The following is a 288,358-nucleotide window of genomic DNA, read 5'->3' as shown; positions in this document are numbered from 1 at the left end:
TCAGTATGACTCTAAACATCGATAACAAAAAGAAATTCCTAAAAGCAGCTAGTAAGAAACAACACTACAGGGAATTCTCCACACAAAAGAAGCAAATAACCAACCTCATGTGCCTATAAGAAACAGATCACAATAACTAAACTCAGAGAAGCCACAAAAACTACAAAGACCAAGAACACAGCAAACCATATAAATCACCACAATATGGCAGGGATTAAATCAAACCTCACAGTTTATCCTAAATATCAATGGCCTTAATTCACCCATCAAGAGACATAAGCTGACAGGGTGGATCAGACAATTAGACCCCTCAGTCTGCTGTCTGCAAGAAACCCACCTAACCACTAAAGACAGACACCTCCTCAGAGTGAAAGGGTGGAAAATGATACACCAAGCAAACAGAAATAAGAAACAAGAAGGTGTAGCTATACTAATATCAGATAAAATAGACTTCAAATCAAAAGTAAAGAATAAAGACAAAGAAGGCCACTTCTTACTTATCAAGGCAATGATCCAAAAAGAGGATATCACAAACAGCAATCTTTATGCACCATACACAGGTACACTACAATTCATAAAACAAAACCTGCTTGACGAGAAAACAGAAATAGCCACCAACACCATCATAGTTGTTGACTTCAGTACTCCACTATCAGCAATAGATAAATCATCCAAACACAAAATTAACTGGGAAGTAAGAGAGCTCAACAACACCAATGATTAATTAGACCTAGTGGACATCTACAGAACATTCTACCCCAGATCCACAGATTACACAGTCTTCTCAGCAGCCCATGGAACATTCTCTAACACAGATCATATACTGTATTATAAAGCCTGTCTCCATATATGTAGGAAAAGAGACATAATTTCCTGTATGATATCAGATCACAATGCTATATTGTTAGAAATTAATAACAAAAGATGTGCCAGGAATCCCATCAGGTACTAGAACTTGAACAACACTCTTTTAAACAATAAACAGGCAGTGGATAAAATAAAATATTAAACTGCAAAATTTCTAGAAATGAATGACAATTAGAACACAACATACCAAAACTTATGGGACAAAACGAAGGCGGTACTCAGGGGAAAATTCATAGCACTAAATGCCTTCATAAGGAACACAGAGTTCTCAAATCAATAACCTAAACATCCACCTAACAGCACTAGAAAAACAAGAAGTATTCAACCCAAAAAGCTCCAGACGAAAAGAAATAATTAAGATCAGAGCAGAGAGTAATGAAGGGAAACTAAGAAAACAATTAAGAAAATTAGTAAAACAAAAAGCTGGTTCTTTGAAAAAATAAACATGATTGATAAACCCCTGGCCAATTTGATCAAGTGAAAAAAAGAGACACTTAAAATTAACAAAATTGGAAATCAAAAAGGAGAGATCACATAAGTGAAATTGGGAGAATCATCAGGACTTATTTCAAAAACCTCTATTCCACAAAACTGGATAATATGGAGGAAATCGATGAATTCCTGAATATGTGCCACTTACAAAAGCTAAACTCACAGCCGATTAATCTCCTAAACAAATTTATCACACCCATTGAGATTGAACAGGTAATCAAAAACCTCAGATGGCTTCTCAACTAAATTGTATCAAATCTTCATGGAAGAACTGAAAGCAATTTTTCTCAAACTGTGCCACAAAATCTGAGAACAGGAAAAGCTCTCCAACCCCTTCCATAAAGCTAATGCCATATTAATATAACAAAACCAGGCAGAGATGCCACAATAAAAGAAAACTACAGGCCTATTTCCCTGATGAACTTAACTCCTTCAGCAAAGTAGCAGGATACAAAATCAATGCACAAAAATCAGTAGCCTTTCTATATGCAGAAGACAAAGATACAGAGAAAGAAATAAACAATATTGTCCCATTTTCAATACCAACAAAAATCACTTTGGAATAATATTAACCAGGGATGTGAAAAACCTATACAAAGAAAACATAAAAACATTCAAGAATGGCATTGAGGAAGACTTGAGAAAATGGAAAGACCTCCCATGCTCCTGGATAGGAAGAATTAACATAGTGAAAACAGCACTCTTACCAAATGCAATATACAGATTTAGTGCAATACCAATCAACATTCCAACATAGTTCTTCACAGAGATAGAAAAAATGATCTCAAAATTCATATGGAATGGCAGAAGGCCTCAGATATCCTAACATATCCTCAGTAAAAGAAATACCTCTGGAGGCATCACCATACCTAATTTAAAGCTATATTACAAAGCCATAGTAATAAAAAATGGTAGTGGCATAAAAACAGGATTATAGACCAATGGAACAGAATCAAAAACCTAGACCTTGGGTCAAGTAACTATAGCTACTTAATACTTGACAAATGCCTTAGCATTGTAGTCTAGAAAATAAGACTGCATCTTCAACAAATGGTGCTGGACAATCTGAAGAACCATATGCAGGAAAATGAAACTCATTTCATACATTTAGCTATGCACAAAAATCAAGTCCAAATAGATCAAAGACCTCAATATAACACCAGACCTCGGCTACTACTGGAAGAAAAAAATAGGAGGAACTTTCCATGACATAAGAATGGGAAAAGGTTTCCTGAACAAAACCAGAATAGCTCAGGAACTTAAACAATCACTCAACCATTGGGATTTCATGAAGCAGAAAAGTTTCTTCACAAACATATAATAAGTATTACCAATAGATTACCCACAGAATGGGAGAAAATTATTGTCAATTATACAACTGACAGAGGCCTAATTTCTAGAATCTGCAAAGAACTCAAAAACATAAATAATTTTAAAAAATCAAACAACCCACTCACAAAATGGGCAGAGAACTGAACAGGGAGTTCTCAGAGGAAGAAATGCAAATGGAAAACACACACTTAAGCAAATGTTCATCATCCCTAATCATCAGGGAAATGAAAATTAAAGCAACTATGAGATTTTACCTTACCCCCATAAGGACAGCAAATATGAAAAAAATGATAACAAATGATGGCAAGGATGTTGAGAAATAGAAACCCTCATTCACTGTTGGTACAAATGTAAGGTAATACAACCACCATGGAAAGCAATATGGAGACTGCTGAAAAGGTTGACTATAGAGTTACCAACAGACACAGTTATTCTCTTAATAGGAATTCACTCTAAAAGCTCCATGTCTCAGTTTAGAGAGATTTGCTGAACCATGTTTATAGCTGCTCCTTACATAATGACTAAGAGCTAGAATATACCCAGATGTCCATCATTAGACAAATGGATACCAAGATGTAGTATATCTACACAATGACATTCTACAAAGTAGTAAGAAAAAATTACAGAATGAATTTTAAAGAAAAATTGTGGACCTTAGAACAGCTCATTCTCAGTGAACTCACCCAATCACAGTAAGATAATAGTCACATGGTCCAACTCATCTGTGGTTCCAAACCTGATTCTGCCTGAGATACAGACATAACTAGTAAGCATCTCAAGGACTGGACAATAGGAAGGGTAGGATTGGAGGGGAGGGCAAGTGTGTGTGTGGGGGGGGACACAAACCTGGACCCAATGGCAATGGTATGATAAAATTCTATATCCAAAAAAGACAGACTAAATGGTGGAATCTTCATTATCTCCTTAGAAGGAACACCCGAACCACAAGGCCCTGGAGAGGGTATGATGAAGACTAACCTTAATCTTCTGGGTTTTTTTTTCTCTCTCTCTCCCTCTTTTCTCTCATCTCTATTCCTCTTTTATATTACCTATCTTTTTGTTCCTTCTTTTCCTTGGCACTGACCTATAACTCCCTGTACCAAGATGCAGTTAACATCCACAATGAGTTGTTGATCAGAGAGATCTACAAATTTTCCCAAAAGAAGACAGATTTCTATCAGAGTTCTTGATGATCCACCAAAGGTTAGTGGTAAGACCCTACTGCTGAAGACACCATATACTATTGATTTGGAACATGAAGTGACTTGGATGGAATCTGGATTAGTCAGTCCCCAGACAGTTAGCTATTCTAGGGCCAGAGGGTGCTACATGTGCAATGGGGTAAAATCATCAACATCTGTCCAAACAGCTCTTAGTCTAAGCTACTCAGCAGCACACAGCCTCAAGTTATGCTCAAACAAGTGCAATAGTAGCACACAGCCATAGTGGCAAACTAACTGCTATTTTTTTTTTTTTAATGGATCAGCTCAGTGGAAAGGAACCCATAGCTGGTTCTGGTAAATAAGTCAGAACCATATCCAAAATATGACCCTGCTCTCCATTATCAAGCTCATACCAATAATGGACTACAAGAGGGCCTCCACCTATTAAATTCTCTCTAAAATAATAATGGTTATCCTATACATCATTTGCTGACTTCACTCTCCATTGGAGAATTTGCTTCTATTTTTCAGATGGATGCAGATCCTGAGAGAATCAGTCCATTGCACCTCACCAGGGCTGTAGCTGAAATCATAGAGTAATTGGGGAAATAAGCAGTAGTGCTGCTTTCTTGGTGAACCTGGTACCAGCAAAAGGGTAAAGGAGATAGACACAGAGAACACTCAACTCCTACCAAACTAGATGTCCAGAGACAAAGAGGATCCCAAGACCTCATCACTGTAGTAGGCCTAAAATGAACCCAACATGGCTCAGGAAAAGTCATGAAAGAGGGGTGAAAAGATTGTTGGAGCCACATGTTGGGTCATTATGCACAGAGAAATTGCCTTTTACCCATAAATGATGGCTAACCCCACAATGCACGGCCCACATTCTCCGATGAGCAGGGTCCCTGTGGAGGAGGAAGGACAGGGAGGAAGCTAATGATGGCACCAACATGGCAATAATAATACACATAAGAAATAATAGTAAAAGAAAGTTTTGTGAGTACTTACACTGTTTTACACAGTAATGATGTTGTAAGAATTTAATCAGAGTAAATAATCATAAGTAGGTACCATATTTTATATAAAAGAATAATCAATGGTTTCCAAAAGATTTTTAAAACATGGATATTCAAAAATAGTGATTAATAAATATAGCATATTCACGTAAATGAATATTGTGCTGCTGTTAATATCATATCATGAAAGAGTATATGCAACTACATGTAAATGCTATGATATATTATTAGATGATAAAATTGCAAGCCACATCTAGAAGAATATTCCTAATCTTATTTTTCTAACTATTTCTATATGTGCAGCACAAAGGAATAAAGGGGAAAGAGTCAATATTTTATCTTAGTTAGTGTTCACTAGTGAGCTACGGGACATTTTTTATTTCTGTAGTTTTACAGTTTGTAATAAACACAGAATCAAATCTATCCCTTGCCATCACTCTGGCTTTTGACTTCTTTGGTGACCTCATTTTATATTTGTGTTCCTATCCCTGTCTTACCTTGAGGTCCCCTGGCCTTTTTGCTCCTCAAGCACCAAAAGCTGTTTAGTCTTGGGCACTTGAGTGTTCTATTCCCAGTCCTTGCAGGACTGGATCCTTCACACTGCTCTGCTCAAGCTGCTGGGTCCACAGAGAAGCCTCTTTGGCCATGCAAACAGAAGACACACTGTCTTCCATTCTTTGTTGGTACTTCACTCATCACTATATGAAGTTATCTGGTACATGTGTTTGTTTACTTTTCATCTCCCACCCCCTCTGAAAACCATGGTCCCTAGAAGTTGTCCATACTGCTCAGGGAATATATTTTAAGAATAGGAAATAGTGTCAGAAGGTGCAGAACCTTATTGCACAGTTATATATAAAAACATTAAACATAGGATATTGCCTACTTTTTGTACCTAGAATATTTACTTTACTTTAATTCTTGGCATTGCAATTCTTTTGCCCAGCCTATTTTGAGTTGTCAATATCTAAATGCCCATTGGAAGAAAGTAAATAAACAATGATAACGTGTAACTATCATTACACACAATTTTTGTAAAATGTAGATTATAAAAAAGATAAATCATCACAAGCCAGAATTCTCCTTGGAAGAGGTACACCCTGGGTTTAATAAGGAAATGAAAGGATACAGCTTTAGAGAGGAGTGGGAACAGACACTATGCAGTGGTAGCATTAGCTGGAATTCAGCAAGCACATCTGATCAGTTCCAGTAAGATTATTCATAATTTTCCTGGGAGATCTAATGGTTTGGATATAAAAATGTTTTTGGTCCTCAATAGTTGGTGCTATGAAGGTGGGATTGGATCATGAATGTGATAACTGCATCTATGGATTAACCCATTAATGAATTCAGAAGAATGACTTATTAGAAGGTAGGGCCCAGTTGGAGGAAGTAGGTCACTGCAGGCCTGCCTTGCTCCTGGACTCCTTTCTCTCTCTCTCTCTCTCTCTCTCTCTCTCTCTCTCTCTCTCTCTCTCTCTCTCTTTCTCTCTCTCTGTCTGTCTGTCTCTCTCTCTCTCTCTCTCTCTCTCCCTCTCTCTTTGTCTGTCTCTCTCTCTGTCTGCATGTCTCTCTCTCTCTCTCTCTCTCTCCCTCTCTCTCTCCTTCCTTGCTGCTCAACAATGAACAGTTTTCCTTCTCCATGCCCTTCTGCCATGATCATTCTTCCTTGCCCCAGACTTCAAAGCAATGATCTCATGCAATTATTGACAGAAATTGCTGAACTATGTATTAAAATAAACTTTCTTCTATAAGGTGATTTTCTTAGATGATTGACTTATACTCAAGAATACTAATACTGTTCAAGGAAAAAAAAAAAAAAAAAGCCCAAATCTTCCAATGCTGTATAATACAGAACTTCTCTAGCCTTACTTCTTAAAGTCCTGGAATAAGTTGTCTGTTATTTGGGGCAGGCCCTTGATGTCATATGTAAGTTTATGCAAACAAAATGACTAATGGTGAGTCTCTAAATATTCTTTCAGCATGACAGTGTTTGCCACTCTCAAAACAATAGGTGTTAGTAGATTCTGAGATAGGAGACTGAGCCTCTTCCAGGGAAGGGAAAACAAAGGTTAAAGATTGAGTTCAACCATGCTTCTAAACATTCAATCAATTGGGCCAAATGATGAAATTGCAGAAAAAAATCCTGGACACCGAAGCACACATGAGCGATACATACTAATGTACCAGGACAAGAGCCTGTCTTAATATACCAGAACAATAGCTCATCCTAATGTAGCAGGACAGTAGCATATCCTAACGTATCAGGGCAATAGCACACCCCATCTTCTTGGTGTCCTTTAGAGTATAATCACAATGACCATTATTTCGGTTCTGTAAATTATCCTAGTCAATTATTGAACATTTGGGAATAATTAGGACCCTGAATATGTACCCAACTGGTCAAAAGCACAGGTAGACTAGGAACTCCAAAGTTTGTGGCTGGTGTATAAAGTGAGGAAAGACTTGTGGCAGATTGTGCCCTTGACCTATGAAGTATAATCTTAACTCCATGTAGTTACTGTGAGAATTGAATTGCATTCAGTATAGAAGGACTTAGCTCATCATAAGCTTATAGTAATATCTCATAATACATATGCTTATCAGAAAATTTAAATACTACTTTCATTTCAAAAATATTAATAAGTCAAATTTTATATAATATGGAGTACTATCACTAATAATAAGATCATATTATATCCATAAACCGTGCTTTAACCATAAACAAATTAAACTTAGTTTTGCATTGCTAAAAAGCAGAGAAAATAAGTCTGGTATATTCCTGAAATCTGTCAAATTAAATAGAACTTTTTCATCTACAGAGGTTCTGTATGTTATGGGGTATTATTTTTTAAAATCCAAAATTCTCCCTGAAAAAAATATTTCTTCTCTATAGTTGTAGGAGATAGAAAATAATATAGCTTCCATAATCCCTATTATTTTGATATATAGACAACACTAGAGATTATTTGTACCTATATTAGTAATAATATTGATGTTTTTAACCTTTAATATAAAATGTTAGATGAATTTACGCATACTATGCATTAAAACAATAATGGTTAGATCAAATATTTTGGAGCAAAGAGAAGTAAATGAGAAAAGTTGTAGAAAAGCAACAATTGAGTGTGAAACTTTTTGCTTCTTAATGCTGTTTATTTCAGTGGGGTTACTACCAATATTTCTATAATGTGGCAAAATTCACAGAGTTTGCCTAAGTCTTCTGAAGATGGAAAGGTTTTAAGTACAAATCAAAGAGTTCCTGCTTTTCTTGAAATGCCACAAATGCACCTTTAAAAAACTCAATTCGTTTTTACTTTTCCTTTGTAAAATGCCAAAGTTAAGAAATACCTGGCTCAAAACATAATTATGAATTTAAGATATAACAGAGATCATGAGCACACATGATAAAATCAAGGTGGAAGCTTTTGATCCTTATAAGAATGCCTAAGGGAAGGAGATTAGATGATATAATTGCCATGTTTTTATTTAATGATGTGGAGTGTTTATTTTGAAATGAATAAAAATAGATAAGGAATAAGAAAGTCTTCAAAACATCTCAAACCCTCTGCCCAGAAGCACAGCATTTAGCTATGAGGATGAAACAGAAACCAGGCAACTGAGATGGAGCTGAGGCTTCTGAAACAGAAGGCAGGTTCTGCATGATGAGCAAGGTAACCAGGACTATACCCCTAGATATCTCATTGGCCAGAGGAAAATTCTGGCTTCTTTCTCTTAAAAATTTTGTTGAGTCTTTACAGATGTACACCAGGACCACTCATCCCATGAGCCCAATAATGACCAAAAAAGAAAAAAGAAAAAGAAAGAAACTTGTCTACCTTTATAGTTCTTCACAATGATAATTAAATCCTTGATATTTACCATGTCATACACATATGCATACCTTATTATATTTCAACATTTCATCTCAATAAAAATTACATTAAGCAAGTAGCATCAGCCCTAGCTACACAAAAGTAGCTAAGGAGCCTTGCATTGCCTGTGCAAGATTGTTTACTGCTGAGCGGCACAGGTCTTTAAAATCAGTCCGTTGTTTTGCATATGAATTAATATTGTATGAAGTTATACTCAGTCTCCTACTTTTATGCAGAGAGTTTTGGAAAATGTAAAATAAGAAGTGTATAAAGATAAAACAATATACAACATGATAAAATAAAAATGTATGTAAACCATAAATGTATTGTTAGAAGCAGTATTTGATGTCATGGTCTCAACAATACATACATATTCTATAATTATGTATGTTTTCTTAACAAGTAAATTTCTGATTAGCCAATTTAAATCTGATGTGTTTCCAAATGAGTTTCATCCTTTGCAACATTTAATTATTTACATCCTTTTCAGCTTTTTTGTTTGATAGGCCTATAGCTAATATTAGCACATTTATTTTTCATCATCTTCATTTTGCTCACCTCATGAGCAAACACTTTCTTATAATCAAATGACCTAGTGCACATTAAGCATACTTCTTCTGTACAGAGGACTCAATGAATGTTAGCTACTCTCTCTGTTATGTTAATAACTGTAAATACTTAACTTTAGCATATAACAAAGCAGCAGTATGTATACCACTAAGATTAACTCACTCCATTCTTTGCATTTTGATCAGTGTACTTCAATGACTGATTTGAGCCCAGATCCCACAGCTAGACAGAGGAACTGGGTAATTTAGCCTAATAACCCTTTCTTGTATCCTATGTGGTAAGTTACTGACATCATAATGAGAGTATCTTCATATTCAAATTTTGTACAAGATAGCATGTAAACTAGAAACAAAAAAATATTATAAACAATCCATCACAAATTCACAATTTAGAAAATTTAAAGACAAATACAACTAGTTTTTCTGATGGAATTTCTACAGCATCTTTCAGAGAAATGAAAAGGCATAACATAAGCAATTTGCCAGACCTCGGGAGTATTGGCCAGTGGCGTGAAAGCAGCTTTGCCGTCAATCATAACCACCCCAGATGTTATAGGCACAAATCTTAACCCTGGGCAAAGAGTGAAAATGAAAGGGGAAAAATCCTTCTATTTATGAAAATAAGGGCAAAAATGTAATTCCTTTGATAGACTATGGGTTTAAGTATGACAGGCTATATGGTTCTCCATTGAAAAGGAGTGTGTTACAGTGGCAAATAATGGCATCATGAATATATCATGTCCTGATTCTCAATACTCAGCTAAACTTGAATTTCACTCCATCCACGATTTCAGAGGAAAACTGAAAGAGATATAACCTCTGTAGTAGTCAGTGGTGACTTTCTATGAGATTGGAACTATATTCACTCTGAAAATATTGAGTCACTAAGCCTTCAGACTGCATTCTAAAAGTCTACCAGCGACATTTCAATCAAGAGTGTGAGAATGGGACAGCAATACCATTTGGGCTAAAAAGCATTGTACAGAATTATGTTGGTGAATGTAGTGCCCTCCAAATGACCCCACATGTGGCCATGGGATTAAGTCATGGAGAAACCTATTCATAAGTTGATTATTTTTTTTTCCCAAAAAAAGAGAAAAAGAAAAAGTCTTGAGTTCCCAGAAAGAATGCTAAATTATCCTACCTCCCAATGGAATGATTCACTTTCATTTCCAATACCAGTACAGCCTATTGACCCCAGAGCGCTATCCTGCTCGCTGCTCATGCGATGCTTTCTTTAATCTCTTGGATCAAAGATTGGTCAATAAAAATCAGCTCTGCTTTTGTGAGGAGCAAACACACTGCACTCAGTCCTATGATAATTGTAAGTTTTCACAAAATTCTGGAGAAAAGAATCTTCGTGTGTTGTCATTAAATTACCAAAGGAGGAAAAATGAAAACTTCTCTTCTATACAGTAAGTCCATATTGGGTTTTCCAAGTAAAGTACATATCACTTTTCTTAGGGCATTTTTGTTCCTTTTTCTTCTTCTTCCTAAAAATTTTAAATGAATTTTGAATCAGTGAAAGATCTCTTACCAATGACCCTGAACACCAAAGTCCAATTTTTCTACAGAAAAAAATTACATGGAGGTGTCATTTTGAAAAAAGAACATCAATATAAATGACAGCCTCGATATGAACTGCCCTTTGCAATAAAGGAAACACGCCACAATCCCAAACGAAAAGGACAACTTCTTTGGTAAAAGCATAGACTGGTGGTTTTCTCCATTAAAGTTTGGTCCACTTTGCTAAATAGTAGCAAGTTTCAGTACAAGACAGAATAATCTCTACTTTTTTATATAGTTTGATGACTAGTCTATTTGAAGCTAGACTTAGTGTACTGAATTACTTTAAAATATACTATTTCATTGCCATTCTTGGGTAATTTGTAGTTCTTCTAAATTGTTACAAATTTGGTTTCTTCTTTAATAAAATTGTAACTTTAAAATGTCATTTCCTTGTAGTAGAAGTATAACTAGTTCATACAAAACATCTAGCTCTATACTTGGCTCATTCTAACTCACTTTACTGAGGTCTTACTATTGTCAGGTCTCATTGTTAGTGCCTTTATCATAACTAACTTTTTATTTCTTATTTTTTATTAGTTGTGTACATATGCAGGGTATAAACAGTCATGTTGGTACCATTGTTAGCCTCCTCCCTGTCTTCCCCCCTCTGAAGGGACCCTCCTCATTGAGGAATGTTGGTCGTGCACTGTGAGGTGAGCCATTAGTAATGTGGAAGAGGTAATGTCTTGGTGCATAATGTCCAAACTTGTGGCTCTAACAATCTTTCTGCCCCCTCTTCTGTGAATTTCCCTGTGCCATGTTGGGTTCATTTTAGGTTTACTTCAGTGATGAGGTTTTGGGAGCCTCTGTGTCTCTGGATATCTGGTTTGGTAGGAGTTGAGTATTCTCTATGTCTATCTCCTTTACCCTTGTGCTGGTACCAGGTTCACCAAGAAAGCAGCACTGTTGCTCATTTCCCCAATTACTCTGTGGTTTCAGCTGGTGCCCTGGTCCTTAGGTTCTGCATCAATCTGAAAAAAGAGAAGCAGATTATTTTTTAAACTCCACAATAGATATCATAAAAATCATATTTTATTGGCAAAGAAATATCTGAGGAGTTGAGTACTCTGATCTAGTTAGTAAGTGACAGAGGTAGCTTCAAACCCAGATAGTTTTACTCAAGAGCCTGATCTCCATTCTGCATTATTTATTTAGTCAATAAATTCTAATTTCTCCATCATGTCCATTATTGTGGATATCAGTGTCTTACATTGAAAATACTTGAAGGCTGCATTCTCTTAGCAAAGGGTCAAAGACTGCCTTTGATCTTTATGTTCATATGCACATGGAAAGACCAAATACCAGTCTTTAATTTTTCTTTGTTATAATGTAAGGACATCTCAATGATATAGAAAAGCTCACAAAAGATAATGAATATAAGTAAATCAGTTACCATGATGTTTTAATGAGCATGTTGTACTGTGGCTAACTTTGACCTAGTGATTTAAATTCTGTTAGGATGACATGGTACATGGCTTATAGGTGGTTATTCCCAGTCCTTAAGAAGAGTCAAGCATAATTCTAAAGTCTTCCCACTCTAAACAAGCAGAACCCATTATTTATACTTTTTATTCTATTACTGAGAATATAATTTTAAATATAACCAATTCTAAAAATATTTAAAAATACATGAATTCTCTGATCTCTACCTTCAGTCAAAGTCCAACTGTTCCATGAACATAATTAATTCAATTGTAGATATGTAGAAAGGTCTACTAAATTCAGAGTAACATAATTTTAGGAAGTATATTCCAAATAATAATGTTTTTTTAAGTTTTGACAGTGGCTAGTTGAATAATTCATACACAAAAATGGCAAGGTATTGGATAGAAGGCAAGATTGAATACTGTGCTTTTTTGAATCACTTATTTGACTACATGGGACATATGCAAACTAGCCACTATTACTCAATTGTTATAGATGTTAACATCTCAGGATGTAAATTGTAGATTCTTCAATAAAATAACTGGTTAAAGAAGGATGAACTCTAAAAATACACACCATAAATTTTCCTTTATTAAATTCCTAACAAGTAATTCATCAGTTTTCTCAAAAATTACTTTTAGCTGGAAGTGGTGGTGGCACACACCTTTAATCCCAGTACTAGAGAGACAGAGGTAGTAGGATTGCTGTGAGTTTGAAGTCATCCTGAGACTACAGAGTGAGTTCCAGGTCGCCAGGGCTAGAGTAAGTCCTGACCTCAAAAGCAAACAAACAAATTACTTTGGAACTTTATTGTAATTCAAGGGCAACTTCTGCATTAGAAATACATATACACTACAAAAAGTGATAATATGGAAAAGTAGGGAAAATATTTTAGCATAGTTCTGGACTTTTACAGTTTGTGCAGTTTTATTTAAAATTTTTTTTTTTTAAAGGCTCAGGCTAGAGAGATGACTCAATGGTTAAAGGCATTTGGCTGCAAAGACTGACGGTGCTGGCTCAACTCCCCAGTACTCACATAAAGCCAAATGCACAAAATAGTGCATGCATCTGTACTTTGTCTGTGGTGGCAAGTGGCCCTGGTGTGCTCCCTCCCTCAATCTCATTCTATTTCCCCCCCCCTCTTTGCCAATTAATAAACATTTAAAAAATAAAATAAATGTCATGATTTAAATTTGAATAAATATGACACTGACTACAAGGCTGATCACAGGAATATTGATTGCATAGAATATAAAAATAAGAAATATCAGCTGGAGAGATGGTTCACGGGTTAAAGTGCTTGCCTACAAAGTCTAAGGACCAGAGTTCAGTTCCCATGTAACCACATTAAGCTAGATGCATAAAGTGGTGCATGGTCCTGGAGTCTTTTGCAGAGGCTAGAGGACTTGGAGTGCCAATTCTCTCTGTCTCTCTTCTATCTCTCTTTGCTTGCATTTATATAAATAAATAAATAATAAAACAAATCAAGAATATTAATGGAATGATGGAATTGGTGCATTTCTTATTTTTTTTTTAAATTTAATTTATTAGTTTTCATTTCAGTGAATACAGGCAGTTTGGTACCATTATTTAGGCTCATCTGTGATCTACCCCCTCCCATTAGACCCTCCTTGTTAATGAAAATGGGTCGTGCATTGTGGAGTTAGCCCCCAGTTATTAGTATGATAAATGTCTCTGCAAATCATGACCCAACATGTAACTCTGACATTCTTTCCGCCCCCTCTTCCGCAAGATTTCCCTGAGCCATGTTGGGTTCATTTTTGGTCTGCTTCAGTGCTGAGGTGTTGGGGACCTCTGAGGCTTTGGCTCTCTGATTTGGTAGGAGTTGATTTTTCTCTGCGTTGATCTCCTTCCCCTTTGTGCTGGTATCCGGTTCACAGGAAAACATCACCCTTGCTTATTTCACCAGTTGTCCTTAGTTTCAGTTGGGCCCCTTTTGAGGTATGTTGGGGCAGCTCTCTTCTTAGGATCTGCATCTATCTGGAAAAGAGAAGCAGATTCTCCAATGGAGAGTAAGTTAGCACCCAGAAAATTGAGATAACACTTACTTTTTTGATAGACAGTTTGATAGGTGTAGGCCCTCTTATACCCCGTGATTGATGGTAGCTTGATATTGTAGAGTGGGCTTGTGTTTGGGTATGGTTCTGACTTGTTTCCCAGCTCCAGCTAAGGGTCTAGTACCACTGAGTGGATCAGTTAGCCAAATCAAGAGCAATTGATTCCTCACCATGGCTGTGTACCACTATTGCACTTGTGTGGGCATCACATCCGGTTATTTGTTGCTAATTAGGTTAAACAATGTGCTGCTTGGACAGATCTTGGTCATTTCCCCCAGTCGCCTATGTAGCGCCTTCTGGCACTAGACACGCTGACTGTCTGGGGACTGACTCTCTCCTGGCTTCCAGCCATGTCATTCCATTTTACGCGTCAGCTGTGTATGGAGTCTTCAGCAATAGGGTCTTATCACTGGCCTTTGGTGGGTCATCAAGTACTCTGACAGAAGTCTGTCATTGTTTTGGGAAACCTTGTAGGTTTCTCTGATCAAAAGCTCATTGTGGATGGTAGGCCCAAGCTGGAAGTGGGGGTTACAGGTCAGTGTCCACTAAGAAAATGAGGAAAAAGATAACTAATATACAAGAGTTAGAGAGGAGAGAGATAGAGGGGAGAAGGGGAGAGGGAGGGAGGGAAGATGTAGGAGATTTAGGTCAGTCTTGATCCTACCCTCTCCAGTGTCTTGTGGTTCAGGTGTTTCCTGTAAGGGTCTAGTGAAGGTTCAGCCATTTGGTCTGTCTTTTAGGAAGTAGAATTTTATGGTACCATTGCCGTTTGGGTCCAGATTACTGTTTTCCACTCTTTGATTCCCTCCCCGCCCTCCCATCCATCTTATTTTCTAGTCCATGAGGTGCTTGCTGGGTATGTAAGGCATTTTGGGCAGATTCAGTTTAGGTGTGGCAGATGAGTGAGACTATGTGTCGATTTTTTTTCTGTGATTGGATAAGTTCACTGTAATTGAGGTCACTGTGTATGTTCTATTGTTAAATGTTACTGATGTATCAGAAATCAGAGATTGAAATGGTGTTAAATTACAGTCACCTTAAAATAGTCTGTTGTTAAACAGAAGCAAAGGGCCATGATTCTGGTGAATTAATGCAGTATTTTATGTGATGGACTCCAGGTATGCAGCAGTACTTACACTGCAATGATGCTGGTAAAATGTGTCTTCTGATCTAGTAGTTTAGGATCAATTTGAGATTCTTAGTTTTCAGTCTCACAAGCAATGGGGATGCTGCTGGTCCATGGATCACAGCTTCTGTCCAGCTCCCAGAGCTCAGCCTTACCAGAGTAAGATGTAGCCTATCCCTCTGCTATGTGCAAGATCTAGTCCTTGAAGTCAGAGATCACAGTTTAGAAAAAAAAATAGAATAACTTTCTTTTATGTTTTAGTTTTTACACATTCATAAATATATATAATGTATTCTGATCTTATCCCCCAGTTACTTTCATATTTCCTTTCCATGAAAACCTTTCTTTTTCCCAATTTATCCCCATCTTACTTTCATATTTAATGCCTTCTTTTTTTGACCCACTGACTTTAATTAGGGTTGCTTGCATGATCATGTATGAAGAGGTCACTTACTGGAGAATGGACAATTTATCACTGGCTACACGATTAAAGAACATGACTCCCCTTTCCCAGCGACTATTAAGTGCCATTAGTTACTTTGGGAGGTGTGAGGTCTTATGAACATTTCTAAGATCCGTGAAGAAATATTGATGGGCTAAATCTTATTCAGGAATCCATAGGAGCTAAGAGTTCATGAGTATAAGGGCCTTGTCATATAAGACAGCATTCCACAGACTTCCTTCCCCTCTTCCTGTTCTTACATATTTTTAGCTACTTTCTCTGGACCTTGGAAAGAGGTGCTGTATATGTTCTGTTTAGAGCTGAGCACTCAGTAATAGTCACTTACTCTCTGCAGTTTTGTCAGTTATGCATGGTTGCATTAATTTCTGGCCATTACAGAAAGAAAGTTGAGTGACTAAAGATTTTGGCAGAACTAATGGGAATAAACAGATATTTAGAAAGCAGTTTAAGATTTTGTTTTTTAGCATAATCACAAAAGTAGATTACTCCTAGAGGTCATGTTCCTAGCCAAAAGTTTTTGACCAGATTTATAGTACTGAGTACTAGACATGAATCCATACCTATGGCACAGGCTCATATCCATTTAGAAAGCAGTTAATTAGTTCCATGACATTTAAACCATTATTGCATTATGAGCACATATTACCTTGCAGTTGGTTGGTTGTGGAGAACCCAGGGTACCAACTGGTTAGACTGTTTATGAGTTTTTTTCCCCTCCAGTATCTTGCAAAGCACCTTCTTGTATAAAGAAGGCTAGCCAACAGACAGGACATTTTCCATCTTGGTTTCTCCACACCCTGTAACTAAAGTGTATTGTATCCTCAGCAGTACGGACTCTTCATCTAGTTTTGGTGGGCCATAAAGAGCAAGGTCAATAGGCTGTATAGTTTTAGGGTCCTTAGTAGTCTCCCAGAGCAACAACTCTTGCCATATCAAACCTTTGTCTACTTCAAGTCATCAAGATGGTTCTACTACATGGAAAAAGAAAATATTACAAACCACACTTTATTCTTATGTGGTTTCATTCTCTTGTTTATGTTCCATTGTGGTTCAAATCAGAAATGAACCACCAATGAGTATGCATGTACACACACACACACACACACACACACACACACATTTGCACATGCATACTTAAATGCATAGGGCTGGAGTGATGGCTTAACAGTTAAAGCATTTGCCGGCAAAACCAAAGGACCCTGGTTCAATTCCCCAGGTCCCACATTAGCCAGATGCACAAGAGGTCATGCATATAGAGTTTGTGTGCAGTGGCTAGAGGCCCTGGTGTGCCTATTTCTCTCTTTCTCTCTCTCTCTCTTCCCTCTTTCTCTGTCAAATAAATTAATAAATAAAAATAAAATATCTTAAACACACGGTCCCCAGAGGTAGGGGTGTTTGGAGAGGTGGTGGGGCCCGAATATGGTTGGTCACTGGGGACAGGGCGTTGGGGGTAATAGCCCAACACTGCTTCCAGTCACATTGTTTATGTCTTCTTTATCTAGAAAAGATGCATGGAGCTCTCTGCCACTTGTACCTGCCACTGTGGAACCACTCTGCCATGCCTTCCCAACTACTACTGCATCTAAGGGCTTCTCCATATTTTTGTTAATGCTTTGTGAAAGTGGTTTAGGATCAATTTGAGATTCTTAGTTTTCAGTCTCCCAAGCAATGGGGATGCTGCTGGTCCATGGATCACACTGGAAATTGGGTTGCTGTTTGGTTTATATGCCTTAGAAACTGGTTTATATATAGAAAGAATGTGGGAGAGATTGGACCTATGGTATAGAGAAGCATCAGGATTCTGTGATTACTGCTTAATGGATCATTCTGACAGAAATCTGGGAGGTCACAGTGCTAATGGAAATATGCACAGTAAACATTGTCCTATTGAGGGTTCAGAAGAGGAAGGGTTCTGTCTGGAATTAGGCCACTGGCCATTTGTGCCACAATCTTGCAAAGAAATTGTATATGTTTTGTCTGTTTCTTGGAAATTTCAGTAAGGTTGAATTTAAATAAAATGAACTCATTTGTTGAAGAAAATATCAACACAGCATAGCATTCAGACTAGGGTATGGTTATTACTGGTAGATTTTAGCCAGACTTACAGTGATAATTTTGAATAAAGAGCAGAATAAAAATGAGGTTGAAAACCATGATTTTCAGCAAGGAAAATAACAGGCCAGCTATAGCACCTATACCATTAAGAGGACTAGCACTATTAAAGTGAAACCGTACACTGTTTACTGGGGCACTTGGATAGGAACCTTGATAGCAAGACTCCACTCAGTTCCAGGGTATAAAACGGAAAGACTCCTCTAAAAACACAGAACAACCTGGGGACTCTGCTAGGATACAGTGGCTTAAGGAAATATTTCCCTAGCTCCAGCTGCTTAAGCACAAGAAAGTCACACTGCAGCCATAGTCTATGTGACAGGTGGAAGAATGTGGCACAATTTACATGATGCTGATGTTGCAGGCATCAGAATAGAGAGTGTTTGTGATTATTTAAGCTTGTACCCAAAAGTTCCAGGTGAAAACTGGTAAAAGCAAAGCACACAGAGGGCTGGACTCCCTGCAAGAGAGATCAGGTGTGAAGCAGTGGGGCAAAGCCCAAGCTGTCATGCAGACCCCAGGATATGCCAAGAGCATGATATTTATTAATGAAAGCTATAGGTGCTGGGTGGAGATGGCCCAAGAAAGAAACCCATAGACCACAACTGGCAAAGCTGAGGGACAGTGCCTCCCAGGCCTATTGGCACTCATGCCAGCCTTTTTCAGATGATAGAAATGGAGCTATAGATATTTAACTGTTCAGCTTCAATCTCCAACCATCAGAACTACAAACCACTACCATTCAGCTCCCCCACCCCCTCAGTAGCAGCCTATTGAGCACAGCTGATCAGAACTCCAGTCCCAACAGCACAACACAGAGGGAGCAAGGTGGGTACTCAGCATTGGTGAGATTGGAAGCCACCCCAAAAAGTAGAGGCCAAGGGACAAAAGAAAAAAGATAAAAAAAAACAGGTACATAGTGCTGCATTTGAAAAGCTAATCTCTCTTTTCATGTCAGGGCAGGTTATGAGTTACACATTATTGGTTGGCTTTGCCATTTTCAAATAAAGTGTATTTGGGGCTTGAATATTGTTTGTTGCCTTTGTTGCTTTTAGATTCGTAAGGCCTTTGTCTTCTGCTTTAGTCATTATTGGGGGCAGGGTCAGATTTGGGTCTAGGCTGACCTGGAATACAATTCAGAACAGAAATCTCTACCTCCTAGTTGACAAGATTAAGGGTGTAGAGCAACACACATCGTTAGGGATTTTGGCTTTATAAGACTCTGTTTTAATCCCCACAATTACATACTCTGTGCTGGCTTTATTAAATGTGTATACAGCTCAGTAGAAGTTTAGAATTTGATGGTAAGTTGTTCTATCCAGTCCACTAGAATACTTGCTTGGCAAGCAAACTTAACACCTAGTATTACTTCTGCGGCTGGATTGGGGTACAAGAACTACACCTGGCACCTTAAACTCATATTTTGAAAGTATATAAAGGAGGATTGCCACATCAAAGAACACTGCAGATACGTAGAAAACCCAAGCATCAAATCAATTCAGGGTGCAAAAGTCACTAGATGGTAATACAAGAAACACAAAGAATCAACACAACACAATACCACAAAAAATTATAAATGCATCATAAATGATCACCAATTAGACTGTTTTAGATGAAATGCCTGACCAAGATTTCAAAAACAAAAAAAAAAATTGTGTCTATACTCAAAGAAATCAAAGAAGAAAGCAAAGGAATTAAAGAAGGAAACAAACTCCTGAAAGAGAACTCAGGAAACCAGCTAAATGAAATAAATAGGTCATTACTAGACATGAGTAAAGAAATAGAAATACTGAAGAAAAAACATGTTGAAATTTTAGCTCTGAAGAACACAGTTAGTAAAACAACAAACTCTGCAAAAGTCTCACCAGTAGAATGGCTGAAGGAGAGAACAAAATATCTAAACTGGAAGACCAGGTGGCAGAACTAATACAGTCAAACAAAGACAAAGACAAGCTAATAAGAAGGTATTAATGGAAATTTCAAGATATACAGGACACTATGAAAGTATCAAGCATAAGAATTCAGGGAATAGCAGAAGGAGAAGAATTTCAATCCAGGGACTTAATAGGTATTTTCAACAAAACCATAGAAGAAAATTTTCCCCAAATTGGGAAAGAAATGTCAATGCAAATACAAGAAGCTTATAAAACACTAACCAGACAAAATCTGGAAAGAACCTTTCCTCGCTATGTTATAATTAAACTACTAAACACACAAACCAAAGACAATATGCTGAAAGCAATTAGAGAGAAAAAGCAAGTCACCTACAAAGGCAAGCCCATCAGAATAACAGCAGATTACTCAACACAAACTTCAAAGTCCAGAAGGGCTTAGAATGATGTATTCCAAGTTCTGAAAGATAACTGTCAACCAAGATTACTTTATCCTGCAAAGCTATCTATCCAAACTGATGGAGAAATAAGGACATTCCACAACAAAAACAGGCTAAAGGAATTTATGACATATAAACTAGCTCTACAGAAAATAATTGAAAAAATCCTTCATGCTGAGGAGAAAGCAAAACACACAGAGAAGGAAATAGAAAAAAAAATAAAAAAAAAAACCTCAAATAACAGTTAAAACAAGCCAGTAAAGGGAAAATGGGGAGCACTACAAAATAAAAAGAATGGTGAGAATAAATACATACCTTGCAAAAACTCTTAATATCAATGACTTCAATGCCCCAACCAAAAGACACAGGCTTGCAGACTGGATTAAAAGGTAGGATCTCGCCTTTTGTTGCCTCCAGGAAACTCATCTCTCAATAAAAGATAGACACTTAGAATGAAAGAATGGCAAATGCTATGTAAATATGCCTAGAAAACAACAAGGGGTTACTATCCTAGTATCTTACAGGATAGACTTCAAACCAACATTAGTGAGGAAAGATTTTTTTTTAAAAAAAGTCATTTTATACTGATTAGAGGAACACTCCAACAGGAGGATATTACAATCTTAAATATATATACACCTGACATGGGTGAATCCAAACTTCATCAAACAAACATTATTAGACTTAAAATCACAGATAACACCAAACACAATTGTGGCATATGACTTCAATACCCCACTCTCATCAATTGACAGGACATCCCGTCAAAAAAAATCAACAGAGAGACATCTGGATTAAATGATGTCATGGAACAAATTAACCTAACAGATATTATATAACATTCCATTCATATGCTGCAGAATATACATTTTTCTCAGCAGCATTTGGAACATTCTCTAAAATAGACCATATATTAGGAGACAAAGCAAATCTCAACAAATACAGGAAAGTTGAAATAATCCCTTGTACTCTATCTGACCATAATGGGATTAAACTGCAAACTCAACAACAAGAAAAGCTACAAAGCATATAGAAATTCATGGAGACTAAACAGTGCTTTATTAAGTTATGAATGGGTCATTGAAGAAATCAAAATGAAAATCAATAAATTTATAGAATCAAATGATGATGAGAATACAACATGCCAAAACCTTTAGAACAAAATGAAGGCAGTCCTAAGAAGGAAATTTATACTTCTGAGTACCTATATTAGGAAATTAGAGAGTTCACAAGTAAATAATTTAATGCTTCACCTTCAGGCCTTAGAAAAAGAAGAACAAGGCAAACCAAAACCTCAGTACACAAGAATAAATAATAAAGATTAGGATAGAAATTAATGAAAAAGAAACCAAATAAAAAATCTAAAGAATCAATGAAACAAATATTTGGTTCTTTGAAAGGATAAATAACATTGATAAACCCTTAGCAAATCTGACCAGAAGAGAGAAGAGAAAAAAAATTAATATAATTAGAGTTGAAAATACACCATTATAACAGATATATGTATAGACTATATATGCCTCCAAGTTTGAAAATCTAAAAGAAATAAATGATTTACTTGATGGCCTACCAAAATTAAATTAAGATGAGATAAACCATTTAAATAGACCTATAACAAGTACAGAAATCTAAGCAGTTATAAAAAGTGTCACAGCTAAAAAGATTCCAGGCTCAGAAGGATTCACTGGCGAATTTTACCAGACCTTCATGGGAGAACTAACACCATTGCTTCTCAAACTTTTCCATAAAATAGAAAAGGAAAGAATTCTACCAAACTCCTTCTATGAAGCCAGCATCACCCTCATACCAAAACCAGAAAAGACAGAACAAAAAATAAAGAAAATTACAGACCAACCTCCCTCATGAACATAGATGCAAAAATTATGAACAAAATATTGTCAAGCCGAATGCAAGAATATATCAGAAAGATTATTCACCCCAACCAAGTTGGCTTTATCCCATGGAAGCAGGGATGGTTCAACATAGCAAACTGATTAATGTAATACATTATATAAATGGTCTGAAGGACAAAAATTGCATGATCATCCCAATAGATGCAGGAAAGGCATTCAACAAAATTCAACAACCCTTCATGGTAAAAGTATTACAGAAACTGGGGATAGAAGGAACATATCTCAATATAATAAAGCTATTTATGACAAACATACAGCCAACATAATACTAAATGGGGAAAATGTGAAGCTTTTCCACTAAATGAAGACAGAGACAAGGGTGTCTATTGTCCCCACTTTTATTTAATATAGTACTGCAAGTCTTAGCTATAGCAATAAGGCAAGAGACACTCATAACAGGGATACAAATTGGAAGGAAGAGATTCAATTATCATTATTTTCAGATGATATGATATATCATATATATAAAGGATCCTAAAGATTCTACCAGCAAACTGTTACTTTTAGTAATGTAGCAGGATGCAAAATAAACGCACAGAAATCAGTAGCTTTCCTATATATTAACACAGACATGCAGAGGATGAAATCAGTGAATCTCTCCAATTCACAACAATCTCAAAAATAAAATTAATTGAATTCCTTGGAATGAACTTAGCCAAGTAAGTGAAGGATCTCTACAATGAGAACTTTAAATACTCAAGCAAGAAATTTCAGAATATACAAGGAAATGGAAAGACATCCCATGTTCTTGGATTGTAAAACTCAATATTGTGAAAATGTCAATCTTACTAAAAGCAATCTACACATTTAATGTACTCCCCATTAAAATTCCAATGGCATTCTTCACAGAAATAGAAAAAAATAATCCCAAAATTCATTTGAAAGCACAAAAAACCTCATTAGCCAAAATGATTTTGAGCAACAAAAATAAGGCTGGTGGTATCACCATACCAGACTTTAAGCTATATTACAAAGCCATAGTAACAAAAACAACATGGTATTGGCACAAAGACAGACATGTTGATCAATAGGATAAACAAGAGGACCCAGATTTTAATCCAGGCAGCTATAGCCATCTGATCTTTGATAAAAATGCCAAAAATATTCACTGGAGAAAAGATAACCTCTTCAACAAATGCTACTGGGAAAACTGGATATCTGTATGTAGAAGGATGAAGATAGATCCTTGTCTTTCTCCGTGCACAAGAAACAAGTCCAAGTGGATTAGACATCTTAATGTCAGACCTGAAACTCTGAAATTGCTAGAGGAAAATGTAGGGGAAACCCTTCAACATATTGGCATAGACAATGACTTTCTGAATATAATACCAATTGCTCAGGAAATAAAACCACTAATCAACCACTGGGATCTCATGAAACTGCAAAGCTTTTATAGCAAAGAATACTGTGAATAGAGCAGAGAGACATCCTATAGAATGGAAAAAATATTTGCCAGCTAAACATCTGACAGAGGATTAATATCCAGAATATATAAAGAACATAGAAAACAGAACAATAAGAAATCAAACAACCTGATTAAAAAATGGGCTATGAGCCGGGCATGGTGGCGCACGCCTTTAATCCCAGCACTCGGGAGGCAGAGGTAGGAGGATCGCCATGAGTTCAAGGCCACCCTGAGATGACAGAGTTAATTCCAGGTCAGCCTGGACCAGAGTGAGACCCTACCTCAAAAAAAACCAAAAAAAAAAAAAAAAAAGGGCTATGGAACTAAATAGAGAGTTCTCATTGGAACAAACACAGATGGCATATAAACATCTAAAAAAGCGTTCTACCCCCTTAACCATGATGGAAATGCAAATTAAAACTACTTTGAGATCCCATCTCACTCCTGTCCGACTGGCTACCATCAAGAAAACAAATGACAATAAAATTTGGCAAGGATATGGAAAAAGGGGAACCCTTCTACACTGTTGGTAAGAATGTAATCTGGTACAGCCATGTGGAAATCAGCGTGGAGGTTCTTGAAACAGCTAAAAATAGATTTACCATATGATCCAGCTATAGCACTCCTGGGCATATATCCTAATGACTCTTCTTACTACCTTAGAGATACTTGCATAACCATGTTTATTTCTGCTCTATTCATAGTAGCTAGGAAATGGAATCAGCCTAGATGTCCCTCCACAGATGAATGGATAATAAAGACGTAGTACATTTACACAATGGAGTTCTATTCAGCAGTAAAGAAAAATGAAATTTGCAGGGAAATGGATGGATCTGGAAAGGATTATGCTAAGTGAGGTAACCTAGGCTCAGAAAACCAAATGTTATATATTCTTTCTCATATGTGGATCCTAGTATAGATTTGTGTGTGAGCTGAAACCAACAATCGGTAGCAGAGGCCAGTAATCTAGAAAAAGGCTATAAGGATGGAGAAGAGGGAAGGTCTTAAGGAGATGGTATTGTATATATGTAAGTAGAAGAACAGATACAGGGAAGGGAAAGGCCAAAGCAAGGCCAGGGGAAGAGAGAGATTGTATAAAAGAAGGGCATGGGTATGTTCAATCAAAATTCAAGATATTCTGAATGACATATATGAAAATCTACTGTTTTGAATAGTGGCACATCCAGAAGCTATAGATTGCTACTAGAAAATTTTCAGTGCCAGAGATGGGATGCCTTCCAGTGAGTTGTTGGCCAGGGAGGTCTTTGTTGCCTCCAACACAAGCTATTGCCAAGGCCCTTGGTTTCCCTTGAGAAACAGATGGTAAGACCCTATTGCTGATGATTTCACATGCCAGAGTGGCAAAGTCATTGAGAAATCAAGCTGGTGCTGAGCAGAAAACCTTCTCCCTGTACACCAGCCAACTGAAAGCTGGAAAAAGCTTCTTTGTATGCAGACCGATGGGAGACAGAAGTCATCAGCAATGAAAACAGTGGACACTGAAGCCTCAAGTTTGGTCAGATAGGCCAAATGACAAAATGAATGCAACAGTGGCATATTTGCTCTGGAGAAAACCAACTGTTGTCTAATTGGACTGAAGGCCTGATCTATGAGAGGAAATACATGCCTGATACTGAAAATGTAATCAAAAGACTATGGCAGGAGAGGTCGTGAGCCTACGGGCATAAAGCCTGCTCTTGTCTGGATAAATGCACATATATTTCTCACCAAACTTCCCTGAAAGCACTACACTTAATGTTCATATTCACATATTAATGCTACTCTAACTTCTGGGTAGAGAAGCTACTCTTTTCAGATGGTGGTGACCACAAAAGGCAACATAGTGAGAGGGGACGGAGGAGTGTATAGAACTGAAACATCTCTATCACACCCTCCAAGGCTCAGAGTCCATTGTGGAAGAGGTGGGGGGAAGAATGTAAGCGCCAAAGGAAGGGTACTACTTCTTACAGTGCAACTGTCCAGACAAAAACTGGTCTCGATATCCATGAGCTTGCAGTGCTTAGTAATACCTATACCTTCACAATATTAGAAAAATATGATGACATCAAATTAAAAGAGAGACTAATGGAAAGAGGGATGGGATATGATGAAGAGCAGAGTTTTGAAGGGGAAAGTGGGTGAGGGGAGTGAAATATCATGGCTTATTTTCTGTAAGTACAGAAGTTGTATATATAAATGGATTTTAACAGGACTGGCTGGTACTATCAATACTCTAAGTTCTCTTAAAACTGAGCTGAATTAATTTTGTATCATGATTTTGCTAAGAACCAATAGGGCCAAATGTTATGATTGGGATGTTTTTCAACAGCAATTCCTTAGCTGTTGTCACTCTTTATTTTGAGAGCTTGTACCATCAGAATGATGTAAGTGGGTCACTTGAGTTAGACCTTCGAAGTTTATAGCCTGTCCTACTTCCTATCCCATTCTCTATATTTCTTTGACCATGATAGTCCTGTCACCACAGAGCTGCTCTGCTGTGGCTTCTCTACGATGTATTGAAATTCCCTCAAACTGTGAGAAAACATAAATGCTTCTTCCTTGAAGTTTCTTTGATCAGATATTTTGTCACAGTAGAGGGAGAAGTAATAAGCAGGTCTTCATAAGCAAGTAAGTTAGGTCAGTATTCTTCAAACCAGAAGTTAAAGATAGAATGTAATTTAGCATGGGTTATTTTTAAATTCAACATGAAAGAAATCATAAAGAAGAAACTTACACAAAATTATAAAAATAATAACTCTTGGAAAAAAATATGTAAAACTAACTTTTTTGCTGTGATTTTCAAATGATGATAGCAACCTAAACCCATGGTTCTAGCAGGTGTGTATAGGCATATCCTGGGAGAGTTGATGCCTGGGGCCAGCACAGATGGCTGTCAGGGATCCTAGTCAGTATTAAAAACCTCCTGCAGCATGAGAACCAATGCAGAATATAATTTAGACCACACTGCAAACAAAATTAAGTAGGAGAAACATTCACATTTAAATGTTCGTTCATCACAAACAGAAACAAGCAACAAACTACACACTTAGCATGATGTTCCCCTGAGGCAAATGAGTATACCCATGTATCAAGTGGTTTCAGAGTGAGCTCTGTAAGCTAATTACACATCATCCTGCCCAGAAGCAGGGGGATGGATAAAATGACCTCTTGAAATCCCAATCCTGGTAATTTAGAAACTGGTTCCTGACTCCTTCAGTAAAACCACTGAAGTGGTGATAAAGGGCTTTGGAGTCACTGGGAGCCAAATCATACTTTAACCCTTTATCACTCCAGCAAGAAATGTGTGCAGAGACCTATCCAACTCCTCAGGGTCACGTTAACCCTTTATTACTCCACCAAGAACATATGCAGAGACATATCCAAGTCCTCAGAATCCCTGATTCTAATAGAGATTAACAGGCAGTTTTCATTGTCAGTAGAACATTTTCTAGAAAATTTTAGATCCTTTGTGGGTTACTTTTTAGCCAACTGACACTTTATTTCTAAAGTTTGTAATTTTTTACACAAAGATATAGAATGAGACCTCTTAAACCATCTTGAAAGATTATTTTTTTGAAATGGTTCTAAAGAAATAATCTCTAAATTTGAGTGAAATTCTGATATGCACTATGTCATTGGTTGAGTAATTTTTATTTTAATAATATATGTTTGTAAAGATGAATAAATCACACTTTATGTGGATGATCTCTTATAATGAATTAAAATACCCAATCCTAAAATCTACTACAATCATAGCCAGGTGTTTGCTATGCATTGTGGAAGAAGAAATGTGAGAGTGATTAAGTGATTTTACAAATATGCCACCAGGTGCTGAAAAGAAAGCAAAACAAGAGATGATGGTCAAAAAATCTTCATTGTTGAAAATGGAGAGATGCTACTATGGAACCTGATGGGTGCTGTGACGTATTTCCATGTGGCATGGACCAGGTGGTCATGTTCTAGGTGAAAACTGGCAATAGATAATGACATCACAATTGGGCCTCCTCTCACACCTTCCTAGAGGTCCCTCATCTCACCTTCACAAATGCAACAGCTTATGACTTTGGATTTGTTAATCAGTTAATTAATTCTTGTTCCCATTCCCAATAAACTACCTGATTCCATGTTGACAGTAATCTTCCCCTCCTTGAATCCAGAGCATGTTTAAGCTTAGTATTTTATATGCTGTTGGCCTTCAATATAGCGATAGGATACATTTTAAATGAATTTCAGATCTTTCATATGTGCATTTCTTTGATCATGAATCTTTTCAAAAGCCTTGGAAAAATATTAAGATATTTTAGGTAGAGTTTGTGTTTATTATTGGAATAGTGGATTTAAATATTAATACTTTGCAAAAGACTATGGGCTTTGTCTTTGAAGCTAATTTCTCATTGTCCTACAATCTTAATATAAAAAAGCAAATTGGTCCCATGTTATGGATGGTGAGAGGAGGACAAAGATTCCCAATTAACAAAATTAATATCCCAGATAAACAGGGAATTAAAAGCCAGATCTGTAATCAGGTCCTTAAAATATTCTGTTACCTGTACAACCACAAAGTGCAACTCTCTCCACTACTAACAGAGTTCATCCATTAGCTCAACAATTATAATAATGGAAGCGTGATTTAAGTCACATGAATGCCTAATGACTTATTTTCAAGTATACATGTATTTAAAAAGTAAATATACAGAATATGAATGTATCTGCATGCAATCAATAAATGGTGCCTAAATTATTTATTTTATTTTTTTTTCATATGTTTAAACATATAACATTTTCTCTGCAAGAAGTAGAAGCAACTCATCAGAGGATATCAAGGTTTATTTTTTAAACAAAGCGCTCAGATAGTAAAAACCTGAATACTTCATAAAGAAAATAGGTTGCTCTCTACTAAAATTGCCTCTAATGTTAGCTGAATATTAATAAAATCCATAAACCATTAGTACATTATAGCTGCTTTGTTCTGAATTACATAGACCTTTTATGTTTATTCCTCAGTGAAAATGCATAAAAAAATGAAATCTACTCTAATTGTACTCTCTGAAGATAGCTGGTAAAATCATTTCTAGCAGCTATAAATCAATTGTAGTATTAAAATGACCTGCCAGGTGCATCTTCTGGGTATCAGACTAATTAAGGGAATGTATTAATTGCAACTATTCATCAACACCACCAACGTTGTTAGGTAACCCTAACAATGAATCTTTTTCCCATATTAGCTAGCAATAAAACTGCAGTTTTATAAAATGTGAAGAAAAAAGGAGAGAGAAAAAGCAAGGAGAATGGTGTCTGCTTCTGCTTCTACCTGTCCTAAAGGCTGTCTGCAGGGCTGATGTCCAGATTAGAATTTTTGGCTTCAGATCTGGAAGTCACCTCCATACTTTGTTTCTATTATCTTTTCTTTTGTAAAACACCTATATAATATTTTCTAATAAGCCAATTTTTGGCATTTCCCAGAGCTTGTTATTTTACACCAATGTAATTAAACAATAGCTTATTCCATATATCTATGTAAATGTATTATAGGTAAATGCATACTTATAATATTCTGTGTATGAACATATACACACATATGTGTTTGTGCTTAAAGTGTTGCATTGTACTGTGTCTGAGTGTATGTGTATACGTGTGGTTGTATGTGTACATGTGTATCTTTTTCCCCAGATGAAAGTCAATTAAGGTGTAATGGTAATTAGTATGAAAAGAATGTCAAGAAAATGTAGGCTTTTATCTTGAATAGTAAACTGAGTAGGTTTTTGAAATTAATTACAAATGATGGTCAAGTAATTATTATACTTTCCATTCCTTTAAAGAGAAAACAAACATAAAATCTAGGAAATTGTCACAAGACATTAAATATTTCTTCTTTCTTTTTTTTTTTCTTCTTTTTTTTTGTCGTTTTGTTTTGTTTTGTTTCTTCATTTCTTGAGGTAGTGCCTCACTCTAGCTAAAGCTGAACCTGGAATCCATTATGTAGTCTCAGGGTGTTTATAATCCAGATTCACAAGGAGTAGTAAGTAGTTCACTGATTCTAAGAACAACAAATATTCATTCATTAATTCACTTTCTCCTTATGGTAACAAGTTTTTTTTTCGAGTTTGACTCTCTAATATCCAAAGTAATATAAGTGACAAAATAGCAAATTCTATGCAGAATGGACTGGTATTTTCTGCTCTTCATTTAAATCTCTGGAAGTAGATTAACTGATGCCGATCATTACAGAAACTGGCTCCAAGCTTCTGGAAATGTCTCTGCTTATATAGGATCTGGAAACCTATTCATTTTTCCTGTATGCCTACCAGGAATCCACCAAATGTCTAGATTATTCAAAGTGCACAGGTAAATGAAGTTTTAAGGTAACCCTTGTTACCCTAGGGCCATTGATCTCTCTACCACAAAAAGAGATAAATTACATCACTATAATCATGAGATTTGGTAGTGTTAAACATCAATGGTCTCCAGAGCTAAGAGGTACAATCGCCCACATTTTTGTCCCAGGACAAGGTGCCTCATGGCACGTCCTCTCTGGCAAGCTTCAAGGTTCATACTGAGGAAGATAAAGTTCTCTCTTCTGGCATAGTTGGGAGTTTTGACATAGGAGAAGAAACTTGCTTGTTTATCAACTGCCCTAAGTGTAAGAAGAGCTATTTTATCCCTAAAATAACACATGGCAAGTACGAAATTAACAGGCTGTGTTTGGAAACCATGCGTGGGTGATTCAACTCTTCAGTTCATCTAGGGAGAGGAAAAGTTACAAGCTCATGTTGAGAACTTGAGCTATAAATTCATGCTTGTTCTCTGTTTCACCAGGAGCTAAGAGGTAGAAATTAAAACGTACTAAAGACAGGCCTAAGGGACAGACAAAGCTCACCATGTGCATAGGGCAGGGGTAGAGCCTCAAGCAGGACTGCATAGCCTCTACAGGATGCCCTGCAAAGGATCCTCATCTCCTTTACCAGCCTGCCTTCATCCAGCAGTTGGGAATCTGCCTTAAAGAGCTCGTCCTCTGGAGCCAGAAGAGCAGGCCAAACATGGACTTGAATTTGCCAAAGGAAATATTTTGGCTGCTGATTTCTCTAGTGGTGCACAAAACAAGGAGCCCTGAGCAGTAACTAAATCCTCTGCTCACCTTCCTAAAAAGCTAAATTTGGATTTAATTCTCAATGTTAGCTCAGTAGAAAGGAATAAACATTCTTAATGCTACTACCGTGCATTGATTCTTCACTACAACATACCCACACTGAAGATTTACAAATACTACCCATTCTGTGTCATGCACACCAACATGCTAGAATGAGGGATAAATAGCTTTCACAATTTTCCAAAATTATTGGGAAACAACTTGGTTCCAGGTGCATGTGATCATAAGCCTGTGGTTTGTAGCACTAAGCTGTATGCTCCCTAGAATGGTGGGTTTTCAAACACCTCGATGCATGAGTAACCTATGGACATCTCTGGTCTCTTTCTGCACTCTGGCTTTTTTATCTGTGCTATGCTCTTCAAATGATTATCTGGGTGGCCTGTGATTTTAAATTTCCTATGTATATCTGGGATTGTGCTATTGATCTCAGCAGGTTTAAATTCTCGTGCCTCACGAAGGCACAGCTGGCAAAACTGATGTCCCAGTTAACATACAACTCCTTTGTGCAGGCTGCATTACTTCCCTGAAAAATAAATTCAGATGCTCAGATCTTTGTTTACTCACCTGGGTTTTCACTTCATGTTATTTTAGGAATATGTTCTTTCAAGGTATGCAGGGATAAAAAATGATACCTTAGTAATTATTGTTTGGTTCAAAGAAAAAATTCCATAGCACTAAAAACTAAAATATGATATCTTTCTTCAAAAACATTAGAGGATGAGGATAGTTCGGTGGTAAGTACACTTGCCTCAAGCATGTACTGCTAAGTTGTCCTGAGTTCCATTTCCCAGCAACTAGACAAAGAGCTAGGTCTAGCCATGCACATCTGTAGCCCCACTGCTTCGGGGACTAGAGACTCACTCAGGCACATGAAGACAGCAAGTGCCATAATCAATGAAAGACTATGTCTCAGGGAATCATGTGAATGAGTGATGGAAGAAATACAACATTCTCCTCTCACCTCCACATGGACACAGAGCACATATATCTACACAGAAGTGTGCATACACCATCCATCCACACATCCTACACATACCACACCATGCATACTACAAATACACATGCAAAAAAGGGATTCAGTTAATACACATTGATTCAAAATCAGATTACAATGTAAGAGAGAAGCAGATATTTGAGCATATCTATTTAATCTATATAGTATGAGTATTTCTGTGATGATAGCCATGACTGCTAACTGATGGAAGATAAAGAATTTCCCTGAAGATTCAATGAAATGGAACGGGATTTTCATGTATTCATATGAAATAAACAAAACAAAAAAGACACATTTCTTAAGGGTTTCCTTCAATAAAAGGGTTATTGTTGTTGATACTAATCCTAGAGAGTGGAACAGGGACTAAACCCAAACCCACTTCCAGCTACAAAATGAGTATATTTGAATATTTAATTTTATATACAGGAATATTATTTTTATTTCCCTTCGCTTGACAAATTCAGGTAAAAAATTCTCATTGTTTTTCAGATTTATGTTCACCTTTGTGCATACTATTATTGTGGTTACTATGCACAATGAAATAGACTCAATTCAGGAATGCTTACACACTATTCAATTGTACCACTCTGTTCCATTGCTTGACACCTGAGAATTCTTTATGCTGGAAATAATTAAGTCACTCAAGCTGACATCTTGCATGGCTCTTCATCTCTCTGTGTACATATCAAAGACACAATTATCTCTGACAACAGCCTAGCTTATAAATATATTTACTATGTCTTTTCTCTTACCTTTGACACAATGCCTATCATCCATTATTTTTTCTTTTTAAGTCTATCTGCGGCCAGGCCCTACCATTTACTTATATGATATAAAACAGTACTTTTCACATATTTCTGCCTCTCTATTCTCCACACCATTCTATAGGTAAAGGAATTTATTTGTTAGGCACATTGATCCTGCTACCTGTGTCAGCTCTTGGGGTGCAAATCCTCTAAAATTCAAAATATGGTTCCAAAGGGAAGTGCTATTTTAAGCCACATGGTTTAGAAAAGATTTGCATGGTCTCCTCAAGAAAGTTAGCTCACTGCTCACTGCCTTACTGTGCCTTGTACACAACTCTATTTCACAACACTTTGCAGTCCAAAGAGCATTGGCTCATTACATGATGCCTCATTAACTGTCAGCTCCCTTGGTGCAAGAATCATGCTTTATAAATCTTATCAATCCAGCACCTAGTATTTTGTTTGGCATAAAGTGGTACTAATTAAATGTTTGTTGAGTAAATGACTTCCATTGCATGTGTCCCTCCTCCTCTCTATCCTGTCCAGTGAGTCCTGCTTAAGAGTCTCCACAAATTAGCATTACCTTGCCTCAAAGTTAGGGCACCTTGACCTGGTTAAGCTCCTATGCTATTTCTCCTTTTGTAACATGTTTGCCTCTTTTAAAGTGATGGGCCATGCTTACCTAATCTCTTTTAGCAAGGTTCTTAGTCCAACTCATTTCAAATATCACAAGGCCATTCTCATTAAGTGTAATGATGGCAGTGATGGTGAAGAATACTGCCAAGAGTCTATGTCACACTCAGCTTCACATTTCTAGGATCAACTTCCAAACCAGGCACAGGTTATGGGGTGAACAGGATTTATTGAAGGTTAAAGACCTGTGAGAAGTTTCATAATGGTCCACCTGGGGAGAAATACCACAACCAGCACTGTAAGCAAGCACACTCCAAGAACCCCAGGCAGAGCTCAAGCACTCTATATCTTGAGCTGGAATTCCAGAACCACCTCCAGTAACATCTTAGGACAGGACCCTAGAATCTGGCCACAAGGACACCTTTTGCAGCACGACAGCTAGAGATCCTATTGGGGAACACCCATTCAAACTACCACAGTCTACTCTGGTGATACCTTCATAGCTGTTAACACTTGTTCTTTACTATAGCTTTGAAATGTGAAAGATCTAAGAGCATGCCAATTATATGAATGAACTCATTGAGGCTGCAAACAACAATCTGCTAGCCCCAGTGGTTTTTGTCTTTGTCTATGTGACAGTCTTTTCTTTGAAGAATGGGCAAAAGCTTTCGAGTCTGATCAATCTTTCCAACTCTGCCTTGACCATTCATGACCTATGGGACGACTTATGGGTCTAACCTTCAACTTGCTATTTTATGGGGAGAACATATAAAGTCAAAGAATTCAGTTTCCTTTTCATTATCCCCAATCACTATTTTCCAAATGTAGCCATCAATATATGGCCTTAATGACAGGGATGTTTATAACACTTTGTGTCTTCTAGGATTTCCATGACTGATACAAAGGAAGAGATTTTATTTTGTGCTTTTTCTTCATTTAGAAATACTCACCAAGGTAGGTTTTACTTATCCCTCTTCTGAACAAGCACTGTCATTTAAAAAAATTAATGAATGGTTGACATTTTTAACTGTTGGAATTTACTACCTAATTACAGGTATTACTATTATTTCAAAAATAAGCTAAGAAAAACATCACTGTGCTGCAGTAAATAATAGAGACCTGACAGAAAAAGTGAGTAAAAAATATTTTAGTAATCATAACATTATTTCCATTTGATTAGGGGAAGCTTTACAAGGTTACCAGCATTTAAAATAGATCCTATTGGAACCTATTAGTATATACCTGGATACTCATTTCTCCTCCTCAAAATCACAGGGGTCCATTTGGCAACTTCAATTTCTTAATGTAGCTCTTTGAAGCCCACATTCATCACACTCCTATCTCAGTGCTTAGTTAAAGCCTGCTGTAGCCTTAAATGGGAACCAAATGTCTCCTGTCAAGAAAGAGCCTCAGCACATAGTAATATAACCAAATGTTACAATTTGTCTTTTGACTGCCCTGGAATTTTCCTGTCAGGGTGCTATTTCTAACTGGCTTAGTGACTTTCCTCGGGTTTTCCTTTGACAGTCCAAAGGGGCTCCTGGAAATTATTGATCAGCTGAGCCCTGCAGGGAGAGTCTGAATGGCATTCAGCAACACTGCTGGCCCAGAAAGCGCAATGTGCTGCAAGTTGTCCTGAAAATCCCGCCATGCTGGTTCCCTTTAGGTTCATTGATGCCTCAAAGGAAGTCTGTACAGCAGAAACTCGACTGATGTGGCTGCAAGAGAAGGAGATGCGGGTGGGGTGTGAGGGTAACATCAAGAAGTATTTGTTAGAAAACATGAAACCCTCTCGGGTGCTCACAGAACCCCTTGCCAGGACTGCTGCTTCAACAACACCCGCTCTCTGCAGTCCTTTATTCTCCGGTCTTCTGAAAGGGCCACTGAGCCATAAGCAACAACACAACAGGGAGTACTTATGTCAACCCCCACACACATTTCTGTGAACTGAAAAATGAGGTGTGGCCAAGTAGACCTCACTATTGCCAGCGTCTACATATTTTATCTGCACACTCACTCCCTAATATTGCTCTCCTATTACTGCCCCAATTGTAACTAAAACAATAAATGAAAATATGCTGAATGATGATGGTCTAAAGTCATAATGGAAATTTCAGGCAATAAAGTACCACCAAGGTGCCTAGATGGCCATTTGATTTGGAGTACTGATGTCACTTCCAGCCAAGCAAGGCAGCCCACATCCTCCTCCTTCCCATAGCTAGAAAGCTTACACAAGAAACATCTTTTTTATTCTTTCTTTTTTTCTTTCTTACTTTCACTTGGGTTTTTGTTATGTTTCATTTTGTTTTGTTTTGTAAAACAGGGTCATGCTATGTAGCTCAGGTTAAACTTAAACCATCTATCCTTCCACCTTAGCCCCTTCACACCCAGCTGAAGTTAGAAGCCCTGAGAATTGGTTTTCTTGTGGCAACTCCATGGTATCACTTTAAGTGTCAAACATAACATGCAACTATCTTTCATTAATATAATTCAGGACCAACCAATAGAAATATTATGTATTCTCATGTGGGTTAGGTTTATTGAATTCTCTTCTGGTTTCTAACAGATAATTTCTTTGCACCTTCGTGAAAAATCAGGGAGAGGATTCTGTAGCACTCTTAGGAAGAATACTTCTGTTCTAAAATGTAAGGATTGGTATTCTGGGGTTGGGGCATTGATTGTGTGTTCAAAATATGTGAAGAGTTATCTCTTGCATCTGTAAGAAGTAAGGAAATCAAAAGTTGGGGTTCATTTTGCCTGGAATATTATTTCTGTACACTAAGTTATGAATGTGTACTAGGCTTGAAAATCAGTTTATTCATTGGGATAGTAAATCTGATAGAGCTCAGGAAATTCTTTTTCTATCATTATTGTACCTTTATATGATATATGTACACATGTTAGTGTGTGTGAATGTAAACATGCTCAAGCCATTACATACATGTGGAGATCAGAGGATATTTCTACATGTCTGTTCACACCTATCACTTTTTTGGAGGTAGGATCTTTCATTGATCACGTCTGCAAGTGTGAGGTAACTTTACTGTAATTCTCCTTCTCTAGCTCCCTTCTTGGGGAAGGTACACTGGGATTACAGATGCTCATGGACAGCATCAGGCTGTCCTTATGTGGGTTCTCATCCTCACTCTTGCACAAGAAGTGCTTTATCCATGGAGCCATCTCTCCAACCCACATCTCAGGAAATTCTTGTGCCATGCTTTTCTTTTTCTTTTTTTTTTTCACTTTAAAAAGACTTCCCATATAGTCTAGATGTCAGATAAGTAAAGCTACTGAAATTTGAAATATCTTTATGTCTATGCTATGGAATGATGGTAATCAAGCTCACATTAGATGCTACTTTTATCCTGAGACATTCATATCTTCTTGGGTGGTGCTATAATTTTTATACAAAAAATTACCCATGTCAATAAAGAGAAGCGTTGTAATTCACAGTATTAAAGTATAAGCTACAGCACAAACTTATAATCCCCAAATTCTACCCAGCTTTCACTAACATCCTGTCTGATAAGAACATGTGGATCGAAATAAGCATTGTACTCACAGAACACTTTTTGAAGATGAAGGTAAGTTGGTCTTTTGCACTAATTCATCATGTTTTTTCCAATGTGGTTTCTTTTTAGGGCTTGTTTCCTAGCTAGGTGGATCCAAAACTCTCATACATTTTAATACCAGTTGATAACTAAAATACCTTGAAGGTCTGGGGATATAGCTCAATGGTAGAGTACTTGCCTAGTATTGGCAAAGCTGTATGGTCATGCCACAGCACTATAAAAGCCATACAAAACAAAATAACATACATTTTCTTGAAAGTTTAGTTTCTGTCTGAAAAGTAAATAAGAAATTTCTTATTTTTTTCTGTCTTTTTTCAACTTTGAAAATCTTGCTTTTGTCCTCTATTTCCTGCTTATACCTTTCACCTTTCTTCTGCTAGCTTCCCTCTCTTGATCCAGGAGATGTAGCCCACCCCTCCAACAGCTACACCTTAAAGCAATTTGGAACAGAAGCAAAAGGCCCTGGAATCCTTAGTAATCCATATCAGATCCAGCTGCTGAGCACTGGTTAGGCTCCTGAACAAGCCAACTGTCTTTTCAGGCAGCTACCTGGGAAATTGAAAACCTGTTAGAGCATCTGTGGAATAACATGAGCCTGAAACAAAAATCATACAAATAGAAAAGAAAATGTCCCTTCAGTGTGAAGTTAAGGCACAGCTGAAACAATTGAAAAGAAACCGGGCTCTGGCTGATCTCTATTGAGAGGCCTCAAAGTGGCCGGTGCTTAGAAGCAGACTGGTTATTTTGCCTGCATTTCTGGTGTCATTAGGCCTCTGCCCTGAAGGCCAAGCAGCTTACTCAATTGCACCGTGCTTCCTGTCTGAGAGTGAATAGCAAACCTGAGATAATGCATATTTGAGAGTTACTCATGGGGCAAGGAACCCACTCACAGAGCATTTCTACTCAGCAAGGCCTGCTACTTTGTGTATGAGAGAGACTCACCTAGCTCTGCAGACATACCTCTTCCAGCTGCTTTCTTCTGTGTTATGCCCATTAAGAACACAACCATTTTTGGCAATAATTTTTTTTAAGTGATTCTCTTGTCCTTACACTTCACTCTGGCTGTCTTCTGAATGGCTTTCTGTCCTCAGTGCTATCTCTCCTTTCTGTCACCACCTTTTCGAAATTGCATCAAACCAGAATGTCTGACAAAAAAAAAAATTATAAATACACAAACTAAATACTATGCTGAACCAAGTTTCAACTAACTTCTCTCTTGTGTTAAGATCATTTCAAATTATTTCTATGGCTGAAGAATTTCATGGCTACCAATGCCTGGGATATTTCTGAGAAGATAATTGTATTTGTCTGTGAGCATTAGAGATTCAAATGTGCAGAATGCAATGCATTGTCAAGAATTAAAGTCATACCACTGCTCTGAATGTACCTCCTTTCTGATGGCTCTTCTTTGTTTCTCATCTTATATGCTTCCTTCACTCCCTTTCATTGACTTTTTATATCAAGCTTTTTCTCTCTCTCTTCCAACCTCTATCCTTCCCAACTGAAATGGACTCATTTGACCATTACTGACAACACTCCTGCTTCCTAACATCTTTCCTTTCCCATTTCCACTTTATTTTTCAGCTGAGCTCATCTCCTGTCCCAGGACAACCAAGCCCTGCAAGATTGGGATGAGGAGCAGGAGCAGGAAATTTCACAATGGCAGAGCTGTGACAAGTTAATTCAACTCCTGCTGTTAAATTAACCAGCGTTCCAGCCGAGTTAACGCGGCACCCAGTTTCAAAAGGTTAAGCTCCAAGCTTAATCTTATTCATCATTATCAACTCTTCAAATTGGCTGAAATATTTAAAATTCAGAGAAATGAAAGGACTGCAGGAAACATTTAAGAGCCAACTACCCAGTTTAAAAAAAATGGAGAAATAATCTACAAAGATTAGGAAAAGAAGGCTTCAGAATGAGTGAATGGAGACACTAGAGAACCAGGTTAGAGTGGATAATACAAGGACACCAAGGACAAGGGCATCTTATCTAAGCACTATCATGAAGAGATTCAGGCGTTAGGATGAAATTTAATGGAGCACCCTTAAAATGCTTGTCCTATCTCATCATAAGCAACAGACCAAATCTGAATGCTAATGGAAAGGGCATGTACAATAATACTCATTACTCCTCTTTGACTCCAGATACAGATAGGAGTGGGTCACAGGACCCCCACTTATCACTGGCTATAAGGGACACCAAAGCCTCCTATGTGCCCTTTACTCTGCCTTCTGTGACAGCAGATCCTATATGGATCTTCAGAGAAGGTGCTATGCTGTAGAAAATAACCCTGGAACCGCTGAGCCCTGCAATCCTACAAAGCACAGTGTTCAGCATGGCATTGGCTTAAATGAAGGTTACCCTATTGTGATTATCGCTTCCATAACAAACCTCTGGCCACACATCACTGCATATTTTTGAACAGCGTAATAACTGTAGTAAAGGGACCATTCAGGTCCCACCCTCCTTTCCCTCTATCTCAGCCCAACCTGGAGCACATGGACACTTCTCACAGCTGTCTCCCCCACCTGCAGCAGCCCCCCTCATACAAACAGCTATGTTTTGTCCAAGGTAGTCCTCGTGGTTGTTTCCTCCTCTTCTGCTGGACAGTTCTGGTAAGTTTCCCACATTCCATCAGGCTCCGCCTCCTTCTCAGAAGCCCTTTATACACAAATTACCTGTCATCACACTTTAAAGTTTGGAAAAAGATAAGTGTAGATTTTATAATAATATTTCATTGTCAATTGCATATTTTATAAATCTACTGTACTATTGGTATAAGTAGGGCAAAAACACTCTATTTTTAGCATATTCCCTGAATACCTAGTACAGTATTGTTGCACTATTGTAAATCTCTTTGAAATCTCTCTGTACACATTTTTATTAGTTATGTACACAGTGTATATACAGTCATGTTGGTACCATTGTTAGCCACCTCCCTGCCCTCCCTCCTCTACAGGGACCCTCCTTGTTGGGGAATATGGGTCATGCATTCTGAGGTTAGCCATCAGTTATGGGTAAGAGGCAATGTATCTGCTCATAATAACGCAACCTGTGACTCTGACATTCTTTCCACCCACTGTTCCTCAAATTTTCCTGAGCAGTGTTGGGTTCAGTTTAGGTCTGCTTCATTGATGAGGTCTTGGGATCCTCTGTGTCTCTGGCTATCTGGCTTGGTAGGAGTTGAGTGTTCTCTATCTCCTTCTCCCTTGTGCTGGCACCAGGTCCGCCAAAGAAGCAGCACTCTTGCTAACTTCCCCAAATACTCTTAGTATCAGCTGGGGTCCTTTTGAGGTGTGATGGGCTGATTCTTTCCTTAGAATCTGTGTCCATCTGAAAAAGAGAAGCAAGCCTTTCCACATGGCATCCACCTAACCACGCCACACCTCCTGGGGAAGGAAAGGCAAGACATTAAGGGTTCAGGGGTCTTTTAGGGAGAGCAGTCTCTAATAGTCCACCAGAGTGAGGGCGCAGAGGGGCAAAAAAGGGAATCAGCTCATTCCATCAATCTCAGGTAGCCCTCCAGTCCCCCAGTGCCCCCAAGCAGTCATGCTAGCTGTAGTTCCAGCCTCAGAATAATCCTGCACTAACTGCAGGCAAGGGCACACAGGCCAGCACAGTTCCACCTGCACTGCTGTGCACGGACAATTGCCCGGCTCCCCCTGCCCACACACGACCTCAGGCCTTCTGCCTGCCCACCTCTTGCATGAGCCCAGGCCTGCTCCACCTGCCTGCCAGCCTGCCCACCCAGAGTGACCTCAGGCCTGCTCACCTAAAGAGGCACCACTTCCCCCACCCATGGAGACCACAGTCCCACTCTCCTTGTTCATACACTGTGATGGGCAGACCACAGCACAAAAGGAATAGCATGAAAAATCAAATGCAAGTAAGTCTGATAAGATTGCCCAGTCCTACAGTGGACGTCTCTAATCAAAACATAAAAGAGACATTAGGATTAGAACCCCAAAATGAAGTTATGTGCAATGAAACCCTTACGAAGCTACTGGTAGAACTTGCTGAAAAAGAGAATCAAATTCTCCAATGGAGAGTGAAGTTACCACAGATAAATGGTATAACCTTTGTTTTTTTAGAGAGAATTTAATAGGTGTAGGCCCTCTTGTAGCCCAAGATTGGTGGGAGCTTGATATTGGAGAGTGGGCTCATTTTTGGGTATGATTCTGACTTGATTCTCAGCTCCAGTTATGGGTTTCATTACACTGAGCAGATCAGTTAACCAAATCAAGAGCAGTTGGTTTCCCACCATGGATGTGTTTCCACTATTGTACTTGTGTGAGCATCACATCAGGCTGTTTTCTGGTGAGTAACTAAGACCATGAATTGCTTGAACAGATGTTGATCATTTTCCCCCAGTCACTCATGTAGCACCTTCTGGCACTAGAATTGCTAACTGTCTGGGTACTGATTCTCTTCCAGATTCCAGCCAGGTCACTCCATGTTACATACCAACATCATATGGTGTCTTCAGCAGTAGGTTCTTACCACTAACCTTTGGCAGGTCACCAAGTACTTGACAGAAATGTGTCTTCTTTTGGGAAACCTTGTAGGTCTCTCTGATCAACAGCTCATTGTGAATATTAGCCACATGCTGGTACTGGGAGTTACAGATCAGCACCCAAGAAGACAAGGAAGAAAAAGATAAGTAATATAAAAGAGATAGAGAGAATAGAGAGAAGCAGTAGTAGGGGGGAGAGACAGAGAGAGAGAGGGAAATGGGAAAAGATTAAGATTAATCTTCATTTTACTCTCTCCAAGGCCTTGTGATTTAGGTATTTGCTGAAAGGGCCTGATGAAGGTTCAACCATTTAGTGTCTTTAGGATGTAGGCTTTTATGGTACCATTGCGATTTGAGCCCAGTTTTTTGTCTCCCACCCGACCTTTACCCTCCCCTCCTGTCCCACCTACCCTATTGTCTGGTCCTGGAGATGCATATTAGGTATTTCAGCATCTCAGGTAGATTCAGGTTTAGAGCCCTAGATGAGTGAGACTATACAATTACCATTCTGTGATTGGGTGAGTTAACTGAGAATGAGCTGTTCCAGGTTAGACCATTTTTCCTCAAATTTTGTTAATATTTTTCCTTACTGCTATATAAAATTCCATCATGTAGATATACCTCATCTTGGTTATCTATTCGTCTAATGATGGGCACCTTGGTTGATTCCAGCTCTCAGCTATTATGAATTGAGCAGTTATAAACATGTTTGAGCAGATCTATCTGAACTGAGGTGTGGAGTTTTTAGATACATTTTCCACTAAGGGAATAACTAACTGGGTCTGTGGGGAACTCTATAGTCAACCTTTCTAGGAGTCTCCATATCGCTTTCCAAAGTGGTTGTACCATCTTTCATTCCTACCAACAGTGGATGAGGGTTCCTATTTCTCCACATCCTCACCAGCATTTATTTTCATTTAATTTTTTAATATGTAATATCCTTACTGGGGTAAGGTAGAATCTCATAGTTATTTTAATTTGCTTTTCCCTGATGATTAAGGGTGATGAACATTTTCTTAAGTGTGTGTTTGCCATTTGTATTTCTTCCTCTAAAAACTGCCTGTGAAGTTCTTTACCCCGTTTTGTGAGTAGGTTGTTTGACTTTTTATTGTTTAGGTTTTTGAGTTCTTTGTAGTTTCTAGGAATTAGACCTCTGTCAGTTGGATAGATAGCAAATATTTTCTTCCATTCGGTGAGTAATATATTCACTCTACTTATTGTATGTTTGTGAAGAAACTTTTCAGCTTCATAAGATCCCATTGATTGAGTGATTAAGATCCTATGCTACTGGGGTTTTGTTCAAGAAGTCTTTTCCCATTCCTATATCATGGAAAGTTCTTCCTGTTTTTAATTCCAGTAGTAACCAAGTTTCTGGTCTTATATTGAGGTCTTTGATACATTTGGACTTGATTATTATGCATGATGAGATATGTGGATCAAGTTTCAATTTCCTTAATATGGATATCAAGTTTGTCCAGCACTATTTGTTGAAGATGCTATCTTTTGTCCAGCCTATATTGTTAGGGCCTTTATCAAATATCAAGTAGCTGTAGTTAACTGTCCCAAATCCAGGTCCTTGATTGTATTCTGTTGGTCTATACTCTTGTTTTTATCCCAGGACCATGCTGTTTTTATTACCATGGCTTTGTAATATAACTTCTGATCAAGTATGTTGATGCCTCCAGAGGTGTTTCTTTTGCTGAGCATACACTTGGATAGGCCTTCTGCCTTTCCATATGAATTTTTTTTTACATTATTATATTTATTGAGGGAAGTACAGGGCTAAGGAAAGGTATCCACGTGGCTAGAGATCACATGTGGAGGGCCTGGAAAAACCATGGAAAGAAAAGAGAGAAAAGAAAGTTCAAGGAGCTCCTGCGATGTGGGGAGCTAGAGGGGGTAAAGAACCCATGTGGCCAGTAAGGGCTAGGGGACCCTCCCCTCAGCTCAGCCCAGGCCCAGCCCAGATAAAAAACTCACCCAGAGCTGGAAATTCCCAAGAGGGCCGAGAGCCTGCCCTCCCCTTACAAAGGTGTTTATAACCTTACAGTGGTGGGCTGTCTTCTGGCTCAGGCGAACCAGAGGGACAGCTGGTTGGTTAGGGCTAGGGCCTGTCTCAGGAAAAGATTAGCCCTGGCACCAAGTTCCAGGGGTGGAACTTGACCAACCACAATGTTTAAATCCTATGAAAGACATCCCTACCAGGAAGGGCCCAAATTGTTTGTGGAAAAACAGGTGTAGGGAACTAAGAGATAAGAAGTCAGATCATCTTTGATTTCTAGCGAGTGTAGACTTTCCTGCCTTTTTCTTACTTCCTCAGCTCTAGTCACCCTAACTGTACCCCCTTCTCATATGTCTAATGAATTTTGAGATCATTTTTTTCTATCTCTGTGAAGAACAATGTTGATATTTTGATTGGTACTGCATTAAATCTGCATAGTGCCTTTGGTAAGATTGCCATTGTCACAATGTTATTTCCTCATATTCAGGAGCATGGTTCTTTCCATTTTCTCAAGTCTTCCTTAATTTTTTGAATGTTTTTATGTTTTCATTGTATAGGTCTTTCATATATCCTTGGTCAATGTTATTCCAGGTTATTTTTTGTTGTTGATACTATTGGAAATGAGACAATATCACTTATTTCTTTCTCTGTATCTTGGTCTTATGCATATAGAAAGGCTACTGATTTTTGTCCATTGATTTTGTATCCTGCTACTTTGCTGAATGAGTTAATCACCTTTAAGAGTTTTGAGATGGAGGCTCTTAGGTCTCTTATGTACATAATCATGTCATCTGCGAATACAACTAACTTAACTTCTTCCTTTCCAATTTATATCCCTTTTATTTCTTTCTACTGTCTTATTGCTTGAACTAGGACTTCCAGTATTATATTGAAGACCAGAGGTGAGAGTGGACCCCACTATCTTGTTCCTTACCTCAAAAGAAATTTCTTCAGATTTTCTCAATTAAGTATTATTTATGCCTTAGGAGCTATATATACAGCCTTTATTATGTTGAGATATAAATCATCCAAGCCAATTCTCTCCAATGTTTTGATCAGGAAGTGATATTGTATTTTGTCAAAGGCCTTTCTATATCTATTGAAATGATACTGTGGTTTTTGTGTTTAACCTTACTTATGTGGTGTATTACACTGACATATTTCTGTATATTGAACCCCTGCATAGTGGGTAATGCACTTGATGTGTTGTTGGATTTGGTTTCTGAGGATTTTGTTCAGTATCTTTGTGTCTAAGTTCATCAGGGAAATAGGCCTATAGTTTTCTTTAATTATTTCTTTATGGCATCTCTGCCTGGTTTTGGTATCAGGGTGATAATAGTTTCATAGAAGGCATTGGGAGCTTTCCCTGTTCTCTGACTATGTGGCATAGTTTGAGAAAAATTGGCTTTAGTTCTTCCTTGAAGGTTTTATACAATTCAGCTCAGAAGGCATTTGATCTTAGACTCTTCTTTTTGGGAAGGCTTTTGATTACCTCTTCAATCACAATGGGTGTGATAGGTTTGTTTAGGAGATTAATCTTCTCTGAATTTAACTTTGGTAGGTGATATGTGTGCAGGAATTCATCCATTTCTCCCATTTTAACCAGTTTTGTGGAATAAAGTTTTTTTTTATTTTAAATAGAGGTTTTTGAAATAATTTCCAATGATTTTCCCAATTTCACTTATGTTTGTTGTGATCTCTTCTTTCTGATTCCTAATATTGTTAACTTGAAGCATCTATTTTTATAACTTGATCAAATTGGCCAGGGGTTTGTCAATCTTGTTTATTTTTATAAAAGAACCAGCTCTTTGTTTCATCAATTTTCATAATTGTTTTTCTTAGTTTCCAATTCACTAATTTCTACTCTTATCTTCTTTCTTTCCATCTGGAGCTTTTTGGGTTGGATTCTTCTTGGTTTTCCAGTGCCTTTAGGTGGATGGTTAGGTTATTGATCTGGAATCTCTCTGTTTTCCTTATAAAGTCATTTAGTGCTATGAATTTTCCCCTGAGGACGACCTTCATTATGCCCCATAAGTTTTGGTATGTTGTATTCTCATTGTCATTCATTTCCAGAAATTTTGCAATTTAATTTTTTATTTCATCCACTACACATTTATTGTTTAAAAGTGTGTTGCTCAAGTTCTAGGAGTTGATGGGATTCCTGGAACATTTTTTGTTATTAATTTCTAGCAATATAGCAATGTGATCTGATATACAGGAAATAATGATCCAGTATATGATCTGTTTTAGAGAAGGTTCCATAGGCAGCTGAGGAGAATATGTAATCTGTGGATTTGGGGTAGAATGTTCTGTAGATGTCCATTAGGTCTATTTGTTCTAATTGTTCTATGGTTTTGTTGAGCTCTCACATTTCCCTATTGATTTTCTCTTTGGATGATGTATCTTGCTGAAAATGGAGTATTGAAGTCCCTAACTATTATGGTGTTGGTGGTTATTTTTGTTTCATTGTCAAGTAGGTTTTGTTTTATGAATGGTGTTTACCCTGTGTTTGGCACATAAATATTTCTGATTGTGATATCCTCTTGTTGGATCATCCCCTTAATAAATAGGAAATGGCCTTCTGTATAATTTGATTATTTTTGGTTTGAAGTCTATTTTATCTGATATTAGTATAGCTATCCCTGCATATTTCTCATTCCAATTTTCTTGGAATACCATTTTCCACCCTTTCACCCTGAGGAAGTGTCGGTCTTTAGTGGTGACGTGAGTTTCTTGAAGACAACAGATAGAGGGCTCTTATTTTCTAATCCACCTTGTCAGCTTATGTCTCTTTATAGGTGAATTAAGGCCATTGATATTTAGGATAATGACTGTGAGGTTTGATTTGATAATGGCAATATTGTGTTGGTTTATGTGGTTTGGTGTTTTCTTGGCTTTTGTAATTTTTTGTCTTCTCTGTATTTGGTTGGCTACTGTGATCTGCTTCTTGTAGGAACTTGAGGTTGATAACTTGATTCTTCTCTGTGGAGAATTTCTGGAATTGCTGTCTGCAAATTTTGCTTAGTGGTTATATAGGTGTAAAGCTAAGTTTTATTGTGGAAAGTTTTTCTTTCACCATCTATTATGAGGGATACTTTTGCTTGGTTTGGTTTGTAAGCCATAGGTTCTTAGACTATGCAGTGTTCCATTCCAGGCCCTTATGGCTTTCTGTGTTTCCATTAAGAAGTCTGAAATAATTTTTATGGGGTTATCTTTAAATGTAATTAATCGTTTTCCCCTAGCTGCTTTTAGGGTTTTTTTAAATTATTTTTGTTGTTGTTGTTATTTATTTTTATTTATTTATTTGAGAGCAACAGACAGAGAGAGAGAATGGGCATGCTGGGACCTCTAAGCACTGCAAATAACTCCAGATGCATGCTCCCCCTTTTGCATCTGGATAATGTGGGTCCTGGGGAATCGAGCCTCAAACTAGGGTCCTTAGGCTTCACAGGCAAGCACTTAACCACTAAGCCATGACTACAGCCTGTTTTAGGATTTTTTCTTTGGTATCAATGTTTAGTCTTAATGACAATATGTCTTGGAGAGTTTCTCCTTTGGTCCAGTCTATTAGGAGTTCTGTTAGCTTCTTGTAACTTGACGGGCCTTTCTTTTGAAATAGTGGGAAAGTTTTCTTCAATAATTTTGTTGAATACATTCTCCATGCTTTTGGTCTGAATTTCTTCCCCTTCTGGTATTCTCATGATCCAAATATTAGGACATTTAACCATATCCTACAGTTCCCGCATGTTCTTTTCACAGAAATTTTTGAATTGATTGAAACTCTTGGATTCTCGAACTGTTTCTTCTGTTTTGTCTTCCAGATCTGAGTTTATATACTCCACATGGATGACTCTATTCTTGAGAACTTCTATAGAGTTTTGGGCTTGTTCAATTTGGTTTGCATTTTCTACTACTTTTCTGTGTATACTTTCCATTCCTCTGTCAAGTTCCCTTTTCACACCATTTTCTGATTTTCTTGATACCTCTTGGAATTCATCTTTGCATTTATATCCTCATTGAGCTTAGCTAGCTGGATATTAAGGTCCTCTATATATTTTTTGCTCTCCTTCAGATCCTTTAACTGTCTTTGGACCCCTTCTAAGGTCTTATCTATTAGGATTAGTCTAGAGATGACAGCATTCATATGATTATTAGCCCTTTGTTGCTTTTCTTCAAATTCTGCTGTTTGCTTGGTCAGGGTTGCATAGCTTATAACTTCATTTTGGGGTTATGATCCTAATGTTTCTTCTCTGTTTTGATTAGAGACATGCACTGTATGACTGGGCAATTTTATTGGATTTGTTTGCATTTGATTTTTTTTCATGTTATTCTTTTTGCATTTTGGTCTGCTCATCACAGTATATGAGCCTTATTTAATTTAGGAGGGAGCTATAGTCTACCCTTGAAGTGTGTCCAGTGGTTATTCCCTTTTATATTTGCTTCCACTATTTTTTCTAGTGGGAATTGGGCCTGCCTGCTCAGAGGGAAGGAGCCTACAAATCTCTGGTGGGGGACCTGATGTAGAGGCTTGTTTTTCTGTGATTCGAGGTATGGTAGTGTGTCGTCAGTTGGCCCAAAGTGGACAGGAGAATGGGAAGGCCGGGGGAGTGGGATTGCAGTTGCGCAGGATGAGGAGGAATGGGATGTTTGTCACAGGGGGTGAGATGAGTGAGGTGGCAGTCATGGGGGGTGGGGGGAGTTGGACAGTTGCCCGTGTGCTGTGGCACAGGTGGAGGTACGTTGGCCTGGGTCCCCTGGCCTGCAGTTAGTTCAGGAGAAAGCTGAATTATTAGCTCACTTCTGATCACATTTGTAAAAATATCTTCAATTTGTAGCTAAACAATAATGAGAGAGTCATAAGCTATTATTCTGAATATGACTCATTGAACTTTTCAATAACAGAACACACTCTCCCCTCTAACCTCATTTATTCAATGTGAGCATGAATCTCTTATTAAAGATGGAGATGAATTCTCTCCTCCTTAAATCTGTGGCTGCCTTTAATAAGATGAAATGGAAGCGATGTTGTGAGATTTTTGAAGTAGGGTCAATGGAAGCCTTCAGTCTCTGGAAAGTTAGCTCTCCAGATGTCCATGCCACCATAAACATTGCTACAATCAGGCTCACACTCTCAAAAGCCCACTATATCCGCAAATGTTTGATGAGTGGTCACAAGTCAGTTCAGATCTGAGCCAACTTGGTCCAAATACCAGGGAAGCAAAGGCAGAAAAACCAAGAGAACTTAAGCATCTAGCCTCTGGAACACTGCTAGTGGCCCCTATTACAGGAGGAGATCCAGACATGAAGGTTCTGAAAGGGGCCATCCACACTGTTCCTGGTCAGAAGTCCTTATGGTCTTTGTGAATAGCTTGACACAACAGTGATATAATTGTTAATAAGAAATGATAAATTCTGTCAAAAGTCTTCTGAACTTCTGTTGAATATTTTTCTTTGTGGACAATATGTTGAGTACATGCATGAATATCTTAATATCTAGTAAGCTTTATATATATGAAATATATCTTAATCATGATAAATTTGGTTTGAATATATAATATTGTTCTATTTTCTATCATTTAACTTACAATGCACATTGCTAGTTTTCTAGCATTTCAACAAAATAGTGAAATTCATGAAATCCATATGCAGAAGACTGGACAATGCCATCTCCCTTAAAAATTATATACTCCATTTACTTTGTGATAATTTCTTATATTTTATGTCTGCCCCAGTCAATTTGATAGTAATTTATTCCTTCTGCTGACCTTTTCTAAGAACTCATTTCTTAGTTCTACTGAGAATTATTTTCTGTTTTCCATTTAATAGGTGTAGGGTCCTGTTATTATTTTCCTTCTAGTTTAAATCTTTAACTTAATGATTTTCTCCCCTTTTGATTAGACATTTATTTTCTTTATTTTCATTTAAATTAGCGTAAGTATTTAAACATGATCATTGCTTTAATGGAATCCCCAAAGCTTTATGTAGCATTTCTGGTATCTTGTTTTGGATATTTATTTTTCAATTTGGATTCAAGAATCATTTTAAAATGAATTCAGTAAATTTCCAGATAGAAAAGAACATTTACAAAATTTTGTGATTAAATGATTATTTTTTATTTCATATGACCTCAATAGTATCTATGTTATTTTGTTTTATAAAACATAGGGAATTTTTACTTTTTCTTTGACAGTTTCATATATATATATAATGACCTATATGTTTTAAATATATTTCATTCTGAACATGTTGGCTCTCATTTTCCTTTATCTCCCCCTCACTCTTGCTGAACTGCTTCTTTCCACCAGTCAGTGAACATACCACTTACTAGAATTATTTCCCCTCCATAAGCAAGCATTAAGATTAAACTCAATTATATATTCCAATACCAATACATAATCAGACTTAGTACATAGTAAAGATTTCTGAGTTCCTGAAAAGATTGTGCTTTCTTAATTTTAAAGTTCCCAATTTTTAAAATATTAAAAAAATTAAGTTGATTTTTTCATGCTATAAATTGTATACAGGCCTAAACCCATTTCATATTTAAATGGACTATGAATAGCATGTATATGAACCCATACTTTAAATTGCCTCTGTTTATATGATATGCAGTGGCTATGTTACTTATCACATGTATATCCATAATAGATATATGTACTATAAATTATATCTTATAGCTTTCAAAGCTCTTTTTTGTCTTGTTTAATGTTTTGAGTATTGAATTCAACCCTTCAGATATAAAGAATATAATCCCAGTTATGTTTTTGCTTGAATTTTTATGGTGTCTTATATAAAACCATACCCTGAAGCAAATCTTACCAAAGTGTTGAAGCCCAGAATTGGGAGAGTGAAATGAGGAAGGTAATAAAGCCAGGCCAATCATATCATATGGACTATCAAATTGACTACATCTATGGATAACTGGTTTTCAACATTTCAGAATGATCTGAGAAGACTTATTGAAAAACATTTCATAATTACCACCAAGATGAAAATAGAATCATTTGTCCATAAGCACCCATTCCCTCTTTAATGGTGGGATCCCCTAAAAGCAGGATTACAAGTGTCTATCAACTACACTTTGGAGTAGCTTTAGACAGCTCATACCATTGTAACATAAATGTAGAGTTAGAAGCAAGATAGATGGTATGTGTGGTGGTTAGATTCAAGTGTCCCCCATAAACTTAGGTGCTCTAAATGCTAGGTTACCAGCTGATGGAGAGTTGGAAAAAAACACCTCCTGGAGGCAGTGTACTGTTGGGGTCAGGCTTCTGGGTATTATTGCCCATGTCCCCTTGTCTCCTTCCCCCTTGTGCTGGTATTGGGTTCATCAGGAAAACAGCACCCTTGCTTGTTTTGCCAATTTTTCTTAGTTACAGCCGGGGCCCTTCTGAGGTATGATGGTGTAGCTTTCTCCTTAGGATCTATGTCTATCTGAAAAAGAGAAGCAGATTCTCCAACAGAGAGTAAGTTAGCACCAGGACAAATGAGATAACCTTTACTTTTTTATAGAGAATTTAATAGGTGTAGGCCCTCTTGTAGCCCATGATGGTAGCAGAGAAGTAGGAACACTCATCCACTGTTGGTGGGAATGTAGGATGGTACAACCACTTTGGAAAGCAATATGGAGATGCCTGAAATACCTTACTATAGAGATACCAACAGACCCAGTTATTCCCTTACTGGTCATCTACCCTAAAACCTTCAAAACACAGGCCAGAGAGATTTGCTCAAACATGTTTGTAGTGGCTCAATTCGTAATAGCTAAGAACTAGAATCAACCCAGATGTCCATCACTAGAAGAATGGATAACTAAGATGTGGTATATCTACACAGTGGAATTCTATTCAGCAGTAAGAAAAAATGACACAATTTAATTTGAGGAAAAAATGGCTGAACCTGGAACAGATCATTCTCAGTGAACTTAGCCAACCACAGGGGGGGAAAAAAATCACCACATAGTCTCACTCATCTACAGCACCTAACCTGAATCTACCCAAGATACCTTACATATCCAGCAAGCATCTCATGGACTAGACACTAGGATGGATGGGGAGGTAGGGGAGGGCATCGAAGGGGTGGGAAACACTAATTTAGACCCAAATGGCAATGGTACCATAAAATTCTACTTCCTATAAGGGACCAAATGGCTGAACCTTCTCCAAGCCCTTAAAGGAAACACCTGAACCACGAGACACTGGAGATGGTAGGATCAAGTCTAACTTAAATCTTCTACATCTTCCCTCCCCCCCTCTCTCTTTCTCTCTCTCTCCTCTCTAACTCTTGTATATTAGTTATCTTTTTTCTCATTTTCTTAGTGGGCACTGACCTGTAACTCCCAGTATCAGCATGGGGCTACCATCCACAATGAGCTTTTCATCAGAGAAACCTACAAGGTTTCCTAAAAGAAAGACAGATTTCTGTCAGAGTACTTGATGATGCATCAAAGGTTAGTGGTAAGACCTTATTGCTGAAGACACCATATGCAGCTGACATGTAAAATGGAATGGCATGGCTGGAAGCCAGGAGAGAGTCAGACCCCAGACAGTCAGCATATCTAGTGCCAGAAGGTGCTGCATGGGCAACTGGGGGAAATGACCAATATCTGTCCAAGCAACTCATGGTCTAATCTACTTAGCAATAAATAACCTGTTGTGATGCCCACACAAGTGCAATAGTGGCACACAGCCATGGTGGGGAACTAACTGCTCTTGATTTGGCTAACTGATCCCCTCAGTGGTACAGGACCCATAGCTGGAGCTGGGAAACAAGTCAGAAACATATCCAAACATAAGCCTACTCTCCATTATCAAGCTACAATTAATCATGGGCTACAAGAGGGCCTACACCTATTAAACTCTCTATAAAAAAATAAAGGTTATCTCATTTGTCCTGGTTATAACTTACTCTCTGTTGGAGATTCTGCTTCTCTTTTTCAGATAGAAGCAGATCTTAAGGAGAGAGCCACCCATCATACCTCAAAAGGTCCCTGGCTGAAACTAAGGAAAACTGACAAAACAAGCAAGGGTGCTGTTTTCCTTATTAACCAGATACCAGCACAAGGGGGAAGGAGACCAACACAGAGAAAAATCAACTCCTACCAAATCAGAGAGCCAGAGCCTCAGAGGCCCCCAACACCTCATCACTGAAGCAGACCAAAAGTGAACCCAACATGGCTCAGGGAAATTTTGCAGAAGAGGGGGCACAAAGAATGTCAGAGCCACATGTTGGGTCATGATATGCAGAGACATTTATCATTCCAACAACTGTGGGCTAACTCCACAATGCACGACCCATATACCTCAACAAGAAGGGACCAGTGGGGAAGGGGTAGGTCTCAGATGAGGCTAATAATGATACCAAACTGCCTGTATAGAATACTGAACAGAAAGCTAATTAAAAAATTAAAGAATTATGATATTCAAGGATGAGTTTTTAAAAAAAGACTCTACATGCTCTATATGTGCAGTTATACCCTCTCTGTCACTTTGTCTCATTCCGTCTTTCTTAGTAAAATCTCACTGATCCATACATTTTGGTTTAATTATGCTTCCTATACAATATGCTCCATATCAGATATTTTAAGCCATGTAGTTTGTTACTTTAAAGAATTCTTGAGACTAACTGAAGTATCTATTCATCAGCTTTCCAATGCTATAATTAAATACTCAAGGCAATTAAGTTATAAAATGATTTGTTTAATTCACGGTTCTAGATATTAGCTGCCCTGCTTTGTGAGTCTGCCACTAGCAATTAGGGAGCACATGGATGAGCAAATTTCTCACATCAGAAGGCAGGCAGTCATGAAAATACAGTTCTACAATTTTCTATGAGAACATGTTTCCGTTGATAAATGGCCTTCCTATGAGGCTCTATGACCATAAGAACCACAGCAACCCACAGAAGTGCCACTCTGGAAGGAGACCTATGACACAGGCAGCTAGGGAACATATTTAAACCATGGCAAAAAATAATCTTTATATATGTAATAACTCTGTATTGTCTCAATCACAAAATACATTCAGATGAGAGTTGCTATTAAGGTAAAATAATATATGTGATTATAACATAAATTATAATTGATATGATTGTGCAAAAGATTTTAGATATCAGCTAGGATCTATTTCATAATATCCAATATTCCTGTTATTAAGCACTAGTGAATAAAATATGCTAACATGGAAGAATTGGTCAATATAAAAAGCAGGCACACAGGTGTTCATAAGACTTCCATAAAAACTCAACAAGTCTGAAGTCCAGTTGGTGGTAGATCACTGAGAAATTATTAATATGTCTACTATAAACCTGTATTATTAAAACTATACCTCCTGCTGGTTAGCATCAATCACTAATGTATTCACTGTGTAAAATAGTATCTGTACAATGGAATTCTTTAATGTTTTACTAAAGTATTACATCTATTCCTTGAGCTAAGGGTTACTGCCTCTTACAACCTTCCTCGTATAATGCAAGGGCCCACTGTAATGTTAAGAGTACTGCACCCAACTTTTTTTTTTTTTTTTTTTTTTTTTTTTGGTTTTCGAGGTCAGGTCTCACTCTAGCCCAGGCTGACCTGGAATTCAGTATGGAGTCTCAGGGGGCCCTTGAACTCATGGCAATTCTCCTACCTCTGCCCGAGTGCTGGACTAAAGGTATGCCTCACCATGCCCAGATCCAACTTTTATTCTTTTTTTTAATTTTTTTTTTATTTATTTGAGAGCGACAGACACAGAGAGAAAGACAGATAGAGGGAGAGAGAGAATGGGCGTGCCAGGGCTTCCAGCCTCTGCAAACGAACTCCAGACACGTGCGCCCCTTGTGCATCTGGCTAACGTGGGACCTGGGGAACTGAGCCTCGAACCGGGGTCCTTAGGCTTCACAGGCAAGCGCTTAACCGCTAAGCCATCTCTCCAGCCCCCAACTTTTATTCTTAAGAGACAGTGTCATAGAGCAATATATTTTTCCTCTCCTTCATTCACAGGGTTTTTTGTTTATATTGCTTTAATCATCTTCTAAGTCAGGTGTTATGCACACATACAATAAACACAAAATAGGGTAAGAACCGGAATGCATCAGCCAAACTTTCCTAAATACAGAGTCGATATCGAGAGGCCTATGGGTATAACTACAGTTGTGTCAATAAGCACTGAAAATTCAAAATTCCACCTCAAGAAACAAACTAACAATCAGGAAGTCTGCTATCTTAGAACAAGAATGTTGCTTGGAGAATTTTCCCTACTTTCAAGCAGTTTAGTATTAGTTTCTCCATTTTAAAAATGTGTACACTAAGTTTCAAAAGTATTTGTTGAGATGTCAAATCCCAGCAGGAAGCAATGTCAGCAGTGAAAGGAAACTATCCTTCCTTCCCTGTGCCCTACTCCAAAGTTGTGCCAGTGTGTCATAATGGCATAGTAATATAAGAATTAATTTTGTGCAAATAGTCTTTAAATAGATTGTAACATGGTAGCATTCACTCTCAGCTGTGAGTAATTTGATGTGAAGAAGTAAACAGAGCAAATAAAAGCCATTTGATTAAAGCATGCAAAGAATGCATGAATTACATTAATAAAAAATATTTTAACAATGTTCACTAAAATAAAATGTGCAGGGGAAGGGGAGTTTCTCAGTGACTGAGTGCTTGTCTCGCATGACGAAGGTTATGTGTTCACTCCTCAGCACCTAACAAACAAAGGACATGGAAGTGAAGGGGTGGAAATGAAGGGAGGTCAGGGTAGATCATAAGGGGAAAGGAGGGAAGAGGAAGTGATGAGGGGGAGGGAAGGGGAGAGGAGTCTGCAAACAAGATCTTGATTAACAAGGCCAAAAGTGTGGTTAGAAGACTAGTTTGCCAAATAAAAACATGAGTGTAAATGTAGTTAGAAAATGGTATTTCTTTGAACCTACAATAATTTACAATGTACAATAAACACAAAACCTTACATTACTGGCAATAATATAAGCTGATTGTATAATTTTATTAAGAGAAACTTTGTTATTACAACAATATTTGCTTTGTTTTCTCAGCACTAAAAGATAATGGCAGTATGTTTAATGAACAAAATCTATCTTCCTCACTGTAATTGTTAATCTTGATTGCCCACTGTAACTAAGAGGCATGATTTGGAGGAGGTGAGAAATTCCCAGTAAGGTTAACAGAGGCAAGAAAACCTTCCCCCAAGTGCGTGGCCCGAATATAAAGAGATCCAAGAGAAAAAGCAGCATTGGCTGCCTCCTCTTCAGCTTCTGGCCAGAGCCTGTGGACTGTCTCTCCAGGGTTCCTGAAGCAGCCACCATCCTTTCCTCATAACTGCACCTCTTTTGTGCTTTCATTGTTGATTGAGGATCAGTGACTACTCTCTGGGAATCTTTCAGGTCTTCTGAGCCACACTGGAACTACTGAGGCAGCCAGTTCCACGCACAGTTACTGGGTCCTCAGCCCCTCCAGCATGCAGGGGGCTAGTGTTGGTCTACCCAGCCCCTATCATGTAAACCCATTCTAGTCAATTCCCTTTTAGGATACATAAAATTATGTATATGGTGTGAGAAAGGAAGGGAAACATATGCTATGAATATTCACATGTTCTTTAGATCTATTCCTCTAGAAAACCCAATATATATATTCACATTTTCATATCAACTCAGAAACTACTATTGTTTTGATGATGCTCTTAATATTAGATATCACTGCTGAGAACTTGAAAGGGTTTTTTGAAATTTTTGAACACTTTGAACTTAATTCTTTATAAATTATTAATGTCTCATAACAAAAATATAGTTACATATGTTTGTTGTACACAAAAATAAATGGGAGTTCCAGGCAGAGAAAAGCATCTTCTATCCCGTGTATTACAACCTCCACAAAGTGAAAACAGTGGACTTTTGCCTAACTATAACTACTTTAAAATAAGTCTTCCTTATAATTAAAATTACTGGTCAGGGGCTGGAGAGATGGCTTAGCGGTTCAGCGCTTGCCTGTGAAGCCGAAGGACCCTGGTTCGAGGCTCGGTTCCCCAGGTCCCACGTTAGCCAGATGCACAAGGGGGCGCACGCGTCTGGAGTTTGTTTGCAGAGGCTGGAAGCCCTGGCGCACCCATTCTCTCTCTCTCCCTCTATCTGTCTTTCTCTCTGTGTCTGTCGCTCTCAAATAAAAAATAAAATAAAATAAAAAATTAAAATTACTGGTCAGGATTTTATTAAACCAAAAAAATATGTGCAAGATATAGCCATAAAACCACACATAATAGAATGTTTCTTTGTTATTTGGGAGGGGTAAGATGCAATATATAGCTGAAGAGGAAAACAGAGCCTGTAGTACTCATTGTTAATACTGTGGTGAATATGATGATTCTGAATCTCATCATCACATCTTGTTCACATTATGTGCAAGTCTGACACTCCTTCCATTCAGAGTGATTTCATTTAAGCAGATATCACTGGCACTTTTTCAAAAATTAATCTATAGTAAGACAGTTGAAAACCACAGCTAGATTAAAACCCACTATAGGTTTAATATTTATAAACAAAGCTAACAAGATATTAAACTAATAAACATTCAATTAACAATGACATAGTTATATCAAAACCTGAAAGGACAGGGCCATGGTTTTTAAATAACATGCTGCCAGCAGTCTTCTGTTATTCTATGTGTTTACATTTTAGATTCCAACATGGTAGCATTCCAGGATTTCCTTTAATACTGCCCCAGTGAGACCCCTCTATCCACACAGAAGTCTTAACTAATCACTCTACTCCCTGCTCTTGAGTTCACTTGAAGTTTCCTGACATATTAACTCATTCTTTCTCTTCAGTGTTCTTTCTGAATTTTGCTAGTACTCATTTTTATTTATTTTAACATAAATATTGCAACACCTTTTTTCATGGGCTAAATCTTTCTTAAAATCCAAACAAAAACCTGATGCTAGACCTAGGTGGAAAGTGTAGCATTGCAGACTAATAAGCACCCTGCTCCCCCAGTACCTGATTGAGTAAAAAGTGCTGCTCAGAGAGCCCTGACCTTGTTCCATGAACTACAGATGATCATGGAGCTCCTGTCAGGTGTCCTCATTTGCACAAAGAAGCAAGTAATGTCTTCTCATTGAAAAAGATAGTAAAGGCAGAATCTGGCACCTGGAAATGGAATACCATGACAGTAAAGATTCTAAAGCCCAAAGTTTTTTTTAACTATTAGTAAGTCTGAATGATCGCAGGAATCTGTTAAGGCAATGACAACAATGAAGAAAACCTTATTAGAAGGAAAAAAAAAAAAAAAAGATAGTTCAGTTATTTACAGAAACCAGTTAAGCAATCTGTTGCTTACAGCACTGAGGAATTAGAAAGTCAATTTCATAATCTCAGAAATGTTGATAAGGATATTTACAGACAAATAATCTTGGTATCTATGACAAAATGAAAGATGTAAGAGATAAACAGAAGAAAAAATCCTTCAGTTTTTGAGAATAATTTTAAGGAAATACTAAGTTCTTAGGACAGTCTTTCCAAACCAACAAAAACTGCTACAAGTAAGAAATAGCCTCAGAGAAAAAAAAAAAAAAAGAAAAGAAAAAGAATCAAATTCAGGTCCTGCTCAGTAAAGCATCGGCCGAAAGTAAAGATGAAGTAAAGGGTGAAAGTGTAAAACCCTTTTTACAACCTCAGAGAGACGAAAGTTGGTGTTTCATGAATCCTTTCATCTGGACAAAATGACTCCTAAGGACAAAAATCCTTCGTAGACAAACCCTATGGACTCTCTTTTGAAAAAAAAGTGGGCTTCTGAAAACTTTGAGGGTATTATTCTAGGTTCACACAGTGCCCAAAGTATAAAAGAGACATTTTGAAGATATTTGTGAGTGCCATACTTTCTAATGCAATCGACTAGAAATTAATACACATGGTTCCTACAAAGATTTTTAAGGAATTATACCATGTGAACTAAAGTAGTAATTCTACAAAATGAACCAGGTATTTCAGTCATTTTCTGGAGACAAAAATCAAGAAGAGAAAACTGTTTGGTTATAAGCATAGGCTGGCTACAGGAAGTGAAGTGTGCCCAAAGTGAGAATCAAGAGCTGAGGAAGCAGGAGCTGGAGAGATGAGTTAGTGGTTAAGGCACTTGTCTGTGAAGCCTAAGGACCTGAGTTCAACTCCCCAGAACCACATAAGCTAGACACACATGATCACGCATGCATACAAGGTCACACATGTGCACAATGTGACACATACATCTGGAGTTCAATTGCATTGGCTGGAAGACCTGGCATACTAATTCTCTCTTGCTCTCACTCACACTCTCACTCTCACTTTCATAAAAAACCAAAATAAAGCTTTTAAAGCTGCAAAAAACAGAGTTCAAGGTGAAGAATTGAATAGGCTCAAATAATCTTTTCCATGTACTGGCCTCTAATTTCTTTAAATACAAATAAGTTCTCAGCTATATTTCAGAATTGCTGTGGATCACAGACAGCAATATGCTTTATTTTTCAAAACTATGTCTATTGTTATTTTATTTCTATCTCACCATAATATACAAATATACATATATATACTTACATATTTATATAAATTTATATATATGTACATATATATATGTGTGTGTGTGTATTGGGGGGATAATCCCCCTCCTATTATTTAAAATAAGGGCAACAAAATCCATATGGACACTTCAAATGAGATTTTGGGCTACTTGATAATATGGTAAGATTATTTATTATGAGATTTAGAAGTGAATATATTTTCCCCGTGGAAAAATTATAAACAATTTGAAGTTCAAGTTAATCTGGATATATTAAATATGGCTACATATTCTCTGAAACTCCTATCATTAGTGGTAGACATTTCATTTTTTTCTCTCTTTGAGTTAAGTGGTATCTACTATTGCTTTAAATGATAAAATTCACCGGAAGTAACACACTTATTAACTTCTTCATTTCAGTAAAGAACAGCTATAAAACACTTATAGAAAGCATTATATTTTCTTGTAGAAGACTAGCCACCTTTCCCCTAATATTGTGAACCAGGAAAAAATGTTCTATCTTACTACATTTATTCAATGTTATGCTGAAAATTCTAACTGGTATAAGAAAACAAATTATAGTTTTTAAAGTATGAAATTCAATGATAACATGAATTCATTGAAGAAAACTACCAAATAAAATGCAAAGAAAAAAGTTTGACTTACCACCAAATATTTAGGTCAATATTCAGAAAAATATTTTATTAGAAATTATTTATAAATATCATTATATAATCACCCAAACATACTATATTTAGGTATAATTTTAAAACAAAATACATATAGGCTTTATATATAGAAAACTAAAGAAAAACATACATAAAAGATACCAAAGGTCTGAAACTGTAATGATATTTCATGTTCATTATTTAGAAGACTCAATAATGTGAAGATATTAATTCTTCCAACATTTATTCTCCTCAAAATCCCTGAAAGTGGCTTTGTAGAGACTAACGAATTGATTTTAAGTTTATGCAAAGGCAAATGCTATAGAATAATCAATTAGAATACTATAGAATTGAAACTATAATAATTGACACATCTACTTACCATGAAGCTAAAATAATGGATGCAGCAAGGTGTTGGCAAAATAACAGGAGATAGATAGATAGATAGATAGATAGATAGATAGATAGGTAGGTAGATAGATAGATAGATAGATAGATAGATAGATAGATAGTAGTAAGGTAAAAATGTAGGGCCTATAGACATCTTAATTTTATAATGTCTTAAAAATAATTCAGTAAGTTGATAGTATTTTTTCAATAAACAACACTGAGTCAGATTGCTTATATAAATAAAATAAAACATTTTTAGGGCTGGAGAGATGGCTTAGCAGTTAAGCGCTTGCCTGTGAAGCCTAAGGATCCCGGTTCGAGGCTCAATTCCCCAGGTCCCACATTAGCCAGATGCACAAGAGGGCGCAAGTGTCTGGAGTTCGTTTGCAGTGGCTGGAGGCCCTGGCGTGCCCATTCTCTCTCTTCTCTCCCTATCTGCCTCTTTCTCTCTCTGTCACTATCAAATAAATAAAAATAAACCAAAAAAAAATAAAAATAAATAAATAAAATAACACATTTTTATAACTTCCACTAAAGTTATCTCAAAAGTGATCTTAGATTTAACTACAAAAAGAATAACTTTAAACCATACCTAAAACACTAACAGAAGGAAAAATTTATGTGACCTTGTTAAGGATGAGTTCACAGATATAATGATAATTAAATAAGCAAAACGTGTTTAAAAAACTTGGTCTTTAAAAGTTAAAAGTGAGAAGGGACTGAGTATGTAGGCCATTGGTAAAGAACTTGCCTAACATGTACAAGTCCCTAAATTCAATTCTTGGCACCATAAAATGGAGAGGGGGGACAAAAAAGAGAAGTTAGAAGGAGGGTATAGAAAGACAGGATTTTCCTATATAGGAACATACATGTCAGTATTTGTATTCATATTCACTGAACTTTTCCATATATATCCATATTCACTGGAATTAGCAGAAAAACCTTGAAAGGGGGTCTGATAAACAAGTTTGGAGCATTCATACAATATAATATTAGCTATGTTTGAAAATTTGTGTGTTTGCAAATAATGTTGAATCACTAATGCTGATGCTAAAATAATAATACTATAAGTCAGGGCCTGTAGAAGGAAATAATTTCATGAAAGTGGACCCATTGAGAATGGGATTAACACCTCCATAAAAGAGTCTCAAGAGAACTTCTTGTGTAATGGATTCCATATATGAGGCGGCAGGGGGAAGATGACAACCCAGGAAACAATCCCTCACAAGACTGACCTAAATCTCCTACATCTTCCTTCCCTCCCTCTCCCCCTCTCCCCTCTATCTCTCTCCTCTCTAACTCTTGTATATTAGTTATCTTTTTCCTCAATTTCTTAGTGGACACTGACCTGTAACCCCCACTTCCAGCTTGGGCCTACAATCCACAATGAGCTTTTGATCAGAGAAACCTACAAGGTTTCCCAAAACAATGACAGACTTCTGTCAGAGTAATTGATGACCCACCAAAGGTCAGTGGTAAGACCCTATTGCTGAAGACTCCATACGCAGCTGACACGTAAAATGGAATGACATGGCTGGAAGCCAGGAGAGAGTCAGTCCCCAGACAGTCAGCATGTCTAGTGCCAGAAGGCGCTACATAGGCGACTGGGGGAAGTGACCAAGATCTGTCCAAGCAACACATTGTTTAACCTAAGTAGCAACAATTAACCAGATGTGATACCCACACAAGTGCAATAGTGGTACACAGCCATGGTGAGGAATCAATTGCTCTTGATTTGGCTAACTGATCCACTCAGTGGTACAAGACCCTTAGCTGGAGCTGGGAAACAAGTCAGAACCATACCCAAACACAAGCCCACTCTACAATATCAAGCTACCATCAATCACGGGGTATAAGAGGGCCTACACCTATCAAACTGTCTATCAAAAAAGTAAGTGTTATCTCAATTTTCTGGGTGCTAACTTACTCTCCGTTGGAGAATCTGCTTCTCTTTTCCAGATAGATGCAGATCCTAAGAAGAGAGCTGCCCCAACATACCTCAGAAGGGGCCCAACTGAAACTAAGGACAACTGGCGAAATAAGCAAGGGTGATGTTTTCCTGTGAACTGGATACCAGCACAAAGGGGAAGGAGATCAATGCAGAGAAAAATCAACTCCTACCAAATCAGAGAGCCAGAGCCTCAGAGGCCCCCAACACCTCAGCACTGAAGCAGACCAAAAATGAACCCAACATGGCTCAGGGAAATCTTGCGGAAGAGGGGGCAGAAAGAATGTCAGAGTTACATGTTGGGTCATGATTTTCAGAGACATTTATCATACTAATAACTGGGGGCTAACTCCACAATGCACGACCCATTTTCAATAACAAGGAGGGTCTAATGGGAGGGGGTAGATCACAGATGAGCCTAAATAATGGTACCAAACTGCCTGTATTTACTGAAAAGAAAACTAATAAATTAAATTAAAAAAAATAAAATAAAATAAAACATTGAATCTACGATTGCCTTGGTCTGGAATTTCCAGTCTCGAGAACTGTGAGTAATAAATTTCCATTATTTATAAACCAGCTAGTCTGTATTATTTTGTGAAAGTAGCCCTAACATACAATGGCACCTATCCAATGACAAAATAATAATAATAATAATGAGCTTGCAAGAAATTAACAGGCATGGATAAGCCACAACTGTATACTGACAATGAAAATTTAGGTTGAAAACTTCTAGACTGTAGGATTCCAACTCTCATGTACATCCGATGAAAAAAGAACTAAAAAGTCTAAAACTGATGCACTGCACTCACAAATTCACACCAGATGTGAGTACCTGCACAAGACCTGACCACATAGTACAGGTCTACTGTTATAGAAAGTGGAAGGGCTTGGGAGGCCACTCCCCTCCCTAATGGGATTTAGGGAAACAGGCATTCTCTTCCATGGTATAGCCATTGGTAAATGATGAGGAATGCACTGAGGCTGAGGGATATAGGGGAGGGTAATATGTGGTGCATAAGATCAAGATTAGCATCTACACTGTGAATCATTCTCATAATGAACCTTTCATGCACAAAAAGGTATACTTAGTATGTTGCCATCACTAGCCTTGAGGGAATAGAGAAAGCACTTTACCTCCATGTCTTATTCCTAAAAGCACATTCCTTCAACCTGATCATAAGAAAAACATCAGAAAAACCTCTGACATGACATATTCCACAAAACACATGATGAGTCCTCAAAACTGTCAAGATCAGTAAAAAAAGGAAAGTCTGAAAAACTGTCATTTTTAGGCCAGAGAACTTGAAGGAGAGCTGACTGCTAAATGTCCTATAATGTTCTATAGTTTCCTGACTAGGACCCATGACCAAAAAAAAAAAAAAAAAAAAAAAAAATACTAACTTAAATCTTCTGCATCTTCCCTCCTTCCCTCTCCCTCTCTCTCTCTCATCTCTTTAACTCTTGCATATTAGTTATCTTTTTCCTCATTTTCTTAGTGGACACTGACCTGTAACTCCCAGTACCAGCATGGGGCTATCATCCACAATGAGCTTTTGATCAGAGAAACCTACAAGGTTTCCTAAAAGAAAGACAGATTTCTGTCTGAGTACTTGATGACCCACTACCAAAGGTTAGTGGTAAGACCCTATTGCTGAACACTCCATACACAACTGACACGTAAAATGGAATGGCATGGCTGGAAGCCAGGAGAGAGTCAGTCCCCAGACAGTCAGCAGCGTATCTAGTGCCAGAAGGTGCAACATGGGTGACTGGGGGAAATGATCAATATCTGTCCAAGCAACTCATGGTCGAACCTACTTAGCAGTAAACATACTGAAATAAAATGAAAATGTGCTTACTATAAGGCTATAAATGAAAGGTTATTTTGCTCAGAGATGTAGTATAGGCAATGTAATTGACTTCTTACCAAAACCAGAAACTCTTTTCCAAATCAAAAACTTGTATATGCTGGATAGGTTTATTTTTAATTTTACTTTTATCAGTTACCCTTATATACTAAGGTAAAAAGTTGGAGCTGGTAAATATTTTATGAGATAGCACTAATAATAAATGTATAGTACTTGTCTGCTTTTCTCCTGGAATTGTTTCTTGCAATAATTCACTTAAAGAAAAGCAGTCAGGTAAATTTGCTTCAATGTTTTGTTCTCACTCATTTGGTTTATTGCATTAGACATAAAAAAGCAAAATACTAACACAATGTACAAATTGGAACTCTATGACATGTTCTTTCCAAAGCCATATATTTTCCTTGAGTGTGAGCCCAAAAGACTTTTTGTTAATTTACTAAATTCACTGGTTAAAATAAAAATAAAATATCAGCAGGCCTTTAATCCCAGCACTTGGGAGGCAAAGGTAGGAGGATCAGTGTGAGTTTGAGGCCACCACTCCATAGTGAATTCCAGGTCAGCCTGAGCTAGAGAGAGAGAGAAACCCTACCTTGAAAAAAAAGAAAAAAGAAGAAGAAAAATAAAATATAAACTATGTAAGATATTGGGGAAAAAAAAAGAAAAAAGAGACCTGAGGAATCTGAATAAAATGTGTATTCAATAAGTGTGTACTTAATGATAACATATCTTATGGTTTCATTAATTCTGATAGTAGTGGCATACTAATTAAGGTGAAGGATAAAAAATCTGAATGTCAGAACTCTTAATATGTTCTCAATAATTCTGTATGTATAAAACTTGAATTAAAGAAACAAATCTGTATAATATGTGAGTAAAAGTTAATGTAGATGATGAAGCTATATTAATCAAGATGCAATGCTATAATGACAGATGCATAGAACAGTGGATAAAATAGTATGGATAAATATACTTTCAGTAATATAGTCAGATGATTTTCAGCAATAAGGTAATTTAATGATAAAAGACATTCTCAGCAAATGAAGATGGGAAAATTGAATATGCATGCACACAAAGTGAACCTGACCTTTGCCTCACATTTCACACAGAAGTTAACTTGAAATAAATAATAGCCCTAAACAAAAAAGTTATATTATTAAACTTTTTCTATAATACAGAAATAAATGTATGTAGAAAGTAGATTGATGTTAGTACATGTAAATACCTTCATATATAGATTTAGAAAGAGAGAGAAATTGAAATATTACAACATGTTAAAATTTGGAAAATAAATAGGTTCTGAAGAGATGGCTTAGGTGTTAAGGCACTTGGCTGTGAAGCCTAAGGACCCAGGTTCAATTCCCCAGTATTCATGTAAGTCAGCTGTACAAGATAGTGCATGTGTCTGGAGTTCGTTCACAGTAGCTAGAGGCCCGGGCATGCCCATTCTCTCTCCTCTCTGCCTCTTCCTTCACCCTCCCTATCTCTCAAATAAATAAAAGTATTTTTATTTGAAAAATATAATTTTAAGTATATGTGTGCTTTTTCACTTTTCTTAAAACTTCTATAGGTCTAAAACTTCCAAAAATTAAAATTTGGGGAGCAGAAGATAAGAATATAATCAAAATACATAAATTTTATATCAAATTAAATTTGACTATATTCAATATTCTATGTATAGAAATCAGTGCTTCAAGGTAAAACAAAAAGAAGTGGCACATAGTGGCATATACAAGGAAGTTTGGAAAAGATGGAAACAGACTAAAAACTCATTGAATCTTGTACCAGGAGAGTCCCTGGTTATTCAGATAAAAGTAGGTTCCATGAGGTGGTGGAATGGCATGTTCATGTATAAAGCAGTTAAGAAAGGAAAATTTTTTCTGAGGATAAATGGAGGGAATTTTTTTAAAACAGTACACACCAAAAATGAAAGTAAGAAGAACGGTTTTAAATTGTGGTGGGAGGATGACAGATTATGTTTCTGTGGTTTTCTATTTTTTTAGTCCTGAGATTAATACAGGTCTTCTCATGAAACAGTTTGGGGAAATTTTAGTTTCTATGTTATTCATAGCCATATACAACTGATATTAAGTACCAGCTCTACATTCACTGATTTATCCAGAAGATAAAACTACTCTAACCCAAAACACTGAACAGAAATCATTAGACCAATTTTATTTGTAGTTAATCCAAGTCAAATGTCCTTCAACTGGTCAGTGGATAAGTTAGACACAAATCATGGACTGCTACTCCTTAAGAACAAAGTGAAAGAAATAGGAAGGAAGGGAGGGAGGGAGTAAAGGAGAAGAAAGGAGGAATGAAGGGAGGGAGGGATGAAGGAAGGAAGGAAGGAAAGAAGCAAAGAAAAGATGGAGGGAGAGGGGGAGGTTTCGAGCATTACCAGGCACAGGCTGGAGCCTTCAGGAGAAGGGCCTGAGCTTCCAGACATGGCTAAGGATCCCAGAGTTACAGGAGGCCACGCCCTCTCCAAGCCCACATACCTGAATTTAGACTCCGCCCATAGCTCTGTAACCTTTGGCCAGTCGCCTAGGAAACATCTTGTCAGCCAGTACCTTCACACAGCCCATCCCCCTGAGACCCTAGATCACCTGACCACACCCCATTCCCCCACCCCTGGCCATTGCCTACCTGCTGGAAAGAATGTCCCTAGACATAGGCTAGCAACATTTAAACCCACCAATCCCCTTAGGGTTCTTCCCCCCCCCCAAGATGCTTATAAACCCATTTCCCTGATAATAAACAGAGAGAGCTCTCCACAGAAACTACTGCCCAAAGTCCTTTACTTTTGGGTGCTCACTGCTCCCACCCAGGTTGCCTGCTTTCGGGGAAACTAAGGCTAGCCCCAGAGAAAGGACCCAGGAACCCACAGGAGGGAAGGGAAGGAAGGAAGGAAGGGAGGGAGGGAGGGAGGGAGGGAGGGAGGGAGGGAGGGAAGGAGGGAAGGAAGGAAGGAAGGAAGGAAGGAAGGAAGGAAGGAAGGAAGGAAGGAAGGAAGGAAGGAAGGAAGGAAGGAAGGAAGGAAGGAAGGAAGGAAGGAAAAAAAAAGAAGGGAGGGAAGGAAGAAAGTAAAATAGAAGGGAGGGAAGGGGGCTGGAGAGATGGCTTAGTGGTTAAGCGCTTGCCTGTGAAGCCTAAGGACCCTGGTTCGAGGCTCGGTTCCCCAGGTCCCACGTTAGCCAGATGCACAAGGGGGCGCATGTGTCTGGAGTTCGTTTACAGTGGCTGGAAGCCCTGGCGCTCCCATTCTCTCTCTCTCCCTCTACCTGTCTTTCTCTGTGTCTGTCACTCTCAAATAAATAAATAAATAAATGAACAAAAAATATTTAAAAAAAAGAAGGGAGGGAAGGAAAATAGAGGAGGAAGGAAAGAAGGAAGGAAGGGCGGGAGGGAGAAAGGATAATGTTTAAATCCTTTTATGAGACGCTCTGGCAAAAACAAAATGACTGGATCCAGGGGTGAGGGGGAGGAGATCTCAAAGGCCATTCTTATGATTACTTGCACTGATGGACATGTTCTCAGCTTGATGGCAATGGTAATTATAGGACTACATATTATAGGACTGCATGTATTCAATAAGTCTTATAGACTTATATTCCAAAGAAGTGTTTTACTGTATTTAAGTTAAATTTTAATTAAAAAAAAAAAAAACATTGTCTAAGAGGTAAATGTGGAGGCTTAGGCTTTTTACATTGCTTAAGGAAAACACACAACTGTGGGAAACATGATGGCATTCATCTTCATTGTCTCTCAAAAGAAAAATACTCTATTGGTCTGCCAGAAATAAGATGCAGGTGGCCCAAGGATACTGAAATCTTTTTGTTCCAGAAGTAGTCTTGAAGACTCTGAGCCCAGAGTTCCTAAAATAGTTATTTCTCAGCTGTGGAGATGGCTCAGTGGTGAAAAGTGCTGGTTTACAAAGCCTGCTGGCTGAGATTCAATTCCCTAGCACCCATGTAAAGCCAAACACAATGTTTGTGCGCATCTGTGATCCTCGCACCCCTGAAGCATGAGTATGGGTGGAAGCAACCTGAAGAATCAACTTCATGGATATGTGCGCATACTATTGTGGCCTGTGTCTGCCATGATGTAAGGAAGCCCAGAAGCAGTATGTTAGGAGAAGATGTGCCTTCCAGAGAGAAAGTGCTGCAGTTCTATTTGATTCTTTGTTCTGATAGCTCCTTGGCAAGCAGCACTGCTTCCACTCCTGGCTACTTATGAACATGTACTCCATGTAATGGGAAAAAATCAGGACTCTTATTTCTATGGACAAATAACAACATTGGAAAGCCACCTAACCAAACATAAAGGAGGCGCCCGTATCTATGGTGAGAGGGAGTAACCCTAAGGCCCTCATTATTTGATCAACAAAAATAAAAGTGAATGACCCTTGTCTTTTCTGCAAAAGCTTGTGTTAGGAGGTTGAGAAACAAAATGTGACTTAATTTTATCACAAATTAAAGAAATCAATATATTAATAGTAAATAATAATATTTACTAAAATACAAAAGTCACTAAAATGGATTCAAGACCTAGAAAATGTAAATAAACCACTAATCTCTAAAGTCTTGGGGAAAGGTACAATTTAATTAAACTTCCTGTGGTGGTTTGATTCAGGTGTCCCCCATAAACGTAGGTGTTGGGAATGCTAGCTCCCCAGCTGATGGATATCTGGGAATTAAGGCCTCCTGGAGGGAGTGTATTGTTGGGGGCGGGCTTATGGGCTTTACAGCCAGTTTCCCCATGCCAGTATTGGGCACACCCTCCTGTTGCTGTGGTCTACCTTATGTTGGCCAGGGGGTGATGTCCACCCTCTGCTCATGCCATCGTTTTCCCTTGCCATCGTGGAGCTTCCCCTCGAGCCTGTAAGCCAAAATAAATCTCTTTTTCCCAGAAACTGCTCTTGGTTGAGTGATTTCTACCAGCAAGGTGAACCGGACTGCAACAGTAAAGTGGTACCGAGGAGTGGGGTTGCTGCTAGACACCTGACTATGTGGCTTCAGCCTTTTGAAGCTGATTTTCAAGAGGAATGTGGAAGGAGTTGAAACCTTGTTCTAAGAGATGCCTTGCAGTGCTATAAGTACAGCTTGATGGACTGTTCTGGTCTGACCTGCAAGACCTGAATGCAGTAAGAACTATGGTGAGGTTTGGCTTATGAGGGTGAAAAAGAGCTTTGCTTGGACTCGGCAAGCAGTTTGTGTGAAAAGCTTGCTGTTATGCCTGTACTGGTGTGTGCAGAGGGATATGGCACAGAAAGAAAAATATTTGGGTGAATTGTTCCCTGTTCAGCTGCAACTGAGATATTACAACCTTTGAGACTGGGCTAGCTGACCTGTGCTAGGGCAGCAAGAAGAAGGTAGACTCTTTTGAAGGGGCCTGAGTGCTCAAGGAGTCCTGTTCTTCAAAGTCGGCCTTATCCCCCCCCCCCCCCGGATTAACAAATTGGCACCCTACCTGGTATCGTGGAGTATAAGAAATGCTGGAAAGAGGGTCATTGAGTTTGCAACACGGTCTTGTTTTGGAAATGGCCATGGGCAGTGTGAAGTGGGTTTGCTGGTTGCCTGCATAGAGACCCCATGGGGCCATGAGGATGAACTGTGGCTTGCAGTGGAGACCCAGTGGAGAAGCCGGGACCATGAGATGGCTGCCAAGGAGCTGCTGACCCTGATGAAGTTTCCCAGGACTGTGAGTAGCCTAGCTGGAGGGGCAGAACTGGAATGCCAGAGACTTGTTGCTGGTTAGAATTATCAGACTTGAAGATTTGTCACTGGCTAGAGTTGTTGGACTTGAAGCTACAGAGTTTGATGTTTGCCCTGGTTGTTTAAATCTTGTATTGGTTGAATGTTTCTTTGCTATGCCCAATGCCATCTATTGCCGTGTGAATATTTATTCTGTGCCATTATGGGTTTTTTGAGGCTATTTTTTGGTATTATGGCTCGGTTAAAAAATCTTGGACTATGGGGATGTATGAACATCACTGGAATTGATAAAAACTATGGGGACTTTTAAAGTTAGAAGAATGCATTGCAGTTTACATCATGTATGGTTATCACTTTATGGGGGCCAGGGGTAGAATGTGGCGGTTTGATCCAGGTGTCCCCATAAACATAGGTGTTGGGAATGCTAGCTCTCCAGCTGATGGATATTTGGGAATTAATGCCTCCTGGAGGGAGTGTATTGTTGGGAGCGGGCTTACGGGCTTTATAGCCAGTTTCCCCATGCCAGTGTTTGGCACACCCTCCTGTTGCTGTGGTCCACCTTATGTTGGCCAGGTGGTGATGTCCTCTCTCTGCTCATGCCATCATTTTCCCTTGCCATCGTGGAGCTTCCCCTCGAGCCTGTAAGCCAAAATATATCTCTTTTTCCCAGAAACTGCTCTTGGTTGGGTGATTTCTACCAGCAAGGCGAACTGGACTGCAGCACTTCCTTATGTTAGTATTATTTAAAATTTTTAAAGAATGTAGCTATCTAGTGATAACTGGTTGATTTCATCTTTTCTATATTACCCAAATATTGAAAGCAACAAGCATTGATTTTCAAATTAGAAATCAAACACTGTAATTTTTTTAAAGAAATCAAATTGACTGTTTCCATTATTACTATAATTTTTGGTTTTGCCTTTTGCAAACCACCTCAGTAAAATAGTTTAAGAGCATTATAAAGCAACCAAGATTGGAGAGACCTGAGTGATCATATGTGTACATGAAGCACAGAAACTGTCAAATGAATCATCTGTTCAAAGAGAGTTCCTTCATCCTCCCTCATCAGTTAACTGTTCTATGAAAAAAAAAAAAAACTGTCAGATGCGAAGAAGTGTTGAAATCTAAACTCCCTCTGAAATCTAGATTGTATGTTTGCCAGATTTAAGTAGCTCCCAAGATTCTGACAAAGTAGTGGGGAAGTTATTTTTTCTCTAAACAATGAAAGTGGAAAAGAAAGATACTGCTGCTACCTTTCACCCATATATGCTGACAGACAAGACCCTGGTTGTCATCACTGAGGGGTCTAGAGGAACATACAGGACAGAAAAACAATACTTGCCTAAGGTCTACACAGTGATGGTGAAGTAACATGTAAGAGGTAAGAAGTCACTTTCTTAATCAAGGAAGAAGCAAGAAAAACAAATAAATAAAACACAGTAGCACACAATAACAACAGAAAACACTGCTACCACTAATCACATTCGGATTTCTTATTTTTCCTTTTCTCTATTAAAACCTTAATTAAAAAATTTAAAATTACATACAACAACAAACACTTTTCAATTGAAGATGGATCCTAAAGATGTCTATACATAAAATAGTAGAAGTGAGAACCACAGCCAAGCAAATCAGGAAGTAATTACATCTTTAGCAATTACAGACAACATGAATGACACATACCATGAATGAATGCAGTTTGCGGGACTGTGAGGGACTTTCATCATTCATTGAAATGGCATTCACCAGATGTGCTTTATGTAAATTAAATTCCTTTCCTGTGATGGAAAATCCTGCCAGCAAGAAGGCTGTCAACCCATATCTGCCCACCACTTAGCTGCTGAGAGTTGGAGCTTGGAAAAAGAGAACTGGTAGAGAAAACAAAAATTAATCCTTGGTTTGCTATGGATTTTTTATCACATATTATATTAATTCACATATGTGTTAGGTATACATTTCTTTAAAAGCACTGAAAGGAAAATATGTAGTAAGAACAAAACACAACTGGAGGATAGCCAGCCACCACACATAGATAAGATTGCTTTCAAATGGGCTTTGACCATAAGTCAACAAATTAGTTGTTTGGGAGGAGGCAGCCACATATGATTTCAGGACAATGATAAATAAAAAGTAGTGCTTTATAGCTACTGTATGAAATCATAAAATACAGACATGTAGCAAATGCTGAAGATAGACTCCTAACTTTTATATCAATGGCAGATTTGGGCTTATTAATTCAGCAAATATTAGTTGAACTTATAACACATATTACTTCTTATGAAAACTGAGGCAAAGAGAACTATAAAATAAGAAACTATTTTTCTTCCACATATTACATAAGTCAGCAGAGACCATGGTGGGTATGGGGATGGAAATAAAACATTAGAATTCCTTTGAACAATTTATCTCATAAGGAAAGATTAGATAGATAGATAGATAGGTAGGTAGATAGGGATATAGATATATGTATGTAAGTATGTATGTATGTATGTATGTATGTATGTATACATATACATATAAAATGCAATTTGGCATGGAGGATCTTCGCTGAGCCCAAATGTGAGACCACCACATGTTGTGTGTGGTTTATTATGACATCCAGATGCAACAGTGAGAGTTCAGTAAGACAAGTGGCCTTTTCTCCTCTTTGAACTGTTGTAATTTAAGCACACCAGTTAAGCAGATTGAGAGTTTAAAGAAATTTACCCACCCCATATGAACAAGAAATGGAAAAAGGGTTTTGCAAAGAAGCCCACAAATGGAAGGTAATTCTCTGAATGCAAGAACAAGTGAGTAATTAGAAAGTGACAGCGCCAATGCTGTGTTTTCCCTCAGGCACACTGATCAGCAGAAACTTATGACTTAGAAATCCAATGACAGTTATATCACATTCAGTACAGTCATCTTGATTTCATAGAATATTAAAAGTAACCATAGTATTACTAGTGTCTAAAATATAATTATTAAAATCTAATGAGAAAAATGTATCATACTAAAAAAGAAAATGTATTCAACTCATTCTAACTCAATTCATATAACTGATTGTTTCATAATTATAATCTATCACATAATAATTGTGATTTTAAAAATATTTTCTATTTATGCATGTGGCATGGGCATGCAGGTATGTATGTGTTCATGTGTGTGTGCACATATAAAGCAAAACCTTGAGGTTTTTTTGTTGTTGCTGTTTTTTGAGAAATGTTCTATCACTGAATGCAGAGCTCACCAATTAGGCTAGAATAACAGGCCAACAAGTCCAGATGATCCTCCTATCTCCAGCTTCCCAGTGTTGCCATTATTGGCTTTTTTTGCACTGGGTGCAGTAGTTCCACACTCAGGTTTTCACACTTCAGCAACAAGCATGTTACCCATTGGCACATCATTCCAGTCACTGCTTATGTTCATACTTTAATAAAAGTCCATAATTTATGTAGAATCTCACATATATTATGATTCACATACATAAAAAAATATTAGGTAGCATGCACCATCAAAAACGTTTGCAAGTCATTGAACTGGAGGATATAAATTTTCTAAATAGTTTCATGAAACATCAAGACCAGTTAAAAGAGATTTTTGAACATTTCAAAAGAAATGTAAATGCAATAAAAATGCAGTGGTCACTGAAAATCAACATTCTTTTCTAAAAATAAGACATACAAATGACTTCATGTTCTGTCATTCTTACATTTAAAGAATGGAGAAGATAGTAATGTATTATCTCCCCTTGAGCAAACTACTTAGAAAAAAAAATGTGAATAAAGCATTAAACATCAGGTGACACACACTAGGACCAATCCCTAGTGACAATCAGAATAATCTTGGCAGCTCCTTTCCTTTAGTAACACAGGCCAAAGTTCTTTGCTTAAGAATAAAATCAAGGCTGAAGTGATGGCTTAGTAGTTTACAGCATTTGCCTACAAAGCCTAAGGACCCAGGTTCCATTCCCTAGTACCCACAAAAAGCCAGATACACAAAGTGGCATAAGCATCTGGAGTTTGTTTGCAGTGGCTAGAGGTCCTAATATGTCCATGCCTCCCTCTACCCCCTCCCTTTCATAAATAAATAAAATATAAAAAAGAATGAAATCCATGATCCATAAATTCTCCCACCCTTCACTTTGCTTGTTAGCTAGTTTACATCCTGCTGCTCCATTGTTACCATCATTCTCTCTCTAATTTCTTTGTTTCCTCTCTGCACAATGCCTTTTACCTTCAAATTTCTTTCATCAACACGTAAGTCTGTGCATGAGTCTAAACTTGACTGCCACTGAACTACACCCAACCATGCTCCCTTCTCTTTCTTTATACCCCCGAGCAGCCCATCATGCTACCAAACATTCTATCCCATTTTGCTACTGTGTTCTACCTTTGGTCATTTTTCAGGATATCCACAATATCTCTTCTTTTCTTGCTATGTTGTAATGACTTTTTTTTTCCAATTAACTGCAATATCTGAAGCTATTACAGACTATCACCTGTCTCTATGCCCATAGACCTTACTTGTCCTTTGGAAAGCATGGAGTGAAGTCCAGACTCAAAATGTGACCTGACAGGAATTAAGAAAGGTCTGATATCTTCTTTACTTCCTGTATGAAAAGTTAGCCTACAAAAGTTATATGAGTCCTATGTGGTCTACAAAGAATAGCTCATTGCTTCTAGAAATTACAGTAGCTACTTTAAGCTCATTTTTTTTCATGGGGGCTCCTGTAGTGGTTAATTTAATATGTGAACTGATGAGACCACAAGGTATCCAAATATTTGACTAAACATTTCTGGGTGTGTCTATGAAGGTATTTCCAGAGGAGATTAATATTCAAAACTATACTTACTGAAGCAGTGAAGGTGAGTATTCCACTCTGTTGAATGCCAGAAAAGATAAAAGACTGAGTTAGAAAGAATTCTCTTCCCCTGTCCCACTGCCTTCCAGAGGGGCCATTGACGTTTAGTTTTCAGACTAGAACTATATTGTTACTTTTCTTATTTTTACAGCCTTGTAATCGTATATTCTCAGCACCATAATTACATGAACCAATTTCACATAATGATTAAATAGATGATATGACAATGGATGAAATATTATAAGTTCCGTTTTTTTGAAGAAAACTGACTAAAGTGGTTCCCAGCCTCAGTTCCCACAGGGCATGATGTTGAGGATCAAGTGTCATCAAGAGTGGCTTGCATTACAACAGAGGAATTTTCAATTTAGGGAACCTGAATATTTTATAATTGGAGGTAAGCAAACTTTCATGACCTTTCCTTAGAGGGAGACATTATCTTTATTATAGGGAGCAGTGAACAAACTTGCGCTAACTCTAAAGGGACATCGAAGCTATCTAATATCCAAGGTTCACTGTACAAACATCCTTGAAAGTCCAGAACAAAAGGGCAATGGATGCTCTCAAGACAAACAGGAAAGTTAGAAATCTATGAAGAATTATCGTCTAACCCTTCCACCAACATGTCCACCTTAGGTCATCCTTCACCTATTTAGGAGTCTGCACTAACAACTTCCCTTCCATCTCTAGATTGTTCTTTCTTTTTTGGCTCATTCCCATTTATATAAATTTCTCCCATCTTAAAAAGCAAACTCTGTTTTTCATCTTATCACCATCCTCATTTGTTTCTTTCATAGAATATTTTAGGAAACCTATTAAAATTCATTGGATATAAGTTTTCTTCTCCATTTGTCTCAAGAAATCATCTACTGGTAAGTCCCCCATTGCTCTAGAAAACTTCAACCAAGTTCACTCTCTTAGACCATAGAAACATCTATGATAAAATACCACAATTCATCTCATAAAACTATAAATTGGGCTGTAAAGATTTCTCAGTGGTTAAGGCACTTGCCTACAAAGCCTAATGATAAGGAAATGAACATCAGCTATGGTGGGTCTGCCCTCAAAACCTCATGATCCTTTAAAAGGTCTAACTCCTAAGATCATTACTTTGGGGATAGGATTCAACATATGAATTACAAGTGGACACAAACTGTCAAACCACAGCTATCACTAACAAGTTTTATGTTGCTAAGACAGATGATCTTGACTTATCAGCCTCATTTTGGTCAGCTATGTTCCCTGTCTGCTTTGACCCCATGATTCACTGGCTTTCAGGAAACCATTTCTACCATGTTTTGCTCCGCTCTTCTCAGTCTTCCTTGCCAGTTCTACCTCTTCCCTCTCTATAAATGCTGAGGCACTCCATACTTCTCTCCTTCAGTGACTTCTATATCCTATCTATATTCATACTCTTGAAAGTTTATCTGGCTTCATGGTTTTACAGAGAATGTGGTGGGTGAGGGGATGGTTCAGTAGTTAAAGGCAGTTGCTTGCAAGGCCTGTTGACCCAGGTTCAATTCCCCAACACTCATATAAATCCAGCCACAAAAGTGACACGTGCCTAGTATTTGTTTTCAGCAGCAAGAGACCTTAGCACACCATTCTCTCTCTCTCTCTCTCTCTCTCTCTCTCTCTCTCTCCGTCTCTCTCTCTCACACACACACATGTACACACACACAAATAAAGAAGTCTCTTATACATGTCTGATAGGTTAAAGTCATATTTTTGGCCTGTACTTATTTCTAGAACTACAAATTCAAAAGTCAATGTTTTTTCAAAGTAAGGAGCCTCTTTCAAACTTATAAGCTCTTGATATTTCCTCACAAGGATTCTGCCTTAGAGACATTGCAGCTCCAGCCCTTCACTTTGGCCAAAACTATAAAATCATCCTTGGCTCCTTACCTGTCCTATATCCTGTGTTTCAGGGAATTCTGCCTACTCTTCCTTCTAAATATCCAGAAGATAACAGACCTTCACCACTTTCTCTGTTAAATTCTAGCCCAGGCCACTCATGTCTACAAGGTCAAACTTTTCCACCTCCAAAGAAAAAAAAAATAATGGCTTACCTTCCTTTTGTCCATGGCCAGCTTTGTTTTATTTTTCTTTTTGAAATTTTCTTAATTTTTAATTTTTATTTTTTTGGAGACCATCAAGAGACAGAGAATTGGCATGCCAGAGCTTTAGTCACTGCAACTGAACTCCAGGTGCTTGTGCCAACTAGTGGGCATGTGCAACCTTATCCTTGCCTCACTTGTATCTGGCTTATGGGGGATCTAGAGATTAAACATGGGTCCTTAGGATTTGCACATAAGTGCTTTAACTGCTCAACCATCTCTCCATCCCAGCTTTGCTTTATTTTAAACAGAATAGTCAAAGGGATCTTGTGCTAATATAAGTCCTGTCATGTGATTCCTCAACTCAGAATTCACCAAGGGCTTTCCAAAGTAAAGCTCCACATTCTTGCAACAACATATAAGCTATCCCTTCATCCCATTACCTCTGCATTTCTAACTCCACCTCATGCACACCTTACTGTCTCTTTCATGCATCAAGCATACTTTGTCCCCCAAACCTATCTCATCCCTTCTGTCTACAACAATCACCCACCACAATTCAAAGCGCTCATTATTTTGTTTCCTTTACCTGGTAAGACCGTATCTTGTCATCCTATATAAGATTCAGATTCCTTTCCTCTTCTCCCAGATTTTCTACTTCCCTTTCATTTGCATTGCATAATATATTCTCACATGCACTGAATGCAACTCATTTACTTACCCTGTTGATTTTCTATCAGTGTCCCCTACTAGAGTGACAGGTCTATAGAGCCAGAGATGTATGCATGATTTATTTATTTCTTTATGCACAGCACCTACAATAGCACCTGGGCACCTAACATTCATTTATAGTCAATTAGTAAATTACTCAGTGAGGAGATAAGCAAACAAAAGATGTTTGACTCAGATGTACATAGATGAACCAAGAAGACATTATGCTACCTGAGATCATTCAGAGATAATAGTGCACGTTTTAAGTATAGAAACGTGTCAAATTCATAGAAGCAGAGAGTGGAATGCTCATTCAGGGGGAGAAGTTGTTCATTAGGAATAAAGATGAATCAGAAAATTCCAGAGAACTGCTTTGAAAAAATAGTGCCTATAATTAATAAAACACTGCTATTTCAACACTTTAAGAAGATTAATCTCATATTAACAATTCTCCCCACATACATACAAGCAAAAGATATGGATAATTTTACAGGTAATAGATATGTTCATTACCTTGGTTGTGGAGATGGTTTCTAACTCATGAAATTCTTAAATATGCACAGTTTATATATAAACTTAATAGATCAGGTTTTTAAAAAAAAATCAGTCATCAAAATTAATAAAGTGAAACTTGCTTTGGCTTTGCCCTGGCAGCTGTGAACAGCTGTTGTATTACAGGACTTGGTGCTTTTCCTTCTGCCTATTGTTACTTGCTTCTACTGTCTACTGCACATCTGAATTGCTCAGACAGATGAAGCCTGTCAGGTCATATCTCCTTGAAATCTACCAGATCATCTTCTGGGCTGTCCACACAAGATGTATATACTCTCACTCTTGCCCCAATTGTGCTATATTACAATTCTGTATCTTGAAATTAAAGTATGAGTTACTCCATATTCAGATCCATGTTCATGGTGTGCTGTCTCTCAAATATGAGTAGGCACATTGCCTAACTATTACTAAAATGTAAGTGAATTTATACTTGAAAAGTAAAATGGAATGGAATAATTTAACAAAAGCTTTAGAATTATCCCAAATTGTCACAAATAGATCTGTTATACTGCATTTCAAACCTTGCTACCTATAACCATGAGGCATGAGACTCATTTCCAGGGGCAACCAGGTAGAAAAGAGTAATTTGGCATACATGCCTATATAAAAATATAATAGTGTCTCAAATTCTGAGAGTATAAAACCATTTTGGTATTTTCATTGAGTAAAACAAGTATAAACCAAACACATAATACAAATCTTTTAAAAAAAATTTTTTTTAGCGATGGAGAGATGGCTTATTGGTTAAGGCACTTACCTGTGAAGCCTAAGGACCCTAGTATGAACCCCCACTACACACATGTAAGACAGATGCACAAGGTGGCACCTGTATCTGGTGTTCGTTTGCAGTGGCTACAGGTCCTGGTGCACCCATTATCTCTCTGTATCTGTCTCTCTCTCCCTCAAGTAAATAAAATTTTAAAAAATATTTATTTATGTATTTGAGAGAGAGAGAGAGAGAGAGAGAGAGAGAGAGAGAGACAATGGATACACCAAGGCCTCTAGCCACTGGAAATGAGTTCCAGATACAGGTGCCACCTTGTGCCTCTGGCTTGTGTGGTACTGAGGATTCCAACCAGAGTCCTTAGGCTTTGCAGGAGGATGCCTTTACCACTAAGCCATCTTTCTAGTCTTTATAACTCGTGTAGAGGTAGATATATGTCAATTTCATATGATTCCTGAAACTTTTGATTTCTCCGATAACTACCCGAAAAGGAATTCAGATTCCCTAAGAGGCGTTATTTATGTTGCACTAATGATGGTAGAAATGAGGACAGAAATCACCCATGCCGCAGATGTGTGATTCAACGGAACATGTCCTCCTCTTGGAGCTGAAGCTCCCGTGAAGATGCGTCCCTAGCTTCATGTGTGGTTTTGGAATTTTCCTAGGTTCTTTTCTTTCTGGGTTTTTTCCCTGACATTGCCTTTGCAATTGCTCCCCCTCTTCATTCTCCCTCCCTCCCTTTCTTTTTCTTTTCCCTATCTTGTAATTAGGCCACCTCTTCCTTCCTGTCAGTCTTTCTCTAAATATACTTGCTCCATCTATCATTGTTATTACCTCTTTTATACAATATCTTTTTTTAGGCATAATACCAGTGGCATTTTCCTTGCGATTTGTGAAAATCTTTCTTTCCTCTGTCCCTGCCCAGGCCTCCTACCCCCTGCCTAAGCTTCTCCTTTTCCTCTATTATCTAGTATGCTCACTGTTACACTTCTAGCCAGTCAAGTTCACAGGGCTTATGTGAAAAGAAACCACAGCTATGTTGAAACAACAGAGGTTTGTCCAAAAGTCCTCCTGGTTATTTGGATCTAGATTACGATGCCATTTCTAAACCACTGTTTAATTGCTCAGGTGTTAGGGCGGTACTGCAAAAATCAAGTGAAAACCCAGGAGAAAGGATGTGGAATTTAGTTCTTGTCAAGCATTAAGGACCTCTCCTTTATTCACATGCTGCATCCAGATGATAAACAATATATATTTACCTTTCCCCTTGTGTGCCAGAGAACTGGACAAAACGTTTCTGGTAATCCAATTACGAAAGAAAACCTCACAGTAATAAAATGAATCTCTAACAATGATACATATCAGAAAAATATATTTAATTTGAATGGGATTTTTGTACTCTTTTCCAGAACACTGTGAAAGGTAATCAAATGCCTGATGTCTGGGCTCTTAACTTCATGCAAAGAGTCTTATCGGTGAAACAAATAGCCAGTGAAAAAGTATTGAATATGATAGCCAGTTTGTATATCTACACTTGGACTTACTTCTTTACTTAGATGTGCAGTGACTTAACATTTTTAATTGCACCAGTGCTGTGATACATTTTGTTTCCCTCCTCTATCCCTGTATGCTTACTATAGTTTCCTAAAATCTAGGTGCCAGGTGAATTTGCCTCAATACTGATCACCAGTGTTATTATCACGTCACAGAAAACACTTCTTTCGTGTGCTTTGAAAGCAGCATAAATGTAATTTAACCATAATAAGGAAACTGATCATAACAAACATAAATGGGTTTCCCTCCCTCTCCCTTTCTCTACATGATCTGTACTAATCTGTTCACCTGCTGACCTATAAAGAGAGGAAACAAAAATCTTTCTGATAATAACTGAAACTATTTTTAATCTTATATTTGCAAACTCAAAACTGCTGAAAACAACAGTACGGGGATGTTAAATTAAGTTCTGTGTGTGCTGTAGCCAGGAGTTATTGGTGCAGAGACAGTAAGCAGAACTGAGCTTTCAAACAGAACATTTCCACAAAACCACGACTGAATTAGTCCTATAGGAGAGAAAGGACACTGAAAATATGTGAATTCCAATAAGATCACAAGAAAATGAAAGATGAATGGTATAGACAACAAAGAGGACACAACAAACACAAAGTAGGATTACCACTACTTAATTAACACTTGGCATAACCATAAATACAACAAGATAGAACTTCAAACTCTGAAAATCTCCCAAAGAGAAATACTGCTGTGATAAGAGAAAGAGGAACATTAACACTGACCAGATTCTAAACTGTTATATTTTACCCCATGAAGTTCTGTGAAAATTGCACTGTACCAGTAATATTTAATTGTCGCATAAAAACTACAACACCATTTACTTGATATAAACTAGGGATAGTATGTAAATTAAGTAAGTTTCAATTCATGTCTTCTTACTCACATCTGTTGGCAGTTTAAATAGTTTTAGTGTCATTAATTGTTATAAAAGTGCAAGATTTGCTGTATGCTTGCCACTTAGGACCAAAGGCACAAAAGTCTAATTGAACTAAGTAATTAGTAATTTGTCATTTCCTATTGTCAGCAATTACTTTCCATTAGAAATCCTCACTGAAAATTCTAATTTGAAGTGAGGTTTGCATTTTATTGCTGTCCATCCAAATTAGTTTAAAATTGACAGCTACATTTTCATTTAAAATTTTTGAAGATATTAAATATGCTTGAGAAAGCTGAGCTGAGAAGTCCGGGTGAGTGTGTGTATGTGTGCCTTTGCTCTCAGTGCACACACACAGCCAACTCCAAAGGAGGCTCTTTGATTTCCCAAAAACTGAGTTGCTGTGGAAATAGCACATCACTGTTGCCTCTATAGCTCTGCAGGATTCTGATTTTTGCGTCTGCACACAGCCCCCTGCAGAGCCGCTCTCACCTGCATGGGGATGCACGAGGAACAGCATACCATTAGACTTCTTTCTAGGGTTCCAGTCTCCCTCTGGGAGATGACTCTGGCATGGTTTCTCATTTGTTCTTCCTTCATGCTCCATGGCCAATCAGCACTCCCTTTCCTTAGTTCTGAGCACTATAGCAAGGTAAGGGGTGATCACATCAGGCTTCCCAAGTCCTACCACGCAGGTGATTCATCATTACCATCACTAGCTCACTGATTTGCTTACTTCTAAGGGCAACTCAGTGAGTCAAGCTTCTGTGAAGGCTTCTCTAGAAAAGTTGGAGCCACATGTTTTCTCTGTGTTTTCTTTCTCTTGCAAAGCAAGGGTCAATTAAAAGTACATCTGGATTTCCTAAACAAATAGACTTGTGAAAATTGAAAATACAGAATTGAATTTTATATATTTTTCTCTTTGTTCCATTATTAAAGTCCTAAACTACATAGCAGATCTTTAACTAAACATCTTGAATTTATATACATGTAACACAGAGGCCCACAAACTTATGTGAAACCAGGAGAAGTTATTTCAACAAAATCATATTAATATATTTACTGTGAGAAAGTTGTCAATATGCATAACAGAGTATATTTATTAACTCAGATTTAGAATTACATTAAATGATAAATGACAAGGAAATGTCATAATTAAATAATTACATGTCTAATAATTTAATAACTAATGAGGGTAGTGTTGAATACATCTCTGTATTAATCTAAATCATGTGGTTTAAGAATATCTTTTTAATCCTAAATTAGGTAAATGTTAAAATTGACTTGTAACATGAAATGGTATTGAACTTCTCTTAATTTTTCAGAGTGAAACTCTGTAGTCATTAATCTTAATTCATAAACTTTCTCAGAACCAATTTTATAGTTATTCTTTTGATAACGAACTAGGTATATCACACATCTGTAACACTTACGCAAACATTAATTAGTGCTAATTTACAATCAATTCCAATGGAGAAGCAAATTATGCTTTCTAGTACATGAAAAATCTTTACCGTGACTATTATGATGAAAAATACTGGAGAGCATCTTAATTATTTCTGCTTATAAATAATGTTCCCACACATACTCAAAAGGCTTATAATACTTTAGAGAGAAGGACTAGTCTCATCACAGCTTTGCTTGACTTGGCTCATGACACCCTGTTTCTTCTCTTCATTGCAGCAGGAAGACTGCCTGAAAATTTAAGGTCAAATTTTTCCATCAGACATATTGTTTTAGATATATTAAAACAAATTTAAGAAATTTTATTATACTCCTGAAAGATTTTGCTACACAAATCCAAGGCTGTCTACAATATCCTTGCTTATGTGAACCAAAAATTATTTAAACTATGAAATATTTCTTCCTTCCATAAACCCCATTTTCAATAGGTTTATCTAGTTCTAAAATAATGGGCTTCCAAGAAGAAAAGCAGGACACAGACTCAAACTGTTATTTCAGCTCATTCTAAAATTGTGTATAATTGCCAATAAGGCACTGAAGAGAAGAGAGAATTAAATTAAAAATTCAATAAACACTGATCAATATGCTTGTAAATACCAAGTCTATAAAATGACTTTAAATGTAGTTATTCCACACAAACATGATCGGTGTTTTGAAATTTGGCTAGTCATTTTTAAATCTAGTTAAATTTGTTTCTAATAGAAACATGTCAGAAATCTAGGAATACTGCCCAGAAAGAAGAGAGAGAGAGAGAGAGAGAGAGAGGGAGGGAGGGAGACCCCAGCAGCTGGACGCTTAAACTGTAACTGCCTCCTGGCTCAGCATTAGCTCACAATGAGCTGAATGAAGAAGGCATCTCTCTCGATCTGAGATGTAAATAAATCACAGGCCTCAGTTACTTTACCACTGGCTGTTTGTCATTCAGGAAAATAATGGTTAATCAATGTCTAATCAATGAAGATGTGTAACATATTAGTTTGCAGTCCTTCATCATCCTATTTTCTTCAATTGCCTGGGGGTTTGTGTTCAGTACTTACAGAATCGATTACAATTGAGAGCGATCATTCAGCTCATGTTGAGCGCTGTCAGCTGAGCTTTCCGAAGGCGGCTGCACTCTGGTGTTTCATATGAGATGCATCCGACAACCCGGGTTCTGTGGAGGAAGACCTTATGAGAAGTGCTTAAGTAACTAATTGTATCACTACATGTCACTTGATGAAACTAAACTTTTCCTGACTTCACAATAATCATAAGCATTACTGGCTTGCTGTGGAAAATTAAAGAGACATACCAGTCTGCTTGAGTCTGATCTTGCCTGTCTGGTAAGGTCTGCTAAAGGAAACCATCAAAGACGCCTTTATAAATAACTACGGGGGTCTGGGAGGGGAGTCTTCCATTTTCATATAAAACAACGTTCTTCAATTTAAACTTCTTTTGCCAGCATCCTGAAAAGCTGAGTGTCAAAGTGTTGAGTCACAGTGTCTCCATACATTTAAGAAGAAATAATAACAATAATAAACTTTCGTGGCCACGTGAGTTTAATTCCAATGAAAATGTTAATTGTTTGACACACCCATTCTCCTTAGAACTTAGAAAACTGCACTAGCAAGAGTGGCACATGCAGAGGAAACAGAGGCAAAGAATTAAAACAGGGTAGTGGGAAATGAGGATCTTTCTACCAACAGAACATTGTTAATAATGGAAGCCTTATCTTTAATCACTATTTTTGTGATTTGTTTTGGAAATCGTACCGATGGCAATCACGGAGTCCAATGCCTAAAGCTAGTAACACTACAGTATTCGTTTGAAACCTTTTGAATCTTGATAGTATTGATTCAAAAGAGCAAGTTTAGTTGCTTCATTGTTTGTATCAGTGCCAAGGGCGCCCTCTAGTGCCCATGGCTTTGAAACGTATTTGGAAGGCAGAAAAAGTCATTTGTACACTGTTCAAGCTCATTGACACTTACTTTATAGGCAACAGTAAGAAACTTTTAAACGTATATCTATCACTGGAAATGACGTAAATGTGCTCCTAAACTTTAAAATGTTTTAATATCATTCCATATTTAAGCATACCAGAAATATTTTAAGTGATCTAAGATTTCTTTTACTCTTATACCAATGTGAATGTTTAAATTAGAGTACTGCTTCGGTGAAGCACTGTCAAAGTTTATGGATATTTTGGGATGTGTTTTATTGCTTAAATTTATGGAATAGCTGATAAAAATCTTAACATGATTGGCTATTCCATGCCCAATATCATAATGTATAATAAAATATTGAATTTACATTGTTTCCAGTAACAGTGGGGAGAATAAAATCTTTACTCTGTGCCTCAAAACTTTTAATAAATCTGATGCTTTTTATAAATATACAATTTAAAAGCAAACTAAATCAGTCTATCAAAAATTAAGTCATTATTTCTCCAAATTTTGAATTCCCTTTACTTTATAAATAAGTAATGGGCTTGATATATTTGACTAAAATAAGCCTGCTCAAAATAATGAAAGGAAGTCAGCAATATACTGGTTTAGGCTGTATTCTGGAACAGAAGCTCACAGCAAAATGCAGCAGGTACAGAGAAGACATTCAATAACGAATATATCTTTTTGCATTGATGGTCTCAGTATGTAAAGAAGAAATTAGAAATAATGTGTCTAGAGAGAAGGCTTTGTGGTTAAGGTACTTACCTGTGAAGGCTAAGGACCCAGGTTTAATTCCCCAGTATCTATGTAAGCCAGATGCACAAGGTGGTGTACGTGTATGGAATTTGTTTGCAGTAGCTAGAGGCTCTGGTGCAACCATTCTCCCTCCCTCTCTCTCTCTCTCCCTCTCTCTCTCTTTCTCTCTCTCTCTCTCTCTCTCTCCTTTTCTTGCTAATAAAAAATGAAATATTAAACAAAGAAATTAGAAATCATGAATTTATATTAAGGCTTCATTTGTGCATATAATCTATTAATATTTTTAAAGTCACTTAGCGAACCTAGCCAAAAAATAAGCCCACAAAAACCCAAAATTTAAGTAGACCCTGAATCAACAATATCAACCCCCAAAAGTTTTGTGCTTGGAGATATGATTTAAGGAGAATGAGAGAAAGGCAAAATTGCTAGTCACCCAGTTGAAAAGACATATCCTACCTCCCCAAAATGACAGAATTTCATTAAAATTATTTCCTTCCTTTCACTTAAATTTACTAGGAAAATGTTCCTGCATCTCTATCCTGAGGTGTTTATACAAACATTTACTAGAACATTTATTTTGCTTCTTTCTCACAGCAATTCAACATGCAACAAATGAGTATTGTGCATTTCCAAAATGCTGTCTAGAATCCACTCACACAGACTCAGACCCAGCTCTGGAAAAACCTGGATTAAAATTTTCTACAAGTTTCTCTTTTTCCTAGCAGTCTCATTACTCAGAATGTAGAAACCCCTGTTAGCTGGATGTCTTACAAGTTAGGCTCACAGATCTGTGTGCAAATACTTAATCGTCATCTTAAATTACATTTTTGCCATCAGTGGTTCTGAATCCAAGCACATCTGCTCAAAAAGGTGAACCAACAAAGAGGTATGTAAAAGATCTTTGTCCACTGGGCACGGCTACCAGGGGAAATGAGCTCACCCCATGAGCGTCTACACTTTGAACGACAGCTGTGACAGTGATGAAAAGTTAATAGATTTTCATCTATATCAACCTGATGATCATAGACTTGGTTATTTTTATTATTTTTAAGGAAAGGATGGTACTACATGAATATGAAGGCAAATATTCACAGAATTTCTTAGATTTGCAGGGACAGGCGCTACAAAGCCCTCTTCTTTCTGAGGTAGATAAAGTGAGTTCCATGCAGTTACTACGTAGGGGTCTTTCAAATGAAACCAAAAAATCACAAACCCTTCCTCTCCTCTGTGGACATTAAAGATCTCATAGTAGTTTCCATAAGAGTATGGGCTTGTCACCATGGTACAGTGCACATTCCTGAGACCTACCTTCAAGTCCGGCAGCCAGCTTCTCTCCACAGGCTCCTGAAAAGTTTGTATATTTACTCAATTTATTAAAAAATGTTCTCCTAATGGTTCTGAAATGTCTTTTTAAGCAAAAAGCAACCAAAGGTCTCCTTAGGTAAAGTTACAATAATACTTGTTAACATGAAATCAAACTTGTTTCCAAAATATTTGATTTGTCCATTTGGAACATAAATGCTTGCAGAATTAATTTTATTTAAAAAAAAACCAATATGTAATAAAAAAAATCTTATAACCCATGATCCATGCCTTCTGATACAGGTAATGTAAAATAAATGATATAATCTACAAAACAATGACAAATGAAAGACTTGGAAAAGGTTATGGTTTGACAAGGTAACATTTTTGAGATCTGGACACCAATCAAATTGAAGTAACTATTGGTGATGCAACGCTGCCTGACACTAAAGTCTTTACCAGTGTCTAAAGCACATAGGAGAGCCCATTGTGATTGCTTAACGTCAGCTTTTGTTCATAAGCTCTTTCATAAAACTGAAACCAGGAAAATGATTTAAAGCAGTTCAATTTGTCTATTTACCTTAATCTGTAACTATTCCCATATGTCTGCTACATGATGTATGACTCTTCATAAACCAATTTTTCAAAGATATACACGACAGAAAAAAGTCAGGCTCCTAACCTTTTATGTGCTGAACTTTTTGTAGAGCTCTAGAAAGCAAAATGCTTTTAGGTTTCAGAAGAGAGAAAAAAGTAGTACAGGGGAGAAGAAAGGTTATTTTCTTTTTCTATTATTTTAATAAATATTTACATCAGTCAAAGGAAAATAGGCAGTAATGTCTAGGTATGTAAAAAGTTACTAAAGGGGACCCAGACAAACATCATGGTCAAAGTATTTGTTTAAAAACAATATAATTACCTAAAAATGCAGACACAAAAATTAAGATCATTAAGCTCCTGTAAGACTCCCAGTAGAGGTAGGAATATTGTGCTAGGTATAATACTACCAAACAAGGTTAAGTCAAGGGGAAGAAATGAAGATTTAATTCCACAACATAAAAAGCCTGACTCTTTAACTTCATTTAGCTATAATAATCAAAAGTTTATTCAAGTATTTCTTCTATTTGAAATAAAATGTTCTGAATATTTTAAATAAGTATCATAGCTAGTACTGATAATATAGACTTATAATCCCTGGTGTTTCCAGAGGCTGAGGTAGAAGCAAGGTCAAAACCAGCTTGGGCAATGTAAGAAGATCTATATATATATATATATATATATATATATATATATATATATATATATATATATATAATTTCTCCACAGTAGAATGCATGCCTACCATGCTCACAACCACCAGATTCAATGCTCAGTATTGAAAAACTGGAAATCACAAAATCATTACATAGCACATCTTTACTAAATGTGGAAATAAAAACAAAATATAGCTTTTTATTCACTCATATCACCAGTGTTTATAGGGCACCTATGATGTGCTTAAGAAATGGGGAAAAATCTCTGAAGGAATAAAGGCACACCCTGTCCTGAGGAGCCTGCAGTTTTAATTGGAAAACTGGGCGGTAGAAGCACCACTACCAGGTTAAAATTGTGAGCTAGTCTATAAGTAAATTTTCTCACATTTTTAGTCCTTAAACCCTCCTGAGCTCAGTCCTTATGCAAATTTTGTTCTATTGCCTGTGTTATTTTCAAGGTACACTATAATTTCCCAGCTGGTTTGCTCAAATTAGAAAATGTAGCCTTCGTTCATGAAAAGGTATAAAACATTAGAATCTTTATGATGAATAAAGCAAGCAGAATAGACTTATCAGGATGTACACATCAAATAATGTTCCTAGTCCAATTCCAGGTAGTTTGCATAGGTCCAGTACAGATAGGTCCCTGATATGCAAGCATCAACATGTTTACTGCAAATATCCACAATGTTCCCAAGCAAATTAAAATCAGTTAATCATAGCATAGCATAATTTCAACTTAAAAGAAAGTCCAAAATAAATGAATAAATAAAAGCACAATAATTTGTTGGAATTACCTCATTCATGTCCACATTAGTTAACACATATTATACCAGCATATCACTATTAATAATTAGATAAGCAGTATGTTTCTTAGGCATATTCTGTAGGATGTCTTTAAAAAGTACTGCATTAAATAATAAGCCTTGAGATGTAAAGCAACATCTACAAGAAGTACCTTTATCTATGATTTTTTTAATTTTAAAAAGGTTAGCTTACAACCAATGTGAAGAAAGAGTAACATTTAAAGCATTATCATCAGCAGCACTATTGAAATATTACATTACAAATGACATTTGTAAAAATCAGCAAATGCCCCAACACTGAAGAGGCTGAGGCCAAGGATTGTGCATTCAATGCTAGGCACATTTAAAAAACAAATCAAGCTGTACCTGGTGGCTCATGCCTTAATCCCAGCAATAAGGGGAGGCTGAGGCCAGCCTGTGCTACCGAGTGAGTGCCAGGTCAGCCTGGGCTAAAGTGAGACTCTTCCTTAAGAAAACCAACAAAAGAATAAAATCAACAAGATGCTATGTGTCAAGTTTGTCAGGCAATGGCTTTGTCAGCAACATCACAAGATGGTTTTGGGATTTGTTCACATTAGTTGAACAAATTACCATTAGTAACAAGCAGATTTTAGTATCTGCTTACGAAATGCACTTAACTTGTATTATGTATGCATATTTGCAAAGATTAAAAAAATATCCTTTCTTATATACATGTATGAAAATACATTATATTCAGATATACCATTTTCTCAAAAACATCAAAGTATACAGTTCTGAAAATAAGAATGTAGGTATCCTTACAATTTTTGAAACAACAAATCTAACACATGCAATACACTACAAAATACTTAATATGATGCCATTGTAATGTCCACTTTTCATTTATAGAGGATCTACAAAGGAACTCAATGTGCGTAAACATGACAAGAAATGTTTATTTCCCTGAGTTAAGAATCATCCAATTTGTGTTGTGTTTTTTATTACTAAGAATTGTAATTTTAAATCTCATTCCTGGAGAGATGGCTTAGTGGCTAAGGTGCCTATCTATGAAGCCTAAGAACAAATGTTCAAATCCTCAAGTCCCAAGTAGTCAGATGCACAGTGACACGTATACTCACAAGGGGCCCTACATGTCTGGAGTTCATTCACAGCAACTGAAAGGCCCTGGTACACCCATCCTCTCTCTCTCTCTCTCTCTCTCTCTATTTTTCTCTGGCTCTTTCTGTCTCTCACAAAATAAATAATAATAACAAATCTCATTCCAGTTTTAGGCAACAAAGTTGTCATTTTTCAATAATTTCAAATGATAGAAATGAAAACAGCTAATACTTATACAGTGTAAATTAGGTATGTGTTTTAACAAAAACTAAGCTAGTAGTTCTAAGAACATAAAATATAATGTAAACACATTTGTAAAACATTTAGTATATGGCTTTAATCTGTTTACTTAGGAATCTTATTCTTAATCCACTGATAAAAATTTAAAAAGCAGCATAATAGAAGTCACTGACATCATAAGTAATATGCTCATGAATGGTTGTTTCTTGTTTGATAATTGGACATTAGGAGGGTCAGCTAGACCACCATTTAACTATAGTCACACAAATACAAATATTATGTAACTATAAACATTTTAAATTATTTTACTATTTGAAAATATATTAAGTTATTTTTAAAATAAAATAATTTTAGATACATTTATTCTACAATAAAATGATTAGATTTTTGCTATATAGTGCACTTAAACACATACATTTAAAACCATTTTACAAGCAAAAAGAAAAAAAAAACCTCATTCAAAAATGAATGCTTAAAATTTCTTAGCTTCTTTAAATGGCTTTTTGTTAAACTTCAAATTTGCTTGAGAAACTGAGTGTGGATCAAGTATACAGTGCAGGGTCAATGCTGTATTGAATTTCCAGACCATTTTCAGACTACCTTCTGGCAATGGAAGCATTTTGACCACTGACACTCCCTATGGGTATATCTGACTATCCTGGTACAATGCACCATTCCCCATTATTGAATCTACAACAAACTGCTGTAGGTTATTCATTGATTGAGAGTTTAAGTATATTCTTTAGGAGCAAATAGAGAACTAATCTGTAAGCAATCACATAAAATAAAAAAAAAATCAGCAGAATTCTGACTTCAAAGATGCTTTGAGCTATAGCACTTAATTACGTGCATTCCTTGATTTTATTGTGTCATGGTCAATAAAGATATATAGGGATCCTGCTTTGTTATATCACCAGCTTCCTCTCAGCCCTTCATTGTACCATGCAAGGAAATTAGGAAAGTACCTGCCAAGCTGGTGACCCAAAGTGAAAGCACGTCTCCTTCTTTCCACACTGGTATGCCTTAACCCAGGCTAATCACAACATTCACCAGAATGTTACTCAACCTGGAAAGATGCAGACAGTGTTTCCAAATTCTTTAATCCATATAAACTAAATATTCAATAAACTGGTTCTGCATGAAGACATACCTGCCTAAAGGCCCATGAGTCTGCATTTATCTTAACTAGACTGTGCTTGCGAAGCAGATCCAGGACCCCCAGCATGGTCTTTGGAAACAATGCAGAGCCCAGGAGTGCCTGTGGTGGCACAGGGAGAGCAGACAGCACAGCCTCCCTTCACTCTGTGCTTCTGTCGCTGTGTATTTAGGACAGCTTTCTAACGTGAAATTAGCTCACTGCTGTGTGAGTGTGTGTGTGTGTGTGTGTGTGTGTGTGTGTGTGTGGTGTGGGGCGGTGGTCTGAGACAACATGAGGCAGAATATTCCAGCTCCTTAAAATGCATCTGCAGTTCCTCTTTCCTGAAATCCAGAACGCATCTCCTTATTTCTCAAAAAAAAAAAAAAAAAAAAAAAAAATTAAGCTATCTCTGCCAAACCACACTGATGTTTTTCCGCTTTGAATTAGCTTGGTGGTTTTTCTTGATAGACATTTGTTGGTAGATATTGCAACAAATAAACCTTGAGAAATGCTTAAGAGCACAGTAAGCTATTTTAAGGATGTGTACCTTTATAGAAACATGTGTATTGCAACACCTGCTTTTAAAAGAACAAACTAGGGAGAAATATGTTAAAAATGTCCTTTTTACATCACACATCACTTACATTTTGCTTGTTGGTTTTGTAAAGCATCCACTTAGATGGGAAGGGCTCATTTGTTTTGTTCTCATGTTGCCAGTTGAGTTCTCATTGGATCCACATTGCCTGTGTTACAGAGGACAGAAGCACAACTTGGTAATATCAATAAATATTAAAAATCACAGCTTTGTCTTTTTTCAAAAATACAACTGCAACACTCCCTAGATGCCGATGCTTTTTATTTACCTGTTTTCACTTTAATAGCAACATAGAAGGTATGTGGAGAAAGGTATTCTTCTGGATATTGTCTTTCTAATATAAGAGTTCAGTAAAACCTAGAGTCCAATTAGTAGTATGCTTGGGTATTTCAAGAGATCACTAAATGTGGAAGTAGTTTATTTCTAATAAAACACTTTAGTAATACTGCTTTTCAAGAAGAAAATAACTAGGGAATAGGAAACAATTTAAAATACAAGCAAAAAATAGCAACTAAAAAGAAAATGTCACAGTCGCTGTCACATGACTACTCACCTCTCTGATAAAGTTTACTGAATTTTTCAAGTGTGTTAATTAATGATCCAGGTCAGTTAATCTTTGTAATTGTGTTGTGAGGACCTGAATGTGTGCTCATTCGCAAAGGACATTGCACTGTGGAAAAAGAATGTAGAAATACAACCAAGTTGCTTATAAAATAATAAAGAAAGTATGCTGATGATGTGTAAGGTTAAAAATGATTAAATATTATGAATAATTTTAAAAAGGCTTTTAAAATAAAAATGAAGAGGAAATGCCATATGTCTAAATATTTTTATACTCTTTTAACAATCTCACATAAAAAGGTTATTTTATTCCTTGGCAAATTATACTTTTGGTTTGATTTAAGAATGAGGTTGATAGTACTTCCTAATTTGAGGTTAAACTATTAATTTCATATATAATGTTGTTATTATATGGGATTTATTAACTACATAATTCTTTAAAATGCATATATTTCACCAAGGTACTCTGATAAGTGCATGTTAGAACTCTAATAATTTTTAAAAGAATCATTTTGATTCTGTAAGGAAGTTTCTTCAATTTAAGAAAAATTCTTGCTATCAGTAAAGGTTAGCACACATGTAGACATGCTCATATTAAATAAAATTTTAAAAATTCAAACCATTGCTGCATCTTAATCACCCATATTAGATTAAATATGACCTTTTGTGTGTTTATGTGTGTGTGTATATGTGTGAGTTTGTATGTGTATGTGTGTGCATGTGTTTGTGTGTATGTATGTCTGTGTGTGTTTGTGGGTATATGTCTGTGTGTATGTGTGTGTGTGTGTTTGTGGGTGTATATTTTTGTGTATGTATGTGTGTGTGTGTGTTCTTTATTAAACCGTGAAGGTTCATATCAATTCACACAGTAACGTAGCAAGTCTACAATCCAAAGAAGAGATGGGAAGAGGTAAATGTAGTAGTCAATGAAGGAGAGACAGACTTACAGAAATTAAATAGGAAAATGCAAAGAGAAGGAAAGGGTGTATGTGTAAGTAATGCTGCTAGCAGCCTCTGCTACCAGGCATGCAATTACATTCGTCTATAATAAATACAGATAAAATAGATTGTTGAGTTGACAACTTATTCAGTATTTAGAATTTTAATATGAAACGGTGCAGCACTTGCCTATCCTGTTCCAAATCCTTGGGTTCAAATCCCAGGACAGAAAAGAAATGAAAAGCAAAACAAAATTTCAATATGGAATCGTAGGTCATCTTACTCTATAATTTCTAAAGGACATGTTTTATGAAGGTGAGCTTCATAAGACATTGTATTCTACACATCACTGTCTAGTTTCTGAACCACATTAGCAGAACTTCCCTCCATGGAAGGCTTATAGGAATACCAACATCTGGAAAGTAAACTAATGCTCTTTTGGAAAACATTGAGCAACCATAGTCATCAACAGCACATTGGGCTGAGTCCTGCCACACGAGCAGACCCTACAAACAAGAATCTCAGGCTGAACTCATATTTTATAGTGAGATCTCCAGACAACACCAGGGTCTGCTAACAGTCTCCACATGCAAGGAGAAGGGCAAGGATTTTCTTGTGGCTACTTCAGTGAATTCAGACTGTGCTATGCATTCATTTTTGAACTAAAAATGGCAGGGTCTTCATAACATACTTTTGGACCTTGCACACTCTTAAATTTTACTTGGTCCTATATGCTATGCATGTCTGACAGTGAGCAACGCATTACTTCTCAAAGCTAACAAGGATTTCACTCCACCACAGAAGGCATGAGTTATGTTGAAATCAACAGTATCTGCCTTTCATCTGGCATAGGGTCTGAACAAGCTACCTAAATTTTTATAATGGATCTTGAACTTTTTTAAACACTAAAAAAATAAATTCTGATGTCTTAATATATAGTTAATGTGTTATTGTGGTTAAAAAATGACAATGCTACAAATATAGAAAATAAGTTACAGGCTTAGGCAATAATTTTAGCTTACTTTGATATAGCCAAATAAAAACACTATAGAACATAATTACTTCTATGAAAGTAGAGTAGAATGGAATTTGTGTCTAAAAAGAGGAGAAAAGTATATTTAACTTCCTTTGAGACTATTGCATTTGTAAATTTCAGATAATTTTTAATTCAAAATTATTTATGAGCTGGAGAAATGGCTTACTGGTTAAGAGGCTTGCCTGCAAAGCCAAAGGACCTTGGTTCAATTACCCAGGACCCATATAAGTCTTATATATAAGATGCCACATGCATCTGGGATTCGTTTGCAGTGGCTGAGAGCCCCAGCATGCCCATTCACTCTCTCTGCCTCTTTCCCTCTCCAATAAATAAATAAACAAAATTTAAAAAAAATATTTATGTAACTACTGTTTATGTGGGTCAATTAGGTCTGGCTTGAAAAATAATGGCCAACTCCTCTTCAGTATCATGTCTTAATACTAAGTCTATTCAGTATATCTTTCTGAATTTTTTATATTCATTTGAATCGAATGAGGCATTGGGTAGCTTTCATCTGGTTCACTGATGATAATAATGGAAGCTAAAAATAGTGAACAAGATTTTGAGAATTTGTTTACAAAAAGAGAGGGGTTGAAAGGAAATCATTAGCTAGATAAGCTTTAAGCTTATCTGAGAGAACCTTGCTAGATTTCATGAAGGTTTATTTGGTATTGACATACACATATATTTCCCTCTCAGCTGGAATGACTCCAAAAGGGCTGTCATGGTTGGGCAAGTAAATAATACATGCTTTAAAAACAATTATAAATCTGTATTCACCTGATGGACTTTGTATTCATTCCAGTCAATTGGGCATATAACACTTGCTTAAAAAATAAGTACATATAATGCATTAAAAACTGCTTAAACGCCCATTTAACCGGAGGGGCCAAAACAGCTCTAAAATGGAGCATGTGATTAACGCTAATGGAAGTTATGCATATGTAATGAAAGGAGAACCCAAACCCTTTAAACAAGGCTATGACAGGAAAATGACAGCTGGGAAGCATAAGGTTTGAGGCGCCCATTGTTTGTGAAGGCACTGCTGCCCTCATAGCAACCAATGATTCCAACAGTGGAGTGTTTTGGAGTCCAAGGCAATAAATGTCATGATACTTAAGGCAAAACAGTACTAAGGAGAATGGCAGGAACAATAAACAATGATAAATAATGCAGTGCTAAAACTGAATTTGATTCTTTATTTACACAGCTATCACTGATGAAGCTTCTATCCCATTTAAAGGTCTTCCTCAAGATTGCTGCTTTATAATGTCAAATACAAGAAAGGCCTATGCTGTATTTTAAATTGTTAATGGGCATTATTTGATAATAGTTTCATGATATTTAATATTCACCATGCTTTTTCTTTAAGTGTGTATGAAGACAGAAATGACTTTGGTTTATTTTTCTATTGGTTGTAGTTTCAAGAAATTATTCCCAAATACTTCCAACACACTGTATAGATGGCAGGGTTTGGGAGGGAGGTATTAGAAGTCTACTTGATGATCAGGTGGCTTGTCCACTATCCTGAAAAACAAGTTTGAGATGATCAACAGTGATGCTTTGTCAGGAGCTTGGTTTGGGTGATGAACCCACTGTTGAAAGCAAACACATTATGAAGATATAGTGATCCTCAATTAATGAGTTTTCCCACCCAATAAATTAAATTCCCATAGGAACAAACCATGACCATTGAAGACAGGGCAGACCTGTATGGAGATGGGGTAAAGGAGGTGCAGTTAAAGTACAGGGTAGAGAGTGCACTTCAGGACAGCATACCGCAGAAGACTTCCAGCAATAAACAGGCAGAATGAGCAGCTAAGACTCTCAAGAAGCCCCTGGAACAGATTTCAATATTTTCATGCATTTTGCTTATTTCAAGGTGATAACATATTGATAACAACTAGAGCTCTAACCCAGATGTAGTCTCTGCTACTTCCAATACCAATTGTAACCCAAGTGTCATTAAAAGGCAAGAATCTGCAGTGCAGGGACATGTATATGTATAGCATGTGGCTACTAATATTAGACCCAAGCAGTATACTTAAATAACAGGGGTGTTTAATGAATGTTATATCACTTTTTAAAATTAATTTGTAGGTATAGCAAAACTTTACAGAAGCACAGGGTCAGAATTTAAAATCAATGTCAAATAGAGATAACTTTCACTCTAAGTGGGTGCTTTGAATAAGTAAGTGTTTCCCAGAGTGAAAAGGAAATACAGAGTCCAAGGTAAAAAAGCCTGTTAGCTATAAGTACAGAATGAAGAAGGCCAAAACAAACAAGCAAAAGTCCCTAGAACTGTCTTGCAGTGCCATTATCAGAACACAGAAATGAAAAGCAGTAAAGCACAAGTCTCTTAGATATCCTTAAATCTAGTTCTGTTCTTTGCAAAGACTGGCATGTTCTGTTCACTAGTTTTGTATTCCCATGAGATAACCACTTCCTCTCTAACTGCCAGGTGTAGCCTTAAAATAAATCCCTACAACCTGAACCTGGTAAACTCAAGAGCCCATTCCTCAGAGAGTCGCAAAATACAGAGACCCATAGAAAGGGCAGAAAGATCTCTTTACAATCTCAGTGCAGCCTTAATTACCCAGGCACAATGCTGTCTGCCACCTCCACCTCCTTCTCTATGGTCATCTAAATCTAGTCCAGATAATGTGAGTTTGCTTGAAGGTGACTCCATTTGATTTCCCTTTCACTTCTGCCCTCCCTGTATCATTCACCATACTTCTAGTCAAGGATGCAGGTGAAAGGAAACACTTGCTGAAGAGTGTATGTGAGGGGAAGGATAGTTACTAAAATAGTAGCCTGTCACAAAGTCATATTACACCGGTGCTGTCTAAATGTTTGTGGTTTGTCCCTGTGTGAGTTAGTATGGTGTGTTGGGCAGGGGGGTGGGGGTTGTACATACCACACTGCGCATTGCAGAGATCAGAGGACAACCTCAGGGTGTCGAACCTCCACTTTCACCATGTTTGAAACAGTGGCTATCTTGTTGTGCCTGAGAATGCCAAGCTAACTGGCATGCAAGCTTCAGGACTGTACTTTGTCTTTAGTTGTCAAGGATGCATTGATTACAGATAAGTACACTAGGTACATCTCCATATGGTTTCTGGGAATCCCTCCACCAGTGTTCAGGCTTGCACAGCAACCACTTAACATTGCAGAGCCATTTCTCCATGCTTGTTACACAAGTCCTAGCAAGCTGACCATCTCCTCAGGAATTTATTCTCGTCTTTGACATGTAGAAACTGAGGTTAACTTGGGAAATTATGTAACTCACCCAAGAAGATATTGAGCATGTTCTCTGCATTTGTACTGAAAGCCCTTGGTTCAACCAGAAGTACATGGTCCTTCTCTATATGGAGTGTGGAATACATTGAGTATAGATATAAAAAGGCAAACATGACATTACATTACATGCACTTCAGAAGTTCCTAAAATATTCTAACCCATCAGATTTAGGAGGTGCTAGAAGTATTGGCTATGGGAAAAGCTAAGAGATGAATTGCATTTAGCTAAGAAAAGAGGCAGTGAGGAATCCTTATTGAAGAAACAACACATAGAAATACTGAGAATTAAGGCAAGCCAAGGTGTAAGGATGGAAATTTTGGAGAGACACTAAAGAACTCAATGGAAAGCAGATCAGATTGAACCTCATGGTTACAAAATGAAATCTGGACCTTGTCTTAGGTTTGGAAAATCACTGAATTAGTCAACTACACCATAATCTAACCAGATTTGGATTTGCTGATGATCTCTCTGACTGCAATAAATAACAACTTTCCAGTAAATAAAAATAATTTAGATTACATTAAATTAATATTGAATGTTTTTGAAGTATTATTTATTTATCAGAGAGAGAGTGAGTGAGCCCCGGCTTCTTGCCACTGCTGCAAAAGCACTCCAAACGCATGTACCACCTTATGCATGTGGTTTTACGTGGGTACTGGGAAATCAAGCCCAGGATAGGAAGCTTTGCAAACAAGCACATTTAACCACTGAGCCACCTCCTAGCCCCAGATTAAATGAGTAATTAACATGTATATTTTCATCTGAACTAAGTACTACTGGTTTCATATAGCTCAGCCAAATACAGATGTCCTTCACACTTAAACAATGATAGGGAAAATATAAAGCTCTAGATGTTTCCCATGCTTGAAAAAGTCACCTAGAGATTGACTGGTTATGGCTAATGGAGGAAAAAGGAAGCCTCAAAGGTGACCCTCCCCCAAAATGCTAAATAGAGCAAATGGGTACCTGGTAATGTCAACATTTTATGTAGAAAAAAGGTTTAAACAGGGAGGGAACATTTTTTAAAAAATGGATTGAGGCGCTGAAAAGTTATTCAGTAGTTAAGAGCACTTGATACTTAAGCATGAGGGTTTGGGAGGGTGTGAGATGACCTAAGTTCAATTACCAGAACTCACATAAAATGATCAGCAGAGCCAAGCTGGGGCTAACTGATGTAGAAAAGCAAGTTTAGCCTGTGGGAGTCACGTGAATGAGAAATGAAAAAGGGCATCCAAGGCTCTCCTCTAGCTTCTGCATGTTCATTGCAGGCACATGCATCTGCACATAAAGGTGCACACACACATAAAATGAATAAAAGAAATGGATTGAACAGATCTTTTTCTAAAAACTCATAAAGGGAACAGTAAATTCTTTAAATTGAAAATTTTGATATAGAAAATGAAAATGATATTAATAGATCTACCAACTCTTCCACATTTAAAAAAATAAAGCAGAGGGCTGGAGAAATGGCTTAGCGGTTAAGCGCTTGCCTGTGAAGCCTAAGGACCCTAGTTCGAGGCTCGGTTCCCCAGGTTCCACGTTAGCCAGATGCACAAGGGGGCACACGCGTCTGGAGTTCATTTGCAGAGGCTGGAAGCCCTGGCACGCCCATTCTCTCTCTCTCCCTCTATCTGTCTTTCTCTCTGTGTCTGTCGCTCTCAAATAAATAAATAAATTTTAAACAATATTAAAAAAATAAAGCAGAGTTGCAAAGATGGCTTAGTGGTTAAGGCACTTGTCTGCAAAGCCTAAGAACCCATGTTCAAATCTCCAGGTCCCCCTTAGCCAGATGTACAGTGAGGCAAGCATGCAATGTTACACATGTGTCACATGGGGGAGCCCATGTTTGAGTTCATTTGCAGCAGGCTGAAGGGCCTGGTGCATTCATTCTCAATCTCTTTTGTCGCGCTCTCTCTCTCTGCCTTTTTCACTCTATAAAAAAGTAGTTGTTAAAAAACACCTTAAAATAAAATAATTAAGCTAAATTATGAATTCCTATGTTCCTGTAAAACAGATAACCCTCTTAACCCATATCAGCTTCTATTTTGCCTAGATTCATAATCTGACCTTCTCCAAGTTGCCAAAGCCTAAGAAATAGCTTCAAGACTATATAGATTAACCTTTATAGGGTATGTATGACATGAATTTTAAGAGATATAGAGTCTTCAAATAAATGATGCTAACACAAATTTAAGATTCAATCAGCATTAATGGTGGTATTAGAAAATGTAACTTCAATTATAAGCATAGTGCATGTTCCTTTGGAAGATTAATTTATGTAGAGTAGGTACTTGGAGTTTGCCCTGTTACAGCCATTCTTCAAATCTGTCTGTGACCAGGGGAAAGATTTGTTGTAGTGTGATATCAGATAAAGGGAACTGTTATAAAAATTATGTAATTCATTTTCCAGAAATTTATTTTCTTCAGTAATTTGACCACAATTAAAATTAAAACACATAAGCTATAACTTTAATAAAGGAAATCCACAATTTAATCTTCATCTGCATTTTATATTTTCTTCAATCTGAGTTTCAAAGGGGCTATAAAATAACTTGCTACAAAAGAACAGGATAAGCAATTTGCCTTTGTATGGCATTTCATCATTTCATATAAGAAAAAAGTTCTTAAGGTAATATATAACTAAAATCATAAGGTTATTTTAAAGATGTTGACAGCTATTTTTAAAATGAAAGTCAAGAGATTTCTCCTTAAATAAAAACAAAACTATCAGTAGTGCCAAAATCATCTAAGGTGAAAAGAATTTTCTTTTTGAAGTAATTTAGAAAAAAATATAATAGAAATTGTCCTGAAAATTATAAAGTGAAGTTTAATGATACATTTTCTTAAAGTATGCTATAAAATAATGGATTGTTATCTGTATATAATACTACAAGCTAAGTTAAATGAATTAATTGAGAATTTTATTTAAACTTGAAGGGTTCTACAGCATTCATAATTACAGGCAACATTTGCTAACAATTTGTTTCTATGCCATGCATAACATATCATTTGTGATAGTACTTTGGTGTAGAAAAAATTAGTATGGGCTGAGAAGATAGCTCAGCAATTAAAGACACTTGTTTTTAAAGCCAGCCACCCAGGGTTCCAATGATCATGCAAACTGTGAGACACAAAAGGTGGCCCCAATGCCTGGTTTGTTTGTAGTGGCCAGAGACCCTGGTGCACACACACACACACACACACACACACACACACACACAAATAAGTAATAAATAAAATGAAATAATTAATAGCCCCATTTTTCATGTGAATAAAGTTTGGGATGTGTTCTCCAAGTAAGGAATGGCGAAAGCAGACCTTGGTCTCATGTACATGTCTCTCTCAGCAGAAGCTAACCCCAGTGAGCCATGTATCACTGCTCTAAGATAATCAAAGATGATCTAGTTCATTATGTTTATATTTAGTAGTCCATTTTATTAACAATATTAAACTGATATGGGGATGAATATCAAGTATGGTTCTGTCTTAGCCATTGAGTTTATACAACTGCATCATCTATCCATTCTGTTTTTATTAGTAAAATGAGAATACAACTGGTCTAAATAAGTGCACCATTCTATATAAGTAGTATTTCTGGTGTTGCTAACTGGTATATAGATTCATCATGCAATTTTTAACACTCATGGAAAAAGTCCTTCATAAAACCTCATTTTAAAATAGGTGAATGTAATATGCATTAACTCATCTCCCACATACTTGTTATTCCATCACAAGCCCTTAGTAGGTACTTTGAAGAAAATAAAAGTCAAAGACAATGGGCATTTTCCATGAACTAACTATCTGCTTAGAAAGATATACAAGACATGTAATCAGCATAAAAGTACTAAAGAGAATAAAAACCAACACAAAATTCTATAGCAAAAATATATTCACCCATATAAGGAGAGATTATGGGATAAAGGTATCAGTAGCATGCAGAGGTGTGGCTGGAAAAGACGAATGTAAGGAAGGCTCTTCTCACAACATCAACAGAATGAAAGGCTGCATAGGACATGGAGTGTGAACATTTGTCTTGTGAGCTAATGTAGTCAAGACATGACTGGAAGTTGAGGAAGAGATGGCCTAGAGAACATGTAACTCAGGTTTGAAATAAATGAGAGACTCTATTTCTCTTTGGTTCTCTCAATTGTTTTCATTAATTCATAACAAAACCTCTAATCAAATACATTCACCCAAGTGTTTGTCTCAAGACAGTGTTTCTTATGTTAATTTGTGAGCTTCTCTCTCACATGTGCAATGAGAAAACCAAACCCAAATATTGCTAATGTTGAAAGCCAGTTATCCTTAGCCAAAAACTTAAAAACAATTCCATATAGGCATGTAAGTGTATCTTTTGGTTTTTAGAGCATGAAACACATATCATACTCCCTACATATATACTTGTTCATGTTATCTTAGTGGAAATAGTGTTCTTGTTTAATTGGATCATCCTTGAGTAACTTTCAATGTTTTCTACAAAATGCAACAATTCAGTGGGAAGACAAGGACATAAAATTTTGATGACTTGAAGAGTTAAAGATTAATGCAGAAATTACCTTAGTTAGCAATGCCTGTTCTTATTTGTTGCTTGAAGTTTTTCTTTGCTGAGGAATTGGAGGGACTTGGATGTGAAATCAAATTCAATGTCATGCTCCTTGTTTTGTTGTTGTTGTTGTTGTTTTTAATTACCAGATTGAGGAAGAAGCAAGAATTGCATTCCCATTGTATGTGCTGTTAAGCAGTAGCAAACAAGGTAAGACTTTAGTGTGTATGGGTATGAGAAATGAAACCCTCCTTACTGTTTAGGTCATGTCAACAAATCACATCAATATTCTATGATTCAGAAACAATATAAACCAAATTTTAATGGAAGCCCATATCTAAATGTCATGAATGTCTTCTTAAAATAATAATATTGTAGACAGCTAGTCCACATCAACATTAAATTGGGGAACTTGTGATTATTCTCCCAGAACATGCTAGGAATGCTGCAGTGTTTAATCAATTAACCATGCAGCTGTGCTTGTGCAAACCCTGTACCAGGTGAGCTGTGAATATACCCATGCTACAGAAAAAAACAAAAAAAACAAAAACAAAAAAAAAAGCTTTTGTTTTGTTTTTTAAATACCTGCTTCCAATTGTTCAAAGCACAAACCAGTTGGGCCAGTTGAAAAATTTAGTCTAAGACATATTCATACATAGAGTCTTTGGCATTCTCTGGCATCTACTTTATTTAATATGTAATAACAACATTACTCACATTTTTTTTACCAATGGCTAAGAATATTCACCTAATTGAGCAATTGTCATATACAAGATAGAATATTCTAAGTGCATTACATAAAACCTTTTAATCTCTGCCGTAACATTCTTGCCATGGTTTGTCAACTAGGGCCATTTGTTTTTATCAAGGTACAGTTGAGGTTGTTCAGAACTTGGAGTCAGTGGTTATGCTGTTAGCATCTAAGACATAGATGTCAGTGTGCTGCTAACCATCCTCCAGTGCACATGACAGCCCACCAGAAAGAAGTGGCCAACTCAACACGTCAGAAATGTGTAAGTTGAAAAACCGTACCCTATTTTCACCTTCACTTAGCAGATGAAAGAAAAAAAATGCTTAATGGATAAGCATACTGCACAAATCTCAGCGGCAAGTGGCTGAGCTGGGACTCAAACGTAGCTCCATCCAGCTCCAAACCTCCCATTCTTCCCACCTTGCTACACTTACTGCTTGGCCCATCATTGTAAAATCGTTGCCTCCTTATGCACAGCTTCATAATGCAACAATCCTCAAACTCTGCATCTGCGCTCCTCTATCCAGTGTTGGGAGGGTTGCTCAATACCTCTTTGCTCTTCTAGAGCATTCAAATTCTCACCAGAAAGTGGGACCCTTTATCTACAGCTTTAACTCCTTTTCCTAATGTTTTATGACTTTAAGCCTGAGCCTACAAGAAAGGTTACCTGACTCTCCATTCTTCCACCAGGCGTTAGACTTAGCCTCCATAAGGTCTTGCCCTTATTTTATTCTTTGCTTCTCAAAAAAAGTGTAGTAGAGAGTACTATGGAGTGACCCCTGACAGCTTTTCCATCTTCTCTGTGGACTAGAGTCTGGCCTATGTTGGTGTCATAAATGACTTTTTCCATCTCTTAGTACAGTCCAACTTACCATCTGGGAAAGCTAAAGAATTTGGTACTTGCTACCCATGTGACTATCTATGGAGTATCAGACCTTCCACAGGGAAGCCAGTAAGATTTGACTCTCCCACTCTGAAATAAGAAAGATTCTTTGGGGGGAAGATCCTTAGTCTGGCCATCACACCAAATATCCTGACACATACTGCTCAGGTACTGGCATGCACCCCAGGGACCAGTCCAAAATAGCCTCAACAAAACTAGCAGTCAGCATGGTGCTAGATTGCTCAGGCTCTGGGCCACTTTGTTTTTACACCCATTCCAGAAGTAACACACATATCCCCCAAATTGCAGTTTTGCTAAACTATAGCACCAGGAGCTGGCTAGCATGTGTCTCCACATGAAGTAGAGGAAGAATGGTTTTCCCACTGTCATTTTCAGAAGTTTTGTTTCCATTGAATGCGCCAACATATCCACTAAGTGGAACCAAAGCTGCTAATGGGAATTTTGTAGCTCAGTGCATTTACAGGGGTCTGCCTCTTGAAACCTGTGTATGAGGCCTACATGAAATGGGTCTTTCTGTCCTGGCTGACAGTGAGGCCTACATGAAATGGATCTTTCTGGATGACAAATATCTCACACATAGGTCTACGTACATAGTGTATTAGTAGATGGACAGAATGTGGACTGCTCATCATTACCAATATAAACTCCCCTAAACCTCAATAACAGCTTCAGTTTAAGCTTCCCAAGTCATTTCTCAGTTGCTCACAGTTACCCACTGGTACATGCAGGTTCTTTATCTCTAGATCACCTTCAGCATAGTGGTGATTCAAATGATGATTAGATTCCAAGGAGCAGGAGAGAGAGAAATGGGAATCCTGCAGCATCCAAAAAGTAGAAGTTTCCTGTGATTAAGAGAAAAAGAACTGTATCTTAATTTTCCAAGCCTATTCTTGGTTTCTACCCTCCCCCACCCCTTCAGAGAGACAAGGACTGAAAGTCCAACACAGCTCAGAAATGCTGGCATGATTTCCTGTCAGGCAATGAAGGAAAAGATGACAAGAATTTATCTCTGGGTACCACTATAAGGAGTTGAGAGGCCTGCATCCCACAGCCCAGATGGAGATAGTGATATTGAGTGTAGAGACTTTTCAGAAAGCCTCCCACTTGTCTGAAAGCCAATCAAACACCTTTGAAATAAATCATAATACCTTTTTGACTGAAATTTATATACTGCAGAAGTGAAATAAGCTGCTTCTCATAGCAACTTATTCAAATTCAACTCAAAATCATTCACTGTTTTCTGACCACCCCTACCCAAAATCCTACCTGAACCACGTGTGCATGAGCAACTGTGCACATGTCTGCACACATCTGCACACACCCACATTTCTTATTCTGCTTATTTCCTAGTACTTTGGTGGTATGAAAATGAAATAACTAAAGTCACTGGGAAGCTTCTCTATCATACATGCAAGTCTGCCACATTGCCAATAGTCACCTTTATTGTTCCCTTATTCCCTCAGAGCAGAGGCTGATGTTCAGGGTTGTTTTAGAATGTGGACAGGGGTGTCCACAGGTAGGGGAAAACATCTAAGTCCCCTTTCTCCTCTTTCAAACCGTTTTCAGTGGTGGTGAGTTCTGGAAGGCTTGGATGCAGGTCTCCAGAGGTTAAAGGAGTGTGGATTAGCCCACCCCACTGCCTTGCCCACAGCATAGTATAATATTAATTAGTCACCTTCCTTATTATTCAGTCAAAATATGCCAGACTGAAATAAATTACATTCTTAGCACATATTTCACAACCCTGGATCAAGTCTTGCAAGGGTTTTCTTTTATTATTTATAAGATCATGTTCTGCCTTCCTGCAGAAAATGAGATGGTCTGCATGAGGAAAAAGGTAAAAGAAATGCAGAGAAATGAAACAATCAGATATTCCCTAATGATATTTAAAAATAGAAAATTTGCTACTGTTACATACAGCATGTTCCATCTTTTGAGATTTAATGGCTCTCTTGTGGTTTAATGGAGAATTACTTTCAGTAATTGATTATTAAAATTTAAAATTGCTAACCATCTTCATTATTAGATGAGCGAACATGTTATCCTTGTAATTAAAAAAGCCTGAGACTCACTTTCATCCTGTTGACAGAACAGGCAGACTGTCTCCACACTCAGACTTGATGGTTTCAGGCTTCTTGTTTGACAAAAATAGCCAACCAGTCATTTGATGATGAAAATGCAGAACATCCACAGAGACTGAGCAGAAAATATAATGAACAAAAAAATAAAATAATAAAAGCCCTACAAGCTAATTAAAGTTTTCAGTCCCAACTCATTAAATGCTTTGCATCACTTATGTGATATTTCAATGTGCTCTGCTCAGGTAACATAGGGCACCATCATGTTTTTGTCACTCTCTCTCAGTGCTCCCCCAGAAGACAGCACAACCATTCCCTCTTCATGTCTAGGAGTGTGTTTCTTTTAACATTTCACCTCCGATGTTTACCATTACAAACGATTGGCTTTGGAAACAAACCCTAAAAATAAATAGGGCACTGGAAAAATCCAGTGTGATGCCCTGTTGTACAGAATGTGTACAGGCTGTTTTGCAAGGCTTAAGTTCCCCACATTCCCCACCAAATCAGAATAGCTGTACCTCCAAACCCCCTACAAAGTCTGTTTTGAGAGAAAAGACTTTTCCAGGCAGTAATGTACACGCTGGAAAGGCAGCTCATCATCAGGGAATTTTGAATTTTCTTACAAGTTTTCATCATATTAGAAGGTCCATTCTGTGCTGGCAGCACTCACTGTTTTCCACAAGAAAAATTTATAACTGTCAATGAATAAAGCCTATCCAAAAAGACATTTTCACCACTCACGTTTTAGACAGGTGTCAGCCTTTAGGAAAGGAAAATCCAGCAGACTTGAGACATACAGATATGACTGAAGCAAAGATTTTTGTTCATGAAGATTTATGCTGGAAATCAAGGAGAGACATCTGAGTATCAGCATTCTGATGACATCTCCAACATTTAGCTCCTGGAATCACTGCTTCAAAAGTCAATGTTTAAAAACAGACTTATGAATGAATTGTCAATGCTTTTTAAAAAGAGCTAGTCCCTCAAGGATGTCCTTTCTGATTCAACCCAGCCAACCTTGATTATTCTTTAATGCAAATCACCACCTACCCTTTGTCCACATTGAGAGACTACGATATCACTGGGCAGTATTTAGATCCAGCTGTGAATCTGTCCCTATGTGTTTGTCCTTGCATTTGTATTCCCAATTAGATTATATAACCCTCAAGAGTATGAGAAATTCCTTTCATTTCTTTTGCTGTGTTCACTTACCTACAGCCTTGTATCTGACATTAGCTTAAAAGACATCAGGCCTACCAATCATCTTATTTGCTTACAGGGTTAGAAATGGAGGTTTGACCAGAAGCTGAGCTCTTCTATTCTAATTAAATATAACCTTGAATTTAGATTCCATATAAATATAACCTTGAATTCAGGACCTGCACTGACTAGATCAGCCTTTCTCAACCATAGAATTATTTTGCCTGTGCTCATAAGCATGGTAAAGTTATGGCTATTCTGCATATTCATGGGATAAAGTGATTATATAAGTGAGCATAAAGTTTGAATCTCAGAGTTTCTTCTGAAAAGCAGATCTAGATTTTTCCTTCCAATAACTTTCAATAATTCCACAAATTCATTAATAAATTAAAAAAATATCCCTTAAACCTCCCATGGCCTTCATGGCCTTGGTAATATGACCATCCGTCCTGGGATATAAAATGTCAGCCCACTTCGAAGGCCATCACACATGTCATCATTTCATACTCACATTCCCATACCTCAACATTATGGCAACTTATCTGTTTTAATTATCACACTTGAGGCATTATTATTAAATTAGATGTGGCTAGTAGCATACATTTAAACATTGTCCTACTCTTTTTCAGCGCGTAGCAAACTACTTTTAATATATAAAAAGGTACAGTATACATTGCCTACTGGATGAAGTGAAGAAAATGGCCAAACTCGACATTTTTATCTATTTAAATTTAAATATGAGTGAACAGAATTAGTCAATGTAAGTACATTAATTATGAGTTTTGGAGACCTTTGTTTGTTACTTATGAATCAAAAATAACTCTAAGACAAATCCTTGCTCTGCACATCTCATTTGATGACAATTCTAAAATATGAGTTTATCAGGCCATAACATCTGATTCATATTCTCTCTATCTCTTTCTCTCTCTTTTCCTTATCAAATTTATCTACAAGTTATATCCATATGTTCCTCATTATTTCTACCACTTTCAACTTGTTCCAACATATATGCCTTGTGCTGATTGGCTCCCAGCAGCACTCTCTATTTATAATTTATCATCAAAATACTCTGTTGCAATATCACTAGGCTGAAAGTCATTATTCTCCTCAGACCCTACAATGGCTCTCACTTCATTACAATGGTCTACAAAGTCCTCCACACTCTGTCTGAACGTCTTCAACATCACTTCTACCATCCTTCATCTCCTGTACTGACTCAGTGAGAACCACCATCTGCTGTTTCTAACCAAGCACCACACTGACTCAAGGTGTCTGTACTTGCTCTATCCTCAGCCTTGATGTGATTCTCCAGCAAAGCTACAAATACAAACTTTCCTCTTTTGGTTGTCACCTTACTATTAACATCTTCAGAGAAGTGTAAGTCTTATTTTTCTATATCTGTAATTAACTTAACTTATGAAAGAATTTTTAAATGGAGAAATTAATAAAGTTGTAAGCTGCTTGCTGAAAAAACACTATCAGAGCAAAATCCAGAAAATGGGTACATAGTGGGCAAACATCATGTAAGAATGCTACAACACCCTGGAAGGAAACTGAAAATACATTTCCTACTGCAGTTTCTGTCTCATTTCACATTTCTTATTGTGGAAGATGAAAATCTCCCACAAATAATGGGGAAGAGTAAGAAGAGTTTTTAGAAAGTGCTTGAAAACTGATAAGAATGATTTATTCTCTTCAAAGTTGATTCAACGTTTATTTAATTTTCTCTATTTCTCTGCAAGGAACAAGCCTAACACAGGATTATAAAGGAAGAAAGGAAGGAAATAAAATAAAGGAAAAGCTTTCATTTACTATTTCCTTGTGATCATGCAAGTCAAAGTAAGTTAAAAATAATCTCTAAATATCAAAAGATCCCCTCTAGATTTTGTTTGAATTTACATTCTCATTTTCCATTTCTTCCCACACATTATAATATCCTGCTGGAAACACAACTGAAAACAATATGTTGGTATTAAAACAATTTCTGCAATATAATTTTCTTGTACCAGATGTTCCTAACCTGATAGGGTAGCTAAGACCAAGCCAACTTTGTAGTTGAAGAAAAGAGCTTGTAGGAGAGAATCCTACTATGTAGGAGAGTACCCCATTATATAGGATAGAACCCTACTAGGTAGGAGATAACCCCACTATATAGGATAGAACCCCAATATTTAGGAAAGAGTGCCATTATGTAGGAGAGAACCCCACTATGTAGGAGGAAATCCCTATGTAGAAGAGGAACCCACTACGAGAGAGCTCATGCACTTTGAAAATCCACAGAATTCTCACAACCGCAAGTTCACCTCTCATATTATAGGGGACTCATTACCTTTTGGGATGAGAGGATTTTCCCAAGGTACACTATTTGTTACCAGCAGAGCTGGAAATAAGACTCAAGTTCTTTGGCTCCCAAGTCACTATTCTACCTTTACAGTGCCTTGTACCTGATGGAGTCATTTTGGTTCTAACACTGACATTTTACTGATGCCAGCCCTACTGCCTAGGAAGATGCCATCAAAAACTTGAATCCAAATGATAGAATATAAATAATTATAGTCATGATTAGTATGAAACACATCCTCCAAACTTCTTATTTATAATCTTTATTTTCATATCTTTCACCTGATTCTATTCTCAGAAGAATGCTTTGCAAATTGTATAATAGAAAACATGGCATAAATATTAATCATAACATTTAAATAACCCAGTGTCTCCCTGGGGGATGATCAAGAGAGAAAAGTCACTGTGGCTTCTTACAAATGTGAATGAGACAAAGCTTTCATCACCCATGCTGGGTTCCATGAAACTGATTTAATGACTCAGTTTTTACCCATGGATAGTTGCGTTTGTGTACATATGTCCAGTTTTAGGTATATTACTTTTCTTCTTCATCCTGATCTTCATATTTGGCATTTACTAATGCTCAGTGTTGAATTCCATGTGTCAGCACAGACAAACCCCATCTTGGGGCTCTGGAAATGGCAGAGAGTGAATAATTAAGATCAGGCATCAAGACATTGACATGTCATTCACTGGTAACACAGAGGGACGGGATGCCAATAGCACTTTCTAAATATGCCACCCATGGAGGGAACTCCCAGATCCTTAATAAAATTGGCCCCCATACATAATGGATACCACCAGACAGTACCCACTTGCCACCACACAGCTTATGTCAAAATTATGAAGGAGAAAAAAAAAAGAAGAAAAGGATATTGTCCATTTGCTTGTGGAGTAGACAACTGTCTGTTCTGTGAAATTTGAATGAAGTCAGACAGGGCCTCTGGCCAAAAATACATCCCTCAATACCTGTCATGCTGCCTGAAGTCTTCCCATTATTCACTCAGTCCTTTGTGTCTAGAATCTTCTTCTAGGTATTAATCAAACCCATTAAAATGCATATACTCAAGGAAAGACCCCATTCATCCCCAAGATCAGACCTGGAGTTATTGAGGCCAAGGATGAAATGAGGCATGGAAAGAAATAAAGGGAAGTTGTGAAAAAATACAGCATAAACAAATGTGTTTCTGCACATGGAAAATTTCACTAGGCCCATCACACATCAGAATGTTGAGTAGGGCTTTTCCACTTGTCTCCAGATGAGCACCAGAGTCCACACTTGAAAATAACTGACAAAATATGCCAAACTCCAAAGTGCATCATCCACACAATGGGCCAGGCAGCCTGATCCCAGGACTGCCAAACTCTCCAAGTAATATAATCCACACAAACTCCAAAGTGCATCATCCACACAGGGGCCAGTCAGACTGATCCCAGGACTGCAGGAGTTTGACAGCCATGACAAATGACCAGAGCTGGTTTCTGGAAGAGTTCAGAATGATTCCTTTATAAAAATATTCAACTACTTTACTCTTGTGGGGGAGGGGAGGCCTCAGTTTTGTGACATATTTGAGACCATGTTTTAAATCGTACACATATTTACCACTGAGTTTTAATAGCCAGTTACACACTTGTGTACACTTATTTTTTTCCCACAAAAGTAAAAATATCAGGCTACAGAGATGGCTTAGCTGTTCAGGCATTTGCCTGTGAAGCCAAAGGACCCAGGTTCAATTCCCCAAGACCCATGTAAGCCAGATGGACAAGGTGGTGCATGAGTCTGGAGTTTGTTTGCAGTGGCTAGAAGCCCTGGCATGTCCATTTTCTCTCTCTTTCTCTCTCTCTCGCTCTCTGTCTCTCTCTCTCTCTTATAAATAAATAAAATTTTAACAATTAAAGAAAGTAAAACATCTTTCTGGCTGAGTAAAATTCTACTGGGTCTATAGAGTACATTTTTTTTATCAGTTCATTGGGTGATAAGCATCCTTGTAGGTCCCTCATCTAGGCTAACAATTAATGCTGCATGCATGGGCAAGGAGAAACGGGGCTGGGGGCATGTTTTTATAGGCCACCAACTTAGGAAGACTTACATTTTGCTGAACTAATATTGGAATATTCAGAGTGCTAAAATCTGCTACATTTGAGTTCATAGAACCCAATTAAATCATACAATATGAAATTAAGGTACTTCCCAAAAGTCAGCATTAGGAAAATAGTGGTGTAGGGAGAAGAGGTCACAGGGGATTAAAGTGCTCAGTGAAGTGCAGTGAACACCAGATATCTCAGCACCCCTCACATGTGTTCTATAGATGGTCTAAGAGGAATGTGCCAGTGGCCTGCAGAGCACTGCGGGCAGCCTTTAGTATACACCACCGCGCAGTAAAAATGAATGTGACTAATGGCTCCTGTTTACTTGACCACTAGTAAGCACAGAGGAAAAAAAAATAGCATATATCATCAGTAGGAACTATCGCATAGGAGTAGAGAAAGTATTGGCTAATTTTCAGTCAACTCACAATATTTCAGAGAAAGAAGGGAAAGGTGGGGAAAAAATCCAAAATGCAATGGAGTCTAGCGAATACTCTTTCTGACAGAAGCCCTTCAGTCATCCTTAACTGTGATGCATCTCGGGAAGCAATATCTCCCAGGTAGAAAAGATGTTCTACTAGCCCCTGGGGGGCAATTGAGGCCACCAGGGACATGTTGTACAAACCAAGACAGACGGAGTGGGAGAAGGCTCTCTACACTCGTTGGGAATTCCAAGCACTTCCATAAATGTCAATAAACACTGGTCTAAGGGGCATGCCATGTTCCAATATATTTTGGAATAAAAGTTGTAGCCAGGAGAGTCTTAAAGTTAAAGTACTAGAGGGAAATCTGTGCATCCACTGGGAAACTCTAGGCAGCTATGAAAGCAAAGGGGACTCAGTGTCTCGAAGCCAGTTGAATAATCTGTTTCATTGACACAATTATTAAATCATTGATTAGTGTGCCGAGTGGTCTGTATCACTGTCTTTATTACACGTGAATTGTAGCTCTTGCCAACTGTTTTTGAGGCAGGTCTTCAGCGGCAGAAAACCTGGCATTGTGCCCAGATGTAGCCAGGGTGCCCCGCCGCTTTACAGTATTTTTTCATTCCTCCAGCAAGTGCACATGGTTTCCCCTGTATTCATCATTACAACAATAGAATCCATAAAACCAAATGCAGAAACAAAGAGATAACTTATTGGCAACTAATGAAACACAGAAAAATTATTCAAGCAGCATAAATGTGAAAGGGCTTTGAATCAGTTTACATAATGTCCTGGTACTCCATCACCCACTGTCAACGCGGGTCTGCTTCATGAACATTCCATCCTCTTTGCCTTAAAAGTGTTCTCATTCTGTTGTCTCTGCATCTCTGAGAACTACGTTTTTATTGCTGGCTTGCCTTGTGTCCACGTCCAAATTTTATCCACAAACAAAAGTTGGCTCATCTCCCAGATTCTCTGAGAAATGTTTACCAAATGCTGGGGTCCCTACTGAGCTTTCCTTCCTTTTTTTCCTCCAATAATTCAAGTGTGTGTCACTGATTTAGCAGATGCTATGGCAAGTATGAGAAATTTTGAGAACACATGCTTTCCCACAAATGGTCTGAGGCTTCTCCCTCTGATTCCAGAGAACAATCCGTGCTACCCCGCAAATGGTCTGAGACCATTCCCCATGCACTCTGCCTTGTCAAACAGGCAGACGTCTGTTTACCATCTCTTGGTGCAAAGGAATCTGGGCAGTCCAGGATTCAAAATACAGATTAAAAGTATAGAAGATGTGTATTTTTTAATTGCTGGAAAGGTTTTTAATTTATAGAACAGATGGCAGGGTTTTCCCCATGTATGAGACACCTTCAGTACCTTCCAGGCTTGTTCAACCAAGGCCACCTGTATCTCAGGATAGCTGTGAATATTATCATGTGAAAAAGTTAAACATCCCTGTCAGTAAGCATCTAATATATAAACATGTTTTACTGTCGTTTGGGCCCCTCCTACACACAGCATTGCCACGCACTGCTGACCAAGTTTTATTTGCCCAAGTAAGTCTGTTGAGGACAGCCCTGCAGAAGTTTCTCTTCACTAAAGCTGAAACAATACATGTAGAATATCAAGTTTTCAGTCTTTTTCCAAAAGCAGGAGTACCAATTAGAAGTTTAGCTATTTCTACAAATGACAATAGGGTATTATTATTATTAGGGCACCTTTAAAGACGATTATTTTCTACAAATACAATTATATGAAAAGTTATAAAATGAAACACACCCAAGTTATACCTTAAATATGTAGCAGGCTTAGTAATCTCAAAATTCTGATTTACTCTTGAAATGTCCAGATAGGGTCCTGATTGTCAGGCATGACTTTGATAAATGGTCTGGGAAACCTACAAGTACCATCATAGAATTCATGCCAAGTCTTATGTGAGAATGACTGAACAAAGAGTGGTTCAACTATGAACATAAAATTGCCTGTCATCTAGAGCCATGGGAACTGTTTAATGCTTTCATGCCATATACCCAGTTGTATCACCAAATGGACAGGATATATGTAGTCCAAAATATATTCATGATCAGTTTCTTTAATTCAAATATCTATATCCAGCCTCTATCTTAAAATCAAGCTTGTGATGCAAACATCAAGTTCCCTTTGTTTCCTTTTCACATACAGTAGAAACAAACCTTTGTTAACTAAGAAATAGATTAAACAATCATAGAATCGTGGAATATTCGCTGTAAAGAGAACCTTAGAGATCATTTAGTCCAGCCCCTCATTTAATAGATGAGGAGATGGATGTCAGTGGAGGAGTATAGTCTCAAGGGTAAACAGAGTTCATTAATTTAGCTTAGAAAGGACCTATTTTGGTTGTTAGAATAACTGATTAAATGATTCTAATTTCATGCCATCTCCTTTATTCAGAAAGTTTATCATTCTCCTTCTCCTTTTATCCACGTAACCATGACAATTGCTGGACATAATATAGCGATCAGTATAAAAATAGCCTCATTAACATCAACAAAGAGCTCACCAATCAGCTTGGACCTATTAAAGAGCTGATAACTATCTTCCCTGCCTTCCAGTTAGCAACACACTCTCTGGATGGACTCCTCCCTCAGGCTGGCTCTTTCCTCTTCCAAGCTATGTCAGTCAGTTTGACAGCTGGGATTTACAAGTAGAATCCTGCCTGAGAAAACCTGCTCTCCAACAGGCTCAACTGGATCTTGCCCTGGGATTTCTGATCTGCCTCTGCTTTTGAAAACCCTTGATGTCATGTCTGAAGAAAAAGTGAACATTTTCCCCTCTATGTATATAGCAAAGGACAGAGAACAATTGGCCATAATTTGAAAACTGACACCCTTATTAGCAAGAATACTTCAGAAGTAGTTGATATTTGGGTGCTGCACGGAAGTTTTTCACACCACTCTTCCCACACAAGGGAGGATCAATTTGAAGTTGTATGTTGATTCTCATAGGCTTGCAGGTAATAGGAAACAGTTCATCAAGGTATTTCAATGATCCCTTCCCCCACTGCCTTTCAAAACCAGCCCAAACCAGGTAAAGTGAGAACTGGGAAGAAAAAGGTGAGGCTTTCAACCTATTGTGATCATTGAGTAAATTCACGTTGTGTATGTTTTCCTGAAGGAGAAAATTAAACTGAGTTCTCCAGCTGAGATACAGGGGAAAGGGGGAGAGAAACTGAATGACATTCATCAAACTGCCTCATAAATTAAAGATTTTCAAATTATGTCCTGGAATTATGAGTAGATAAAACAAATAATGAAACAGAGGGGGAGAAAGTCCAGAAATGGGTCCACAAAGGGATGATGAATTCACATTTTGTACAGAGGCAAAGGAAATTAGTACAGGAAAAAGTAAGAATGCAAAAGATAGTACTAGGGCAAGTGAATAATCTGACAAAAATGAATATTTATTTATACCCCTCACCATACAAAAATGTTTATTCAAAACATCTAATTGTAAAACCTAAACCTCTAAAGTCCTCAAAAGAAACAAAGAAGAAAATTTTGTAAGAGTTACAAAAAGACCCACAAAATATTAGATTAATATATGGAATGTTACTAAAATTGAGAGTTTGTTCAAAAGATGTCACAAAGGGAATAAAAGTATAGCTATAAGCAGGGAGAAAATATTTATAAATCACATTCCTTATAAAGGACTCTTATCCCAAAGATAGGATGAACTAACCTTTTCCACATTAGTAAAATATCAACAAAATAAAAGGGAGGCACAAAATATTTGGAGAGTTGCTTCACCGTGGAGGATATGATGATGGAGAAGAAGTATTTGATAAAAAGATGGAAAATCAAAAATGAAATCACAAAGAGATTTCACATTATTTGAAAATGGCTGAAGTCAAAAGGATCAAGCACATATAGACTATTGAGGATCGAGAGCAAACAGACCTTGGAGAGACTCCAGGAGGGAACTTGAAGCAGAACAAGCACTTTGGGAGACATGATACAAACTTTTCTTCAAAAGAAACAAAAATTTGTCTTTAGAATGGCTTGTATTTGAATGCTTATAGAATCTCCACCAAAGGGTAAATTAATCAATAGTTATATTTTTATATAGTTGTTAGCCAACAAGAAAAGGAAATTCAATATTGATACCCACAACAAAATGGGTGCTTCCAGCAGAAAAACTCTTTGCTGAGGTCAAAATTCTTACCTTAAAACTAAACTTCAAATTATTATGCTAAGTAAAATAAAGTAAATCAATCTAACACCAAATAAAAGATTAGATATAATGTGCAGGCTTTACATAAATTTATATAGGATGCTAGAAATTAGAACCTCATCTACAGAGACAAAAAGTAGAACAAGGATTCCCTTGGGATAGAAATAGGAATGGGATAAGAATGGAAAAATGGAGGCTGATGGAAGATGCAAGAAAACATGTAGGGGTGGTGAGTAATTTCTTACTTTTATGGTAATGAAAATATTATGGGTGCTAGATGCTAAAACATATCTAATTTCACAATCATTGAGGAGAAAAGATATGTTTTGCATACTACTACTGGGTATGTAAATGAGTTCAGCCAACATTAAAACCAGTACAGTGGTTCCTCAAGAAACTAAAGCATAGAACTATCAAATAATTCAGCACTATCACTCCAGGATATATACCTACATGACTCCAAGTCTACGTCCCACAAAGGTACCTACACATTTATTGCAGCACTATTCACAGTAGCCAAATTGTCAAATCAGTCTAGGTATCTGTCAACATATGAATGGATGAAGAAAACTTGGCAAATATATACAATAAAGTGTGTTTTGTTTGTTTGTTTTGATTTTGATTTTGATTTTTTGAGGTAGGGTTTCACTCTAGTCCAGGCTGACCATGATTTCACTACATAGTCTCAGGCTGGCCTTGAAATCACTCATGGCAATCCTCCTGCCTCTGCCTCCTGAGTGGTGGGATTAAAATTGCATGCCACCATGCCTGGCCACAAGGAAGTTTTTTTTCAATCCATTAAGAAAAGTGAAATGATGTCATTTGGAAAATGAATGCAACTGGATATCAGTGAAATACATCAGATCAGAGTTAACATGACAAACACATGTCTTTCCTCATTTGTAAGCCTTAGACTTTTTATAGATACATAAAACCACATTTATTACATATCTCATGTACGGTTTAAATATACATGATATTAAAGCAGAAAGGAGAGGGGGATTCAAAGGACAGACTGTAGGTGAATATGGTCAAATTACTTGAAAGATATTATCTCTGAAACCTGACACTTGCATGATGTATATACACCAATAAAAAACAAGGGAGAGTGCTAGAGAGATGGCTTAGTGGTTAAGGCACTTGGTTGCAAAGCCTAAGGACCCAGGTTCAATTCTCCAGGTCCCACATAAGCCAGATGCACAAGATGACACATGCATCTGGAGTTTGTTTTCAGTGGCTGGAGGCCCTGGAGCACCCATTCTCACACCTCTCTCTTTCTTTCCTTCTCTCTGTTTCTAGTAAATTTTTTTTTAAGGAGAGATAAAAGTGAGTCCACCATGGGGACAATTACTAATGTGATCCTTTTTTTTTTTTTTTTTTTTTTTTGGTTTTATGAGGTAGGGTCTCACTTTAGCTCAGGCTGACCTGGAATTCTCTCTCTCAGGGTGGCCTCGAACTCACAGTGATCCTCCTACCTCTGCCTCCCGAGTGCTGGGATTAAAGGCATGCGCCACCATGCTCGGCACTAATGTGATCTTTGATGACAATGTACCACCATGAGGATTGGATGTGGGTGAGTAAAGACTAAAGGACAAAGGAGGCCTTGATAAAGAGACAGCAGAGGCCTCTGGGATGGTACCACCTTGTATCCAGTGTCCTGATTTGGTTTAACCTGGGAATCAGTATCACTTTTAAGAGAAGCAATTGTTTCAATGGTGTACTTTTTTATTCTCATTATTACAGGATCCAACTTCTTCAAAGCCATTTCCTCTGCTCATTGTAATTTTTTTAACATTTTGTTGACAACTTCCATAAATATAGATAATATGCCATAACTCTAATCCCTTCCACCACCTCCTTTTTGCCCTCCAAGCCCTCCTTCCTCTGAATCCTTTCTTCTTCCCAATTAGTTTCTCTTCTATTTTCATGTGACAAAGTGGCCTTGGTATTCATGACTTCACAGTGGCTGACACCTACATAAGGCATGCATAAATAGGAGGGAAAAATGAATGATTGTAATTTTTACCAAGATTTTGACATGCAATTTCTCATTTACTTCTCTTTTTTATTTATTTATTTATTTAAGAGCGACAGACACAGAGAGAAAGACAGATAGAGGGAGAGAGAGAATGGGCGCGCCAGGGCTTCCAGCCTCTGCAAACGAACTCCAGATGCGTGCACCCCCTTGTGCATCTGGCTAACGTGGGACCTGGGGAACCGAGCCTCGAGCCGGGGTCTTTAGGCTTCATAGGCAAGCGCTTAACCACTGAGCCCTCTCTCCAGCCCAATTTCTCATTTACTTCACTTTATATGCATTTCTGCACCCATTTTACAGATGAGAAACTAGGGCTTGGAGAAATAAAATAACACACTCAAAGTCATATGGCTAGTCTGTGTCAAGTAGAGGCAGGAAGTCTGACTACAAAACTTCTTGGCTTAAAATGGGCCAGTTTTTCTTATTTAAAAGACGGAAGCAATGTATTGGTTTTAAAAATAACACAGAGTTCTTTGGACTTCATAAATCTATTCCCTGAAAGATTTACCCTGCTCCAATGTATGACCCCCACTTACGTGACGGCTTGGCAAAATGTGTCCTTCTCCAAAACCCTCAATCTTTCTTTTCAGAACATGAGCATATTGAGAAGCTTTGCATATCCCTGATAGGAGCATCTAAATGTCTATGAAAGTGTGCATGAGAACAAATTTAAATAAGCAAATACAAATAAGTGCAAGAGGAAATGAGGTATCAAGGCAGGGGAAGATGGCTTGCCTAGGCATGTAAGTGACCTTTTGTCCATTGGCAGAAGGGTTAAGACTGCTAGTAATAGAATATTGTGCCCTGACTCCAATTACTCCCTCTAGGCTGGCACCCTTGCACAAAGCCTCCCTCACAGAGCACAGGAAAATCTGTCAATCAATATTTGTACAAAGCCACAACAAAAACTAGGAGTGGCGCTAATGAAATGAATTTCTTTGTTTGTGTTCTGTTTTTTTCACTATCTTCCACACTCCTGGCCTTCCATCAGCACCCTGGAGTCTATGTTATTGATGTCAAGTAATCAGCTAATGTGTCCTAGAAGGGGCAGTCGGAAGCACAGCAGCTCACATTCGAAAAAAGCAAGAAAAAAATGGCATAAATGATAAATGAAATAAAGATTTTTAAAAGAAATTTTATGGTATTTAATTAATCTACCAGTTTTACTAAGTTGCTTTCAAGTGAAAAGGCTCTTTACCGAGGCCTTTTGAAAAGGTTAGAAGTGAATTCCCTGAGCTACAATCATTAGCATATAGATGTCTCTAAGTGTTAATTTCTGTTTTCACTGAATGAATGTAATTTAAAATGAGGCCCTTTCAAATCAGTTAACTTCGACCATTTGAGAAAGATAAGAAAAATGGACTCAAGCATGAACCCCCAGCAGAACCTGCTTCTTCCAGAGAAGTGTGATATATTCCTCAGCCACATGCCACATTGAGAAATTACAGATCTGTTCAAAAAGAAAAATTGGGTTTGAGGTGAGTAGGTTAAGAGGACCCCAAACATTTGCTTTTGATTTAGCTAATCATGAAAATGAAAATGAATGAAGAAATCAATTTTGGAAAATATGGAAGTTTCATCCCTGCAGAAAACCTAGTAACTGGCTTTGTGGATGAATTCTGGCAACCCTAATTTCTCTTTCCACCCATTGCTGGACATAAATGGTCATTTAGCATTCTTTTGAAAAATGGCCTCATATAATAGAAGTTGTGTCAAATAGTAACCTCAAAGAGGTTACAATTTTATCCATGCGCCTTTTATAAGCTATTTTATTTGGTTTGTGCTGCAATAACAAAGTACCAGAGTCTGAGTAATTTATAAGGAAGAGGTTTTTACCTCTCACAGTTCCAGAGACTTGAAACAGATCAAGGCCGTGTTAAGTTCAGTGCAGGTTCCTTATATACGGCACAGTGTAGGCTTCCTCGTGGCAGACGAGCGAGGAAGGCCTCCGTTGTTCCCTCCAGCCATTTGCTAAGGCACTTATCCTCCATGAGGACACAGCCCTTCTGAGTACTCGTGTCTCAAGTACTCATGTCCCTACTTCTAAAGACCACCTCAAAAGGAATTAAGCTTTCACGTATGATTTCGGGGGAGGGAGGGTAACTTCACAATACAGAACTTTTACTACTTACCTTTAAATAAAACTATGAAAATAGAAACCACATCGTCTCAGTCTTATGCTTCTAACTCTTCAACAATGACCCTTCGCTTTTTCTGCACATAGGTTCTAGCACTCCCTGGCCAGCCTTTCTGACCTCCTCTCACTCGCTTCTCCATTGGTCACACACTGGCTCCCTTGGTCTCGCACATGCAGTCCCGTAGGCCTCCGACTTCCACTTGCGCCTGTCTAGGCAGGGAAGGCGCTTCCTCCATCTTGGCCATGGACAGCTCATGCATCCCACTCAAGCTGCAGGTCTGGGGTCACCTTCCTCCAGGAGCACACTCTTCACCAACCTACCGAAAGCGTCCCCCATGCCAGTGCTTGTAACCTCCCACTCCTTTCCATCACAGTGCTTACCAAATGCTGACGTTATCCTGCTACTTGGCATGGGTCTTGTCAGGGATGCACCACCAAAGTGAGAAGTGCAGCACCTGTTCGCGCACTGTCCCCCGCTTGGCACAGAAATAACTCAATGAGCAGAAAGTAAACAAAGTCACCAATACCACGTCAGATTTTCATATTCACACATAGAATTACAGATACTTCAAGCCTATTTCTCATACAGTACAGAGCAAGTGAAGCTGTAAAACTGCAGCCTTCAAAATGCTATTAAAAGAAAAAAAGAAAGAAAACAGATAGTATCTACGTTTCCACATAACACAGCACACAGTAGCAAAATAGCACTTAATGCAGGGTGATGGTCTAACTATCAAACTCATACTATACTTACCTGCTTACAAGACCACTCCCACACCTTAAATTGGAAGATTTGTTAGAAAAAAAATCATAGCAGACTTAAATTTGGACTCTGGAAGCCCCTTGCACAAAATAAAAATGCATTAAATTTTCATTTTTACCCTTAGCAGAATACAGACACGCTGTCATTTGCAGTCCTCTAAATTGGTTTAACACTTACCATTAATTGAGTCATTAATTGAAGACCCTCATAAGCAGACAAAGCTATTGGCTAGGGGCTCTAATCGAACTGACTGACTGCTTGAATAGACATCTTGAGCAGAGTAGAACTATCGATTCCTTCACTCATCCTTCATCCTTCTGAAGCTACTAAACATCTACCTACACTGTATGTTCCAGGCAGTAAGATGGTGCTGGCTAAACAGTGGTTTAAGAGGAGGAGGCAGGTTAAAGTCCCTACTCATAGCCTAATATAGAAGAAAGTTACGAAAAATCCAAAATTTTTGCTTTATGAAGATGAAAATAGGGCCAAAGGTAAAGAGAGTGATCTTACATATATATGCAATCTAAAATGGCTGAGCACATAAAAGTGATGAGAAGCCGTAAGAGACAAGGGAGACAATCGGAGCTAGGAGGATGTGGTGGTTTGATTCAGGTGTCTCCCATAAACTTAGTTGTTCTGGGTACTGGGTTCTTGCTGATGGAGATTTGGGAGTTGGCATCACTGGGGGGCTGTGAGTTGTTGGGGCGAGCTTGTGGGTGTTGTGGCCAGTTTCCCCAGGCCAGTGTTTGGCACACTCTCCTGTTCATTCCAATTGTCCACCCTGTGTTGGCCAAGGGGTCGTGTCTACCCTCTGTTTTCTCCCTTGAGCCAGTAAGCCACATTAAACCTTTTACCACTTTTTTCCCACAAGCTGCTCTTCGTTGGGTGATTTCTACTAGCAATGTGAACCTGAGAATAACAGATGGGGAGAGACTGATGTGTATAGAAGCACACAGAGGAATAAATACTAATTTGGGGGATTTTATGTAGTAGGTGACTGTAGTTAATAATCATATACGTACATTTATATGAACAGCTAATAATTATATGTGTGTGGTCTAAAATATATAGAGGTTCTTGAATGTTCTCATGATAAAGACATAATAAATAGGTGCTGGAGAGATGAATCATCCATTAAGGTGCTTGCTTGCAAAGCTTAAGAACCTGAGTTTAATTCCTCAGTACCTACACAAAGTCAGATGCACAGTGGTACATGCATCTAGAGTTTGCAGTGGCTGGACAACCTGGCATACCCATATCTATCTATCTCTATCCCTATCTCCCTCTCTCTCTCTCTCTCTCTCTCTCTGTTTCTCTTTTTATCAGAAATAAATAAAATATGAAAAACTAATAATTTACTAAAAAGAGAGATGAGGGCTGAGTAGATGGCTTAGCAGTTAAAGATCTTGACTACAAAGCCTAAGGACCCAGGTTCAATTCACCAGTACCCACATAGGCCAGATGCACAAGGTAGCACATGTGTCTGGAGTTCCTTTGCTAGGGCTAGAGGCCTTCGTGTACCTATTCTCTCAACCTGTCTCTTTCTCTCTCTCCAGTAAATTAAAAAAAAAAATTAAAAAAGAGAACTGATAAATGTATGAGGATGTAATGAGTATGTTACTTATTCTGGTTTGCTTATTCTCTGATGTATACATATATTAAATCAGCTCATGGTATCCCAAAAATGTGTTATTATCATTATATGCCAATTAATTTTTTTAAGAAAAAAGATGTATAGGAGTAAAAAGAGAGGAAAGGCCTGTCTAAAATAGCAAGCATGTATAAGAGGTGACCTTAAAGCAGAGAAGGAACCAAGAAAACATCTGAGATAGAGAAGGGCAGGTATGTACAGCCTGAAGCACGAGGCCTTGGTGCCTTTAAGGACTTCATGAGGTCTCTGGATACTCAGAAGAAGATTGGATGCCAGAGCAAAGAGCAGTAGCAGAGACAGAATGGATCAGGACCTTGTGGGTCATAGTAATAGCTTTCTATTGTGCTCACAGTGCAATAGATGCCCACTGAAGATGAATAAACAGATATGACAGGCTGCATTGTCATTTTAAGAGATTTTCCTGGTTGATATGTGGAAAATGCTTGATGATGGAAGTTTATAACTGTCTCTCTTCCTGTGACTCACATTACACTGCGCCTAACAAAAGCTATCCATACTGAATTGGATCTGCCCCAGTTCTCTGAGTGAACCCCACTGGGGGTCCCTCACTTGGTTGGGTATTTGATCATATCATCTTGCTCATCACACTTCTGAGTGTGGAGGGATGTTGATACTAGGGATATGGGAAAATCTCTTCTGCCCTGATAATGATTGACTATGAATTTCTTTGTCAACTGTTTCATTCTTTTGAGTAGCCATTTTTTTTCTACATGCTTGTCTCATATTTGTTCTTTGTTTATCTGTATTTCAGTTACCTAACTGTAAGGTCGTGTATTTATAGAGAGATACTTCAGACATGATGATGCCAACTTTCCCCAGCAGAGCTCAGCAGCTATCCCAGTCCTTACTGATGAAGATGCGTGGGCTACACAGGACACACGCACACCCACACTAGGGGCCGGCATAAAGAGAACCAAAAGTTTTGTAGTTCTGCTTTCTTTTTATAAGGACAAAACTAGAATGAAATCTTGAAGGTCATGCAGCAACCCTGGGGCTCAGGCTGCCACTCTACAAGAGCTCCTTCCATCTGCTTGAAGAGCTATTTTAAAAGACTCAATTCTCTCAATGTCCATTCTTTCGTCAGTTCAGAAAATCCCAGTGCATAAAAACATATCCACTCTCTGGGCCCTAAATAATATCCTCAGCAGCCTGATTTGATGTGTAACCTAAGATGACAAAGGAATTGCAAGGAGGATCCAAAGCTACAAGACAGCACACTTAAAGGAGATCTCCATCTCTACACTGAAGGCTATAGCAGAAGGTTCGTGAAACACTACTTGGTCAGTTCAGAATGCAATCTGTTCACCAGTGGCCCTCACAGCCCTACTTATGCAGCAAATTTGTACATGGCCCTATGTTGGTACCAAGAGAATGCAATAATGTTTATCACAGCTCATTTGCATCAAATAATTAATGTATTTAGTCCTTCTGAAATAGCATGTTGAAGCATGTATTATTATCTGCATTTTACAGATAACAATGAGTTCCAAGAGAATAATTTAACAAGATATCATATACATATATATATATATATACATATATATATATATATATATATATATATATATATGGTGGTTTTTTTTGAGGTACAGCCTCACTCTAGCCCAAACTGATCTCAGGCTTGACTTAAAGTCACAGTGGTAGTCCTACCTCTAAATCCAGAGTGCTGGGATTAAAGGCATTGGCCACCACACCAAGCAAGACCACATTTTTTAATATGTATAAAATTTTCTATCCAGGACTGTCCAATCTCAGGTTCAAATTCTTAATCCTGTGTAGCTCTGCTTATTGTCATCAAACATATATCAAGGGAAGAGGGAATAATGAACTCTGAATATTCACTGTGGAGCATGACAAAATATGGTGACCTGTCACATGCTGAGAAATGAGTTTCAGGAACCTGTGAGATTTCAGCTGAAACCCGGTACTTGTGAAACCAGAGTTTACGATGTTCTATTCTCGAAACATCTCTCTGGGTTTTATTCTGATGTTGACCTCTTGAGGAGAATTATTCACTATTCCATGGTTTTAGTTTTCCATCTACGACATGGGTATGGAAATATGTACTTCATCAAGTCAATCCAAAGATTTAGTGAGTTGAATCATACCATGGACTTATACCAGTGCTTAGATAATTCTCACCAATTCCTTTTCTTTTTTTACTTGTATATGTGTGTGTGTGGTGTATGCATGTGTATGTGTGTTCATATGTGTGTGGGCACAGGTATTTGCAAGTGTGTGTGCATGTGTGCATACACGTGTGTGAAGGCTAGAGGTTGTCTTTCTCAACAACTCTCCACTATTTTTTATTTTTATTGAAACAGGGTCTATCACTGATTAAGGTAGACTAGCCAGCTACCTTGTTCCAGGCATCGCTGCCTCTACCTCCCCAATGATGGCTTGATAGGTAAGTGCCACACCTACCTATCATTGATGTAAGGGCTGCTGATCTAAACTCAGTTCCTCACCACTAGGCTGTACCTGCTTTGCTGAATGATCCATATCCCCACCCCACCAACTCTTATTTGGAATTTAAAACAATATGCAAAGTTACCAGTGTGAGCTAGGTGCTAGAGAAAATGGTCTTCTAAACTGAAGGAACACTTAGCAAGGCACTTAAGGAAGAAAGCATGACAGAGAAAAATAAATTTATTTTATAAGTATGACTTTAGGTATTTCTTGTGTGACAAAAAGAGATGTCATTAAAGTACAGGAGAGGGAGGCAGCACCCTGGCATGGCATGAAAATGAGCACAGATGCCACCTGCAAAATCTAAAGGTGTGCTCTGTACGATGGTGGAATTTCACACATTGTTATGATCAGTTTTTGTGACTCTAGTAATTTCCAAGACCTGCACTTCTTGTACTGTACTGTAAAGGACCGTGGAATGTGTTCTTGAGTCTCTGCACTCTGGCTGGCCTCTGACACTTTTATTACAGAACGTTTAACCACCTTATATAAATACCTGACTTAACTTTTAATGTTCTTAAGTTGAGGAATGAGCATATATCCTGGTCTCAAGATCATTTTGAAATCTTGTCAACTTTTACATTTTGTCCAAATTGCTGGTCATTACAGGCTTTCTCACCAAAATAATGTCAATTTTGTCTGTGATAAAATCAAAAATAATAATAGAGACAAACACTGGGGACATAAAATATGAACATTTGTTAATACCAAATGGCAATGTTTATCTTACATATATGAAGTAGGTTTGACATTTCCTGGAGGCAATTTATTTTTATTTAGGTACATTTAAATAGTAAATTTGCCTTAAAATTAAAATGTTCACACTCCACCTAAAATCATCTATGTCTTGTTTTAATTCTGTGCCGACACATTTATTAGAGGTAGATCAAGTGTCCTGTATTCATTAAAAAGACCTACTTAAGGGAAATCATTTGTTTCTAGGTTCCTAGTGCTACAAAGCTAAGACTTGCCATTGTGCTGCGGATGCTCCTTGCAGTTATTTGTAGGGTGTCGTGTGCTGTGGGGAACAGAACAGTGGCCTCTATCCGTACCCAACAACAGTGAAGTTGACAGGGGGTGTGGGATGTACAAGAATGCACCATCACAGACCATGTAAACAGCAGATTCTAGAGCAGGGGCTGGGCAGTAGCTTTTGAAACTAATTTATTTGTTATTTGTGAGAAAAGGTTGCTACTTTGAAACACTTCGAAAAGTTTCCAATTTCAGGACACTGGAGAGTCAAACAAGGGAACCAGCACTCTTTTGTGATTTCCTCCCAACACTGCCCTGCCTCCATCCACATACAGGATAAAATTGCATTTCATTCTCTGCTATGGTTATGTTATTTTTTGTTCGTTCTCTATTTCTGTTTTTAAAATTTAATCCTCTCCAATTCTTTTCCATTTTTAAACAACACCTGCTCTTCTTATAAAGTACTACCAACATAGGTTCACATTTTGTGAAAGCCCATTAGATTCAGAGGTAAAAATACACATACTATTTGTTGGTTACTAGTAAAGGTTAGTGGTAGAGTATGCACTTTTTCTTTATTCAAGCATATTAGGAGTAGGCAAAAAAGTGAGAAGTGTAATTCCAGTCAGGAGCATAATGGGGATTTTCATGTACCTTGACAAGCTAATTCTTAAGTCCATATAAGAGAACAAAGCTCCAAAACAAGCCAAATGTTTCTGAGAGAAGAACAAGGAACAAACAGATCTTGCTTCACCAGAAATGAAAATTTATTTTATATAAAGCCCTGGTAATTAATGCGATGTGGTTATACATTAGAATAGATAAACTGAATCCTGAGAATGAATGCAAACCCCAGAAACTGAAATAGTCACATATGTGAGCTTGTCGATGAAAAAAGAGGCATTAAGAATATGGTTTAAACAAACTTCTCAAGAAATGGCTTCTGGCATGGAATTATAAGCTATAATCCAATGTGCAAGGTCCTGTGTTCAATTTTCAGCAAAACACACACGCGCACACATACATGCACGGACACACACACACACACACACACACAGAGGCTTTCCATAATAAACAGTAATAAAATAAATGTCATCTGACTCATACATTACCAAACTAGGTAAACTTGAACAAGTCACAAGGAGACTGAAGCATATGTATGTCTATGTATGTATATATGCATATATATGTATGTATGTATGTGTATGTGTGTGTGTTTATATAATAGTTATGGTCTTGGGACACCAAACAATTAGGCGTTATGAGGGCATACATAGTTAATTTGGCCAGAATAACTAAAATTTCTGTGCACTGGAAACTTAGTAAGATCATGTTTAAAAATTAAATATAGAGCCGGGCGTGGTGGTGCACGCCTTTAATCCCAGCACTCAGGAGACAGAGGTAGGAGGATTGCCGTGAGTTCAAGGCCACCCTGAGACTACAAAGTGAATTCCAGGTCAATCTAGACTAGAGTGAAACCCTACCTCGAAAAATCAAAAAATAAAAAACATAAAATAAAAATTAAATATAAAACACGAAGCTGGCTAGGAATGCAGATCAGTATAGAGCATTTACTTAGCATGCTCAGTGTGCATGTATAGGATTACCTATGGAGAAAAAAAAAGAAAAAGGCTATGATTTTCTCCTTCATAAAAAGAGCACGAAGCAAATTAACACAATTTTACTTGTTAATTTTGAAGAAAGGTATTTAACTTACTTGGCATAGAAAGCAAAACACGAGGTAAGACATGATAGTTTTGCTTCTAATCCACTCCAGGAGTTAATGTCAGCTCTCATTTCTCATGTGCTTTACCTTCCTGACTATAACTATAGTTTTCACTGTAATACTTGGATAAATTTTAAACAACTTAAACTATCTACCAACTAAGAAACCACAAACTTCAGAGTTTATATAAACTAGTGAAACTGGCTTTGGAGTTCTCAAGGGCTAGTACTGTGTCAGAACTTCAAGTGGATGTGGATGAAGGCTCCAGCTACAGTCACCTCCCTCCTTGTCAGACACTGAGCTCGGCTAGTCTACAAGTGCTCACTTTTCTTGGGTTATGGTGTGACTCCAAGTCTTTACCCCCTGAGTCTTTCCATTGATTTTAATCATACCACCAAGGAGCATTTTCCAACTATTACTATTTTATATAAAAGAGTTTTCTTAAACATGTTTTAATCTAGTGGGAGAGCCAGCTTGGGTAAAGACAGTTTGGGTAGGAAGAGGAGTGGGAAATGGTTTGTGTCATGGTATTTATTAATTAGATTGGATTAGATTTTGCTTAGAAGACAATCTTGGTTTAACATCAAAGTATTTCTGGCTCACGTTATATGTACAAGATTGGTGGCATGTTCTTTACCCCCAGGGACAACAGAGGCTTCACCAGTTTGTAGCTACACTATATGGAATACATAACTTCTCAGTACATTTGTTGGATAAACAGCAAATGGGGAAAAGGCACACAGAGTTGTCAACATCATACTCTTATTTCTTCTCAAAGAAAGTTCCAGAAGTTACCTTTGTGCCTGTGATCAGGATTCCTTGAGCCTGCTTGGAAAGGCAGCAAGTTGAATGTTGAGGGGACCACCAATGATGCCTGCCATGGCAAAGGCATATGGTGGCATTGGAGAGGAAGCCCAGAGAGGACCATGAGTGTAAGGTTGGAGGAGGGTTAAGGAAGGTCAGGGAACAAAACTGCTACTTAAAATATAAATTAGTAGGAACATTAAAAAGACCAAACACTTGAAAGGCATGCTCAAGTTAGGCGAAAATGTAATATCAGTGTAAAATCATTTGTATGGAACTCGAGTGCAGTATTAAATGCTACCTGGAACTAGAAATACAGCATATATATTTTTAGGACTTTTTCCTCAGACAGTTCAGGCCAGTTGTCTTTTATTTTCCTGAGAGCAAAAAGCCACAAGGAGGCTGAGCTGACACTTTCCAAAGTTGATCTGCTTCAATAAGAAAATTCAAAAATCAAAGACATGTAACTCACCCTCATTAATTCACTTCTTTCTTATTGGATGCTGTCTAAGAAAACAAAAATTTATTGCTCCAAAGACTCTTTGTACTGACTTTTAAAGAAATTCTAAGGGGACCAGCGAGGTGCCATATACCTTTAATCCCAGCACCGGGGAGGCAGAGGTAGGAGGATCACTATGAATTCAAGGCCACCCTAAGAATACAGAGTGAATTCCAGGTCTAGAGTAAAAACCTAACTCAAAAAAAAAAAAAAAAAATTCTAAGGGGATTATAGTGTTTATCTCCAGTGATTCCAGATTTTGTACAATCACATCTAAAATTAACTTTATTAGGACAAATCTCTTTCTAAATTTACTTATTGATATCTTATATAATTTATTTGATTCTCTTCTGACATAGCTAATTGTAATAATCTATGATGACAGTTTTCTATGTGAAGTTGTATACCAGGTATTTTTAAATCAAAGTCAGTCCAATGCCAGGATGTATCCCTGTTCTGTAGCAAGCACATCTATCAAAGTTTATCTGTTTCCTTTACCTTTTGCAAAAACTACTGGTAGTTGCACTATACCTGCTCTCAAGAATAATATTTAATGATAGGCTCATAGTTCCATTAGTTAAAATCAGCTGCTATAATGCGTTTGTGTTCAATGTTCATTCAGAATCAAGACTAAGGTTTAAGTTATCTTGTATTCCTATAGAAATACAACCCAAAACATGATTATCAAGTCAATACAAAGCAAATCCTGTGGTTAGCTTGCCCTCATATCTTAGTCTTGATAGTAGAGATTAGAAATTTTGGGTTCTTGCCTTCGATTTAGATTTATTGCATAGATTTTCACACATATCTCTGATAGCAAACCAGAAGCAGCCTGTCTATTTCCTTTTCCACTTTTAAATGAAGAAAGTAAACAAAGTCTGGAGAATTTTATTCTCCTAGAAGAAGAACAGTGGTTCCCATAAGTAGCCTCTCATTACGTTATGTGGTAACTGTTAACAGCTCTCAAATTTATTGGTACAGCTGTCAACATGTGTATAGAGCTTGATCATAATGTTCCAGCTTAACGAGGCCTAGTGGAATTATTTATTACTAAATTTCATTACTTCCTGCAAATGTTCATGCTGATTAAGACTATCCTCTCAGACTCTACACACCTAGACTAATCACAACATGACCAGATAATGAAATTTGAGCTGACTTTCTTTCCATAGGATTTGATCTCATCAACTATTTAAATATAATTTAATGAAATGTCTGTTGATATAACTGTAAAACTGGAAAAACTCATTTATAGAATCAGTCAACCATACCTGAAGTACATTTGCAATCTTGGACTTGCCAAGAATTAAATTTTTAATTGTCTTTGTGTAGAAAAGCAGCCAATACTCTTCCTACTGCGCTCCATACAATGAACATGGTACATCCTTCTTGGAAAAAATTACTTCCAACACTCAGATCTCTAAAACTATTTTAAAGGTATGAAGTAATGGGTAACAAAATACTATATCATTATGGAAGATGATAGATCTTGTCCAAATTATTGATGTTTTTAAGGTGATAAGTGCATGCAGTAGGAATGTGTTAAGAGAATACCATATAATCTAGAGAGTAATACAATTCATAGAAAGGAGAAGAGCTTTTCATAAAAAACACACATAAGTGTGCATGTTTGGATGCATATAAATATATTGTAAAATTTCCAACATAGCATATGAAAGTGTTAGGCACTCAAGCAATAGGAAAAAAAAAAGTATAAGGATATGGTAGATAGAAGGTTCTAGACATGTCCAACCTGTCAAAATGTGATAAGATATTGTTAATTGCAAGATACACACTGAGAACTGTGCAATAATTACAAAACATATAAGGTTTTCAGGAAGCTTATGAACTTTTTGTTAGGAGTCATTTGTGGCTATCATCAGTCACACATTGCTTTCAGACTACAGGTTGTACAGTTGTAAACTAAAAGCTTCATCAGGTGAGAACCCATGGGGTATTAAAGGATGGTCTCAAGAACTGTAAACATTTGCAGAAAGTAAAAATCACCTTTAGTAAAAAAGCATGGTAAAAACACATTATTTTGAAAGCAATGACAGTGAAGTATAGGTTAAATTTGCCCATTGGGGGCGCCTCCATTTATTTGAGTTCTATCTCTGCTTTAGCCATGTTTTCATACTTATCTGTTAATGCCTTTGCCCTCCTCTCCTTTTGTGTGTTGACAAAAGGCTTGTCTTTCCTATATTTAATTACCTTTTCACATTAAATCATCCATTAGATATAATATCATCAATTAATGTTAGATAGATGAATTACCAAAAGAAAAAAAAATAACCACACCCAGAAAACAACTTTGAAAATTACTTTATGTAAAAATTGATTTAAAGTTATTTTCCTACATCTCAAAGAAATACTAGCAAAATTGGAAAGGGGAGATATTCAAAATTATTTCTACAATGTTGAAGAATGATGGTATTACATTCTCCTTATGATTCAAATCAGCCATATTTACCTGAATGTCTTGATAGATAGTGTTGAAAGAATAGAAGAAAATAACAAGTGAACTTTGCAATGTGTATCAAACATGCTAAGTTGACAACGTGCACTTGGACATGTTCACAGAATGGAAAATATTGAAAAATAGCTTGTTATATGCTAACAGTTTTTCTCTTGGATGGTTTCATAGAAAAAGGAATGTTATTCATTGATAAACTACAGTAAGATTATTAAAGGAGACCTTCAGTGAGGAAAATGTCTACTTCTAGAGGAATGGGTTTTAAAACTGGGCATAGAAACCTACTCAATAGACCAGAAAAGCAGAAGGCTTTGGAGACAGCAAGATATTTTTATGTATGCATTATTATCATCAGTGTTGCACCGGGGTTTGAATCCAAGATACTAAAAAATCATGACAAAAATGGACATGACAATCCCTGAATAGGTATTAAAAGTTGTGGATTATATAGTAGTATTTAACCTATTAAGCAAAATTTATTGAATGATTATGTTCACACACAAGAAATAGAAAAGAAATGGACGTAGAAAATAATATTTATTGAAAGATTTTATTTCATACACTGGGCCTGGTACTTTGTGTATATTATCTGAGTTCTCATGACAATTTCCTTTGTAAAAAGAAACTGAACTTGTGAGAAGTTATTTGCCTCAAGTCACAGAGTTAATAAGTGAGCTTGAACCCTCAATCTTTCTGTGTCTGAAACTTATGGTCTTGTTATCTACCAGTAATCCATACTGCCTCCCACAAATCCCTTCCAACTATAAAATCTCGTGACTAGACAGACTCCTCTGTACAAAGACTTTGTAGATTTTTTAGGCTATAGTCTAGTTTTTACAAGAATAGATAATGATAATCACCATTAGACAATAGAAATAAACACATTTGAGCAACTGCAAAATAAAGTAGTTTTACCAATATTTTAGAAGAAAACAAATCTTAAAAATATTAAGGAATAGAACACAAACTTTTCCAAAGATTTTAAAATGATTTGACAATTGCTATTTTATTCACCCACAATACTTTTTCACAGATAAAACTGTATCCTGCTGATGCTTGAAGACGTCATTGCTGACAAACCAGCACGACAGTAGCCAGGCAAGCAACCTGTCCTCGTGGCAGCTGCACGTGACTTTCTGTGGCATCGTCATGCCTCACAGTCAGCTGCACACACACTGTATCCAAGGCCCAGCCTGAGAAGCACTAGTCAGCCCTAGAGTTAAGTCCAGACTGTTGAAATGGCCTGGAGCCCATTATTCACATTCCCTTGTTTTGTTCCATCTTTAAGATTGAAAATATCTTCTTCAGTTTCCTGTTTTCTAATAATGCTTCAAAGGTTAACCTATAAACATAAATGTTCCACCTGACTCCCACTCCACAGTCTCCCAAGTGTAGGTTACTAGGTTCAATTCCATAGGTCACATAGACGGACCCCACTTCAAAGAGCTCTGGGAGAGGCTTGGCAGAGACTTTCTGTCCAGGAATGTCATACTATGGCATCAATGGTGCTCACATGGAAGCATGCACTGCCAGCTTTAGTCAATACACTACCCATGGAGCGCGTTCAATGCAGTGCCCGGCCTTAGAATGCATGGGAACAGCATTATCGGCTGAAAGGAGCCCCTTTGAAATCTTAGGTGACTGAGTCAGACACCCTACAACTTGAAAGTGAGCTTTAGCACTTCTCTGTTTTCTCTGCTTTCATATATCAGAACAGCACAACTACCCTTATAGTTTTTTTTTTTTTAATGAGATTTAAAGAACCTATGATAGGACTGTAATTTAGCAGAGCCCTCCACCAAATAAGGCTTATTCCTTCTCTTGCTTTATTTTCCCAGTAGCACAGAGAAGAAAACAGAAGCATGAAGACTTTAAACATGATCTGCTGGCATACTACAGAAAGATCTGTGCTGACTCCCATATGATGGCCAGGGCAGGGAAGAACTCATGATCTGGAGACAAATACCTTTTACAACTTTGAATTTGATTATCAGAGTTGCTCAGGACAATTTATTAAACTTATAATCAGTTAAAAATAGCTGTGTTAAAAGCCCAGGGATTTCAACAGAAGTCTCAGTTTGATTTGTACATATATACTTCACTGCTTAGACCTCATGACAAATCTTCACATGGCAAAATTCACTACAACAATTATGATATTTTAACTGGAACAAAAAATATAATTCACAAAATATAATTAATTAGCTCTCACATTATTCATTAATTCAATACAGCATTTCAAAAATAACTGAATTCTATAATACTGAATTTGCTAAAAAGGGGAATTGTTTTCTTGAAAGAAAATAGCTGTAACTATTGTATAGGGTAAGTGTATCCTAATCATATGAGATTCTTACTTCTTAACATTTAACCCCATTCTCTTTAAAACTTCACGATTTCTTACATTCTTTCAAGCTTGTTTTTATTAATTATACAAATCATTAGTATTAAAAGATAATATAATATTTTCCAGAAGTAGCTTCACAGACTATCTGCATATTTAATATTCTGCCTCTAAATTTTTAATCATTTGGGTCCAGGTTCTTGTCTTGAAGCTTAAGTTGATAACAAACCTACCAACTGGTAGAACTAATTGGTACAGAATCAGTCAATAATTTATAAGGAAAGGGAAAAACATATTGGAAGTGTGAAGGTACAAGACCACCAGCCAGCTTATCCTGAGAGGTAACAGCAAAAACCATTCATTGAACATATCAGTGGCACACTGGTGACATCCACTGGCTGATCCTTAGCATTGCTCAGATCCTTTGGATTCTTATTCCAAGTCTTACAAATAGGAATTAGGTTTTTCATCTTTACATTTTCCTTAATGTTTATAGCAGTTTCATACATCTATATGTCCATTATGTTTAGTGAACACTATGTTTAACATTCAAAGTCTTGAAATTCAGTCAGAGATCAGAATGGTTCTGTGTCAAAGGTATAGTATATCCAAAATAATTCCTTAGTAAAGAAAGGAAGAAAAAAAAAAAAAACAGACTAAAATAGTGATCAGAGAAAGCATTGTTACTATCAATTAATCAGCAGAAATCAATATTGTCATTCTAAACCATCAGGAATTTGATGATGTTCTTGGTTAGTGTACATTTGAGAACTGTGAAACATTGGAAATGATGACTACAAGGCAAGGATTTTCAGGAGCCCTAACACAATGATTCTCCAAGATAGAAATGGTTTCTCAAAGTTTAGTTTGATTTTCAGGATTATCTGAAGTGCTCACTGCAAATGACTATTTTAGGGCATAATTGCAGATATAGTAGAAACTTTCAGAGAAGTTATGATGCATTTGAATAAAAACTGACACTTTCAGAAACACTGCACTAGGATAGAATCTTTTAACTCCAGTGTTCTGATATAGGAATCTCATACAGAAATGCACTCCAATTCTTTTTCTTTTGTTTTTTTAAAATTTTTATTTATTTATTTTTCAAAATTTTATTAACAACTTCCATGATTATAAAAAATATCCCATGGTAATACCACCCTCTCCCTATTTTCCCCTTTGAAACTCCATTCTCCATCAGATTCTTTATTGAAGACTGCATAGGCAAGTGGTACAACCTTATCAGTGTGACAAATTCTTCAGACATAACAAATTTGGACTGTCACTGCCAAAAATTTATCATCAAATCAATCAAAATATATAACAAAATTTCCCCAAATCTTCCAGGAAATGCATGTTAAACAGGAATCACTTGTAATAACATACAAATGCAATTCAAATGCCCAGAATAAAATAAGTAGATGGAACAATGAGGGTTAACTAGTTTGAAATGTTTGAAAATGATACACAACATATTCCTGTTCTACATACCAACATATTAAGCAACATTCTGTCATTTGCAAGTAAAAAATTACAGGTGATTTATTTTTAGTCATGTTACCTATTTTTTCAGTATTGATTTAATTATTTTAAGTAAATATATCACACAATTTTGGGAAAAATGGTGAGTGCACAGGGAGACAGTAATATTTATCCATTCATCATTGCTCTGGATCCAGGACCTAAGTTCTCAATTCATCAAGAGTTTCGTGGATTATCTTAGCTAATACACAACAAGTCTGGATTCTTATATGAGCACTAGGATTTAATAGCTGTACATTCACAATTGTGGCACAAAGTAAAGGGCAATTTCGAAAGGCACCAAGAAGACAAGGGATATCAGGGCAAGAAAGCACAAAGGTTAAGCTATTTTCTATGAGAAGCCAAGGCAAAGGTATTACTGGAATAGGGTTATAAGACAAGAAGAACAAGAGAGACTACATCTGCAACTTAAGAGACAGAGAAATTATTATTTTTCATTTTACAAAGGCACTGAAAATTAATCCAGTAGATTGCAATTCCAGGAAAATTATTTTATTTTAGAGCTCAAATGTTATATTGCAATATACATCAACAAGAAATTAATTTCCTTTCAACAGACATGCTCAAACCATCTTCGGACTCTGCAGTATCTGTGTCGCCTTCATACACATGTAGGATGCTGTTGCTGCCTGGGGAGTCTCATGCTGAAGCCTCTTTGTAATCTTTATCTGTCTCCTAGCATTAAAAAAATGGAAGCTAGACTAGCCTCAGAAGTTAAAAACAGATTCTTTTACTGAAAATTCTCTAACTCCTTTAGTTACAAAGACCATAGCCTAAGGAGAAAACTAAATTTAGACTTCTTTTCTTTCCTTAAGAAACCATCACTGGGCTGGAGAGATGGATTAGTGGTTAAGGCACTTGTCTGCAGAGTCAAAGGACCATGGTACAAATTTCCAGGCCCTATGTCAGTCAGATGCACAAGGTGGCACATGCAGGAGAGTTCATTTGCAGCTACTGGAGGCCCTGGGGTGCCCATTCTCTTTCTATCTTCCTCTCCGCCCCTTCTGTATCAAATAAATATATATGTTGTAAAAACTTTAAAAATTGGCTGGAGAGATAGCTTAGCCATTAAACACTTGCTTATGAAGCCTAAGGACCCCGGATCGAGGCTCCATTCCCCAGGACCCACGTGAACCAGATGCACAAGGGCACACACTCGTCTGGACTTTGTTTGCAGTGGCTGGAAGCCCTGGCGCACCCATTCTCTCTCTCTCTCTCTCTGTCTCTCTGTCTCTCTCTCTCTCTGCCTCTTTCTCTGTCTCTCTCAAATAAATAAATAAAAATAACAAAAAACTGAAAACTTTAAAAATGTCTTCAGAAATCTATCATGTTTTATGTTTATCATTCTTTGATAATTAAGTGGAAGTCATAAATTTATATGTTTTGGAAGAGAAGTATGCTCAGATTAAAGAGTAGAGTGGATGAATAAAATACCCAATGATCCAAGAGTGTGCTTTACTAGGAAATTCAGTTCTCTCTCTTTCTCTCTGTCTCTTACCACCCACACACATACACAGAACAAATAAATGTGCTAGAATTAAGAAAAGTAGCAAAAATAAAATTACTTAAATAATGTCATCATGGGTAAGCAAACCCATGTTTTTATCCTAAAATAGAGATTTTTCCCAGTTACAAAATGAATACTCAAACATTTAAAAAAATTAAAAGATACAACAAAACATGAAGTCAGAACCTGGGTATGGTGGTTCACACCTTTTATCCAAGCATATGGTACACGGAGGTAGGAAGGCTGTGGTGCATTTGAGGCCAGCCTTGTATTACAAAATGAGTTCCAGGTCAGGCTGGGCTAGACATAGAGTAAGCTCAGTTCTTTCATTCATTTAGTACATACTTCAGGTGTAGGACCATACAAAGACCATCTATAATTTCAAAAAGGCAAAAGGTAAAATGGAATAAAACAATGAGACACTTGGCTATGGCTTTTTATTTTACTAGAGTAAAATCTGATATTTATAGCCTTAAAACTCCCTAATGCAGCATGAGCTTGATTTCCAGACTTATTGGCCACAACTTTCTTCTCTGATATCATATCCTGGGTAGTTCAGTTATGACAAAGTTATCATTAGCTGAACTCTCTCAACTTCAATCTGTGTCCTTTCTAGGTCCTCTGGTATTTTCACACTCTGGTGACACCACAAATGCTTTCTCTGGAGCTTTGTATGCCTCACTCCTGTAGGTCTTCTGGGAATCAACTTCATTCCTCCTATCTGCCAGTGAGGATGTGCCACTGTATTCTCCCCTTTGTATTTAGAGGATAACACTTACTCAACCTGCCTTATAGCAAAGATCGCTGTGCCTCTATAACTCCATTATTCCATTTTGCATCCCTAAACGTGGCTTTCACATAATAACCAGTACAGGCACGGAGTGAATTCAACAAGTGCACAATGCCGGAGCAGCGTTTTCAACAACTAATCAGAATGCTGAAAGCTTTGGGGTGGTGGGAGAGAAGACTGGAAGAGAAAACAACCAGAGAAAGGATATATTTTCTCAGTTTATTAATTTCTCAGGGTCAAACTAATCACTTAGGAGAGATGGGCCTGGAAGGACCCTTGGCAGTGTTCATGGGTACTTCCATAAAGCAGCCTAACCTGAAAGACTGAACCAGAGGGGTGTAAAGTAACACACTGTTCCTGATGGAAAGAACAAATGAAAAGTAGCATAGCAATGAATGTTCCTGGTAAGTAGAGGACCGATATGTACAATCACTAATATAAGACAAACATGTTGAAATCATAGACAACTTGCTAAGTACTTAGCAAATAGAGATAAAACTGATTGGACTAACACTGTGATACATGGGTTGGAATCTAAATCTACAGAGGATGATTCTAAAACTATCATCTTAACTCTGATTGCTAATGTCTTGTGTGTTATAAGGGGGTGAGGGATAAATTGTAACGTGATGAATTATTTTTACTTACTAAGGATGTGGGCATGACAATGAGCTAATCACATGACATGGCAACTACAGAAACAAGGATTTATGGTCATGAGAAATTCACTTGGAAAATTTCTGGAAAAAATTTTAAGGTCATTATTTTTCCATGCTCAGCCAAGAGTTGGTCTTTCTTGTATGCAAATCTCTAACCTGTAGCCAGAGAACCATTTATTTAGATATATTACTAGAGCTATCCTAGATATAAGCCTGCCTGAATGTCAGATTATGAAAGAGGGAGGCAAGATTATATAAGGCAATGTATCCCACAAACAGTAGCACAGTGGTTTGGCTGAATGTTCAGTGAATGTTACAGGTACGCTACATCCCAAGAAAACTCTTCAGTGTCACACTGTTAGTATGAGGAGCATTTTGAACCACCCACTTAGCTCCCTGGATAATAAAAGATAAATACTAGACCAGGCATGGTGGCACATGCCTTTAATCTCAGCACTTGGGAGGCAGAGGTTCCATCACCATGAGTTCGAGGCCACCCTGAGACTACATAGTGAAATCCAGGTGAGCTTGGGCTACAGTGAGACCCTACCTTGAAGCAAAAAAAAAAAAAAAAAAAGATAAATACTGAACGATTTATATGGGCAGTAATTAATAGAGCCAAAAGAAAACATAGCAAAACAATATAAACAGGGTTTGCAAGTGGGTCACCTACATACATTCAGTTATATAATTATGTCTCTATAAAATTAGTTTGCTTTGAAATTCTATGTTTAAACATTTAAATACCTCTTCTCAAAGGAGTCTGCAGATTTCACCTGGCTGCTTAATTCATCCAAAGCACCAGAAAACTTAAGAATATCTGGAAAGAAACAGCTTTTTAAAATACTGATGGATACCCACTTTAAAGCCAATCTGTAGCCATTACCAATGGCAATCCATCCTCTCCTGAGTTGTTATAATGTGGGGAGTAAAAATATAACTATCATGAAGTTTTTACTGCTGGTGTTTTCAAAATCCCAGAAACTACATGGAGCTGTGGTTAACTGGCGTTGACCGCCTAAAACAAAGCTAAAACAAAAATACCTACCTGTTCTACTAACATCAGTCAGGGTCTACACTCTAGACTACATATAGATTAACAATCATTCTTAGATAAGGTACTTCAAATAATTAGCATCTTGTTTGATTGGGTCTTACATATATTTCTAAATAGTTGTGTAATCTTCAATACATGAATATTAAAGAACATCACTATCAGACAGTCTATTGCATTCCCTTCTTTCTGAGAAAGTGCAGCATATGAACTTGCACATGCAAACAGAGATAGAGAGTACAGATGATCTCTCCTCATCCTTATCCAAAATGGTACAAAATAATTGAACACAGCTCAATCAAAATGGAACATAATCCATAGGTAATTCATCTTTTCCATGTAATGTGTTAAAATAATGTAGTAACTGAATATTCTTGACATTTTCAGAATTAACATCATAATAAATTCGAATACACACTTTCAGAAGAAATTGAGATAATAATGATTTCCCTTTATCAAACATTTCTCAATAACTTTCTTTGACTTAAAGATAAAACTAAGTAATTGTGTATAATATTTACTCAACCAAATAATAGCTACAGATTATGAGCAAAGTCAGAGACATAAAAAAAGTACATATTGGTCGAGAGTTTAGTATTTAAAATACTACATTTTATGTATATCAATGTGATAAAATGCATTTGGATTCAAAATTCAAGGTGTTTTTATAAATTTGAATGAATCAGAACTACTCAGGCCTGTAAATAAATTTACTTCTGGCTTCTCCATTGTCTTTTAAGCCTTTGTGAATACCAGACGAGGTTTATAACAGATGAATTTTCTAACTTTCAGTGCTTTAGGAGTTAAGTTTGCAATGTAAAATAACTTAAACATTTAAAAATTCAGCATATAATTAATTGTCAGTTAAAATTTACTTTATTAACATTTGGTAAATATTTTTGTTAATAGTAAAATATTCACTTTTGAAATATTATTTAAGAAAGTTTTAACTTTCCCACCTCAGTGTTATAAGGATAAGTTAGGAAAGATGACAATATTTGGTTTGATACCACTGCTTTATGCTTTGTTTCTATTCTGTTTTTTAGAAATATTATCATTTCAAAAAAGTTTAAGTGTTCCTAAGAGTCAATGAATCACAAAGAAAGAATAAAAAGGAAAGTAATCTTTGCAGGTGGGCTTAAAGATGACGAGGAAGGATAGTGTGTTAGTGTCTCAAGTTTTCAAATTTGTGACTCCTATCTTGAGAAACAGAAAGAGGATTAAATAGAAGATAAATAGGATTTTTCTATTAGGTTCTGTATAGTTTTGAGTCTTTTATTTTTAATTAACTTATTGATTTATGAGAGAAAGAGAAAGAAGGAGAGAAAAGGGCAGATAGAGAGAGAGAGAATGGGCATGCCAGGGCCTCCAGCCACTGCAAACAAACTCCAGATGGATGCACCATTTTGTACATCCAGCTTATGTGGATACTGGGGAATCAAACCTGGGTCCTTAGGCTTCAAAGGCAAATGCCATAACCACTAAGCGATCTATCCAGCACCTAGTCCTGCATTTTTGACTTCACCTACTTTGGTTGGCTAGTGATCTATTAGTGAGAGGACCTAAAGAGTGTTGTGAAAGAACATGGGGTAAAGGTGAACTGCTGAGGCATAAAGTCCTAAGGCCATAGACTGTGTTATAAAATAAATGTGAATCAAAAACTGTCTCCATGTTAGGACCATGTTCTTAAAGATACTTCCAGCCAATCAATAATGGAATGAAAATTTGAAGCAATATATTGTTAGGGACAGTACCAGAAGAGATTGTATAATATAATTATCAAATCAATTATGTAATAAATGATTGCAAAAAAATATTTTTATTTCAAAATAAATTAGCTACTATTTCAAAATGTGATTTGGTTTTATGATTGTAATAAACTTAGAAATATATGGTTCTAGTTTTTAATGTCTGGTAAAAATTTGTAGGTAGTAGTATTTAATTGACAATATAAGCTTTTATCTATTTGATATTAAAAGTACTGTAACTAAAAATTCAATGTGCAAATATTCTAAAGTACCATTTCTAGTTATGTTTTAAATATTTGACAATGCTATGAATCAAACCTAGGGCTTTTTACATGAGAGACAAGAACAATATCCCTGAACTACATTCCTAGCCTTATCTTTTGAGACAGAGTCTCACCATATAGCTTAGTCTGGCCTAAATTCATGACCCTTCTGTCTCTGCCTCACCAACATTAAGACTATAGGCATGTGATCCCAAGCCCTATAGCTTAATCCCCCAATTTTTCTTTCAAATTCCATTCTTGGGAAATTCTAATGGCACTACATCATAAATAAGAAAAGATCAACACTTGAAGTGTATAAATTTGAGGAAAGTAATAAAATAATGTAAAATCACACAAGAACACACCAAGTCATTTTTTCCTAAAGTTTAATTTTAACTAATAAATTGTAAGTAATGAATGCAATGCCTATCTGTCTTTGCTTATTTTCAACACATAAACTATATTTTGTAACTTGCAAGTGACATTCTTTTGACCATGTTGTTGTCTTCACTCCTTTCTGGGGACTCTTAATTTTTAAATGTTTTTCTTCCAGTCCATTCTGAATAGTTTTGGCTAAATCTGGTTTGGCTAAAGAACCATCCTAGCACAGTAATGTTTCAACTTGCAAGGAAGAACACCCTTATTAAGCTGGTAGAACTCCACCAACTGAATGAGATCTGTGAACCTTGTGTGGCCATCGTCCAGAGTGTGGAACATTTCTCCATCATCTTCCACCTGTAAGAGAAGCAACAAACTAGTTAAAAATTTTTAAAGGTGAGGATAAGCAATCTGGATGGACAATCATATTCCACTGCATATTATGTCTTCATTAGCTGAAATGGACAAGCTTATAAAAGTAAGGATAATGAAAAGAACATTGTGACATATTCAGTTATTTTTTATAGCATCACTTGCATTTAATAGAAATGTAGGCCTGGATAGATGGTTCGGTGGTGAAAGGTACGTGCTTACTAGGCCTACTAGCCTAGGGATCAATTCCTGAGCTACCCAAATAAAGCCAGATAGACATTTGATTGCAACAGCGAGACACACACACACACCACATGTAAATAAATACATTAATAATGATAAAAGAAGTATCATTTTTGTTTAAATGGCATGTTTCTTTAACTTCTAGTCTTTGGATATCCTGTCGTTAAGATAACACAACTATTGTGGATCAGTAAACAGTGAGAAACTTGGACTACTTAGTATGAAAATAAAATGTCTACTTAGCGTTGATTTAGCTGCCGCTGCTTTTCCCCCATTGAAGCTTCATGGTATGAATTACTCATCCTTGGGGGGAGGGGTCAATGTCCTCATAATCAGAGCCATGAGAAGATGCTTTCCATGGCCCCTGCTAATGCCACCAAAAAGTAAACTCAAAAGAAGGCCCTAGCCAGTTAGCAACCATACAGGGCACCTTCCTCGTGTACCTGCATCTAGTCCTCCCCACATGCGTCAGTGTACATGCTTTATATCACACACCCGTGTGCACACAGGCATGTGAAAGCAGTAGTAACAGAAATATGACAGCAAGTTTTGCTGTTTTTTTTTTTTTAATGTTCTTGGAATAATTAAAATGTCCACGCATTGTAAGGCAGTGTGTTTCACTTCATGGTGGTTAAAAATAATCAACAAAGCCGGGCGTGGTGGCACACGCCTTTAATCCCAGCACTTGGGAGGCAGAGGTAGGAGGATTGCCATGATGAGTTCAAGGCCACCCTGAGATGACAGAGTTAATTTCAGGACAGCCTGGACCAGAGTGAGACCCTACCTCAAAAAAAAAAAAAAAAAAAAAAGAAACCAGAGATATAAACTGCAAAGGGAAACGGTTTTAAAATATTGATTTAAAAGAATTGTTAGTAGCATGGTAGCATTCAGTAGTAAGATTCTTTAGTGGCCTTTAACAATAGGTGGCATGAGGTCTATACAATATTGCTAAATCATATTTTGTGGAAAAGGGTAAATTTAATTTTTACAATTCCTATATTTCTTATATTAATTCAGGCTCATAAAACCATTTCTGCCAAACTTAACTCTAGTCAAAGTACAAGCTCCCAAATTATATTTAATAAAAGGAACAAAAGAAAACCAAAGTTTCCTAAAGTGTATGCATTAAGGTCATGTCTAATATACGAATGTGAAATCACAATTACTTACCAGTATAATTTGAAAGTGCTTTATTTTTTGTCCATGACTCATTGAAAGTACAAAAGTTTTGGGGTTACTCTGACTATCCCGTACCAAGAAAACTCTAAAGAGAGAAAGGGATTTCAATATATTTCTATATTTACTTATAGATTTCTTGGAAATTGCCTGTGAATCTAGAAAGTACATTCATAGGAGTGCTATAGCCACAGTCTCCTTTACTATGTAATCAATAGTTATGTTATAAATTTATTAAACCATCATTATACTAGTGCAATATGATAGGATAAATATACACTTCTTCATCAGATTGTTTACTCCCAATAACCAGCTAAATGCTATAGTGCTATCAACAATTGGTGCTGGGCTAGTGAGATGGCTTAGCAGTTAAGTGCTTGTCTATGAAGCCTAAGGATCACTGTTCCAGACTCAATTCCCCAGGACCCACATAAGCCAGATGCACAAGGTGGCACATATGTCTGGAGTTCGTTTCCAGTGGTTGGAGGCCCTGGCATGCCCATTTTCTCTCTCTGTGTCTGTCTCTTTCTCTCTCCACCTGTCTGCCACTCTCAAATAAATAAATAAATAACTTAAAAATTAATAAGTAGTACTATATCCTTATGCCACTAGCAAATTTGGCACTCATCACAAAGAATCAGGTACCGGAACACTGTTATCTTAAGTGATGAATCATGAAAGGAGATAATTATTTAGAACAAAATGTTTGTTACCCATACGCTACCATGAACCTTCCTTCTCTGGAGTCTAGTTTCTACTGCTACATATGTAGCAGATGGCAATAAATTTAATATATTCTTTTAAAGATCCTCATTCTCAAAATTGCTTATTAAATATTTAAGTGAAAATGTTTTAAGTAAAAAAGGAAAGAAAGAAAGAAAACACACCCCCCCATCCCCGCCAAGAAAACATGCACGTTGGCCTTGAAAAATATAGCATGAAACTCTCTATAATGTCAGGCTAGAGACACAAGATGTGCACTAATGTAGTAAGTTTAAAAGACTGCCAGGCAAGGACACTTATTTATGGGCAGTACTTTGCAAAACCAGCTCTGTATTGATTATTGGAAATTACACTGTGTAAATGTCCCCACTGGTGGCTCCCATGCTAAACCCCCTGTGCCTGGCAAAGGGGCAGCCATAGTGAGGCTCCACAGATGTTTGACCAGATTCATCTATTTCATCTGTGCTATGTGAGGTTCTGGACATTACATCACTGAGAAGTGGGAACATAAGCTGTAATTTTCTTCCCTCTCCTCAGTAGATCAGTACTACCACCTAGTGGACCACTTGACACCATCATGCCTTTCCAAATAAATACCAATAAAACATATGAAACATATGTATGTACTTACTCTTTATGCAGTATTTCATTCAACTGACAAATATTAGGCTCGAAAGTAAAGGGAAGTTTACTCTTTCAAAACATTCAAATAATTCTTCATGATTTACTCTTTTCTTGGTCTGATCTGACTTTAACTCTATGGCACATTCAAATTTATATCCAGAAGTATATGTTCCACACAGAGAAGCATAATAACATCTTTTCTTACTTAGAGTCTGATGAAGTGCTGGCTTGCTAATAATAACCTTCCACATTAGGATGCATTTTAATCCAAATGTCAGTACTAAATCATATCAAAGCCTCCTCCTCATCTTTCTCAAGCCACCCTTTGCAGATTAAAAAAAAACCCCTCATCACCACTTGTTTAAATTGATACTGGCTTCATTTCTCATCCATTTCTCATCAATACAGTCTCTTTCATTTGTTCTGAACTTGGGAAGGGAATCTAGATAGGACTATCTACCGTAAGTAGCTGAAACACTGAGTAACATGAGCAGACAAGCCTTCAGATTATAAACATCTCATAATTCATAATGGTACTCCAGGGTACCCCACTAAAAACAATAGGTGATATCATCAAAAATACTCTCTTATAAGGATTATATTACTTTAGAGAAATGGCAGTGGTGATATAAACAGGAGAAAAGAAAAAAATTAAGGCAAGTATTTGAAATAGTGAGTAAAATCATTTTTTAAAATTTTTTGTTACTTTTTATTTATTTATTTGAGAGTGACAGAGAGAGAAAGAGGCAGATAGAAAGAGAAAGAGAGGAGAAAGAGAGGATGGGTGTGCCAGGGCCTCCAGCCACTGCAAAGGAACTCCAGACGTGTGCTCCCCCTTGTGCATCTGGCTAACGTGGGTCCTGGAAAATCGAGCCTCGAACCGGGTCCTTAGGCTTCACAGGCAAGTGCTTAACTGCTAAGCCATCTCTCCAGCCCAAAAGCTTTTTTTTCTTTTTTTTTGTAATACACTCATACCTAAGAAATACAATGTGTAGGATAATGTGAGGTAAAATGCCATAAAAACATTTAGGTTATATTCCTTTGTACATTGATATCTAAGATGCTAAATTTGACACAAAATGAATAATATGAGTGGTCATTGGTCAAGACCAAAGTATATGTTATGTGGGGCTGGAGAGATGACTTAGCAGTTAAGGCACTTGTCTGAAAAGCCAAAGGACCCAGGTTCAATTTCCCAGCACCCACATAAAATCAGATGCACAAGGTGGCACATGCATCTGGAGTTTGTCTGTAGTGGCCAGAGGCCCTGGCACACCCATTCTCTCTGCCCCACCTTAAATAAATAAAAATAAAATATTTTAAAAGAAGATGTATAAAACAATACTAAACATAACTTGTATACTCAGTATTATATAGATATTGCTAGAATACAGTGATAACTACTTATTTATGGTAAGTGAAAATTAAAAACCCTAAGTATGTGTTCAATAATTATTACCTATAAGAGAGATTCTAATCACTGCACTCAAAACCAAAGGCCCCAAACATACCCATCCACAGGTCCTTGCTGAGTAATCAGTCTCTGAGCTTCATCTCTGGAAATTCTGTGGTGAAACCATGGCTGGGATCGATGGATAGCTGGAGGAGGAAAATGGATGGATAAAAAGGTTTCTTCAGCATGACCACATTTTCATTGTATGCACTTTCCACCCTGGCCCCTTTGTCACTACACATGAAGGCACACCTGTCTTATCTACTCCGCACCTAAGTGACAAAGGCTGTGTAAGAGACGTACCCATGTTTGAGGCAGAGCTCTGTGAGGATGTGGTAGGGCTCCCATGAGTGCCCAGGCGTAAACAACCTTTTTTCTGAGGAAGAAAGAGGGGGAAAAAAATCTCAACTTCTTGAGCAAAACACCCAAATCATAACTATTTTGAAAAGAAATGAAACTTAGTACCCTCCAAGCGAGCCCTTCCTCAACTGCAACCGAAAGGGCTTCCGTAGGATTGTCTATGACTCTGCTCTTCTGACCAGAGAAGTCCATCGCTACCAGGGAGTTCTCTGATATACTTCTCTGGAAAACAAAAACAGTTAAACCATGGATGCTTCTTTGAACTTATCTACTGATTTTTTTTTAATTTTTAATTTTAATTTTTTTTTTACCATAGACTTCCACTTTAACTGGGATCCCAGAAGTGGCTGCCAGGAAATTAAAATGTTAAAATATATATCCAGTATAAAATGCTGCTATGATTTGGGTCAAATAAATTATCTGGCTATTTGTTAAGATAATTAAGTTAAATGCTAAATGAAGAGATTTGGTAAATTGTGGAGGGAAAACATGTCTTTTTCCTACAGCAAACCTATCTCTTCATATTTTCTTGCAAATTGGCAAAAACCCAATTGAGAAATGTCTAAATCTCTGGATACAAATATTAATTTGTCCAGAAGTTATCTGTCTATTAATCTTTAAGATTCATTCATTACCAATTAAATGTGAAGTACACCCACTTATTTTATCTTTTATTCATTTATTTATTTACTTGACAGAAAGAAAGAGAGATCGAGAATGGATGTGCCAAGGCCTCTAGCCACTGAAAATGACAGATGCATGTGCCACCTTGCGCATGGCCTTATGTGGATCCTGGGGAAATGAACCTGGGTCCTTTGGCTTTGCAGACAAATGCCTTAACTGCTAAGCCATCCTTCCAGCCCTGAAATCGCTCTTATAAGGTTCAAGGTATATGAAATATATAACAGCATATATCTTATATAACTTAGTTATTTTATAACTTAGATTACTATTTATGATACAGAAAACTTGAATATGTATTTGTGAAGCTTATCACATAAACATTGATCTTAGAAAAGTAAATTTGATGGAATGATAATGTAGATAGCTTTGTAATATTAAAATATCTAAGATTAACTAACATAGGAACACTTTGTCATCTGGGAAGGAGATATATGACCAAAGTAAAACTACAAAAATTAGAATGGACAGCAGAAATCATACAAAATCAAGACAACTTTATATGTGACAACTTTATATGTGGCTTGAGAAAGATGATGAGGTTTTGATATGATTTAGTACTGACATTTGGATAAAAATGCATCCTAATGTGAAAGGTTATTATTAGCAAGTCAGCATTTCATCATTGTATTTACTAAGTACTTCTAATTTTCATATTCTCTGAAATGAAAATAGCATACCCAAAAACTTAGTACTAGAATTTATTTTTCTTTGGGGCTTTGTTTAGTAGCCATCTCTTGATAAGTATGCCATCCTGGCCTAGAGAAATGGCTCAGTGGTTAAAGGTGCTTCTTTGCAGAGCCTGACAGTCTAGGTTCAATTCCCCAGTACCCAGCTAAAGCCAGACTCACAAAGTGTTGCATATGTGTGGAGTTCAACTGCACTGGCAGGAGATATATGGCTTCCCCATATTCATTCTCTCTCTCTCTCATAAAAATAAACATTTTTAAAAATAGAGTAAAATATAAGTATGTCACCCTCCAAGTCAAAATAGAGACAAGTGTCATTAAAAACCTCTATTCAAGCATCTTACTCATTTTATAAGACATTTATAAAAGGAAAAAAGACATAAAAATGGAAATTATTTGTTGTTCTTCACTAAGTACTAGAATAGCAAAGCAGAAAGTGGAATCAGAATAGCAAAGTCCAAGTCAAGCTACACGTGAGAACAAGCGGTGCAGCATTTCTCCATGTAGATTTAATGGTGACTCACTTGACTAAACAGGCTAAAGTTTATCCATGGAAAAAATAGGGTTCTTTTATTACTGCATCACACACCCCAGTTTATTAGTATCTGGGTTTTTTTTCTCTAGGAAACATCTGATCATGATTCCCCCCCCCCCGCAACCACAGTCTTATTACAGTTAGTCTATATGTCTAGAGACTCGGCATGCAATCTTCCATTTGTTAAAGGAGTCTTTATAAACGACAGCTGCTCTTTCCAGACAGATGCTGTGTCTCTAATCTCTTTTTGCTGTCACACCTCAGTTTGCCCTTCTCACCCTGTGATCTTCTGTGCCGGGCTGTGCACCCGTCGGATATGCTTTAGCTCTGCCAACATTAATGAAAAGCGTCCACCTGCCCAAACCACAGAATAACGAGCCTCGATCCTAATGATAGCTCGATCCTTATGATATCTCCACCTCCACATGCCAAGATGGCTTCTGTACTCTCAACTTCCTGATAACATAGAGAGACTGTTAGGAAAGAAAGATAACCACAATCAGTGCTCCCTTCCTTTCCCCTTCCTTTCCAGACAGCAGGCCAGGATGTAAAATAAGCTCCTATGTTCCATAATTACTTGGCAAATGAAGCGACTACCACACAAATAAACAGTGTTTCATCTGCTGGGTAACCACACTAAGAGAAAACAGTAACATAGCAAATGTTTCCCACTGAATGGCAGGTGGTGGATGAAATATTAATAGTTTACCTTTGGTTGACAAAGAAATAGCAGTCGGACAAACCCAAAAAGGTCATTTTCAGCTTGATTTCGCTCAGATAGGAAGGAAAGAAATGCTGATAACATTCTGAATTGGTTATATTTTTCCAATGCTTGTCCCTCTTTTCTAGCTCATTCTTAAATAATGAACAGGTCACCTCCCACCAAAAAAAAAAAAAAAAAAAAAGTTCATGATTGCAACATTCTCCCTTCCCCTACCCCCTAAGAAACGAGTCTGGGAATACCTGGGATTTTCCAAGCCATACATTGAAATCAGTTCCTCTATGCTAACTGAGGTTTGCATGTGCTTATCAGGAAGTTTAGCAGCAGGGTGACTAGTACCCACACTGCTAACGCCTTTGAAAGACCTGGATAAATTTGCAGCTCAATCATCAGCAAGAGGGCTCAGAATTTGCCCCTTATAGCTCTCTGTGCTTCCCACAGAGCCTCAGGGCTACAGAGATGAAATGGAGCCTAGACTAAGCCTTGACCCCTCATTTTACACCACAGGAAACCAGTGACTCCACCATAGTCATACAGACAACTTGTGGTAAAAGCAGTAGCTGACATGCTGGATCCTGCCTCAGCTTCTTTTATAGACCAGAGTAGAGGTCCAGTGAAGAAACTATGGAATGCCTAGCATAGGTCAAGAGATTAGGACAAAAAGAACTTGAGTGGATTCTGCTCCCCCATCTCCTCTGTCCAGCCAGAACCACATAAACAGGTATACCTTTGATGGAATCCTTAGGGTTTTTTTTTTTTTCCTATAAAGAACCAGACATACTTGACTTCCTGAAATGCTTGCCAAACATTCTCATTTCAAAGGCATATGTGCTTTCATAGCTATGATGCTCATATGGCACAGTTTGGTATTTTTCTTCATTTCCTCCTCTAAATGAACATGTAAAAATGAATAGTGACATCATCCCAACTTGTCGATGAGGTTTCTTTAACACAGCACTGAATGAAAAGCAGTAAAGGCAGAGAAGGGGCACTGGTGCCTCTTACATCACTGATGCTGCTCCAGCTATCTGGACAAGTGGGATGCTCTGTCAACACCAAAGCACATCCTACATCTTCTCATTGTCTTGTACACAAATTGTAAGCAGCACAGATAAAATCCATAAATGTTCCTCTTTCTGATCATAACAACTCCCAGTTAGAACAGGTTCTTCCCACCTGAACTTCTCCTTCAGCCCATATTTCCAGCCAGATTCACTAATAAACTGTTCCTTCCTATACACAATTTTGAATAAGTGAAACCACTCCAACCAAAACACACACTGCTGGACCAACAGCTTGCTCAGCTTCAATGGGAAAGGCTCACAGTAATACCACACTTGCACATTTATAACAGTAATGAGAATGGAAGGTACTTTGTTTATAATACGTTTCCTATGATTAAAAGGACACTAAACAGTAATTGTCTCAAAATGCTTGGCTGCTGTGAGCACGTTCATCCTAATAACTTCAGACTAAAAGAAATTTGGAGGGATTTAGGAAAGGATTAAGATAATAAAATTCATTACTCTTTTTATATACATATGGATTGAAAGATAAAAATAAGCTGACAAACTGCAAAAAAAAAAATCACCTTAAAGAGACTGCCTTTATAAAAATTCATTACATTTCTTAGTTTCTTATTTGAAGGCTTAAAAGTAATCTGATACAAAGATGAAAAGTTATTCTTCTATAACTTAAAGGAACATAGCTACAAAATTAGAGTTTCCTTCCATATAGTTTATCAGTCTTCATAATCAACACCATTTCATGCCTCATTCCTAGACCTGGGCATTTCATCTGCTACATGACATGTGGGATAAATGCACCATCCTTGGTCATAGCCATGAAGAGCATATTTTTAACCTAAGTGGAAATGCAAGTTTAAAAATGTACATTAGCTGATTTGTACCATAGGCACATGCATCCAAATTTCCAATGTGCTGAATATTAAGGAGTGCAGAAAAAATAGCAGAACATAAACTTGAAGTTCAGAAATAAATGTCTAGTGTTAATGCTCAGAAAATTAAAATTAGGTGCTTAAGAAGGAAAAAGACGTGTCTTGTGTGTCTGCAAATGAATATCCACATTTCAGTTAGTGAAAATCTGAGAAATAGTGCTAGAGCTAATGTAATGCATGACCTATATTTGGCTTGTAATTTTTGGGTTTCCTGTAAAGTACCCTGGTTTTAAAGACGTAGAATTTAAAGAAAATTATTGTTAGAAAGTCAAAATGCAAAAGAACCCACATGTATATAGTATAGCTCTGAAAGTTCCAAATTTTAGGAACAATATTAAAATAGGTATATAGCCCCATAATTAAATCCAGTAATTATGAAAGTATAGTCCATAATGTCCAGAAAAATCCTATGCAAATTATCTTATAAAGAGCTAATCTTCAAATCTCCTAATGGGTCGAGGCTTGCTCATATAATTCATTCAAATCTTTTTAAAAAACAACAATGTACAATGTTATATTCTTTAATTCAAGATGTCATGTATAATTATGGGATTATTTTTACTATGGAGTTACAATATGTAAAACAAAAGAACAAAAACTCCAATACAACATTCTATGAAAATACAGCATTCTATTTTAAAAGGTTCTCAAATGTTACTTAACCTTACTAAAAGCAAACAATGTAAATGTATCATAGTCTAATTTTATAGTACAATATAATAATGAATTAATATAAAATATAAATTCAAAAATGTGGTCCTTACCATGGGTGACATATTCTGGGAACTGCGGCCACTTCTTCCTTGATATGGATGCATATAATTCTGGTATAGCTGCATGCCATACTACAGAATAAACAGACAAAACCATGATCTCAGAACTTAGCTACACCAATAAGTCATGAAAAAATCAATGTTTCATCAGTGATGTATTATCAATACAAAATAATATAACATTTCCTTAAAACAACTAAGCATCCAAAGGTTTGAGTACCTTACAATGGTACATTTAAAAAGATTATGTTGTTTTCTTGGGCCCACAGATTAGACCTCAGCTAAGCAGTGCAAAGCTCTGGAAGTGACATTTCTACTCATTTCACTTACCACCAAATTGTATTATAACCATTTTGAGTGGTATACCACCTAGTAATAAGAAAGATAGCTTTGGGCTGGAGGAATAGCTTAGCAGTTAAGGCATTTGCCTGCAAGGCCAAAGGATCCAGGTTCAATTCCTCAGGACCCACATTAGCCAGATGCACAAGGGGCACACGCGTCTGGAGTTTGTTTGCAGTGGCTGGAGGCCCTGAAGCACCCATTCTCAATCTCTCTCTCCCTCTTTCTCTGTCAAATAAATAAATAAATAAGAATTAAATATTGTTTTTAATAAAGAAAGATAGTTTTTTTTAAAAAAAGTGATGCTTTTGAAAGACCCAGAAACTAAATTAACGCCATGAAGGGATTCAGTAAGGTGCTGCCCTGGCTGGGCCTAACTTTCAGGTTTTCCATTTAGGCAGAAGGCAACCGCCCTGAGATATGGTTAGGGAAGGTGCCCACCCAAAGGCCAGAGTCACCCCCTAGCCTAGACATGCCCAGGATATGCCTGAGGCCTGTCCATTCTGCTCTTTCTGCCCCAGCCAATCACAATGAAGACAACCTCATCTGCCTGGGGTTCCCCTAGCTCCCACCTCCGCCTTGCCCCCAACCTTGCCCACTGAAATCACAAGCCAATCAGAAAAATACTGTTTAAATCAACCAATCATGTTCCCCTCCCCTTCTATGTTCAAATCCCAATAAAAACCCTACCCTCTCCCTATTTGGGGCCCTTGTATGGAACCACTGCGCTGGTGAAGTCAAGGGACCGAGCTTAAGCCCGAATATTAAAACATGCTCCTTGTCCTTGCATACGTGTTTGGTTCTCCTTGGTGGTCACTGGGGGTGCCAAGAACTGGTCATAACATTTGGGGGCTCATCTGGGATGGATACCCTCAGAGATGACTGCTGAGGACCACCAACACGTGGAGCTCAGGTCGCTGGCTGGTGCGTGTGCTTCTGTGTTTCTGTGTTTTGTCTCCTGAAAACCTGTCCTTCATTCCTTTGTTCATTAGAAAATTGTGATTGGTGGACACGCCCCTGGAGGCCACTCTGTTTGGAAGGTGGGTCCTGGGTGCCCCAGGCCTGCCAGGAGGGGTTTCATCCCCCCATTTTTAGAGACAATGCGGGTCACTACCACAGAACGGTGAGATGCCATGGTCTCATTCGGTTTTGTGGTAGCTGGCCACCTTGTTCAGACAGGTCCTGGGTGCCCCAGGCCCACCCAGAGGGGATTTCATTCCCCTATCTGTAGAGACAATGTGAGAGGCTATTGTCTCAGTTTGTAGTCACTGGCCAGGTGAATTTTTTTTTTTTTCTGTCTCTCTTTTTTTTTTTCCTCCTTTTCTTTGTTGGAATTACTAATTATGAGCCTGGACAAATGGGACAGATGCAGACTACCCTGCTTTCTTTACTGACTGACCACTTCCAGGACTTTAAAATTAGGGCCTCTTGGAGTCACAGCATTCCCTCTTCGGGTTATGGGGCCCCCAGACCAAGATGATTGTCAACAATTGCTACAGATTCTCTTTACTACAGAGGAAAGAGAGAAGCCAGACTGAAACCCAGAAATTTGTTCGGGGCACTGATGGGAACCCCACCAATAATCAGGCTATCATTGATACCTTCTTCCCTTTGACTAGAGCAGACTGGGATTTCAACACAGCAGCAGGTAAGGGGGGAATTAACTCTCCCAGAGGGAGGCAGGCTCATTTTAGGAAAAAGTCGTCCAGGATATTTCTGGATTTCTAGGCATCCATGTGGACCCACATAGCTATCTGACTATGAAATTAAAAGCTCAGGAAAAAATTTCCCCTTTAAGGAGCAAAACTACAAGCCAGCTTTGAAAGTGCTCCAAAGCGGCTTGGGTCAGAGTCAGGTGGCAGACAGACAATGGCACCTGCAGTCTTCTTGGCCATTACCACCACGCGTACTAGACGGACCCCTGGGGAGTGCCGGGAGTAGGGCAGGGCTCATCTAAGGTGTATACAAGCCCCGCCCAGCTGCAACAGCACACTGAAAAGTGGTGGAAAAAAAAATGTGTCAACTTTGTCACATGATATCATAATAGTTATTGAATTTATGTTCTATGTCAATTTAACTTTCATAAAGGATTATTAAAAACAACAGAATTCTCTCTAAAGTGGTAACTTATAATTTGTCAGATATTTTAAAAAGTTGTAAAGTGCTTAAAAAAAGAAAGCAGCTGACCTGACTTCTAGGCCAGCCTGCCTCAAGATAGCAACAATATTTGCCTTAGTTTGGTGTCTTATTGGTATTAATGACATAAAATTGTCTTTAGACTACTCACTTGTTAGTGAGTAATAAGATTAATTAATTTGGTGTAGTGTTTAACAATAGTCTTATAAGAAAGGTGGTTAATAATGGGATAAGATAAATTGATTAAAGAAACTAGAAAGAAATTTTTCAGTGTTGGGACATAGAATGCTCATTAAAAATGCTTTTTGAGTGGTACTTAGATGTTAAAGTATGTGAATAAAGATGTGTGTGTGTAGAAAAGAATTTTCAGACTAAACCTAAATACCATGCCTAAAGTTAAGAGATTTTTTCAACTGTTTACCAACTCTTAAGGATACTCTAAGAGTTTTATATAGAGACACAGTCTTAATTTATCTTACATTAGACACAGGTGATGCCTATGTTAGGTGGGTCACAAAGTCATAAGTACAGATGTAATTGGAGGTCTAGCCAGGTTAAACATAGACAAGAGTCTATCACTTTGTGTTTTGAAAATGGGTAAATTTTCTATGTAAAAATAACCTCAGAATAGGATAAGGAATGTCAGGATGCTTATCTCTCTGCTCTGCAATTTCATTTTGCTCTTGCTTTCCAACATATGCTACTTAAATTCATGGAAAGCTGGACTCTGAAAAAAATGGGTGGAAACTGAGTCAAGGTATTTGATAAGGTTACAAACTCCTTACATAAGACAAGCATCAGACTTACCTAATGTGTATATCAGGGGAAGGGCCCCTTCATTGAAACATTTAATTGGATTAAATATAATGTTTATATGATGCCAAGGTTTTAATCAGTGGAGAAAATGAGTCTTATGATAAGGCCTCACTCATTAACAGGTCACTGATGCTAATTTGTTATGATTTAAGGGTTATAAAACTGGCTTTAAGACTCTCTCAATAAAGTAGATTAGGTTCCTCTTTTCATCAAAGTTTTAACTATTCTAAAGATAAAGACTCACATAGAAATGGTTAATTTCCAAAGGTGAAATACTCATACCTAAAGATATTGTGACTTTAAAGATAGCTTCTGTATTATTTATGCTAATTCTATTGAATGGTCATAACTAGGTTTAATCACTTAGGTTTAAGTGATATAATTTCAGTAATAATAACTTTCATCTTCCTGGGATTTGTTGGGGTATCTTGCTTAAGCTTTATCAAATTTAAGTCATGGGTAAAACATAAAATTGTTTTATGTTAATAAAAATTTCTGTGGTACATAAAATCAATAGCTGTCAATTTTAAGCCAAAATCATTGGTTGTCATAAATGTTTTTTCTTTCAAAAAGATTTATCAAGGGTTATATTAGAATTTTGCTAGCTGTTTTGGTTTAAAAAAAAAAAATTCAAGCTCTGTGGTTCTGTTTCCAATGTTTTCTGGGTGATTTGTACCAACACAGATATCGGAACTAATCAAAGATGTTTTCGAACACAGGTGCTAATACTTTATACCATCTTACTTGTCCTTTTCTGACAATTTCTAGATTAAATGAGTTAGTCTGTAAATCAATTGGTACTGTTTTTAAGACTGATAGCAGGTTCTGCCTATATTTATAAATGTTAGATATTTAAAATGTGAATTGTGCCTACTTTCTATGCCTCATGTATAAATAAGGCTAATGCTGCCATAGTACAACTAAAATTTTAAAGATAGGACAAAATAATTTTAGAAGCTTTGCACCATTCTTTAACTAAGTCTATTCCAGTAATCAAATATGCTGTATATGTACATACATCCAGGCTGGTGTAACTTCCTTTCTAAGTGTGTTAGTTACCCACATAGAAGCCAAAGCCAATTGGAATCATCGGAGCAAGAGGTACCAATATTTTGGCCTGTGCTCCCAGCTCATGAGGCCACTGGAGATGATGGAACACTTCTACACTGACCCCCTGGTAAGTCACCTGTCTTCCTGAGCAAGGAGGAGATGGAGACCCAAACAAAATTGGTGTACAGTCTGAGACAGGAGAGTCACAATTGAGGAGCAATCAGTCCTCCTGACTTCCCAAAATGGAAAACTACTTGGCCAGCATGGCCTTGACTCATCCTAACAGAAGACACCAGTACCAGTAAACTATGGGGCTACTTCAGTGTCCCTAAAGTCTCTTTTGAGAGCCATTAGTGACCCCCAAATCTAATCCTTAATTAAATGTGGTTATCTGCATGGTCTTAAACACTCAGAGAGAAATATATAACCAAAGATAAAAAAATACCTTACATATATAAATGGCCTATTAAGTAACACAAGAGCTCTCCAAGAGGGGAAACAAACATTAAGACATCTTTTCACCATAGTTTTAATTCTATAATTAAAAAGAAAATAGAGATGTTCAAAGGGTTATTTTCAAATCTAAAGTATGTAAATATGTAAAATATATAAATAATACGAGAGACTGGGTGCCACAAGACACTGGAACCCCGCTGGAAGGGACCCTACATCTTCATCCTGACCACACCTACCACTGTGAAAATGGACGGAATTGCCACTTGGACCATCAGCCACAATGAAAATGTAGCACCCCACTCAAGCTTCAACTCAAATGCTCCTGATCCTGACTGTGTTCCTAACTGTATGTATTGTGGCAGCTACTCTCCACCAAGTTTATAATCTGACCTGGCTAATAACCAACACTGCCAGGGGGGAAATTCTTGCCCCACAGGGAATCTGGTTTCTTGATTTGATCTTCGACCTCCATCAACTAGTGGGTGACTCATGGGACTCTGGTGAATCAGGAAATTTCTTATTTCTATGTATGCCCTGGGCACTTAGGGAAAGCAAGAATCAAAAGGGGCTGTGGGGGACCTAAAGCCTTCTACTGTGCTGGCTGGCAATGTGTGTCAACCGGAAGGGTATATTGAAACCCACCTACTAAGGGGGACTATGTGTGGCCTGAAGGGAAAAATGTTTTTATATCAACCATGATTAAGTCATTCCCCATGGTTAACTCTGCTGTCTGCTTTAGCAGGGCCATTACTTTTATTTTTGTTACTAATCACAATAGGACCTTGCATTATTCATAGATTAGTTGCTTCTATTAGCTAATGCATTAATACAGTACAGCTTATGGTTTTAATTAAACTCCACTCACTTAACTCAATTGGGATCCAAGATTGGCTCCTCATGGTAAAAAGAGAGGGGGGGAATGAAAGACCCAGAAACTAAATTAATGCCATGAAGGGATTCAGTAAGGTGCTGCCCTGGCTGGGCCTAACTTTCAGGTTTTCCATTTAGGCAGAAGGCAACCGCCCTGAGATATGGTTAGGGAAGGTGCCCACCCAAAGGCCGGAGTCACCCCCTAGCCTAGACATGCCCAGGCCTGTCCATTCTGCTCTTTCTGCCCCAGCCAATCACAATGAAGACTACCTCATCTGCCTGGGGTTCCCCTAGCTCTCACCTCTGCCCTGCCCCCAACCTTGCCCACTGAAATCCCAAGCCAATCAGAAAAATACTGTTTAAATCAACCAATCATGTTCCCCTCCCCTTCTTCTATGTTCAAATCCCACTAAAAACCCTACCTGCCCACTACTCACGGCCCTTGTATGGAACCACTGTGCTGGTGAAGTCAAGGGACCGAGCTTAAGCCCGAATATTAAAACATGCTCCTTGTCCTTGCATACTTGTTTGGTTCTCCTTGGTGGTCACTGGGGGTGCCGAGAACTGGGCATAACACTTTATCTTACAAAGATTCTGAAAATCGTACACATATCCTAAGCAAAATGGTAAAATTCACTGTTGCATTGTTAACTGAGTGTTGAAGTGCTTTCTGTCTTTAGTTCTATGAGGAAAATCCTTGGCACAATATTTTATAAATATTCTTATGGCATTAATTTTTGGCTTTGAAGACCAATGTGGAAAACTGAGCTGATTTCAGAGAGTTTCAGTTTACCTAAGACAAATGGTGATGTGACTTTACTTCAGAAGGCAGTCTCAAAGAGAATGAGCTGGAAAACCACAATGTAGTTCAGGATTATTATTGGCTGATTAGTTTTGGAAAGTTGAATCCCACTGGCCACGAGCAAAACTGCTCTGGAGACATCCCCACCTGCAGTGGACTGAATATGAATGTAAATCCCCCAGAGCCTCAGGAATTTTTGAAGATTAAACTTCAGAACAAGGCCTGGCAGCACATGCCTTTAATCCCAGCACTCGGGAGGCAGAGGTAGGAGGATCATCATGAGTTCCAGGTCAGCCTGAGCTACAGTTGAGACCCTATCTCAGAAAACCAAAAATAAAAAATAAATAAATTTCATACTTAAGTCTCCAGCAGCCTTGAAGAGGTGTCACTGGAGGCATATACTTTAGTCCGTTCCTAAGGTATAGAAAGGGCGAGTTTGACCTCTGGCTGTTGTTTGCTGGCTGCCTAGTGGTGTCTCTCTGCTATGGATCCATGGAAGTGAGCCAGATTCTTCTGGCACTGATGGCATTTCTCTTGGATTCTGTAAGCCTGAAATCCCTTTACTCCCATTAGCACTTTTTGCTGGATGTCTGCCCCAGTGATGAAAGGTAACTGCAACGAAAAAAATGGTACTAAAAGGCAGGGTGCTGCTAGAAACCTGACTGTGGCTTTTGGCCTTTTGGAACTGGTTTAAAGGAGGAATGTGGAAGGATTTCAAACCATGGTCTGAGAGATGGATTACACTGCTAAAGGCAGTTGCATGTATCATTCTGGCCAGAGTTGAAAGGCTTGAATGTTGTAAGAACTATGAGCTGTGAGGTATGACTTAGGAGACAAGAAAGCACTCTGTAGACTGCTAGAAGCAATTTGTGTGAGAGCCTTGCTGTACTCTGCCTGTTTGTATGCTGAGAACTTGTGCAGGGTTGTGTTGCATAGAAATGAACTGGTGTGAGGAGATAGATATGACAAAGAAAGAAATGAAAACTTGATATTAAAGACCACAGCTCAGTTGAGATGCAATTGTTTGAAAGATTATAATTATTGGGATTAGGTCAGATGTTCTGGACTGGGACAGCAGGAAGAATCTTGACTCTTTTGAAAGTAGGGGGCCTGAATGCTAGAGGAATGTCCTGCTTTGCAAAGTTGGCTTTATTGGAGTACTTTATGGGATTTACTGGACTAACTGGCAGCCCATGTGGTACTATGGGAGTAAAACAAATGCAGGAAAGAGGGCTATTGGAGTTACAATGCAGTTTGTGGGTTTTCTTTTTTTTGGCAATATTCATGGGTGACAAAAGTCAAGGTTGTTTAATGTCCCTGAGTGGGGGTCCACTGGAGCTGTAAGAATGAACCATGGGTTGCAGTGGAGACCCCCTAGGAGGTTTTGATATTCTGGGACTATGGAACACTTGTAAAGAAGAGCTGCTGGCTTGGGATAGATTGTTCCCTGGGCCTGTATGCAGCCCAGATGGAGGGGTGAAACTAGAACTACAGAGACTTACTGGTTAGAAATGTCAGATATGGAGCTATGGAACTTGATGCTGATCCTGTTTGTTTTAGATCTTGTATTAGTTCAATATTTTCTTGTTATGCTCAGTGCCATCTTTTGAAGTGTGAATGTATATTCTATGACACTTGTTAGGTCGAAATGGGCTTCCCCAAAGGGAGTCACCAAAAGAAAAACAGGGTGGCTACAGGGAGATATAAGGAAATGGATCATTCACATTCATCAAGAATGGGTTCCCCAAGAGCAGGATTTGCCACCCCTCCTTATCTCTCACCAGGTCACTCCTGGCCTCTCCATATGGCTAATGTAAAAGAACAGCAACTTACTATACTAACAAGAAAATTCCTTCTCCTTTATCACCTTCCCCAATTGAAAAATCCTATAAAGCCCACTATCTGTAACCCCAGTCTGACTGTTCCACTCTTGAGAGTCAGTCCTGGCAGTTCATGTTTTTCCCCAAATACAGACTTCCATCTTTGCCTCAGAGTGGTCTCCATGGTCCTTGGTCACTCCTGAACCTTACAACATTGTTTTTTTGGAATTACAGCTAAACAATTAAGAGACTTGTACTATGCAGTTTTTTGATTAGTTTGCAGACTGATAAAGCTATGGGAACTTTTAAAGTTTATCTGAACAAATTGAACTTTAAATCATGTATTGCTATCCATTTTAGGAGAGCAGAGATTTAATGTGTTAGTTTGAATTAGGTGTCCCCAATAAACTCATGTGTTCTGAATGTTTGATCCCCAGATAATGGCAATTTGGGAATTAGAGCCTCGCTGCACAAAGTGTATTTTTGGAGGCAGGGTTATGGGTGTTATAGTCAGCTTCCCCTTGCCAGTGTGTGTCATACTCTCTTACTGTTGCTGTCCACCTGATGATGTACAGAAGGTAATGTCTAGTCTCTGCTCATGCCACATTTTCCTCTGCCATCATGGAGCGTCCCCTTGTGTCTGTAAACCCAAACAATCCTTTCCTCCCCAAAACTGCTTTTGGTCAGGTGTTTTATCCCAGTATTGAGGCCTGAGCTGGAACCAACTCCCATATATTTAAGATGCCTTGTTTAAAAAAAGTAGAGGAATTTTATTTTTATGAATTTCAATTATTTATTATTATTATTATTATTATTATTACTTTGGTTTAGTCTAGGCTGACCCGGAATTCACTCTGTGTTCTCAGGGTGGCCTTGAACTCACAGTGATCATCCTACCTCTGCCTCCCAAGTGCTGGGATTAAAGGTGTGAGCCACCATGCCCGGCTTGAATTTCAATGATTTTTGCTACATTTTGCAAGTATCTCCATTGCAAGGAGCGAAAATGAAGTAACAAGTTAGGTCCTAGTGCCTGGCACTCCATCCCTGCTTCCACCTTCCTTCTGCTGTTAGCTTCTGGCACAGAATCTGACAGAATGGACAATACAGAATCTTGCCAGAAGTGGTGGCTGTGGTAGAGACAAGGTAGACAGGCAGGCCTTTGTGAAGCAGAATATACCATCAGTTCCATATTGGATATAATCATTTCCTGCCTGGCCCCCCTAGAAAAGAATGACCAAATCCACATTTACCTCTAAGAGCAGCTAGAGTCCAAGGAACAGATGCACTGTGATGTTGAGGAGGAGCTTACAAAGCCCCTAGTCTCTTATGCTCTACACGGACAAAGCCCTATGAGACACAAACCCTGTGTCCCTGAACCATGCTCTGGCCTGGGCCTTATCACCTAACTCAGATACTTTCCTAATGGCCCTCTTCAGGCACTCTCATGTCTGTCTGATTGGTTCACCTTGTTTGCAAGTTTTTGGCCTGTCTGGGTTAGTCTTGTATGAGTCATTCTCTCCTAGGGCCAACTGTGGAATTTTGACACACTTGTCTGCCTGAACAATCACTGGTAACCTCCATTCTGCCTAGGCCTTGAGATCTGCATATACTACTACTAGACAAAAAGGAAAAAGAAAAAAAAAAGTTACATCACATAAAGAGAGTGAATAGACAACATGGAATCAATTCTTACCCAAAGGATGGATTCCATTTAAACATTCTAGCAGAGCTATTTTTTACTAAAGACTATTTTTTTAAAAAAGCAATTCTAGCAAAGTGGATATGTTTGGTAATTAGGCAAAAATATCAGAGGATGGCTAGAGGAGTTACTGTTTTCAATATTTTGCTTTTAACATGAATATAAACCCATACTCATTTAAAATTCTCTATGCTGACTTCTTTATCCAATTATTTCCCAACTTGCAAAAATTATTTTTTTTAATTTATGGTTTGATTGACATTAATGAGACCTAATGAAGTTTACTTTAAATCAACTCCAAGCCAACAATAACTTTATAAAGAAAGCAGAGGAGTTAATTCCTAGACAAGTTCATTTTGGAAAATGGATAATAACCTCAAACCAACATGTTCACTAGAAACATGCTGCTTGGCACCTTTTATTTATGTGCATTGAAAAGCCTGCTACCAACTAATAAGACTGTTTTCTTCAAAGATGTATTGTTCTGATCCTGCAGTGTTCGGCAGCTGCCTTTTTACTGTTGGGGGTCTTTAGTAGATATTTAACTCTGGCTGAGGGGTAGGGCATGGGTCACCTTAATATTTTCCCGTCCCATGGAGGGGCAGGTGGGCACCAAACTAGCTAAAGCAAAGCTGGCAGTGTTCTAATTGAAGGGAAGGGGAAAAGCTAATGTGTAACTGGGACACACCACAATGCAGGAGCAGTACTCTTCCAAGTCTCAGATCCTCTATAGCTGTATATGAAACTGTAACCTTTACAATGTGACAAAGAATCTCCTATCTAGTTTATATGAAGAGTATACATGCATACATACATACAGACAGACAGACATGGAAATGAAAAGGAATTAAGAAGAAAATAAAGCATTTAATTCCTGATCAAAGGTTATTATCTATATCTAATAATAAGATGTAATGAAAACTACAGGGTACTTCTAGTCCAACCAACATGATACAGACAGACCTTATTTATAGTCATCCAAAGATAATAACAGATGCAGGAAATATCATACTAGACAAACAAAAAATATGTCAGAGGTTTCTAATGCCAGGTAAGCCCTGCTGCACAGCCAGTGGCTCAAGTCACCAGCAGAATAAATGGCTCCAATGTGCCTGTGCTGTGGGCCAGGGAAAGCTCAGGCTTTCTGCAACCTGGTTAGTGTATAGTCCAGTCCAAACCATATCATTTTTCCTGTTTGGTTTCTCAGTGGCTCCAGGATGAAGGTCCTCACTGATGCCTCCTTCTCTAATCCCATCTAGAAAAGCCTTTCCACCATTGAAATGAACAGGGAACACAGATGTGACAAGCAGGAATAGCAGAATCTCAGTCCTAGCAGCCTGAAAAAAAATTAGTCTAGAGAGAAGGAAAATAAGGTTGCCAACTAGCCAGTTGGGAGATGGAGTATTATTTAGGAGGACTCAGTGTAATCACAAGGTTCCTATACATGAAGAAGGGCAGTAGAGAGAACCATGGAAATGGCTTCATAGAATGGCATGGTGTGATACTTCAGACTTTGGAGGGGGAGTGATGACCACTAGGTAAGAAATTTGGGAGGTCACTGAAATCTGGAAGGCCTGGGTAATAGATTCTCCTCTAGTGCCTCCTGGGGGAAGGCAACTTTGCTGACATAATGAGTTTAAAAAATATATTTTATGCTTTTATTTACAAGGAGAGAGAGAAAGAGAATGATCATGCCAGGGTCATCAGCAAACAAACTCCAGATACATGCACCACTTTGTGTATCTGGTTTGATGTGGATATTGGGGAATTTAACCCAGGTGTTAGGCTTTGCAGGAAAACACCTGAACCATTAAGCTGTCTTTCTAGCCCCAACACAATAATTTTTTGTTTATCATTTTTATTTATTTATTTATTTATTTTAGAGTGACAGACAGAGAAAGAGGCAGATAGAGAGAGAGAATGGGTGCACCAGGGCCTCCAGCCACTGCAAAAGAACTCTAGACGTGTGCACCCCCTTATGCATCTGGCTGACGTGGGTCCTGGGGAATGGAGCCTTGAACTGGGGTCCTTAGGCTTCACAGGCAAGTGCTTAACCACTAAGCCATCTCTCCAGCCCAACACAATTGTTTCTAACCATATAAAGTTCATTGTGGATTTGAACCAAAGAAGAAAAATAGATTTAAGTTGTTTTAAGCCACTACATTAATGGTGATTTGTTATAAGAGTAATATGACACTAACATAATGAAACATATTGGAACTGGGAATTTGTGATATGCACCCTGGAAATGGAGGAATTAAAAGAAAAATTTTAGTGTACTACATCAAGGCCATGAAATACTTGGGTTAAAAGATATAATCACCTATTAATTTGACAATAACTTACAGCACCTTAGCAGTCATTGTAAAGTGGTCTCACCATCTCCTTGTGGGTCAGGTGGCCAACTCTGTGCCTAAGCCAAAAATGAGGAAGACATGATAGAAAAGCTGGATATTATGTCCCCCACCAACCAAGCCTGAGTTCTACAGCTCTGGAAGCCAGAGACATGCTGGAGACATGTCCTCTAAGGGGCAGTCATGAACCCCCGGTCTCTGGAGAAATAAGCCAGAGAAAGGCAGGGGGCCAGGTTTCTTACCACAATCACTGATAAACAGAGAAGGCTGTGTGAGGTCATTAGGACTCATCCAACAAACCATGGAAATCACTAAATCAGGACCCCTAGATGGGCTGGGTAAATGAAGATATTTTGGAATCCCATGCCAGACCCCTAACTCTCTGGTCACTGAGCTTTTGACTGTTTCATTTCCAAGGGCCTCTGAAGTGTTGAAGTTCATTTATCTCTCTCCTGTACCCCACCCCCCTCTCTCCTTGTCTTATTACTTTCTATGGTAATAAGAGAAAACACCTTATCATTACTCATTGTTGGAACCAAGTTCATGCCAATCATTTTAACAGCAGACTACATGGGAATTACCTCAGAAAGAAGTAAATTACCTGAGTATGGTAACACACATCTATAATTCAAGAACTGAGGAGGCTGGGGCAAGAAGATTGTAAATTCCAGGGCAGCTTGAGCTACATAATAAGACCTTGACTCAAAAAAAAAAAGCAAAACAAAGAAATAAAAAAGAAAGTAATCATACTGTTTACTTGACAAAACAGCCAAAGGAGAGAGAAGTTCACAATTAAACCAGAAGCTTTCTTTCTTTAATTTAATTCAATAAACCTCCACTATTACTTCATATAAACTTATATATATATATATATATATATATATATATATATATATATATATATATTAAGAGTAGGAAAACACATTTTGACTAGAATATGGGAAAACTGAAATGCATATACTGCTGATGTGAAAATAATGTTTCAGCCACTGTAGAAAATACTTTGCCAGCTCCTTAAGTAGTCAAACATAGAATCACCATGTGACCAACCAGTTGTCCCAGTTCTACTAGATATACATGCAAAGAGCAGAAAACTCATACTCCAATATCTGTATAAGTGTATTCATAGTATAACCATTCATAGTAGTCAAAAGGTAGGAACAAACAATCTCCCTGGATGGATAGATGGATAAATTACTTATCTAAACTATTTACACACATACATGGAAATGTAATATTAGACAGCCAAGAAATATAATGAAGAGTCAAAATATGCTGGGTGAACCAACACATGTTATGCTAAATAAAAGCCTGATATATAAAGTTGTATATTATATAATATAATTTATATGACACATCTATGGGTATATTGTGCCAAGTCGTGGGAATGACTAGTGGATATGGAATTTGCTTGTGAAGTGACAAAAATTTTTTTTGGATCTAAATGGAGGAGACATTTCCACATTTTGGATGTGCTAAGCACCACCAAATTGTTCACAATTAAAAAGAGATTGAGGGTTGGAGCGATGACTTAGTGGTTAAGGCACTTACCTGCAAAGCCAAAGGGCACAGGTTCAATTCCCCAGGACCCACGTAAAGCCAGATGCACAAGGAGGTGCATGTGTCCGGAGCTTGTTTGCATTGGCTAGATGCCCTGGCACAGCCATATTCTCTCTCTCTCTTTCTCTCTCTTGCACGTGCCTGCACACGTGCATGCACTCACGCATGTGTGCACTAACTCATCAATAAATAAATGAATAAAATATTTTAAAAGAGTTTAATAAAGTTGAAAAATTGGAAACTACAAAATAAAACTTTCCTCTAGTATAGCATGACATTTAGGACTTCTGTGTACTGCTCTACTCTATCTCTTTCCATTCCAGAAAGATAGTTGAGCATATGCTCAGTTGTAAGGCCAATCTTTTCTTGGTACTACACAATAGTACAATATAATATGCATGCTATATAAAGTAGTGAATTTGACTAGTTCTCAAGCATGAGTGATAAATGGTACCAACGAGAATGATGAAACTTCCATTTTAAAGCAAGGATTTAGAAATAACAGTAAGTCCCACATTAAGTCAATTTCAACAACTATGAGCACTGGCTGAGGTGGACAGAAACATTTATGGATTCTACCTTTTCAATGGAAGACATCTCCCCAATTATGACTAACAACACAATGTCTTCAGAAGAAAGTGATAGACCAGTTCATAGCTACAAATTTACTAGAATTTACAGTTGTGATAAATTTACCAGCATCTAAGTTTCAAAATTTAATTGGTGTTGTCAATACACTCTGGAAGAAATCAATGTCTTTCTTATATGCATCTGCATTTGCAACATGTGTACTCATTTCAAATGGTTTTTCAACAAAGTATATTCACAGAACTTGTAATTTCCACTGAACACACAAATAAGTTTTTGAAAATATATCCATGGGCTGGAGAGATGGCCCATAAGTTAGATGCATTTGCTTGAAAATACATTCACAGGAAAATCTATAAAAATGAAACAGATAGGAATTACATTTAGAAAGATACATGTGGACAGATCTTAAAATGCACTCCACAGTATACTGTTGGCCATGTTATAAACACAAACTAAACTGTATACTGGAGGCATTACATTCAGTTATGTTGCCTATGTGTATGATACTCCCAAAGAAGGGAGAGCACCTCTGGACAAGAAATACTCCACACACAGGAAAGAACATGGGTGAGAGTGATTTCACTCTGCAAATGTGTATCTTTTAAAAGGAAGACATATATGTGGCAGTGATGATAGTTCTCCTGCATCATATAACTACACAGATTAACATGTAGTCTTCATATACATTGTGAAATACAGGTATCTTCAAATTTTTATGGACTTTGCAGCAAATGATAGGAACCTACACCTCCCCCAGGTTACCTTAAGCAATCTAATGGCGGTCACCCAGCACGTCCTGCTCTGCTCTTCTTCTGCACAGAGCATTTTCGGGTCTCGGGGCCCTCCCGCTTTGTTAGGCTAGAAGGCCACAGCACATTGTTTATCATTAATGCATATCTTGAAGGTAACACCTGTTGAAATAAAAGCTACTAAAATTCTCCTATATGTAAAAGAATCTGTCTCTTTTCAAAATAAATTTTAAAAATAATTTTTTTCAAGCTTACCTAAAAGGCTGAGGCTGGTTTTATTCATCTATCAAAATCTTAAGCCTGTACCTTAAAGCAGAATCCATAGATTGTGGGTGCTCCGTGCTTCTTTTTGCCTGCCAGTGACACATAAACATCGCTGGTGCCAAATTCACTAAAAAACTGTAAATGCCGTGGCTCCTTATAGGAAAAAAAAAAAAAAAGTATGTGAATGTTTAAGTGAATATATATTGTTGTAATATCTTCTTTTGAATTTCTCATATTAAACAATTTATAACTTGGGAAAAAAGCATACAAAGAGAATTTTAGAAAAATGTCACAAAATCAAAAGGGGGAAAAAGTGACTATTTCCTTAAATAACCATGAATGGAATACATTACATTTTTTAAATTCACAAGTGGCAAATTGTTCTAATTTAATGTCCAATATCAAAAGTATTTAAAATTTCTAATTGTTCTTAACCATTGTGCAAAGGAATATGAGAAACACAACAAAAGATGGCTAGTCAAAATGTTCTCTCATCTACAGACTTCCATGAGAGAAAGAATGTGGACTTGAGCTTCTGCAACAGTTTGAGAAGAAAATGAGAAAGAGAAGATCCTGCCTCCTTCTGACACAACCATCCCTCAAACTGCATGCTGCCTAACACCCCCCAGAAGAATGAGGCAGGCTTCCTCACTATCCTGTGTCACAAAAAAGAAGTGCATACGGAGAGCGCAGGGAAATTTGATGACAGTGAAATGTGTCTGATTTTCAAAGCAAAGTGAAATCATGAGCAGCAATTTCTTCTCTGGGAAATCCATGAGATTTAAAGCTGGTCATGGGAAATCACTGGGTCATATTATTCTGTGATAGGTTAATAACTTGGAGAAGAGCTTAATTCTTTGGTTGAAAGTATAATGAAAACTGGCCAAAATGCATTTGTTCTCTAAAACCTTGCTACTAGAAGTGTGGTCTCAGACCGGCAGAACCAACATCACCTGGGAGCCTGTTAGAAATGCAAAATCTGGCTGGGGAGTTAGCTCAGTGGATGAGCACTTGCCTAGCAACACAAGGCCCAGGGTTCAGTCCTCAGCACCAAAAAAAAAAAAAAAAAGAAATGCAAAATCTCATGGTCCACCACACAAGATTCAGCAATACGAGAGAGCAACTCTGTCCAAATTCAAATCATTTCATTGTCATTTACCATAGGCCATCCCCATTCATACATCTGCCAGGTATGTCATTGTTCCCAAGGATTTTAAGCTAATGAATATGTGTAGTTTTTTACTTCATTGTAGAATAAAACAGAAAATGGGCTCTTTTAAAAAAATTTTTTAAAGAAAAAAGTTAGCTATAAAAGAAGAAAGAGGTGTTCTTATTGCCACAGCTTTCAAAGTATTTTCTTCTATGTGAACTGATTTGTTAATAATAATTCATACTAAAAGGCTTAGTTGACATGTCAGCAAGATCAAAATGCCTATGTGAAGAAAGAGATGGGAAATGGGTAGTGGAGAAGTTTCTCTGTAATATTTTCATAGTCACATCCCCAAGGCTTATAGGAGGTTAGTAATTTCCATGCTGCCTTTAAAGCATTAGAAACTGAAGTTAACTAAGGCCTCTTCACAGAAAAAGAAATCAGGAAATATTCTCTTTGCCAGGTAAGCATGTCATACTACACATAAGATAATCTACATGTTGCAGTCTAAATAACTAAGGTGAGCTAATACCTCTAAGTTTTCTTAGAGGGGGAACATAAAACCATTTTCATGTGTAGACGGAAAGGACTTTATGTACTGATGGATAGCCAACATTTTGAAACATTTTTAACCCAAGCCCTATGGCAGAACTTGCCTACATCTGTAGTGTGATCTGAAGAAAAATGAACAGGTATAAACTACCTCCAAATCTCTAGCATTGAATAAAGTAGTAATTTGTGGTGGGGGAAAATGTCATATGTGGTATAGAGTTAACTGTGTCCAGATTCCATGAAAGATAAGTAAATATAACATCAAGTTTAAACTAAAACTGAAGAATTTTAAACATATTATTTAGCAAACCAATCATGAGAAAAGATGAAAACATAAAGACTTAACTCTCTAGATGATGTTTGTCGTTTTAGTTAGAAAGGCAGCAAGGAGCTTATGATTTGGGGGTTTGTCTGTTGATTATTTGGAGTGTATGTTTATAAACATACATTCATTTGGAACTTGTATTAAATGACTGTGATCCAAAACAATTTGCCAACTTATGACTTCAGTGTAATAAAGCCAAGGCTTTTGAAAAATAGATCATTCATAATACATCACAGGTACTTTGGAAGTTTACCTTTGATGTCCCTTTAGTAGAAAAATATAAACCAGATCTTCTTAGAAGGAAGTAAACTTTTTTCCAAGCCTTCTTTCCCTGCTCTTTTGCGTGTAAGAAGCCATGAATTTCAGGGTATGTTGTTGAACTTAGAAACATCTGAAATAAAAGTTAGACACTCTCAAAACATTATGAAAATAACAATATCGTGATCTTTCACCAATCATATATAAACATGCAAAATCAAGTAATATCAACATCATTTGTATAGCATTACAAAGATTACAATGCATATATAACAGAAGTCTTTCAAAAGCTTGACATAAATGCCAATTGAAAGTATATCCGCAAAATATATACTTTAATCAGTAGAAAAAAATCAAAATTATGAACTATTTGCATTTGTATCTGAAAATGTGAATACCTTGAGGAGACTTAAGTCTCAACATTTTTCATCCTTTCCCATGGTTTCCCCTATCAAGTGTATGATGTTATCCACTGTGTGTACACCACAATCCTGAGCTCAATTGTTGGAGGAATAGAACCATATTCACGTCCTTATGGGAGGAAGGCATGCACCCTGCATTATCTTCTATGGTCCTTAGTTGTGGATGGGTGTGGAAGGTTCAATTTCTTGAAGAGAATTACAGTGGTATCTTCCACTAAACATGCTTTTGTGTAATGTGACCTTGGCTTTAAACCATGATGAGGTAGAATCTGTTTCTCCACTTTCGTGGATCTCAATAGATCTGTTACTGTTTTGATCCATAGAATCTGGAGGAAGAAACACTGGCATTCTAGATGTGCCTGTTTCTTGGCTTTCAAGAGTTACGCTGTGGAAGCCAGCTGCCAAATAAGAAATGTGATTATCCAAAATCACCATGAGTGAGAAGCCCTGGAGGCTGAGACATCATGTGAAGAGGCCACAGCACAGAGTGAAAAAAGCTAGCTTAGAAGGGAATCCTCCACTCCCAGCCACTGAGTCAAGGATCTTCAGTGACCCAGCACACTTCTCACCAACTCCTGCTCCTCAGAATTCCTGCCCAAATGAGAGCAGGTACATTAAGCCATTAAGATTTGGAGGGGCTGGAGAGATGACTTAGTGGTGAAGGTGCTTGCCTGCAAAGCCTTAGGACCCATGTTGGACTCCCCAGATCCCATGTAAGCCAGTTGTACATAGATGAGGCAAGCTAGGTTGTGCAAGCATCTGGAGTTCAACTGCAGTGGCTGAAGTCCTGGCATGTCAGTTTTCTCTCTCTCCCTCCCCCACCTCTCTCTCACTCTCTCTCTAAAAAAAAAAAAAAAAAAAAAAAATTCAGAGGAGATTGTTACACAACAATAATCAACATGCAGCAGTGGTAGTGTGTTATTAAAACAAAAGAGAATGAAAAGGAATAGCTGTATAAAAGTATGCTCAGTGTCCTTATTAAGACAGTGGAAATATATTAGTGTCTCATTCTAAAAGAAAACAGAAATCTCTATGAATAAACAAATACAAAATGGACAAATTGAAAGCAAGAGAAATCATTTACTAAAACAAAGTATATTCTAAAAGGCTATAACAAATTCAAGAAATGCCCATATTTACATGTTTAAGTAAATTACTAAATTTTTTGAATTAATGAGCTACAGATATTAATTAATTGACATGCAAAAGAGGCAAGTAGGTTTTTCAGTTTGAGTGCTTTCCAAGTTATTAAACCAAACCAATTAATTTTTTAAAAGAGAGTCATAGGGGTCACAATAGAGAAAGAAGAAACCTTTTAAAATGTGAAAAAATTGCCTCAGTGGAAAGAAGAGGTCAGGAGCCTTTGCCTGGCTATCTGATTCCAAAACCTATGATTTTTCTTGTTTTTATAATTTAACATTAAACATGTGAGAGAACAATTTAAGAAAAGAGGTAGAAGACAATCTCCCCCCTACCTCCATAGTGCACAAGACAGGGTGAAGCAGTCACTAGGCAAAAATGTGTGTCATTTATCCTAATATTCTGAAGGGTTCCTCTGTGTGACCCAGAAGCATGGAAGACCTTGTAAAAAAGCATCTTGTAGCTAATCATATTTACAAAATATTCTGAAAGGTAAAAATAAAATATGGCCTATTGAAAAGCCCACAAGAAACAAATCTATGATAGCTATACTCACTTAATATAACAAAGTCATATTTTACTGGAAATATTAAAAGTTGTCTTAATTGAAGACCAGAGACTTAAATGGTTTGGGAGATGCTCAAGCTTAGCACACACAGCAGTGAGCCACCCATGAAAATAGTCATGCATTATCCCATACCAATTCTATTCATTTCAAAAAAATAAAATAAAATAAACTGTTTATTTATTCTCATGACAATGCTTTAGAAAATGACCATCACAGACAAGTGGCCATTTGAAAGAAACAAGAGCAATAAACATAACACTAAGATTTTTAATTAAATGACTAATATTCTTGACTCAGCTAAGAACTGCATGCAAGTGTTTGCATAGGAGATAAATATGTTATGAATGTATCATCCTCAGTTTCTCTAATTCTTATTAATCTTCTTGCAAATTGGATTGAGGATATGTATTATGAAATCTGACTCTAAGGTTCTGATAGTAAAATATGTGTAATTCACTGGGAAGTTTGTTTTGTTTTGCTTTGCTTTTTCATTAGTGTATATCAAGAATCTCAGAGTTTCTCTTTATATGTCTTTACACAGTTTAATGAAAATATATTTTACCTGCAAAATCTGTGTGGGGGATATTTCACCATTGCTTTCTGTTGCAAAAGACACCATATGTTCTGGAAAAAAATACTGACAAAAATACAAGTTAAATTATCCATTATAGAAAAGATTCTATTATGATCAATACAGTAACCTAAAGCAAAAAATATCTAAACCAATGTGTCTTAAATTCCTATAAAATGATTTACATAATGTCAGCCCTGGCCAGAGCTCTGAAGCCTCTTAATGAGCCCATGTACAGGTGAGCCAAAAGATAAACAAACATCCCACAGTGATGCTGGTGTGGAGGGGTCCTGGCACCTGAGTTAAAAACCCAGCACACAAGTTAAAAAGGAGTTTGTGCCATATCTTTTCCTTAAGTCTTAGAACCACCCTCCCAGGTACTTGAAGATTACTGCCCCCTTTTACAAAGTCAAGGTTCCTAAAAAAGGGCAAAGGCTATTTCAAAGGTCACAGCCCAGATCATAGAAAACTGAGGACTCAGTTGGGAAACAAACAGTCCAGTCATTTCTGCCTACTGTTTTTCCAAACTTGTTTAATCATAAATTTCACCCAGGGAAGTTGTTTAAAACAGGAATTCCCAGACCTCATTTTTGGTGTTTCTGATTCAGCCTGGGCAGGTCTCGAAGTCTGTTTTAATAAGCACTGGGACTCCCCTAGATAAATTTTATCATCAGAAAATTTGGGAACATATATTCCACTCTATTTCCTCTAGGACAGGGTTTGTCAGCAGCTATTCTACTAACATTCTGATCTAATAATTCTGTGTTGTGGGGGCTGACCTGTGCACTATAAGATGTATAAGAGTATTCTAGCCTCTACCCACTAGCAGCTGTCCCTTTCACCCCCACCCCAGTGTAACAATAAAAATAGTCTCTCTATATTCTCATATCGCCCCCAAGTCAAGAATCACAATACCAGATCTAGAAAATGAATTTCAGGCTTTATTTAAACAACAATTAAACCAAAAATGAGCACAAAGCCATATTTCTTCAAATATTACTTTTAAATTCTTGCCATAATAAAGATTCCAACAAGAAAACACTTTCCTTTCAAATATAATTCTACTTCATTTTTATTAGAACTCTTATTTTCTTAGTCAAAGATCATCCCATTATGTTTCTATTAATAGGCTAGAATAAAAGAGAGCATAAGAGGTCTTTCAGGGTTTGAAAATATTCTATTATGATGTGTAGCATATATTTTTCATAAAGAATCATTTCAATCCAATTATCCAAAACTTAGTATAAAAATATGCTACAGCTGCAAAGACAAAAACAATTTAAAATAATGAGCCCAGGGGCTATTCTGACTTCTCTAGATCCCCAGTCTTCATTAGCATGTGACACGCATTTACTTTATTTTAAAGAACTATAATGAAAGTAGTGTTTACTAGATAATGGACTGATCTTTATCTCACTTTTACTTAGCTCATAAATTATTGAACTGAAAACAAAATAATTTGAAGAAGAAAGATGCATGTCAATCTTAAATTTCTACTTAAGCTATAATACCCTGGAAAATTGCAACTTCCTTGGAAAGATTTTACTTAAATTCCCCAAATTCTTTGAAAAGTGCTAAGCTATACTATTTTTAATACACTTAGGGACTTATAATAATGCTATCCCTAAATTAAAGATGTACTTGCTTTGAATTTTTCTCCTAAAGGTAATAAAAAGAAGCAATAGTTCCCTATGACTAGGTTACATAATACTTGGAAATCAAATAAGCAAATACATCTCCACATGTTTTACCTGTGAATTTGAACTTACATATATTATGCCTGTTACCCATTGTTAGAATAAGAAAACTGAGTATAAATTTAAAGTATCAGAAGCCTTTACCAAATATAGCTGTATTTTACTTATAATGAAACTCTTCTTCACATAAAATTGAACTGATTGCTTTAATTCCATAACTGAATAGGGATTCTACTCACCATTGGATTCTTAAAGAATTCATATTTGGCATAATTTTTTCTAAAGTACAGCTTATTTTCTTCTTCCATCCCCCAGTTAGATAGCACTTCAATCACCAACTCGTGGTCTTCTATTATTCTTTCTACAATAATATTTCAATGAGTTGCTGATAGGTACACACATAGATAGGCAAATAGACAAATACAAACACATAGAAAAATATATAGGCATATACACATATAAAACACATGTGTCATCTATAATATATTATCAAACATAGCAAGTTGCAGCTCAATTCTTAGCTATCTAGATTGATAAATTCTCTATTTGGAATTAGTAATGTCAGTGTGTTACTACAGCAGTCATCCAAAAAGAAAAATTACATAAAATATCACAATGCTCTTTTTGCTAATTCTTAGTCTCCTTTGATTGCTATGTAAAATATAAGTTTAATAACAAATCTGTGTTAAGATATGAGAGCTATTCTTTCTGTAACTCATCATGGTGCCAAAATTAAAATATTTGCTTCAGGTTTGAACAATTCACCTCATTAAGAGAGGAATAATTTTGACAGGTTTAATATGCATTTAAGGCACATAATCAGGGTAGCTGAGAAAAATTTAAATAGATGGTTTAATAGGAAAATCTCAATGCAAGTAGATACAGTTTTTAAGAGACTCAATTCCTCATAGAACTTTATACTTTCAAAACTAATTTAAGCAAAATATACTTAACATTAACAACAATGAGAATTAAGTAAAGTGGGAAGGCACTTTGTATAAAAGGCACTCAGATTAAGTAATGGCAATGTTAAAGAAGCAAAATTTAACTTGTAATGTTCCTATTAAAATGATGATGTCTGTAAAAAACCCCAAACTGGAAACTACCACATAGGCAAAAGAAAAGATCTTACAAGAGCACACAACATGTTGTAGACAGCTTCACATTGCTGGGATGAACATCCAAACCAGACACAGTTAGGGGTGGAAGGGGTTTATTTCAAGCTTATAGATTCAGGAAGGTAGGTTTCATGAATGGTGGAAGAAGCTGCTTTCATATATCCAAGCAAAGAGAAACAACCAAACAGCCAGCAGCAGCAAGAAGCAAGGAAATGCAGCAAACAGGACTCCAGAGCTCAGGCTGCTTTCTTGCAGCTGTAGGCTGGAATTTAGATCTGCCCCAGTGATGTCTTAGGGCTGCACCCGAGGATCCACCCCAATGACATCGCCTCCAGAGATCCAAGTTACAAGCTTTAATAAAACTCCTGAGTCTTGGGCTTGAGAGATTGCTTAAGGCACTTGCCTGCAAAGCCTAAGGACCCATGTTGGACTCTCCAGGTCCTACATAAGCCAGATGCACAAGGTGACACAAGTGCACAAGGCAACACACGCATCTGGAGTTCGATTGCAGTGGTGTGAGCCCTGGTGTGCCACACCTCTCCCTCACTCAGTCATTCACACCCTCTCTCACACACACATAAAGGCTTGCCTCAAAAGAAAAAAAGAAAGCTGAGTCTATGGGACACACATATTCAAATTACCACATAACACATATATGCTTCAACAACCACAAACAGAAAAATACAATATTAAATGAAAGACATTGAAACACATGATTCCCTTATGTAAGGTCAAAAATGGGGAAAATCAATATATAGGGTGAGAAATGAGAGAAGCCAAAGTATAGATGAGTAAGGCATGTGAGAAAAACAAGGTTGGTGTAATAATTCTGGTTTTTCATCAGGTGGTAGCTACACAGGCATGTGTAATACCTGTACAGTCACTATTGTCCACATATGGCATGCTCATTTTTTGCAGTGTACCTCCATTCTTCATGAAAAAAAAAAGAAATCATAAAATTATCAATGCAGAAGAGAAACTGGAGGATAGCCAAGTAAGGAATATGAAATCTGTGCATTTTTAGTGTTTCTAGGACCTTTCTGAAAAGTGTCTATGACTGAAACTTAACACTCTGTTGTGATCTGTGACCTACTACATCCGAACCCTTGAAAGTAATGTCACACTTAAGCAGAAGCCTATTCATCTGAAAGGAAGTTCTTGAACGAGTGCTCGATGAATATGGATGAGTTGAGCTAGGTGAGCACCAGTGGGGTTCTGTTCCTAACACTAGGTTTCTATCTCAGTGACTAGATATCTTCACTGCTCTCCTTTCCTAAGACTGAGTCCTTGCCTTTATTTTTTTGCCTCTTCCTTCTCTAAAAGAAATAACTCTTCTTTTTCCCAATACCTGTTAGGTTCATTGAACTGAATCTTTGCCAGCAATTGCATACCATGCTATGAGGTTCAAATACAGTGGACTGAAAACCAAAGCCCACATAATGGTCTTTCAAAGCAGTAAACTTGAATTATCATAAAATACAGCTATACCACTTCTGGATCTATAGCTAAAGAGGGGAAAGCAGAGATTCCAGAATATCTCTTTACATTATTTTCATTAATATTCACAAATAACCAAAAGGCAGAAACAACCGATTGTCTATCAAAGAACAAATACACATAAGTCAATATTGCGTCTTAAATGGAATGAAGTCTTGGCATACACTGCAACAAGGATGAATCTTGAAAACACCATGGCAACTGAAATAAGAGAGATACTAAGAGACAAATATATTATGAATCTACTTTTACAAGATATCCAGAAAACTCAAATCCATAGAGTCAGGAAGGAGAATGTTGGCTTCCAGGATTGGGATGAAGGGGAATGGAGAGCTATTGTTTAATTAGCACAGAGTTTCACTGTGCAAGGATACATTGTTCAAGAGATAAATGGTGATTGTAGTTGCCCAAGAATGTGGATGAACATACTGCCACTGAACTTCACACCTAAAATACTTAAAATGGTAAATTTCACGTTCTGCATATTTTACCATAACTTTTAAAATACTTTAAAATCCAAATAATCACCTTCCTTTTATATTTCAAACTGCTTTTCATTCCTTAACATATCTTATTATTGCTATAGTTAGTACTGTTTTCACCACATTATCTCAAATAAAAATAGAATGAAAATCACATTTGCATTCCTCCACCTCCCTCTCACTCAAGTGCCCTTTTTCTCTATATTCTCAGCTGTCAGCATTCTTTCTCTAAGTCTCAAGTCTCTCTCACAGAGAACTATCCTTTTTATACTTGACCATTTCCCACAGCCACCATTTCAACTTAGACCTTCACATTTTCTGTTTTTTTTTTTATTAATTAGTTTTGTACTCAGTGAATACTGTCAAGTTGGTACCACTGTTAGCCTCTTCCCTGTCCTCCCTCCTCCCCCTGCCCCCTCCTTGTTGAGGTATATGGGTCATGCATTGTGGAATTAGCCCTCAGTTATGAGTAGGAGCAAATGTTTCTGTGCATCATGACCCAACGTGTGGCTCTGATAGACCTTCACACTTTCTTGTACAGCCTCTTCACTAATCTCTAAATTTCTAGCTTCCTGTTCTCCAAATCTAACCTGGACACTGATATGGAAATACCCCTGAAATATCTTTATGAATAAGAATCCTGTCCAAAATGCTCATCTACCACTACTTCGGAGATCAAACCCAGGGAGTGTGGTAGCAATAACTTACTTGTGTGTCTATGCATTTACCAAATTAGCTGAAGGTTTGAAATGGATCTGAACCTCCCCTTACAGTTGAGGGTTTTGTAGTTTAAAAAAAAAAAAAAAAAACCTGTAAAAAAAAAGAGGTGGTATAAAGCCCTGCATCTATTCCAATTGGGGCTGGGGGGAACATAACAAAAAAGCTTAAAAGTACAGCAATGCTGGGTATGGTGGTCTAGGCTTTTCATCTTAGCACTCAGGAGGCAGAAGTAGGAGGATTCCTGTAAGTTTGAGGCCACCCTGAGACTAAATAGTGAATTCCAGGTCAGACTGGACTACAGTGAGACCCTGCCTCAAAACAAACAAACAAACAAACAAACAAACAAACAAACAAAAAGCATATCAAGAAAACATATAGAAAAAAAAAAAAAGGAAGAGGGAAATGCTAAGTGTATTAGGTAAATGAATCATTTTCCTCTATTGACTTTCTAGTAAAATGCTCAATGAGCAGGTAATGTTCCAACCAAGACTCAAAGGACAATAGAGCCAGAGCCAAGCAGACACTTACAGCAGAATAGGAAGGAAGCCACTGGTGTGAGGGCAAGGTTAGTATGTTGAGCATGGCAGCATGGCATGAAGGTTAACATGATTGATACTGAGTGAGGGGAAAGGCACCAGGAGAAAGGATTAGAGACAATGGTGATGACAACTGCCTTCCAGGGTAAAGATGAAGCCTTTCCTCTATATTACATTCAGGAGACAGCAAGCCAAAGTGACAAATAACACAAAATCACAAGTTTTTATTGGACCACACTCACTGTTGGGTGGAAAACTAATTTTAACAGTTTTAAGTATTGAAAGCATGAAGACCATGTAGTTGGTGATCACAATTAACCAGGAAAAAGATGACGCAGATTAGATTAGTGTGGCAGTAGTAGATTGGTAAAAATAAAAAATAGGCAGAATTTGAATATATTCTGAAGGTAGTATAAACAAGATTAATGGCAAATTTAATGTTTAAAAGAAATATCACTTGTGGAAGACACTGAGATTCTTGGTCTAAGCACTGGCGGAATGAATTACTATTAAAGCACTCAGAAGAGGGCTAGAGAGATGGCTTAGAGGTTAAGGTGCTTGCTTGTGAAGCCTTAGGACCCATGCTCTACTCTCCAGATCCCACATTAGCCAGATGCAAAAAGGTAAGGCATGTGCAAGGTTGCACATGGCCAAGTGCTTGGAGTTCAGTTGCAGTGGTGGGGCCCCTTGCACACACATTTTCTATCTCTTCTTTCTTTGCCTCTCTCTCTCTCTAAAAAAAAAAAACAAAACAAAACAACAACAACAACAAAAAACAAAACTCAGAGGACTGTTGTAAGGGGCCAGAAGGTCACTGGGTGCATCCTTCACAATCATTCAGTACTGTCTTCTGTCCACTTCTCATGCAAATTTACCTAGTGCTTTAGTGCTTTCAAGCTATGTGCTCAGCACAATACCTAAATTCTTTGCAAGTATGGTGTGAGAAAATTACAAGGTATTAGTCAGAATGCTTGCTTGTTGGCTTTGTGAACTTCTGTTACTTTGAACCCATTGCCTTTTTCTGCAAACAATGGAAGAGTCTATGTTCTATTCTCAAGGCATACTAATAGGAAGAGGAAAAAGTGTCAGAAGTATTTTCTTGGTTTGGGGGCTTCAAAGTAGAATTTATCAATATTTGGCAAGTATAATTGCTAAGGAAAAAAAAATATTGTTTTCTATTGCTTTATACAGGCATCTTCCCTCTGCTTCCTGGGAAAGGAATTAGAGTTAAGGGGCTAATGGAGGACCGAACAAGAGAAACTTAAGTAGCAAGACAGCACATTGTGTAGGGGCAAATGACCTCCGCATACTCCCTTCCAGAGCAGGCATGCTAATGGGTGTTATGGCACCAGATAAACTGAAACACTGCATAAGCCAAACTGTAGCCTTATTTATCTCTTTATTTATTTATTTTTAACCTGAGGAAGCCCTGTATCTAGCAATGTGGGAAGCAACAGCAGAGAGCCATGTCACATTCTCAGCATCTCAGCCTGGGAAAAGAGCAGAGCAATATCCACTTCTCCAGGAGGAAACTAAGAGGGCTAAGAGAAAAAGCTTTATGCTCTTCAGGCAATAAGTGAGAGTTTCCAGAACTTGAAGAGAATAGCTGGCTATGAATTATATAAATTCCTCACTTGAGACTTAAATGCCATTCCACCACAATGGTGAAAAGGTAATGGTGATTCTCAACCTTCAAACACTGAACATGTCAGACTCCGTGCAACTCACTGATAGAATGTGAATCATTTATCCCACTAGGATTAAGAACAATCAAAACAGCAAACAAATGATAGGAGATTAAATTTTCTATTGTTATGAAGGCAGAAGACTCAGAGTCAGAAACTAATTCCAGTTATAGAAATAAAGATTACAACTCTGTATGTCTCAATCTGAGAGCTGTATCATTGCTGTACTTTTTATAATACTTGAAGTAGGCTGCATAATGTCCCTAAAGATATCAGAACCCAATTCTAGACCCTGTAAATGTTGTCATATATGACAAAGATTTTGCAAATATCATTAGGTCAAGAAGAATAAATTAGAGACAATATCCTAGATTAACTAAATGGACTCCAGATCGAATCATAAGCATCACTTGAAGAGACAGGCAAGAGGAGATCTGCTATAGATAGCAGGGAAAATGCTTTGTGAGGCAGAGCCAAGGGATGTGTCCACAAGCAAGGGAACATTAACAGCCACCAACAGTCAGAAGGAAAAAGATCAGGTTCCCTTTAGAACCCCCAGAGGAAATGTATGTGACCCTCCAAAAATGAAAAAGAACATACTTCTGTTGTTTCACTCACCGGTTTGTAGTAACTTGTTAGGGTATCCTTAGAAAAGTATGATAATAATCTAGTGATTAACCTATGTTCCCATTTCACAAAGAGAAAACAGTTTAGCATAGCCAGCCTGCCCCAGTTTACTGACTGTCCATGTGTCTAAACCCTGGTTGGTGGTCTCTCCCTTCATAGGATTGCCTTGGCCTTCATGGAAGTCCCCACAGAGAGGACACTCCCTGTCACTTCTGCTGGGTCTCTTTCTATACAAGAGAAAAATCACTCTCATTTCCTATAGTTTTCATCTGTCTATTATCTTAACTTCTATTTTGAAATGTGTTCAGTAAATAGTGGCCAATTAAATTAAAATAAGAAAAGATGTTTGAAATGTGAGGAGAAAAGAGCAGTAAATTTCAAATTTACCAATCTTAAACCTCCATAAAAGTAATAAAAACCAGCCTGGAGAGATGGCTTACATCAAAGCTAAAGGACCCCGGTTTGATTCCCCAGTATCTATGAAAATCCAGATGCACAGGGTGGCACATATGTCTGGAGTTTGTTTGCATGTGGCAAGATCTCTGGTGTGCCCATTCTCTCTATATATATAAAAAATAAATATCTTTTAAAAAAAAGTAACACAAACCATATAAGTTTGAACTATACTTACAAGGTAAATACAAAATGAGTCTTAGAAAATAATGTGTTTGGACAGCCAAGACAAATAGGTAACTAAAGAAATTATATGCCAAGTGCAGCTACCAGGGAGAACCTAGCCTGGTGCCTTGTTAATGGATGCAATCAGAAGCCAGAACACCTGGCTCCAGAAAAGAAAACTCTGTGACAAAATTGGTCAGGAAAATTCACAGAACTGTAATTTTGAATGTGTAAATAATCCAGTCACTGGCATCAGAAAATATAATCACAAGATTAAAGAAAACTACACCCCAACCAATTTCCTTCACCTAATGTTTGAGGCTACTGTAATTCAAATAACCGTGGGAAGGATAACTGGGAAACCACCAATCACAGCATATAGAAAAAGTAGTAATTAAAAAAAATATTTTAGGGCTACAGAGATTGCTTAGCGGTTAAGCGCTTGCCTGTGAAGACTAAGGACCCCGGTTCACGGCTCAGTTCCCCAGGTCCCACATTAGCCAGATGCACAAGGGGGCACATGTGTCTGGAGTTCGTCTGCAGTGGCTGGAAGCCCTGGAGCGCCCACTCTCTATCTATCTCTCTAACTGCCTCTTTCTCTCTGTCTCTTGCTCTCAAATAAATAAATAAAAACATAAAACAAAAAAATATTTTATTTATTTGACACAGAGAGAGAAATAAGCAAGTAGACAGAGAGAGACAGAGAGAGAGAGACAAAGAATGAATGCACCAGGCTCTCTAGCCACTGCAAATGAACTCCAGACACACGTGCCCCCTTGTGCAACTGGCTTATGTGGGTCCTGGGGAATTTAACATGGGTCCTTTGATTTTGTAAGCAAGCACCTTAGCTGCTAAGCCATCTCTCCAGCCCCAAAAGTAGTAACATTTTAATAAACTAGCTAACTCTGCAGAGACTTTAGTAGGTAGTACTCTCAACAGAAAGAACAACATGCTACAATAGATTCTTTGGGGAGGAAAAAAGAAAGATGCTTGGATATAGAAAGCTGTAGAAGACCAACTTTCTTTTGCCCAGATCTATGTCATAAACCATCATTGCCAAGGCCACTCAAAAGGAAAAGAAAAACACTGGACCAGATGGATTCCAATAAATTTTCTCTTGATTCTTGTCCTTTGCCAAATCTAAAACAAAGCCAATTTTAACTAAGTAATCCCAAACAGTAACTTATATTTTTAAAATACTGAAATGAACTATGTTAGCCCTATAGATAGTACTTTTAATACACTATTAAGAACCCCAAATGAGCTCAAATACTTTGTGAGCTACCATGGATCAAATATGTTTCATATAATTTTATCTTCATCATCTTAAATGTCTTATTTGTTGAACTTCAGCAATCATATAATTATTCTATTAACTATTATTAAAGGATTACAGGATTTGGGGAGATGGCTCAGCTGTTAATGGCACTTGCTTGCAAATCCTGATGGCCTAGATTTGATTTCCCAGCATTCACATAAAGCTAAATGCACAGAGTAGCACATGTGTCTGGAGTTTGTGTACAGCAGCGAGAGGCCCTGGTGCACCTATACTCTTGTTTCTCTTTCTCTCTCTTTGGATTACCTGCCTGAGGTAAAAGGTAAGACCCTATTGCTGAAGATACCATATGCTGCCAATGCATCAAGAGACCCAGCTGAATCTGGGAGAAAGCCAGTTCCCAGGTAGTTAGTCCATATAGTGCTGAAAAGTGTTACATGAGCTGCTGGAGGATAATGGCCAACAATGTTGTGCACACGTAGGTCACTGCTATATGAAAACAACCAGCCTGACAAGATGTACATAGTGGAGCAATAGTGGCTCACAGCCTAAATGGTTAACCAGTGACTCTTTGCTTTGCTATGAGATCTACTCAGTAGAAATGAACCCATAACTGGAACTAGGAACCAAGTAAGAAACCTGTGGCGACCAAGATAATGGACGCCAATGAGAAACTACACAAGCCTTCTTCTGAAAATAAGGCAACATCCATCAAAATCTCTCTAAATTAACAATGTTCATCCCCTTTAACCTATACTGATCCATTCTCCACTGGAGAATCTGTTTCTCTTTGTAGACAGAAAGGAGTGAGAGCTGAGGACAACAGTAATTTATCAACAAGACAAGAATAGACAGATGACTCCCTGACAGGGGATGAACCACACCTCGCACAGCAGTCAGGGCCCAGGTGAAACTACAGATGAACTGGTGAGATAAGCAAAGGTGCTGCTTACCCAATGAGCCTGACAATCTGGGCCAGGATGATGGAGACAGAAACTGAGGATACTCAAAAAGCACCAGTGCAGAAATCCAAAAGACGCTGAGAAGTCAAAACTAAAGTAGAATTAAAGCACACCCACCAAGCCTCAGGGAAGTTTGCAGAAGAGGGGTGGAAAGAATGTAAGAGCTACAGAGTGGGAGGGAACATCCTGTGACACAGCCCTCCAAACAATGACAGACTGTTGTCCTCACACCTCATAATCTATAACCCCATGGTGGATACCAGAAATACCACTAAGGAGGGTCCTCAGTGGAATGGGAAGAGGCAGGAGGGAAATGATGGTACCAACATATGATGTGTCTATACAAAATTTCTACTTAATAATTAAAAATAGAAAGAGAGAGAGAGAGAGAGAAAGGTAGGTATGTGGGTAGATAGATTATTGATAGATAGACAGATAGATGATAGATAGATAGATAGATAGATAGATAGATAGATAGATAGATAGATAGATGATAGATAGATAGATAGATAGATAGATAGACAGACAGACAGACAGACAGACAGACAGACAGACAGACGGACAGACAGATAGAGAGATGGATAAACAGATAGCTATAGTTTGAATGGGATGGAAAATGTTCCCCTTAGGCCCATGTGTTGAATTCTTGGTCTCCAGCTGACGGTTGTATTTCAGAAGGTTCTAGAACTTTTAGACCCAACTAGGAAAATAGGACATGGGAGGCAAGTCCTTACCTCGACTATAACCCCTTTCTGTCACTGCTTTTTGTCTATTATGATAAACAGCTTCTTTCTTCACATACTCCTGCAACTATGGGCACTGTCCCTCTACAGACCCAAAACCTGGAAGATGGTGAGTATGGGCAGATTTCTCCTACACTGTGAGTCAAGAAAAATCTCTCTGCTTTAAGTCATTCTGCCAAGTATTTGGACACATCATACAAATGCCACCTAAATAAATATACTTTTAATCATTTATTTCCCAAACATGATATTTCCTATCTCCGAAGGTCTAATACTTGCCTACTTAAAAAAAAAAACAAACACAAAGTTTCTGAACTTATTTCAGACATTGGGAAATAAAAAAAAACAACAACACAAGAAAAGTCTTCTTAAATTACTTCAATATAGCAACTAAGACGCTGGGAAGAAGAAGAAAAGCTTCAAAGAGTTTTAAAAGCTTCTTTAAAACAAAAATGGAACCTTTATACTGCTTTAAATTTTTGTTTTTATTTCTAATATATCCGTAGGATCTCATAGAAAAAGAATAAAATATTACCAAATAATGTCAATTACATGTAATACTGATTTCTGGTTAATTTTCAAGAATATATTTTCTTTGAAGAAAAAGGAAGAAAGAAGTTCTTCAGAAAGTGTTGATTTAACTTCAAAGTCTTTTAAAAAACCTCAATCCTTCAAGAATGGAAGTGCTCACCTGTGACCTTCTGCCTGGATTTCTTCGCTGAATCGACTAAAAGCACAACGAAGGGCTCAGCTAGAAACCCTAGTTCCTGCTCTTCTCATCACTTGATAAGAGAAGAAACAAAGTGGCTTTTTACCTCTAATTCACTCAGAAAAAAACAATTCATATACCACTGTGATAGGAAACTACAGGCGACAAATGGTCCTTGTATTTCTCTGAGCTGGAGAGAAACTACATATATTTTGTCAATCTTATCTTCAGATGAAAATGAAAGCTCTGGCCAAGCAAAACAAACTCTGGAGAAGTGAAGAATAAAACAGGGCTCAGTTTCCAGGAGGTTCCTTTACCTGAGAACACTAATGCCATAGGATCCCCCAGAAAGTTGGCAATGCCAGAGTCCATGTCCCAAGGACAATCACAGGAAAACTGTAGCCCTTCAGCTTGGTCAACAGAAAGGCTTCCTGTTCCTAGCTCATACTTCTTCAGCAAATCAAAAGTTTTTGCGTTAACTCAGATCCAGCAATGGCATCTTATATTCACAGAAAGACATGCTTCTTTTATTTTAACACAATGCTGGCATACATTATCTAAAGCCAGTGAAAATTCTCTGATGCAATTATAAACAACTTGCATCAACTACAAGTCACCCACTGCATCCTTGATGGACTGAGCAAAATTTCACCTGGCCCAGGCATGTGATTTCTTTGGTCCTTTTTCCAAGGCTCTTCTCTAAACTCTGTCAGTCACTCTTTGAATGAACACATACCTCACAGTGCAATATGACTGAATTCAAAACACATCTACTTCTCTTTGTCTCTGGGATACACAAACATATGTACATCTTCTTTTACGAAATGAGGTATTTTTAATAATACGATCAATATTAAGAGAGTTGTAAAAATGTGATCATAGCAAAAAAAAAAAAAAAAAAGATATTTTGTACAGCCTGGGTCTTCACAGAGATGTCTATGCCTAGTCTTTAAAATTTTTACTGTAACTGTGAGATTTTTATAAATTTTGCTTATTTCTTTTTTATGATTACTAAAACAATATAGGTTTTACATGTATATGTGAAGGTGCGCATAGTATGTGTGTATATAAGTATGTCTGGTCATATAGTGTACCACACTTGTGTGCATGGGTGCACATAGTCGTGTGTACCTACATATAGGCCAGTGAACCAGGAGGCAACTTGAGTTGTGGGCAGTCCCCACACTTTGATGGCTAGATTCTTTCCAGTTTTGACCTGTGAACCACCAGAACAAGACATCTCCCAGTACAGAGCCCACAATTCACTGTAAAAAATAACACATCCTAAGGGCTTCATAAATATTTCTGCTAATGATGAGAGTGGTCACAACTCTGGAAACTGGTAAGTCATCTACAACATAGGAAGCATAACACATAGGAGCTCAGAACAAGGGAAGTGCTATGCCTCTTGCATTTAATAAAAGACTCGTGCAGGAGCAGTTCCGAAGCAGGTGGTGGCAAACTGTTCTCTCCCTGGGCGGCACAACTGATGCTGTCTTCGAGAAACGGCATAGATACAGCTACACACATATAGAGTTTCAGTAAAGCCTCCAGTCACTCATTTTGCTTATCAAAGCCACTCCACAATGATATTCACAAAGGAGATTTCAGCTGCTCCTAGAACTGCTATGAACACACAATCAATTCTTCCTAAGAAGTGTGTATATCTGCGCTTGAGGTGCTGTGTTAATTGCCACTGCCTTGCATCATGGCTTCAATTAGGAATCAATTGGAGGCAAGACATGAATCCCATTAAGTTCCAGGGGAGTTGAAGCCAAAGCCCTACCACCACCACATGTGCTCGCTCTGTCGTCTCTCTGTCTGTCTGTCTGTCTGTCTGTCTCTGTCTGTCTGTCTGTCTCTGTCTGTCTGTCTGTCTGTCTCTCTCTCTCTCTCTCTCTCTCTCTCTCTCTCTCTCTCTCTCTCTCTCTCTCTCTCTCTCTGTCTCTCTCTCTCTCACACTGCTGCCTCTCCCTGACTGGAACCACAGACTCCATCTGAAGAACTACAGTGCCACCCAGTGGCTGTCAAGGAAAATACACCAGTTACAAAACCTAGTCTGTTCTCTCTCTAAAGGGGAAAACTATGGGTAAACAATTTAAATTCAATGCCTATATAATGGTAAATAAGATATAATCATACCATAACATAACCTATAATCATAACTAAATGAAGATTTTCAGCTGCTTTCAATGGCTTTCTCTATTAAAAAACTATACAGTGAATTCCAGGTCAGTCTTGGCTAGAATAAGACCCTACCTTGAAAAACCAAATAACAATAATAATAATAGCATATATTAACATTCTGAGAGAGAGGATATGAAATCTCAATGTTGCATTCAGAATTATGAATAGTATTACCATTCATGTTGTAGGGAAAAAAAACAACAAAAAACTTTTCTTCAGTGGAGTATGCAGACTTGGGAATGTGACAGAATCTGGGCTCATGGGATATCTGGCCCTGGATGGGGTATTTTTATCACTAGTCTTTCTACTACTGTATGTGAAGTGGATATTGAAACACATGCCTTATTATGTATTAACAGTTGCTGTCACACATGTCTTACTACAAAATACTAATAAGACTGAACTTTCTGAATTTGCCCCTGAAAAGCAAACAGATGCCACGAATCCACTACATTTTGAGTATGGGGCATTCCTCTTCTGACTTCAGGACTGAGTGGTGTGATTTATAAGATTGAGAGCAACAAGAGTAGTGTATTTATTCACAGAGTATCCTGGAGCCATCCTAAGCTTGTGTTGGTCATCTGAGTAAACGCAGCAGAAAACCTTCTCACCTACTTCATACATTAAAATTCTCTTACATGGAAGCCCACAGGATCTCACAAACATTCAATTTCACAAGTACACATAGCCTATGTGAGGAGGATGCAGTGGAGCTTGTACAACTTCTAGAATAAGAGAGGTGAGGATCATTCTTAAGAGCCACGGTAGACTGGCCTAAGAGCAGAGCTCAGTTTCATAGCCTGCAAAGGTCAGAACTTGAATTGGAACCCTGTGGCAGTAGAGGGTTAGGAGCTGGCCAGATGATACTCTTCACTGCCCTTGTCTTTCTCTCCCACAGCATCAGTGCCAGTCTCACTCCATGGCTTATGAGACCCTGAAAAGTCTGGCCCCAGCTTAGCTCCGTGATGCCCTCTTTCATTAGTTTCTCTTTACTGACTCCATTCCAAGCACCCTGGCCTCTGTGCTGTGGTCTGCACACAAGAACACTTCCATGCCCAGACCTTCCCACTTGCTCTTCCTCCATCCAGCACCACCTCCCCTGTAACTGAAAAGCCTGTCTGATTTGTACTTCAGATCATTACTGAAGCATCCCTGTCAGAGAGGCCTTGCCTATGCCACTGCACATGGAATACTGCCATGAACCTCAGGCCTGGCTGTCCCTCCCTGCTCCATTTCCTCCCTGGAGCTTCTCATCACCAAGGCAAACAAACCCTAGGACTTGTAGCTTGTCCCTCTCTGTACTAGTGGGCAAACTTACAAGACCAATGCTTGTCATTAGTAATGCATGGCCAGGCTATACAAAACTGTACAAAATGGGAATCAAATTATCTATAAATATTGTAGCAAGGAAAGGCAGGGTAAGCTCCTACTCTAGATAGAGTCTACAAATGAAGGGTGAAAACTGAAATATGGCATGATGGGGTTTTGGTGCACAAATATAAGAAGGTAGTCTACATCAGTGAATTCCAATAGAGATTATATTAAACAGAGAAACTAAACCAACTGTGATGGAAGGTACCTGTAATCCCAGGACTCATGAAACTGAGGCAGAAGGATAGCAAGTTTGAGGCCAGCATGGATAACACAGTGAGACTGATGATATATAGAGAGAAACTTAATAGAAGTTACTTCAGGGTTATGAAATTATATATAATTACATTTAATTCTAGACCTCTTTTTGTTCAGTTATGTACAGTGAGCTGTGTCTAATCTCATATATTTGGTATTTAGGCATTATTAATGTTTGCATCTGTTTTGTTTACAGAACCTGAGTACAAAGCAAACAGAAAACTAATACAAGAAGACTCTGAAACTGAAGCTTTCTCCTGGGATTTAGCCTAATGCATGGCTGAGGAAATCAGGACACAATATTCAGGCATCTTTGGTTTTATTTCAGCAACTTTTAGAAAACACAGTAATAGAGGAGCACACTTATTATCTGATGTCTAAAAGTTTAAATTCAGTGTGCAGTTCAAATTTATTTTCAATGCTGCTTTTTCAGCTTTTACATTAAAAGACAGACATTTCATTCCTTAATATAAATAATGAGCAGTGTTTTCTTTGAAAACCACTACTTTATTTGCAGAGTAGATTTTTATCACTGAACTTTGACATTATTTGTCAAGGATAAATTGTAATGATTATAATACATAATATTTTTAAATTTCCCTCAAAAGAAAACTTTATAAATATAAACCCTATTTATAAATTCTACTAATTAAGGGTGATATTCCGTCCAGTAAAGTAAATGAAATGGTTTGGAAAACTGCAAGTGACTATGAGAATTACTATCAGACTTCTGGGAGATCACCATGAGCGGTAGTTAACTTAGTCACCAGTAGCAATGAAGAAAACAGGAAGTCACACATGTGCAGCACACCTTCAGAAGATCTCTCCATGCTCAGTGGCTGAGGCAGCTGGCCTAGCTCACCCTGCAGTTGTCACCTGGGAGATACTGACTGTCAGTCCACGGGACGCTGTGGGCCCATGCTGGCTGCTGCCCAGAGGCCTCCTTTCCTCCAGAAGGCTGACTTATGCCATGACAACTATCATCCAGAGGGAAGTCTACCAACATTTTCTAAGCAGGTAAAGGGAAGAAAAAGCACTTTTAGAATCGTTTAAAAAGGCCACCCTAAGGCTATGTAGTGAATTCCAGGCTACCCTGGACTAGATGAGACCCTACCTCAAAAAACAAAACAAAAACAACTCCCCGTAAGAACATCCTTCTACTTTCACTGCCTTTTCTAGTTACATTCCATGAAGGAAAGAGAGGCCTCTCCTCTGAACTGAGCCTGACTTTGGAATGCTGACCCAGGGTGAAAGCCCTGGAGTGATGCAAAGGAACAATTCTAGACTTGGGCGGTCATGCAAGAAAGTAAGTGACCCTGATGACTAGTGCAAAGTTACTCCACTATTCTCAATAGAAGTGATTCAGCGGTCAGTAGTAAGATGGTCTAGATGATTTGTGTGTGTGAGTGTGGTCATATGTGCACATGTGTGTGCAGACCTGAGGTCAGCCGTGGAAGATAACAGGTGAAATCCACCTTTCTTTGAATACATGCATGTGGTGGGTGGCGAGTGTGATATATACAGATGTGTGTGCTGGGGACCAAAGGAGAAACCCAGATGTCCCCTTCCATCACTCATCTGTGTATTTCCTTGCGACAGTGTCTTCTCTGAATCTGGAGCTGCCATTTTCACAAGTCTCAGCAGTTCTCCAGTTTCTTTTCCTCACAGGGTTGGGTTTATGGTTATGTGTGGTCATACTCAGCCATAGATATTTGAGAACTGAATTCAGGGGGAATCATGCCCTCCCAGACCTTCTCATCTGCATAGTAAGTGCTCTTACCTACTGAGCTAACTCCCCAAGCTCGCCATATATATATGTACATGTTCTGGAAATCTAGCTCATATCCCTGTGCATGCAAGGTAAACGCTTTAACAACTGAACTATTTTCCCAGCCTCAATTTCAGGATGATTTTGATGATTTCCTATTAAAAGTCAACATGTAATGAAAAGCAATTTGTGGCAGGCTGAACTCTCACCCCCTAACAATAATCACATCTTAATTCTTAGAACTAAAATAATGTTATCTTATATGTGGGTAAAGATTGCAAAAGACCTTTGAGATAATTAGATTACCCTAGGTAGTCCTAGAGGGCCCTAAATATCACTATTATAACACAGTAGACTAGGCAATCTGACTTTGGAAACAGATCAGAGTGAGGCAGCCACAAACCAAGGAAAATTGGCAGATACTGAAGGCAGGATACAAAGACATATTCTTCCTAGAGCCTCTAGGGGGAGCACAACCCTGCCCAAACCCTGTTCTCATCAACTATGCTGCTTTTATACCACCAAAAAGAGGGCAAGTTTCTGATGATTTTAGCCACCAAGTTCATGATAATTTATTATAGAAACCAAATGGAATGAATAAGAAGTTTAAAGAATTGAATGGTATTGAATAGCAAATTCCTTCCTTTCTTGCCTACTTAAGCATGTAATCATGTTTTCTCACATTAATATCTACAAAAATAAGAAAACAGGGAATAAAATCTCAGCTGGTAAAACAGAAGACTGTAGAGTGAACAGAAAGTGGAGGATAAAATTTTGCTACATCCTGTTTTCATACCAACAGACTAATTGTGTGTAATTAAAATAGAATTTTAAAAACTCTCTCAACAAATCCTGCAATCTACAAAATCAACCAGCCAGGCAAGAGGTTCCCACTGGTGCAATAGTGGCACATACATTATGGGGGTAGTCAGCTGCTGTCAGAGTGGATAAGAAGTCCGGCTTAGTGGGAATTCACATTGAGAATCGAGCAAAAACCTACGGTGTAGAAGGTTATAGATCCTAGAGGGAAGCTTCCACTGTCATCTGGCTAAACAGTGACATTGTGGCCATCAGACAAACTTCTAAAATGTGTATCTTTAAGCCCTTAGGGCTGCTGTCACATTTGGTTACAGAAATGTTCTTTTACAGATGACAGCAAATACCAGGGAGACTCGACTCATCAAAACGACAAGAAGTAAAGAAAGACCAGGACTTAGCACTGGACAAGTCATCTCTCTCACACCCGCCAAGGCTCAGGTAACACTGCACAGATAGCTGTGGAAATAGTATGAGTGCTGCTTTCACTGCTAGCCAGAAAAGCTTCTCTATGGAAATGGCAATAGACACTAAATAGACTCAAGAATCATTGAAGTAGAAAATAAGAGGCTGTTGGGCGCTCAAAACTAAAGGAAATTTCTACCATGCCCTCCAAAGCTCTGGGAACGTTGAAGCAAAGGGGGCCACAGGATGTAAGAATGTAGGCACACTTTGGGTTGCTGTCCACCAAACATGAGCTGACTGGTGCATTCATGACCCCACGGAGATTACTCATAGCCCCACCAGACCAACACTGTTCCAAGCCCATCAGCATTTTGACATCAAGGACGGAAGAAAACAAAGAAAGAAACAACAAAACAAAAGAAGGAATGTCTTCGAAGAGGAGAGTCCTCAGGGGACAGGGTAGGAGAGGACCAAAACAGGGACAAAGGGACAGGAACATGATCAAATTACTGAGTGTTCATCTATTAAAGGTAAGACTCCACAATTCGCAATATAGAGATGGATGTTCAGTTAAATATTTTAAGAACTTACTTTCTACTTTCTGTGTCTTCAAAATATGAAGGAGTTAGCATGCAAGAAAAATTGAAGTGTGAACTCTCATAAAGAGAAACGTGGACTCATTGCTATTCTGCAGTGAACAGCTCTAACGTCCATGGGAAACCCTGTCTCAGCACTCCAACAAGCTTTCACTGGGCTCCCAAAGACCATTATGACATGACCTTTAAACCCGTGTTTCAGCTTCAAGACTCCTCCCACACGTCGTTACTTAAATGAGGGGGGTGGTAAATCCACCCTCCATCCACCCCCATTTCTACTCTGGGATACTTCCTTTGTCAGTTGCCTACAACCGCAAGTAGAGTGGAGGAAAGGACTACCTGTACCCTGCTTGTGTCTACTTTTACACAGAAGAAGATGGTCTTGGCTGTCCCATCCATAGCTAGAAGGGACACGAAATGATATGAGACTGGCTGTATATCCTTACCTACACCAAGCTGAGGCAGGTGCTCAAAGAGGGTCCAGCTGTGGTCATCCACGTAGTGACTCCTCAGAATCAGCAGCTGACAGACATCTCGGGCTGTGATGTCACTGGGGACTTCTAAAGCCCTGCTGGTTTCATCTTCACTGTAGACTTTGATCACCTGGTAAGGAGAAACAAGGGGGAAAAAAAGAGTTAAAATATGCTTGGTTACGCTCATAAAATAAGCTTGATCATATTTACTTGAGTTATTTGGCAAGATGTTAGGAGATAAATATAGCTAATAAGTGTGATTAAGCAAAATAATACATCAATTTCCTCTTGTGACCCCCTATATTTTGCTTATGGTAAAAAGAGCTAAACTCCTTATTTAGCCACAACCCCAAATACACCACCAGTGACCACAGTCCTCTTGCTGGGCATCACAGCCTGAGCTCACTCACCTTTGCTATTCACATCCTTCGATCCACAGCCCCTCATGACCGTCCCCCTCACTCCTGCATCTGGTAACAACTGTTCCATCATGCACTGCTGCATATTTGACATTTTCTTGTTTGCAATTCCATATGTTAAAAAGGTTATGCAATATTTTCTTTCTGTGTCTGGCTATCTGGCATAGCATAATACTTCCAGGTTCAGACATGGGATAAAAAGAACCATCTGTTGTTGTTGCTATTGTTTTGTTTTGTTTTGTTTGTGACATGGTCTAACTCAGTAAGCCAGACTGGCCTTGAATGGGCAGCAATCCTTGAACTAAGCCTCCTGAGTGCTTGGATTACAGGCACAAACCACCATGCCTAGCTCAGGATGCCCTGATTTTTAAGGGTTAATATTTCATTGTAATGAATATGCAAATATGCAAATATATATCCGTTTCTTTACCTGTTCATCAACGGGACACAGGTTGTTTCCATATCATGGCCATTAATAATGATGCAGTGAGCTCTGAACTAGAATTCCATCTCTTCAGGGTATATGTACACTGGGTCATGTGGTAGTTCTCTTAAATTTCCTTAGAAACTTCTGTATCTTTTTCCCACTACCAGAATGCAAGGATTTCCTCCACATCCTCACCACTTCCTTCTTTTCTTACAGAGAGGAAGTGATATGTCATAGTGATTTCAACTTCCCTCCTGTTTAGTGACATTTAGCACTTTTTCATATGCCTGTCTTCTTAGAAGAAATGTATCTTAAGAACCTTTCCCCATTATACTAAGTGAGGTAACCCAGGCCCAGAAAGCCAAGCGCCACATGTTCTCTCTCATATGTGGATCCTAGCTACAGATGACTGGGCTTCTGCGTGACAATGAAAATACTTAGTAGCAGAGGCCAGTAAGTTAAAAAAGAGACATAAAGGGAAGAGAAAGGAAGGGAGGAGGGTACTTAATAGGTTGATATTGTATATATGTAAGTACAATGATTGTTATGGGGAGGTAATATGATGGAGAATGGAATTTCAAAGGAGAAAATGTGTGGGGGGAGGGAGGGAATTAACATGGGATATTTTTTATAATCAAGGAAAATGCTAATAGAAATTTTAAAAAAAGAACCTTTCCCCATGTTTTGAATGTGTTTGTTCTGTGATCAAGTTTTAAGGAATCTTTATAAGTAATGGATATTAACCCTATCCAATATATGATCTGCAAGTATTTGTCCAGTCCATAGGGAGCATTTTCACTAAAATATTCTACTAAACTCTCATTCTTGTAAGTCAAAAAAATCATAGTTAGCCACAAATTCCCTATATAGTATCCTGCTCTAAAAAAACAAGTAAGTTTTAAAACTAAGAATATACTTTTTATGGACACATCTTGTGTCGGTACCATCATTTCCCTTCACCTTTCCTCAAGTCCACTGATGGCCCACTTCATTGGGGTTCCAAGTATTCCCAATGAGGTTGTAGGTTATGCATTGTGAGACAGTCAGTCAGTCACCGGGGTGGGGGGAATTCCTCTGAGTATGCCCTCCCAACCTGTGGCTCTAACAATCTTTCCATCCCCTCTTCCTCAAAATTCCCTGAGCCACGGTAGATGTAATACAAGTAATTTTTTATATTTTATTTATTTACCTATTTGAGAGGGATAATAAGAATGTCCATGACAGAGCCTCTTCACGCTGCAAATGAATGCCAGACACATGCACAACTTTGTGCATTTGGTTTTTGTTTTTTTTTTTTTTTTAATGTGGGTATTGGGGAATCGAACACAGACTGCCAGGCTTTGGAAACAAACACCTTTAACCACTGTGCCATCTCTTAGCCCTCTATAACAGTATCTTATATATCTAATTTTTTATATGTTGATTGAATACTACATATACACACTTGCTTTTCACCAAAGTCAGTTTATCCAACAGTTCTTGTTTTAGACTCTAACCTTAAGGGTCATCCAGTAACTATTCGCTCATTTACCCACTATTCTGGTCTGTTACAAAGCTATCTACCTCTTATCTCATTTTATATTTCCATTCCATGCATGTAATGGAGGATAGAACCAAACTACATAAAAAGATTTTTCCATTTCAGATATGGAAGTTTAGGTAAAGAATGCTGAGATATTTGCTATAACCTTCCTTCTCTCTCTTGCAATTAATGTTACCATGATACTGCATTTTAGTAGTGCACATGATCATGTGCAATGCCCTTCCAGATATATCTCATAAAACTCCCCCATCTCTCCACTCTCTTTTATCACCCTCCCACTAAATGGAAATGACTATACCTCCTTGAGGAGAGCAAGGCCATGGGCAGAAGGAGCCCTTGTCCCTAAATGACTACAAGGAAGATGTCTGCTAAGTATGCTGAAAAAGAGAAGCAGATTCTCCAATGGAGAGTAAAGTTAGCACCAAATAAATGTGATAACCATTATTTTTTTAGAGAGAGTTCAATGGAAAGTGAGCTCATTTTTGGATATGGTACTGATTTGTTTCCCAACTCCAGCTGAGTTCCATTACACTGAGCAGATCAGTTAGCCAAATCAAGAGCAGTTGGTTTCCCACTATGGCTATGTGCCACTATTGCACTTGTATGAGCATCATATCAGGTTGTCATGGCTCAGTGAAATTCATGGAAGGGGGGGGGAAGAATGTCAGAGCCACACATTGGGTCATGACATGCAGAGACATTTCCTCCTACCCAAAACTGAAGGCTAACCCCACAATGCATGACCCATATACCCCAACAAGGTGGGTCCCTGTGGAGGGGGGAGGACAGGGAGGAGGCTAACAGTGGTACCAACATGGACTGTATTCACTGACTACAAAAATTTTTTAAAAATTAAAATATAAAGAATGCTGAGATGAGGGACCGGGAAGGTGGCTCAGCAGTTAAAGGTGCTTGCTTCCAAAGCCTGATGGCCAGTGTGTTATTACCCTGTACCCATGTAAATCCAAATGCATAAAGTGGCACATGCATCTGGAGTTGGATTGTAGAGGCAAAAGGCCCTGGCATGCCCATTCATTCATTCATTCTCCATTCATTCCTTATCTCTCTCTCTCTCTCACTGTCACACTGTCTCTCTAAGTAAAAATATTGTATAAAAAAAAGAATGCTGAGGTGAACAGCAATAAATGAATATTCTTTTCAGTCAGTGTAAACTAACATTGAACTACTACAGCATCTAGTTACACATCACTAGAGGTTTGTGTAAGAGACACCACTCAATATTCATCAAGCTGTGTCCTATTCTAGAATCTCCACTGTTAACTATTAGGTGCACTGATGTCATAGAACAGTCAGATCCATGCACACGCATTCCAAAAGGAGAAAATGGAATAGAAAAAATATGCCTAGCAGAAAAACACTGACATTTCCACAATTCCAGAGATTCAAACACATGCAAGATAAAATGATGTCAAATCTGCCCTACCATTTCTTTAAATCATACGTAATAACATTGAATTCTCTTACAATGAATAGTTTATATAAAGTGGTAAGAGTATTTTGTAAATTTATTGGAGTACATTTATTAAAAGCGTCAAAAGGACTATTTATTTGACCCTAGAATTTTACTTAAACAAACAATCTCAAATTTGTACTAAATATGAAAAATGATTTTTAGGGACTGGCATGTTCAACAAAGCATTATCTATCATTCTCATGGCCTGATGACAACAAACTAAAAGTAAAGAATAGTGCTTTCACGTAATGGACTATTATGTGACACTCTACAATGTTGCTACCCAAAAATCATATATGAGTACTTAGATCCAGGCATAATGGCAAATGTCTGTAATACCGGCTCCTGGGAGGTTGAGACAGGAGTATCTGGAGTTCAAGGCCAGCCTTAAATACATAGTAAGTTTAAGGACAGCCTGAGCAAATCATTGAAATGGCCATGAAAAAGTCCATGAAGGCAGATTGCCAAATCAGTTATGATTATATCCCAACTTTTACTTTCAACCATAGATTTGTTGTTTAAAAAATGTACTTTTATAAGGGCAAGAGTGTCTGGAACCTCAGTGTGTCCTGTGCTGGAACTGGGTAAGCTGTTGTCAAGGTTACCCTCTGCAGCTACGTCTGGGCTAGACAAGTGGTGACCTTCTAAGGGACACAGCTATCTCTGTACTGCTATACAAAAGCTCTAAGAGGCGCTCCTGCCAAAAGCGACATGAAGACCGTTCATGAAGACAGGCGTAATGGACTCTGGGAAAGAGAGCTGCCTCTGTGGAGCAAAGATGAGTCCCTGGGAGGTATCACACTGTGCTAGCTGGGGGGGGGGGGGTACTGGGAAGGACATTGCTCTGGCTCCAGACCTCTTCCTCTAGCTCCAGCTGTTTTTTTTTCTACAAGAGAACTGACCATCTTTTTTGCTTGTCTTGCATGCTCATAGCTTTTCTTTGTTGTTGTTTATTTTTACTTATTTATATGAGAGTGACAGACAAAGAGAGAGACAGAGGCAGATAGAGAGAGAGAGAGAGAGAGAGAATGGACATGCCAGGGCCTCCAGCCACTGCAAACGAACTCCAGATGTGTGTGCCACCTTGTGCATCTGGTTTATGTGGGTCCTGGGGAATCAAGCCTTGAACAAGGGTCCTTACTTAGGCTTCACAGGCAAGCGCCTAATGCTAAGTCATCTCTCCAGCCCTGCTCACAGCTTTTATTTCAAAGAAGATAGGAACATGAAAAATCCATAGACATCCTGAAAATAAGGCAGATTCAGAAAGAGTTGTGGACAAAGCAGGAGGTGGGCTAAGAATGCAGAGGTTAATTCACCTACTAGGAAATGCCACCAACTTTGCTGCTGCTGCTGTATCTACTGTAAATTCGAAAGAAAAGTTGCTGAGATGAACACAGGGACTTAGGGCCTAGGTCAACTTAAATTTTTGGACTGGGTACATGTGAACTGATTTTAAAAACAAATAAGACATGATGACAGGAAACCACTTTTGTTTGATTTCCATTTCAAACCCTTCTTTTCTTTTCTTTTTTTTTTTTCTTGTTTTGTTTTGTTTCTTTGTTTTATTTTTTTAAAGTAGAGTCTCACTGTAGTCCAGGCTGATCTGGAATTCACTATGTAGTCTCAAGCTGGCCTCAAACTCTTGGAGATCCTCCTACCTCTCAAACCCTTATTCTCTGAAATTCTATTTAATGCTGATATTTTCCCAAAATGACATATTTGTGTGTGAGAGGTGAACTCTTATCTAGCATAATATTCCACAGCAGGGTATCCCTGTTATCTCTGAGATATGGTCACTGACTATAAAAACACTTTACACCAGAGGAGTAATATTACCAAGAAGTGTCTTCTACTTTTATTTATTTCCTTTAAAAATCTAAGCCTTAACTTTCAAGTAGATATGGGTAGGCCTCCTGCTAAAAGTATTACACTGTACCTTCCCATTTAATGAAAAAAATATCAATGCATCATAAAAGCTTCATGACAAGTGTGATGAACCTAAGCAAAAAACTGCATGAAGGATCACACAATATGTAGGGCCTACCACATGTACACCCACATACATACACACACGTATACATACACACATGCAAACATGCATACATAGGAATAATGATTTCTAAAAAGAATGCTCTCAGGGAGCTGGAGAGATATGTCAGTGGTTAAAAGCTCTTGCTTGCAAAGCCTAATATCTCATGCTAAATTACCTCGTTCCCACATAAAGTCAGATGCACAGAATGGCTCATGCATCTGGAGTTCGTTTCCAGTGTCAGGAATCCCTGGCATGCCCATTCTCTCTCTTCCTCTCTGCCTCTACCTGTCTCTTTCCAATAAATAAATAAAATAAAATGAAAGCATGCTCACAGTAAAATACTTATATCCTATGTTCTCTAAATACTGAGAGATTTAAAAGTGTTGAAATTTTGGTGATCATGCTAATTAATAAACGGACATTACATTTTTCTAGGTAAGAAGCTCAAATTATCAATTTAAGGAGAAAACATGGTAGGATGAGAGGCATAATATTCAGATCAGTTTCTCTACAAGATCATTGGAACTTACATGCCAACAGGAAGAAAACTCTGCTTTGGCCCAAAGAATAGGAATGGCATTTGTTTCATGAATGGGCTGAAGGCTGGACAACAGAGGTTCGGCTCTGCTAAGGCCTGGTGGGGAAAACATCCCCCAGTGTAAGCAGAATGCCTAAAGGAAGCCCAGAGTGTGCGCAGTGGTGTGGGGAAACCCTGTGTCACTGTACACCTGGCTAACTAAATAGCCATGGCCCTTGACGCAGTTTCAGCTTCAAAAACTCCCCCAGCAGCGTGTGTTACGTAGCAGTGAAGATTTAATGTCACAGCAGTTCTTGCAGGGACATAACATGTGAGTGGAGCAGATCTGTTTGGGCTGACATCCCAGGAAAGCATGTTTACACCCTTTAACATCAACATCTTCTTCTCCTTAAATGACAAAAAAAAAAAAGTGAGGAAAGAGATATAAAAATTAAACTATTTTTAAAGTAGGAGACAAAATGTCAACATTAGAGAAAACAAGAAACGGTAGTTTTCAGGAAAAATTCTGAGGGCTCTATAACCTCTAGACTGAGAGAGATAAAATACTTAAAATGTAAGCTAGAGGTTATACTAAGAGAAACAGATGAAACCAGAGAAGCTACATGTCAAGGCCATATGCACCATTGTGCTCCCAAGGCATGTTTAGTATTTCTTTGAAACAATAACATAGCATCTGATTATAAGAATGGATTACATGGAAAGCCCCAGAACAGAACAGAGACTAAGCAACAGGCCTGCCTTCTTCCCCTTCTGACCACAAGCAACAGGTGACAAGGGTTGTCCTGTTCTGTTTAAACCAGGATCCATTATAGGCTACTGGACAGAAGCCAGGGCTGTCAACTGGTAATTTCAGAACATCCCAGAGAAAAGAATGGGATGTCAAACTTGTCATGAGGCTGTTCCCCTTATCCTCTGCTTCTTCACAGGGTAATAAGGGAAAGAGCTACCCACTCAGCAAGCTTAGAGAGAGAGAGAGAGAGAGAGAGAGAGAGAGAGAGATGATTGATGATAGATAGATGATAGCTAGATAGATAGAGAGAGAGAGACTGCAGAGAGAGAGAGAGAGAACTGAGGAAATAGCTCACTGGATAAAGTGCTTGCTACACAAACATAAAATGCCAGGCATGGTGGGATATGTCAGAAACCCCTGCTCTGGGCAAACAGAGATAAAGAGATCCCCAGGTTTGGCTGGATACCTTATCTTGCCAAATCTGTGAGCTCCAGGTTCACTGAGAGAGCCTGTCTCAAAGAATAAGGTAGAGAGTGATTGAGGAAGACATCCAACATCACCTCTGGCCTCTATGCACACACACATACACACATACACACACAACATATTAACAAGCATACACCCATGTATACACACCACATACAATTGCACACACACACAAAATGAGCACCAATAAATCATAAATAAAGGAGCAAGAATCCATAGGATGGAGTGAGAGAAGCAAAAAAGAGCAAAAACAGAAAACCATTTGAGGCATGGTTACTCCTGGTTATCTCCTACACCCATTTCCATTTGAAGGTTTTAAGCTAAAGCAACATTTATTACATGATTTCTAATTTAAAAACATTTTAAATGACCTTACCACTATAAGACTTATAAAAACCTTAAGAACAAACATAATTTCATTAACTTATATGTACCAATTCTGTCAGTAAGCTATAATTTAACAGAAGTGAATATTAAAAACCAAAATCCACAGAAATTTTCTCTGAATAGGCCCAATTATTTTTTTCCCTTATGGTAAAGTTTGCCATCCAACTAAAATAAGACTCTGAAGACCATATAATATTTCAAGAATTTTTTGTTATTATTTTAAATAGGCAATGTACTTAAATCATGTGAATATTTGTGTAACAAGGTCAGAGTAGCCCTGAATGTTCACATTCTTCTCAATAAGGAATGCAGGGTCCTCGGATAAGATGAAACATTCTTTCTTATCAACATTATTTTTTTAAATTCATATCAGCTGCTTGAATACTGTATTTCAAAAACAAAGATTGTTCCAGAAGCCCCTAAGAACTCAAGCAATGCCATTGCTTTCCTGGTGCCCTCCCATTTTCCTAAGAAAAACGGTAACAGAACCAAGTAGCAAGAAAACTTAATTTCTCTATTTGAGAGAAATATTCAACAACACATTGGACTTGAGCACAGGAGGTGACTGTCACCAATGTCAGATTTGCAGTAACTGACTGGCACAGCAGGTCCACTCCAAGGCCCTGGAGTTCTTTTAACTATCTGGATCCCAACTCCTTGTCTTTTGTTCAGTTTCTTGACAGAGCCACGCTCCTGTCCCTGACAGGGCCCTTGCGCATGCTGATGGTGCTGTTTCAAGCATTGTCTTCCCACCTCCACCTCTCCCTCAGATCTCTAGAGATCAGAGCCTGGGCCTTCACGCTTATAAAGAAACACTTTGCCCACTGCCCTATCTCCCAGCCCTCTTGCTCTTAAGACCCCAAGTTGGACCATCCCCACAACACTTGTGTAGACACTCAGGCCTATTTGTGTGCTGTTGTTACATTTCAATGGGAAAGTTGTAAAAGATAAGCTGACCCTGAATTCAAAGTCCTGGACCCAGTGAGCTGCAGGACTTCTGGAAATGAACTCAGCATGCAATGCTGAAGACAAGTTTCCCCTCAGCATCAGGCCAAAGAGGCTGCATGCAGCCTCGCTACTAGAGATGTCTAGAGTTGGCTGGAGAGGGTTCCTGTATGGTCACACATCACTTACAGCCATGGCAGGGCTGGTCTAAAACTAGACTTCCAACCAAGCAAACAGATACGGCCTGCAAGCATGCGGAGGGTAAGCACAGCGGCCAAGCCCGCGCTCAGCTCTGCTCTCGCACCATCCGCCCTTTGCCATTTCAGGGCTCCCTGTCTAAGGTCCGAGCTCTTCCATGGGGTAGGAAGAATAACTCTAGCTCACATGGGGGTTCAATCTTGCAGACAGAAATTGGAAACCCTTTCAGTTTGCTCTGTTATGCAACAGGAAAAAAAAAAGGGCAATAGAAACTGCTCTAGTTTCATTATAAAAGCAAGCAAATATTAAGTTAAAAATTACCCTAACCTGCCCCCACAGACTTACATGCACTTGCATAACACATGCACAGACACACACATGCAAGCACATGCACATATGGATTTAAAAAATTTTTAACCCAATATATAAAATAGAAGATCATTTATAAATCCCACACTAAGTTTCCAATGACTTCGTTAAAGGAGCATTGTCTGAGACTTCAGTTTTGAAAGGTACACACTTCCTTCTGAGAAGCCAGTCCACGCTACTTCATCTCTAAATGTCAAACCTTCCACAAGCATGAGTGCTTACATGTTTAGAGCAGAAAACCACTGGTCATGGCTGTATTTGACACACTAGTACCTCACTTCAGTTTTGGAGCAATTGTTTAATCTCAGAATACCTATCTGATGTGTGTAAGTGAAAAAGCTAAAAGCCTGTTCACATAGTGAAAAAGAAGGGCAAGTGGAGAGGACTGGAGAGAAAACTGGTTATAAGAGAGAAGGGAAAGTATGAGGAAGAAAAAAGGTATACTTTATGACCCAAGATACACCTCATCAGACTTCACTAACCCTACTGAGCCTTTTGACACCCACTGAAGCAATTGTAGGGAGTGTGTCCTCAGTGACTTTTAGAGCATGTTTTCATAACTTCCCTGAAACTTGCATGTAATTTACCATCAAAGGCTTTTTACAGTTAAACTAGGAGTAAAAGTAGTGTTGTTTCATGCACTGTGTGGTACTGTTTAGTCTGTGAAATATGATCTGAACGGCTTTTCTGGGACAGTTAGGTATGTTATTCATAAACTTAAAATAGCACAGAACGCATCATTTTCTAAATCCCAACATCAGCCTTATCTGACAGCACTAGGACCATTGCAAAACGGACTGTATCCATTTTGTAATTTTACTTTTGTTGAATTTTCTAAACATTTCTTTTATAGCAGTGCAACACGTGTAGAAAGCATATTCCTGTAAAAAAAAAAATAGATTCAATATTGTCAGAACCATAAAATGCTAAAGAGTAGAAGAGTTCTGGCCAAACAACAATGAAATCCTTTCACTCTACAAATGTGCAGGTCAGGATCGGAGAGGAGCTGCCCTCACCGGCGCGCATACCTGGTCCGCAGCACAGCCAGCCAGGGAATCTCCCGGGCTCGGCGCTCCCGGCTCGGCGCTTTGTAAATGTTAAAATATATATATAAGAAAGTTGTTTTTCTTTGTTCTTACTTTTTTTTTTTTTTCCAGAGCAACTTGTCAAACACAATTGTGAATACTGAAACAGCCAGCAGAGGGAGTCTTTATTCTCAGTTGGTACAAATAGAGACTGAAAAGTACCATATGTCGGAAAGAACCACCATCAACTAGTTAACCGCATGGAGTCCTGATTAAAAGAATTGGAAGTTTTCGGGCTGGAGAGATGGCTTAGTCGTTAAGCGCTTGCCTGTGAAGCCTAAGGACCCCGGTTCGAGGCTCGGTTCCCCAGGACCCACGTTAGCCAGATGCACAAGGGGGCGCATGCGTCTGGAGTTCATTTGCAGTGGCTGGAGGCCCTGGCGCGCCCGTTCTCAATCTCTCTCTCTCTGTCTCTTTCTCTCTCTCTGTCACTGTCAAATAAATAAAATTTTAAAAAATGAACAACAAAAAAAAAAGAATTGGAAGCTTTGTAAAAAAGTAAAAACAGATACATTTCATTTATATTTGAATTTTAATAAAAATTACTTTTATAAATACATACATATGCACGTACATTCACATGTATGTGCGTGCATGTGTGGGCTTCCTTCCCAGAGGTATTTGCTGAGACTCTAGATCAACATTTACGCTGGGATGTAGAAAATGATACCAGGGCTGGAGAGATGACTCAGCAGTTAAGTGAGCTTCCTGAACCAGCATGAGGGCCTGAGGGGGCCTGACTCTGTCTGAGTTCAAATCTCCATATCCCATGTGTGCTCACATATGCTGTGAATGCAGTCCTGCAGGGGAGCAGAGACCAGAGAATCACTGAAACCCTGAAAACTCTGGAATAAATCAAGATAGATTCTAGTTTGGAAACAAGATCTAGCAGAAGAGCAATGGAGCAGAAGCCCTAGTGGCATCAGCCTTTCCCTCTGGCCACCACAGACAAGTAGCCATGGCCACAAGCAAGTCTATGAGGTGCTGCAGGGGCACATATACATGCATACCCCACATGCCCCCCCACACCACAGTAAATAAAAATAGGACTGGAGAGATGGCTTAGCAGTTAAGGACCCAGGCCAATTCCCCAGAACACACGTAAGCCAGATGCACAAGGTGGCACATACATCTGGAGTTCATGTGCAGAGACTGAAGGCCCTCATGTGCCCATTCTCATACTCTCTCTCTCTCTCTGTCTCTCTCTCTTCCCTTATTTCTCTTAAATAAATAAATAAGAATAAAATACATTTTAAAATAAATAAATACTTGCAACAGCTGAAGACCCTGGCAAACCTCTACTCTCTCTAAGAAAGAAAGAAAGAAAGAAAGAAAGAAAGAAAGAAAGAAAGAAAGAAAGAAAGAAAGAAAGAAAGAAAGAAAGAAAGAAAGAAAGAAAAAGAATATTAAAAATGTTTTAAAAAAATTCTCCTCAAATATTAACTGCCCAAGGTAATTTGACTTCAGAATCTATAAAACAATATACCTGATATTTTTTTTCAGGTACACATGAATGCATACCTCAAAACAATGTTCCTGATTTTTTTTTTTTTTTTTTTTTTTAGGTACACATGAATGCATGCCTCAAAATACAGAGGAAAATACAGAGGCCTGATGACCAGGCTATCATTACTGACACCCTGTCACTGCCAGCACAGCTTTTTAATTCCTCTTTTGGAACTGTCTTAAGAATAAGCATTTTAAAATACCAGCAGGGATAGAAATCTTTATCCTTCCCGGAGGTTTAGTGTCTGAAATTACCAAAATCTTGTTTCTTTCCTCTGCCAATGGGAGATTATTATTTTTAAGATTTGACATGGTGACTGGGTCATAGCCAAGACAGTCGGGCCTGCAGACTACCCCAAGCATGAGTCTGAAACTGCCCATCAGCCCAGCTATTTTTAACCTGCCTTAGCGGCCAGGATGGACCATGCATTATGGTTGACAAAATAATAAGAGGCCTCTGTGCCAGTTCCCATGGGGGTGCAGTTACAGGGTGTCTGCAGTGTGAGGGAACTGGCATTGCCCCCTCATCAGACCTGCGACCACCAGCTGATCACCAGCTATGTTCCTGACTTCTCATACTGAAAACTGGGCAAAAAGCTAGCAAACTGTTAGCATTCAACATGTCATATTACTTTTATAATTTTTGGAAGCAAATTAAGGCAATTGTCATTAAATTCCAAGAGATCTTTATAGTCACTGCATTCTAAAGCACTGTGACATGTTGACTTGTCCCTCTGTCTCAGAGACAAGATTGAGGATAGGGCAAGGAAAAGTACAGCAGAGCTCAAAAGGCAGATTGGCAGAAGAGGTGAGAATTGTCCGTGTGCAGAGTCAGGTAAGAGGAGAAAGTGTTGCAGCCACCCTGTGGAGAAGGGCCCAGGGGGCCCAGGCAGTTCTGAGGGAGCCTCTATCTAGGAAGCTGGGTGCCTGCCCCCGTCATTTATTAGTGGAGCTTTGGGGAAGATATATAACTTCCCCAAGTCAATCTTCTTCATGCAGAATGAGTTTAGCCACCAAACTCATGGGGTTCTTCTGAAGATTAAATGCAATACAAAGTCATGGCTAAACAGACTGTAGCTGGTTTTGCATTTATTGGTCTCTGTGAAGGGCAGGGGTTCTTCTAAGGTGCTAACAAGCACAAGTTGGAGCTGGGTAAAAGTAAGAAGAAGGCCCCAAGGGAATAAAACTGAAGAGACATTGAGAGAAAAGGGAAAACAGCAGTGCTGAGAAGGAAATTTCAATAGCAGAACAACATCTAAAGAGGTTGGTCTCATCCTCACAGAACTCTGTTCACACAACTAATGGTAATTGCAGATTGAGTGTCCTTTGTCTGAAATGATCAAGTCTGAATGTGTTTTATATTTCAGATTGCTTTTTTTTAAAATTTTAGAATATTTGCACATTGCTTCTCTGCTTTTTGGCTAAGATCAAGTATGGAATATTTACACATAAATAATAAGCTATTCTAGGGAAGGGGTTCAAGTCTAAACATAAAATTCACTTATGTTTCCTATATACTTTATAGACAAAACCTATATATAATTTTTTTATTTGTTTTTGGAGGTAGGGTCTCACTCTAGCCCAAGCTGACATAGAATTCATATGTAGTCTCAGGGTGGCCTTGAACTCATTGTGATCCTCCTACCTCTGCCTCCCAAGTGCTGGGATTTAAGGTGTGCACCACCATGCCCAACAATTTTTTGTATTTTTAAGTGCAACCAAGCCTGTTAAGTGAACTTTTTCTTTATGCAGTTTAAGGGCATGGTTCGGTGAATAAGGGGCTTGCCACACAAGCATGAGCACCTGAGTTCAATTCCCAGCACTCACATAAAAAAGGCAGATAAGGCCACGTGTGCCTGTAACACCAGTGCCGCAGTGAGTGGAGGGGAGATAGCTCACTGGTCAGCCAGTCTGACCAAGAATACAGCAACTCTGTATTCAGCGAGAGACTCCATCTCAAGGAAATAAAAATGGGGTGTGATATAGGAGGCTCTGCAGCATTCTTCTTTGGTTCTGTGCACACCTTCATATGGGGGACATGCCTCTGGCACACAAATGTGCATACATACTACAAACACACACCACATACGACACACACAAAAAGAACTTTCTGCTTGCAGCATCATTTTGCTTCTCAGAAACATTTCAAACTTTGGAGTATTTGCATTTGGGAGTTCATATTAGGGATTCTCAACCTAGATAATGACTGTCTTCACTGTCGAGTCATAACACTGCCAGAAAGCCAATGCTATATGAACACCTCGAGCAAACATAAAACCCACAAGTCCCTCACTAATGCGCCATAAGATTCTTCAAAGAATAACCTAATTACATATCTTGTTTCATTTAAGTCCATACTCCAAGGATTCCAGGGGTGGAGATATTTTTATATGTGTGTGTATGTGTGCACGTACATATAAACAGATATATTAACTATATCACTGTTAATTGTTTCAGAGTCATTTTACAACTACTGAAATGGAGCAGTGGGAGAAGCATTTGAAAAATATTTATTTAATCCTTCTGTCCCTGGTGGCATTACATGAAGAACAACTGCTTTTTATTGGATTCATTTATGACAATGTTTATTTTTAGATAACCAGTTCAGCAAGATGGAACACAGAAAAGTTAAATTCTTAGTAATAGGGAGATTTTGTACTGCTTATGAAGTTAGTAAAATGAGGCATTTCAATGCCAAGCACAGGGACATACACCTTAGTTACTGCTGTTCAGGAGACTGAGGTGGATAGTGTGTTTTAGGCTAGCCAGGGCTGTGTCTTAGAAACAAACACACAAACAATAGCAAATAAAATGATAAATTATACCACTCACATCTTTTCATGTGTGGAAAAAGTAATTGATGTTTGTTGGGCTTCTGCTGTGTGTCAAAGACTTAAGTATTTATCTATTTTAATGCTCACAGTTCTTCAGTGCAGATGTAACCTTATTGTGAACACTGAGAAACTGGGTTTCAAAGAATGTACTTAAGTTCACTCCACATGTTAGGAAGAGAGTTGAGCTCAAACATCACACAAAGTCTACAAAGCACACTTTCTAATGCCTCACTTCTCAAGAAACTTCCTCAGTAAATACCAAAGCCACCCTCTAGGTGGCACCTTTCCTGGGTAAGGACATGGTGAAGTTACCCTGATAAAAATGACAAGGACAGGCTGGAGACATGGCTTAGTGGTTAAGGCACTTGCCTGCAAAACCTAAGGACTCATGTTCTACTCTCCAGATCCCATGTTAGCCAGACACACAAAGGTAAATCAAGCACAAGATCATACATGCCCACTAGGTGGTGCAAGCATCTGGAGTTTGATTGCAGTGGCTGAGGCCCTGGTGCACCAATTCTCTATATCACCTCTCTCTCTAAAATAAAATAAAATAAAATAATAAAATAAAATAAAATAAAATAAAATAAAAATTATTTTTAAAAATGACAAGGACAAAGCCAGGCATGGTGGTGCATGCCTTTAATCCCAGCACTTGGGAGGCAGAGATAGGAGGATCACTGTGAGTTTTAGGCCACCTTGAAACTACGTAGTGAATTCCACTATTGCACTTGTGTGGGCATCACATCAGGTTATGAATTCCATGTCAGCCTGGGCTAGAGTGAAAACCTATCTCCATAAAAAGGGGAAAATGACAAGAGAAACATGGCTTAGTGAGAAGAAGAACTCTGGATAAAAAGTACTAACAGTTCTTATTACCATTGCACCAATGCTCTCCAAGCAAGCCATCATCTGTCCAAACTCAAGTCAACATCAGCAGACTACCATGACCTGTTCCACTCAGGAAAGTCACTGTTTCTCCCTCCTCCACGTAACTCTCTTACTATCCCCACACAAGGAACAGAATACATGTATTCAAAGGGCATAACCAAACTCAGAATCTGCCATCACACTAGTAAAATGGTGACTCAATGCCAGTATGTATGAGGTACTTATTATGGTGATGATGCCCCCACTCCATGCCACCCTTCCCCTTTTCCCTCCTAAAGAATCCTGATGCTGGTGAGGAGGGCAGTGTGCTGAATCCAGGGCCTGCTTTTCCTAACTTGCCCTGTATGCCGAGTTGCCCACAGCAGGATGCAACCCTAACCCACCAGATGCAAGCAGAAGCTCCTGGTTATTCCAGAGCCTCACGTTAACATGGGGCAGAACCTGCCGGCTGCCTTGCTCATGCATCCAAAGACTGTTCCAGGATTGTGAGCAGGATGCCTGGGGACTTGCATGTGTCATTCCTTAAAAGGACAGAGACCCCACACCAAGGAGCGCAAAGGAAGGAAGAGACAATCTGGTCATCTAAGGACATGGAGAAGCTGCTAAATGAGCTTTAAACTGCTCTTTCCAGTAAAGTGAAAGAAAAGCAAATCTTTTCCCTGTTTGATCCACTGTCCTCGGACTTTCCTGCTCCGTGAAATGAAATTCAGTCGTTCTGCCTATAACTGACAAAGTGCTTTATTGAAAGATCTGTCCCCTTAAAATTTTTAAATGTGAGGCTGGAGAGACAGTTTAGCACTTAAGGCATTTGCCTGTGAAGCCTAAGGACCCAGGTTCAATTTCCCAATACTCAGGTAAGCCAGATGCAAAAGGTGCTGCATGAACCTGCAGTTCCTTTGTGGTAGCTGGAGAACCAGGCATACCCATTTTCTCTCTACATATATCTGCCTCTTCTCCTCTCTCTTTCAAATAAAGTAATAAATAAAATATTTTTTATTTTTTAAATTTAATTGCTAAATAAAAAGGTGAATTCTGAATGGCAAATTCTGCAAGAAATATAAAAGTAAACAGGATACACAGAGAAAATGAAAAGTCAAATTTGAGGTACCCACAGGAACATGAGGTAAATACCAATGATGGCTAATAAGACTACAGTTTTCAAATAAAATGAAGATCACAGAGCAGCAGTTGCCAAACTGCCAACAAGTAACGAAAACACGTCCTTTGATTATGAACTAAGACAACATGAAGAAAAGAAAAGTAAAAAAAGATTCTCACAAGACTAGAATGAAGCTACTGCCTGAGCTGACGACAGCATTTGGGGAAGAACGCAGGATAGAGCTGTCTGCTGGCCAGAAGGCCGAGCCTGGGAGCAGAAGCAAGCAGTCCGTGTCATGTGAACTGCAGAGAGGACTCTAGGTTTGAGTGGAAGCTTTATGGGAGCTAGGCAAGCAAAGCGTTTCCTGAAAGAATCTGTGCTTATTTTCTACCTGTTTAGAAGTTGCTGGGGGTTGGGGGGGAGGTTTGAAAACATGGTTCAGCAGTTACAGGCATTTGCCCACAAAACCTGATGACCCAGGTTCAGTTCTCTAGTACACACATTTGCAGTGGCAAGAAGCACTGGCATGTCCATGCCTATTCTAATTCCCTCATGTTCTCTCTCTCCTTGCAAGTAAAAAAATATTTTTAAATATTGTTAAGAAAATAACAATATGATGACTTGTATTTCTTTTACAAAATTGTCATAAAATCACAGCAACAGCTCTGGCCATATGAAAAAGATGGGTTTAACATAAGCACCTTTTCTGTGTGGAGAAGAAGCAGAACCTATCCATGGTACTGCATTAGACATGCAATGTCAAAGGCTCTGAGTCCTAGGAAGAGTAGATTGCACAATTCTTACTTTTCCTCTTCAATGTATACACCTGCTAAGGATCCTGCATGCTGTGCCTATGAGCATCATGGGCAAAGATGCCTGTGAACCGTAATTTTGAAAACAATGTTAACTGAACTGAAGTATCAAATATGGCTACCCACAAAGTTAAGATATGCATATCAGGTCTTCTGACCTTGCAGAATTTTAACAAAAATTTTATATTTTTAAACTTTGTAATGTTTGAGTCTTTTGTTAACTCTGTGACCTTAATTTTTTAATGTAATTTGTCAATTTAGAGTTCCAGAGATATGATCATTTGCCTTCTTTCTCTCTTTCCCTCCCTCCCTTCCTCCCTCTCTCTCTCTCTCTCCGTCTGTCTGTCTGTCTCTCTCTCTCTCCCTATGTGTGTCTGTATGTGTATGTGTGTACAAGACACACACACACTCACACAGCTGCTTATAGTTGCTTGCTACATAAAAGGTTTTCAATGCAAAAACACATGGGAGTTGGTGGAGGTGTAGAAATGATATAAGGATCTGCTTAAACGAAATCCAAAATTGAAGTTGAATGGTAATTATACAAACCATAAGGCAATTTCATTAACATTAATTTCAGGAGCTAAGGCATATCTAGAAGAAACACACTGGAAGTCACAAGACCTACATTCTATTTCTAGCTTTGTCATTGACCTTCTGGGTGACCTTGCATAAGGCACTTAACACCCAAGAGACTCAGTCTTTGCACTTGGAAGAGATAGACTCTAGTAGTTATCTGAGAAAAAAAAAAATGCTATAAGGTAAAAGACTCACTCCATGTTTAGTGCCAGATCTAAGGAAACGTGCTTCACTAAAAGTTTGTTTCATTGGAATCAAGGAAATCAAATACTAACAGAATTAAAGGGAAGCAGAATTTTCTTCCCAACCTACTTGACAGAGTCTGCTAAAATGCTCTGTTCCTCAAAGATCAGACTTGCTATGCTACAAACAAGACATAAGCTATGTAAAGGATTGTGTTTGACTCCCAGTGTCTCTCCTTCCACTCCCGAGGGAATCCCAGAGCTACCTCAATCATAGTGGCTGATAATAAAATTACTCCTTAGTGCTTTGGAGTACTTTCAGAAATGCTCTCAACTTTTCAAAGGATTAAAAATCCAGTTGGTAAATGGTCTGTCCAGGGCTACTCATTCAGGATAAGTGGCTTTATGCCAAATCTGTGGGGAAAAACACATATTTTCTGAAGAAGAGAATGTGCCCAAAATATTCTGAAATGCTTCTATTTATTTCTAAGATCTTTGATTTGGAGAGTGGTTTGAGTGTTAAATAGAGGGCCTTGCACATTAGAAGTATAAAAGCATTCTAAATTTTGGTGTGTACAAAATAACAAACAATTTCAAGTATAGAAGAAGTTCATTCTTAAAAGAATTAAAAAAAAAAAAAAAAACCTTAGTCATTATGTGAGCCCAGCATATGGGTGGTTTATAGTAAGAACAGTACCCACTTCCTAAAATAAAAGACTAAAAATTTCAGAATAATCAAGTAGACAAATGGATCCTTTGGGGGTTTAACTTTCAAGAGAAGAAAATGGCCTAATGACACTCAGCAATGAGGGCTTGCTAATGTGGGGCTGCAGAGTTGGCTTAATGGTTAAGGCGTTTCCCTGCAAAGCCAAAGGACCCAGGTTTGATCCCCCACACCCACCCATATAAAACCAGATGCACAAGGCGATACATGTGTCTGGAGTTCATCTGCAATGCCTATGGGCCTTGGTATACCCATGTTCTCTCTTTCCCTCCTTCTTTCTACCTCTCGCACTCAAATAAATAAATACAAAATATTTGTTAAAGGCTTAAGAGAATGTGAACATCTAGTGTATATGCTCACAGGGAAGAAAGGTCAGAGCTGGGCTTTACAGTAATTCTAGTGGAAAGCTGGCCAGAAGTTTAGTACTAAGAAAGCAGAAGTCATTACAGTGACGTGTCCACTGACAGCTGGGATGTCACATCAACAGTAACCTCAGCTTTTTCCCCTCTAACCAGTCAGTGCTAGAAGTTGTTTCTGGCCAGTTTGACTCCTACCAAAGCCCCCGTACTAACTGCTCAAAAGTTCTTGAGAATGAATAGCAGCACTATCTACTCCCTCACACTGTGTCAAAAAATATATATATATATATAATATGACTTAAATATTTAAGTATGAACATAACAATCTGTAGTGTGGTGTCCTCTGTGAGTCCAGAGCTGCAGATGACAGCTGCAGAGATCATGCACTGAACACACCTTGGCTGCTTGCTCCCAACATCACTCAGCAAGTAAAGGAGAGAGTCCACAAAGTAGAAACAAGCCACAGGCTGAAAGAACTTTGGTAAACCAGAGCTACTACACTGACTGGACAAAAAACATGACCAAAAGAAAAACTGCATTAATATCCATTAACCTTTCCACATCTACAACCCATCAGACAGCCTGAACCGTAGCTACTAATGCACTGCCAAATTCAGTCCACAATAAAGAGCTAAATTCAAACCAAAATATTTTAATTAAATATGCTTAAGATGAGAGAAAGGCATTAAGAGAAATAAAATAAAGAGTCCATGTTAGCAAAATTATCACAGAGTTACACCGGTGTCCAATAAAATGTCCCTGTGACTGGATGAGAAAATAAACTGAAAAGCTAAAAACTAAAAGCGATAAAAGAAACACTTGTGTTTTAGGTTAAAACATGACCTTTGGCTTAATGGAATGCACTAATAGTTAACAGTTAACTATTTAAGGCTGAGTGCAGAAATAAACATTATAGTTTCTAGTGTCACCGACACAATTGAGAAAACATATTGCCAAAAATGTGCTTCAGCACTTGACATGTCTGTGCCTCAGAGCCAATTCTCTAAGTTCAGTGCGATGATCTAACCTGGTGTATTTACAAGAGTCGTTGAATATGGCTACACTGCACCGTGTCGATATACTTTCATAAAATGCAATGCTGCAAGAAATCTGTATAAAACTAATAAATATTGTCATACATGGGCTGACTGCATTAATAATTAACAAAAAGCCCTTCCAGAGGGGAAATTTAATGGAAATTTTTTCTTACACCAACAGAAACTCAAAAGAAATGGGGAGAAACTTTAAGATAATAAACTGTAGCCACAATTTTATACAATTCATTCCCTCAACAATGAAGAGATGGATACATGATGAGTTAGGCTCAAACAAACCATCCCTTCATAAACAAATGCAAGTCATAATTGCTAGCAGATTTCCCATTTAACTAAAGGCTAATACGAAGTTCTAGGAGAGACAAGGAGAAGAGAAACCTCCCTGTGAACTGCCTCTGAATCACAGGGACCGAGAATGAGATCAGCTGCTTCCCCACAAACCGCTTCTTTATTACAAGGTGTTCTGGGACAGCATTATTTTTTTTTTCTCTGAATTAAATTTTAATAATATGGCCTTTAGTTACCCATTGCCTCAATGAATTCTAATCTCATAGTTATGTAGGTTTCAAATATATTAGTAAAAATCTAAGTAAGTAATGGGGGTAAGAAGAACAGCAAGAATAATTGCAGGGAAAAAATGACCAAAAAAGCCACCTACCCTTTTCTGTAGCACTATTGGCGTTATTGCTGGCAGTGTGACTCTCCTTGCACTCAAACTCATGTCTGCCCTTTGAGAATGGTCCCCTCTTATAGATCATGGACGAAATGAAAGAAATCCTTAACCGTCGCCACTCCTTGAGAAGCTCCAGGCTCAGTGCAAAGAAACACTAGGGCAGTAATAAACGTCGCCCTGCTTCTGTGGTTTCAGCCCACCCAAAGCCAATTAGGGATGACTGCAGACAGGACAAGGCAGCAGCCAGTCAGGCTGGGGACTCCGCCTTTGTCCTTGGAAACACATCCGGATACTTTTGTTTATGATATTTAAAGAACCAGATTAACAGACATTCAGTTCACTTAATTTTTTTTCCAAAACAGTGCAATTCAATGCCATCTTTGTTGATAAAGCAGCTAGCTTTCACTAGAGCATTTCAACATATGCCAGATAACTGTTTACATTGTTCCACTTACAGTATGTTTACAGTATATAAATATGTACATGAATCCATTTCAAGTTTTTCTACTCATAAACTAACGAATGGTTTGACTAGATTATATGATGTGAGGCACAGAATTTAATTCTGAAGTTATAATTGGTACAAAGTAGTAATTTATGTTATAATGAAAGTTTTTAATAGATAGGTACATATCTTGTCATTAGAGGCTGAAATGTTTATATCATGGACTTTATAGCTACGCTTAAGGTCACATACTGCTAAACATTAACTGTTAAATATTATACTCAGAATCAAACTAAATAGAAAAGGATTATTAAACAATATGTGAACCCAGCACAGGTTTAAAAAGCACTTATATAATTTTGTATATTTCACTCATTTGAAAGCACTTAAAATAGCCACTGCTCAAAGCTATTTAAATATTTAACAACTATTTTTGCACATTATTAAAATAACTTTAATTTTTATTTTTTACTGTATTTTTGCTTGTGGGTATGTATGCCCATGTCTCTTGCCATTACAACTGAATGCCAAATGTATGTGTCACTTTGCATCTGGCTTTACATGGGTTTTGGGGGATTGAACCCAGGCCAGCACGCTTTGCAAGAAAACACCTTTAGCCACTGAGCCATACCCCAGTCCTCTATAATTTTTATTCTAATAATTTTAGGGATTACAGGAAGTTCACAAGTGAAAATGTGTTAGTCATTTAGGAAGTTTTTGATAAAGAATTAAACATTAAAAGTAATACACTTAAAACTGACTCTACATTTTGACAGTTGTGAAACAGCTCTGGACTGACACACTGACAAGGTCTGCAGAGCCTTTTTAATGCTTCTCAGTGTTAAGAATGGCCCACCACCTTCAGCAGTAGAGGTACTGCCATTGCATCTGGCCAGTACATGACTAGTGGCAACAAGACAAGATGGGAGTGTCTACAACCCAGACACAGGCTTTCCACTTCTTCATGCAGACTGCTACTACGCAGGTTTGTTTTCCTGCCTTACACTTCAGATGGGTTTTGTGCATGCGAGCTCATATTCTTCAAAAGAAAAGAGACACTGCCCCTTGAGGGTTCCAAAACCCAAGGTCTCCCTCAAGTTGGTGGCTAGAGGAATACCTTTAACGTTAAGTACCCACAGGTAGTTCTAGTTTATGGAAATCAGTTTGATCCTAATCCAGCCAGGGTTATCAAGTTCTTTTCTTTAAAAATTACTAACATATAGACCAAAGTTCAGACCTCCTCCCCCCACCATCCCTGCTCATTTGCTTCCACCAGACCCGTGACCTGCCCACTCTCGAGGAGCACACCATGTCTGGTTCCTCCAGCATCGCCACCATGACGAAGGTGGTTCAGCAGCTCGGGCTGGAGGCAAACAGCTTTAGCTGGAGGCCGGGCTCCTCCACCATGTCAAGGTCTCCCAGGCAGCTGCAGCCTTGTAACAGCTCTATTCGCAGAACACTCAGCATGACCCCTGCTGACCCCTTCACAACCCAGAAAGTCTGTTCCTTCTTGTAGTCAAATCTTGACAGGTTTCCTAAACCACTTTTCACTTTTCATGAGCCAGTGAATATTAAAGAAAACGAAACTGAATCCTGTGTAAAAGCTTCTCTGTGACAAGTGCCATAAGGCTCTGTTTTCTACTTGTCAGTCTGTGACATCTACCTCTCCAAGTTTTCATGAATTTCTACTTCACAAGGTTATGGCTGTTTTATATATACTGGCTGTAGAATACAATAAAACAGCAAAAACATCAAAAACTACTACCATATAAAGCAATGATCACATTATGACATTTTCTTTATCATTCAAGTATGTCATTGTACTTTAACCATAGTCACAACCTATTGCCTTCTTATGTTCCCCCACATTCCCCTCTCTAGTCCCTATTTTCTTCCCAAGTAGTCCCTCTTCAATTTTCACATAATATGTGCATTGTAGATTCTCTCCCTCCCTCCCTCCCCTCCCTCTCTCTCTCATTACAAATAAATAAATAACAAAAATTCAAAGAGTTATTGGTTATATTTGGAAAAGATTATACTAAGTGACATAGCCCAGGCTCAGAAAGTAACACAAAGAATGTTCTTTCTCATATATGGAAATTTTCTTCAAATGTTTAGAATTGTATGTGAGTTGGAATAAAAGTCAGTAAACTGGAAAGGGACCAGAAGGGAGGGAGGAGAGGGAGGGCTTAAGCAGAGAGTACAGCAGATATATAAGCAAAGGGATAGAATACTGGGGATGAAATGGTCTAAGTGAGGTCGGGGTAGAAAATGGAAGAGAGGAGGGGGTGGGATGAGGGTTAATCAAAATTTAAGATGTTTTAAATAAGCTATTTAGAATCCTAGTTAGTTGCTATTTAATGATATATGTACTATAAAAGAGATTGTTTGAGCAGAATTATCCTGTGTATGTGGATAATCTTGTACCCAGAAGCCATACATAAATGGTTAGAAAAAGTTCATTGCCAGGGGTGAGATACCTTCCAGTGAGTTGTTGGCCAGGGAGCCCCCTGATGCTCCCAAAACATTGCAAGCCATTGCCAAGGCTCTTGATTTCCCACCAAAACTAGATGGTGAGACGTATTGCTAAAGAAAACACATGCATGGGTTGCAGGTAGAAATCAAAATGGAGCTGAGATGGAAGCTTCCTTTCTGTAAAGTAAGGGTCAGGATGCTGGAAGAAGCTATGCAGCCTATTTGGGGGGGGGGGGGGCAGATTTCATCAACAGTCTGAACCAGCAGTGGACCCTGCAAGCCTTACAGCTGGCTAAATGTACTAACTGGTTCAATGGTTGCATGTCTGTATGGGGAAAACCAACTTCTCCTTGATTAGACTTGAAGCCTGTTCAACAGGAAAGAATTCCTCCCTGTATTGAAACCCTGATATGGTTGGAGAAGTCATAAGGCCCAGGGGTAAAACTACTACTGTTTGCTGGCTAAATGGATGTCATATGCACCAATCTTACCTCTAAATAATTATGGTTATGCCCATATATTAATGCTACTCTCATTTTTTGTTAAAAAAGCTTCTCTTTTCAGGTGGCAGTGAACACTGAGGTGACTTACAAGTCACCGTAATGCTGAGAAGAAGTGACAGTGTTAGTGTTCAGAATTAAGACTCTACATCACATCCTCCAAGGCTCAGCAACCATCGCAGATGTGGTAGTGGAAATGATGTAAGAGCAAAGTGAAGGGGAAATGTACTTAGAATGCTGTCTTCAAGATGTAAATTTGCCTTGATAGCCATGACATCACTGTGGCTGACACTACCTACTCAATATCTGAAGAATAGGAGGAAAACAATGGTGATATCAAAATAAAAGAGACATTAGGTGGAAAACAGGAATTCATGGGGGTAGAATATGGGAGGGAAGGAAAAGAGGGTGGCAGGATGGGATTATGCTCATATATATAGTATTTATATTTATATTTATATTTATGGAAGCTGCCAAGAAAAATTAAGAAATATTATCAAATACCTCCTCATACAGGGATGAGTATTACTATTTGAGAAGTCTAACCTTGAACCAACAAGGACAAAGCCCATAGTAAATACACAGTTTCAAGAATCTCTCTATCTACCTCGCTTCTCTTCTCTCATCTCCTTTCACCCCCCCTTTCTTTCTCGTCTTGCAAAAAAGCAAATAAAAAAATATAATTTTAAAAGGATATTATTCATAATGTTTGACATTTGCAGTCTTCTTTTCTCAGTTTAATCTAAATATTGTAAAGTGTCATCTCTGGTCTTGAATATCTTATTTGGTTCCACAAAAATCAAAGCCATGTAGTCTTTAAGAAAAGAACCTGTTATATGCCTATAGTGTGTTATTGAATAGGATACACTAGTAAATAAGATATGTCACTGGCCAGTATAGTGTTCAATACTAAAAGACATCTCTATCACACCCTACAAGGCTCAGGGACCATTGTGGAAGATGTGGCAGAAAGAAGTTAAGACCCAAAGGAGGGGGAAGAATGCTTTTGAATACTGTCTTACAAACATAGAATAGCCCTTGCATTCATTACCTCACAGTGACTGATGCACCTGCATAATAAAAGGGCAAAAAGATCACAGCATCAAAATAAAGGTTGGAGCCGGGCGTGGTGGCGCACACCTTTAATCCCAGCACTCGGGAGGCAGAGGAAGGAGGATCTTCATGAGTTCGAGGCCACCCTGAGACTACATAGTGAATTCCAGGTCAGCCTGAGCCGGAATGAGACCCTACCTTGAAAAACCAAAAAAAAAAATAATAATAATAATAATAAATAAAGGTTGGAAAGAAGAGGGGCATGGGATGAGAGAGCAAGGGAGGTAGAAGGGGATTATGATCAGGGTACATTGTGTATATGTATGGAGGTTGTCAATACAGAGTTATAAAAAACGATATGCCACTGCCTTACAGTGGAACGCAGGCATCTGGTTTAAACTTGGAACTTCACATCTCCTGTGTGCTGAGATTAGCAACAATGACTAGATGTCAAATGCCATGGGGGCTGCAAGGATGAAGAAAGTACACCTAAGATCAGGGCAGACTTTAAGAAATAATCCACTCTTCTCATTTTGAAAATATTAGGAGAAAAGAATGCACAAAACTTCAAAATTGCTATCATTCTAGGCACAAGGTCTTATACTTTCAACAGATGATAAAAACCAAGGCCAGACAAGCAGTAGCTCTTGCCTAAGGACAGAAAGTACATGAGCCAATAACTCAGGATGAAACCTCAAGTGGACCTCTCCAAGACATCTTATTTTACCATGCTACAATGTTTATTTCCATATTGAACTACATGATTTTATACAATACTCGCTTAAAATGTCATTATACTTCTGATCATGTTTTTGATGTACCTATTCATTTGATGTTTTTTTTTTTTTTTTTTTTTTTTTTTTTTTTGGTTTTTCAAGGTAGAGTCTCACTCTAGCTCAGGCTGACCTGGAATTAACTATGTAGTCTCAGGGTGGCCTCTAACTCATGATGATCTTCCTACCTCTGCCTCCCGAGTGCTGGGATTAAAGGTGTGCGCCACCACGCCTGGCTTTCATTTGATGTTTTTTGCATCTATGTATGTGTGTAAGTAATATGGTGTGTGTGTGTGTGTGTTTTGTGTTGATGTATGTGTGTTATGTTGTGGTGTATGCATGTCATGTTGTGGTGTATGCATGTGTATGTGCCCCCATGTGCTTGCCCATTGTGCGGTCAGTCCCTTGCCTTCAGTGGCCAGAGCAGAACCTCAGGTGTCCTACTTCATAGCTCTTTTGCTGGTTCTTAGTTGAGCCTGAGTTTCTTGCCGAAACTGGATCTTCCTGTTTTTCATGAACCCAGGTGATTCCCTGGTCTCTCCTCCCCTTTGCAGGCCTGAGTTTACAGGTGCCTATGGCCAAGTTCAGTTGTTTACATGGAATCTGGAAATTCAAACCTGGGTGGTGTCAGGCCTCCACAGGCCCTTATGCTTGCACAGGAGGCACACTTAACTGCTGAGCTAGCTCTCTCACCCTGTGCCTATTCACTTCTTTCATTAACCTACTTAACAAGCATGTGTTGAGGATTTAACTACCTGTAAACTGCTATGGTTTGTGCCATGAGAAATTCAAAGTTCATCAACTCCTAATTACTGTTTACCAAAGGCTTGGTGACTCTTAGTGGAAACCATGTTCATGATGAGCTTGGGCAGAGGAGGACTGCGGCATGAGTACAACCAGGCTCAGGTCACCTTGGCATCCGCTTCACCCACTCACCGACAACAAAGGCTTCCTGAAGCTCCCGAAACATGGTCAGTATTTCCACCTCCGCTCATGAGTCCACTACTCACAAATATTTCATGTTTATGCCAGACACACCTCTTCTCGAAGCTTTATTTTTCATGCACCATTCAAAGATATCTCCTTCTAATAGCATGTTATCTCAGAACTGAAAGGTCGAGAGAGAAGGTGATTCAAAAACCACATAATTCTCCACTAAGTTTTAGGTGTTTTACATATTTTATGTTTTTGCATTCTAATCCTACGTTTATTCAACAGTTGCTTTATTCTACACGAAGTACAAGCACAACCTCATCTAAAACGCTACAAAGTTACAAAACTCAAATTTATAGTACTGACTGTACTATGAAAGAAAGCAATGTGCATGTTGCCAAGGTAACCTGCAAGGCCATCATGAATGGCAGGTGAAATGGGGGTGGAATAGGTTATCTTGTGGAGCTGGCTCACCAATTTCAAGGGAAAGGGAGACACAGGGCAGGGGTGTAGGCATGAGGGCGTGGACAGACAGAACCATTTATGGGACCTTCCAAGGTTCAACCCTAGAGGTTGAAGAAAACTCAGCAGGGGCACAAGCAGGCCTAACAGAACAGCGCTTGGTCCCTTTCCCGCAGATGGTGCTTAGCAAGGGCTTGACCGGGTCGTCTGCGGAAAGACTGCTATCCTATGGAGGCTTGCTTGGCTCTGCCATTGAACAGACTCAGGGATCAGGATGGGAGAACTTTCTAGCCAGTGAACTATAGGGCACCTTTATGGGCGCAGCCCTGAATCAAAAGTATTTCTGTAGCCAGAATCTACCCACAGAAAAAGAGGTCTGAACGGCTGCCTTTAAAGCCTCACAGGTGAGGGATCCTTCCCTACTGATTCACCTTTGGTCAGAGAAGGGACAAACTGGGATGGGTGGGACCTAAGTTATGGGAGTGAGGGTCAACGGCCCCGTTTATCGAGAGGAGTTGGAGCTGGATCGGCCTGCGCACAGGGTACCTGCGCCTCGGGGAGCGGGACCTTCTCCTCATCCGAGGGGGTGACCTGCGCCACACAGGAGGTGGTGGCAGCATTCTCCTGGGAGGGCTGAATCGCCGAGGGGGGGCCTAGGCCAGGGGGCCAACACAGCAGTAGCAGTAATCTCCTGGCCATCAATTTGTCCTCCATCCATGTGTTTCAAGGCCTTCTCAGCTTCATCTGGAATCTCAAGTTCCACATACACATAGCCTCTGGGAAGATGCATGTCAATCATGGACGCAGGATGTGCCGGAGCTTCCTGAGCAGCTGGACACCGAGGAAGAGCTGGAGCCCGAGCTGGAGCCAGAGCGGGTGCTGGAGCCAGATCTGGAGCCAGTGCTGCAGGTGGAGCCAGACCGAGGCCTGGAGCACCGCGCCTCTTTCGAGCCTTATCCCTGCCGCTGTCCTCGCTTGACTCCTTGGTGGCCCGCGATCCTTGGACTTCTCATCAGAGCTGTCCTTACGTTTAGTAGGAGAAGGAGCCCTAGTGCTGGACTTTTTATCTTTTTCTTTGGCTCCTAGCAAGCTCTTCTTTTTCACTCCTGATAAATCCGTTCTCCCCTTCCGAGGTGTTCACAGCACCAATGGCGGCCTCACTTATCTGAACTCTCACTTCTGACTTGAGCCTGAGAAACGATCCCTACGCGATTGCAATTTACGGCAAAGAGCAGCTACGCCTCACGCAGGGCCCGCGGGCCGGCCTGGGTCTGCGGCCCCGCGACGGCGCCAAGGGAAGAGACTGCACTCGCAGCCGCCCGGAGTCCTGCAGGCCTGGGTCGCCCTGTCCGCGCGCCCCGGCCGCACTCTTTCTTCTGGAAGCCTTTGCGACTTCTTTCTCCTGCGGGCCTCTGGTCGCACTGCGGGGCTGAGGAACGGGCCAGCTCCACGATGCGCCCCGCCAGGCCAGGCACACAGACCCCGCAGCTTGGATGCGGCCGGATTCCCCTCCCAACTTACATCTTCCCCCATATTTTATTTTTTATCCTAACCATCCTACAAAGTAGCCATTATTTGATCCCATTTCGCTGATTCAAACACTGTATCCTTTATCACATGCTTATTTGTTGAAACTTCAGCTGCTGTCTTCTATGAATGCGTATTTATATTACTTTGAAGGTAGGCTGCTTGAAGACAAGGACATGTCCAAGTTCTAACCATTATACTTCTACCAAGCGAGTCTGTCCAAGGCAGAGAGCATAAGGAAGGAAAGATGCATTTTCATTACTAAGTCCCACACACTAGCCATCAAAATTCCTGCCTTACACAAAACAACTGACCCTGTCCTTTTACCCATTCTTACACTGTGTTACTGCACTTCTCACTTTAGGGAACCCACTGCACATCCAGATGCATCATCTTCCTCAAAGACACAGATCAAAATTCACTCTAACAGAAGTCATCCTTCCTGGTAGAGTAAAATTATTAAATTATGTCACCCCATGCTTTTCACTATTTTAAGAATTTAAGCATACATTTCTCCTACACTGAAGTATGCATAATAATGCATTGCACTGATAACTTATCAATCCTTTCACAGGCTCCAGCTTTTGTTCCCAAGGAAAATATAATCTTTAATGACGCAATTCAGACTCTTGTTTTCTTTACCCCTTCTAAGACACCTCACAGAGTACTGTCTATACATGTTAACATCATGTCCACACATAGTTAATGCATAAAGGCTAGCCACTCTGGGTAAGATAATGGACAAGCCTTCCTTCTCATCATAATGAACAAAAATGTGCTCAAGTACAGGCTCATTTGGATACTTATTTGCTTTTTTTTAATATTTTATTTATTTATTTGAGAGTGAGAGACACAGAGAGACAGATAGACGGAGAGAGAGAGAATGGGCGTGCCAGGGCTTCCAGCCTCTGCAAACGAACTCCATATGCATGCGCCCCCCTGTGCATCTGGCTAACATGGGACCTGGGGAACCGAGCCTCGAACCGGGGTCCTTAGGCTTCACAGGCAAGCGCTTAACCGCTAAGCCATCTCTCCAGCCCCTTATTTGCTTTTTAACATAGTTCTTTTAGTGGTCACTATAATGAACACTAAATCTAAATACTGTCCTAGTAATACAAGTCTTGAGATAGACTTTCATACCAACTGTTCTACATAGTCTAGATGCTCAGATGTAAACTCAGGCCCTCTAGAACTACCAGTCCCATTAGTCCATAAAATATTTACTTCCCCAAGTATACGACTGGCATAATTTAATTTATCTTATTTTTGCCCTTCACTCCAAAAGTTATGGACTTTAATCAGCAAGGTGTAGAACATCTCACCCCAACTTAAATTCACACAGAAAATTTCTTCAAGCAATTGTTGACTAACTTATAAGCACCAGGAATGACAGCGTTCTCAGTACATACTCCAAAAATTATTTAAAATGGCCCTAAATGTTCTACTTCTAATGTTCCCAGGACCATTACCTCTGCCCAGCAAGGAGGTATGAACTAGGGAAGGGCAGGTGAACATATACAAATATACTTAAATAATTCAGTCATGGTGACACATGTCTTTAATCCCAGAGCTAGGGAGGCAGAGGCAGGAGTATCACTGTGAGTCCAAGGCCAGCCTGACACTACAGAGTGAATTCCAGGTCACCCTGGGCTAGAAAGACAGTAATTTGAGAAACCAAAAGAAAAAAGAAAAAAAAAAACACTTAAAAAATTTATTAAGTTCTATAACTAAATACTAAAAAAGTATAGGAATACAAAGGGCAAAGAACTCAACTTTATTATGAGAGATCAGACAAGTTTTCCCTAAACAACAAAGAATGCTGGAGTACAAAAAGGTAATTTCTGATTAAAAACAAAGAATGTACAAAGATGAGTCTGGAAAAAAATGGATAGATAGAATAGTTGGGCTGGTTGAGAAAGGTTATTCTATGTCATATCGAAGAGTTTCGCTCTCATTCTACACTATAAAGATATATGATAAAGTATATCTCTTATCTTATCATAGAAAATGACCTATGTTTAATCTAGTTGTGCAACGTATGTGTGTGTGTGTGTGTGTGTGTGTGTGTGTGTGTGGTGTGTGTAGGAGAACCAATAGTAATGTTTAAAGGAGTCTACCACAGAAGTGAAAATTTCCAGATTAGGAAGATATCAAACTTTCAGAGATGTTTCAGAAATCAAAACAGCATGATCAAGTCATTCTACACATCACAAAAATCTTCAATGTGTTCCCTGCACATGAATTTATGATCTAAGTTTTAATTAATAAAAATTAACCAGAAAGGTATATCTTCACAATCTGTAAATTTAATTTGCTTTGAGGCCATTCTTAAGAAAAACAGGCTAAACAGAAAGTACCAGACTTTCTTACCACTCTCCCTCCCAACAAAACCTAAAATGATATGAAGAAAACAGAAAAGAAGAGAAGAAATTTCTTTGGTACGTAAGAAGCTATCTTATCTTTTTTCATCTGGAATAGAATAAAAAAGATGTTTTAACTAGACTATAAATTAAGAGAATTTTAAAACAACTACAAAATCATTAGGATTATTTAGATATAAGGACAAAATTGTAGCCAGAACTTGCACAAATGAAAAATGGCACTGAGAAGAGAACCCCAGAAACTTGTCAGAGACAAAGAAGTACAGAGCCTTAAGAAAGTCAGTCCCCCAATGCTTTCTTGACTGAGGATAAGGACGTGGAACACAGTTCAAAAAGAATCACTGTGTTCCTTATCTAAGGGCAATACATCATCTTCTGGGGGGAAAAAAAAAAAACATTAAGGGGAAGTAATAAGAGAAATAAAGGCAGGGGTCTGTAGAGATTGCTTAGTGGTTAAGGCACTTGTCCTGTGAAGCCTAAGAACCCATGTTAGAATCTCCACGTTCCACGTAAACCAGATGCACAAGGTAATACAAGCACACAAGGTCTCACATGCATATAAGGCACATGCATCTAGAGTTTGGTTGCAGAGACTGGAGGCCCTAGCATGCTAATTTCTCTCTCTCTCTCTCTCTCTCTCTTCTTCTTCTTCTTCTTCTTCTCTCCCTCTCTTCTTCTTCTCCTCCCCTCCTCCTCTTCTTCCTCCTCCTCCTTCTTCTCTCTCTTTCTCTTTCTCCCTCTCTCTCTCTCTCTCTCTCTCTCTCTCTCTCTCTCATAAAAAAAGGACAGTCTGTTGGGCTTGCCTAAAAAAAAAAAAAAAAGAAAGAAAGAAAAAGAAAAAGAAAGGAAAGGAAAGAGAAGTAAAACAAAAAGAAAGAAAAAGAAATAAAGGCAGGTATAATGAGAAAAACAACTGCTTGTTTTTGAAAAAAAAATTCAAATTCAAGAACTATTAGACAGCAATGGAGAGATTTAAAGGTGATATCAGAACATATGAAGAGCAATGCAAATGGTAAAAACAAATATAAAATAGAAGACTTTTTGTAGTGAAGACTCATTGAAGTTCCCCAGAGAAATTTGAATTCTACCAAGGTTACTGAAACCCTCTGGACAGAAGGAAGAAGAGTTCTAGGAGTCCCTAGGTGGGGTGAGGATTCAACCTGCTTCTAATTTGTCTATAGTGGCACTCAGCAGCAGGCTATGGTACATCCCTGCCTCCTGTTGCTAACCTGCATCTAGTAATGCTTATGAGATGCTTGAAAAAAGAAAATGTCAATAAGGCTTATAAGCATTGACAGATTCAGTAATGAAAAACAACCAACAACACTCAGAAGTTTAACAAAATATAGCTGGAGTGACGTGATGACTCATGCCAGAAGCCCAGTACTCAGGAGGCTGAGGTAGAAGGATCTTTATGAGTTCCAGATCAGCCTGATTTATAGAGTGAGTTTTAGGTTAGCTTGGGCTAGAGGAAGAACCTACCTCAGAAGGTATTTTACCAAATATACTGTTCTCATGGGCTTGTCTTAAAGTGTTTTCTAGAGGAGAAAATGCAGCCTTAAGAAATGGGTGTGATGCACACTGGAGAGGGACACCAGGTGTAGAATACAGAATAAAACTAGGCATGACATTGAATTCCAGTCCAGTATGAGCATGAGAGTATGGAAATAATGAAACTGCCTTTTAAAAGATTAAAGATGAGGGGATCACTTAGCCAAATCAAGAGCAGCTGTTTCCCCACCATGGCTATGTCACTATTGCACATGTGTGGGCATCACAACAGATTATTTATTGCTAAGTAGGTTAGACCATGAGTTGCTTGGACAGATATTGGTCATTTTCCCCCAGTCGCCCATGTAGCACCTTCTGGCACTAGATGCACTGACTGTCTGGGGAATGACCCTCTTCTAGTTTCCAGCCATGCCATTCCATTTTACATGTCAACTGCATATGGTGTCTTCAGCAGTAGGGTCTTACCACTAACCTTTGGTACTCTGATAGAAAGCTTTCTGTCTTTTAGGAAACCTTGTAGGTCTCTCTGATCAAATGTTCATTGTGGATGATAGCCCCATGCTGGTACTGGGAGTTACAGGTCAGCGCCCACTAAAGAAAATGAGGAAAAAGATAACTAATATACAAGAGTTAGAGAGAGAGGGGGAGAGGGAGGAAGAGAAGATGTTAGAAGATTTAGGTTAGCCTTGATCCTACACTCTCCAGTGTCTTGTGGTTCAGGTGTTCCTTGTAAGGGCCTAGAGAAGATTCAGCCATTTGGTCTGCCTTTTAGGAAGTAGAATTTTATGGTAGCATTGCCATTTGGGTCTAGATTTGTATACCTTCAATGCCCTCCCCTCCCTCCCCATCCATCCTAGTGTCTAGTTCACGAGATGCTTACTGGATATGTAAGGTATCTTGGGTAGATTCAAGTTAGGTGCTGTAGATGAGTGAGACAATGTGGCGATTTTTTTTTCTGTGATTGGCTAAGTTTACTGAGAATGATCTGTTCCAGGTTCAACCATTTTTCCTCAAATTTCTATGTGTCATTTTTTCTTACTGCTGTATAGAATTCCATTGTGTAGATATACCACATCTTAGTTATCCATTCTTCTAGTGATAGACATCTGGGTTGATTCTAGCTCTTTAGCTATTACAAATTGAGCCACTACAAACATGGTTGAGCAAATCTCTCTGGCCTGTGGTTTAAGGTTTTAGGGTAGACGCCCAGTAAGGGAATAATTGGGTCTGTTGGTATCTCTATAGTCAGCTTTTCCAGGAGTCTCCATATTACTTTCCAAAGTGGTTGTACCATCCTGCATTCCCACCAACAGTGGATGAGTGTTCCTACTACTCCGCTACCATCAATCATGGGCTACAAGAGGGCCTACTCCTATTAAGTTCTCTATAAAAAAAAAAAGGTAAGGGTTATCTCATTTGTCCTGGTGCTAACTTACTCTCCGTTGGAGAATCTGCTTCTCTTTTTCAGATAGATGTAGATCCTAAGGAGAGAGCCACCCTATCATACCTCAGAAGGGCCCCAGCAGAAACTAAGAAAAATTGGCAAAACAAGCAAGGGTGCTGTTTTCCTGGTGAACAGGATACCAGCACAAGGGGGAAGGAGACCAACACAGAGAAAAATCAATGCCTACCAAATCAGAGAGCCAGAGCCCCATAAGCCCCCAACACCTCATCACTGAAGCAGAACAAAAATGAACCCAATATGGCTCAGGGAAATTTTGCGGAAGAGGGGCAGAAAGAATGTCAGAGCCACATGTTGAGTCATGATATGCAGAGACATCTATCTTACCCACAACTGTGGGATAACTCCACAATGCACGACCCATATACCTCAACAAGGAGGGGCTAATGGGGAGGGGGTAGGTCACGGATGAGCCTAATAAGAGTACCAAACTGACTGTATTTGCTGAATACAAAATTAATTAATAAAAAAAATTAAAAAGAAGATTAAAGCTGAAAGTAGAAGTACATAATATGAAGCATATAGCATATAAGCTGATCCCTTCATAAGCTGCTCCTGTAGGAGGATTTTGCATACTCTATAATGGTAAAACCACCTGATAGAAAAGAGAAGATGATAGGATAAACAATGCTTTTATTATTGATCTTCAGGGAGGAGTGACAATTTTAGTGAAATAAGGATATTAAAGATTTCCCTAGAATTATTATTATGATACCCTTACAAATATTTCCAATAAAAGTACAGAAAACACAAAGTTAATGTAGAATAATATCATTGAATTTTTTTCAAGTCTATAAATTGTAAAATAGAAAACAAAACAATACTCATACTAAGTTTCTATGACTTGGCGTTGTCTCAGAACTATTACACAGCTAATCTCACCTCAAGAAAATTAACTTTCAGTTGAAGTATAAAGATGATTACACTTTATTCTTTAGGAAGGAGAAATCAAGTGATTCACAAAGCTAGAAAAGAACAAACAAAACCATGTTGAGAAAAGAGAAGAAATAAGGAAAGGATGAGGGAAAGAGATTCCAATATAAAACACTACTGAATTCAGTATAAAAAGCATTAAGCTCTTTAATCCCAATACTTGGAAGGCAGAGGTAGGAGGACCACCATAAGTTTGAGGCCAGCCTGGGACTACAGTGTGAGGGCCAGGTCAGCCTTGGCTAGAATGAAATCCTATCTCAAAACAAAACAAAACACACAAACAAAAAAGCATTAAGCAAGGACTGAGAGGCAGTTCCATTGGAAAGTACTTGCCTAGTGTGTATGAAGTGCTGGGATTAATTCCCGGCATTATATAAATTGAGAGTCATAATATATGCATGTACACAAAGAGATAGAAGCAAAAGGATCCATTCAAGTTCATTTGCTACATTATGAGTAGCCTAGGCTACATGAAAGCCTGCCTAGACAAAAAAAAAAAAGTATTAAACAAACAAAGAAATAAATACTGTGATAGTGACAACAACAAAATTTAATTATAACTATCTAGGTAGTATATGACACACATTTGTAGAGAAAATATAGCTATAAAGAGAATCAGGGATTTTTTTCATTATTTATTTATTTATTTTTGTTTGGGACAAAGTGAAAGGGAGACAGTAAGAATAAGAATGGGCACACCAGGGCCTCTAGCCACTGCAAACAAACTCCACACAGATGTGCCACTTTGTGCACTGGCTTACGTGGGACCTGGAGAATTGAACCACCTGGGTTCTTAGGCTTCAAAGGCAAGAGCCTTAACCATGAAACCATCTCTCCAGCCCAAGACTCAGATTTGAACAGACTTATCTCACACTCCTTTCAAAGCAAAAGTGACAAGGCAAGCCAGGCATGGTGTCACAAACCTTTAATCCCAGCACTTGGGAAGCAGAGGTAGGATTGTCATGAGTTCGAGGCCACCCTCAGCCTACCTAGTGAATTCCAGTTCAGCCAGGGCTACAGTGAGACCCTACCTTGAAAAAAAAAAAGTGACAAGGGTATTGAAGAGAAGATGTAAATATAAAAAATGAATAACATAGTAGAACAGACTTAATTATTTTCCACTGAACTGTAATGTAAATTCATAGAATATAAATTTGAGAAACTGGCTTTAAGAAAAGAACTTAGGGGGCTATAGAGATGGCTTAGCAGTTAAGGCATGTGAAGCCTAAAGACACAGGTTCAATTCTCCAGTACCCATGTAAGCCAGATGCACAAGGTGGCACATGTGTCTGGAGTACATTTGCAGTGGCTGGAGGCCCTGGCATGCCATTCTCTATCTGCCTGTTCCCCTCTCTCCCTCCACTCTCTCAAATAAGTAAACAAATAAAATAATTTTTAAAAAGAAGTTAGGGCTGGAGTGATGGAACAGCAATTAAGGCACTTGTTTGTGAAGCCTAACAACCTGGGCTCAATTCCTCAGTACCCTCCTAAAGTCAGATGCATCGAGGCACATGCATCTGGAGTTTGTTTGCATGGCTGGAGGGCCTGGTATGCCCATTCTCTCTCTCTCTCTCTTCTCTATAACTCTCTGATTATAACTAAATAAAAATATTTTTTAAGAAAAGAACTTAGTCTCATCTGAGATTAAAAATAACACCCTCTTGGGCTGGAGAGATGGCTTAGCGGTTAAGCACTTGCCTGTGAAGCCTAAGGACCCCGGTTCGAGGCTCGGTTCCCCAGGTCCCACGTTAGCCAGATGCAAAAGGGGGCGCACACGTCTGGAGTTCGTTCGCAGAGGCTGGAAGCCCTGGCGCGCCCATTCTCTCTGTCTCCCTCTATCTGTCTTTCTCTCTGTGTCTGTCACTCTCAAATAAATAAATAAATAAAAATTGTTTAAAAAAATTGTTTAAAAATAACACCCTCTCATTGCAAGCCTGACAACCAGCTCCAGGGTGACGATGACAGACACAGTGATCAATCAAAGCCCATCAAATCAGAAATCCAGGGGTTACACAGAGCTCAACACTAAATCAGACTACTGATAGGCCTGTCATGGCTTAGGGAACATTGTAGAAGAGGGGGTAGAAAGATTGGAAGAGCAACAGAATAGGTAGGAATACCAAGGCTCCTCCCACTACCCCACGGGGACCAAAAGGCTTTCATGACCCCACAGTGTAAAATACCATAACCCCACTGAGGAGGGTCCCCAGTGAAACAGGGGCAGGGAGAAAAAGAGTATAACCTGCTATAATATGTAAGATAAAATAAAAAAATAAAATCCTAGTAATTCTAACAATACATGGGAGACAGATAATGATTTCTAAATCCAATGAAAGAAAATTAAAAACTCTCTAACAAAACCTAGGCTAAGAGGCATATGAAGGTTTTGAATCTCCAGTGTCCAATCAAAGAATAAAAAAATCATGGGCTAGAGTGATGGCTTAGCAGTTAAGGTGTTTGCCTGCAAAGCCAAAGGACCCAGGTTCAAATCCCCAAGACCCACGTTAGCCAGATGCACAGGTGGCACATGCAACTGGAATTTGTTTGCATTGGCTGGAGGCACTGGTGCACCCATTCTCTTGCTCTCTCCCTCTCTGTCAAATAAATAAATTTAAAAAATAATAAAATAGTTTTAAAAAGAATAAAAAACAAACAAAATTATGAAATATGTATGCAATTAGTATAACAAAACAATACATTACAGAATAGCTAAAATAGTATTTTTCATGGCCTCAAATCATATCTAGTAAATAAGAATGAAAAGAAATTCATTAACATCTCCAAATTAAATTATTAAACTGAGGAAAACAAAAGAAAGAAACTAATAGAGATTGAAGTAAAAATGAAAAGGTTGGGCTGGAGAGATGGCTTAGCAGTTAAGCACTTGCCTGTGAAGCCTAAGAACCCCAGATCGAGGCTTGATTTCCCAGGACCCACGTTAGCCAGATGCACAAGGGGGCGCACACATCTGGAGTTCGTTTGCAGTGGCTGGTGGCCCTGGCACGCCCATTCTCTCTCTCTCTCTCTCCATCTGCCTCTTTCTCTCTCTGTCTGTTGTTCTCAAATAAATAAATAAATATTTTTTTTTAAATGGAAAGTGTAAAATAAACAACAAAATAATAAATCTAATAAACAGGTCTTAGATATCTTCTTTGGGGGAAAGAACAAAATTGGTCAATATAAAGGCAAATCCAGATAAGGAAAAGGGAAAAAACAGTGATATACAAAATAAGAAATATCAAAAAAACTTTTAAAGAATTACAAAAAATACTTCGGTCAAGTTTCTGCAAACAAAACTTGATAGAACTGATGTCTCTAATACAATGTTCAAACGGACTCCAGAAAACAGAAAATTTAAATTGCTTAATTCTGACAGAAGAAAACAGAATGATCAGAGATGCCCACCCTGGCAGCAGCACAGCCCAAACACTCCAGTGCACCAGAGAGCCTGTATAGCTGCTAAGTAACATAACTGCATTGCCAGATTGCCTCAAAGGAACAGAAATGTCCAGTTATAACCAGGAAACTTAGATTAACAAGACTAAAGAGGATTTTCCATACCTGGTCTACCTAATACAGAATGAAGCTATAGTTATCCAGTTTACATTTAGTAGTTACTGACAGCCCTGAGTGGTATCACTCAGGCAAACCTTGAATTCACTCAGTAGTTCCAGGCTGGCCTCTAACACAGAAATCCTCCTACCTCTGCCTCCCAAGTATTGGGATTAAACAATAAGTACATAATAAAAACAGAGTACCATTTACTCTGACTGCTCAAACACCAGCAATGAATTCTTAAGAATCTATACTAAACAGTGGATGCTTCCCTCTAGGGTCTATGACCTTCCAAGGAATAGATTTCTGACTTGATTCTCAGTACTAGGCATGAAGTCCCTGTCACTGAGCGGGCCTCATATCAAATCTCAGAGAAGCTTGTTAACCCCATAACATAGGTGCCACTATTGCACTAGTGGGGGTAAATCTTGCCTGGCTGGTTGATTTTGTAGACCCCACAGTGATTACTGATACCCCACTGAGGAATTCCTTGGTGGAATGGGGTCAGTGGAGAGGGGACCTGATAGGAATACAACCAATTTATAGTATGTTCAGGTATTAAAATTCTCAATTAAAATCATTAAAAGTATATACTTCTGGATTCCACAAATCTAATGTTAGTGGTTCTCTAGCAGCTCACATCAGATTATAACTAAAACAAAGTTATATGTTTTTAATGTTTTATTTATTTATTTATTTGAGAGAGAGAGGAAGAGGCAGATAGAGAAAAAGAGAGAATGGGCACTCCAGGGCCTCCAGTCACTGCAAGTGGATTCCAAATGCATGCACTCTCTTGTGCATCTGACTTACATGGGTCCTGGGGAATTGAACCAGGGTTCTTTGGCTTTTCAGGCAAACACCTTAACTGCTAAACCATTTTTCCCAGGCCCCAAAGTTATATTTAAAACTAAATAAAAAACCTACTGTACTTCATACCCCTGAAACATTTTCACTAGTTTTATGTACCCTTGAACCATTATACCTGCTATGTGTTCTATGATATTATGACCCATTTCTTTCATATGTATTCTACATAGCAAGGAAACATTACTTACACAATGAACAGATATTAGATCTGTTTAGGAGGTCACCAGGAATCCTTCCTCTCTAATATTATCTAACGAAATGGACCTTCAATATGTCCTGTATAATTACAAAGTATGTTGTTTCAGCCACTGTTATTGTAATTTGTTATGGCAGCATTAGGAAGATAATGGATCCCCCTTCTCTCCTCCCATGGTTCTGAGAAGCCTTGTTTTATGGCTTGTTCTCCCTTTTGAATATGTCTCTGCTCTCTCACTGGCATTAATCATGCCCACTCCACCAGCTTAAAAAAAAGTCACTAAAAACCAGCGAAAATATATTTTTCTCTTCTTTATGAATAGTAAGTATTATTATTAATGTTGTTGTAAATAGTGCTAGCATTAAACTGAAAAACTTGAATTGTATTTCCAGGACTTCCTTTCTTAGGACTTCTTTCCTCATCTGTAAAATAAAGTTTTTATATGAATTTGTCTAAGAGGGTTATTTTCTTCACTTACAAGGGGAAAATCATTCACATAAAATTAAAGACACTAATTTCTTGGGGAGAAAAGTGAAAAGTTTTCTATATTTACCAGAATACTAACTGGAAATAAATTACTATAATTTAAAAATGTTTGGGGGGAAGATAACTTTCCAGGACTGTGAGTAACCTACCTGGAGGGGCAGAATTGGAACTCCGGAGACAAGTTGCTGGTTAGAATTTTCAGATTTGGATATTTGTCACTGGCTAGAGTTGCTGGACTTGAAGCTACAGAGTTTGAGGTTTGCCCTGGTTGTATTGCAGTGGCTGCAGTACAACCATTCATGCTCTCTTTCTTTCTCTACCTGTCTCTTCCTCTCAAATAAATAAACAAATGAAATATTTATAAAACACAGGGGAATAGGTTGACTTTCTAAAAAAAAAATGTCATCTTACTGACTGACTGGAGACAAGAAAATATAGCTGATCAACTCCAAAATATGATTAAGCCACACAAACAAACCCGTATAATGTTGTACCAAACTCATCTTCATATCATACAAGTTCCAGGTTTCTGAGCTAGAAATGCTGGCACATAGATATTTCCTAGAGAAAAACAAGTAAGATGGTGAATACAAATTTCATTAAAATATATAATATTTTTAGTCTCAAGCAGCATTATATTTGATTTTCATTTTTCTTCATGCTAAGTCTTGACAGCAGAAAGACTTAAATTTTAGTTATGATTCCCCAAATATGTAGCAATATTCCTGAGTCATTAGCAAACTTAAGTATTCATCAAACTATTGTTTGTTTGTTTTCTATTTGAGAGAGAGAGAAAGAGAAAGAGAATGGGCACACCAGGCCCTTCAGCCACTGCAAAGGAACTCCAGACACATGTGCCCCCTTGTGCATCTGGCTTACATGGATCCTGGGGTATCAAACTAGGATCCTTTGGTTTTTATCAATATTTAAAATCAGATAGGTAAGGAGATTTTAAGGGTACTTATTACAGATACCAAAATAACTACAAGAAAAGATAAGATTATCTTGACTCTGACAATCATGTCACAAACACACATGTATGAAAGCATCATGTTCTTTTCTGTAATGTATATAAATTATATCTACAACTACATTCCAATAAACTTGGAGATGACTAGTAAGTATCAAAAAGTGATCACATAATTTTTTTTTTAAACTTTTAAGTCAAGTGAGTTAAAAATTAATTTGGAAAAAAAATAATTTGGGTTATCTCCATTAAAATAGATAGATAGATAGATAGATAGATAATAAATAAATATCCCTGTGATGGTTAATCTCTGTCCCTTGACAATATTTAAAATTACCATGGAAATAAGCATCTAATCATGTCTGTGAGAGATTTTCTAAATTAGATTAGTTGATGTGGGAGGAGGACTCTCCCTCTGAACTATGGGTGGTACCTTCATATGTGCTGGATTCCTGGACTATATAAAAGGGAGAAAATGGGCTGGAGAGATGGCTTAGAGGTTAAGGTATTTGCCTGCAAAACATTAGGACCCAGGTTAGATTGCCCAGTACCCACATAAGACAGATTCACAACGTGGCACATGCACCTGGCACTCATTTGCAGTGGCTCGAGGCTCTGACAGGGTCCTGCTCTCTCTCTGTCTCTTCCTCTCTCTCTTTCTCTCTCAAACAAATAAATTAAATATTTATAAAAGGGAGAAAGCTACCTGAGCATACAAAATTCCTCTCTTTGAACTTCCTCCCTGATGGTAAGAACATGTGATTCCTGTTCCTGCCATGCTTTCCCCAGCCAGAAGGGACTTTCCTGAGAAAGTATAAATGGAAAATAACCCTTTCCTCATTATATATATATAATTTACTTGAGAAAGAAAAAGAAGTCAGACCGAGAAAGAGTGAGTGTGGGTCTCCTACCACTGCAAACAAACTCCACATGCATGTGCCACTGTGCATATCTGGCTTTATGTGCAGTGTGACCTGCTGGGTCTTGGTCTTACTTTGGTCTAATCATCTCTTGCTAAGTTCCAATTCTTACCTTTTGGAGTAGGAATAGGAAGTATGTAACTTGTATTTTGTTTTTGCAGATCTCACAGTTAAGAGTTGGCTTTGAACTCAGATGAGAGCTTAGAATTTTAAACAGTATTGAAAGTACAAAGAACTATGAGAACATTTTTTTATTTTGTTTTGTTTTATTTTTTGAGGGATGGCCTTACTGTAACCCAAGCTGATCTGGAACTCAATCTGCAGCCCCAGGATGGCCCTGAACTCACAGAAATCCTCCTAACTCTGCCTCCTAAATGCTGGAATTAAAGGTATGCATCACCATGCTTGGACTATTGAGTTTTTGTGGACAAGGTATGGATGGTTATGGCTTAAAAGAATTATGGTTGAAAACTTCCCTCTAAGCACTTTTTTGTATTTATACCCATATATTAATACTATTCTCATTTTTAGATAAAGAAGTTTCCCTTTTCAGATGGTGATGACCACTGGGGTGACTCAAAAGGCACCGTAGCACTGAGAAGTGACAGTGGAGTGTTCAGGCCTGAGACATCTCTATCACCTTCTTCAAGGCCCAAGGACTTAGGACCCACTTTAGAAGAGGTGGTGGGAAGAATGTTAGAGCCAAAGGAAGTGTAGGACTGATTACAAAACAATTTCCACATACAAAATGGCCTTGATATTTATGACCTCACAGTGTCTGACAGTACCTACACAAGACCTGCATAACAGGAGGAAAAGATGGCATCAAAATAGAAGAGAGACTTATTGGAAGGAAGAAGAGATTCAATGGAGAGTGGATTTGAGAGAAGAATGGAGGTGAGAGGGGAAATTATCATGTTTTATTGTGCATACTTAGGAAAGTTGTCAATAAAAAGTTTTTTTTTTAAGTTTCAAGTTGAGGTGGGCGTGGTGGTACACGCCTTTAATCCCAGCACTCAGGAGACAGAGGTAGGAGGATCGCTGGGAGTTCGAGCCCACTGTGAGACTACAGAGTGAATTTCAGGTCAGCCTGAGCCAGAGTGAGACCCTACCTTGAAAAACGAAAAAAAAAAAAAAAAAGTTTCAAGTTGAAAGGGTGGACTTGTCATGTTTAATTTCTGGTTGTCAACTTGTCAGAAACAAATACTTGGTCATGTCTGTGAAGGATTTACTAAATTAGCTTATGTGAGGTGGGAGGAACCTCCCTAACTGTGAATGGCTCCATCCTATAGGCTGTTCCTGGGCTGTATGAAAGCAGCAGGGCAGCTGAGCACTAAGTGTTTGTCACTCTGCTCTGCTTCCTCACTGCCGGACTGTGGCCAGCCAGGTCTTTCCTGCTATGATGGACTGTATCCTGGAACTGTAAAATGAAATAAGATCCACCTTAAACTGATTTTGTTCAGGTATTTTCACAGCAACAAGAAAGTTAGTGACATAATCCCAAATTTATTTGCTGTCTTCCAAGCCCTTTTACGCAGCATGACTGTAGAGCACTGTTCCTCTGTTCATGCCACTATGCTCACTGGACAGATGATCTCAGTACATCATAAATAAGCATATTCAATTTCCACCTAAAGTCACCCTGATGTGGTAGGCTGTATGCTATAAGAGATGCACAAATAAATCATAGGCTCTTGGGCTAAAAGTGAAAGAGAGTAGAATACTGTATAACAGGGGCTGGGAATCGCTTTGTAAGGCCATGGAACCAGCTCTTTAAAAAGTTCACTGTTTTAATGGCATAACAGAGAGAATCCCAGAACAGTATGTGATAGATGCAGGAAACGGTAATATATTAGGATTTGAGTGAAGGAATATGCACAGAGTAGGGGATACAAAATTGGAAGGTTTCACTAGAATCAATCTTTGAACAGCTTGAAAATTAGGCTGAAGGATCAATCTGAAGTTAACATTGTAGACAAACAGTACCTAGTAAATATTTTAAAAAGGAATAGGCTGTAGCCAAGGCTGTTCTTTTGGGAAGATCAACCTGTCAGTTAATTCATCAGATAAAGCTATGTGGAAATATTTTATATACTACTGTTCATTTTATCACTCTCTACATCAAAGTAAACTCAAAGAGTCACCCTGTTTCCCATTTGCAAGCATGCTTTGATACCTTTTAAGGATTGACCTATGTATTTGACACATAACTCAGAGGCTACCATATTTAAAGAGCTTTCAAAAATGAGCCACTGCTACCTTCAGGAAGACCACAATCATGTTCAATAAATTTCATGCTAAAAACAGTTCAAGAGCCATAAGTCTATATTTAGATTTGAGTGTCTTCATTACAATGATAAGGTGAGGGGAGCAAAATGTCTGAAGGAGAAAGAATGACTGCCATGCTGAGCCCTGACCTTCTGGGGATTATAATTCCACTTTATAATAAGGTAACTGATAATCTAATTTGTTAGAAGTTAACATGTTCAAAACCACAAGGTTGACATAATGCTTGACAAAAGTTAGACCCAAAAGGGAAAAACAGATAATGAAACACATAATGTTCTTCGAGCTAAATAAATTATTGTAGGTTTGAGATTAAATGAATTTACAAACCAGGAATCAATTTAGGATTTTTTACAAAATAATTTTAACATTATAGTGAAATATCATAAATCAACACTAGAATAAAGATTCCAAAGAAAAGATTTGATGACACCAAATAAATCAAAACAGAAAGTTTTACAAATAAACAGGAATTGAATTAACATTGCATTATAAGAGATTCATAAGTTCAAATATCTGGAAGCAAAATCATCTTCTTGACTCTTATATTCTATACCTAGCCAAATTAAAAAATAAAAGGAAGGGTCAAGTGAAGACATTCTTTGGAAAATAGCCTTTCCATAATGAATATACTGTTTCAAGCACTTTGTCAGATAGTCATTATCTTGGAAGTAATTGCTCATGACAGTTTCTCTGTATAAAATAAGTGTCCTTTAGCTATTATTATTATTATTATTATTATTATAAATCAGTTTATTGTGATACTATTAGCTGAAAGGTCTCTGTAGTAATTGTTTATCACAGAAATTATCTTTGATATAAAAATTGACATAAAAATGTTATATTGCTTATATTAGCCAACTCTCTTACCATAGAGTAGCAAATATTATTATTGTCAATGAAGGAAAAGGAGGAAGATGGCTTGGTGTTTACAGGTGCTGTCAGCCCAGGTTCAATTCCGCACTAACCCATGTAAAGACAAATGGGCATTCATTTGCAGCTTCAAGAGATCCTGGAATTCCAACACATGCACAGGCGCGCGCGCGCGCGCGCACACACACACACACACACACACACACACACACAAAAGTAAAATTGTTTAAAAATGCAAGTATGGAGGAGGGGTCAGTTAGGCAGTCAATTAGTTTAAACACCAATAAGGAATTCAATGTCAAAAAATCATTCTTTTTTATTTTCTCCAACTCAGAGTCTATTAAACTTACCGATCATAAAGTGGCATTTTGGGTTACTTTCTAATGGCAATTTTTATTCTAGATATCAGGACTAATTGAAGAGAAAACTATATCAGACCATTTTTTCCACAGAAGGGAAAACAGCACATGAAGGTGAAGGATATGTAGTCATTGCGGTAGGTCAATACGACCGGGTAGAGAATCCAGCAGGACATTCCCGAAGATGATGCTTGTCATAGAAATTTTGAAATAAATCATCCAGTTCTAAAGAGAACCCATGCATGCATTTATGACTTCTTACCACTCATTCTTATCCTTAAATATTACTACCCTGGTAGATGTATTGGTTTCCCTAGCTGTGACAATACACTAAGCAGAAACATGTCAAAGGAGGAGGGTTGGCATTGGCTCTTAGTGTCAGAAAATATGGTCTATCATGGTAGGGAAGACATGGCAGCAGAGATGGCATTGTCAAAAGTAGTGGGACTGAGAAGCAGACAGCTCCTTGTTCCTCTGCAGATCAGGAAGCAGAGATGGGATTGGAAACAGGCCTGGACATCACCATTGAGGTCCACCCTTAGCTGCCCATATCTGCCAACAAGACTCTACCTGTAGGTTCCACAATCTCCACGAACAGGGCCACCTGCTAGGGACCAATTGTTCAAACACAAGAGCTTATGGAGAATTTTTCATACTAAAACAAAACACTTGGAAGCCAGATAAGATGGCCCAGTCTCATCATTTAACAGATCATCTAAAATTCTTTTTGTGTTTGTTTGTTTGTTTGTTTATTTGTTTGTTTGTTTGTTATTTTGGTTTTTTTAATTTTTTTAAATTTATTAGTTTTCTTTTCAGCAAATACAGGCAGTTTGCTACCATTGTTTAGGCTCATCCATGACCTACCCCCTCCCAATGACCCTCCTTGTTGATGTAAATGGGTCGTGCATTGTGGTGTTTGCCCACAGTTATTAGTACAATAAATGTCTCTGCATATCATGACCCAACATGTGACTCTAACATTCTTTCCACCCCCTCTTCCACAAAATTTCCCTGAGCCATGTTGGGTTCATTTTTGGTCTGCTTCAGTGCTGAGGTGTTGGGGGCCTCTGAGGCTCTTTTTGTTTGTGTTTTTACAAAGTATGGTTCCACTCTCATCCAGGATGACCTGGAACTCACTCTGTAGTCTCAGAGTAGCCTTGAACTCACAGTTATCCTCCTACCTCTGCCTCCCAAATTCTGGGATTAAAGGTGTGTGCCACCATGCCCAGCTCTAAAATTCTTTATAGGTATCAAACTTTAATCCTACAGTGTCCTACAGTGACTTTTTAAAATATGATGTCCTATGTAAAATGTTTTTAATTATTTAAATGAGTCACTTAATATTCTTATAAAGAAAAGAAAATTCACATCAATGTCCAGTGAAGAATGAGCAAGAGATGCAGAAATGTTGGCCAGCTCACCTCATCCTCACAACTGCATCCTTCTGTTCACTCATTAACTCTCCTGAGCAGATTGAGAAAAAGTACTGAGTTAAACAAGGGCCAAGGAATTTCTCTCTTCAAATCAACAGACCATCTGGTCTGATCTGCTGTTTATGCCAGTGGTCACAGCAGAAATGTTGAGGAAGCAAATGTGGATATCATTACAGAGCTTTATGTAGGTGGAGAGAGAAAAGTATTCTTCAGAGTAACCGTGGGAAATTATGCAATGGTTGACCTCCAGTCCAAGTACTGGTGAGTTGTGACTATGCAATCATGATACTGACTGAGCAAATAAACCAGAATAAATGGATGCAGTAAATGAGTAAACCTGAAGACTGATTATCTCAGTGGATATTCAGGTAGCTCTCATCATGTGAGTTTTTACTCCATCCTGTTCAAATTACACCTCGATTCTTGTTTTCAGCCATCTTTTTCTACTTGTTAATCTTAACAAAGTAAAGACCATTTTTTCATGCATAAGAGGAATGTAGTAGCAAGCTATTTTTAGTAAAATGTTTCTAAAACCAGTGCAATAATGTTGAATGCTCAGTTTGCTGCAGGGAAGGTTATTTTAAGAAAGTGATGGCTTCTGTTTAAACTTCCAAGATACTTTTGTTAGAATCCCTTATTCAGAAAAGCCATTCCAGAAATTTCTTCTGGAGAAAATTCAGTTAGCAGTAGCTATGGCTTTTGATCCAGTATATTACAGCAGAATCACAATTTCTGTATGCTGAAGGAACTTATCCTACTACACAGAGGTCTCCTGCAGTCAATACACACACTCATAGACATGTTATGAGTTAAAATATGAGATTAGTATCCAAGTACTATTTATAGAAGTCTATGGGTATTACATCTTAGTCATCCTCCAGGGATGTATTTAGTTCAAGGTGCAGCTACATACTATACTTTGTGCTTCAAGAAAACACCATTCTTGTTAAAATGCTATAATTTAAGTTCCAAAGAAAACATTTTACAAGATTTATAACCATATTCTAACAAAGTCCCTGTCTTAAGCAATGTGAAATGCTATGACCATAGACTGAGTGGCTTATATAAACAGCAAAAGAAAAAAAAATATTTCTCATGGTGCTGGAAGCTGACCATCCAAACTCAAGGTACTGCCATGGTGAAGATCAACAAGAGCCGTAATCTGGACTACATGCATTCACCTCACTGTGTTTTCACTAGCTACTTTGAAGGAAACTACATTTCACTGGACATGTCAATATGATAGAAAACTGATAATCACATGACTTCAAGTCACATTAAAGTAAAATAATGCAAGTCCAATAGCTGGGAGGTGGGAAAGCCATAAGGAAACTACTTATTCAACCATAAAATAGCACAAATTAATATTTAGTTTCTGACATATAGCACAGGCAAGCCCCTTGGCACTGATAAACACCCAAATGAAATATATCTTATCTATAGTACAATTTCATTTCATCTGCTTTGATATTGTGGGTAGAAGTGTTGTCACTTTTCTGAATCGTATGTATAGGACTCATTCATATTCTTCCTGGAAGAAAGAGAACAGATTAATGCTATTATTTTGATATAGTGTATTCTAAGCACACAACTATACTGGTACCCTTATTTTAAAAATGTTTTGTTTTTTTTTTAATTTTTATTTATTTATTTTATTTGAGAGCGACAGACACAGAGAGAAAGACAGATAGAGGGAGAGAGAGAGAATGGGCGCGCCAGGGCTTCCAGCCTCTGCAAACGAACTCCAGACGCGTGCGCCCCCTTGTGCATCTGGCTAACATGGGACCTGGGGAACCGAGCCTTGAACCGGGGTCCTTAGGCTTCACAGGCAAGCGCTGAACCACTAAGCCATCTCTCCAGCCCAAGGGTACCCTTATTTTAATCCATACTTGCAAAGCTCATTTTTAAAATAGTTACACCATATGTGAAGTGACATGTCAATATTGGGCTGTGATACTACATCAATGACATAGTTTGTTAACACAACACAACAATATTACTTGGCCTAATGAATTTCAATCAGCCCTAAGAAATTGCTTTCAGTTCTAATATTAAACTCATTTGAGATAATAATGCATAGAAATTGCTCATTGGGTATTTAATTGAGAGTTTATTCCAATCCTAGGAGTTAGATAAATTAGCATTTAAAAGTTCCCTTCTACCATCAATTTTCTGCATAGGAAGTAAAGACTTTTTGAGATTAAGGATGGAGAAAGGGAACAAAGGAAAATCACATGAGCAGTTACATCTTCTGCCATCATAACAAAGCCCTAACCTACTAAGAAGTTTTAACTGAAATATTACCTTGAAGTTATCCACTAAGGGGCAAAAGTCTTCAAAAATATCTAGGACTTAAAGAAAAACTGTTCACCTTGTCTCTCCCACAGCCAAGAACATCTCATTCAGCACTCCAAGCTCAGGGTGGTTCAAGTCTATATCTCTCCCATAAATTAGGGGTGACATGAACTTGGGGTCTCAGCTACTTAGCAGGATGAGGCTAGAGGACTGGGAGTGACTGGGAAGTATAGCAAAGCCAGTTATGTTTCAAAAACCAAACAATCAAAAAATAAATAAATATAGAGGTCAAAGGAAAAGGTTATTCTGCTCAGGTCAAACCCCACTATCTGTTATTTTTTGTAATTCTCAATAAACAGACCTAGGGACTCAGAGCTTCCTTCAATCTATGGGGCTGTTGGCCTGCAAAGGCCTCAGGCACTAAACTTCACAATCATTCCTCAGGACAACTCCTGACTGATTTCCTGAGTTCACAGCTTCTACAGGGCAGTGTCCATTTGTTCTGGGAGGTGAAAAGACATCCTCCTTACACATGGCTGGGTCTCCGACTTAGAGTACTCAGTGACACTTTTGAGACTCAACCCTGAACAAGCCTCTTCTGAAGTCCAGGCTCTTCTCTCTCATTGGCCACTCACCCCATTGTGTTCACTAGCTCTGGCTGGCTCATTGGTCTCAACCATGGATGTGCACATCAACCTACTCACAATCAAAAACTAAAGAACTGACCCTAGAATGACACTGGAAGAAGACACACTCTTTCTCAGTTGCTCTGTGTGTACTAGAGCACTGTACTATGTGAGAGGAAATGACTCTCAGTTGATGGAAGTCAGTCTGAATCCCCAGCTCCATTGTCTTAATTTCCTTAATGTGATGCTTTCCTCGCTGAGTCTCAGCTTTGTGACCGTGTCCTTACTTCTCTGATTTGTTATTCCTCAGTCTGCTTAATTGCTACAAGAAAAACTGTTAGCTTGATAACCACATGATTACAAGTATGTCAGAGCAATGCTAAGTCACAAATTAATGTAAATCTGTTAAAGTTATACAGTATCCTCCCCTATAGAAGACACATGCTTCTAGAATCCCAGGATACCTGAAATTGAGAGTAGTAATGAATGGAGTGTGTGTGTGTGTGTGTACACTGTTTCTTCCTAACATACATACCTCCTATACCTAAAACAAACTTTAATTTATGCATATCTATAATAAACTTTAATTTATAAATTAGATACAGTAAGAGAATTACAAAAGTAATAAAATTGAATAACTATAACAATATACTGTAATGAGAGTTATGTAAATATGTTATTTCTCTCAAGATATCTTTTTTATTGAACTCTTTTTGGGCTGATATAAAATTATACATTGACTATGTGATGAGATAAAGTAAATGACATCACATAATGATGTAGTCTTAGAATGCTAGTCTTAGAGTGACTATTCAATCTTACTCTTTCCTCCCATTGTCTGTTTTAGATATTTTGTCCTAGCAACAAGAAGGTTACTGTAATACTATTAAAATAAAATAAATCCAGGTGTATTGGTTCATACCTATAATCCTGGCCCTAGAGAGACTAAGACAGGATGATCAGGAGTTCAAGACTAAGCTGGGCTACATAAAACACAATCACAAAAAATCAAATAAATAAATGTGTGTTTCATTCCATTAAAAGTTTCAGTGTCAGACTTGTTCTCCACCTTTACAAATTTACCCAAGATAAGAACAATACATAAGATACTAACCCTATCTACACAGAGACTAGGAAGCAAATATAGCCATGCTTCGGTGGTGAGGGGTAGAATGATAACTGCTTAGGACAGTGGAGATAGGTTAATCAAGAATATAAAGACAAAGAGAAGCAATTCACTGTGTCCTGAACATTCGTGAAATCTCCAGGAACTAGAAATGCAAGACATGTATGCACAAAGTGCTATGACTATACATTTAAAAGGTGCTGACCTGAAAAATCATCTAATAGATTTTTACATCTCTTGCACCCTTCAGGGTTAGTATCCCCATGGTCCCCAGCAGAGTTAAGCCCTCTCCCACCATGCAGGGAATATAGATTCTTAAGAGAAATGTAATTGAAGATCCTCCAGGGTCAGAGAAAGATGGAGGTGAAAATCTATGTCCCTAATAATGAGATATTCACCTTCCAATCACTCTGTTCCCCAAGGATTACATTCCCAAGCAAGTATCAGAGGATTCCTGGGTGGAAGGACCATGGCGTCAGAGAAAAGAACTGTAGGTACAGTCATGTGTGTGTCTTATAAGCTTGGTTAGCTATCATGAAAGCTGAGGCAGGACAAAAAAACAAGGAAAACTAAGGGCAACTGTGAAAAAAAAGAAAGGCTGCCCTTCACTCTGGAATCTGCTTAAAGCCTCCCATACATGAAAATCAAGAATTCCAGCACAATGAACAACACCGGCTGTGAAGGTTGCTGACATGGAAACAATATTTCTTTTATGAGTGATACTTCCAAGTAAGAATGTTAAAATAACAATAAACCATGCTTAAGTTCTGAGCACACATGACCTTCAGTATGGTCTTACTCTTCTCCTTGGTATTTTCTGGGGATCTCACAAATGAGGTTATTAACTCTTATTTAGAATAGAAATATCCTACCTCTGCTCCCCTATGATCTAGAATTTTATCTTATCACCTGCAATCCTGTCTGGTATACCTCAGAAACTGCCTTGTGATCTCACTGAAATTCTACGGCAACCCTTTAAAGACAATAACTTCAGAAGCCCACTAATGCCATATGTATGATGAGTGAAAACACAATTAAATGTTACTTTCTTCTGAGAAGCCCACACCCTCACTTGGATGTGTGTTTTCCTGACATCTCTCTTTCTATTAACCTCTGTGCTTAAATCTATGCTTTAAAAAAAAAAAAATCTTCTTTTAGTAAACTCCAATTCTGCTTCATAGTGGCTTATCCTAAAAACCCTTTCTGTGCTGAAGTCAAAGATGTAGATTGAACTGAGTGGAGGTTTCTGGAAATAACTCCATGGGCTCGTTCAAGTCATACTGGAGGCTGTGTCTCTGGTCTAGGCCCCTTCACTCCTGACAAAGCTACTGACCAAAAGACAGCTTTTGATCATCATTTTTGTGGTCTCACTTTAAAATAAAAATGGACAGCCAAAAGTTAACACATCTGATGATGATGATATCTCCATCAGAGAAATAAGGCACCATAGCAAATCAACAGAGAAAATAATCAAAACAACACATGGGACAGGAGGTAACTTCACAAAACCACAAATGATCTCCTGAGAGTGTTGGCAAAAATAGTATGAAGATATCATAAAGACCAATACTTAGAAATAAGAAAAGTTGTGCTCATTTTGTCAGCATATATACTTAAAGAGCAGGGATTTCTTTACTTTTTTAAAAAAATATATATATTCATGTGTATGTGGGTACCAATGCATGTATGTTCACCTGTGCATGCATGCATGAGGACACCTTGGATGTCTCTTTTAGGAACACTGTTCATCTTTGCTTTTGTTTGTCTGTTTCACTGAGATAAGTTCTGCTTTGGACCTGTGGCTCACGAGCTAACCTAGAATGGCTAGCCAGTGAGCTCCAAGGATCTCCTGTCTCCATTTCCCCAAGACTAAGGTAACAAGCAAATGCTACCATGCCCAGCATTTTTTATGTGGATTTTTGGGATTGAACTACAGTCCTATGCTTGAGGACTAAATGGGCTATCTTTCCAGAGTGACAAGGCTTTCCTTAAGTATTAAGAATATAATTACTGGGCTGGAGAGATGGCTTAAGTGTGATGGTGCTTGACTGAGAAGCACAAGGACATATGTTCAACTCTCCAGGTCCCATGTAAGATAGATGCAGTGACGCAACCACACAATGTCACACATGCGCACAAGGGAGTACATGTGTCTGGAGTTCCACTGCAGTGGCTGGAGGCCCTGGTGCACCAATATTCTCTCTCTCTCTCTCTCTCTCTCTCTCTCTCTCTCTCTCTCTCTCTTGCATATATATATATATATATATATATATATATATATATATATATATCTCAAATTGGAAACATAAATCAAGACTATAACTCAGATAGTAGAAAAAAATTTAGAGGGAGGGCTAGAGAGATGGCTTAGCAGTTAAGGAACTTACCTGCAAATTGTTAAGAACCTAGGTCTGATTTCCCAGGACCCACGCAAGCCAGATGCACAAGGTGGTGAATTCATCTGCAGTTCGTTTGCAGTGGGTAGAGGCCCTGGCATACCCATTCTCATTCTCTTTCTATCTGCCTCTTTCTCTATCTCTATCTCTCTCTAAAATAATTAAATATTTTAAAAAAGGAAACTAAATGATAGAAGAAAAAGTTAAAAGAAAATTATATTTTAAAAGACTCAATATCTGACTCACTATTCCAAAAAGAAGAAAATAAAAGAGGATAAGAATGTATATAAATAATACAAGAAAAAAAAAACATAGAAAGAAGAACTAATTTCTAGACTAAAAGAATTACAAGGTAACCTATACAATGAGTTTCTGAAGTCTCTCACCAAGATACAGAACATCAATAATAGAGATGAGTCTAAATGAGGAAAAAAAAAAAAAAAAACACATTTCATAAGCAGAGAGTTTTTTAATTTTTTTTTCTAGTTACCATGCAGAGATCTAGGTATCATTTGTTCCATTCCAGACTCACCCAATCTCAGAAGCTAAGTAGGGTTGTGCCTACTAAGAACTTGGATGGGAATGTTTCCCAACAATTTGTGAATAAAAAACAATAAAGAAATACCATCCAAATGGTAAAAAAATGACTAGAATTTTATCATAGGCAAAAGTATCACTGATGTCAGATTCAAGACAAATTAAATAAGCACTCAAAACAAATTTCTTCTCAATCTCCTCCTAGCAAAGTACTCCAATACAAAAACAAAAAAAAAAATGAAGAAATCATGATGTCTAGGAAAGGAAGTCCATTGCAGGAGAAAGATGAAACGAATTCCTCGGATAAAGCAGAGCAGACTTCTAAGATGAGTTACAATGTGGCAATCCTAGACAGTAGCTATTCCAGACAGAGGCAGAGCATCCGGAGAGGAATGGACATTCCACAAGGAAGGCCTGAGGTAGAAAAAGAATGTGTAATGTTGCCTGCATGGTTGCCAGTTGCAACCCTGTGCTGAGTGCTGGAGCTGTTTCTTGGGAGGATTTACTAATCAGCTCAAAGAAAATGAAGCAATGAAAGCAACAAGGCAATTATTAATCTTAGGGGGAAAATACAGGAAGTTCTCCTAAAATTATATTCATAATATAGTATGTAGTAATGGATACTATTTGTATACTTATACTAATAGAATTACAAAAAAAATGATGTGATAGTTGAAGAAAGGATGCCAAAAACCTAAAACCTTTCCTCAGCTAATAAGAAATTACTATATAACACCCAAAATATCTTTTGTTTTAGTCTATCTAATAAAAAAGAAGGTCTCATTCTTATAACAGTTATGGTAGGAGCAGACAATATTCTAAAGAAAGATAGTTGTGCTCCTTGCTTTGGCTATCAGGCTATTGAAACAATGCCCTGAAGAAACTAGAATTGCCCCAGAAATCTCACACAAGGAGAAAGCAAGGCTTGTGCCAGCCAGAGGAGGAGCTTTTCTTAAAGTAAGAGATTTCACAAAATCCATACAACTCAGAACACCCTGGAGGAGAGACTAGATCAAAGACATTGGTTGGTCAATTATGGGCAGATCCACATTTTGACTAGGACTTTTATTATACATATCTATTGTCCTCTACTATTTAAACCTAAACCTCATATCATGGCCTTAAAGACAGACTATGAACTTTTGTGTGGAGGTCACTGAATCTCTTTATTTGCTCGTTTTCCCAACATAAATCTTAGGATAAATCTTTCTCTGCTTGCCACTGTTAATTGTCTCTTTAGGCCTGTTGAGGATGCTGGCCAAAAACTAGCTTGTTAGGACTGCCAGAGCCCAGGCAGTGACCCTAACTACTCAGATAACATTTTACACACAACATGGCATTAGATAAATTTTGACTGAAATATTTTTCTTCAGATGTGACAGTACTCACCTATAATCCCAGTGTTTGAGATGCTGAGGCAGTACTCACCTATAATCCCAGTGTTTGAGATGCTGAGGCAGTACTCACCTATAATCCCAGTGTTTGAGATGCTGAGGCAGACAGAATCGAGAGTTCATGGTCACCCCAGGCTAAACTGTAGACCCTATCTCAAAAAATAACTGTTCTCAATTTGGCTAACTGATCTGCTCAGTGGAACAGAACCCATAGCTGGAGATGGGAAACAATTCAGAACGATATCCAACAAGGAGCCCGCTCTCCATTAAACTCTCTCTAAAATACAACAGTTATCGCATGTACTTGGTGCTAACTTCACTCTACTTTGGAGAATTTGCTTCTCTTTTTCAGATAGATGCAGATCCTAAGGACAGAACCACCGCAGCCTACCTCAAAAGGGCCCCAGCTGAAACTAAGAATAGTTGGGGAAACATGCAAGAATGCTGTTTTCTTGACAAACCGGGAACCAGCACAACGGTGAAGGAGATAGACACAGGGAACAATCAACCCCTACCAAATCAGATATCCAGGGACACAGAGGCACCCAAGATCTCAGAACAGAAGCAGACCTAACATGAACCCAACATGGCTCAGGGAAATTTGCGGAAGAGGGGGCAGAAAGAATGTCAGAGCCACACGTTGGGTCATGACATGCAGAAGCATTTCCTCCTACCCAAAACTAAAGGCTAACCCCACAATACACGACCCATATTCTGCAACAAGGAGGGTCCTGTGGAGGGGGGCGGACAGGGAGAAAGCTAACAATGGTACCAACTTGACTGTATTCACTGACTACAAAAATTTTAAAAAATGACAATAATAATGAAATAAAATAAAACTCAATCATAGGAGGAAAAGGACAAACCATGTAGTAACATTTATGCTGGGAATTGGAAGACAAAAGAGGTTTTCTTTCATTTTTACAAGACTTTATTTCTGGACTTACCTTAAGGTTCAGAAAGATGTTATTACCACATAGAGCTTTAAGGATGGAGAGTTTTAAGAGAAAGGAAGCTTAAGGAAAGAAAGGAAGGCATAAATCTTGCCCAAGGAGGAAAGAGAGGGTTTGTGAAGCCTCAAACCTAACAGATAGGAGGAAAAGAGAGTACAGGATCCTCGCACCCCTGAGAAGACAGGAGCAGGGTAAAGCCCGGAGTAGAGAAAGCTCCTGCCCATGACAAGGCAATAGGCAGGAAAAGCCCCCACCTCTGTACTTTTGAATCATGGTAGTTTAGTATAAAATGATTTCACATGTACACATAACTACTGCATGTTTAATCTTCATGGAACCATATATAAGGGGACTCAGTATTATCTGCATATTACTAGAAAAAAACATGAAAATTGATCACTTCCTCAAAATCATGTCTAGCTGATACATACAGCCATATGCAAAGCAAACTTCCTCACCTCCAGTTCTTTCCAACACATGGTTCCACCGTATGCTTTCTTGTAAAGTATAGAGGTTGCTTTTGTTACTCACCCAAGGACTTTTAAATAATGTCTGCATCTACCCAGGTTTCCCCAGAGAATTCTGTGCTCACCCATAATCTGGCAATTTCCAAGATGCCAGTTATAGTGGCCATGCTTAAGGACAGGAAGGGGCTTCAGTTTCTGTATATGTGATTCTTTTGTTACATTTTAAACTGATAATATTTTGTACACATTCTAACTCACCTACTAAATACCTTCCTTTAAACTTTTAAATCAAGGGAAATTGCTAAAAATAATGCGACCTCAAAAAAGTAGGAAAGTATATCTTTTTTGGCCTTCAAGGTTGCACTTCATACTACACACCACAATTATTTTCTGCCAGGCCTCAGGTAACAGTTCTTCATAACAATAATTTTAATCATTAGATTCCACATTATAATATCAGACACATTAATAGGCCTCTGTTTCATGCACCAGAGTTCAGCTCAGTGAGTGTATATAGAGAAAACAATGTATTTACTAAAATAAGTGGAAAACAGAAAAGGTCCGGCTGATCAATTACTTTGAGAACATGCAAAATATATTAACAAATAAATAAATAATAAATAAATAAATAATTCAGGGTTTATGCAGTCCAATAGATATAAAGAACTTTCAGTATGGAAAGCTTACTAATTTATTCAATAAAAATTTCAAAACCCTCTGTACCACAGAATCTGTGCTATGGATGAACAAGATGCAAACTCACTCTCTTTGACTCAGTGGTTCAAAGGAGCAGAGGAAATCCCTAGGGGCACATATGTTACAGAGGTTAAGAACAAATGCCATGGATACCAAAGAGAATGTGTCCTGTTTTGGGTGAACACTAGAACATGCTCTTAAGGAAAGGCACTAATTCATTCTGGGCCAAGGAAGATGTAGGTGAGGTGAGAGAACCTGCAAGGGGGAAGCTGTCATGAGCAATCACAGAGGTCCGCAGTAAGCAACCAAGGCAGTGGAAAGATAATGCAGAATTAACGCAGACAAATGCTACACTAAGATCCAAATGTTTTACAAAGGGAACTCTAGCAACAACCTGAAAAAGGAGAGAAAGGTACAATCTGGGAGAGTAGCTGACAGCACCTGGAGGCAATGGCCGCTGCAGAAACCAGGTCTGCAGCCGGAATCCACCCAGTGGAAAATGCAACCAAAGGCTGCATTCTCTGGCTGTTCCTAAAATGAACTTCCAACTTAATCAATTGTAGGTATTTGACTCTATGTGCAATTGCAAATGAATTTTTTTTCTCAAATGCAAGTGATAAAACAGTATTACAAAGGACCCAGCAAGATTTTTAAATCTAATATATAACCAAGTTTCAATAGTTCTTTCATTTCTTAAATATTGTGTTTCTAAATAATTTATACCCTACTGAAATCAGAACAATCCTAAACTCAAATAACAAATGTAGGAAGTAATAATATCCCTCATGTCATTAAAATGCAAATTTTATTTTAAAATGGGGATAAGTTGACCACAAACCAAAATTCTTAACAAAATTTCTTATATATTTTAAGTTTCTCTTACAATTGCCAATTAGGGTTCTCAGAAAGCTATATTTGCCTTTAGAATGTCTTGAATTATTTAAAATATATTTAGTCTATGGCTGGAGAGATAGCTTAGCAGTTAAGGTACTTGCCTGCAAAACCAAAGGATCCAGATTCAATTCTCTAGGACCCAAGTAAGCCAGATGCACAAGGGGATGCATGCATCTGGAGTTTGCTTGCAGTGGATGGAGGACCTGACATGCTCATATTCTTTCTCTTTCTCTCTCTCTCTCTCTCTCTCTCTCTCTCTTTCACTCTCTGCTTCTTCCTCACTCTCAAATAAGTAAACAAATATTAAAAATATATCCAGGTGTGGTGGCACACACCTTTAATCCCAGCACACAGGAGGCAGAGGCAGGAGGATCACTGAGTTTGAGGTAACCCTGAGACCACATAGTGAGTTCCAGGTCAGCCTGAGCTAGAGTGAGACCCTGCCTCAGAAAACCAAAAAAATTAAAATAAAATAAAATAAAATTTATGTATATATATAATATATGTTTATATATAATTATATATAATTTTATTATATATAGTCTAAGAAGATAAAAATGTACTAAATAGTTTAGAATGACTATAGAAAAAAGGAACTGATAAATACAGAAACATTTTATAGAATAATGTGTTCTTTAACTTGAGATATCATGGAATTTTATTTTTATACTTCAAATCAGGCTCAAGGCAACATTAAACTCAAAATTTGCCTTGAACTTTTCAGCACAATTTCTGTCTTATCTTTGGTAAAAGCTGGAACTGCCACAGTGCAAATTATTGTTCTGTTGTCATTTAAAAATAACTGAAAAAGAAAAATATTCCTAGATCATGCATTTGAGCCTTGAAATCACATTTGAAATCTTTATTTACTTATTCTGAATTCAAGGAATGGAGTATTTAGTGGCAGATTCTGCTTCCTCATTAATAACTGAACACAAATCTGTGCAGTGACCCAGCTCAGGGTCTGACGATACATTAACAAGAGTACTGGGCAGTACTGCCAGAACCAGTGAAGTGAACACTAAAGGTAAAAGAGAGAGCCAAAAGCAAAACTCACTGCTCCTGCTACAGGCACCACACAGGCTAAAAACATGGACAATGCACATCCATTTACAAGATATGAAAAAATGACCAGCCCACTGCATTCAGCTCCTTTCCTATTACAATCGCATATTCACAGAGAGAAGTCATAGCCCTTGTCTTTAATCTTTACTCATTTTATACTCAGTGCGGCTTAGAATTAGTGGTTACAAGGACAAATCAAATACAGTCTCTCCTCTCAAAGGGTTACAACCTAGGAGAAACCTAAAATTTTACTTAGATATGGGTTGGCGTTTTGGCTCAGTGGTGGAGTGATTGGCTGGCCTCAGGGAAACCCTAGTTTTCATTCTTGACTCCTCCACCCACCAACACCCTCCCCCTAAAAAAAGGAAGAGGAGGAAATCCCAAGATATTTGTCTTAATTTCATAGCAGTCACCTTCCCTAAATCTAAAACTAGCCTGAGAATGCAATTAACTACATAAGTTAACAACTTCCCAACCCACAGGGCATAAAATAAACTGGATTATTTTATCTATTTGAGAGAGAGAGAATGTGTGCACTAGGGCCTTCAGCCATTGTGAATAAACTCCAGACACATGTGCCACCTTGTACAAAACAAGGCCCAAACCATGCTTGTGCCCCCTTCCTGGCATCACCACAAACACACTCTTGCCACACTCAGAACCCCAAGAACCTCCTCCTTACTGCACTGCATGAACTGAGATAACAAGATGGAATTCAGAAAGCATTTCTCTCTAGAAAACTGGTAAATATGGGTATTGTTTCTATCATTATACTTTAGGAATATCAATGCTACTATGGGAAAATGCATTCCACATTTCCAAATCCAAGGAATTTCTAGAGTACAAAATGCACAAATGTTGAAAGTGTCTGGACGTACTCTGAACAGGCACTACTTGTGGGCACCAAGACCATTGCAGTGTCAGGAAATGGAAGCGACCTGTCTCAAAATCTCAGCCCAGAAGCTGTCATCCAATCACTTCCATTGAGTCACATGGGTCCACAATCAGCCCTCCATGTTTCCAGGGGAGACTTGGGGCCCTCCTCTCAACAGGAGGTATAACAAGGAATTCTGGTTTCTTTAATCAAGTGTAGCATGGATGTAGGAATTGGCACCAAATGACACTTCTTTGCCCAATGTTTCAGAGCAAAAACTGAAGAGATTAAAAGAAGAAAAGGCCCTGCATTAACCAAAAAGTCTACAGCTTGTGTTGAAGTTAGCTTTGCCTTACTGACACAAAGCACCAGTGCAAGAGAAACTTGTGGGAGGAAAGGGCTCATTTTGGCTTACAGACCTGAGGGGAAGCTCCATTATGGCAGGGGGAAATGTGGCATGAGCAGAGGGTGGACATCACCTCTTGGCCAACATCAGGTGGACAACAGCAGCAGGACAGTGTGCCAAACAGTGGCAAGGGGAAGCTGGCTATAACACCCATAAGACCTCCACCCTCAACAACACACCTCCTCCAGCAAGGGTCCAACTCCCAAATTGCTACCAGGTAAGGGCCTAGTATTTAGAACACATGAATTTATGGAGGACACCAAATTCAAACCACCACAGTTTGACAAAAAAAGACAAAAGTTCATAATTTAATGAAAAGAATGACAAAAGAGGCTTTTATTTTACACTTAACCTAGCTCATTATTTATTCCTTTGGAATTAATAGCAAGTTAATAAAAGAATATACAGAAAATGCTATGTAAAAGAGGACACTGCTATAAACAAAATCGCTGCACATGCACCCTGGAAGCAAAGAAAAAAACTGACATGATATAATTTGAATGATATATTTCTTCAATTCTTGGGAAAAATACTGAAAATTGTATTCAAGAAATAATCTGTAGGAGATATCTGCCAATTGTACTTTCTTAGTCCACTAGGTTTTTAGCATATCAAAACTTTAATTCTCACAATTAAAAAACAACACCTGAGCTGGAGAGGAGGCTCAACAATTAGCATGCTTGCCTGCAGAGCCTAATAACCTGAGTACAATTCTCTAGTACCCACATATAGCCAAATTTTCAAAGTGGTGCATGCATCTATAGTTTGTTTACAATGGCTGGGGGGCCTGGCATGCCCATTCATTCATTCTCATTCTCTCTCTCTCTCTCTCTCTCTCTCTCCTTCTAAATAAATTTTTAAAAGGAGGAAACATTTATTAATAACAACAGACAACCTAGGAGAAATATTGTTAGAGCCACTGCTCATAATATGAATATGAAATCCTTAATAGAGTCAGAATTGCCTAAATCACATTCAAAATATTTTTCTTCAAATACTTATGAGAATTTTGTCTAGTCCTTTACTCACCTGACTGTTTGTTTCAACAAATGATAGTTCTGTAATTATTTAATATGAAATAAATTAACATTACCTAGAAAAAATTAATGCTAAAAAATATCCAGGCTCCAGGTTCCCTGTGTCATTTCATGTGCGCCCTCTGTGCTGTATTTGGAAATATCCTGAATCAAGTGTATTCAAACAGCGCCCTCTGTGTGGTCAGTAACCACTCAGCAGGAATGACAAGTCCCATTTGCCATGTAACTTCCTTAGTCAACAGCAACTTCTTTAACTTAAAGACAGACTAATTTAAAATCCAAGCAAAAGCTAATCAATTTAAGAAGAAGTAAAGAGATTTCGACATGTTAGCCTTAGAAAAAAAAATCTTATAGGCACAACTATGAACAAAATCCATGGATGTATGAGTAACACTTTCTCCTGTGAGGTTGGCACGTTGCCCAGTCCTCCCTCCAAAGAGAAAACGTTGTTCTTCCAATCCTGCAACATAATTACATCAGGATATCCTCAACAGTGGTTTCATATGAGCTGCATCAGAATTAGAAGACTTCTCTGGCAGGTGCTGTTCAGAGTTCTAACACCTCAGCCTACAGACAGCTTCCCGGAGAGCACAGAGCCTGCACCTGTGATCAAGTGCTTCCACATCAGCCAGGCCCTGGGGAGAGTGAAGGATTGCCACTCGAAAGTATCACAGATGACACAACTAGTTAAGGGTGATTACAATGATAAGGAAATATTATCCATTGTTTTTTCAACTGAAATTTAATCCAATCTCTAAAGTCTTGAATCATTTCTAATGGCATACTTTACAAAACAATATTTGAGGGCTGGAGAGATGGCTCAGTACTTTAGCACACTGCCTACTCAAGCACAAGGGCCTGAATGGGCCTGAGACCATGTGTGCTTGAATCTCCAGAATCCACATAAACATCTGGGCATGCCCACATACATCTGTAACTGTAACGTGGTGGGGAGTTGAGACTGGAGAATCATTGGTGAAACAAGCACAGGTGTGATGGAAGGGGACCCTTGATGCAGTCCTTTGGCTATTGCAGACAAGTGCACAGCAACAACACACAGACACATGCATTCACCACACATACACACACACACACACACACACAAACACACACACACAAACACATCATACCACATCACACATACTACAGACATACACACACAAAACAGTATTATGTGCAGTCACATTTATAGACCTACATTTATTCTAATCAAGTGTATGTGATTTGTTAATGATTACCATATAATACCAAGACAGGTTAACTGGCAAATCTCTCTACTGTCCCTGCAGGTGACCTGGGCTCTGTCCAGGTGAAAAAGAGGGCTGAGAAAATACTTCCACCTCTCTGCCTCATGTACTGTGTCTGTTGTTCTCTAGGCCACTGTGCAGCGATTTTTCTGACTTAAATCCCAATTAGGTCTATCAATGGGAATTAATTTAACACCCCAGAGTACAGTTAAGCTTGTTGAGTGAGAATATATACTGATCTTAAAATGATCCAATTCCTCCACTAGTCATTGAAAACCATTCAAAATCAAACACAATAAAAATAAATATCTGTCATTTCTTTGAAACAATAATTTATAAAACAGTGAAACAACGCCTTATGAGAAAATATGATGGAGGTACAAAGAGATTGGAATAATTTGTGGTCACGGTGTGGTTAAACGGTGATTTTCAGGCTGAAAAGATGGCCCAGAAGTTAAGCCTACAAGGGCTAATGACCCAGGTTCAATTTCCCAGTACCCACATAAACCCACATCAGATGCACAAGGTGGTGCACACATCTTGAGTTCATTTGCAGTGGCTAGAGGCCCTGGCATGCCCCCCCCCCCCTCTGTGTGTGTGTGTGTGTGTGTGTGTGTGTGTGTGTGTGTGTGTGTGTGTGTCTGTGTCTTCCCTCTGTCTCTCTTTGCTTACAAATAAAGAAATAGCAAATAAATAAAATATTTTAAAATAGATAAATATATAACTGGTGATTTAAAATAGTGCCCCAGTATATGTTTCACTCTGTAAACAACACCACTGTCTGAGGCAGAGGTAGGAGGATCACTGTGAGTTTGAGGCCAACCTGAGACTCCATAGTGAATTCCAAGTCAACCTCAAAAAAAAAACAAAAATAAAATAAGAATTCCACTTATCAATTTTATGTTAAGTATTCAAAGCTTGGGTTGACAATATGGATTCAAGTTCCACATTTGTCAGACATTATTTGTATGATTTAAATATTGAACTTTATCTACTTTTTCACCTGAAAGGTAGAATAAAAGTAATTGCATTGTACTTAGTACATTATGATGTTAAAATGAAAAACTGACAACATATTTGAAAAGATCATGAAAATCATGCTATCACTAATATAAAGGCAAGATTTGTGCATCATATCATTTTGTGTCAAAGAAAAGAGGTCACACTGGGCTGGAGAGATGGCTTAGCAGTTAAGCGCTTGCCTGTGAAGCCTAAGGACCCCGGTTCGAGGCTCGGTTCCCCAGGTCCCGCGTTAGCCAGATGCACAAGGGGGCTCACGCATCTGGAGTTCGTTTGCAGTGGCTGGAAGCCCTGGCGCGCCCATTCTCTCTCTCTCTCTGCCTCTTTCTCTGCCTGTCACTCTCAAATAAATAAATAAAAATAACAAAAAAAAAAATTTAAAAAAAAAGAGGTCACACTGCTTTAAAACTCCACAGATCCCCACAATTCAAGATCTAAATTTCAGCAATATATAATTAATATATGAGTAATTTTGATAATCCATTTTCTCAAAAAAATAAAAAGTGATTTTAGAGCTAGAGAGATGGGTTAGTGGTTAAGGTGTTTACCTGCAAAGCCAAAAGACCCAGGTTCAAATCCCCAGGACCCACGTAAGCCATATTTACAAGGGGGCACATGGGTCTGAAGTTCATTGGCAGTGGCTGGAGGCCCTGAGTGCCCATTCCTTCTCTGTCTCTCTCAATCTCTCTCTCAAATAAATAAATAAAAATAAAAATACTTTTAAAAAGTGATTTTATATAAAAATTTGATATCACTATAAACTGTATATATCTAGAAATCAACTACTCAAGGCCAATAAAATGTAGACTAGATGAAATATAAGATAAATCTCAAACTGGTTCTGGTGACTAGGGACATTGGTTGTGCCATGTAACAAGGATGTCTCAACAATACTTGATCCTAGAATTCTACTCTGCATTGTCATTTCCAGTAGCATCTGTCCCATTTTAGAAAATTATTTTTGTTCATCATCAAAATTCTTTTTAAGGACTGGAGAGATGGCTTAGTGGTTAAGCGCTTGCCTGTGAAGCCTAAGGACCCCGGTTCGAGGCTCGGTTCCCCAGGTCCCACGTTAGCCAGATGCACAAGGGGGCACACACGTCTGGAGTTCGTTTGCAGAGGCTGGAAGCCCTGGCGCGCCCATTCTCTCTCTCTCCCTCTATCTGTCTTTCTCTCTGTGTCTGTCTCTCTCAAATAAATAAATAATTAAAAAAAATCTTTTTAAAATAAAAATACAAGAAGGAAGGGGGGAGGGAGGGAGGGAAGAGAATCTGAAAATGTGAGTAATAAATAGTAGTGTGAGTAGGGTTCCCACTCCTTTCACATCACACCTGTGTGATTCCAATCTAACACTGTAACCTTTCTTCATTACTCTAGAATGAAGGCTAATGTCATCTCCACTAACATGCACATGTAGCAACACTGAAAGGTATCACTGCTCAAATACAATAATAAATTCAATAAAATAAGAGTTGATATTACTAGGATTGATATAATTAGAGATAGAGGAAAAATTCTATGAAAAGATTTGTATTGTTTTTTCTGACAGTGGTATATGAACAGTTTACATGTAGTATATAAGCATTTGCCCAGGGATTTTAAAGATCTAAGCAAATAAGTTTATTATCATCAACAATGATCAAAAGCGTACTATGATATGGAAAGTCATTTATCAGATACCTTGGAAACAAATCTTACATAGGGTAAGAGTTTTCTGGAGGGAAAATGGGAAGGTATTTGTTTTTTCAGTACTGGGGACTGAAACAATGACCTTGGACATATTAGGCAATCACTCTATGACTGTGCTACATCCTTAGCTCTATTTTTACTTTTTGAGACAGGATCTTACTAAGTTGGACAGGCTGGCCTTGAACCTGTGATCTTCCTGCCTCAACCTCTCAAATAGCTGAGATGACAGGCCTGTGCTACAAGGCCCTGCTTGCCAGGGTAAGACTTTTATCTAAACCTTTTGTTCATTCAGCAAGTACTTCCATAGGGCCTACTGTGTGCCAGGTCCAATATCAAAGTGAAGAAATACATCAATTTTAAAGACAGACATGGCTCCTAGAGCCTGGAAAAGCTTCCTGGGTTGTGGAACGCTGGTAAGTAAGTAGACTGATGGTGCCATGTAACTGACAGGGTAGATTATCTTCAAGCAGGACATCTATCAGGGGAAAAGAAAACTCTCTCAGCTGCCACTTCAAAGATATGTATTTGAAACTAGCTATCTAAAGATTAAGGAGAAAGAAGATGGAGAAACACTAACATCTGTCATGTGTAAAGCCCTGACCCTTGTTCCACATGCCAAGGTGTCACTGAATTCTAGTATTCCATTACAGAAGTTGTTGCATAGCAGGACAGTAAGAAAGGATACAGCATAAATAAGAAAAGCTTGGAAATAGAATTAGAGAATTGGTATAATATTACCTTGAGGATCTTATTAAAATCAGTACTTAAATAGAGATGAATGATCTATGGAATTGTTTTAGATGAAAAATAATCCAATCAGCTTTGCTGCTATTCAGAACTAGTATTTCCATCCATTTATAAGGTCATGATCAAAGAAAGTTTTTGAAGCTCTGGGCAAAGATGAGGTAATTACTTTAATAAATGGTACTAGTATGAGTGGATATTCTTTAGAAAAAAATAGAATCCTGAAATATACAAAAATAGACTATGCTGTGTTAAAGACCCAAGTGTGAGAATGAAAATGTTAAAATAACTAGATGAAAAAATGTTTATGATAGAGAAGGGAGATTTTCTTAAATATGATACACAAGGTACAAAAGGAAATTTAACTCAATTAAAATAAAATTATTTTTGTAGCACAGCCATGTTGAAATATAACTGCAATGCTTATCACTGCCAAAAGACTGCTCTAAACACCCTGCAAGCGACTCTTAGCAGTCATTTCTAAGAGAAAAAAAATATGACACAATAGTAAAGAACAGACAATTCATAAGGAGAAATAACCAGAAGCTAATGAAAACATGTTCAGCTTCACAAATAGCCAAGGTAATACTAATTAATGCAGTAGTTAAAGTTCATTATATTTTCCACATTGGCAAAACTTTGAAACTCTGAAAATACCAGCTGTTGATCAGGAAGTGTGGAAATAGAGGCACATGTTATGCTGGCGGCTACAACCACTCTGGGTAGCAATTTGGCACTATCTAGTAAAGCTGAGCATACACCTGCTCTGCTATCAAGAAACCCTGTCTCTGAATACAGGAAGTAGAGAAATCCATGCACAGATGCACCAGAATGAACACGGGTCATTATGTTGTGAACTGTTTTCAGTGGAGGGACAATCAGCTATGATGGATGCGTGCAATGCAGATCAACTAGTTAAGCAATTATTAATATGGATTGAATAAGAATATAAAACACAGAAAGTTGCAGATCTACATGTATGCAATGTGTTTTTACATAGATCATTAAAACATTATAACACTATATACTGTAAAAGAAGAAAATCACAGAAGGAAAGATACTTGCTAATATTAGATCACTGTTCCCCTCAAAGTAGAAAGAAAAAGAATAAATTATAACTAAGAGGAGAGACAAGTGGGAACAAATAACTTTTTTCTTATTTCTTAAAGATGGAAAGTAGTTACATCTCTACATTTTGGGAATTAACTCATGGTCTGATGCATGTTTTGCTACAACCTGGCTAAACTTAAAAAGAATGCTGAGTGAGAGAAATCAGACTGTAATGAGCCTACACTGCATGCATCCACTTTTATGAAACATTCAGGATTGGTAATTCCACAGAAGCTGCCAGAGGCTGAAAGAGGAAGATGAGGTGACTGTTTAATGGGATAGAGTTTCTTTTCAGTAACAAAAATGTTTTTAAAATACACAAATATGACTATAGCCCAGCATCATGAATGCACTAAATGCCAGTAAACTGGATACTGTAAGACAGCTAATTTTATGTTCCATGACCATTCCCTCCTTAACAACATCAATAAAAAACATATAAAGGGCTGGAGAGATGGCATAGCAGTTAAGCCTTTGCCTGTGAAGCCCCAGGACCCATGTAAGCCAGATGCACAAGGGGGCGCACGCGTCTGGAGTTTGTTTGCAGTGGCTGGAAGCCCTGGCGTGCCCATTCTCTCTCTCACTCTCTATCTGCCTCTTTCTCTCTCTGTCACTCTCAAATAAGTGAATAAAAAAAATATTTAAGCTGGGCGTGGTGGTGCACGCCTTTAATCCCAGCACTTGGGAGGCAGAGGTATGAGGATTGCCATGAGTTCAAGGCCACCCTGAGATGACAGAGTTAATTCCAGGTCAGCCTGGACCAGAGTGAGACCCTACCTCAAAAAACCAAAAAAAACAAATAAAATAAATAAAAATATTAAAAAAAAACATCTCAAGCATATTGTACTTCAAGATATGAAGACACTAAATACAAAGTAATCAGTGAGAAGCATCTGCACACAATTCTGAGAGGTGATTTGGCCTGAACTGTGGCCATGGGAGAGCTTATAAAAAGGGTGTCTTCTCAAAAGGACTTGGTAACCAATCGGATAACAGCTGAGATAGACAGGCTGACTATGAGATCTATGATTTGTTAATATGTGGGGAGAGTTTTCCATCTCCTATGAAGGAGAATAACAGAGAAGAGATAATTCTCACAAGAAAAGTGATAATTCCATTTGGAATTCTCTGAGTTTAATTTAGGAAGGGCTGTGACGCTATGGAGCAGGCAGTCTGGAATAAATTTCTAGCCTAGAATTAATACTGCAACTGAAGCAATGGAATTTAATACCACAATGGAAGCAGATGAGGTCATCCTGGCAGTAAGGAAGGCAAGTCTCAATACAAAATCCCCAGTGACCACTGATATTAAAGTCCTACAACCAAGACCTTGTAAGAAGCAGAAGAGAAGCAAGTGTCTCAAGATGAAAGGAAAAAAAAAAACGTGATCGAAACTGCAGTCAAGCCACTGAGACAACAGATAGAGGCCTTGGGTCATCTCCATACCTTTCAACGAGAGCCATTTCCTGCCAAAATGCAGGAAAATAGAGTAGAAGCCAGTGTTCAAATGCTACGAAACCCCATAGCCTCAACATTAATGACACTGTAACGGATAAAATCCAAGAATCGGTAGAAAGAATTTCAGCAAGAGAAGAAAGACTTACGGAATTAAGAGAGCCCCTTCTCCCAGAACTAAAAACTGCATTATTGGGCCTCAAATATCTATACCAGAACTTTCCCAAAATGGAAGAGACTAACTGTACAGCCTTTGGCACCTTGGGGAAGGCAATAATCCTAAATTGTGTCATTTGTGCCTGAAAATCCATCATATCTGTAAGAAGGCACATTTATCCAAATTTAAAAATGCTTTCCTCGTATTTTTAGTTAAAACTAATATTCCAAAAAGGCGCTCCAACATTTACCCTGCAACTTCTCATATGGCTGTCCCACAAGCCTCACACACAGTGGAGACGCCCGCTGTACAAAAAATGGAGGACATTTCTCATTCCCCAACTCTGTCTGTCCCTGGAGATACGCTTAGAACTCACATGCTGGTGTGCAAGGCCTATTCACAGCTATGGGCAGCACTCACATTCTTGTCTTTTATTTTATCTTGAAACCATATCTTCCAACCTTCTGATTATCTCTTCAACATGAAACCTGGTGGCTAAGCTCATGTCGGAGAGAGACCCGAAGCTTCCTCTATGTCTTTCTCAATTAAAGTGCCACAATGTATTCAGTGTTCTGCACTTGGATGCTGGCCCAAATACCTTCAACCATTAAGTCATTTTTCTATGAACCTCTCCCATATCTCTCCCAAGGTGTGGACATGGTTTTGTAAAGGTGCCTTTATGCTTTGGGGACAAAGGCAGGTTCAGCCGAAATGAGGTCATTAAAACAAAACATTGAGTTCCCAGTGCCCTAAGATTCCACGCCAATGACCTTCAGAGTCTTCCAGCTGATCTTAATTTCCTTGGCACAGCACAGTCAGAGTACTGTAATATAATGCAAAATGGCTCCAAAGAGAAACCAGATACTGGCCAGAGCCTTGCCAATCCACAGTTAAATAATACCAATGTGGCCCTTTCATCTGAATACTGTGCTTCATGCCTGTGTCACCCACCCTTCCTAAGAATGAAAGAAATCTTCCACTGTGAATGTGGGGTAAGTGAAAAACTCCTACCAGACTTAGTTCATAAAGTAGTATGTGTTTGAATGGGCATAAATGTGCTGGTAAGGCTGAACATGCTTACAAGGAGACCAAAGAGATAAAGTATGGGAGTTATCTGAGCAAAAGTACCAAATTAGAATGTTCATAGTTGTAAGAGAATGACTAAAGGTTTATCCTGACCAGCATCTCACAAATAGACTTTCCTTTCCTAAGCTTCTTTACAAGTTAAATACCATTTATATTAAACTATCAGTATGTTCCCAAATATGCCTTCATTCCCTCTCTTAATAATAAACATTGCTCTGTTCCTTCTTCATTCATTTTCTTTTATTCATTAAGTAAAAGTTTTATTGGGGTCCTACTTGATTGGCAGGCATTGTTTACCTGCTGGAGACTAAGTGACCAAAACTGTTTCTGTCTCCTCAGAGCTTCTGTTCTAATGGGGAAAGGCTTAGAGTAACAATAAACCTGTGAACATACAGTGTGGCAGGGAATAATAAGTGCCAGGTAGGACTGTGGAGACAGCGCCATCAGTAACTTGTCTTGTGAGCATGAGGACCTGGATTTGACCTCCCCCGTGCCTACATACAATCCAGGTGGTGGCACATGCCTGTAATGTCAGTTCTAGGGAGGTGGAAACAGAAGGATCCCGAGGGGTCCTTGACCAGCCAGTCTAGCTGAATTGGTGAGTTCCAAGCTATTAAGAGACCCTGCCTAAAAAGGAGGTCGATGGAATACTTGAGAATGGCATGTGAGATTACCCTCTGGTGTACACACTCACACAAATAAACATGCACACCCCTACACATAAAACACACATATATGCATGCACACCACTTATACACATATCCATTACTCATGCCAACAGAAAAAAATGCTAGGGAATAAAATTAAGCTTGATTAAAAACTATAGTTTGGATCTGGATCTTAAATGTCATCCAAAGGCCCAAGCATTAAAAGTTTGGGCCTCAGCCCATGGTGTCACTAAAAACTGGTACACACCTTAAGATATGGGGTTTAGCAGGAAGAACTAAGGTAGAGCTTCCCTTCGAAGAGGCTTTTGGAACCAGCTCCTTCACCTCTCTGGCACTGCCAAACCATCCTAGAGTGCACAGCTCTCTTCCACCAGGCCTGCCCACCATGCAAGCTGACTCTTCAGGCCCAAAACCATGAGGCCAAGCACTATGGGCTGAACATCTCAATCTCTAACCACTAAACCATCTTTCCAGCCCAGCATACACATCCTTTCTTAGTGCACAGGCAGGAAGGAGGCTGTGATATGTCAGTCATATCTTAACTGCTATTTCAAGACAAAGTGATTGTGCACATGACATCACCAATATTCAGTGTTAACAGTGTGTCCAAAAATCAGTAAATCTGCATGTTACAACTTGGGCAGTAAAAAAAAAATATGGAAAGGAAAAATGTCAGTCAGGTTGGTGGTACACAAATGTTATTATAACAGGAGGCAAAGACAAGAGGGCCACAAATTTGAGACTTGTCTGGGCTACACAGTGAGAGCCTAGAGGAAAAGGTGGAGAGGGGAAGGGAAGGGAGGAAAGGGGAGTCAAGTTAACCACATAATTGGGAAAGTTAATCCTCTAAAATCAATCAGACAAATAAGACACGTCCTATCAGAGAAAATTCAACTTCTCAATTACATAGAGTGTCAGTATCAGTCTGAGGAATAAATATTTTTTAAAATGGGTTATACTGTTGTTAAAAAAAAAAAACTAGCTAAAGGCAGTCAAAATTTAAAATAATACAAGACTGGGCTGGAGAGGTCACTTAGTGCTTAAGGTGCTTGCCTGTGAAGCCTAAGGACCCAAGTTCAAATTCCCAGATCCCATGTAAACCAGAAACACAGGGTAGCACATGTGTCTGCCGTTCATTTGCAGTGGCTAGACGCCCTGGCACATCCATTCTCTCCACCACCTTTCTCTAATAGTAAATAATTAAAAATTTTAGAAAAATAATACAAAACTGTTTGGTATGGTGATACATTCTAGTAATCTCAACACTTAAGAAGTGGAGGTAGGAAGATCAGGACTTCAAGGAGAGTTTCAGCTATATATCAAGTTTGAGGCCAATGTCTGCTGCATGAGATATTGAGATATTTTCTAAAAAAATAAAAAATAAAAATAAATAAAAAAAATAGGCTAAAAAGATGGCTTGTTGTTAAATATGTTTACCTGAAAATCCAGCTGGCCCAGGTTCAATTCCCCAATACCCATGTAAAGCCAGATGTTAAGCATGTGTCTGGAGTAGTTCAGTTGAGACTCTGGCATACCCATTTCTCTATCTATCTAGCTAGCTATCTCTCTGTGTCTATCCTACCTCTCTTTCTCTCTCTCAAATAAATCAATAAAACATCTTTAAAATTAAAGCATAAACACAAAATGATAATAGGCCTGGGGGATTATTCAGTACCTAAAGCACGTGCCATGCAAGCGTGACTACCGACTAGAGCTCAGATCCTCAAGATCCACATGATGCTATGGTGGCCATCTGTAATCCAAGTACACCCACAGAGAGAAGAACAAAGGAAAGGGGCAAGAGAGTCTCTCATAGGCTGGTAAGCAAGCTAGCCTGGAAAATACAGCAGTGAGCAATAAACCTGGCTGAAGGCAGGGACTACCGCCAGAAGTTGTCCTCTGACCTCCATGTGTGCCTTGGCACAAGCATGCCCCCATTCATACTCATGAACAAGCATGCACACATAATCATGCCAAAAAAAGAGACAAAATGTTAGCAATAGTGATAATAACAATAATAATAACTACACAGGAATATGCCATTGGAGCATCATCATTTATTGCTAGAAGTGCACAGAACATTTTGGTAAGTGTATGTGTATTCACATCTAGGTTTTAGCTTTGGATATAATTAAATAAAAAACAGAAATGAAACCAGAAATAACTGCATCGAATGTAAGCTAATTATAGTAATTTTATTTTTCAAGACATGACCTCACTCTAGTTTAGGCTGACCTGGAACTCACTCTGTAACCCAGCCTAGCTTAAACTCATATAATCCTACATCAACCTCCCAAGTGCTGAGACTAAGGGTGTGTACCACCACACCTAGCTATAATTTATGTTTTTAATTAAAATAAGTGGTATACTTTTTAAAAGTCAGTTCAGGGCTGGAGAGATCACTTAGCAGTTAAGGCACTTGCCTGCAAAGCAAAAGGACCCAGGTTTGATTCCCCAGGACCCATGTAAGCCATATGCACAAGGTGACACATGTGTCTGGAGTTCATTGACAGTGACTAAGGAGGTACATGTATTTGGAGTTCGTTTGCTGTGGTCACAGTCTATGAAGTGCTAATTCATTCTCTCTCTCTCTCTCTCTCTCTCTCTCTCTCTCTCTCCCTATCTCTTTCTTTCTTTCTCTCTTTCTCTGTCTCCTTACCTATTTCTCTCCCTCTCTCTCTTTCAATCTCATCATACTAACTTGCATCTTCCCATAGATGCAACATTAAAAGTGGTGCACAGGATGTTATAAATACACTATCCTTAGGAGCTACTATACATTAAAAAACATGATGAAGCCGGGCATGGTGACACACGCCTTTAATCCCAGCACTCAGGAGGCAGAGGGAGGAGGATCACAGTGAGTTCGAGGCCACCCTGAGGCTCCATAGTGAATCCCAGGACAGCCTGGGCTAGAGTGAGACCCTACTTCGAAAAAAAAAAAAAATTATGACTGAGTGGCCTGCCAACCTAACTACCACATATAGCATTGCATCTACATAAAAATATATGTGAATAACTGAACAAGTGCTTAATGACGTTTTGGAATGCAGGCATTTATAAACAAAGTACAAATATTAACCCTCATATTTGTATTTATTTTACTTTGTAAATTTGAAAAGTATGGGGCCAGAGAGACGGCTTAGCGGTTAAGCGCTTGCCTGTGAAGCCTAAGGACCCGGTTCAAGGCTCGGTTCCCCAGGTCCCACGTTAGCCAGATGCACAAGGGGGCGCACGCGTCTGGAGTTCGTTTGCAGAGGCTGGAAGCCCTGGCGCGCCCATTCTCTCTCTCTCCCTCTATCTGTCTTGCCCTCTGTGTCTGTCACTCTCAAATAAATAAAAAAAAAAATTGAAAAATATGAAATGTGTAGGCCAGAAAGAAAAGAAGCAAAGAAACAACTCCTGTGTCCCTTCTCATTTCCCTTCAAAATAACTCTGATCACTTCCCTCTATTTCTTCACCATGATCATTTCCTATAGTCATGTCCAAGGGTCCCCCAGGAGCTATTCTTTGTTAAGTTTCATAAAAGACAATCCTCAATTTTGTTTATCTCCTCTCAAATACATATATGTTGTACCAGACATGTATGTACATGCCTCTAATCCCAGAACTCTGGAGACAGAGGTAAGTAGAGCCCATGAGTTTGAGGCAGAGGCCACCCTGAGACGACATAGTGAATTCTAGATCAACCTGGACTACAGCAAGACTCTACCTTGAAAAATAAAAAAAAAAAAAGAAAGAACGAAAGAGAAGAAAGAAACACACATAGCTTTACATTTTCACAGTAGAATTTGTTACTATTCCATATAAACTAGTATTTATTCAAAGCAACATCTCTAAGACTGAGGAAATATTTTCCTATATTTTGATACACATTATATTGAGTCATGGATAACTATAGTTTTTCGTCTCCTAGTAGAAAATACTATATATCCCTGGGGGGCGGGGGAGAAAAAAACTAAACAGAAGCCAGGACTTTATAATGTGAAAAATAAAACCAATACTGAACATAAAAAATGGACTGCAGGGCTGGAGAGATGGCTTAGCGGTTAAGCGCTTGCCTGTGAAGCCTAAGGACCCCGGTTCGAGGCTCGGTTCCCCAGGTCCCACGTTAGCCAGATGCGCAAGGGGGCGCATGCGTCTGGAGTTCGTTTGCAGAGGCTGGAAGCCCTGGCGCGCCCATTCTCTTTCTTCCCCTCTATCTGTCTTTCTCTCTGTGTCTGTCGCTCTCAAATAAATAAATAAATAAAAATTTTAAAAAAATGGACTGCAAATGTATTTTGAGAATTAATCCAATATTAGAGGCAACCTTCAAACTAGAAAAAAAAATGAAAAATAGAAGAAGTACTAGGAAAATTAATTATTAAAATGGAAAGAGACAGCTGCATTCTGCTACAAATGAAGATAACTAAAGGGAGAGGGAGATATCAGCTCCCCTCATCAGAGTCTAAGATCTCATGAAAATCAGGATGAAGCTAATCCCTCTAAAGAATGGCATCAACTGACTGAAACCACTGTAGAAAATATAGATCATGTAAGTGAACTCACATAAGCAAAGGAATCGGGCACCAGGAACTGGACATGTTAAGTTAGTCATCTGGTGGGTCATCATCTACCCACCACACACCTGTTCAGAGTTAGTTTTGATATTCTCTCAATTTTTTTGGAGATCTTTTTTCTCAAGATACTAATTGTCATTGTTTTCTATCTACCATAACTACTGAGCCTGTACTTCCTCATAGAAGTACTCTTACTGAGTGAGTAGGGGCCCAAGTCCTTCTGTCCAGTTGTCCACATCTGATTAAGACCTAGATGCACAGGGATAAAATTTCCCTACACATACAGATGCCTACCAAGTGCTGAACCACTAATAGAGGAGAATCCAGAGGCACTGGCAAATAAGAATGCAGAGAAATGTCAAAAGACAACAAGGATATGCAAGGAGAAGCAGAAAGCATGCGATGTGTTTGCAGAAGAAAGTAATGAGAAGAGAGAATTTGGTTACTACCTTGATCTTTGCCGACTTTCAAATTCATAATTCCAGTCTCTAACAAGTCCAGTGAACTTTTGGCCTTCAAGTACTAAAACATTCTGGCTGGTTCATTTGAGGCTGTGTTTCCTTCAAACAATCAATCAATACATGGCTAAAATACCAACTAAAGTCCATTTACAATATTTTTTCCTTCTCTCAACTAATTGTCCAATGTTTTGAAAAATCAGACTGACTGAGTCTAAAAGTGGCAGAGTGTAAGAGCACCAAGGATTTTGCATTTCCAAAGAGAAAAAATACGTAAGAACCCCCCTCTAGAATATTATCACTGGGTGAGTTTTGCAGGAAGTTTAAGAATTCTCAGAAAGGTGGTTCACTAAGAAGTCTTTGAGAAGCATGGGCTCTATGACCTGCCTAAAAGGGGGTGATAAAGATCTGTATGTTTTTTAATTCTTCAAAATATCTATGATATTCACCAAGTACCGGCATTCTAAAGTAGCAAACTGCTGTTAGATAGATTTGTTCTATTATTCTTCCCACACATACATTTGTATTTCATTTCACACTAAATGGGATTTTTATTAAATAGCTTGGAGGGTCTAGATGCAATTGTGAGGTTGTTTCCATTTGAGAATGAGTTCAGACATCCAAAGAGCTAATTTGGAGACTCTTGAAACATTACTAGTTTGTTATTTGAGGATTTCATGTGTCATTCCAACCAAGGAAATTTGATTATGGGTCATTTCAGATGATAACAAGGATTATTGTTATTTTTGTTCGGAAATGATGGCAATTGGGTTGTATTTTAAAAAGGCACTTTTCAGAGTTGCATATAAAAGCTAGGTAGGACTGCCATGACAGGATGTCTGGGATTTACTACAAAATACTTCATCAAAGAAATTAAATCTTTTTAAGGAAATAAATTAGGCAGAATCTTGATAAATGGTGAGTCTGGAAAACCAGGGGTATATAGTACAACTTCCTTCCACTTCTGTTAGGTAAATGAACAGAGACAAGGACACACAAGTTCCCTGTTGGATCACACAGAGAGGCTCGGCTTATAAATTCTGGAATAGTTACTGTCATCACAAAGGAACAACATAGGAGTGCCTTTAATCTGGGTACAAAGATCCAGGTGCCCTTTCAACATCCCTGACACAGTAGAGAAAACTTCCCCAAGATATATCAAAGGCATATAGAAAACGAATTTTTTTTGTCTTTTTTTGTTTGTTTGTTTGTTTGTTTTTCGAGGTAGGGTGTCACTTGAGCTCAGACTGACCTGAAATTTACTATGTAGTCTCAGGATCTTAATTACTTGGAAGATATTCTCGTTTTTCTGAGGTAGGGGTGTGTGGGGAGGACTTACTTTGCTTCAGAACAGACTAGAAGCAGTAAGTATGGTGAGTGTGGTGGTTTGATTCAGGTGTCCCCCATAAACTTAGGTGTTGCGAATGCTAGCTCCCCAGCTGATGGAGATTTGGGAATTAATGCCTCCTGGAGGGAGTGTATTGTTGGGGGCGGGCTTATGGGCTTTATAGCCAGTTTCCCCATGCCAGTGTTTGGCACACCCTTCTGTTGCTGTGGTCCATCTTATGTTTGCCAGGGGGTGATGTCCACCCTCTGCTCATGCCATCGTTTTCCCCTGCCATCATGAAGCTTCCCCTCAAGCCTGTGAGCCAAAATAAACCTCTTTTTCCCAGAAGCTACTCTTGGTTGGGTGATTTCTACCAGCAATGCAAACCAGGCTGCAACAGTAAAGTGGTACCAGAAGTGGGGTTGCTGCTAGACACCTGACTGTGTGGCTTTGGCCTTTTGGAGCTGATTTTCAAGAGGAATGTGGGAAGATTTGAAATCTTGGCCTAGGAGATGCCTTGCAGTGCTGTAAGTACAGCCTGATGGACTATCCTGGTCTGAGCTGCAAGACCTGAATGCAGTAAGAACTATGGACTGTGAGGTTTGGCTTATGAGGGTGAAAAAAAGCTTTGCCTGGACTGGGCTAGCAGTTTGTATGAGAAGCTTGCTCTTGTGCCCATGTCCTGAGAAGTTGTGCAGGGTTGCTTAGTGTAGATATGAACTGGTGTGAGCAGAGGAATATGGCACAGAAAAAAAAAAATCTTTGGGTGAACTGCTGCCCGTTCAGCTGCAACTGAGAGATGACAACCTTTGAGACTGGGCTAGCTGACCTGCGCTGGGGCAACAGAAAGAATGTCAACTCTTTTGAAGGGGGCCTGAGTGTTCAAGGAGTGTCCTGTTCTTCAAAGTCTGCTTTATTCCCCCATGGATTAACAAATTGGCACCCTACCTGGTATTGTGGAGTATAAGAAATGCTGGAAAGAGGGTCATTGAGTTTGCAACACAGTCTTGTGTTTTGGAAATGGCCATGGGCAGTGTGAAGTGGGTTTGCTGGTTGCCTGCATAGAGACCCCATGGGGCCATGAGGATGAACCGTGGATTGCAGTGCAGACCCAGTGGAGATGCCCGGACCATGAGATGGCTGCCAAGGAGCTGCCGGCCCTGATGAAGTTTTCCAGGACTGTGAGTAGCCTAGCTGGAGGGGCGGAATTGGAATGCCAGAGACTTGTTGCTGGTTAGAATTATCGGACTTGAAGATTTGTCACTGGTTAGAGTTGCTGGACTTGAAGCTACAGAGTTTGATATTTGCCCTGGTTGTTGTAAATCTTGTATTGGTTGAATGTTTCTTTGCTATGCCCAATGCCATCTTATGCAGTGTGAATATTTATTCTGTGCCATTATGGGGTTTTTGAGGTTATTTTTTGGTATTATGGCTCAGTTAAAAGATCTTGGACTATGGGGATGTATGAACATCATTGGGATTGATTAAAAACTATGGGGACTTTTAAAGTCAGACTGAATGCATTGTATTTTACATCATGTGTGGATATCATGTGGGGGCCAGGGGTGGAATGTGGTAGTTTGATTCAGGTGTCCCCCATAAACTTAGGTGTTCTGAATGCTAGGTTCCCAGCTGATGGAGATTTGGGAATTAATGCCTCCTGGAGGGAGTGTATTGTTGGGGCGGGCTTATGGGATTTATAGCCAGTTTCCCCATGCCAGTGTTTGGCACACCCTTCTGTTGCTGTGGTTCATCTTATGTTTGCCAGGGGGTGATGTCCACCCTCGGCTCATGCCATCGTTTTCCCCTGCCATCGTGAAGCTTCCCCTCAAGCCTGTGAGCCAAAATAAACCTCTTTTTCCCAGAAGCTACTCTTGGTTGGGTGATTTCTACCAGCAATGCAAACCGGGCTGCAACAGTGAGACATTATAGTCTTACGATTATGGAAGCATGAGCAAATCACTTCCAGTTTTTATGCATTCATTTAAAAAATATTAATTGTTTTCGAGACGGGGAGAGAGAGACAGAGAAACAGTCAGACAAAAAGAGAATAAGTATGGGTACACCAGAGCCACTGAGACTATAAATGAACTCCAGATGCATGTACCACTTTGTGCATCTGGATTTATACAGGCACTTGGGAATTAATCCTGGACCCGTAGGCTTTGCATGCAAGCACCATTAACCACTGACCTATCTCTACAACCCTGAATTCAATTTTGTCTTAAATGTGACTAACAGATTCAATCCCCTCTTACTTTGTATCCCTGTCCTTGAACTCACAATCCTCCTGCCTCAGCCTCCCAAGTTCTAGGACTCCAAGGGAGCTCACCATGTAAGACTACCTCCTAGGCTTCTACTGAGATTATGTATTGGTTACTAATGTATTAACAAAATATTACTTGAGATAGTCATTTATTTGATCACTTTTTCATATCAATTGTAGGTTAGTAAAACCATAAGGGAATTCAGAAAAAAATCACTAATATTTCAGGAATGGAAAGAGGAAGGTAAGAAAGAAGGTGTAAATAGAGAAGAGAGAGGATTTCCAGTCCCTAGATGAATAGTAACAAAGGGATCTCACAGGTGTACAGCTCTTGTATTACAGGTAGAGTGTATATAATAATGCTGATATAAATTTACAGCTTATACTTGTCTTAAGGTCTTTGCTTTCTTTGAAAATTGTACCATCCTTCCAAAATTGCTGTCAAGTCCTCAAAAAATCCAGATTTCAAGAGCTAGTTGTATCACTTTTAAACACCCAGTATTTCTTACACACAATTTACAAGTCTGTAAAAGTAGGACACCAGATGATGCCAAATGTTCCTCCCAACTCACTCATTCCATGACACAGTTTTTCGTAGGGTTTAATCTTTAAAATATCCAGGCACCTGACTCTGATTGAGTTATCTGACCTTTGCAGTGCTGGGAAGCAACTGACCAGAGCTCCTCCAAAAGCTGTGTGCAAGCACAAACATTATCCAAGGGTTGATGGTGAGACCATGAGAACGGATTGTTCTGTGAGGGCAAAACATCTATTCCTTGTTACTCTTCTACATGTAATAGATATTTAGGGTCAACACTAAAGGATGATTTTGTTAGTAAATTTCAACCAAATTAGAAAAAGAAAATACCTAATTGTAAGTCATTTTAATAGAAGTAATTTCCTGTATCATAAAGATTAAAGAAACTTATATTTCAAATCAGCATTACTGCAAACACACATAAAAAAATAGGCTTAGGATGACATGTGATGAGTACTTTTTAAAATGGAGGGGGAATAAAGAACATTACTCAGCATGGTGATGCATGCCTTTAATCTTCACACTTGGGAGGCAGAGGCAGGAGGATCACCATGAGTTCGAGGCCTCCCTGAGACTACATAGTGAATTACAGGACAGCCTGGGCTAGAGTGAGACTCCACCTTGAAAAACCAAAAAAAAGAAAAAAAGAAGGAAGGAAGGAAGGAAGAGAGAGAGAGAGGGAAGAAGAAAGAGAAAGAAAAGAGCAGTTCTCATTCTTGCCTCATTTCAAATAATATTGAAAGCCTATGGTGCTATATACTTTGGCACAGCTTGTTTGTGAAACGAAATAAAACATAAACCATTTGTGACTTTAATCACATTGCCAATCATCCATTACATAAATTTTTCACATTGTTTAGAAAACATATAGTTATGGCCTTTGAAATGATTTTTGCCTGTAGTTTTTAAAGGTCATGTGGTATATAACATTTCTAGTCTGAATTTTCTGGTCATTAGTTTCCAAATTAAAAAAAAAAAAACAGCTGACAGAAAGCTGGAAGAAGCCATTCTACATGTAGTTCAATGGGAGAAAGAGATACCACCAGTGAAGATATTCAACAGTGGACACTGCAAGCCTTATAATTGGCCAGCCAGGCCAAATGAGCCAACGGGTGCAATAGTGGCACATCTATCATGGTGGAAACCAACTGCCCTCCAATTGGACAGGAGGCCCTCTCCATGGGAGGGAATACATCCCTGATACTGAAAACTTAAAACAGGGGTAGTTATGAGCCCTAGGCATGTAACATCTGTTGATGTCTGGAAAAATGTATATACTATGCTTATCAAACTGCCCAGTAAGCACTTCTCTTAATATTTACACCCTTATATTAATGCTACTCTCACTTTGGGTAGATAATTCTTTTCAGATGGTAGTGACCTTGGATGACTCAAAAGGTATCATGGTGCTGGAAAGAAGTGACTGGAGTACTGAGTAACATCTTGATCACACCTTCCAAGGCTCAGGGTCTAATGCAGAAGAGATGGCAGAAAGAATCTAAGAGCCAAAGGAAGGGTAGGACTTCTTATAACATGCTCCTCCAGACACAAAATGGCCTTGATATCCATGACCTCATAATGCCTGACACTACCTACACAAGACCATCGTAAGAAGAGAAAAAGATCATGACATCAAAATAAAAGACTGATTGAGAAGGGGAGGGGATATGATGGAGAATGGAATTTCAAAGGGGAAAGTGGGGGGAGGGAGGGTATTACCATGGGATATTTTTTTATAATCATGGAACATGTTAATAAAAATTGAGAAAAAAAATGGTGGAAAAAAAACACAACTCTTCACTTTGCTTATGGGGAGAAAAGAATTTCTAACATGACAGGAATGGTTTAACAAACAATGAACGAGAATATAAAGAGAAGAGACAGCTTCCTGTGTTTTAAGTATGAATAATATTCAGCAGAGTAGAACAGTCACAAGTCACCATTTACATCATCTCAACAAAAGGTAGAGATAATCGGACCAGAAGTACTACCTTGTAAAAGGGTTCAAGTGTCACAAAGACACTGAGCTTGAGAAGTTCCCAACATAGAATATTCTCAACACCTCTCTCATTCCAAAGAACTGAGCTTGAACAAAGGAATTAAAAGGATCAAATCTAAAAGCCAAGCCTCAATGTGGGAAAAGCAAGGCTGGAAAGAAAGGGAAGAAGGAATTTCCTTTTCCACAACATTGGGATACCTTCTCTTAGGGATCTGCCATACCTGGCCCTAGGGAGACACTAGCAAAAGTGTCCTTGGAAGGAGGGACACTCGCCTGTGATCAAACCCCCAACAGTGCATCCAGAGCTCTGCTGGTGAAACCTCAAGTCTATTGTGTGGGTACAGCATTCTCTACCCTGCTTACATGGGACACGGGGCCTGAAGGGGAACCTGCTGTAGTCAACAACCACATGACATCTTTTTCTTTTTTCCTATTTTCTAATTTACTAGGTCTAATCTGGAAAAAAAAAAAAAAAGTCATTCATTCTCTGCATTGTCTACCTGGACTCTGAGACCATGCATACTTAGAGTACATCTTTCCTGGACCCTGAGACTGAGCACACTCTCTGTTTCCCCCATTCTATTACCATGAACACCCCAAGATTTTCTTTGCAAAACAAACCCTGTGCTATTAGCATCTCTCTAAGAGGCATTCTATATCTCTTCACAAAAGTAAAAGGAGAGTCTGTCTAGACCTTTCTCTACTTCTTCTCTTCAGCCTCCACTCCTCTCCAACTCCATATCAAAGCCATGCTTTAATCAACAACCACATGTGGCATTTCTACTCACATAGATGCCCAGGATGGTGTGATAATTGTGTCAAGCCTTTCATAGTTAGGAAAATTATCTATGAGTCCCCCTACCTGATGAACATTATATGAATATCCTTCCAACTAAGGATGTCAGAAACCAGTACCAGGGCACACAGTCAATTATATCATCTCAATTCCCACCTCATACCCTGACCCCAAACCCACACTCTCAAAGAGCTTAGGTATTTCAGTAGAGCTTTTCTGTAAGGGGATCTTTAAGCTTCACTTGGATGGTAAAGCTTTTAAGACAGTCTTCTTTAGTCTCTCTGCAAAGGCCAAGTCAGGCTTCAACACCCTTCCCTCCCAAAGAATATATATCAAACACCCATCAAAATACACTTCCTACTGTCTCCATTATTGACACATTTTAAAGACCCATCTACTTCCTACAGTATTCCTCTGTTCCCAAAAGTACATGCAACAAGGGCTGAAGAGATGGCTCAGAGGTTAAAGACACTTGCTTCCAAAAGTACACACACAAATTATAGAAAAAGGAGAAAGAGTAGATAACCAATACCTTCTCTCCTCTGGTCATTATCCCTCTCGATATTATGAGTTCCTGGTATTGGAGTTTATTGTCCCTGTCCTTGTAAAAACAAGTTGGGTTTTGTCAAGTGAAGCTTCTCTCTATTTTGTTAGTCCAAAACTGGGAGGAAGTGCATAAGAGATCAGTTATTCTAACATACATCCTTGTGTTTTCATTTTTTCTCCCTCTCTCTCAGAATATGTAATCATGATGTATTGGTTGTTTTATCACCATAGTTTAATTTGCATGAGTCAATTTCAAACAAAAACTTGAAAAGAAAGAAAATCATACAAGTAAAGTCTATCTTCCAATCATCACTTTTAAGCCAGAAACCTGCAAGCAAAGCTTCCAGGGTGTGGAATTCAAGAGAATGCAAACATAGTGAGCTCTAAACTCCAATTACCTTTGGCCACATTTCTTCTAGCACTTTCCTTTGGGAAATGAGATCAGCATGGGTGGAAAGGTGTAAGTTAAAAGATGGCATTAAAAAAAAAAAAATCTAGGGCTGTGTTCTCCAATATCAAGCTCCCACCAATCATGGGCTACAAGACGGCCTATACCTATTAAATTCTCTAAAATAATTATGGTTGTCCCATTTATCTGGTGCTGACTTCACTCTCCTTTGAAGAGGATGCTTCTCTTTTTCACATGGACGCAGAACCTGAGGAGAGAAATCAGTCCATCACACCTCACCAGGACCCCAGCTGAAACCATAGAGTAATTGGGGAAATGAGCAAGAGTGCTGCTTTCTTGGTGAGCCTCGTACCAGCACAAGGGTGAAGGAGATAGAAACAGAGACACTCAACACCTACCAAACAAGAGATCCCAAGACAAAGAGGTTCCCAAGAGCCCATCATTGAAATAGACCTAAAAGAACCCAACATGGCTCAGGGAAATTTGCGGAAGACAGGGCAAATAGATTCTTAGTGCCACATGTTGAGTTATTATGCACAGAGACATTGCCTCTTCCCCATAGCTGATGGCTAACCCCACAATGCACGACACACATTCCCCAAGTAGAAGGGTCCTTTTGCCGGTGGGGGGTGGGGGGGGCAGGGAGGAGGCTAACAATGGAAGCAACAAGGCTGTATACATGCTGTGTACATAACTAATAAAAAAAAACTCTAGGGCTTGAGAAATGGTTCAGTGGTTAAGGTGCTTACTTGCAAAGCCTAAAAACCAGGGTTCAATTCTCCAGTACCCACATAAAGCTGGATGCACAAAGTAATATACGGCATCTGCAGTTCATTTGCGGTGGATAAAGGCCCTGGTGTATCCGTAGTCTCTATCTATGTATCTCTATATGTCTCTCTCTCTCCTCGAAAATAAATAGATAAAAATAAAAACTTTAAAAAATGTTCATGTCATTTTGAAGCATTGAATGATAATTTGAATTGATAAATATCAATGCTCAGAATGTAGTTTCAAATTAATAGATGGTTCTTAATGTCAGAAATGTGTTTAGGGGGCTGGAGAGATGACTTAGCTGTTAAGGTGCTTGACTGAGAAGCCTAGGTACCAGGTTCGATTCCCCAGAGACCACTTAGACCAGATGCACAGGTGGGGTATGTGTCTGGAGTTTAACTGCAGCAGCTTATGGCCCTGGCATGCCCGTTCTCTCTCTCTCTCCCTCCCTCCCTCTCTCTCTCCTTCATAAATGAATAAATAAATAAATAAATATTTTTTTTTAAATCCAATCTTCTCACCTATTATCTCTGTCCCTTTTATTTAAAATTGGAAGTTAAAACTGCCTTGAAATTGATGTTGTCACATTTAATGTGTGTTACCTTCCCGGCGAATGGCAATAGCTCCCAGACACTGCACTTTACATGTATTGAATCTTTTAGCCCATCTCAAGACCCTAAGAAGTTACCTTTGACTTTCCAACTATATGGAATGGAAAGAAAAGCAGTCAGGGGACTAGTTAGCCAAGAGTTATTTAGCATGGCCATGTAAAGGATTTGCTAATATTATGTTGCAAGCATCTTTAAAACTGTGTGGATATAAAACTTCCAAAATACTGGAATGAAATAACTCAGAAGTTATTGGCATACCTGTTTCTTCCTTGAGTTTGCCTTGGGAAACAGGCCTGCTGACAGCCCAGATGTGAATGGAGAGCAGAGGAGCTCAGGAAAGGGGTTTGGAATAGAAGGCATTTCCAGAACATCAAGATCTTTCTTTTTTCTCCTATACCAAGAGAACATAGGGTAGAATTTACACAAAACAGAATGTAAAATATAATCGCTGTCACGATTAAAAAGAATTGTTAAGGCACCATGAACCACTCTGTGACAATACTAATATTATATAAAATGTACAGGAAAGACTGTGGTGTACTTTTGTGAACCAAAATAAAATGTTAATTAATACAAATAATTTTTGTACTATTCCTGTCCTTTTCCTTCAAAATAAAAAAATCACTAGGCATGGAAACTTACTGAAGGAGCAATATAATCTGTGTCATTGTTAAAAATGTAAAAATTATCCTCAGGAATTGTTATGCATCTATCAAAATTTTGAAGATCTCTAAGTTGCATTTAGTGACTATGTCCCTATGAAGTCTTGCTAATAGCTTGTGGAAGTTATGATTTATTAAATATAGCTGTGGTTCATCTCACTTCAAATTTCATTCACAATGTTGCCCACTCACAGTCTGTTGATTTTTCCAGCGCTTATAGATGCTAAACACCAAGATAGTGTTTGGGAGAAGGTAAGTCAATAGAGCTTGTTAATATAAATGTTCTCTAAGCCACTGGACAGTAATTTTAACTTGATTGAAGCCAGAGCACTTGGAAAGTCTGAAGAGAAAACAGTGCTATTTAAATGAAAGATTATAAAGGGCCATATATGTGGTGGCCTTTTTCTTTCCAAAAGTAGGTGCAACTCCAAAGGGACTTAGTGCTGAACGCTCTGGAGATTGGGAAACCTTTGAAAGCCTGTGTTCTTTCCGGGTTAAACAGTGGAGACTGCTCAAATGTCATTCCACACTCTGCATCTCCAGGGTCATTGTGAGACTATGTGAGAGGAGAACGCACTTACACTTAAAATCTGTAAGATAAAAGGGACTACTGTTTGTTTGAAATAAGGAGCAGCAGCAGAGGATGGCCAGTGTGGACTTCGGCGTCCAGGTTCACACGGATGGACCAAGATGAGAGAGACAGAGCTCTCAATGAACCAGTGATGCTATTTATGAAAAGAAAAAAAAAAGGGAGGGGTGTGCACTGGAAGATCGCAACGTCCCGCTGACCCCGCAGGAGGCAGCTCCAAGGGAATTCTCTTCCGAGACTTTCACAAACTTGAAAGCTCGGGGGCACTTGCCACCCGGAGGACCGCCTCCTCACCCCGGGACCTGTGCCGGACCCGGGACGCTGCGAGCCCTGGGAGGAAGGGAGGGTGCCAGGGGAGCGGGAGAGAGGGTGCCAGGGAGCGGGAGGGAGAAGGGGTAGGGAGGCAGGGAGGGAGGGCTGCCTACCTGTCGGCCGCCCCGGCCCCACGGCGGGTCGCGTCCAGAGCGGGCATCCGCGGACGCGCGTGCAGCCCGGGGGTCCGGGCCAGGTCGTGGGCGTCGCCCCTCCCCCGGGCAGCGCCGCCGCACACCCGGGCGGCCGCCCTGCCCCCGGCGCTCTGCCCACCCTGCAGCGACGTGGTCATGGTCGCCGGGCCTCGAGCGCCCTGCAGGTGCGGCGGCGGCGGCCCCGGGCGGCTGGCAGCGCGGGCGCGCGGGGGGCGGGGCGGGGCGGGAGGAGGGGGAGGGGGAGGAGGGTGGGGACGGGGAGGAGCGGCGCGGGGGGCGGCGCGGCGCGGCGCGGCGGGGGGCGGGGAGCGGGGAGCCCCGGCCGCGCGTGGCCCCGGCGCTCGGGGGCGCTGGCGTCGCCCTCCCGCGCTCGCCGGCTGCCCCAGGTGGCCGCCCGCGCGCGAGGCGCAGCCCAGGCAGCTGCCAGCGAGCTGGGCAGCGCTGACCCCTGCGCCTTTCCCCTTCTTCCCGTGAGATCACCTACGCGGTCGCCGTCACCCGGCTACTTTGACAGGCCCCGCGGCCCCGGGAGGCTTTAGGGTCCTGGGGCTACGTTGACCCAAGGCTCTCCGCACTGCCCAGCCAGAGACGGAGTGGGGCAAGCGGAGTCACCACGAAGGAGCCCCGTGCTGTCCACAGAAAACTTCATTTGAGATGATAATCCTCAGGAAAGTAGGAGGAAACCCCAAGGTGTCTGGAATTATTAGAAAGATGCGTTTTTTCTTTCAAGGAGAGCCGTTTTCCCACTCTGCTTTTCCTCCCTCCCGACAGCTCCATTTTTTTTTTTTAATATAGCAACCTATTTTACATTCAAATAACTAAGACCAGCCCAAGGTAGTCCTCTAGTAACTGATGTAGTGAAGATACAACCCAGAAGCTTCCATCTCAAGTACGTTGAGCTCATCCTTGGATGCGGCTACCCTACTCTGAAATTTGACCCTGCAGCTGCCCTTCCGGTAGGTGTCCTAACCTCCCTGTGCACTGTTGAACGTTTCCAACGATTTTACACTCACTCTCTGTTCTTTGACCAAATTAGGTAACATCTGACCCTGGCATCTGTTTCACCACGTTTTCTTAACTTCCACAACCTCTACACAATGAAAGATAAACATTGATTCCTGAAGAACTCAGCGCCCCTGTCCTCAGGCCAGTGCCTCCTCTCCCACCAGGGCGCCACACCAAAATACCACTAACAACCAGGGGTTACTGGCTCCAAGGACAAAGCCTGGGGTGTTCCAGGAAGGAAGAAAACCACTGTGTCAAAAATTTGTGCCACGGGCTGGAGAGATGGCTCAGCAGTGAAGGCACATGCCTGCAAAGACAAAGGACACAGGTTCAATTCCCCAGAACCCATGTAAGCCAGAAACAAAAGGGGGCGCACACATCTGGAGTTCCTTTGCAGTGGCTGGAGGCCCTGGCACACCCATATTCATTCCCCCCACACACACTCTCTCAGATAAATAAATAAATATTTTTAAAAATTGTGCCGGAGTTGGAGAGATGGCTTAACAGTTAAGGTATTTGCCTGCAAAGCCAAAGAACCCAGGTTTAATTCCCTAGGGCCCAGGTAAGCCAGATACACAACGTGGTGCATGCTCCTTTCCAGTGGCTAGAGGCCCTGGCATGCCCGTTTTCTCTCTCTCTCTCCCTCTCTCTCTTTCTCTGTCTCTCCCTCTCTCTCTCTCTCTCTCTCTCTCTCTCTCTCTCTCTCTCTCTCTCTCTTTACTTCTCATATAAATAAATATTTAAATTAAAAAAAATTGAGTGGGGCTTCGTGGTGCAAGCCTTTAATCCCAACACTGGGGGAAGGAAGGTTGGAGGGAGGGGCAAGGTAGGAGGATTTCTATGAGTTCAAGGCCAGCCTGAGACTACACAGTGAATTCCTGCTCAGCCTGGGCTAGAGCTAGAGCAAGACCCTACCTTGAAAAAAGGTCAAAAAAGTAAGACTCCTGATGGAGGTGCCACTGGGAGTGGATCTTGTAGACCAACTAAGGTGTGTTCAGAGCCAGCAGGAGCTGGGACTATTCATGTTTGTTTGCTGTGTGGTGGTGTCTCTCTGCTTAGGATCTATGGACTCAGCTAGCTTCTGCTCTCATGGAACTCCCCCTGGATTCTATAAGCCTGAGATAAACATTTTCCTCCCATTAAAAACAAAAACTTAAGAACTCCAAACTCTTCATTTTCCTAACATCAAAATTAAGGTCCAGAAAAGAACAGACATGCAGGGGCCAAGTTGGTACCAAACTGGCTTTCCTTCAGAATCAAATTAAGAATACTAATGGTAATAGTGAACATGTATTGACCATGTGTACCAGGCAGATGCCTTGCTTATTTATATTCCGTTCTCTGAATTATGGTCTGGACTCTATTCTTGGGTTTCAGATGAGTACAATGTAAAAGCTGTGAGATTTATACCCACCATTCCAGAAAAATAAGAATGAGCTATGTATTTGCAGATGACTTAAACTATAAATAAATAAAAATTATTCATTACCATAATGTTATCCAGAACTCTTTTGAAGCTGTTTATTTTCTCTAAAAGTGACAGGATTGGAGTGTTCTTATAGCACAGTTAATGATGCAGTTTGTCTCTCTTCCCAACTCCCAACACCCCCCCTCTCAAACTCACACCCACACCCACACCCACAAACTTCCACTATCATTGTGGAGATTATATATATATATATATATATATATATATATATATATATATGTATGTATTCGTGTATTTTTTGTTTGTGCATTATTTTGCTTTAAATATGTAAGGGCCAAATTTTAATACAATATCCACTGTCTGGATGTTTGTATCTCTACATTTCTGTGGTGCCTTTTGTAAATGATACATGGCTGATGTTTCTTGCTGCCTGGCTTTGTATCCATTCAGACAATTGTTGCTTATAGTGATAGCAGTTAAATCTTCTCCCCCCCCCCCAACTCTCACGTATGTGTATGCATGTGTCTGTATCTTCTTATCCAAACAATTCTGTGTTCATGCTCCCCTTATTTCTTGTACTGGGTTGGATTGTTACTCTATTTTTCCTTGCTCTTATCTACTTACTCCGTCAACTATTTTCTAACCTTTTCTACCCTGCCCTAAACTGCCTTCTCTTCAGGATCTACTTTACTGATGAAACAAAAGATGTCTTTGTTCTATGAATGTGGTTGGGTTTGTTCCTTGGGATTCACCAGCATGAGACTGATGAGAAGGAAGACTATGGGATTGGGATGGTCTTTCTGTTTCTTCCTGTCTTCTACATTGTATGTTTCCTTCCTCTGCTAAAATACAACCCTATTGCATGTGTGGATGGATGTTCCCAGATCTTCTTTACAGAATGCTATGGAATCAGGTTCAGAGAACCGAACCAATGCTAAAGCTCTGGTGAATATAGTTGCTATGCGTGATTGCAGAATAATGTGTACGTATGTGGTGCTCATACATTCATCAGTTAATGCGCAACTGAATTGCTTTTCTTTTTGCTATTATGAACAATGTCACACTGAGCATTTTCATACCAGTTTTCACATGGTGATATGTTTTCACTTCTCTTTAGACATTGCTGGGCAGTGATATAACTCTGTTTAATCAGAATTGCCATAGTGTTTTTCATAACTCTGCATGATGCTACTGACCCACCACCAGTGAAGTCTGATTTCTCCACACCACACCTTGACACACATATCAATCTTTAATATCACTATCCCAGTGAGTGCCATGTTGTATGCCATTATGGATTTAATTTTCATTCCCACATGGCAAATAAAGATGAGCATTTGAAAGTCTTCTTGAAAGAAATGATATTCCAGTCCTTTACTGTTTGCTTTTGTTGAGGGCTGCGGACTGAACCCATGGCTTTGCACATGCTCAGCAAATGCTCTATTACTGAGCTACACCCGTAACCTATTTGCCCATGTTTAATGGAATCATGTATGTTTTTATTATAAAAAAGCACTTTTTTCTTTTGACACTTGTGATTGGCGTACCACATCTAAGAAGGCTTTTTCCTAAGCTTTTCATAAGTCAAAAAAATTTATTTCTGCCTTCTCGTCCAAAATTTTAGTTGCATCCTTCACTTTTTTGAGTTAATATTTATATACCATATGGTGTTAAGAAAAATCCAATGCCATTATTTTTTAAATATATATTTATTCATTTGAGAGAGAGAGAGAGAATGGGAACACCAGGGCCTCTAGCCACCATAAACAAACTCCAGATGCATGTGCACCTTGTGCATCTGGCTTACATGGGTACTGGGGAAATAAACCTTAAGCACTAGGCAATCTCTCCAGCCCCAATGTCATTATTTCTATTGTATCTAGGTATAGTTGTCCCACCAACATTAAGGAAAAACACCACTCGATGCCTATTGAATTCCACAGCACTCATCAAAATTCACCATAAATATAGGGTTTGTTCCATATTCTCAAGTTGAGTCATCAATCCATGTGTCTGGTTTTTGTTATACCATACTATTTTTTTATTTTTATACCTTTGAAATTTTGAAATGAAGAATTCTGAGCTCTCTAAGGTTGTTCTTCTAAAGATTACTTAGCTATTCTGAAGCCTCATGAATTTTCAGATCAACTTGTCAGCTAATGCAAAAGAGCCAGCTAGGATTTTGGTAGAAATTGTTTTGAGTCTGTATTTTGTTCTTTTCAATGTCATTATAAATGAAATTGGTCTTCTTAAATTCCATTTTCAGAATATTTATTCCTAGTAGAGAGAAATTTAATTGATTTTTGTATGTTTATCTAATATCTTGCAACCTTGAAGTACTCATTTATTAGTGTTGTGGAGGGTTGGCTTTTTGTTTTCTTTTGTTTTTGTTTCCGTTTTTGTTTTTTATTTTGTTTTCATGCTAGGGTCTCACTCCAGCCCAGACTGACCTAGAATACACTATGTAGTCTCAGGCTGGCCTTGAACTCATGGAGATCCTCCTACCTGTGCCTCCCAAGTACTGGGATTAAAGGCATATGCCACCATGCCTGGCCAAGGGGATTAGATTTTTGTTTTATTTGATGGAGGTTTGGAGGAGCAGAGACTAGCTATGTACCCAAGTTGGCCTTGTACTTGTAATCCTTTTTTTTAATTTTTATTGATTGATTTGAAAGTGACAGAGAGAGAAAGAGGCAGAGAGAGAGAGAGAGAGAGAGAAAGAGAGAGAGAGACTGGGTGCGCCAGGGCCTCCAGCCACTGCAAATGAACTCCAGATGCGTGCCCCCCCTTGTGCATCTGGCTAACGTGGGTCCTGGGGAATTGAGCCTCAAACCGGGGTCCTTAGGCTTCATGGGCAAGCACTTAACCGCTAAGCCATCTCTCCAGCCCCCATTGTAATCCTTCTGATGTAACATCACAAATATTAGTATTACAAATGGGCAAAAACACACCCAGCTACTAGTTCTTAATAGATTTATTGTTGTTGTTTAATGATTCTATAGGACTTTCTGAATAAATACAATCTCATGACATCCACACATCAAGATAATCTCATTTCTTCTTCTACTCTGGATGCCATTTATTTATTTTTCTCACTCCTCTGGTTAATAATGTGAAATAAAGTTGTCCGACAGCTATTATTTTCTTGTGTCCAATCCTAGGAGGAAAAATTCCCATATTTAAACATTAAATATATAACTTGTTGGTTTTTAATAAATTTCCTTTATCAAAAATGGAAAAGTTCACTTCTATTCCTGAATTGCTGAATAGCTTTACTGTGACTACATGATGGATTTTGTCAAATGCTTTTTCAGCTCACCTTCAAAAAAACATTCCCAGGGGCTGGAGAGATAACAGCCTGGGTTCAATTCCCCAGTACCCATGTAAAGCCAGATGCACAAAGAGACACATGTATCTGGTGTTTGTTTGCAGCAGAAAGAGGCCCTGGGGCCCACTCTCCCCCTCTCCACCCCTATTCTACTTTTTCCTTGCAAATAAAAAAATAAATTTAAAATAATAATTTCCATAATTTGGCTGACCACCCTTTGGTCAACACTCAATCATTCCCTTGCTATTTGTGTTGAGAAATGAATTGTCAGTCTGTTATTTGTTTCAAAAGTAATGTGTTCCCTACAACATTATTGTAAGGTCTCATTTTTCTTGCTTTTCACAGTTTTCCTGTGATATGCTTCACCTTATTTTCTTGCAATTAAATTGGTGATTGTAACATTTTGTCAATTTACAAAGAGTTTTAATCATTATAATTGTAAAGACAGTTTCTCTCTCCTTTTCTTATTCTTTGTCCAAATTCGCCTTTTCCAACAACCCATATCTTAGACTTTACCACTACCGTTCTGTTGTCTTGTATTCTTTCTCACATATGTGTGTATACATATATATAATATATATTTATATTTTATACATAAATATATATTAAATATTTGTATAAATAATATATATATATATATTATTTTCCATACTTAATTCTAGGCATTTTATATCATATATTTCTTCAACTGAGTCTATCATGATAATAAAATGTATTCACTAGCACTTAATTTTAGTTGCCTATTTCTAGTTTTTTTTAAAAAAACTGCAGAAATTTTCAGTCTTGTGTCATAACTCCTTGAAAATAATAGTGTTATCTAAAAATATGTTTTCTGGCTCAGGTTCAATTCGCAAGCCATCCACATAAAGTGGCGCAAGTGTCTGGTGTTCAACTACAACAGCAAAAGGCCCTGGTGCAGACAGACATTCACAAACTGCACATGCAAGTAACTAAATAAAAGTTTAAAAATAGAAAAAATATCTGATAAGTCTAATATGTGCAGCCCTTGTGAATACTTTTGCTATTGTCAGTATCTGCTAGATTTTCATGTCAGTTATTCCTTTGAACACTTGTTGACTGGTTAATTGATTTGGATTGTTTGCCTGACATTGATTTTCAAGCCAACTTTGAGAAATAATTAAAGACCTAGTATGATGCTTGCTTTCTTTACATAGGTAGTAACTATTCTACCAGACTCATGAAAAATACTACAGTTCATTCAGCTGGAGATGATTAAAGGGTAAGTTCTTACTTCTCTAAAGACTCACCTTGTTTTGCTCAACTGGTTTTATTTAAGTGGAGTACCATCTATTGAAGGTCCCATTAATTTTCTTTTAAGTGGTACTCTTCCATAAATGGGGATTTTAAATAATCTTTGAGTCTCATTAAAAATTAAACTTATGAGAGCAGTAATAGTTGACAGGGAATGCTATGTACACTCCTTGTGAATTTATTCATCTTCAATGAATACAAACTTTAGTTGGTTAAACTGATTTATGTAAAAAAATGTACATACTCATGAATTACCATAATGTCCCAATGAAGGCCCCTACTTCTTGGCAACATCAAGAGTCTTCCATTACATTTATTTTCCTACTTGTTCTACTCTTGCTTTTGGGGTTGAAGAAGTCTGAGGGTCCAAAACGGCCAGTATGATCTACCTTTAATTTAAAAAAAAAATCATTTTAAGGTAGAAGAGAAAACCAACAAAATACTGCAATGAGTGAGCCTTATTCTGCAGTCTGAGAAACACAGATTTTCATGGATTCTTTTCAGCACAGCTGTGCATGTCTGGGTCTGTTAGTTCCAAACTGTGTGCTCTTAGACCTCTGAGCTGCAGAGGGCTCCCAGTAATCCTGCTGCCAACTTTGAATATGAATGTGTGAAGTACAGATGTTTTATATTTGCATTTCCATAACTTTCAGTGACTAGGAATAGTTTTCTTGTTGATGATTTTAATATATATATATATATATATATATATATAGAGAGAGAGAGAGAGAGAGAGAGAGAGAGAGAGAGAGAGA

At 38.4% G+C, this 288,358-nt stretch overlaps 1 protein-coding gene across 2 annotated transcripts; it reads right to left on the bottom strand.

Moving 5' to 3' along the window:
• Nucleotides 1-141,532: 141,532 nt before the first annotated feature.
• Nucleotides 141,533-280,706, bottom strand: Grb14 (growth factor receptor bound protein 14). 2 transcript variants are annotated; one of them, XM_045147443.1, is made up of 14 exons: nucleotides 280,528-280,706; nucleotides 279,110-279,242; nucleotides 192,858-193,014; nucleotides 174,277-174,398; nucleotides 172,332-172,406; nucleotides 169,635-169,772; nucleotides 167,397-167,507; nucleotides 167,104-167,199; nucleotides 151,840-151,920; nucleotides 146,598-146,714; nucleotides 146,436-146,508; nucleotides 146,191-146,278; nucleotides 143,327-143,420; nucleotides 141,533-141,898 (listed from the first exon to the last, which is right to left on the bottom strand). In XM_045147443.1, exons 1-14 carry the CDS (start codon nucleotides 280,704-280,706, stop codon nucleotides 141,752-141,754), a joined length of 1,611 nt encoding a protein of 536 aa, XP_045003378.1. In that variant the 3' UTR covers nucleotides 141,533-141,751. The 2 variants fall into 2 exon arrangements, with proteins under 2 accessions (XP_045003378.1, XP_045003379.1); XM_045147444.1 differs by lacking the exons at nucleotides 279,110-279,242; nucleotides 280,528-280,706 and adding an exon at nucleotides 214,217-214,421.
• Nucleotides 280,707-288,358: the final 7,652 nt, after the last annotated feature.

This window comes from Jaculus jaculus, chromosome 4 (assembly GCF_020740685.1).
Source record: "Jaculus jaculus isolate mJacJac1 chromosome 4, mJacJac1.mat.Y.cur, whole genome shotgun sequence".
Taxonomy (NCBI): Eukaryota; Metazoa; Chordata; class Mammalia; order Rodentia; family Dipodidae; genus Jaculus; species Jaculus jaculus.
The sequence above is the reverse complement of the archived record's forward strand: the minus strand, read 5'-3'. Positions and strand labels throughout refer to the sequence as shown.

What these genes read in the sequence shown, in the direction of transcription:
- Grb14 (XM_045147443.1), bottom strand. Translation starts at nt 280,706, where the DNA reads ATGACCACGTCGCTGCAGGGTGGGCAGAGCGCCGGGGGCAGGGCGGCC. An exon ending in AATTCTTTAAGAATCCAATG is followed by an intron (nt 172,407 to 174,276) that starts GTGAGTAGAATC and finishes TATTTTTGTCAG; the next exon opens with TATTTTTTTCCAGAACATAT. An exon ending in GAGCTCTGCCTCAAACATGG is followed by an intron (nt 146,279 to 146,435) that starts GTACGTCTCTTA and finishes TTCCTCCTCCAG; the next exon opens with CTATCCATCGATCCCAGCCA.